The sequence below is a fragment of the Cnephaeus nilssonii genome, assembly GCF_951640355.1.
Source record: "Cnephaeus nilssonii genome assembly, chromosome: 2".
Classification (NCBI taxonomy): Eukaryota; Metazoa; Chordata; class Mammalia; order Chiroptera; family Vespertilionidae; genus Cnephaeus; species Cnephaeus nilssonii.
Genome location: NC_137073.1, coordinates 80732205 through 81020562, shown reverse-complemented (window position 1 = coordinate 81020562; position 288358 = coordinate 80732205). Strand labels below are relative to the sequence as shown.

General features: G+C 40.0%; 2 protein-coding genes and 2 pseudogenes across 19 annotated transcripts; 3 read left to right on the top strand and 1 right to left on the bottom strand.

Annotated features, from left to right (window-relative positions):
- The first annotated feature begins 56821 nt into the window (after nt 1–56821).
- LOC307114940 (keratin, type I cytoskeletal 18-like) lies at nt 56822–57912 on the top strand (annotated as a pseudogene). The gene has a single exon. The product of its transcript is annotated as a keratin, type I cytoskeletal 18-like (transcript).
- Nucleotides 57913–66611: 8699 nt separating this feature from the next.
- Nucleotides 66612–179136, top strand: ERBIN (erbb2 interacting protein). 12 transcript variants are annotated; one of them, XM_079784515.1, is made up of 28 exons: nt 66612–67453; nt 82673–82755; nt 103828–103875; nt 107770–107967; nt 111979–112096; nt 118437–118515; nt 120078–120167; nt 124429–124485; nt 127936–127999; nt 130320–130394; nt 131032–131176; nt 132163–132235; nt 132543–132672; nt 133009–133124; nt 135265–135334; nt 147876–147975; nt 151794–151915; nt 153428–153601; nt 154436–154618; nt 159342–159456; nt 161245–161428; nt 163863–165411; nt 169429–169572; nt 172378–172494; nt 175060–175269; nt 176233–176325; nt 177323–177397; nt 178099–179136. In XM_079784515.1, the coding sequence occupies exons 4-28, from the start codon at nt 107779–107781 to the stop codon at nt 178204–178206; spliced, it is 4380 nt and encodes a 1459-aa protein (XP_079640641.1). In that variant the 5' UTR covers nt 66612–67453; nt 82673–82755; nt 103828–103875; nt 107770–107778; the 3' UTR covers nt 178207–179136. The 12 variants fall into 12 exon arrangements, with proteins under 12 accessions (XP_079640641.1, XP_079640634.1, XP_079640643.1 ...); XM_079784508.1 differs by having other exon boundaries at nt 82673–82774; XM_079784512.1 differs by having other exon boundaries at nt 67317–67453; nt 82673–82774; nt 153428–153589.
- On the bottom strand, nt 84743–87349 carry LOC307092228 (dnaJ homolog subfamily A member 1-like; annotated as a pseudogene). The gene is made up of 2 exons (XR_013815238.1): nt 87242–87349; nt 84743–87168 (listed from the first exon to the last, which is right to left on the bottom strand). The product of XR_013815238.1 is annotated as a dnaJ homolog subfamily A member 1-like (transcript).
- An 18847-nt stretch (nt 179137–197983) lies between the features above and the next one.
- On the top strand, nt 197984–250781 carry SREK1 (splicing regulatory glutamic acid and lysine rich protein 1). Of its 5 annotated transcripts, none has more exons than XM_079790579.1 (12): nt 197984–198265; nt 210425–210558; nt 216386–216501; nt 221297–221461; nt 221573–221751; nt 222943–223073; nt 223942–224056; nt 233712–233831; nt 234471–234845; nt 240515–240610; nt 245408–245549; nt 246654–250781. In XM_079790579.1, exons 1-12 carry the CDS (start codon nt 198105–198107, stop codon nt 246801–246803), a joined length of 1884 nt encoding a protein of 627 aa, XP_079646705.1. In that variant the 5' UTR covers nt 197984–198104; the 3' UTR covers nt 246804–250781. The 5 variants fall into 5 exon arrangements, with proteins under 5 accessions (XP_079646705.1, XP_079646704.1, XP_079646707.1 ...); XM_079790578.1 differs by having other exon boundaries at nt 245405–245549; XM_079790581.1 differs by lacking the exon at nt 197984–198265 and adding an exon at nt 215976–216099 and having other exon boundaries at nt 245405–245549.
- The last annotated feature ends 37577 nt before the right edge of the window (nt 250782–288358 follow it).

The following is a 288358-nucleotide window of genomic DNA, read 5'->3' as shown; positions in this document are numbered from 1 at the left end:
TGCAAGAGGTGGCTGCTGCCCCAATTGCCCCTCAGGAGCAGGGGGAGATGGAAAAGCCATGAGGGGCGATTGAGGCGGGCAGCCACCGCTCGCACCCACTGACAGCGCTGAGCAATCGGGGCTGGCGCCAGGCGCTGGCAGCGGGTGCAAGTGGCAGCTTTGGTGCCGGCAGTGGGTGCGAGTGAGGCCGATGCTGGCAGCAGGTGCGAGCGCCGGGTGGGACCATAATGCGCAGGAGCAAAGAATTTTCAGTAACCACCAGAGGCTTGCCCTGATGACAGCGACCGGCTCCCCGCCTTGGTCTGGTGCTCCCACTCACCTGCTCCACCATCCCGCCGCGGCTGACGCCTGCCATGTTCTGCACTCTGCTGTCTGCTGCTGATGCCCACCATGTTCTGCACGTGCCCCCTGGTGTTCAGCACACATCATAGCAACCGGGTTTGTTCAGTTGTTCGGTTGTTCGGTTGTTCAGTTGTTCGGTTGTTCCGCTGTTTGGTCTTATTTGCATATTAGCCTTTTATTATATAGGATAATCTGGGTGAGCATGATCCAATCAGTTGAAAGTTCTAAGAACAGAATTGAGGTTTCTCCAAAGAAAAAGGAATTCCACCTGTGGACTGAAGTGTCTACTCCTTCCTAAGAATTTCCAGCCTACCTTGCAGGCTCTCTCATGGCCTGCCCTGTGGATTCCGGATCTGCCTCCCTAGCCCCCAAACCATAAGCCAATTCTTTGCAATAAGTCTCTCTTTTTCTCTGTGTATGTGTGTCACATATATGAAAAGCATGCAGAAATGCTGAAAAAATGTCATTTCTTCCAACTATCAATGTCCTAATGGTAACCCCTGGGGCTAATTAGTTCCCAGATACTCACATTGCTAAGCTGGGCTTTAGGTATCTGCAGGGGTGAGCCCTGAATGATCATGGATATGTTGCCATCTCTTCCCTCTCCCTGCCTATGATGGAGTGGGCTTATTATTGATCTCTATATCCAAATCATCCCAAATTTAAGCCCTTCCTTATCCCTCTAACCCTTCCTTGCCCCTGTTTCACCCTTGACTGAGTCCTGAGTGGTGAGTACCACCTGAATTTCCTACTTCTGTGCCGTCTGCTTTATTGGAACCCTAGTGGTCACCATGTCTGGAATTGAAATGATTGTGTCCTTTGGACACTGCATGAATAGCTCTGCCTGTCCAGCTGGTTAGGTTTCTGCAGTCAACCCTGGCAGCCAAGCCCACCTTGCCATCCAACCTTGATGGGCAGATCTCAAACCTTCCCCACCTCACCAACTCCATGCAGCCCCCGCGGAGCATCAGGCTTCCAAGACCCATGGCACAACCTATAAAAGATGGTTAGAAGACCAATTCCAGTTAACTCTGAGTGGCTCAGCCACAGAGAATAAGGGCTTTTCCAAAAAGCAAGTAAGACCCAATTTTTCAAAACTGAGACTGGAAATATTCAGTGTGTGTGTGTACATGTTGAACTTTGTGACTGATTATTTTCAGAAATTAAATTCTTTGGCAGCTAGCTGTTTTGCTGTGTTACCATAGTTCTTAACCATTCTGAATGTGCAGCTAATTGCAGTATATACTAAATTCTGTAAACTTACATATCCAGAGTGCTTAGCAAATATTGAGTTTTTAAAAACTACTCATTTTAGTGTAGTTGGTGTGGCTCAGTGGTTGAGCATTGACCTATGAACCAGGAGGTCACGTTTCAATTCCCCATAGGGGCAAATGCCTGGGTTGCAGGCTACTTCCCCTGTGTGGGGTGTGCACAAGGCAGCCAATCAATGACTCTCTCTCAATATTTATGTTTCTATCTCTTTCTCTCTGTCTTCATTCCTCTCTAAAATCAATAAAAATGTATTTTTTTAAAAAAATGAAAAGTTAAAAAAAAAACTATTCATGTTAGTCATGAATTTCAACTTCCTTCACCACAAAAACCTTACATCCAAGTTGTGAACAAGAATGACTTACTTGAGAATCTTTTTCTTTTCTCACTTCTCCCCTGATGATACTTAAAGCAGTGATTGAAAACAAACAACAAAAAAGGAGGGCTTCATTATTTCTAAATTAAAGGTGGAGATTTCTACACCCAATGACTATATTCTTGGCCAGATCACTTAATGTCCTTGAACTTTATTGAAAAATGAAGGCAATGAGGCTGATATTTTTCAAAGACCCTTTTAGCTCTAAAGTCCCATCCATGAGCCTATGTGCTCTGGCCTTGAAAAATCAAAGTCGTGTTTGATATGCCCATTCACCTAAGGAAGGAGGTACAGGCCAGGCCCTCCAAAGTCCTGGTGGCATGTGGCTCTCCTAAGCTCCACAGGCAGTGGGTATTGGTTCATCAGTAAAAATGTGGCCAGTGCAACGTGTGAGCCCCGTGCATATAACAATACAAAGAATGCCCCTCCTTTCTCTTTCTAGAACAAAGAGGGATTTCAACCAAAGAAGAAAGGGGCTCTGGGCAGTGAGAAGGAGGAGGTGGGGCAGTGTTTGTTTTATTTTTCTCTTGGTGGTGGGAGGGAAATTGTCAGAGAATGGAAGATGCCATAAGGTAGATGCGCTTATTGTCCATTTACATATCTTCTTTGGAGAACTGCATATTCAAGTTTTTTGTCCGTTAAAAAAATAATCACGCGTCCTTGTGCAGCGGCCATGCTAATCTTGTCTGTGGCATTCCAATTCTAGTATATGTGCTGCCAAAGTGAGTGCTCTGTGTCGGTTTTTCAATTGGGTTGTTTGTGGTTTTGTGGCTGAGTTGTAAATCTTTATATATTCTGGATATTAATTGCTTATTACATATACTAGTAGCCCGTTTGCACGAAGATTCGTGCAATAGACCTTCATTCACCTGGCTGCCTGCACCAGTTTTCTGCCGGCACCAGGGACCCAGGCCTTGGCTGTGGCCACCGCCTTCTACCTTCTTTCAGGGTCGGGGCTTGGCCCTGGGCGGTGGCCTTGGGCTCGGCCGCACCCAACATCCCAGCTAAGGATCGCAGGAGCCGACCCCCAGTGGTTTCCTGCGATGGGTGCTGGCTCCCCGCTGGTGCCCAAGGCCGGGAAAGCCGCTTGGGCTCTGCCGCACCCAGCATCCCTGCTAAGGATCACAGGAACCGACCCCCAGTGGTTTCCTGCGATCTGTGCAGGCTCCCCGCTGGTGCCCAAGGCCGGGAAAGCCTCCGCCCGAGGCTTTCCCGGCCTTGGGCTCGGCCACACCCAGCGTCCCTGCAACGGTTTCCTGGTGGGCGTGGTTGGTGGGCGTGGCTTGGTTGGTGGGCGTGGCTTGGTGTAGCGAAGGTGCGGTCAATTTGCATATTTGTCTATTATAAGGTAAGGTGATTTACAAATATTTTCTCCTGAAATAGTTGTTTTGAAGTTGGTATGTTTTAATTTTTTCAAGCCAGAACACACATAATTTATGACTTAAGTGATACATGCTTATGCTATATTTTCAAAAAACATTAAAAAACTAAAAATCACTTGGAACTGCACTGCCCAGGGGTAAAAACATTATTTTGCTATACATTCTTCCAGGCTTTTTCCTATGTATGTAGAAACTTTTTACATGCTATTTTATAATCTTTCCTTAGCAATAGATATATGTATTGTTGTCCCTCCATATCCAGAAGTACCACATCTGTGGATTCAACCAACTGTGGATCAAAAATATTTGGGGGGAAAAAAGTTATGTGTTGTGGACCTGTACTATGTAGTTAGGCCTATGATGGTTGCATCTGTACTGAATATGTACAGACATTTTTTCCTGTCATTATTTCCAAAATACAGTATAACAACTATTTACATGACATCCTATCTAGTAAAAGAGTAATATGCAAATTGATCATCACTCCAACACACAAGATGGCTGTCCCCATGTGGTCAAAGATGGCTGCCCCCATGTGGACTCAAGATGGCCGCCACAAGATGGCCAGCAGGGGAGGGCAGTTGGGAGGGACCAGGCCTGAAAGGGAGGGCAGTTGTGGGCAATCAGGCCTGAAGGGGAGGGCAGTTAGGGGTGACCAGGCCTACAGGGGAGGGCAGTTAGGGGTAAACAGGCTGGCAGGGGAGCAGTTAGGCATCAATCAGGTTTGCAGGGGAGTGGTTAGGGGGTGATCAGGCTGGCAGGCAGAAGCGGTTAGGGGCAATCAGGAAGGCAGGCAGGCGAGCAGTTGGGAGCCAGCAGTCCTGGATTGTGAGAGGGATGTCCAACTGCCCGTTTAGGCCCGATCCTACCGGGATCGGGCCTAAACGGGCAGTTGGACATCCCTCGAGGGGTCCCAGATTGGAGAGGGTGCAGGCTGGGCTGAGGGACACACGCCCCCATGCATGAATTTCATGCACCGGGCCTCTAGTTTACATTATATTAGGCATTATAAGTAATCTGGAGGTGACCAAGTATATGGTAGGACATGTGTAGGTTCTATGCACATACTATGCCATTTTTTATAAATGGGACTTGAGCATCCAAGGATTTTGTATTCGAAGGAGGTCCTGGAACCAATCCCCTGGATACCAAGAGACCATTATATACATGGCTGTTCTAATTCACCACAAAATACTGCACTGAATAGTTATACCATATGCCTGAGGGCAGAAGGTCTGGGGGACTCAATGAAAAAGGTAAAGGGATTAAGAAGTACAAATTAATAGATACAAAATAGTCACAGAAATGTGAAATACAGCATAAGGAGTATCTATACTAATAAAAGGGTAATATGCTAATTAGACCAGGTTGACCAGACATCTTTCGGACGTCCTACTTCCTTCCGGACAAAGCCACAGTGGTGGGGGCCGAGGCAGAGGCAGTTATGGGCGATCAGGCCAGCAGGTAGAGTAGTTAGAGGTGATCAGGCAGGCAGGCAGGTGAGCAGTTAGGAGCCAGCAGTCCTGGATTGTGAGAGGGATGTCCGAATGCCGGTTTAGGCCCAATTGGAGAAGGTGCAGGCCGGGCTGAGGGACTCCTCCTGTGCACAAATTTCATGCACTGGGCCTCTAGTAGTCAGTAATATTGTAATAACTCTGTATGATGCCAGATGAATACTTGAAATGTCAGGGGATCACATTGTAAAGTATATGATTATCTAACCACTACATTGTATTCCTGAAGCTAATATAAAATAATATTGAATGTCAACTGTAATTGAAAAATAAAAAAAATTTTAAAAACTAAACAAGGGAGATAAGTAGATTGGGAAATGGGGTGGTGAGAAGACCACTTAGAAGGTCCATAGGAATAAACTCTAGGTAACTCTAGTTCTTTTCATTTTTAGAACTCAGGTTCTGATTAACTTAAAGGGCAATAACCCAGTTTGAAAAATAAAAGTTGACTGATTAAATTGTAAAAAAAAAAATATAGATACACTATAATGTATTTAATCAGTCTACTAGCAATAAAATATTTAGCTGGTTTCCAACTCCTCCTTATTGTAAACAATGCTTCATGGAGGTCCTTTATGTCTTTGCATATTTATCCAATTCGTCAACTGGGATAAATTCCCAGAAGTTGAATTTCTGGGCCAAAGGATATTCATATTTAAATTTTTTATATCCTCTATATTGCCAATTACCTTCCAGAAAGGCTGGACCAATTTATACTCTTCCTGTGTATGAGAGTGCCCATTGTCCCGCCCCCTTGCCAAGTTGGCATGCTTTCAACAATGGTAAAAATAGGTTCTTGTCTGCTTTTCTCCCATGAATCCTGCCAAAGTGCATGCTGTGAAACTAAATGAGAGGAATATAAAGTTGACAGATGGGAGGTATTTTGGTCACTGTAATGTTTTATCTAAAGCACACAATTTTCCCCTCAGAGCAAATGTGATAGATAAGGCCATTTCATTTTTTACTATAAGTTCTAGGAAGTAATTTCCTAAGTGGATGGATTCCTTAGAGAGAGAATGTCTCTGAGGATGTAGAAATTATTCAAACCAAATGTGTGTTGTGTTGATAGTGGATATACATTTTTTCTTACATAACAGTATCCATCTTTTTTTTTTTTTAATGTAGTGTTTTACTCTATATTCTCCAAAGTGTCCTAGCACAGCCTTTTCTGAATGTACTCACTTATTTGTCTGAAGTTCTCACAAAGGAATTTTCCTCCCAACCTTGTTTTATGTTCTTTACATTTTTAAATTTAGGTATAATTTGTATTCAATGTGAATACGTTTTTCTCTTTAAAATCAGATTACAAATAAATGCAACTTTAATATATATATATATATAATTCATTTTGGAGAGGAAGGGAGAGGGAGAGAGAGACAGAAACATCAATGATGAGAGAGAATCATTGATTGGCTGCCTTCTGCACAACTCTCCCCTGGGGACCGAGCCCACAACCTGGGCATGTGTCCTGACCTGGAATTGACCCATGACCTCCTGCTTCATAGGTTGATGCTCAACCACTGAGCCATGCCTGCTGGGGTAAACATGCATCTCTTAATGTGGGAGTGACTAGGGGGTCTGGTAAGAGCATCTAGACTCAGAGGAGAGGGGAATAAAAGCAGAATTCCTGAGAAAGCAGGCAGCAGAGCACCAGACCAGCGGCCCTCTTGTGTCTTGGCGCTTGGCCCCATTGCAGTAGTTCAGCTTTCATTTCTGGAGCACATGAAGGGCAAACCTTGATCATGAGCCTGGCTGAAGTTTTCCAGTGACCTTCTAGAACAAGCATGCCCGCTACCCACGAGTTTGACATGCTTGTTCTAGATCCTCTTTGGCTCTGGTCAGGATCCTATAAGACTAAATGTACCTGAGTGAAAAAAGAATAATAAATAAACAAACAAATAAATAAAAACAAATCCAGACTGAGGTAAGGAGAGATTTTATTATATTGCAATGAGGAGTAGGGACTACCAATAAGGAGAATACTCTAATCATAGACCGTAAGATCTGCAAGCATCTCAAAGGTCAGGCAGATGAAGAGGAGGAAAGAAGGATGGGAAGAACCAGGTGTGGTGGATTGGGATGAGTAGGTCGGATTAGGAAGCTAAGCAGGGAATGTTTCCCCTGAGGTCAGCTAAGAGGTGGTGGTTGTGGGCTCGGTCCCCAGGGGAGAGTTGTGCAGAAGGCAGCCAATCAATGATTCTCTCTCATCATTGATGTTTCTGTCTCTCTCTCCCTCTCCCTTCCTCTCCAAAATGAATTATATATATATATTAAAGTTGCATTTATTTGTAATCTGATTTTAAAGAGAAAAACGTATTCACATTGAATACAAATTATACCTAAATTTAAAAATGTAAAGAACATTCCTTGTTCTAAAACAGGCATACCTCGTTTCGTTGCACCTCTATTGCATTCCACAGCTGTTGCTTTTTTTTTTTTTACAAATTGAAGGCAACACCCTCCACCAGCAAAAAGGTTATGACTCACTCTATTGACCTTATTACCAAAGTCTGGGTGTGAACCTGCAGTATCTCCAAGTACCCCTATACTCAAAGGTAGGCCAAGTTCCAGGACCAAGTGTTGGGGGGGGGGCGAAGAAAAGTCTGACTGAAGTTTAACAAGTTAAGTTAGTGGGCCTTTTGTTCAGCTTGGTCAGTGGAACAAATGATTCAGCTAATTATTTAGGAGACAAAGAAGGGAAATTTAGAGAGTTTGTGTCTGGTTGTCATAAGTAGACAAGGAATCAGCGTGTCACATGGGTAAGAGTCTTTGCAGTGAGACATTTCCTGGAACACAAAGGGTGAGGGGAGGTGTGAATGGCGGCAGGGGTATTCCAGTAGCACAGGGCTCAGGTAAATTTCAACATTGTCACCAATACCCTTTGTCACTCCATGTGGTGACATAATGCCCCTTGTGGAGAATCCATTCACTTGGTTTGGGTGAGGTTGATCTTACCTCCCTCCTTATGTGGATAGGCATGTGGTAGGCCTTGCCCATGACTTCCCAATTCAAATATCTTCTTCTCTGTTTACTAGTAATGGTCCAGCAAAGGGTGCATGATCCAAGCAGGACCAATTTGTCTGCTGAGATTTGATTACAAGGATGCTGGAAAAGAGAACCCTGGCATTGTTTAAGCCCCTGCACCCAATCACGCCCAGCTTAGTTTTACCTTTAGACTTCCCAGTTATGTGAGTCAATAAGGCCCCTTTTGCTTAACAAGTTGTTTTTTCCCCAAGGCCTTGGTTGCCTTGGAATGGTTGAAGGGCCTGAACAACCTCTGATATGAAAGATCCCAAGGGTCCTGTTTTAATTCCAGGAGTGGGAATATTGACTACAGATTTCAGGCTATATATCAAGCTTGAGTAATTCCATCTGCCCATTCTGAAAATTTTTACTGCAAGAATATTCTATATTCTCAACTTCCTTCACTAGACTTCTAAGCATCATTAAATCTCCTTGATTATCTTTTGCTATTCAAAGGCAAGTCCTGAATTTGGGGGGGGAAATTTTGTTTCCCAATTCCAATTTTATTTATTTTTATTGTTTTTATTTTGAGAGTACACTTACTAAAGCTGAGGACAGTGAAATAAGGAAGGGGCATGGACAGAAGAAGCAACAGGAGAGAGACCAGGTGAGACTGCTCTGACTCGCTGAGAAATAAAAGTCACAGTGAAAGAAGTGAGCCACGGCGGGGCTGCTGTCAGCTCACTGGAGAGTCAGAGAAAAGGGGCCTTGTGCACAGGTTCAGGGGGTTAGCCAGGGATGAGCTGCTCCCCTGGTTGCAAGGTTCATGGGGTCCCTTAGAGTTTAGGAGATGCCTGTGGGAGCAGGGTCAGGGGCAGGAATACTCCCAGAAGAAAGAACAGACCCTGGGTCCTTCCTCCTGAGGTTTTAAGGGCTGGGAGTTCAGGGGAAGTCCTAGGGAAGGATCTCAATAGAATAGTCATTAGCTTTTCCAGGTGTGTTCTCTCAGGCTTGTGGTCTCTACTTGTTGGTCAGCAGCAGGACAGGGAGTCATTAGTAATTACAGCTGGTCCTGGCATCAACTGCCTGGCTTTGCTGCTTTTCTGGGCCTGGAGCTGAAATACAACTGAGACCGAGAGGAAAGGCCGATCTCTAGTGAGGAAAGGCCAGGGGGTCTAAACCGCATGACCAGCAATATGCCTGGGGAAGAAAGACCACCCTGGGGGCAAGGTCCAGCACCAGCTTTGCCCATAGCTAGACTCCCAGGGCTCTCCCCCCTGGTGACCTTTTGTATCCGGTTGAAAACTGCTCGGCCAGTTTGTTCAGCTATCTGTCTCAGTTTCCTCATTCCACTTGCCAAGGAATTTCCCTAGCTTCTTACTATCCTGCCTCAGCTAAACAGCACCAGAATGTTACCCAAGATTGGATCTGGGTTCAGCAACCTCAACTTTAGTTCTGGCTAAGAATGAATTCAGAGCTGAGACTCAAATATAAGCAAAAGATTATTTAGCCATGGAGGGTGAGACTAAGTTGGTTGAGTGTAGTCCCATGCACCAGGGCATATGCCTGGTAGGAGGTGTGCAGAAGGCTGCCAATTTCTCTCATCAATGTTTCTCTCTCCCTCCTCTCGCTTCTTCTCTCTCTCTAAAAAAAAAAAAAAAAAAAAAAAAAAAAAAAAAAAAATCAATAAAAACGTATTTAAAAATATATATATCAAGAAACAAAGTTTAAAAAAAGTTTATTTAGAAAGTCACAAAGGTAGAAGTGAGTCGTGGAAGAAGTTAAGCCAGCTGGGCTGTGTGGGATCAGGGAGCAAGTTACAGATGCAAAAGAGGGCCCCTTGAAACTTGGGAGAAACAGAGCAAGGATATACGTGCCTGGGGGAAGGAGAGGGGGCAAGGCTCGGAGTGCTTCAGAGAAAGTGTGTGCTGGGAAAGAAAGGGGTGGGGAATGGCAATGCTTCACTCACGAGCCTCCCCAATTCCAGTTTTAAAAAGAAATCCCAGTTGGTTTGTTTTTTTAAATGTGCTGCAATGCCATCACTATTCAGGGAGAGCGCACACCAAGGCCTCGCAGAAATACAGTGTGACATTAATATGAAGCATGCAGCTTTTGTTTATAATAGACATTTTTACTTAATAAGCAGATTGTTCTGGTAAATTTAAAAAGTCTTAAAATGGAACAAGAAAAGGATTTTAAATATGAAGAAATAAATAGGAAGTGGCAGCTAATCTTCATAAGTAAACTTGAAAAAAAATGTTAATTCAACAAATATTTCTGGCACGTCTGTGAAGTGCCAGGCACTGGATACAGCAGTGAACAGCACAGACAAAATCTCTGCCCTCTTAAAGCTTCTAGAAGGAAAATGTGCCAGTAAAAGAAAAATGACAAGTGTCCAATAATAAACTTGTCTGGGTCCATAGGCCAGGAGAGCCTCTAACCTGCTCTTGTTTAGCTATTCTCCACCTATTAGAAATTCTCTATACTGAAATGCTACAGTGCCCTGACCAGGAATCAAACTTCCTGGTTCATAGGTCAATGCGCAACCACTGAGCCGTACCGGTTGGGCGGGCGGTTCTTGTCTTCTCCAAAGAAAGATTTCAATCAAGATACAAAGTGCAGTCCTGGCTGGTGTGTTCAGTGGTCAGCACGCCCACAGAAGGGTCAAGGTTCTATTCCCAGTCAAAACACATACCTCTGTTGCAGTTTGCTCCCTAACCCTGGTCGGGAGACAGCCAATTGTTGTGTCTCTCTCACATTGATATTTCTCTCCCTCTCCCTCTCCCTCTCCCTCTCCCTCTCCCTCTCCCTCTCCCTCCCTGTCTCTGAAAAGCAATGGAAAAAAATATCTTTGGGTGAGGATTAACAAAAAGAAAAATTTTTTTAAAAACAAAGCAGAGCTAGCAAGAATTCATTGCCCACAGCAAAAACACACTTAGGCCGAAACTGGTTTGGCTCAGTGGATAGAGCGTCGGCCTGCAGACTCAAGGGTCCCAGGTTCGATTCCGGTCAAGGGCATGTACCTTGGTTAGGGGCACATACCCAGTGGGGGGTGTGCAAGAGGCAGCTGATCGATGTTTCTCTCTCATCGATGTTTTTAACTCTCTATCCCTCTCTCTTCCTCTCTGTAAAAATCAATAAAATATATTTTTAAAAAACCACACACACACTTAGGACAATGAAACTAGGAAGATCATAGAAGAAGCAACAGGAGGGCCTAGGCTTGGCTGCTGTGGCTCACTGAGAAGTCAGAGGAAAGGGGGCCTTGGAGACGGGTTCAGGGGGTTAGCCCAGGGATTAGCTGCCACTGCCCATTGCTCCCCTGGTTGCAATATCATGGGGTCCCTTAGAGCAGGGGTCCTCAAACTTTTAAAACAGGGGGCCAGTTCACTGTCCCTCAGACCATTGGAGGGCCGGACTATAGTTTAAATAAAAACTATGAACAAATTCCTATGCACACTGCACATATCTTATTTTGAAGTAAAAAAACAAAACGGCGAAAACACCCGCATGTGGCCCTCGGGCCGTAGTTTGAGGACGCCTGGTTTAGAGGGAAGAAGGGGGAAGGGAATGGCGTGGTGAGTTCCCCAGGGGGAGAGCGGGTGTTGAGGGCGTTTATCTCTCTGTGGCAGGTGGGAATCTTAGGGGCGGTCTCAGGGGAGGGTCTAAACAGAATATTCATCAGCTTTCCAGGTGTGCTCTTTCAGGATCATGGTCTCCACTGATTGGTCAGCTCCAGGTTAGGGAGTCATTAGTCAATGCAGCTGGTCCTTCGGCAACCATAGCTCACGTGTCTGGTTTTGCTGCTTTTCTGGGCCTGGAGCTGAAATACAACTAAGACCTAGATGCTCTCCCTAGGTAAGAAAAGATCAAGGGGCTAAGCCGCATGACCAGCGATAGGAAATGTCAGGGGGTCCAAACCACAGGAAGGAAGGGTTACCCTGGGGTCGAGGTTCTTGTTTTGCCCCTTGCTAGTCATCCAGAGCTTTCTGCCCTGGTGAGTTTCTGTACTTGGTCCATCGTCCTTGCTCTGCTCATGTCTGTTTAACTGCCTATAACATTTACAGTTTTTGGCTATTGTAAGAAAAGCTACTATGAAAATTCTTATACATGTTTTTTGCTGGACGTATGCATTTCTTTCTCTTTGATCTATGCCAAGGAGTGGGCTTGCTGGGTTATAGAGCAGACATAGCTTTAGTTTTAATCAAATTATTGATATGTTTACAAGTCTCAGAATTCCAAGGGCACAAGAAAGTATAGAGTGAAAGTCTGTCTCCCACCCCCAGTTCCACAGTTCTATTTCCCAAAGGCAACAGATGTTACCTGTCCCTTGTGTATTCCTCCAGAAACACTGCATATAAAAAAGCATTTATATGAATAGTGTCCTGTTTTACACCAAAGCTACAACACAATGCAAACTCTCTTGTCAACAGCTGTGAATTAATCAGCCCCGGATGGAAGGGTCAAGGTATTTCAGATAGAGGCAATAATTTCTGCCAAGTGGATTGTAAAAATGCAGTTAGGTTATTCAGATAGTTGGATGTGATGGAGTGAAGCCTGTGAGCATACAGGAGCTGGTGAGAGATGATGCAAAAATGATACCCAGAGGCCAGATCCTGAAAGTCTTTGAATGCCATACTCAGAAGTTTGGATGTTATCCTGAAGGAAACAGGGAACCATTGAATGGCTTGGGGCTTGCGGGGAGGTGAGATGGGGAGTGACAGGATTGGGTTTGTAGTTTTAAAGATCACCGTGGAGGATTAAGGGGAGGAGGAGAGACAGGTGGCTGAAAAACTGTTAGTCCGAACAGCAATTGATGATGTAGCAATATGAAACTGGTGAAGGAAATACATTAGGACTTGACTATGAAATGTGAAGAGTGAGGAAGAGTTGAGAGATATGGTGTAGAGGATATATAACTATTTTTTAAAGGGGAAGTTAAAGAATTCAGTTCAGACATTCTGTGTCTGAGGCCTGGTGTAACACCTAAATGTAATTTTAATCAATGCCAATACCAAGTTTCCTGAGGTAATGACAGTCCATATGGATGTAGGTAATTAAAGTTGATCTGGATGACTCCTAGACCTCCAGAAGGTTCCTAAGCCTTCCTAATTCCTAAGGCACCCTTGAGAAAATTAGGCCCCCAGATAGGCAGAATATTGTCTAGTTTGAGTCTCACATCTTTTTCTCTCAGCGGAGTACAGGAGGAGATTGATGGCCAAAATGGAAACAGCAAGGTAGAGTGGTGAGAGAGTAAAAAAGGGGTTGGATAATTTGAAGCAGATATAGTTGATCTTTGGATGATTAGAGTTTTTAGAGAACTTTGAGCTTATTTGTTTTCTATATACCAGTATAACATTACCCCAAAAGTGGGAAAATGAAGGAATGAGGGGAAATTATTTATAATCAAGTCACTTCAATAATGCAGCCACTATAAGCATTATGAAAGACTATACTCCCTCCCTTTTCTTTCCTAGCCTACTTTTCACATGGCTATATTTCAATGTAATCATCAGTAGAACAAAATATATAGTGGTATCCTAGTGGCATAAGATAATTTTTTATTTTAAAAAATAAATTTATTTATTGGGAGAGAGGAGAGAGAGAGAAACAGTGATTTGTAGTTCCACTTATTTACGTATTCATTGGTTGTTTCTTGTATGTGCCCTAACCAGGTATCAAACCTTCAACCTTGGCATATGGGGACAACACTAACCAACAGAGCTACCCAATCAGGGCCCTGAGATAATTTTTTAAATGGTCTTACATTGACTATAAAGTGAAGTCATTGTCCTCGTTGTGTGTGTCATGTTCCATTGAGTCAGCTCCAACTCTTGGCGCCCCTAGGAATGAGGGACATCCACAACATCCTGTCCACAGCAGCCCTACTCAGCCCCTATAGACTCATGTCTGTAACTTCTTTTATGGAGTCACTCCATCTCATAGTGGGTTTTCCTCTTCCTGTTGCCTTCTGTTGTACAGCATGTTGCCTTTTCCAAAGAACCCTGCTTTCTCATGATGTGCTTAAAATAGGACAATTCTAGTTTTGTCATTTTTGCCTCCCGTGATGTTAATTTGCACTTAGACTCACTTCTTTGTCTTTCTAGCAGTATCTGTAGAGCTCTCCTCAAGCACCATATTTCTAATGAATCAGGTTGTTTTTTTCCCCTATCAGCCTTTTTCACATGCATCCATAGTGATTGGGAGTACAAGGGTATAGATAATTTTAGCCTTGGTCTCTAAAGACACCTCTTTACTCTCAGTGTTCTTTCCTAAGTCTCCCATTGCTTAGAAGTCTTAGCCTTCTCTTGATTTATTGGCTAAAGTCCCCATTTGAATCAGTGACTGAACCAAAGTAAGCAAAATCTTTAACAATTTCAGTGTCTCCATTGTCTTGTATAGTCGTGATTTTTGTCGTCTTCTTTAATTTTTTTTTTTTTTTTTTTTTTTTTTTTGTATTCTTGATGTTCAAATGCTGTTCTGCTTTGGCACTTCCTTCTTTCACTTTCATCAGAAGTCGTTTCAAACCATTGCTGCTTTGTGCCAGTAAGAAGGTATCATCTGCATATCTTAAATTATTGGTATTTCTTTTACCAATTTTCATTCTTCCTCCCTTTAGGTCTAGCCCACCTTTTCATATATGTCCTTTGTACATGTTAAACAAATGATGGGATAAAATGTGCTCTTGTCTGACACCTTTGCCTTTAGGAAGCCATTGTCTCTCCTTATTCTGTCTGACAGTGGGTTCCTATCCACAATACAGGTTGTACCTCAGGACAATTAAGTGCTGAGGCATGCCCATTTCTTTCTGAGCAACCCATAGCTTTTCATATCTACAGTCAAAGGCTTTACTGCAGTCTATAAAACATAGACAAGCCTTCTGAAATCCTTTGGAGCACTCTGGGATCCAGCAGATGTTCGCAATTAGATCTTGAGCGTCTCTTCCTTTTGTGAATCCAGCTTGAACATCTGGCATTTCTTGTTCCGTGTAAGGCATAAGCCTTTGTTGCATCATCTTGAGCATCACTTTACTTGCGTGGGAAATTAGAGCAATTGTCCTACAGTTACTACACTTCTTGGTATCTCCTTTCTTTTTAAAAAAAATTTTTTTTATTGATTTTAGAGAGGAAGGGAGAGGGAGAGAGATAGAAACATCAATGATGAGAGAGAATCAATGATCAGCTGCCTCCTGCACGCCCCCCACTGGGGATTGAGCCCGCAACCCAGGCATGTGCCCTTGGCTGGAATCAAACCTGGGACCCTTCAATCCACAGGCCGACGCTCTGTCCATGTTCTGTCCATTGAGCCAAACCAGCTAGGGTGATATCTCCTTTCTTAAAGATTGGGATCTATATTGAATGTTTCCATTCTGCAGGGCATTGTTGTTTTCCATATTTGTTGACATGTGCTTGTTAGTATTTTGACAGATTTAGTCTCTGTGGCTTGAAATAATTCTATTGGTATCCCATCTACCCCTGGTGATTTATTTCTCCCTCCAGTACTTTCAGGGAAGCTTTCACTTTGCTTTCTAGAATTACAAGTTCTTCCTTATTACTATCAAAGGTATCTGCCATTCTTTTTTCTCTCCTATATATATTTTTTCAGTACACTGTTTCCACCTTCCTTTTATTTTCTCCTGGTCAAATATTGTACTTTGTTGGTCAATCAGCATTCCTAATCCAGGTTTGGGCTTCCCTTTTATTTCTTGAATCTTCTGGTAGAGATCTCTGATTTTCATTTTTTGTTGTTCTCTTTTATCTCTTACGTTGACTATTGTAATAGTTCTCTTTATCTCTATGTGATAGTTGTTGAAGATTGTGTTTAGGATTCTAACCTTGCTTTTGTCACCTTTAACTTTTGCTTCTCACCTGCCTTTAACAGTTCTTACGTGTTTCTTTTGTCATCATCTCGATTTTTCTTTTGTTTTTACTTCTGGTATTGCCTTTTTGCATTCTTCCTTAATAATATTGCTCGTTTCAGTCTACAGTTCTTCTGTCTTTTGGTCAATTAAGTTTCACAGTGCAAATCTGTTTCTTATGTGAACTTTAAATTCATCAGGAATGTTATTTACATTATATTTTGGCACTTTGATTCTTTTAGTGCTTTTCTTCAGCTTTACTCTAATGTTTGATAGTTTATGGTCAGTACCACAATCTGCTTCTACTCTCGTTTTGGAAGAAAGAATACAGCTTCTCTATCTTCTGCTTTCAATTATATAGTTGATTGGGTTTCTATATTGGCCATCTGGTGATGTCCACGTATACAGTCCTCTCCTTGCTCTGATATAAATTGTTATTTTCTTCAAGGAAATCAAAGGAAATGTGGGCATATGTTCCAGGTACTTAATATATAAACAGGAAGTAGCATAGACCTTGAGACAGTCTGGCTTATTAGCACTGAAATGAAAACCTCAATTATTTTTTAAATTAGTCACAAATTTTTTCTTATTTATATAGATTATGAGGCATGTACATATGAAAAGTGCATTGGGCTTAGAATGTAGCCCTCGCTTTGGCATTAACCATGTGGTCTTGGATTTATTTTAACCTCTGTATTAAATTAACTCGTGGCTGTCATTGAACACTTTAATGTGACCTCGCTTGTCTGTGCCTGGTCTATGCCCTCCCCTGGAACTGGGGGTGAGATCAGCCCACTCCAAACAGAAAGATCATGATTCGGGAAGAGTCCCAAAGAAAATTCCATGGTAATAGGTTGTTACCAGAAGGAGAAATGGATTCTGGGCAGGGAAAAACATTAGATGTCCGTCACATCCAACTGTGATCTTAGTTTCTTTATCTATAAAATGACAGGGTTGGTATAAAATTTTCTGTTCCTTAGTCTTTTTAGGGCAGTCCCCACATGATTGAAAATAAAATATTGCCTGAGTTAAAGTAGGAGAAAAACTGTGTTCTTCTCTTGGAGTTCTAATTTGTGATATCCATTCCTTGTGACTTTAGGGCAGTCTCATGAGTTCAGACCAAGAGTTTTAAAGCAGGTTCCTGAGTGACTTTCCTGTTTTTGTGAGCTGTCTGTGTATACTTCCTGTGGAGAGACTGTCATATAAATAGCAACATACGCCCTGAAACAACATACTTCTTTGACCCCATCACTGTTTTTATCTTTGGAAAGGCTATGATGTGTTGTTAGGTGTTAAGAATAGTTACTCCTCAGTGTGCAGTTGCCAAACTGAATTTATTTTTACACACACTCGATAGGGTCTGACTAATACAATGACTTCCCAAAATTCAAGTTTTTCACAGCATGTCTTCTTATTCTACAACTCTGGGGGTGGGCTAGATTCAAAGGAATGTACACACATGCTTTAGCATAACTTTGCATCAATAGCTGTTTTCTCTCCAATCTCTACTTCAATGATTATTTTTAATGGACCTGGCTTTCACAAGATAATTGTGACATTACCTTTCAATCATATAATTACACAGAGATAATGTCTAATAAAACATTTCCTGCTCTAAAATTCTAACAGCAAATTTGTCTATGTTATCATCATTAGCAAACTGGAATAACAACAACAACAACAATAATAATAATATTGGCTCCCTATCTCAGAAAGTTGTTGGACTCATGGCAATGAGATAATGCATGTAAATTACTTGGCACAGTGTCTGGCACAGACCAAGTGGTTATAAATTTAGCTATCATGATTATTTGTAAAAAGAATAAAATACTGCCCTATCCAGTTTGGCTCAGTGGATAGAGTGTTGCCCTATGGAATGAAGGGTCCTGAGTTCAATTCTGGTCAAGGGCACATGCCTGGGCTGCAGACTTGATCCCCAGTAGGGGTTGTGCAGGAGGCAGCCAATCAATGATTCTCTCTTATCATTGATGTTTCTATCTCTCCCTCTCCCTTCTTCTCTGAAATCAATATATATCTATAATAAAAAAAAAAGCGTAATATGATAATTAAACTGGAATGACCTTCTGGATGAAGCTGAGGCAGGGGGGCCAAGGCAGAGGTGGTTAGGGGCCATCAGGCAGGCAGGTGAGCGGTTTTGGGTGATCAGGCAGGCAGGCAAGCGGTTAGGGGCAATCAGGCAGGCAGAGTGGTTAGGGGCGATCAGGCAGGCAGGTGAGCGGTTAGGAGCAATCAGGCAGAAGGTGAGCAGTTAGGGGTGATCAGGCAGGCAGGAGAGTGGTTAGGGGCGATCAGGCGGGCAGGCAGAGGGGTTAGGGGCAATCAGGCAGGCGAGCGGTTAGGAGCAATCAGGCAGGCAGGCAGAGTGGTTGGGGCGATCAGGCAGGCAGAGTGGTTAGGGGTGATCAGGCAGGCAGGCAGAGTGGTTAGGGGCGATTAGGCAGGCAGGCAGAGGGATTAGGGGCGATCAGGCAGGCAGGCAGGTGAGCAGTTAGGAGCCAGCAGTCCCGGACTGCGAGAGGGATGTCCGACTGCTGGTTTAGGCCTGATACCAATCCCTGCAGGATTAGGCCTAAACCAGCAGTCGGACATCCCCCGAGGGGTCCCGGATTGTGAGAGGGTGCAGGGTGGGCTGTGGGACTCCCTCCCTCATGCATGAATTTCGTGCACTGGGCCTCTAGTATATATATATATATATATATATATATATATATATATATATATATATATACATACATACACACACACACACACACACATATACACACTAGGTGTACTGGTTAATAATGAGGATTTTTTTCAATAGATGGAGTTACACACATGTTGATATATATGTGATTTGATATGTACGCTATTTTGTTGTATTGACAGCAAGCTTTAAAACTTCATATGTCAAATTTGCCAAAGGTTTTAACATCATAGATATTTTTACGCTTAAAAAGTCGAATTTCATGCCAAAAAAAGAGCATTTGCAGGAAGTTTTAATTAATTACTTTATTTTGAAGAAAAAGTTATCATATACTTTGGGAAGCTTATGGTGAACATGCTCCATCTCAAGATACTTGTGAGCCCTGGTTTAAATGCTTTAAAAGTGATGATTTCAATGTGAAAGACAAAGAACGTCCAGGTCAACCAAAAAAGTTTGAAGACCAACAATTACAAGCATTATTGGATGAAGATGCATGTCAAACTCAAAAACAACTTGCAGAAAGATTAAACGTTGCTCAGCAAACAATTTCCGATTGTTTACAAGCAATGGGAAAGATATTAGATGAAGGAAAATGGATGCCACATCAACTGAACGAAAGACAAATGGAAAACCGAAAAGTCATCAGTAAAATGTTGCTTCAATGGCATGAAAGTCTTTTTTGCATCGAATTGTGACTGGCGATGAAAAGTGGATTTATTTGGAGAATCCCAAATGCACAAAATCATGGGTTGATCTAGGTCAACCATCAACATCAACTGCAAGGCCAAATCGCTTCGGAAAGAAGATAATGCTCTGCATTTGGTGGGATCAGGGAGGTGTGGTGTATTATGAGCTTCTAAAACCAGGTGAAACCGTTAATACTGATCACTACTGACAACAAATAATCAATTTGAACCACGCTTTGATCATGAAACGACCAGAATGTGCCAGAAGACACAGCAAAGTAATTTTGCTTCCTGATAATGCACCATCACACACTTCAAAACCAGTCAAAGACACATTAAAAGATCTTGCCTGGGAAGTATTAACCCACCCACTGTATTCACCAGACCTTGCTCCTTCAGGTTACCACTTCTTCCAATCGATGGCACACGCACTTTCTGAGCAGCACTTAAAAACATACAAAGAAGTGGAAAATTGGGTCTCTGAATGGTTTGCCTCAAAACAAGAAAAGTTCTATTGGAATGGAATCCACAAATTACCTGGAAGATGGGGGAAATGTGTAGCTAGCGATGGACATTACTTTGAATAAAGCACTTTTGATGTTTCTCTTGAAATTATCGTGTTTTCTTTGATTACAAAATCCACCATTATTAACCGGTACATCTAGTGTATGTATGTGTATATATATATCTTACCTAATAATAGACAAACATGTAAATTGACCATACCTCCACTGCGCACATAGCCAATCAGAGTGAGTATGCAAATTAGAAGGCCAAAGATGGCGGCCACCCAGCTGCTCCAGGCGCGGAGTGGCCAGGCAGGGCAGGATGCCTGCTATGAGAGGGAGGGTGGGGGAAGGGGGGTGGGGCAAAGGGATCTACCGGAGCTGAGTGCCTCAGCGAAGACAAGACTGCAGACTCCGGAGTCTGCAGCGAAGACAAAGAAGGCAGACTCCAGCTGGAGCGAAGGCCTGGGTCCCGGGTGCCGGAGGAAAACCAGTGCTGGAAGCCAAGGGAAGGAAGGCCTATTGCACAAATCTCTTCATGCAATGGGCTTCTAGTATATGAATAAAATACCTACCATAAATGATCATTCTGAGGATCAACAGAGATGAGCATACAAAGTATTTAACATAGTGCTTGGCACATCGGAAACATTTAGAAATAGTTTTCTGCTGCTGCTACTAGTAGAAGAACCTTGTGTTTTTTTCAAGGAATAGTAGTATTTTCAAGGTAGCAATATTTACTTTACTCATGAATGAAAAAATTCTTATAGTTAAAATACCAGTTTTACTGCTATTTATTAGGTTAGCCCTATTTTGAGTCAGCTGAATAGTGTTATGGTTAATTATATATAACACGTTATATGAAAAGCACATCCCAGCTCTGCCATTTACCAGCTATTCTATCTTGGGCAAGTTTCTAAATTTTCTAAACCTTCATTTTATCTTTAAAAGGGCTATAATAATACTTAACTTACTTCATATGACTATAATAAAAGATCACATGAGATTGGGTTAATTAAAGAACTTTGCAAAAGATCAGAAGAAGGAGAAGAATATAAGATTAATTTATTGATATATTGTGAATCCACTAAATGCCAAGTCTAAGCTTTCTTTATAGTATTTTACTTAATCCTCATAATAACCTCCTGAAGTGGGTACTTGTTTAAAAAAAATAAATTTTATTGATTTTTTACAGAGAGGAAGGGAGAGGAATAGAGAGTTAGAAACATCGATGAGAAAGAAACATCGATCAGCTGCCTCCTGCACACCTCCTACTGGGGATGTGCCTGCAACCAAGGTACATGTCCTTGACCGGAATCCAATCTGGGGCCCTTCAGTCCGCAGGCCGATGCTCTGTCCACTGAGCCAAACTGGTTAGGGCAGTAGGTACTATTTTTATGTCTGTTTTAACAAGTGGGGATGATAATTTACAAATTGAAGATACAAAGGAAGAGACCAATGAACATCTGTTCAGACTCCAGATTACTTTTAATCTGTCTATAAATGCAAGGTGTTAATATTATTTTGTATGGTCAGATACTAAAGAACTTTTTATGACCTGGTGGTAGAGAAAGCACATCCAGGTGACTGTCTCAAAGAGTCATTTACTGACATCTTTCACACATTTTGATGTGTTTAAAGGAACAGTGCTAAATAAAAATAATTATCTCCTACAAATGTGTATAAGAAAGTGACAATTTCCTGGGAAGATGTAGACTGGTTCATTTTCCAAGTAGGAGCCAGGTCAACAAGTGCCTCTTTTTATTACAGAAGCTGTCCATTTGACAGGCATAGGACTTCACAAGGAAAACAGAGAAATCCTTTCTTCCAAAGAGATTCTGACTCATATTTGGGACAAATAAAACGGGATCTGGAACAGCTAGCTGCTGCTCACTCCTAAAAGAGCATTTGAACTTGATGAGAAGAGAGCAGCATAGTCACGCATGCAACCATAAGTGCTGATAAGTTGATTTAGTTATTGGATTAAAATCTTTTAAGTTTTCACTACATCCATGGTCCTAGCCAAAAACAATTATTTTTCTTCAGACTATAATTCTTATAAATATTTTATAAATAAACCTTTTAAAAGTGCAATTAGCTCAGCTTTCATATAGTGAGACTTTGAAAGTAGATGCTGAGAAACTTGTGGTGTAGGTGTGAGTTGGGCTTTGCTGCTCATTAGGCTGAATTTTGAACAATAAAATGGCCTCAGTTGTAATAATTGCACTATTATATTAGCTGTCAACCTGTAATTACCCACCAGAAAACCAAGACTGTTGATTCTTAGTGAGGTAGAGCCGGTAGTATGCTGGAACCAGCTACAGAGCTGGATTTTGAGTGCTGATTATTAAACCTTGAAAGGCTAGAAGCTGCTATGATGGGAGTATTTACACCACAGAAATTGACAAATGCTGAAAATGAGCCCCCCTTACACCTGGCTCCTGCCCCACAGAGCTGGTTTAGCACCACACTGCTGGGTAGAGCCATCCATCCTGTTTGCAGTGAGATGTCAGGAAATCATTCCCAGGCCTGATGCTGTTGCCAGTGATCAGCAATCTGCTTCCCATAAAACCTAGAAAGTTGCCAACCCAGATAAATGTGAAACTCAGAATACCAATAGCTAGAGCTCAGTTTCCGTCTCTGCAGGGCAGAGGTGTCAGCTGCTGCTTAGCAATGGCAGGTGGACATGCAGCACCAAAATATCTTGAGTTCGGTGGAAAGTAGGTGACTCATTCTTCCGGTCAGCAAAGTGGCGGCGGGGGGGGGGGGGGGGGGGAGACATTCATCCCTCCCAACATGATGGGGTTTTCCTTTTAATATCATGAATCACAATGACTATGTATGAAGATTATGCAGCAACAACATGGGAGAAATTAGATCTCACACTGTTGAAATACCTGAAGAACAATTCTCCATGGGACTAGGTCATTCATTATTCTGCTAACGTTGCCTTGTGTAAATCCTGCCTTCCCTGCGTGTCAGCCAGGCCAGAGCTGTTCTAACTTGTCCGTTTCATCTTCCAGGGAATGTTTGAAGAACCAGGTTTGTTTACTTTGTTTGTTTTCTGCAGATTTACCAGGCCTCTACTTAATTCACCTGAGGCCTAACATAATGTCTGACTAAAGCCCTTGAATACTTATGTTTCTTAATCTTGTGACTCAAGGTATAGAAATGAAGGTAAGCCCTAGAATACAATCCAGTGTCTTTGCCAAGAGAAAAATTATAAATTTCTTCAGACTATTACTAAGCAGTGCCTGGTTTGAATCCAGTGAGATCTCCCCCAAATGTGGAACCCATATCGTACTTTCAAGAGAGCCTCAGAAATAGAAAGCTGTATCACGCATCTTTATGATGAGTGGGCAGGCAGTTCAGAAGCTTTTCAAATGAATATTTAAAGCAGAAATCCTTGATCATGGCTCACATTAGAATCACCTCAGGGGCTTTAAAATATCTCAACGCTCAGGCTCAGATCAATTAAATGAGAATTTGGGGCATGAGACCCAGACATGGATAGTTTTTAAACTTCTCTGATGATTTCAGTGTGAACCAAGGTTTGAGAACCATTGACTTAAAGCACTGGATCTTCTGCCAAATGAGATTTATTCTGTTTAGTCACCTTCCTAGTATGTTAGAAATCTTCTTCTTTTTTTTGGGGGGGGGAGGTATCTGGTTATACCCAGTTGTTGGCTTTACAACTTTAAATAGACAATGAATCATGCATTAAGAACAATGTTCTGGAATGGGCCAGCTACCTAACATACCACAGCTATGATCTTGTCACATCCTTGCTCAAAAGCTTCTTTGTTGATAAGATCTGGTACTGCTGAAGGTGCAGAGCAAAAAACATTCAAACACCTTCTTTGACAGCATAAATGTACATAAATTTTCCAGAGGACAGTTTGAAAATATATATCAAATATTAATGTGCCTTTATCCAGCAATTCCACACTTAGGAATTTAGCCTAAAGAAATAATTGGGCGAGTGTCAGGAGATAATCCTACAAAGATATTTATTGCAACATTGGTTATGTTAACATATTTTCCAGATTCTTTCATTTTAGTACATACAAGCTTTGAAATGCTTGAGTGCTTGAGGCTGTTCAAAAAGTCTTTGTAGCGTGCATGAACATGCAGAGGTGTTCATGATACATCACTGAATGAAAACAAACAAACAAACAAGCAGTGGCCCCAAAACATGTATAGTATAATTCCACTTACATTAAAAAAAAATCTGTATTTTCATGAATTTTTAAAACTTGGAAAGTGGTAACCAAACAATTAACACTGATTATTTCTAGGGAGTAATATTATGGTATGGTGGGAAAGAGGAGAACATTTGCCATCTTTCTATACTTCTGTGTTGTTTGAATTTTTTAAAATGACATATGTTACTATTATAATTTAAAGATGTGTTAAATCATTTTTGACTTACCACTTTCTGTGGAATAAAGTCTAACCGTCTTAGTTTTTATACTTAAAGCACTCAAAAATTTGTCTCCAAACCACTTTTGCCAGTCTTTTAGAAATGTTGGTGGATAGAATTGAGGTTTACCTTCACTCTCTCCTACTTATACTAACTTGTGCCCAACTGTTCTCACCAAATTTGCTTTGGTGTTTTCGACCTTGGGGCGTGCCCTTGCCTTCGCTTGGCATGCTCTCTTTCCTCCTCCCCATTAGCTAAAATCCAACCAAACCATGAAGCTCAGGTCAAGTGCTACCAAGTACAGCTTTCCCTCCCTTGAGTTCCTATATTATATGATATCTGATACCCAAGAAGTGATCATTGTCGAATGAAGGAATGAATCATCACAATCAAGTTCACATCCCTGTTACGTTTCGTTTTCTCATTTGTAAAATGGAAATGTGCTACCTATCGTTTTGGGTTACTGTGAGGATTATGATGATTATGAAAAGCACTCGGCACAATACCAAAACATAGTAATTCATAATTCAAAAAAGCTGGTGTCATGATTGCTTTTTCATCTATTGACATCTTAGACAGTCAACTTCTAGACAGCAGAAACTGCATGCCGGATGTCTCAGTCTCTTTCTCCAAACTCTGTGCAATAGGGCTTTCTATCTGATAAACAATGTGTGTTGTTAGTTATGAATGAAATATACATACTACTAACTTTCAAAAAATAATACATCACTTAGTTTGGAAAATATTATAACTTTGTGTTACCAAGAATAAAATATTAACATGGAATTATAATAGCAAAGCATTGTTGGCATAAAACACTAGTAAACAAAACAATATGCTTTTCTTTTTTTAGTGAAATCACAGAGGGTAGGGTAACTCATTCCTAGAATTTTATTTTCACAAACACAGTCAATACTTACAAGATGCCAGACAATAATAGTGAATTAGTTACAAAAAAACACCAGATGAATTTGGTTTGTTTAGTATCTCTTTGGCAGATAACCATGATGCCTCAGAGGAAGACTCCATGTGTTCTCGAGTTTTGACGTAATGGGTCTTTACTGCTGTCATAGAAATAGAATGCTCTACTGCAGAGCCATAGCAAGAAACACCAAGTTTCGCCCTAGCTGGTACGGCTCAGTGTTTAGAGCATAGGCCTGCAGACTGAATGGTTCCAGGTTTGATGCCGGTCAAGGGCACATGCCCAGGTTGCAGGCTCGATCCCTAGTGGGGGATGAGTAGGAGGCAGCCGATCAATGATTCTCTCTCATCATTGACGTTTTTATCTCTGTCTCCTTCTCCCTTCCTCTCTGAAATCAATGAAAATATATTATAGAAAAATTAAAAAACTAGAATGACCAAGTTTTATGTTTAGTTTCTCACAAAGTTCTAGCTTAAAATGACTACTAGATCACAGCTTTAAAATCTCAGTAAAGTTACTGGCAGCTCGATTGGAACAGTGTCTGTTCTCACTTAATCCCACCGGACAGACAGGATCTTTGTGGTACGGCACAGTGCCATTGAGACAACTGGTGTCACCTGATAGAGTGCATTACCCCAGGACAAATAAAGTCAGATTTGTATTTTATCTTTGGAGGCCTAACGAGTATTTTGCTGAGCACGACTTCTTGTTTGTGTGTCTGCTTACTACTTTATAGTTTAACAGACTTTGTCCCTCAGCAGTTTGTGTCCAACTCTGTGTCCAATAGCTCATAGTTAATAAAAAAAGTCAAAGTGTGAAATATTACAAAAAGATACATTGATACCTTAAATATTTTCTTAATCTTACAGCTTATATGTATAACTAGTTTAGCAATCTTTTTTAAAATATATTTTTATTGATTTCAGAGAGGAAGGGAGAGGGAGAGAGAGATAGAAACATTAATGATGAGAGAGAATCATCGATCAGCTGCCTCCTCACTGGGGATTGAGCCTGCAAACCAGGCATGTGCCCCCAACTGGAATCAGCCGGGGACCCTTCAGTCCACAGGCTGATACTCTATCCACTGAGCCAAACCAGCCAGGGCTAGTTTAGCAATCTTTTGATGGAACATCAAAGACTTTACATTTGGTCTGCTGATTATTAACAATCACTTTTATTTTAATTTTTTGTTTAATTTTTTTCACTTTTATTTTTTAATTGAATTTATTGGGGTGACATTGATTAATAAAATTATATAGGTTTCAAGTGTACAATTCTATAAAACATCAACTGTATATTGTACTGTGTGTTCATCACCCAAGTCAAGTCTCCTTCCATCACCATTTATTACCTCCTTACCCACTTCTACCTCCCTCCCACTCCTGTTCCCTCTGGTAATCACCATGCTATTGTCTGTGTCTATTAGTTTTGTGTGTGTGCGGTTGTTGTTGTTGTTTTGCTTGATTCCTTCACCTTTTTCACCCAGCCACACAACCGTCCTCCCCTCTGATAGCTGTCAGTCTGCTCTCTATGAATCTGTTTCTATTTTGTTTGTTAGGTGTTTTTTTGTTCATTGGTTTCCACATATGAGTGAAATCATATGGTGCTTGTCTTTCTCTGACTGGCTTATTTCATTTAGCATAATAATGTCAGGTCCATCCATGCTATTGCAAAGGGTAAGATCTTCTTTTTTTTTACAGCCAAATAGTATTCCATTGTATAAATGTACCACAGCTTTTTTTATCCACTCATCTACTGATAGATCCTTGGCTATCTATATAATAAAACCCTAAGCAACCTTTACGCTGGAACAACCAGAACAACCAGTCACTATGATACGCACTGACCACCAGGGGGAAGACGCTCAATGCAGGAGCTGCCCCTGGTGGTCAGTATGCTCCCATAGGGGGAGCGCTGCTCATCCAGCAGCCGGGCTCATGGCTGGTGAGCACAGCGATGGTGGCCGGACCCTCTCCCGCTTCCGCGGCAGCACTAAGGAGTAGCGAGCCAACGGTGAGGAGTAGCGAGCAGGCGGGCGGAAAGGAGCAAGGGGTCCCAGACTGCAAGAAGGATGTCAGCCTGCTGGGAGTGGGCCAAAGCTGGCAGGCAGACATCCCCCGAGGGATCCCAGACTGCAAGAGGGCGCAGGCCAGGCTGAGCGACACCTTCCCACCCGAGTGCATGAATTTTGTGCACCAGGCCTCTAGTTGTAAATAATGTTGCAGCAAACATAGTGGTGCATATATTCTTTCGAATTAGTGTTTCAGGTTCCTTAGCATATACTCCTAGAAGTGGCACTGGGTCATAAGGCAGATCCATTTCTAATTTTCTGAGGAAGCTCCATCCTGCTTCCCACAGTGTCTGCATCATCCACAACCAGTTTTAGTGAGGCACTCAAACCAACCAAACAAAAAACCAACCAGCACATATGAACTGAGCTCATTTGTGTAAAATGGATAAAGATATTAGATAAAAAGATGGAATTAGGGAACTTCATGATAATAGGCAAGTGAAAAAGCAGGTTACAGAATAGTGTTTATTATAGTGCTATTCCAGTAAAGCAAACTGACAAACCCCTGAATGTAGGTATATACGGTGAATGAACAAGGAGAAACGCATGGAAGGCTGTTAATACTGGTAAATTCAGGAAGATGAAGACATAGAATATGGAATGTGGCAGGGGACAAGGGAATGATTAGCTTTGTTTTAGACATCTTTATATTGTAATGAATTATTGCATAAATACATGATCAGTATAAGATAACATGAAATAGATATGTTTATTGAAAATGAAAAAGAATCTACAGAAAAATTATTAGAACTAATTTAAGACTTTAGTAAGACTGCTAGATAAAAATCAAAATTCATTGTATTTCTAAGCACCGGCAACAAGCTGTTGGAAAATACCATTTGCAATAGCAACAAAATATAAAGTAACTGAGAATAAATAGAACATGTGCACGACCTGTATGGAGATGATTATATACATTATTGAATGACATTAAAGAATACTTTTGTACCCAGAGAGATAAACCATCTTTTTAGATTGAAAGACTCACTATTTTAAGAATATTTTCACAAAATTGCTTTATAGCTACAATGCAGGAAAAGTGATTATGACCATGTAGAACAGAATAGAGAGATCAGAAACAAAACTACAAACTATACATTATGCAAACTTGCGTTATGACTAAGTGTCATAAGCAGCTAAAAAGAATGATCTTTCCAAAGTTATGCACTCTCCCTGGGGGCATCCTGCACCCAGTGGCTGGTCACAAGGGGTCATAAAGGCCTAGCAGCCCAGCCCCAAAGAGGTCAACCCTGAAGGATCTCGGCTTCAGAGCTCCCTATGGGGTGAGCGGAGGCTTTCCTTGAGATCACATCACTGTTCAGGTGCCCCCTCTGTCCATGCCTGCTTCATTTTCCTTCCCCTCCACAGGTGTTATCCCAAGAGTGCTTCCTCATCAACTTCCTGCACATATCTCTGTCTCAAAGTCTTATTTCCCTTGTGGGAATGTAAACTGATATGAGCATTATAAAACAAGCTGGATTAGCCCTGGCCGGGTTGTTCAATGGTTAGGGTGTCAGCCCAAGGGTAGAGGTGCGTGTGGGAGGCAGCCAATCAATGTGTCTCAGTCTCACATCAATGTTTCTCTCTCCCCCCACCCCCACCGTCCTTCCACTCTATCTAAAAGCAATAGAAAAACATCCTCAGATGAGGATTAAAAAGAAAAGCAGGTTGGGTTACTTGGCAAAGTTGAAGATGCACATACAACTCCATTCCTAGGTATACACTCTAGAAAAACTCTCACATGAAAATAAACAACAGAGTTCTTAATGGGGAAGAGATGAGGATGTCATCAGAAAAGTGCCATATGGGGGTTCTAAGGTACTGGAAGAGATTAAATTGTCTCAAACAAGAACAAACAACAAAAGACTTTCTGTAAAATGAAGAGCTCACTTGCCTGGGAGGGTAAGTGCCGAGGGACTTGAGGACGGAAGGTTGATGGGATGCAGATCAGTGGCATGTCTGCAGAAGGCAATCTGGCAGTGGATGCTGAAACAAACCTCTTGGACTGGAAAAGGTGGGAGGGGTTGGCCAGGTAAAGGGAACCACACCACAAAGGCTTCCTAATCTGGCCAAACAGTAGGCATCAGGCAAGAAGTTAGAAGTTTTGCTGTATAGAATGAGGCCAGCTAGTGGAGTACCTTGAGAGCCAATTAAAATGATCCATATTTGGTACGTTGGAAAGAGAAGTCATGAACAACTGTGTGCAGAGGCGGAGCATCCTGGAAGAGGTGCTTCAGGAAGGGGAATCCAGCTGCCGTGTCTGTCCCTGGTCGCGGCGTTTGCACCTTTATAAACACGTACCCTTCTCTTGACTGGAAAAAATGCTTCTAGAAAATGGTGTTGGTGACTAAGATCAGTGGCTTGTGGGCAATAGATTACTTACTGGATTTCTGTTCGACTGCAGAGCTCGGTGCTGCTCTCTGACTAGCAGTGCACTCCGCGTGCCACACAGCTGTTGTTCTGACCGTGTTGTTGTCTTTGCAGGCTCAAATGGTTAACGTTGTCCTTAAGTGACCGCATGGAGAGCCGCCCTGTCCTGATTACAATAGCATCTATGTCTGACCTTGGACAAGCCACGCTACAGTCATAAGTCTGCCATTCTGGTATGTGCACTATCCCAGCAACACGTTTTTCTCAAAGCTGAGAGCCACGCAAGTAACAGACAAGGTCTCATTTCCTGAAAAGGTCTAAAATTGCTTTTGTTTTGAGTGCCTGGTATCTCTTTGGAAGACACTTGATTAGAATACAATGCTAATGGGCCTAAGGTTTCAAGTGAATCCCCTGGTGAGAGCTAGTTTCCTCCGTTTCTTTGGCCTCAGATGGTATTTCTAATGAGTGCTCTGGCTCCTTTCACAAAAACGGGGCCACACAACAATCCTTACCTGTAGTTTAATACCACTGCAGATTCTGGAGCTAATCTTGTTCTTCCACCAGGGGAATCACAGATCCTGGGCTATTAACTCCATGGTATTCAGCAAAATGATTGCTGTTTCTGGTCCTCTTCTCTTCTTGCACCTTCCAGGCATGAAAGGCCTCTGGTCTTGCTTTCTGTGGACACGTCTTTTTAGTCCCTGTAAGTACCTAGTTTTATCTCTGTAGATGCCCCTTCCCGTTAAGGGCTCCAGACTGGCCCACCCCACTCCCAAATTTCAGGAAATGAAGGTTTACTATACTCAGACTTTTGTTTGGGCCTGTGGCGTGTGCTGCTGCATCCCTGGCACCCTTTAACACCAGGGGAAATGCAAGCTTGCCCCTCCCTGCACTCTGCTTCCTGAGGAAGAAGAGCTCAGCTGTAAATTGGCCAAAGCACTTGGGCTCTGTAACTTGTGGGTGTGAGTGAGTGTGTGTGTATGTGTGTGTGTGGGGGGGGGGGGGAGGGGGATGTGGTAGAAGGAAGGAGAGCCATGGGATTAAAAATAATTGTGTTTTTGTACTTCTTTTTGAGGTGTAGCATACATACAGCATACATATTTTTGATGTATAGTTTAATAAATTCTTATATATTGGATGTACCCAGGTCATCCCTACCCAGAACAAGATATGGAACATTTCCAACAGCCCAGGAAAATGTCTTCAGTCTTTTCCCAGGCACTGTCAAACACCCCCACCGGCCTGGACCCAGAGACAACTGCTAGTCTGACTTTACGGCCATTCTTAGTTGTGCTGTTCTTTAACTTTATAAAGTTGAATCATACAGTCTGGCCTCTTTTGCTCATTGTTATGTCTGTGAGATTAATTCATGTTGTTAGTCTATGTTCTTTTCCTTGGGTATCTCTCCCCTTGACTCATTTCACCATTGCAGTGGTGAAACCAAGATTTCAGTCCTGGGCCTAGCGGAGAGGTAGACCTTAGGTCAGAGGAGAAGCAGTCTCGTACAATCTGCCCTATAAGTAAGACTCATAAGCTTTAGGACCAAAGCTTACTAGTGGCTGTCCTGGAGTGTTTCAGTGGGCACCTGGATGATGGCCACATTATCTTCTGGCACTTTTCCTTATTACATTCCTTTGAACATGGCACTTGCCTAGACAGGGTTCTCCCCTGGTCATGTGATCTTCTGTGAATGCCTAACTATAGATTCTGCTAATTCCTAACCTGTTCACTGCTCTCACTCCTCACCAAGGAGTAAAAGAATAGAGCCAGTCCAGCAGTGTGGCTCAGTGGTTGACCCAGAAGGTCATGGTTCAATTCTCAGTCAAGGCACATGCCCGGGTTGGGGGCTCGATTCCCCGGTGGGGTAATGCAGGAGGCAGCTGATCAATGATCCTCTCTCATCATTGATATTTCTATCTCTCTTTTCCTCTCCCTTCCTCTCTAAATTATATATATATATATATATATATATATATATATATATATATATATATGGCATGTGCACTCTCCCAGCAACACGTTTTTCTCAAAGCTGAAAGCCACGCAAATAATAGACAAGGTCTCATTTCCTGAAAGGGTCTAAAATTGCTTTTGTTTTGAGTGCCTGTTATCTCTTTGGAAGACACTTGATTCTGCTAATTCCTAACCTGCTATAATTCCTTGATTCTGCTATAATTCATATATATATATATTAGAGGCCCGGTGCACAAAATTTGTGCACTTGGTGGGGGGTGGGGGGGTCCCCTCAGCCCAGCCTGTGCCCTCTCGCAGTCTGGGACCCCTCGGGGGATGTCCGCAATCCCCAGGGGGATCGGGCCTAAGCTGACAGTCGGACATCCCTCTCGCAGTCCGGGACCCCTCGCTCCTTACCGCCCGCCTGCTCGCTGCTCCTTACCACTTGACTCGCTGTTCCTTAGTGCTGATGTAGAGGCGGGAGAGGCTCCCACCACCACCACTGCACTTGCCAACCGTGAGCCCGGCTTCTGGCTGAGAGCACACTGACCACCAGGGGGCAGCTCCTGCATTGAGTGTCTGCCCCCTGGTGGTCAGTGCACATCATAGCGACCCGTCATTCCACCGGTCGTTCCGCCATTTGGTCAATTTGCATATTAGGGTTTTATTATATAGGAGATATATATATATATATTTTAAGAATAGAGCCAGTTTAGGACAAATCTACTGTTATTCTTCTAAGAGCAAATCCTACTGATGGGGATGCTGTGCATCCTTATTGTGGACAAAAGGCAGCATATTAATTAAGTGTAAGATTTATTATCTCCTGATGTCAGCTCTTGTGCGTCTTCCAGGAGATCCATTAGTTTTCTGACAATGTGTTCTTTCTCCAGGTGTAAGTTATTAATTGATATCCTGGTACAAAGTTTTTTATCCCTCCTATCCTATGCATTTAAACACTGGTTTAAACCATTTTGATAGTTTCTCGTTTTATAAAATGGGATTATGAGTCACTCTTTCTCCTATTTACCTCCTGAATCCACATCTCCTCAAGGTGAGGAGAAGAAAGAAAGAATGTGAGTTTTCTGGGGTCTCCTGTTCATCCCCCAGTTCATCTTTGATGCAATTTTCCTAGAGCTTCTACACAAACCCTTCATTGTCACCTAATCACCTAATTCCTTTTCCCAGGAAATAACCTTCCCTTTCTACAACAATCTGCTACTGCAAAATGTGATTTGTGATTCCTTAGCTACTTACCTATAGGGAAAATGTGTGTGTGTGTGTGTGTGTGTGTGTGTGTGTGTGTGTGTGTTGTGTGATTAAACTCTACTTATCATTGGCTCTTATTATTTTACTAGAGGCCCGATGCACAAAAATCGTGCAAGAGTAGGCCTTCCTTCCCCCAGCTGCTGGCACCGGCTTCCCTCTGGCACCTGGGACCCGGACTTCCCTTGCAACCCTGGCTTCGTCCAAAAGGTCGTCCGGAAGGACGTCTGGTCTAATTAGCATATTACACTTTTATTATTATAGATAACAAACAATCTTTCACATTTTACTCTTATTCTACTATTGATGATATACAGGTATTGATAGCTTATCTATCGCCAACTTTTTAATTTGCTTGTCTGTCTTCTTCATTAGGTTAGCCTTCCTAACATAGGACTGTCTTTCTTCCCACTGACCCCTGGGTCTAGCTCTGTGCCTGATGTATAGCAGCTTCTCAGTAAAGGACAACTGCCATGTCAGCAGTGGGGCACTGACTTCCAGGATACTGGCCGAATTTACAAGACTCATTCACCCATAACCCCTGCTTAGAAAATCTATTGCTGCTCTGCTACTGGTAGCCATTTACCACTTGACTCATCCTCAGTACAAAGGGGGAATTCTGATGTGATCAGCATGACTTTCCTTGACACAGAGTCAAATATAGAAGACTGTTAAACAAATATCTCTTTTGTTTGTTTCATAAAGGGCTTAGAACTTCAAGAAGGATGAAATAAAAGCCTCGTTCATCACTATTTGACCACATAATTTGAGCATTGATTATGCTCTAGGCACTGGGAACACGAAGGTTGGTATGGAAAGGATCCCTGGTTTCAAAGAGTGAGACTAACAGTCCAGGGAGGCAGACTGACACGTCAACATGTTGTACTATAATGAAAGGAATAAACTCAGTGCTATGGTGACACAGGGAGGAGATCATGAGCCAACTCAGCCTGGGAAATCTATAGACCCCACATGGATATGACCAAGGAATTGGAAGACTGAGGAAAATTCACAAAAATAGGATTCTCTATAACCAATAATCACAGTTTGTGTACTCTGGGAAGTAAGCTCTGAAACAGAACTTAGTATTTGGGACATTTACTGGGGAAGGAGAGAAAGCAAGATTAGGCAGAGGGAGAAGTCAAGGTGTGATGCAAGCCTGGTGGCCTCAACCAATTCCTGGGGGAGCTCTGGAGCTGAAATTGTCTAAGAGTTGTCCTACATTTGGGCAAAATTGGCCAGGCCTTTCTATCCTCAGCTCTATCATTGGATATAGGCAGGAGGTGACCTTGGGAAGGTGGATCTCTGCAGCTGAGGCAATTCCTACAAGACCTAAGGCTGTTGAATGCTGTCTGTCAGTTGCACTCCCAGACTATCCCTTGTGCTACTCAGATTCACTGCTTCCTTTGTGTCCAGTGGGCCTCTCTTCCTTAGAAGGGGAGGTTAATAGAATAAGTTACACCTCCTGCTACTAAGACCCTCTCCTCCACTAACCACTCTAGAATCCCCTCGCTCTCAGCTAGTGTATCTGCTGGGTTTGGTGGCTTAGCTGGTGGCATGACCCAGATTCTCATTCTTGAGTGGAATGAGCCCTCATCTCCATGCCTTTCTCAGGCTATGGATACTACTCTCATCTATTTCCATCACAATTTGGCAAGAGTGTAACAAGAGGTTCCTAAGTAGATCACCTGAGTTCCACAACATGTTCCTCCATGCCCATGCCCCCATTGTGTAATAGTAGCCCTACCTCTTCTTGATGATTAGGGTCAAGTATCCCTGCCTAGATAATGACTCCTCTTTTTGTTTGTTGTTTCTTCAACACAAGGAGTTTAAATGCCCAGGGACAGCCTTCTTATGGTTCAATGGTGTATTTATTTTGTTCTTTGGGGGAGTGTTCCCGCTCTGGGGATCAGAATCTCTAACCCCACAGAAACTAATGTGATAGGAATTGGGCAGTACAAATTCCCTAGGTGTTTGGTTGGGAGTGATGGTAAGTAGGATCATTCCTGCTTTGACCCCTTTGGTTCCAAGTCCCATGAATTTTTCCTACCAGGGACATTGCAGCCTGGAGGATGGTGCCCCATTCTTGCAAAGTATTGGCTCTGAGCTAGCACTTAAGCATGTCTTCAGCAAGCAATTCCTAATCTCTAACTGACCGGCAGCTTGGTATGGAATGTGATAAAAAGCCAGGGGAATTCCATGGCCATGGGCCCACTCTCACATTTCCCCTGGTCTGATGGCTCTTATGTGGGATCTCATATTGCAGTTCAGACACTCCAAAAGCTCTAGGATAGTGGTCGTGGCAGAGGCTCTGTAGGCAGAAAAAGGTAACATATAACCAAATGTTTGTCTAACACTGTCAGAAAAAAAATGAGTGGAAGGGGCCCACTGTATTCAACTTCTCACCAAGTGGTTGCTTGGTCTCTTTGGGGGATGGTGTTTCAGTCATGACTCAACATTGGTTTCTGTTGCTGACATATTGCCAGTCAGGCAGTAACACTAGTTAGATCAGATTTAGTTAGTGATAGCCCATGCAATTGGGCTCATGTACACCTTCCATCTTTCTTCATGGTTCTGTTCATATGCCCATCATGCCAGTATTGAGTGGCCAATGACATTGGCTAACTGACATCAACCAGCCCAGTTGTTTTGTCTATTTGGTAGTTTAGTGCCTCCTTCATGGTAGATTATCCCTGGTGGGCATTAATGTGTGATAAAAAGGTCTTCACACTTCATGTCCACTCTCTTATGTCCATCCACACATGTATATGCTACTTAATGAGAAATACTGTCAAGACACCCTAAATCAATTATTTCCACTTTAGCCTCTGGGAACTCATTCAAATTTTCCCAGTATAACCTTTGGATAACTTTCCCCAGGACTACCATTGAATTGATAGTAAAACTGAGTGTCAAGATTCTTTTTAACTATTTTTAGAAAGAGACACCATTTAAGCTTGTTCTCTATAAAAGATGAGTCATTTATTCTACCTTGTCTTCAAACATTCCCTAATGTTTATCTTTAAGGAATGTCAGACTGTATTATAAGATTTGATTTTTAGAATGTGTAGTTGTCAGTTTTACACCTTAAGGGATTAATGAAAAATAAAGCATTCTTACTCTGAAGGATGATTTTTTAACATGAATTTTTGGAGCATTCAAAAAACATTGTGAATTAACCTTTTAAAATTTTTGTAAGTATCTCTAATATTATGTAAATAGCTTCAATTTTAAAAGATGTTGAAATGTTGGTATACATTTCATTGCTGAAAGCTAGTCTCCTAACCTCATTTTGTGCATGAGCAAAGGGTGAGATTATTTCTGACACATACAATAAAAAATATATTGTTGCTGAATAAAGGCTTGTCATTAGAAAGAACTTATCCAACCAGTTAGGCCTGTGATAGTTACGTAAACAGGGCCATGTTAATGCTAGTATCCAACAAACCCTGTGGGCTCATAGGTAAGTCCAAGTACAATCCACCTTGGCTTATGGATTCATAAGCGTATTTCTCTCTAGTGATCTTTTTAAAAAATTATATATATATATATGTATATATATATTCATATATATGTGTGTGTGTATATATATATATATATATATATGTATATATATATATATATATGTATATATATATATATATATATATATATACATATATATATATATATATATATATATATATATATATTTAATCCTCAACCAAGGATATGTTTTTATTGATTTAAGAGAGAGAGGAAGGGGTGGGGGGAGAGAGGGAAACATCAATGTGAGAGAAAAACATCTATCGGCTGCCTCCTAGGAATGTGCCCTGACAGGAAATCAAACACTCAATCATCTGGTGTACAGGATGATGCTCCAACCAACTGAGCCTCTGGTCAGGGCCTCCCTAGTGATCTTGCTCTAATGTACAACCTTAGAACAATGTGAGCATTGCAAGAAGTCTTGGTCATCAGCATCTCTCCATTTTAGCTACTATCACCAATTAATTATACAATTATTAAGGCAAAAGACTGATAAAACTCAATGTGTGTGTCTTGAACAGGGGTATAAAAAACTCTCTGTAGTTGGTTCGTTTCCTTCAAGGCTGGGATGGTGTGAAGTATTTTCTGGTTCCCTTGTAATAAATGTTTATTATATTTCTGTTTTCCAGAATGCTTGGCTTCAAGCCATGAATCACAATTCTCTCCCTCTTGTTTCTACCTGGCCTTTTTTCTTTTCTTTGGTTTCTACATCCCATTTATACTTATGAGGGAGAAGAGGAAAGCAAAAAAAAAAAAAAAGCAAAAAACAAACAAACAAAAAAACCCCCCCCCACACACACAAGAGAAAGGTTTGGTTGAGGCAGGGAAGTGGCTTGTATAGGAGAGAAGTTTTTGTGCTGCTGTTCCATTGCTTTCCCTAAAAACCAATATGTGGTGAGTACTCCACCTGTATTATATTCGTCTACTATTTACTCTTGTTAGAAGTAAAAATTCAGTGCCTGAATTTGAGTGTCAAGAATTATGAATGCACCCTATCCAGTTTGGTTCACTGGATAGAGCATTGGCCTGTGGACTGAAGGGTCCCGAGTTTGATTCCAGTCAAGTGCATGTACCTCCATTGCAGGCTCAATCTCCGGCCCTGGTAGGGCATGTGTGGAAGCAACCAATCTATGTGTCTCTCTCTCACATTGATGTTTCTCTCTGTCTCTCCCCCTCCACTCTCTCTAAAACTCAATGGGAAAATATCCTCAGATGAGGGTTAAAAAATAAAAAGAAAAAAGAACCATGAATGCAATCAATTGAAATTCACCTCATTGGACACTGGTGAATGTAACTAGGATACCAAACCCTGTCAAATAAAGGGAAAAAATTAAGCATCAATTCTCTGTTAAGCTTAGTTAAGGAGAAGAAGTTCTTCACAGAAGAATTTCAGCTAATAAATGTGGAACTAATGATAGGATTAAAAATAATGATTTGAAGCCCCTGCAATAACTGATTCAGGCAAAATTCATCAATGGTTGATACCATTAGTTGAAAGGCTAACAGGGAACTTATAATGGAGGGATCAGGCTGTCACCATATGAGCCCTTGATAATCTTAGCATCACAATTGTAGAGCAACCAAATATTGTGGGCCATATGAAGTAGTTGGAAGCTCACAGTACTTCCTATGAAGTGTTCTTATGGCCACAATTTTTAAAAGTTGAACTTGAATATAACCAAGCCTCTAGAGTTAGCTTCCACTCATATTAAATATAGGTGATCGAGAAATAAGTTAAGTCCTACAACAAAGAAGCAAACATCATATCAGAATGTGGGACATTCTTCAGGGCAGTTACCTGATTTCGGCAAATAGTCAACAGCAATGGGCAGAGAAAAAGGGAGAGAGCTGCTCTAGAGTATAATAGCCAACACAACAACTAAATGCCACATGTTTTGGATCCTGATTTGAGTAAATCAATTATGAAAAGATTGTTGTTGTTTTTTTAACAATCTGTGATATTTTATTAAGGAATGGATTTTAGCCTTGGCCAGATAGCTCAGTTGGTTAGAGCAGTGGTCGGCAAACCGCGGCTCTTTGGCCCCTTGAGTGTGGCTCTTCCACAAAATACCACAGCCTAGGCGAGTCTATTTTGAAGAAGTGGCATTAGAAGAAGTTTAAGTTTAAAAAATTTGGCTCTCAAAAGAAATTTCAATTGTTGTACTGTTGATATTTGGCTCATTGTTGACTAATGAGTTTGCCAGCCTCTGGGTTAGAGTGTCATCCACATAAACCAAGGATGTGGGTTTGATTCCCAGTCAGGACACATATAAGAATCAACCAATGAATGCATAAATAAATGGAACAATAAATCAGTCTCTCTCTCTCTCTCTCTCTCTCTCTCTCTCTCTCTCTCTCTCTCTTAAATTAAAAATAATGGATTTTAGATAATGCAAAGGCATTGTTAAATTTTCAGTGCAATAATAGCATTATGGCTATGATTTAAAATTTCTTATTTTGGGGTACACTCAGGTTTACAGAGATGAGGTGATGTCTGAGATTTACTTTTTGAAAGTACTGCAAAAACAAAAAAAGACAAATAAAATGTTGCAAAATCTTTGTAATTATGTGATTATAATTATATGTACTTATAATCAGCATGAGGGATAGGCATGGAGGTTTATTGTACGATTCTGCTATGCTTATGTGTGTTTGGAATTTTTTACAATGAAGATTTAGGCATAGGAGGGAGAAAAAGAGAAGGCGAAGAAGAAAGAACATATACTAATATAAAAGGACATGTAAACATTCTCAAACCTAGAGACCAAAGCTTAAACAACTTCAGCTTTTTATAGGTGCTCACAGGTTTCAAATATCCTGTTATGGAGGAAAACATTCCATGGGAAAATGATACAGTGAAGTGTGTGTGTGTGTGTGTGTGTGTGTGTGTGTGTGTGTGTTTATATTTCTAATTGTTTAAATAGCGGGCAACAAATCTCATCTTTAGCAAAATGTTAATGGTTCTTGGGCAGAAAATCCACATGCAATGTATAAGATAAATATTTTAATCTTACTAAATATTTTAAATCCTCCCCCAAATGTCTTCATTTCAGAATAACAGTTAAAAATTATGGTCAAAATAAATACCAAACAGAGAGATATACCACAGAACAGATGTCTTATTAATTCACTGTAATTGTATACACAGGGACTCAAGTGTACCAAACCAAACTAGAACTGATTTGGTACCTTGCCCTACATTACAAATGCCAAGTCTCTGGGAATGAGAAGACCTGAGATTCATCCTTCCCCTGCCACTGACGTATTATATGACCTTGGGCATGTTCATTCATTTCTCTTGGCCTTGTTCCCCCGTCTACTGAATGTGCATAACATTTTCCATCTACTTACCTTGGGGAAATGGAGAGGACAAATGAGAAAACATCAGTAAAGTGATTTGAGCTGCTCAGGAAAAAAATATTTTTCTAGTACTATAGTATATTACATTTTTATTTTAACAGAGAACTACACAAAGTTTCTGATTTATAGATAACAAACCAAGCTTTATTATAATCAACAAACACTACATAGATAACATTTCCTAGCAAGGAATGCTGTCCAAATAACTTTTTAATTGCACTCAGATTCAATTTCCCTTTAAACCTCATAGTTTCACTAGAAAGACTATGTAAATTGTGATTAAACAGAGAGATTTGCAAGATTTCAGCTATATACTTAAAAGTCTAGACCGAAGGGTTTTTTTTATTGTTTTTTTTTTCAGTCAGAGAAAGATAAATATCACATGATCTCACTCATTTGTGGATTATAATGAACAACATAAACGGATGAACAAAAACAGATCTAGACCAAAAGGTTTTAAAACCCTGACCTGCTGGTTGGCTGTGACTATCCTATCTAATAAAATAGTAATATGCAAATTAATCATTGTTCTGTTACACCCACAAGCCACACCCACCAGCCAATAAGGAGCGAGTATGCAAATTAACCCAACCAAGATGGCTGCGGCCATGGAGAGAGCAGGAGGGAGGCTTGGGTTTCCCCGGCGATGGAGGAAGCCAAGCTTTCCACACACCCTGGCCAGCCCAGGCCTCCACTCCAGGCTACAAAGTTTCAATTATAAAAGATAAATAATTCCCAACAGAAATGGCTACAGCCACGGAGCGAGCAGAAGGCTTGGCTCCGCACCAGGCTACAAAGTTTCAATTGTAGAAGATAAATAAATCCCAGATACCAGGGCCTCCACTTGGGTCGCCGGGGGGCGTGGCTGGCTTGCAAACCACCACAGGCCCCTCACCCAGGCCGTCCCATGCCCCAAGGGAACCCCCACCCTGATCCGGGACACCCTTCAGGGCAAACCAGCTGGCCCCCACCTGTGCACCAGGCCTCTATCCTATCTAATAAAAGAGTAATATGCAAATTGACCGTCACTCCAACACACAAATGGCTGCCCCCATGTGGTCAAAGATCCTGCCCCCATGTGGACACAAGATGGCCAGCAGGGGAGGGCACTTGGGAGGAACCAGGCCTGCAAGGGAGGGCAGTTGGGGGTGATCAGGCCAGCAGGGGAGGGCAGTTGGGAGGGACCAGGCCGGCAGAGGAGGGAAGTTGGGGGTGACCAGGCCTGCAGGAGAGGGCAGTTAGGGGCAAACAGGCTGGCAGGGGAGCAGTTAGGCATCAATCAGGCTGGCAGGGGAGTGGTTAGGAGTGATCAGGCTGGCAGGCAAAAGTGGTTAGGGGCAATCAGGAAGGCAGGCAGGCGAGCAGTTGGGAGCCAGCAGTCCTGGATTGTGAGAGGGATGTCCAACTGCCCGTTTAGGCCCGATCCCACCAGGATCGGGCCTAAATAGGCAGTCAGACATCCCTTGAGGGGTCCCAGATTGGAGAGGGTGCAGGCTGGGCTGAGGGACACTCCTACCGCGTGCACGAATTTTATGCACCTGGCCTCTAGTAATAAATATTGATTTTAATTTGAATAATCACAAGGGAGCAGAAGAAGTTAAAATTAGTAATTAATTCTAGTTCTTAAAATTACTTTCTAATCTCCCATTGTGTAGGAACAGTAAAAATATTAAAATGTGCATGGAATATTGATTCATCACCTGAAATCACTAATGACAAGGATATTTCTAAGTCTTCCTTTAATTAAATTAAATGTATAATAAATGCATTTTAATATGTCAACAAGTCATTCTGAGTCCTGAAATGCTGAAAAAGACAAACACATAGTGTTAGTTTAAGTAGGAGAGGTTAAAAAAAAATACTTCTTTTTCTACTTTTAACTCCTTGCTCTTCAGTCTATAAATTCAAATGTTTAGGTAAAGTCAGTCACCTGCTTAGACCTCTCCAGTGGCTTCCCCGGTGCACTGATTATGAAACCCAAACTCCCCCAGCCCAGGCTCAAGGCTTTGTTCAACCAGCCTCTGCCCACTGCCTGCCTTTATCTGCAACCATTCTCTACCTCACACCCCCCTCCCCCGCCCCTTCACATGGCTCTTTCTTCTGTTCCTGGAACGTGCAAATTTATTCTTTGCACTTGCTATTTCTTCCAACAGAATTATTCATCCTTCATTTATTTACATGCCTGCCTCCTTTTCACCATTCAGGTCTCAGCTCAAAATGTCCACTTCAAAGAGGCCTTCCCTGACTCCCTATTGTAAGCAGCCACCTCCCACCCTCACCCTCTATCACATCACTCTGTCTTGACTGCATAGCATTGGCCACTTTCTGATTTTATCTTGGCTAATTTATTTGTTTGCTTATTTTCCCACTCTTCCCTTCTATACAGCAGGGGCATTGTTCCTTGTTCACCTCTGTTTCTGGCATAGTCCCATAAAAATATGCTAACTATTCATTCAAAAACTGTGTCTCAGCATTATTCTCCAGCACTCATCTTCATCTTCTTCTGCCTATCTGACGTTGAAACCATCTCATCCCTGAAACAATGCTCCAGCAAAGAGAGGGACAGGAAACTCATTTTGCCTAGTTTATAACCCATTTTGAGGCTGACATTACTTCTATCAGAATCAGGGATTAGGGGCTTTTTACAAATCACATGCCTCGGACTGTAAAAGAACTGCTGGTTCTGGACCAGCAGTTTAAGGTAGGCCAGACCCTCCATCAAAACTCAGAGTCCTGATTTTCCCCAATCTGGTTAAATCTGAGGGTTTACTTGCTAACTCAAGCAGTCAAAAGAACTGGAGCTTTTTTTGCAAATGTTCTAGTAGCCAGGGAACCTGTTACTTCTATAATGTCATTCCTTGGTTCAACAAATGTTGAGAGCTTACTAGGTTCCAGAATTTTACTAGGTTATTTACAAGACCTTTACAAGATCACTTTACAAGAGATAGAAAAGTAAATAAAACACTACATTTGTCCTTAGGGAGCTAACATCTAGTAGGGGGACACAGACAGGCAAACAAAATGTTAAAATACAGGGAGTAACTATAAAGTGTTATGGGAGTATTGAAGGGCATCTTTGTCTAGTGCAGGAGTGATGCCGAGAAGGCTTCCCAGAAAATAGAAGACTTAGACTGAGATCTGAGACTGAATGTAGTTGATAACCAGTCTCAGATGACACAGAGAAGCCAGAGTACCAAGTGGAGAGTACAGTACACACGAAGACCAGGAAATAATAGCGCACACAAAAAGAAGCTCATTGTAGCTACAGCAAGGTTTGGGGGAAGTATAAGTGTAAGGGGGTGAAGCTATGGAAACAAGAAGGGATGCCCGGCTGGCATGGCTCAGTGGTTGAGTATCAACCTATGAACCAAGAGGTCATGGGTTCAATTTCTGGCCAGAGCACATGCCCAGCTGAGGGCTCAGTTCCCCATTGGGAGAATGCAGAAGGCAGCTAATCAATGCTTTTCTCTCATCATTAATGTTTCTCTCCCTCTCCCTTCCTCTCTGAAATCAATAAAAATATATATATTTTTAAGAAAAGAAACAAGAAGGGATAAAAATCATGAAAATCTGATAAAGCCAGGTTGAGAAACTTGGACTTAATTCTGAGGGCAGTGAACAGATATCCAGTATATTATTTGTAGCAGGAAATGGCCCTGGTGGGGTAGCTCAGTTGGTTAAAGCGTTGTCCTGAAAAACCAAGGTTTTTGGGTTCAATCCTGGTCAGGGCACATACAAGAAGCAATCAATGGCCCAGCTGGCGTGGCTCAGAGTTTGAGTGTTGATCTATGAACCAGAAGGTCACGGTTCAATTCCTGGTCAGGTCACATGCCCAAGTTGCAGGTTCAATTCCCAATGTGAGGTGTACAGGAGGCAGCCGATCAATGATTCTCTCTCATCATTGATGTTTCTATCTCTCACTCCCTCTCCCTTCCTCTCTGAAATCAATAAAAATCTATATTTTTAAAAAGAGTAACCAATGAATGCATAAATAAATGGAACAACAAAAATCTCTCTCTCTGAAAAAATCAATAAAAACTGTTTGTAGCAGGAGAGTGTCATGATTAGGTTTATGTTTTAGAATGATCACAGTAGCTACTACAATGTGTAGATTGGATCTTTAAGGACAGAGATCAAAGGCAAGGAAGTGATTCAGAAGCCTTTTGCAGTAGTGGAGGTGAGAAATGTTAGTGGTGCTGTTAGTGGCTGTGGTAATGAAGAGAAATGATTTGCAATATGTTAAACAATTAGAATGAACAAGACTTGGCATTTGAATGTGGGGGATTATGGACTACAATGTGTCAAAAATGACAGTTTGCTGGCTTGGGAAACTAGTGTGATGGTGAGGTCATTCACCTAGTAGGTTAAAGATGAGAGAAGGGGATGGGAAGATGATACGTTTTGAATACATAACCCATGTGGTGCTTCTGGTACCTCTTGAGTTATGGGTCTGGTAGTGATCATCTAGGGCTCAGGAGAGGGATCTGGGCAAGAGTCTAGAACCAGGAGCCACTGGCACAGTGATGTAACTGGATTCATGGGAGTGGGTAAGATATGTTGTTCTTCACGGCACATGTTGGGGGGGAAAGCAGTTAATTTTTTAAGAAGCAATTGATTTCTTCAATGAGAATGGCTGATACAGAATAGAAATATGCTATAAAAGAGACAAAAGAACTTGGGGTGGTGAACACACAATACAATATACAGATGATGTATTATAGAATTGTATACCTGAAACCTATATGATTTTATTAACCAACTAGAGGCCCAGTGCACGAAATTTGTGCACGGGGTGGGAGGGTCCCCTCAGCCCAGTCTGCACCCTCTCACAATCTGTGACCCCTCGGGGGATGTCTGACTGCCGGTTTAGGCCCGATCCCACTTGGATCGGGCCTAAACCGGCAGTCAGACATCCCTCTCGCAATCCAGGACCGCTGGCTTCTACCCTCTGACCTGCCTGCCTGCCTGCCTGATCGCCCCTAACCACTCTGCCTGCCTGTCTGATCACCCCTAACTGCTCACCTGCCTTTCTGATCGCCCCTCACCACTCACCTGCCTGTCTGATCGCCCCTAACCACCTCTGCCTCGGCCCCCGCTGCCGTGGCTTCGTCCGGAAGGATGTCTGGAATGACATCCGGAAGGTCGTTCAGCTGTCCAGTCTTATTAGCATATTACGCTTTCATTATTATAGATGTCACCCCAATAAATTCAATTAAAAAGTAAAAAAAAAAAAAAAAGACACATTGAAGCAATATATCATTATTGTTATCAGATTTTGGAGGCTTTTAAGTTCAAGGCTAAGTAAGTGCCCAACATGGCTCAATAGTTTGAATGACCAAGTAGTGAACAGGTTGGAAAAGTTTCTTTTTAGAGGGCTCTTCACTACTAGTCAAGGGAGCGCATGCTTCTTCCCAGGTTTCTTCTTCCTAAAGAGCTTTCTGAAAAGCTCTTTGAGATGTACAAATGTCCATTGTACTGGCTATTTCTCCCAAGGTAATACTTTTGTCCTGCTCCTTCCAGGAATTCAGTGCCCCTGTGAACCAGTGTAGTGGTTTGCCAGCAAACGGCCAAAAACAGAAGTTATCTTTGCTTTACTGGAAGTGCCATTTTCCCAAGATGTTTGTTTAAATGTTTATAAGAAAAGAGATGCACAGAATCTGGAGACTATTTGTTTGGGTAAAAAACACTGTTGTCAAAGAAGTGAAGGGAAAGGGGGTGCATCATGAGAAAGAGAGAGGAGCATTTACAGAATATCTATTTTCTTCATCATTAACTCATTCAGTCAAATAGTTACAAAATCTAGTGCCAACTGCAGGCTCTCAGAACCTGATATCTGTAATGGCCCATTTGTATTAGCATGTGTCAATGTCAGAGGCCTCAATTCATTCTCTGAATGCCCTAAAACATATGATTCCAGATGAAGAGAAAAATTGGCAGCCACACAGGGAATAATGAGCTGAGGACTCTGTAAAAGATGTCTATGGAATTACATCCAAAAGGAAGAATAGCATTCCTCTGCAAAGAATAAAAACAGACCCAAAATATTAGACTCAAATGGATAAAGTATGTTGTCCAAAGTTAAGACAAGAGTGTATTGATTTATTTCATAAATTGAGAACTCAGAGATGTAAGCATATGGAAGAGAAGCAAAGGACATGTTAAATATATCATGTCTATTTTATGGATATACTAGAGGCCCAGTGCATGAAATTCGTGCACTGGTAGGGTCCCTAGCGGCTGCCGGCCACCGGCCCACCAGCCGGGTACTCCCTCCCTTCCCCCAGCTGGCCCCATCCCCTGGTAGAACTCCCAGACAACTCCTGGTAGAGGAGACAATTTGCATATTACGCTTTTATTATATAGGATTTTTAATTGAATTTATTGGGGTGACATTGGTTCACAAAACCATACAGATTTCAAGTGCACAACTCAACAAAACATCATTTGCACAGTGCATCGTGTGCCCATTGCCCAAAGCAAAGTCTCTGTCCCCATTTATCCCCCACTTTGCCCACCTCTGCCTACCCCTACCCCCTTTCCCCTCTGGCTATCACCTACTGTTGTCTGTGTCTATGTGTGATTTATATATGTTTAGGGTTGTTTTTTTCTTCTCAATCCATTCACTTTCTTTTATCCAGCTCCCCACCTCCCCTTCTCTCTGACAGCTGTCAGTCTGTTCCATGTATCCATGCCTCTGTTTCTATTTTGTTCATTAGTTTATTTTGTTCATTAGATTACACATATAAGTGAGATCATATGGTATTTGCCTTTCTCTAACTGGCTTATTTCACTTAGCATAATAATCTCCAGACCCATCTCTTTTATGGCTGAGTAGTATTCCATTGTATAAAAATACCACAGCTTTTTAATCCACTCCTTGTCTTCTGATGGGCAGTTGGGCGGTTTCCATGTCTTGGCTATTATAAATAATGCTGCAATGAACATAGGGGTACATACATATATTGTTTTTAATTAGTGTTTCAGGTTTCTTCAGATATATTCCCAGAAGTGGGATTACTGGGTCAAAAGGCAGTTCCATTTTTAATTTTTCGAGAAAACTCCATACTGCTTTCCATAGTGGCTGCACCAGTATTTATAGTATTATTTCCCACCAATAGTAAAAGAGTATTAATATTTGTTGATTATGCAAAAAATACAGCCTTCCTCCTTGTAGAACAATGGAAAATATGAAAGAAGAGAACAAAAATTAATCACAATCTCACATCTCTCCAACCTTACTATTTTGCTGTATTTTCTTGCATTCTTTTTTTCTAAATGTATGTATGCTTACGTGTGCATGTGTTTAGTTAAGACACTGATTCATATTATAATGTATCTGAAATTGTGGTGAGACTTAAATTGTTGGCTACATTTAATTTCATATTTTTTCCTAAAAATTAGGAAAAAAATCTTTGGTGTCTTAAAACTGAGGACCTACAATGTATAATTTTATAAAAATTGAAGTTTATACCACTTTATTCAGAGGTAAAGGCAGTGTGCTCATGTTTGGACAAAACAGTATAAACTGGAAAGAGGTTATTTTGGAGTATTTTTGGCAGAGGTGGGAACTATAAGAGAAAGAGTGGTGGCAGGCAAAATGTGACTCTCAGGAAAATCTAATAAAGTCCTACTCAAATAAAATGAGATGTCCAGGTATTCTTATGCCACTGAATTCTCCAACAGCAGAGCCAACCTTATTAGTGTGTGTCCTGAATATAAATACTCCCTCGACCCAGAGGAAACATACTAATGCCTTCCTTCCAGGAATTCAGTAAAGACAATATTCATAGACAAAACTATATTAACACAACTTAATAAATTAAACTGATAAGTTCCCTCTTTTCTGTGGTTCCTGTCAGATGAGATTCTGTTACCAAATAGGACAAACTTATTTTTCAACACATAGGAAGGAATAGTTCCTTTCCTCTACATACGCCTCTAATTGACCAACATGCTTATTCATTCCGGGACCTGTGCTAAGGTCTGGGGATATAACTGTGAGCACATGCGGATGGTCCCTGTCTTCATGCAGCCGAGAATCTTGTGTGGGAACCAGGGGGAGTCAAGTAAGCACAGTGAGGTGAAATAATAGACAATGGAAGGAAGTACGGGGTACTCTGAGGGTTTCTTAACCCAGATTTGCAGGGCTGGGAGGCTTTCCTGGGATGTGATAGCTAAGTGACCTCAAGAATAGTAGCACCCGGGGGCGTGACTCAGTGGTTGAGTGTCGATCTATGAACCAGGAAGTTACATGCCCCGGTTGTGGGCATGATCCCAGTGTGGGGTGTGCAGGAGGCAGCCCGTCCATGATTCTCTCTCATCATTGATGCTTCTATCTCTCCCTCTTCCTTCCTCTCTGAAATCAATAAAAAGTATATTTAAAAAAAATAAATAAAAGTAATGTCCAGTGGGAAAAGCCAGACGCAAAATAACACACATTATTCTTCTTGGGTACAGTACAAAAACAGGCAAAGTATCTGTGTTGTTGGAAGTCAGTCTAGTGGTTATCCTTGAGGGAGGTAGTGACCTGAAGGGAGCATGAGGAGGTTTAGCCTGTATTTTGTAGTACTTGTCTTCAGAGCACTAATTATGTATCCACCTGACTAAGACTTTCTGATAGAAATAAAATTTATGTGCAGAAATCATATACAAAACTTGTAAAGAGGGCTAAAATATACTTTGCCTAAATGCGTCAGAAACGCCATCAAATGTATGTTTGAGTTAGAAGTGCTTTCTTCTTTCTTAAAATCGTTAGTCATCACCTCTGTATCTTCTTGGGCCCAGTATGCTTTCTGAGATTTGGTTGCATGGCCCAAGCCTCTGGCAGCCTTTCTGCTGGACCAGCTGTCAATGAGTGAAAAATAAGCAAGCTCTCAATCGCATAACATGTATCAATTCATGCAGTTCTAGAAAAGGGATATGTCGCCCTAACTGGTTTGGCTCAGTGGATAGAGCGTTGGCCTGCGGACTGAAGGGTCCCAGGTTCGATTCCTGTCAGGGGTGTGTGCCTTGGTTGCGGGCAGATCCCCAGTGTGGGGAGTGCAGGAGGCAGCTGATCGATGTTTCTGACTCTCTATCCCTCTCCCTTCCTCTCTGTGAAACTTCAATAAAATATATTTTTAAAAAAATAGAAAAGGAGTATGTGATTTGATCTTCAGTAGCTGGGGTCTGGTGGCGGGAAAGTGATTATAACTATATCTGATTTTTATATCAACCTCAATCATTCACTGTCTACCAATTGGTTCTAATAAGATGATCACAGCCCTGTATTTAATTTCCATAAATTATTCGTTGATTACCTGAATTAAATTTTCTCTGTCTAGCTTCCCCTTGTACTCTCTTAGGCCACTTTCCCTACCATCCAGCTGGTGGGTGCCAGTAGAAATCAGAAACTAATTTTGATTTTGGTATAAATTCGTGGTTTTCAATCGGGACCGATTTTGCCTCCCTAGGGGGCATTTTTGATTGTCACACTGGCATCTAATGATAGAAGCCAGGGTTGCTGGTAACATTCTACATTGCACAGGCAAAGAATTATTAGGTCCAAAATGTCAATAGTCTTGAAGCTGAGAAATTCTGGCCTCAATGAGGATAAAATACAGAATCAATTCACAATTAACAAATATATTTCAAATGGAAGTATGAGTGATTTGGAGCTTACCTCTTTCAGATTCAATATTCCACAGCTTCCCTCCATGAACAAGGATCACGGACACTGAATATGCACTTCCTACTCCTTGTGCACGTTTCTCAGTGGTAGACACCCCCTCTTTTCAAATGGGACTGTCTAATGCTGGTGATTTGTACAATGGCTTAGGCATATACATGGGCAGTAGAAATTCAAGTGAAGAACTTTTCATAGAGTCTTAACTAAGAGTGAGGAAAATATTCTCCATGTCAGATCTTTTGGACCTCAAGAGGGTCAAGCCCCTGGATGTTTGCTTTCTGCATGTTTACCCAAATTTTATATATTCTTTTGATACCTCAAAGGCCTATTTCATTATCCTCCTTTGGCCCTGATTAACTGAGTTGCTTGCATGCTCAGACTTCAGTTCTGCATGACTGGACAAATTCTTGGCATGAACCTTACTTTCCATCTTCATGCTGAAAGAATTCTTAATATTGATCATTTTTTAATTGCTTTTCACATTTCTTTCAAGAGTGAGTTTGGAATGTTCTTTAATTTACATCTGTCTCAACATCACTGGAAACAGCATTTGTTCTTTGAAATGAATAAATTAAATTTTATTTGGGAAAATTAATTCAGCACAATGCAAAGTTGTAAGCAGGGTCCCTGCAGGGACACTTTCAATTTGTGGCTGCTCGTCCGCACTTCCAGTCATAGGTAACCTACTGACTGCATCCCAAACAGGAGACTTCAGCATCTGAAGGGTCAGTTGAAAAGGCCCAAAGAACCGTGCTCTTATTAATAGTCCAGCTAGAATGTGGCCACATGTCTGGTTCAAAATTGAAATTCATAATGGCATCTAAGAGAATGGGTTGGTTCCAGGACCTTGCGGGAGCTCTAAGCCACGCCAGAAGATTCTAGTGAGCCCCAATTCTGCCAACCCTTACCCAGCACTCCTTCCCGAGAACTTTGGGCGGTGAGAAAGAAGTAAGGAGTAGGTCTGAGGACCCATGTGCTGCCATGGGAGTATACTATCCAAGTATACTTTAAACTTCGAAATTGGAGGAAGAATGTGTGAGGTGACTATGTTTCTTAAACCCAGGCCTAACCCAAACTCTGGCCCTCTCTCCAGACCTTGGAGACTCTGAAGTCACCGTGTTTAGAAAAATTATTGTGCGATTTTTTTTCTCCAGTGTGCTGCTGACCTTGCCTTGGAAAAATGTGTGTAAAATGTATTCTAAATCGCATCTTCTTGTTGACTCTGTCCCTAGCTGAAATAGAGTAAATGTACAATGATTATCACTATTTGACATGACCATAAACATATGAGAATAATAATCATGGAAATTATTTTCATGAAAGTTCAATTAACCAATTTTTCAACAGCAGAAACACAAAAGTTTAAAACTTCTTAAAGTTTTAAACTAAACATGGCAGACTTTTTAGGTAAACTCATAGCTGGAAAGTTATGAAAAAAAATTTATAACAACAAAGATGCTGTATAACAGGTCCCTATATAGAGCTAGTGTGGTCAAATGACTATAACAATGTTAAGAGCAATGATTTGGTGTCAAACAGAACCTGCTTTTGCCACTTACTATCTGAGTGGCCTTTGACCAGTGACATAAATTTAGCCTCAGTTTCTTTATATTCAAATGAAGATAATCATGATACTTATGGACTTTGAGAAATATTAAATGACTTATTGTGTATAAAATGCTTATTCAGTCCTTCAATAAATAGTCATTTATATTTGTTATTCTTACACACCAGGTAATAGTGTGCTTAATTCACTGGCATCAAGTACATTCACAGTGTTGTGCAACCATTCCCATTATCCATTTCTAAAACTTTTTCATCATCCCAAACAAAAATTCTGTACCCATAACAATCATTCGCCATTCATGTAGTCATTTTTAAATGATAATTTCATTATATTTTTACATAATGAAAAGCATAATTCCCTTTAATATTATGAAGTATACCATCACTGTAGAAAATTAGAAAATATAGATAAAAATGAAAGTTAAATCATTTGAAATTTCACTCTTCACAAATCAGTAACATTAAAAATTTGGTATATTGTGTCATTAGTTTTCCTCTTACAAACATATATGTAAAGTGGAATCCTATTTTAAATTTTATTTTTTAACTACTTCAAAAATCTTTTCCCTAGGTAAGCACATTTCTGTACAAGTGGTACATAACCATGAAAATAAAGAGGCAGAGAACTACTTCTTCTCTTTAAAAAGGTTTGATGGGGAATCAGTGAGGAAAGGCCAAAAGGACTTGTTTTTATGGAAACCACTTCAGCTAAAGACTAATTTTCCTTAATGTACAGCTGTCAAGAGCCTAAGAATTACTATAGCAACTCAGCCTAAAGCCTAATTGTCATTCTTCAGAGTCTTTCAGAATAAACAGAAATCTCAAAACATAAGAATCAAGCCCTAGCCGGTTTTGCTCAGTAGATAGAGCGTCGGCCTGTGGACAGAAGGGTCCCAGGTTTGATTCTGGTCAAGGGCACGTACCTCTGTTGCATGCTCCTCCCAGCCCAGGCCCTGGTAGAGGCTCGTGCAGATGGCAGCCAATCGAAGCATTTCTCTCACATTGATATTTCTCTCTGTCCTTCCCTCTCTCTTCCACTCTCTCAAAAAATCAATGGAAAAACATCCTCAGGTGAGGATTAAAAAATAGATGATAGATAGATAGATAGATAGATAGATAGATAAGTAAATATAAATAAAGGGTACCCCTTAACAGAACATATTCTAAGAATAAATAGAGGTACAAAGAAATCATAATATTCTTAAAGGCAATATTACTATTATTACATGGAAGCTATTTAAAATAAACTATAGATTATTGCAAATACTAATCATATTGAGGTTAGGAACAAAGATTTTCAGTGTAAGAAAAATAAGTAGAAAGTCAAAGAACTTAAGTAAAAATATCCTACAGGACTGTATTGTTCAATGTTAAATTTGAATTAGAAATACAATTTCCATCAGCATTTTTTCCTAGCATTATCTACTGAAAAGTCCTAGAAGCAATGACAATCCAGTAGCAATGATGATTCAATGATGACTGAATGAAACCTTTGGTTGAAAGGCAGATGGGAACATTCTCATGAGGGATCATAAGGCTGTCAGCACATGACAGGTCAATCTTAGCATCTCTAAGAGTGGAAAAACCAGATATCATATGTCTCCTGATGTGGTGATGTGCCACCTCACTGGGTGGGGGGAGTTGACCCTGAATCTACTAAATTCTTTTCATCAGACTTTCATTTACAGGAACAACAGGGTATAAAGGAGCAAGTTAAATGACACCACAAGAAAGCAAACATTCCTCAAACAACTTAACATGGTTTTTGCCACTTGTTAAAGGCAGGCAGGAAAGGGAAGGGGAGAGAGAGACTGTTTCAGATGAAAAGAAGCTAAGAGGCACAGCAACCAAATGTTTTGTATAGATGTTGTTTGTATCCTTGTTCTAAGAACTGTAAAAACATTTTTTGAGACAATCAGGAAATTTGATTATGGTCTTGGATATTAAAGGATGCTGGAGAATTATTATTAATTTTGTTAAGTGCAATAATGACATTTTGGTTATGTAAGAAAATGTCCATTCTTTTTAGCTATTCATACTGAAGTATCACTATGATACTTGATATGACACAATGTCTGGGATTCACTTTAAAATATTTCAGCACAGAAAAAAGGGGGAACCGATGAAGCAAATGTGGGAAAAACTTTTGTTGAACCTGGGAAATATCTGTTCTTGTTACTATTGCTGTGTAAGAATGTGATCTCAAGATTTACTGAATTAAATGCAATTATCATGATATCTTGTATTTTCTCTGGGTCAGAAATATGGGAAGGGCTTGGCTGTGCAGTTCAGGTTCTCGAGATTTCTCATGTGATGATGGTTGTTGCTGTAACAGATGGTGGGATGCGGGTGCAGGCAGAGTGGGTGCATGTAGTCACAGGCCTCTCCCTCTGATCTCTCCATGAGGGTTAAGTTGACCTTTCTTACACACGATGGCCACAGGGCAGACAGAATGCTTGCTTGGTAGCAGTTGTCTTCAAAAGCCAGTATTCCAGCAAACAAAGTAGAAGCCTTTTATGCCCTCCCACGTAGTGCCATTTCCTCTGTAGGGTATTGGTTGAAGCAGAAGCAACATAGGTTGCACTTTTGGGGAAAGGATTGTCAAAAATGTTGTGCACATATTTTAAAACTGCCACATCATCCCACACATCTGGTGACTAGCCCCCAACTCAAAAGACCACAATAGAATTGACAGGCTATTTATCATGGTTACTCATAAGTGGGGATTTTTATGATTCCCCCGACCACGGAACAACTGATTCTTTCTGAAATTTCCATAGACCTTACAGATTTATCTAAAACTTCATTTGTTGGGATCTCTTAAATTACCTTATGAGATAGCACTTGTGAGATGCCTGGCCCAGTACTGGGTCCATAATAAATACTCCCCAAATGTTGGTTCTATCTGATCATTTTTTGTTACTGTTTGAACACACCATTAATAAATCATAGTTGGTATGACATCATGAGTTTCTGAAAGGCGTGGCACAGATACAGTTTGCAAGAGGAATGGAACCCCTGTAGAAACTAAAACTCATTCCCAAAATGTTGCAATTGGACAATGATTGGAGATAACAGGGAGTAAGCTACTATATAGGCCAGAGTCCTTATTTTGTTTTCCAATTTGTTTATATTTTCTGTCCGCTTTCTTTTTTCCCAGATTGCCTTCTTAAAAACTTTCCTGAGCAACCGAAAAATAAGAGCATCTCCCTTATGTGAAGTATGAATACATCGTGCCAAAGCTTTTTATAGAATACTATTGATGTTTAGGATCCCATCTGTTTTAAAATATTTCTGAAGATTAAGCAAAATATAGACCAGATTTGAATCTATAAGAAACCTCAGATTTTCTTTTTAAATCTTAAATGTAAAAGATAACCTTAAATTCTGATGTTATACACTAAAATTAATTTGCAATTTCAATTAATGTGTAATTTCCCAAACTGATAGAAATGTTAATCAGGTAATTACTATAGTGATTCAAGAAAAGAAAACTTAATATTTTCTTTCTTTTAAAAGAAACTTAATATTTTAACAGTCTAATATTTTCTCTTCCCTAAAAGATCCCTTAAAATTATAAGTCATGTAACAATAGGCTAATTATAAATTATGAATATTTATTTATTAAAATACTTTATTAATTTTCATTAATGTTATTTTATTAATAAAATTACTTTGTAGTGTTCAAACTCTTTACTAATATTGATTGTCTATCCTTCTGACAATTATAAAATTCAGTGCCTTCATTCTTTTCTCTTTAGTGGCCTTTATTACCCAGGGATATTTGTGGAATTGATATTTAGCTGCACATACCTTGGCCTAATAACTTTAAGAACTCCATGTTCCCAGTCAGTCGATTATGCTATATCATAGGGCATACAATTTCAGAGGTTCAAAGGCTATTGACTGAATTCAATTGTGATTTTCATATCACAGGCCAAAAAAAAAAAAATCTCAAAAATTGCAAACAGATGAGTCTAGAATGAGTCTTTACATTCTTAGCAAAATGGCTTACTTACCTTCTAAATCATGTCCTGTAAGAAAAATGCTTTTTTTGTAGATGACATTTTATTGAAATCAAGAATAAGCCTGAAAAAAAAAGGAGTACTACATATATTTTCTTTATTACATTCTTTGTGTGATATGTTCTGGCAAAATAGAAAGCATTACAGAAACTATTTAACTGAGAAAGAAATTCTACTCCTCACACAACTCTCATTGATGTCAGTGGGAGTTCTGTGAATGGAACAAATGTTGAACTTTACCCTGCAATGTTTAAACTGCAATCCTCCCTGCTCTTGGCAGAGCCTGGCTTCCCACTGAAAGGCATTGTAGTCTGTGCAGGGATTACACAGCGGGTTAATAGTCTAGTTTTTTGCTTCTTTTGGAGCAACAGATGAAACATAATACCTTCTTTTAGGGCTATTACGTACTTTTCAACACAAAAGACTTTAAATGAGGTGGTGTGAGAAAGTAAAAGGTAGAGTCTGTGGATGGAAATTTATGTTGGTAATGATTCTTGAACTACCTTCTCTATTAGTCACTCAGAAGCATCAATGAGTCCTATACATTAAAGCAAAGAGAAATATTACAAAATATTACACACCGGGTAGCATATCAGTATGGAAGCCATGCTCACTCTATTTTTGTTATACTCTATTAGACACGTATAAAGAATGATTATCAGCAAGATTCCAACACAGATGGTTTTTGGTAAAATGAGATAAAGTGATTATAAATGAGATGAAGAGAAAACACAATATCATCATTTCAAGATAAACTTCTGCAGTTCCAAATTGGAATGGCTTATTTCTTTAAAAAAAAAAAAGTTTTTATTGATTTCAGAGAGGAAGGGAGAGAGAGATAGAAACATCAGTGATGAGAGAGAATCATTGATCAGCTTCCTCCTGTATGCCCCAACCAGGGATCGAACCTGGGACCCCTCAGTCAGCAGGCCGACACACTATCCACTGAGCCAAACTGGCTAGGGCAGAATGGCTTATTTCTTTATATTCAATCCCATGAATACAGAAGCTGTGGTTCTAGTCATGAATAGCACCATTATCAAGATCCTATTGTTTCTACTTGGTGGGATATTTCCCTTTTATTTTGCCTACTTTGTAAATTCTTTATTTTCTACACTGCATACACATTGCCTTTCTAATAGAAAGAGAGAGAAAAGGAGAAGAAAGGGACCAGCTTTTGTTTTAAAGGAGCAGAGGAAGAGGAAGAAAAAGAAACAGGAAGTATTTCAAGGTGAAATCAAAACTGCTTTTGTTTTTATTCAATAGAAGATTGTGAATTACCAAAAAAAAAAAAAAAAGTCCCCAGTGATTAAATGTGAAAATGTTGGCAAATATATGATGTGGAATATCTATTGGTACAGGCCGTAAACGTAGTCACAGGGCAACATAGAAGTTAATGGCACTTACACTGTCTCAGGCTGCTGGGTTCATATTCCAGTTCTACAACTTCCTAGCAAGGTGATCTTGTGCAGGCAGGTTATCTATTAACTGGCATCATAACTTATTGTCCTGATAAGGATGTATTGAAGAAGAGGAGTGAGTCAGAGGCTTGGGAGAAGTTTACAGAGGCCAAGCTGTGCTGCTTGGATCGGCTGTAAAAGTCAGATACTCGCTTCCAAAGGTGGCTGAGAGGAACAGTGGGGAGCCTCGATGTCTGCAGTCAAGGTTGCCCTCTGTCCCACTGGTTTCCTACGCAGAGGCTCTTGGTACAGCAGGATCCAGTGTCCTGGGATATCAGACGCACTCGGAAATGAAATGGCCTTCAGCAGTTTTCTTTCTTTTTAACTAATTCACAACTATTATTTTTTATAGTATAGATTTTTTTTTTAGTTTATCTATACTCAATGTCAATGTTATTCATTTTTTATTTTTTAAAACTTTTCCCTTATATAGTATATTGAAATCAATCTCATTTGTGGCTTTTAGGAGAATTTAGCCTTAAAATCTTTTCTCTACTTGCTGTTTTTTGTTGATTTTTTTTTTTAACTCTCATTTTCTCTCTCCCTTCACCTGTTTGTTTTCTACAAACTTATTTTAGTCTTTTAAAAATATTTTGCTGGCCAGCCAAGATGGCATACAAGTGCATCCAGCAGCTGTGGAGGAAGAAGCAGTCAGATGTAATGAACTTTTTCCTCAGGTTGTACTGCCAGCTCTCTGCACTCTACAGAGCATCTGGGAGCCTGGCTGCAGGGGTGGCCCAGTGTGTGGCAGGCAAATGCTTGAATGACTGTCTGGCCTCCTACTTGGTAAGGGTGAGAAGCCTGGAGGCTGATAATCGGAGACTGGAGAGCAAAATCTGGGAGCACCTGAAGAAGAAGGGACCTCCGGTCAGAGACTCGGGACATTACTTCAAAACCACCCAGGTCCTGAGAACTCAGATCTTTACAAATTCTGTGGGCAATGCCTGCATTGTTCTGCAGATTGACATCAGCCCATCTTGCTGCTGATGACTTCAGAGTCAAGGATGAGACGTAGCTGGCCATGAGCCAGTCTGTGGAGAGTGACATCAATGGTCTCCGAAAGGTCACTGATGACATCAATCTCACTCATCTGCAGCTGGAGAGAGAGAGGTCGAGGCTCTCAAAGAAGAGCTGCTCTTCATGAAGAAGAACCTGAGGAGGAAGTAACTGCTCTACAAAACCAGATTGCCACCTCTGAGTTGACTGTGAAGTTGGATGCCCCCAATCTCAGCAAGATCATGGCAGTCATTCAGTCCCAGTATGATGAGCTGGCTCAAAATAATCAAGAGAAGTTAGACAAGAATTGGTCCCAGCAGACTGAGGAGAGCACCACAGGGTCACCTTGCAGACCACTGAGATAGAAGCTGCTGAGATGACACTCACAGAGCTGAGACATACAGTCCAGTCCTTGGAGACTGACCTGACCTGAATGAGGAATCTAAAGTTCAGCTTGGAGAATAGCCCGAGCGAGGTGGAGATGCACGATGCCATGCGGATGGAACTGCTGCAGCTGGAGTCAGAGCGGGCCCAGGTCCAGGCAAAGGGGCAGCGCCAGGCCCAGGACTATACAGCCTGCTGAACTGCAAGGTCAAGCTGGAGGCTAAGATTGCCACCTGCCAGAAGAAGGGGAGGACTTCCATCTTGATGACGCCCTGGACAACAGCCACTCCATGCAATCCATCCAGCAAAGTGGTATCTGAGGTCAAGACACCAAAGTTCTGAGGTATTAAGGCAGCAGAAGCAGGGCACCCCGTGGGGTGCAGGAGGCCAATAAAAAGTTCAGAGATCCTTGAACATAATTTTTTTTTAACTTCATGTCCTAGTTTTAAGTCTTGCATTAGTCTTTTTAAAAAAATTATTTTAAGCCTGCTTTCTTCTCTTTCTCTTCTACTTGATGCCATATTTTTTCCTCTATTGTCTTTGTAATAATTGGCAGGAAGCAAATCCAAGGAAGTGTGAAGAGTGGAGAGACTCCACCTCACAAACAGAGGCAGGAGAGGCATTCTTCTCTTTCCTCTTTTCTATGGCTACTCCTGCACTTGCCTCCTTGGATCCTTCCCAGGATTCTCCAGCCCCAACAGAACCTTAGTTCATGAGCCTGGGGGAATTGGAGAGTTAATTCCCTGCAGGGCCTTAAACTCATTACAGCACTTTTGACTTGTGAGAACATTTGCTACCATCTCACCCTGTTCAGCCCTTATTTGAGGAAACTAAAATCTTAAAATCCATGGTTTCCACAGTGTAATCATTGGAACTTGGTCAACTGTGGCAAATACATATCCAGAAGCCTGGTGGTCTGGCCTAGGGGAATATGCCCAAGAGGGGGTCCCAATGTGTGCCCAGGCCTGACTTTTTGAGGTAGTGCTGTTGAGCTTCCCTTTAGACATTCATGGACAGTGGCATCAGAAAGACTCTGTGTCTAGTTTCTGGGACCATGTTTAAGCCAGTTTAATGCCAATTTATTTGTCATCAAATTGGTTCACTTCTCTCTCTGTCCAGGTCAGAGGAGAACCCTTTGATTCTTTGGCTCCTCTCCAGAGCACTGAAAAGGTACTACCCCAACGGCAATGAAACAGCAAAAGCTAGAGTCTCAGTTATCCTGGCTTTTAAATAGGGTTGCTCTCCACCTGATTTTTTATTGCCTTTGTATTTCTTTTTTGTGAACTGCTGGTTTATGTCTTTTGTAAATACTTCTATTGGAAAACAAACTGATGGTTGCCAGAGGGGAGAAAATTAGGGGGGTTGGGTGAAAATGGTGAAGGGATTAAGATGAACAAATTGGTAGTTACAAAATAGTCATGGGGATATAAAGTACAGCATAGAGAATATAGTCCATAATATTGTAGTAACTATATATGATGCCAGGAGGTTACTTGATACTTTGTAAATTATATGATTATCTAATCACTATGCTGTACACCGGAAACTAATATAAAATAACATTGAATGTCAAAAAAATACTTCTATTGGATTATTTTCTTCTGGATTTTAAAGAGCTCTTTATATCTGTACTAGAGGCCCAGTGCATGAAAATTTGTGCACTCGGCGGGGGGTGGGGGGTGGGGGGGTGTGTCTCTCAGCCCGGCCTGCACCCTTTCACAATCTGGGGGCCCTCAGGTAGGGTCCCTAGGCCTGGACTGAGATCAGGGCTCTCCTACCCGCAGCTGCAGGCAGCTGGCCCCACCCCGCCGCTGCCACTGCTTGCCATCTGTGAAGTGCTGTCCTCCCTCCCCTGCCACCAGTGGCCTCCCTCTGTAGGCAACAGGCTGGGCGGTGATGGCTTGGCTGGCCTTGGGCCTCCCTCTTTCTTTGCTGGGGGGCGGGGCCAGCCCTGTGAGGAGCAGTCTGCCTACCTGATCGCCCCTAACAGCTGGCCTGCCTACCTGATCACCCCTAACCTCTGGTCTGCCTACCTGATCACCCCTAACCACTCTGCCTGCCTGCCTGATTGCCCCTAACTGCTTGCTTGGGGGCGGGGCCAGCCCGTGAGGGGCCTTGGTGGTCTGGTCTCTGGTTGTTTCGGTTGTGATGCCTCTGGCCTTTTATATACAGGAATTATGAATATTAGCTATTAATTCTTATATATATTTTCTCTCATACTGTCATATGTCTTTTAACTTTGTGGTGTCTTTTGCCAACAGAAGTTTTAAAAATTTTAGTAGTTCTGTCACACATTTCTTTGGTGGTTTCTGGTTGTTCATTGTCTGGAATATAGTGGCGGCAATGTGGTATGGTTGAACACATACTGAACTGGGGGGGAAATGGGTTCTAATTGTGATTCTGCCACTAACCAGTAGTGTGACTTTGGGCAAGTCTTCAAACCTGAGTTTCTTTACCTGTAAAATTAGAAACCAGATGACCTCCAAAGTCCCTTCCTAGTTATTCAATTACTGAAAATTCTCAGATTCTATGTTTTAAAAGCTTATTTCCTTTAAATAAGCCAAATGTTCTCCTTGAAATTAACACTTCTAAATTGCCTGGCAATGTTCTCATAGAGTAAAATGTAGCCAGTGTCTCAATTATAAAAAGTCCTTAAGTTTTGGCATCTGAATTAATGACCTGAATTTTTATATGAAAGGTGAATGAGTTTATATCTACTTCCTCTTATAGGCTATAGGCTTCATAGGAAATAAACTTTGCATTCAATATGTATTCTAAAGTATGTATACTATAGAGCCACTATGTCAATGGACATTTAATATGGCTTATGATATTTTATTAATGATAATGATCTTTTATTTGGTGTTTATAGTGTGCTTTCATATACATCATCTCATTTGGTGCCCTGATAATCCTATGAGGTAGATAAAATAGGCCTTACTCCATTTTATAGATCGTGAACTACTGCACAGAGAAAATAAATTATTTGTCCAAGGTCACTAATTAATAAATTGTAATGCCAGTGCCATAACTTTTCTGAAAGATGATAATATTGATGAGAAAAAAATTATTGGCTAGGTTTCATTACTTTGGAAGACAAAATAGAAATATCAGTTATCTATGAGGTAGGGTGGTCAGAAATCAGGTAAATGAAATAAAATATCAAGACTGAAAAAGAAAAATCATGTTGAAAATTGTAAAATAAATATTTGAAAACTATTTCTTCTCTATATATTTATTTCGACATAAAGAAGTACAAACGCTTTGGAAGGAAAGTGACATTTCTATAACTAGCTTGGTATGCTATATGGCAGGAGATATGAAAAAATACTATGTAAAGTTTTGTATAAGAAAACAAAAACTCTCAGAGGGAGTTTCCCGAGGTAGAAGGAAGAGAAACTTAGCGTCCATTTTAGAGAAAAACTGGAAGAACAAGAAAATTAAAAATGAAGTAAACTAGAATACTATATGATTGATCTGATGGCTGACATTAATTTAATGGCATTAAAAACAAAGGGATTAGACTAGGGAAAACAGAAGAGAGAGGAAACATAAAAAATATGTTATTACTCAGATTAGCATTTTTGAAGGAAATTTGCCATTAATTCCCAGAAAATAAATTTATTTCCAACTGAGGAAAATATGAGTATGAATGTATATCCAGAATTATTTTAGAAAATCCAACTGAGAAGTATCATTTTACAAATACTTATTAAACCAGATTTGGGTGAGACTTATCCAGTATTCTGATTATGATATGGTCATCATCAACAATGATTTACTCTTACTTTCAAATAGAAATGACATGCTTAACTAAAAAACAGTTCTTATGTAACATCTTAGAGCAGAGCATTTAGCCTCTTACTATACCTCTGATTATGCTTGATGCCTATATATTGGCTATTTTCATGGCAGATTTGATACTGAACAGTTTTTTTCTAAGACAAAATACTATAGAAGAATAAGTAAAGCTATTATGTCAGCTTAACTAAGTAGGAAAAGCGGTTTTGTTACTCAAAGAAAGATAATATTCTTAAATGAAAGCCTGCATTGAAGGGAAGTAGGCAGTAGTATTTAACCTTTTCTTTCGTTGATTTAATACTGTTATGATTTAGAAAAAGCATACATATTGAAATAGATTATGATTCATACCAGGGAAAATTTGAGATGGGAATTAGATCAGAAGAAGGTAATATATAGGCTATTTGCTGCAGTTGTCCTAGTTTTACATATGTTGTCCCTGTGTAATTATTATTAATGTCTATTAATTAACTCTCAAAAGTGTTCTAGTGTGAATGATACACTATATGATGGAAACATGGTATATACTGTCAGTGAATTTTTAAAAATATATATTTTTATTGATTTTAGAGAGGAAGGGAAAGGGAGAGATAGAACGTCAATGATGAGAGAGAATCATTGATCAGCTGCCTCCTGCACACCCCCTACTTGGGACCAAGCTGTATGTGCCCTGACTGTGAATCGAACCATGGTCTCCTGGTTCATAGGTTGATGCTCAACCACTGAGCCATGCCAGCCAGGCCTGTCAGTGCATTTTAAAGTGCACTATTAACAATAGCTAACACTTTTAAGTCTGCCAAGCACTTTATGAGCATTGTCCCATGTAGTCCTCCCAATAATCGATGAAGCTATTAATATTGTAGTCCCCATTCTAGAGAAGAAGAAACTCAAGTTTATGTTTATAGATGTCCAGGAACTTGCCCAAGTCATTCAGTAGCCAGCTTTTGAAGTCAAGCCATCTTTTTTCAGAGGTCACACAAATAATCACTATGCATTATTTATTTTCTCCACACTTACAAAACTACTAGTATAAGACATCTGAAAAAAATTTAACTATGATAGGATACAAAATGTCTGATAGAAAAAAAAAGATTATCAAGCTTATACTAGGGGAAAAACAACTTCAAAACTTTTCATAAAACTTTTCACAAATACAGGCAGACTTCCTTGTGATTTATAAAATATTATTGAAAATACGTCTGGCCCTGGCTGGTTTGGTTCAGTGGATAGAGCGTCAGCCTGCATACTGAAGGGTCCTGGGTTCGATTCTGGTCAAGGGCACATGCCTGGGTTGCAGGCTTGATCCCTAGTTGGGGGCATGCAGGAGGCAGCCAATCAATGATTCTCTCTCATCATTGATATTTCTCTCTCTCTCTCCCTCTCCCTTTCTCTCTGAAATCAATAAAAACATGTATTAAAAAAATGAAAGACAGAAACATGCTGTGGGAGGAATGATTTCATCCCCAAAGTATTACAAAAATCCTTAATTTTAATTCTTGCATGTACTGCCTTTTTTGAGCCCTAGGATCCCTTTCCCACACACTTGTCACCCTAACCTCCTGCCATTTCTATCTAGGGGCTAACATGGAAGTGAAAATAGGGAAGTCAATCCCTATGAAAAATACATGTTATAATGTGTTTTGATCTGATCTAATGCTTCTAGACCTTTTTAAAAAAGAAATCTAACCCTAATCTCGCCGGAATATTAACTTTTCCCAAACACTACTGTATAGTGTTTTAGGTAACCAGTTTGGTTTTAGGTAACCAGTTCTTTACTAGGTGTTGAGAAAGGGAGAAAAGGAGAATGATCATTCTAAATTTTTCCTCTGCTACCTTGGTCTCCACACTGCTTCTGTGCAGCTGCTTGGGTGGCATGGGGGATGACAGGAGGACCCTTAAAAACTGTGGATAGGCTCTCTGCTGAGAAACGTCCTCCCCACCCCCATGGATGCTGTGTGCATTCCCTGGAATGGCGAAGGCCTTGAGGCTTTACTTCAGTTATGTGGCTTATCTCTAGTAGACAGTAATTCCTCTCCTGAATCCAGCCATTGGGAAGGGGAATCCCAAAGAAAGAATTCCCTGTCTTTCACAGAGTATTATTTAGAGAAAGTATTGAGAATCATAATTGGGAAGATCAATAAATATTTATTAGCTTACTGTCTAAGGTGGTCCTGGAGTTCAGTTTATTTATTTATTTATTTATTTTTAATATTTTTATTGATTTCAGAGGAAGGGAGAGGGAGAGAGAAATAGAAACATCAAAGATGAGAGAGAGTCATTGATCAGCTGCCTCCTGCATGTCCCCTACTGGGGATTGAACCTGCAACCCAGGCATGTGCCCTTGACTGGAATTGAACCCGGGACCCTTCAATCCGCAGGCCAACGCTCTATCCACTGAGCCAAACCAGCCAGGGCTGGAGTTCAGTTTATTATTACAGAATCACAGTTAAACAGCCTTGTTTAGGGTGAGGTTTTAGTTCTCCTTTTAATCATAATTGAAACTGTGAAGTCCATCTTAGTTCAACTATGGGAAGATTGTCAAAGAAAACTAATCTGTAAAGCACACATTTGTTAAAAAAAAAAGAACAAATGGAAGATTTGGCTGTATCTGTATGCGCTGTTCATGTGAGTTAGAAGTAGTCAGTGATGAATAACAAAGATGAGTCATTACTTCTGATTACTGAATACCCTGATCATATAGCTGTTATGTCACCATTTTATATGAGCACAGATGCAGAGTTCCTGCTGAAGATACTCTACAAAGGGATTTGAAAAGAAATATTTGTCAAATAGTTTAATTGGCAAATGCATCCTCTCTTCCATCCTTGTAAGGCCAGTGTTTTGGAGCTTTCTTACAGTGTAAGCATCAAATGGGGGGCACTTTATTGTCTATACATCTGTACTCTCCATATATTGCCCACAAAGTTAAACCATGTTTTCCTCTCCTACCTACTCGGAATCAGCATATGTCATCATTATATTCCCTTCCATCAGAAGCTGCTTTGGGGAAACAATCTGATGAATTAGGTATATATAACGAGTAAGGCTTAAAATATTACCTTTCCCTGGATTATGGCTTTATGCTAGAGAATTAGACAGAAAGGGATTAAACTCTAATGGTAAAATATCAGGTGTAGGGACTTTTGGTTATAGGACTTTTCTAGTGTAAATGATAGGGTTGGTCCCGTATATGAGTTTAACTTTAAAAACAGGCTAGGGCCAGGACAGGTCCTATTTATTTAGGTTGGGGGTAGGGGTGGGGGAAGTTAGGTTTGAGTCTATGATGTCACATTTAAAGAGGTATGGCATCAACCTGAGGCTAAATACAACACTGGAATTCCAGACTCCTAAGGGAGCTGGTAAGGGAAGCTTTAGGACAGTGACCTTTCCGTTCAGAGCTCTACCCTTGAGTCTGGTCAACTCAAACCAGTTGTTGAAAGTGGAGCAGGAAATCTTTCGTGTGCAGATTAAAAATACAATATGCTGCCCTAACCGGTTTGGCTCAGTGGATAGAGCGTCCGCCTGTGGACTGAAAGGTCCCAGGTTCGATTCCCGTCAAGGGCATGTACCTTGGTTGCAGGCACATCCCCAGTAGGAGGTGTGCAGGAAGCAGCTGATCAATGTTTCTCTCTCATCCATGTTTCTAACTCTCTATCCCTCTCCCTTCCTCTCTGTAAAAAAATCAATAAAATGTATTTTAAAAAATACAATACGCTAACTTTAGAATTGATACAATGCCCAAGACTCATATTCACACAAAACAACTAGCGTGGTATTACTAGCATCCCTGGCTGCCGGTTCACTTCCTAGCTTCTACTTTAGTGCTGTCACCTCCAGCTCAGCAGTGAATGAGCCTGAACTCTTTGGTCCTAACAGGGAGAGAACCTTCAGCCTCTGCTCTAGGAGAAGGAACTACCTGTGTTGATCCCAGCAGTTCTGGAAGTAGTGAAAATGCTCCCACCCCTAACAATGTCTTGAATACCTTTGGGAGGTATTTCAAGTGTTTGTCAGTGTGGGTAAATAATTCCGATTGGACTTGGTGAATTCCTCCCTTTGGATGCCAGTCAGAAATCCTCTGCAGGGCGTACAGCTCTGGATTCAAACTTGGTAGTAAAGAATTATCTCTGGAACACAGGCGGAAGGACTGACTTCAGGGACACGGAGAGTAATTACCATCGCTGTACACGGTTAAGTACCGCAGAGACTGGGGGCGGGGAGGGGGGGTGCCGGAGCTAGGACGTTCCTCCTCCTCTGGGTGAAACGAGGCCGACTTCTCGGGGAACCTATTTCCAGCAGGAACTGCGAAAACGGCAATGTTACGGTGGAGGCGTTTTCTGCCATATGTGTTGACAGACAGCTGAAGCGTCTCCCTGCAATAAACGCCAACGCTGCCAAGGCTGAGCGATGGGGGCCGGCGCAATCCGGCGACCGCACCGCCGACCCCGCCGGCGGTGGAAGCCCGCGTCGCCTCCGGAGTGCGGCCAGGGTTCCTTCTAACAAAGGCACTACCTACCCCGAGGCAGTTCCGCGGGCCGTCCTCCCCCGCCCACCGACAGCTTTGTCTGCCCGCCCGGGTGAGGCTGGGACCTGGAGGACCCCAGCGGCTCGCGGCGCGGGCAGCGCGGAGCCAGGGCCGGCGTGGGAAGCGGCCGGGCGTTGCGCTGCGGGTTCGGGCGCGCCGCGCGTGCCATCAGAGGAAGCCGGGGCGAGCGGCGGGGGTACCCGCAGCCTCCGCGGCGGCCGGGACTGGGACCGGAGCCCCCGCTGCAGACCTTCCAAGAAACTCCTGCGGCCCGGCGGGGGCCTGCGGGGGCTCTCCGCCTCCCGGGCTGGCGCGGGGCGGCCGGGGGGACCTCGGCATCCCCCACCTGGGGCGGCACAGGAGCGACCCGGGCAGGGGAGGAGGGGCTCAAGCCGCGCCCCTCCAGCAGAGCTTCGGCGGCCCCCGGCCCCCGAGCCGCCGCCGCCGCCGCCGCCGTGGGCCGCCCCGCCCCCGCGCGCGGTGACTGGCTCGCGCGCCTCGGGCCGGCCGTGGGCGGTGGGGGCGCCCCCGCGGGAGGCCGCCCCGCCCCCAGCCGCCGCGCGCAGCCTCCTCCCCGCCCCCTGCTCCCGGCCGAGGCCGCCGCCGCGGAGCCTGGGAGGCAGCACCTCCCTCCGCCCCAGCCCCCTCCTCCCGGCTCCCCTCCCCGCCCCTCGCTCTCTCTCGCTCGAGTGAAGGTGGCGCGGCGGCGCGGGACGCAGCTTCGGCCCCCGGCGCGGCCCCGCGAGCTCGTGAGGAGACGCAGCCGCCGCCCCCTCCCCTGCGCTTCCCGGGGGAGCCGCGCAGCCGGGGAAGAAGGACCAGGAGGGAGCGGAGGCGCGGCGGCGGGAAACCGGGAGCGGGAGCCGAGGGCTCGAGGGCCAGAGGGGAAGGCGGGGCGGGCCGGACGGAAGGACGGACGGCCCGACAGACGGCCCGCTCGGCCCCTCGGCCCCGGGCGGCGGCGCGGCGAAGGGCGCGGCAGGCGCAGTCGAGACAATAACCCCGCCGCCCGGCTCCGGGGACGGCGCGGAGAAGGAGGCGGCGGCCTAGCGCGGCCGAGGTCCCAGCGCCCCGCCGCGTTCGTGTCCCCGCCGCCGGGCCCCGCCGCCGCCGGGAGAGCGGGGCGCGCCGGGGGCCCGGGCCGAGGCCGCCGCCGCCCCCTCCGCCCCCTCCCCGGCGCGAAGCTGGTTTTCCGGGTTCCCCTGGACCGAGCTGGATCCTGCCGCTCGCCAAGGCCGGAAGTGAGTTTCGCACGGTAATTCCGGGCGGTGTCACGAGTGAAAAGTTTTGTGTGTTTTTTTTCCGGCGGAGAGCCTGGTCGGGGCTGGGAAACTCCTGCAAAACTCGAGACCCGAGCGCCGGCCCTCTTCCCAGCCCCCCTCCCCCGCCGCAGCCCGCTCTTCCGACCGCGGGAGGCCGCTCCGCATCCGCTCGCCCCGGGAGAGGTTCGGCCGGGGCCCCGGTGACGACTGGAGGGGAGGAAACCATGTCTGGCGAAGCCCTGAGAGAGCTGCCCTGAGACGCCGTCCGACCGAAAGGTAACTGGCACGAAAAGTGTCTGCCCGTCACCGAGCTCCTGGGCAGGAAGGAGACGAAGGGTTCTTACTTTCCCCCAAGTTGTCCTCCATTCTCCTTTGCTGTGGTCGAACTGGGTAGTGTTTTAGGTGCCAAAGAGGAGAATCGATCCCCCCCACCGCACCCCACCGCACCCCACCCCCGTCCACCACCATCTGGACTCTCGTTATTTCAGCAGAGGTCGTCAGAATGCGGTGGGACGAAAACTTTCCAGCAACGGGGAGAAAGCCTGCCTTTGTTCGGCCCTAGGTCCAGCAGTTCTACTTTTCCGGAGTATATGCAGTGTGTATGTGTATTTTTATTTATTAAGTTGCTGAGCCCGGCACCTTTTGCCTTGGGAGAAAGTTAGTTCGGTGGCTGCAGCGAGTGATTTGCTGCTGCTGAGATGGCTGCCTCATTTGTTTATGCTGTGACCGATTACCTGGCGTTTGCGTTTAATCCTACAGAGAGATTTTTTTTTTTTAGTTCCAGTCCTTATAAATATGTTCCGTTGGATTTTATAGACAAACAAACAAAAAAGCCATTCTTAGTTGTTTGCCTTGATAGGTAATAGATGCCTTCCGTATCTGGTTCCTTTCAGGCATTTAGAACCTTGTAATAATCGGTTCATTAATTGAAAGCAGTGTCTGCTAGATTTTCCTATGTAACTGACTTAGGGGGGGGAGGGGGGAAGGAAGGAGTCGTGTTCGGGATCCAGAGGGTTACAATAAAGAACGAACTCTTGTAAGTGGTTGGATTTGTTAGGACTTCTCTGCAGTTGAGAACAGAACGTATAGGAAGGGGGAAGTAAAAACGCTTGAATTGATTTTCATGGGAATCCTACTGACTGGTAAACAGCTGTGCTTTTTTAATAGTGCAGTATTTACATCTTTGTGTCGGTCCTAATGTTGTGGCCCGCTCAACCTAAGTAACTGGTAGAGGTACCCTCCTCTGGGGCAGGAATTAGTGAAGCGTGGGAGACATTCCACCAGTCAGCGTTACAGACACTTCTGAGCCAATGGGCAGTCTTGATAGATCAAACTAGGTTTGGTCGCAGCAGACACACAGTGTTTCTTCAGTGGTGTCTTTTCAAGTTTGTCTCCCTGCCCCCCCCCCCCCCCCATACTTTTGAGGTAAAGGGAGGTGAAAGATAATACGGTGCTTTTGATTAGTTATTAAATAAATGTGATATCCTGTTGGTAGGTATATCTTAAGTGTAAATTGTTTGGTTTGTCCATGCTTCCCCAAGAAAAATTGTTGGCCTAAGTTCAAAGAAAAGGAAAGGTAGGTCTTAAAGAGCAGGATCAAATTATTTCGCAACTTGTTCTTTGTTATTTAGTAAGTACGTTTCAGAATGGAATTCTTTTAACTGTTTGTTAGTATATATTTTTATTTTTTCCCCCTCAGAGCTTAGTTTCTGGGAAAAAAGTTGTTTTTTTTTTAAGTTGGTAAGATTTGGGAACCACCCAGAAATTCCTGTTAAGCCAAAGTAGCCTTATCAAGGAATTTAAGTGCATAACTGATCTACTTTATGATTTTGGAACATATCCTTAGGCAGCGAAAGGTTATTCTTGGGCACCTGAAAGAGTGGAACAAAATAGATGGCATTGAACCTCAGTTTCCTTATATGGCTTATTCTTGGCCTCAGAGCAACAAAGCCTTAATGGAGCAAGTCATTTATAGAGAATTATCACTTTATGAAGATGTTTCTCTGCATTAGTGAATTTTACATATGAAAAGTATTGCAGCACTCAAACATAACTACTTAAATCCCTGTTTTTAGATCTTGTTCTTGAATTTTTTTCTTGAGGGAGCAATATGTTTGCAGAGACACATTTTTTGGAAGCGAGATATTCATCATCGTAGTTGCCATCAATGCCTCCCTGCCTCTCCCCCTGAAAGGAAAAATTTACTTTGTGGATTACTTACACTTTTGTTAGTTTAACACTGATTTAACATAATGAATATTAGGCCTTATATTATTGTCACAGTGTAAATATTTTCAAAGCCTTGTTTAAATGTGACAATGGTTTGCAAAAAAATTTTAAAAAGGTGATAATCAGTTAAAATATTTCGAAATGACTTTAAATTTTGGATATTCTTAGTATTTGTGTGGGTTTTCTTAGGTTAAATAGTTAGATCTAGAGTATTTCCAGTATTTGCTTATATTGCATAAAATTACATTTAATAGGACTTTATTTGAAGGTGCTAGTTTTCAGTAGTGATAAACTTAATCCTTCAAGTAATTAATTCAAATATGAAGTCAGTCAACTGTTTGAGAAGCTGTTGCAAACTTTTCATGTATTTTTCTAGCTTACAGAGGTTAAAAAATGGAAAACAACATTTTATTGTATGTAATAACTACACATTTTACATTTATCATCAGTAAGTCTCTAAAATTCAGCTACTTTAGAGATATTGGTGCTGAGCTCTTGGTAGTAAACAATATCATACTTTAATAAACACACTTTAACTTTTCATAAAATTAGATGAATATTTAGGCACTTATCTTAAGTAATTGCTTATAGATAACCTCATTTAGAGTTTAAGCTATTTTTGGTTTAGAAATAGATAATGGCAGTGTTTACAAAGTATTTGGGATAATGCAGAATTTTACTGGTTTTGGATGGCAAAGCACTTTTTTATGTAATTGTTACTTATCTAGAATTTTTTAACACTTTTTTTGCTTTTGACTCTTTCCCATCCATTTCTGTTACATGCTTTGTTTTTTTCTGGGAACACTGGATAAAAGCCCTAAAGATTTCCTTTTCTGACAACATATTGTTCACAATAGGTTATTGCGTTTTTGAGTGCATACTATTTGCTCTTGAATAGAAAATGTGTACATGAATTGTTTCTCTGTTATATTTGCTTTTGAATTTTCTAAGGAAATAAGCCCAGCACTTCTGCTTTTCACTTATCTTTGATTTATTCCACATTATTTGCTTTTTGTTTTTTTCTTGATGCCTGTCATCACCAATTATTGAACCATACTTACATTCATGTTTCGGTTTACCTTTTAGCTGTCTCCTCTATCTTATGTTTCCTTCTTGTAAAAAAAAATCTTTTCCACTTTCTTTACTAATTCCTTTAGCTTCCTATTTTTAGTTAGCTTCATTTACTTCTCCTATTTTAGCTTTATTTACTTCCCCTATTTTCTCTATGTTCAGCTGATGTTTCTTAATTATATTTTGTCCTTCTCCTCTTCTAAACTTTATTAGTCCATGTTTATCACCTAAAAAACACACACAAACGTTTAGAACATGAGTAGATAAAGTTTATTTTGTCAGCCCTGGGTAATTCTGAATATCCCTTTTGCATTCCAACTCAGTTTATATACCAGTATTTTAATCCGGTATTTATTAATATGTTTTGTTTTTATTTGTACTTCGTTGCCTCAATTCTTTTTTTTCTTTAATATCCCCTAAATTACCTTTGCTAAGATCAGGTTGTTATGTACTATTGTATTAAGACTCTACAACCACCTATCCTTATTTTATGTATTTGGCCTCTTAAAACACATAAACTTTTTATCTCTGTACCTACCTTCTACATTTTGTTCTTTTTCTTCCTGTCTTACCTCTCAAAGTTAGATGTCTTCTCTGTCAGTGTTCCTAAAATTTGAAATTGCCTTTCTTTGTCTGTTTTTGTGAAATAAGCACAGTGAATTTTGTTCCAGGTGCCATTGGATGAAGAAGGCCTTGCCAGGCTTTATAAATAAATGATAGCATGTAAGACAATAAAAAAGAAAATCAAAAAGTTAATAAAAGAAGAACCTACTTACATGGAGGTTATTTCTATGACTTTAGATATAGAATGTAGTAGAAAAACTAGAAAATAAAAAGACATCTAAGAAATCAAAACAGGCATAATGAAGTCTCAGGACTTCATTCATAAGGCCATCCTTACGCAGAGCCTATTTAATTTTGTACACAGTAAGTTGTTTCCTGCCTTTTTGGTGTACCAGATGGGGTGAGGAGGCAGTTTGACAGCCTCATAAAGTAAAAAACTGAGAAGCATCAAAAAGGAAAAAAGGCTGAAAACTTCGAAAACAAGGTAGTCTTGGACAACTTACTTTGGGACAGAGTGCCTCATGTATTTCATTTGTCCTTGGAAGGAGACACTGTATTTTATAGCATAGTATAATTAGAAGTAAGTAGCCCTAAGGTCTTGGGATCTCCTTATATTCTTGCAAATTACTGAGAACCACAAAGCTTTGGTTTATGTGGGTTATATTATATTTCCCATATTAGAAATTTTAAAATTTGAATTTAAAATAACAATAAACTATGCGTAACACTCTTAAAAAATAACTATTTTTCAAAACAAATCTTAAGCAAAAAGTGTGACATAGTTATGTATTTCTGCAAGTCCCTTATGTATGGTTGATTAGAAAACAGCTCGATTTGTCATATCCACTTGTACATTCAATCTTGCAGTATGTTTTGGTTGAAATATATGAAGAAAATCCAACATTATACATATAGATTTTGAAAAGGGGAGGAGTATTTTCATATACTTTTTAGGTGATTGAGGGTATTCTTTGATACCATACCAAAATTTGACAAATAGTATTTTAAAGGGTAGCTGCAATGTCAAATCTGAAACTATATCAATGAATTCTTCATTTCTTGTTACCTGAAAATTTATTGTTTTTCTTGCATTTTGAATCTTTCACCTGCTCATGGTTTAACATCCTGTATTGGTTGTTTGAGAAGTACTGGTTCATTGAATTAAACATTTCCCCCCAAATGTTGACACATTTCATTATGCATTAACAAACAAACAAAATGTTAATATCACCATTAATCTCATCAGAAAGTCTTTAATTTTGTGAAGCTCTCAAGCTCAAATTTTTTACTATTCTAAATTTTCACTTGGAAGGTGAAGTATTAATCATTGGTAACAAACATGTTAGTGTTGCAAGCTAACTTTGTTTATTTTTGAGAAGATGTCTGTCAAAGAACAGTAGGGTAATTTTCTATGTGTTCTTTGGTCAAATGGTGTTCCATGAAAAAAAGGTTAATTTCACTCATAATTCAAAGTAATTATACAAGAACTTTAAAGAAAGACATGTATTGAAGTGTTGAGATTTAATAAAATTAATTTTCACTGCTTCATTAGAGATCATTCTTTTTTTAATGTTCTTTTTAATTTTTTTTTTTTTTAAATTTTAGAGTGAGAGGAAGGGAGAGGGATAGAGAGATAACGAGCCCGAAATCCAGGCATGTGCCCTGGCTGGGAATAGAACTGGTGACATCTTGATTCATGGGTCGCACTCAACCACTGAGCCACAGTGGCCAGACTGTTAGAGATATTCTTAAATGAAAGTGGCATTTAAAAAGATGTCTGGGGGTATGTAGTGTGGTATTAGTATGGCTTGGTACCACAGCTTATTGTGTGCGCTAAGGTGCTAGCATTTTTTTACCCACAATTTCTTTTGCACCATTGCTGTCAATATAAAAATGGGAAGGGGCAAATGATCTAGTATTATTATGAAAATAGTTTGACCTTGATGACTACTTGAAAGTGTCTCAAACTTCTAGGGCCCTTAGACAGCACTTGGAGAAATAGGTGGATATTGAGATTTATGGAGCTTTCATTACTCCCCTTCCCCCCCATTCTGGTATCAGGGAGTATCTTGAGGCTTGATATTTTAGCTCACTAATTTGGTCTTCAGTTCTTTCTAATTATTTTCTTATTTTTCTGGGGGTGGGCAGATAGAGTTGCTAAGAGCTCTTTGCTTTTTTATAGGAGTTGATATTATTTTTACATTTTCCTCTATTAAGAGTATGGGAAATTTGAAAATTTGATCTTATTGTACTTAGTATACCCATCAGGCTTTTGGTTTTAACTCAGATGTTAGATTTTTGTTGTGGTGGTGGTTCAAGTTTCATGTTATGGTCCAGACTATACCATATTGGTTATTTAAGTGTATTTCCCCCACCTAAGTGAATCCCTATTCTTCTGGCTTTGGTTTACTTAGCTAATGGTATTTGGGTTCCTTGTCCTCTAACACGTTTCCTGTCCCTCAGGACATAATATTCTCCTATTTTCACAATTATACTCCCCAAGTTTACCTACAGTATAGAGAGCTGTGCTGGAGGCCTTAAACATGGCAGCTATTTTGTGGTTTTTACTGCCTGGCTGACTGCCCAGGACACACTGCTCCCAATCCTTCTTGTTAAGAAAATTTATCCTTCTTTTGGAGATCCCACTTTATGCTTGTTTTGTGTATCTGGTTCCTCAGATGTGTTGTGCTTTATTATCATCCCCCTCCCCCAGCCCCCAATTCATTTTGTATTATCTAACCCAGTGGTCGGCAAACTGCGGCTCGTGAGCCACATGCGGCTCTTTGGCCCCTTGAGTGTGGCTCTTCCACAAAATACCATGGCCTGGGCGAGTCTGTTTTGAAAAAGTGGCGTTAGAAGAAGTTTAAGTTTAAAAAGTTTGGCTCTCAAAAGAAATTTCAATCGTTGTACTGTTAATATTTGGCTCTGTTGACTAATGAGTTTGCCGACCACTGATCTAACCAATTGTTTTCTGTTCTCATCTGTAGATATACCACTCCCAGGTTTTTAGTACTGCTATAAATTTTTTTGTAATTCTTTTTTTCATATTTTAAAGTTTGGAACAATAACATATACAGAAAGGTTGGAAGCATAGTACAAAGAACATTTTTGTTCCTGAACCACTTGACAGTAAGTTGTCCACAAGAAACATCGTTAACCCCCAATACTTAATGTTTATTTCTTACAGTAAATAAGGGTGTTTTCATACAGAATTGCTTCGTAACAATCAAAATTAGGAAGTTAACAAAGAATGCATAAATTGCACCAGTTGTCCCAGTCTTTCAGAGCAAAAGGATCCCGTTTAGAACCATGCATTACATTTAGTTGTCATGTTTCTTTAATCTTTAATCTGGAACAATTTCTGCATTTACTTCCAGGGTATTGACACTTTTGAAGATTACAGATCAAGTTATTTTGTAGACTATCCCTAAACTTGCATTTCTCTGATATTCTTATGAGTATATCTTTGATTAGATTTCATGACTAGATTTGTATTAGATCTTTGGCAGTTATCCTGGAAGTGGTACTGCATTCTTCTCTGCATCTTACTAGCTTGTAGGTAGTTCCAGTTGTCCCATTGCTGGTAGTCATTGATTATGTGCGTAAGGGTTATAACTGCTAGACATCTATGTGAAGGTAATCTTAACTCATTTGTAATTAAATATTTTTAGGGTAGGTTTTTTTTGAAACTGCAAATATTTTCTTCCTCACCAGATTTTTAATTTATTCACTTGCTTACAATTACACATTTATTTACCTACTACTAGAGGCCTGGTGCATGAAATTCGTGTACGGGTAGGGTCCCTAGGCAGGGCCGGGAATCAGGGCCGATTGGGGCCTTTTGGCTGCTGGTCAGGGCCTTCCTTCATTCCGTGTCACCCCCTGGTGGTCAGCGCATGTCATAGCAAGTGATCAAACTCCCGGTTTCCTGGTCGAACTCCTGAGGGGACACTTTGCATATTAGCCTTTTTTATATATATCTATAAGATTATAGTCACTGGGTTGTACTCCATTATCTTTTTTTTAATCCTCACCCAAGAATATGTTTTCATTGATTGATTTTTTTTTTTTTTTTAGAGAGAGAAAGAGGCAGAGAGAGGGGGAGAGTGAGGGGGAGAGGCAGAGAGGAGGTGGGAGAGAGAGAGAAGGAGCCGGGGGGAGAGAGGCAGAGAGAAACATAGATGTAAGAGAGAAACATCAATTGATTGCTTCTCGTATATGCCCCGAAACCTAGGTATGTGCCCTGACTGGTAATCTAACCTATAACCCTTTGTTTTACGGGACAACACTCCAAGCAACTGAGCCACCCCGGCCAGGGCTCCATTATCATTTATTTTGATTAAATTGTTCAAGAATCAGTACTTTTATTGTCCACATTGGTAAGTTTCTTGTGAAGATAATGTTGGAGCTCCATTTTAGTGTGAGTACAGTGATTTTGATGCAGCTGTATTTTTCCATATTGAAGTTATGTTGTTTGCATAATCCCAAAGTTTGGAGCATGTGTCTATCCTCCTGATAATGATGTCCTTGGAATGTCAAACCTTAAGAGTAATTCTCCTAGTAGAACCTTTGTGTATCTGGTGGTGGGATGTGGAGGAAGTTGTTTTGTTTGTATTAGCCAGCAATAAACCCGTAATCTAAAAATGAATCTCCTTGACAAGGCTAACACCTCGCCTAGAAAAAGGTTTGACGTCCCCATCCCTGAAGATTTTGGAACTGGTTTAAGAGGCATACTGGGATATCTTTTTGTGACTAGAATAGATTTACTCTCAGTTTTCTAGGAAAAGATAAGGATCCTGGCTGCAGCAAATGGATTCTTTGGGTGCCCTATTAATCTCTGGAGACTTAAAAAGCTTTAGTTAATTGTTCTGGGGCTAACTGCAGAATAGCAGAGACTGTGTATAGCAGATACAGTTAGATTTGTTAGATACCTGATATCAACATAGTGTCTTATTTGCTCTTTCTTTTGAAAACAGTTCCCAAACCAGAAACTCTGGGAGTCATCTTCATTATCTGCCTAACCTTAGTTATTAAAATTAATACTATTTCTAGCAAGTCTATCTTTTAAGTATTTATGGAGTGAGATACTTTAAGGTAGGCTAGGAAGGCTGGATATGGAACAAGCAGTGAGAAGCTTTTGATAGGTAAAGGGCTAAAACAATTACCTTAATTTTTTTTCTGGTTATAAAAATTCAAATACAGAACTTATAGAAGATGAAAAGTCTCCATAATCCCATTTCCCAGAGATACTCTTGTTAGTGTGTTTTGTATTTTTGTACATTTATATGCATTACAGCATAACTGTGTGCATGTATATACATGTACATTTATAAGTATCTTTAAAAATGGGAGATTTATATATAAGGGAATTTAATATATATGTGTGTATGTGTTAGGATTGTTTCTAGGGTGTTATACATGACAATGCTGTACAGAATGTGGGTTTATTCTTTTTTAAATATATTTTTTATTGATTTCAGAGAGGAAGGGAGAGGGAGAGATAGAAACATCTGGGATCAGAGAGAATCATCGATTGGCTGCCTCCTGCATGCCCCCTACTGGGGATCAAGCCCACAAACTGGGCATATACCCTGCTCAGGAATCGAACCCTGACCTCCTGTTTCATAGGTCGATCCTCAACCACTGAGCCATGCATACTCACAACTATAAACCTACTTTTGCCCTACCCATAGACATGAGAATGGCTTCTTGACTCTTGTGGTTCCTTAACTGTTTTTTTGTTTATCTCTGAAAAAAAACAACACAATACTAATTGTAAACATTTTCCTTGAACTGCTTAGTATTTAGTGTGATGCACAATAATAATTATGTATATCATTAACAGTTATTTTGGTCTTTTATTTGATTATAATAGTAAACTCTAGTTATATAGTTTATATTCCTAATAAATATTTCCCAAGAGCTCTTTGCCACTACTTACACCCTAGGGTTTATTTTTGTTAATTTTCATGTTTCCCTGACCTTGGTATTATCCTTAATTGTAATATATTTAATAGATGATTTAGTATAAATGAAAGATATATTCTTCAGAATGCTAATATTTTCTTCATATTCAGTAGATTTTATCACTGAAATGACTTAGAAATAGTCTGTTCACATAACCTTCTTCCTTTTCTTTTTAGTTATCAGAAGAGGAAACTATTGGCCCAGAGGAGGAAGTGAAATCTTAGAGGTCATCTAGTTTGTTAGTGACATAAATGAGATTAGAAAAATAAATTCAGGTTTCCTGATTATTGGTTTTCCCCTTATACCAGCATTTTCCTAAGTATGTTATAAAGTGTACAGTTTCTTTGGAATAGCACTGTTTTTTATGTGCCGAATGTTCATTTTTATTTTACTTTATTTTGTACCTCCTTTCAATTCGCTTCTCCTCCTGTCCCCCAGCTTTATTGAGATATAATTGACATATAACGTTGTGTAAGCTTAATGTTTACAACATATTGATTTGGTGTACTTACTTTGCAATATGACTACCACCATTGAGTTAGGTATCACCTCTTATTCCACTATGTCACATAATTGCCTTTTCTTTTTTTGTGGTGAGAATATTTAAGATCAATCTGTTAGCCACTGTCAAGTATTGTTAACTGGATTTGATCCCCAGAACTATAGTTTGTTTGTTTTTTCCTTTACAACTATACTTCTAACTGGAAGCTAGAATAACACTATTTTTCAAATGTTTTCAATAGATGTTATAAAAAAAAGTTTTGAGTACATAAATAAGGAAATCTTGTGTTAATATACTTTTTTCCCCTCTTTGGAAGATGTCAGTTCTTCATAGATGATTGTTTTAAATTTTAGAAATAACTAGAATAACATCTCAATTTACAAAAGAAATGTTAGCATCAATATTTGAGCCAAAATGTTCTATGGAGCCCTGGCAGGGTAGCATTGTCCCTGATATACCAGGTTGTGGGTTCAATCTCAGTCGGGCCACATACAAGAATTAACCAGTGAATACACAAATAAGTGGAACAACAGATCGATGTTTCTCTCTCCCCCTTCCTCTCTCTCTCAAATCAATAAATTTAAAAAAAAGTCGCATGATAAGATTTATCCTAAAGCAGTATGTAATTTATAATTTTAGATTTAAAAATATATACTTTATTTTTAGTAGTTTCAACTTTATAGGAAAATTGAGAAAGTATAGAGTTCCCATAAACTTCACTGCCCCCATTTTTCCTGTTAACTTACATATTTGTTATAATTGTGGAACAGTTATTGGTACATTATTAACTCACATTACATTACAATATTAACTCACATTATATTACATTTCTTTTAGGGTTTACTCTTTCTGATGTACATTCTATAGGTTTTGAACATGTATAATGACATGTATCCACCATTGTTGGCTAGAATAGTAACAGTGTATTCAGTGGTGGTAATTTATGGATAAGTGAAATTAAAGGAGGAGAGGGAGGAATTGGAAATACTTTGTTATAAGGTACTTGCAGTATTTGAGAAAATCAAATTGCTTTTTTACTGGCACATATTCAGGAATAATGTAAAATTGATGTTCAAGTTACCTATATTGAATGTTTGGAAACTAATTTTTAAAGAGATGATAAACTTTTGGTAATTTGCATTAACAGTTTCTGGAAAATTTAAATGTCCTGTTTTATATCTGAGAAACAGGCAGAAGTGGAAGCATTCTCTTCACTAATTTTTTAGTTATTGTCCTAGTCATCCATCAAGTCCAATTCAAGTACCATTGCTTCCACTGAAGCTTTTCCAGATATTTAAGAAGTTTTCCCTTCTTTGGAGTTATAACTTAAAATCTTTTTTTTTTCATTTTTTTCTTATTGAATTTATTGACATTGGTTAATTAAATCATATAGGTTTCAGGTGTACAATTTATAATACATCATCTATTTAGTATTGTGTGTTCACCATCCCAAGTCAGGTCTCCTTCCATCACCATCTTTACCTCCCTATACGCCCCCATCCTGTTTTCCCTCTGGTAATCACCATACTGTTGTCTGTGTCTATGAGGTGGGTTTTTTGGTGTGTGTGTGTGTGTGTGTGTGTGTGTGTGTGTGTGTGTGTGTGCGCGTGCACGCGTGCATGAGTTTGTGTTTGCTTGAACACATAACATAAAATTTACTTAGTTAACTTTTTATGTGTTCACTTCGGTGGTATTAAGTACACGTTGTGCCAGTCAACACCATTCATCTTTAGAACTATGCCATCTTGTAGAATTGCAATTTTTTACACGTTAAACAATAGCTTCCCATTACTTTCTTCCTCCCAGCTGCTAGCAGCCACTATTCTTTCTCTCCATATGATTGTGATTACTTGAAGTGCCTCATATAAATGGAATCATAAAATATTTGTCTTTTTAGATCTGGCTTATTTTACTTAATTTCCTCAAAGTTCATCCGTGTCAAAATTTCCTTTTTGAGACTGAGTATTCCATTGAATATACCTTTTTTTTTTTTTTTTTTTGCTTAATTCATCTGACGAGGACAGCTGGTTTGTTTCCATGTTTTAGTTCTTGCTTAGCATCACTTTGAATATTTCTTGCCACTCCCTTCTGGCCTGCAAAGTTTCTGTTGAGAAATCAGTTGTCAGTCTTACAGGAGCTCCCTTATAGGTAACTAACTGCTTTTTTCTGCGGCTCATAACATTCTCTTTTTGTCTTTAACCTTTGGCATTTTGATTATGATGTGCCTTGATGTGGGCCTTGTTTGAGACGCTGTGCTTCCTGGACTTGTATGTCTATTTCCTTCACCAGGTTAGGGAAATTTTCTGTCATATTTTTCACATAGGCTTTCAAGTTCTTTCTCTCTCTCCTCCTTCTGGCATCCCTATGATAATGAATGTTGGTACTCTTGAAGTTGTCCCAGAGGCTCCTTATACTATCCTCATTTTTTTTTTTTTTTTGGATTCTTTTTCTAACGTTTTTTTTTAAAATTAATTTTTAGAGCGAGAGAGGAAGGGAGAGGAAGAGAGAGAAACATCAATGTGAGACATTAATCGGCCGCCTCCTGCATGCCTTCCACCAATCCCCCTAGGATTGAGCTCATAACCAGGGCATGTGCCCCTGACTGGGAATCAAACCAGTGATCTTTTGGTACATGGGACAAGGCTCAACCAACTGAGCCACACCAGCCAGGTCTGGGTTCCTTTTTCTTTTTGCTGTTCTGACTGGATGTTTCTGCTCCTTATCTCTATCAAATCTCTGATATGATCCTCTGCTTCATCTACTCTACTGTTAATTCCCTGTAATGTATTCTTCATTTCTGACTGGTTCCTTTTTACGTTTTTAGTTTTGTTTTTAAGTTTCCTATTTCTTTGTTGAAGGTTTCACTGAGTTCAACTACTGTTCCCCAGTTTATTAAGCATCCTTATAACCAGTGCTTTGAACTCTGTGTCTAGTAGATTGCTTGTCTCCATTTTGCTTAGTTCTTTTTCTGGAGTTTTGTTCTTTAATTTGAGACATGTTTCTTTGTCTCTTCATTTTGGCAGCCTCCCTGTATTTGATTTTAAGGAATTAGGTAGAGCTATGAAGTTTACTGAGCTTGGTAGACTAGCCTAATGTAGTATGTGTTTCCAGTGGCACAGCATCACCATTCACCTGAGTTGGGCATTCCAGGTGTGCTTCCCCCCCATCCCCCCATGTGCACTGTGTGCACCCTCCTGTTGTAGGTGACTCTGAAGCAAGGCCGGCTGCCACTAGTGCTGGGCCTGAGGCTACTTATGATTGGTATGGGCATACCAAGGCAATATGCTGCTTGTTTGAGAGATTTTAGAAAAGTCTGAAGCATTCAAAGACAGGCCCCTACACATGGAAAAGCCACTGGAAACAGCTTGGGTGGGCCCTCAAGTTGGGTTCGGCAACAATGATAGCCAGGTGGGTGGAAACTCAGATATGGCACCTGTCTGCCAGCTCTGTGGGGAAGGGCTCAGGAAAAAAAAAAAAGCCCTCTGCCAGTACTTCTGTCTGGGAGAAAGCTGCCTGTCCAGCTCTCATCCTGATGCCAGACAGTTCAGTTCTTCCCTGTATGTCTCTGGTTCCCTTCAGGGAGCTGCAGCCTCCATGCCTGGGCCCTTTAAGAGGAACATCTGGGACTCCAGCAGCCCTCTGTCTCACTCACCCATAATCCCCACTGGTTTTTACAGCTAGAATTTATAGGGTCTCCTCTTCCTGGCACTGGAACTGTGGACTGGGAGGTCTGGTATGGGGCTGGGACCCCTCACTCCTCTGGGGGGTTCTCTGCAGCCCTTCTAATATTTATGTGGGTGTGGGACCAGCCCCTCCTACCAGCCTTGATGTGGCTGCTCCTTTATATCCTTAGTTGTAGGACTTCTGTTCAGCTAGCTTCCTGAACAGAAATGGTGGTTCTATATGATGGTGGTTCTATAGTTGTAATTCTGATGTGGTGTGGGAGGATTCCAGTATTGCGTTTACCTACACCATCATCTTGACTGGAAGCCCCCTTTCATTCTTTTAACAAGTTTTTTACAGAGCAAGATTTTTCATTTTATAAGGTCCAATTAATTGTTTTTTTATTGTGCTGTTTTTAAATATAAGATGCTTTCCTTATCTCTGTATCCTGAAAAGTTTCTCCTATAAATTTTTCTGAAAGTCTTAACATTTTACATTTATTTATTTTTCTTGTAGTCAGTCTATTAAGGAGACACCCATAAATTTCAAGAATTGCTTAATTTCTGATACCCAGTTTTAAGTTTGGAAACATGACTTTTGGTTGCTGTTAATCCTCATCTGAGGATTATTTTTCCATTGCTTTTCAGAGAGAGAGGGAGAGAGAAAAAGAGAGAAACATCTATGTGGGCAGACACACCGACTGGTTGTTTCCAGCATGCATCCAGACAGGGGGCAGGGAGTAAACCTGCAACCCAGTTATGTGCCCTTGACTGGGAATCAAACCCGAGACCCTTCATGCATAGGGCCAGTGCTCTAACCACTGAGAAACACTGGCCAGGGCAGTACATGACTTTTAAACTACAATTAAGGCTATCCTATCTAATAAAAGGGTAATATGCAAATTAACCATCACTCCGCGACAAAATGGCTGCACCCATGGCCACAAGATGGCAGCGCCCAGTCCTCTTAGCCCCGAGCCCCAGCGGAGTCCCTAAGTCTGCCCAGCAGTGGCAGTCCAGGGTGTCTAGCTGGGAGGTGCCCACCCCACACACAGCAATTCCTGCCCAGTGGCAGCAGTCCGGGGTGTCTGGCTGGTCGCCTCCGAGCTGCGTGTGATCGGGGGCGAAGCGGGCGCAGGGCTTTTGGCCGGTGTGTCAGGCCGGCAGCGACCCGCCCCTGAGCCACGCGCGATCCGGGGCGAAGCAGGCTGTGGGGCTTGGGGCTGGGGTATCAGGCCAGCAGCGCAGTGCACCCCCAATGCGCGATCTTCAGGCCAGGGAAGGCACCCACCGGGCTATCCGCAGCCAGGCTGAGATGGGGTGTCATCTGGGTGGGCTGAGGCGGCAGCCTTGGGCTGGGGTCTCAGCCTGGCCAGGGCCAGAACCCCTCCAGCAGTGGCAGCCTGGGGTCTCAACCATTGAGTCACACCAGCCAGGCAGATATGGAGGAATCTTAAATGTTTCTTTTTTTATAATATATATTTTATTGATTTTTTACAGAGAGGAAGGGAAAGGGATAGAGAGCTAGAAACATCTATGAGAAAGAAACATCGATCAACTGCCTCCTGCAAACTCCCGACTGGGTATGTGCCCCCAACCAAGGTACATGCCCTTGACCAGAATCGAACCTAGGACCCTTGAATCTTCAGGCCAGTGCTCCATCCACTGAGCCAAACCAGTTAGGACTGTCCAATATGCTAAAGAAAAAACCCTATCTAATAAAGAGGGAATATGCAAGGGAGGGCATTTGTGGGTGACTGGGGTGTCAGGGGAGGGCAGTTAGGCATCGATCTGGCTGGCAGGGGAGTGGTTAGGGGGTGATCAAGCTGGCAGGCAGAGTGGTTAGGAGCAATCAGGAAGGCAAGCAGGCGAGTAGTTGGGAACCAGCAGTCCTAGATTGTGAAAGGGATGTCTGACTGACTGTTTAGGCCCGATCCCATGGATTGGGCCTAAACAGGCAGTCAGACATCCCCCAAGGGGTCCCAGATTGGAGAGGGTGCAGGTTGGGCTGAAAAACACCCCTCCCCCCCCCCCGCCCCGTGCACGAATTTCATGCACCGGGCCTCTAGTTTATAATAATTTGTTATACTACCAGCATTCAATCACAGTTACTTTGAAGCACAAGTTAAATGGTTTAAAGCAGTGGTTGTCAACCTTTTGGACCTCACGGACCACAAGTGGTCTGCGGACCACCAGTTGGCAACTGCTGATTTAAAGTAAGCCTGTAACATACCTAAAAAAACAACTTCATGTCTCAGACATGCAAATTGTCCATGTAAAAGTATCATCACTCTTAACTTCTAAGTTAGCCTGCGCCAAAGTCACTACTCTGAGGCTTATCATGTTGCAAAGAGAAGGTAAAAATTTAACCAAGGACTGATACAGTTACTATATTTTTAAAAAGATGGCATGGAGAAGGGATTCATAGGTGCAATTCTATAAGTGCAAGCCCTCAAGAAGCAGCTTATTATGATAAACCCCTTCTTTTGAAAGGTATCATTTCTATCACTGATACCCCAGGGTAAATTATATGCCATGCCATCTTCAAATAACAGTTGAGGCAATAGAATAAATGCAGAGGTATCACAATGAAGCCCACTTAATGCAACTCTACAGACTAACACTTCTCTACAAATTAAGTTCTTTGTCTTCTGACTGCCAATTAAATTAAGGGTCATAGATCAAAGTCAATTCATATACCTAGCATTTCAGTAAGCTATTCCATGTACATAGCTGAAATTAATTACAAAGTATGGCCTATCAAATGCTAGTGAAAATTATTAAAGGTAGTTTTTATAGGTATTAAACTTACCTTGCACACTGAAGTTATAAATACAGGGCAAAGTCAGAGCTTTTATATTTGAGTTTATTCATCATTTAACTGTTAAAGCACTACTATAAGTTGAATATTAAAACAAAAGCAATAACAAGTGGTAAGTATATTATGACTAGAGGCCCAGTGCACGAAATTCGTGCATGGGGGGGTGTGTCCCTCAGCCCAGCCTGCAACCTCTCCAATATGGGACCCTTTGAGGGATGTCCGACTGCCCGTAGAATCGGGCCTAAACGGGCAGCCGGACAGCCCTCTCACAGTACAGGACTGCTTGCTCCCAACTGCTTACCTGCCTGCCTTCCTGATTGCCCCTAACTGCTTCTGCCTGCCAGCCTGATCACCCCTAACCACTCCCCTTACAGCCTGATTGATGCCTAATTGCTCCCCTGAAGGCCTGGTTGCCCCCAACTTCCCTCCTCTGCCGGCCTGGTCACCCCTAACTGCCTTCCCCTACAGGCTTGATCGCCCCCAACTGCCCTTCCTTGCAGGCTTGGTCCCTCTCAACTGCCTTCCCCTGCTGGCTTGATCGCTCACAACTGCCCTCCCTTGCAGGCCTGGTCCCTCCCAACTGCCCTCCCCTGCTGGCCATCTTGTGGCGGCCATCTTGTGTCCACATGGGGGCAGCCATCTTGTGCGTTGGAGTGGCGGTCAATTTGCATATTACTCTTTTATTAGATAGGATAGAGGCCTGGTACACGGGTGGGGGCCAACTGGTTTGCCCTGAAGGGTGTCCTGGATCAGGGTGGGGGTGCCCTTGGGGTGTGGGGCAGCCTGGGCAAGGGGCCTGTGGTGGTTTGCAGGCCGGCCACGCCCCCAGGTGACCCAAGCGTAGGCCCTGGGATCTGGGATTTATTTATCTTTTCTAATTGAAACTTTGTAGCCTTGAGCGGAGGCCAGGGCCAGCCAGGAAGTTAGGCTTCCTCCATCACCAGAGAAACCTAAGCCTCCTGCTTGCTCCGTGGCCGTAGCCATTTTTGTTGGGATTTATTTATCTTCTATAATTGAAACTTTGTAGCCTTGAGCAGAGGCCTGGACCAGCCAGGGTGTGCAGGAAGCTTGGCTTCCTCCATTGCCAGGGAAACCCAAGCCTCCTGCTCGCTCTGTGGCTGCAGCCATGTTGGTTGGGTTAATTTGCATACTCACTCCTGATTGGCTGGTGGGTGTGGTTTGTGGGTGTAGCAGAGGTATGGTCAATTTGCATATTACTCTTTCATTAGCTAGGATTATAGTTCTGAACTCATTCACTACTGCATATAAAATGCCAACAGTGAGTTTTATTCACTGGCCCCTTTAAGAAGTCTGACACTGAACGTCACTCCTATGATAAATTGGCATGCCTTCATTTAGCATGCAATTGATAACTGTTTGACAATCAGACCTGGATGAGAGGTGATGACTGTGGTTTGGTTGTCAAGAGTAGTTACGGCTTTTTAAAAAAAAATATGGAACGCTTTACGATTTTGTGTGTCATCCTTGCACAGGGGCCATGCTAATCTTCTCTGTATCCTTCCAATTTTAGTATATGTGCTCCCGAAGCGAGCACAACTATTGGCTTTTGAAAGGCACACAGTACTTCCACCAGCTGTATGTCCATGCACACAGAAAGATCGTCTCCTTGTCTAGTGAAAACAGCATGGTCCTTCTGATCTAAAACAGTGATAATATTTCTTGGTTCCAGTCCTGGTTTTTGGTGTCCTTCGTCATGGAATGTTATCTTCTGGTCATCTTTCATACCTTTGTCAAATGTGAACTTCTAGAATCTTCTCTCCAACTGTCTTCCTTCCAGTGCAGCTTTTGCATCTCTCTTCAGTGAATCTGGCCTGGCATTCCATGGCACACAGACTGAATTTGCTAAAGGTCCCATCTGATGAATTCTCATTTGCATCCCAGTACCTCTGAGATTGGGCCAGTACTCTACTGCTCCTTTCTTCTCACCTGGGTCTTCACATTTGTTACAAATCATACTTGTTTGCTGAGCTAGTTTTCTTGTTGCACCATTATATAAATCTAAGGTTACTGAGAGCTGATGCTTCTTTTATCTGCATCCTTCCTCCTCCTCTAAAGAATATATCAAAGATGTCCATGGGAGAACCCGAACTGCCCCCTCTCCACCTTCTTTAATTGCCTGTTCTCCTCCTTTGTCATATAATTCCCTTTTCTTTGCATCAGAGAACACTTCAGAAGCTTGAGAAATCTGTTTAAACTTCTCTCCTTCATTTGGATTCTTATCAGGTGGTACTTCAAGGCCAGCTTCCTGTAAGCCTTTTCAGTTCTTCTTGGGTGGCATTGGGTTTGACTCCCAGAAAATCATAGTAAGTGGTTTCTTTTACCATTTTTGACAGCCAGTGAGCAGTCCACGGCCGGTGTGGGGGAGTGGGAAAGAGCTCATTGCTGTGTGCAGCTTGGGCAGCCGTGCTCCCATTGAGCATTCTGGAAAGTCCCACCAACATTTTACATTCAAATCTGTGATCCATTTTGAGTTAAATTTCAAATAAGGGGTAAGATTTAGGTTAAGGTTCTTTTTTTTTTTTGGCCTCTGGATGTCCAGTTGTTTCAGCACTGTTTCTTAGAAAGGCTGCATTTTTCCTCTGTGGAACTGCCTGCATCTTTGTTGAAAATCATTTGGAAATATTTGTGTGGATAGGCATTTTTTAAAATAAGGAAATGTACAAAATAGAAAGTAAAAATCACATGCAATTCCACCCCTCTGAGATAATCTTCTATCTATAATAATAAAAGCGTAATATGCTAATTAGACCGGATGTCCTTCCAGATGACCTTCTGGACGAAGCTGGGGCTTGAGGGAAGCCTGGGTCCCGGGTGCCTGCCGGCAGCTGGAGGGAAGCCTGGCTCCCGGGTGCCAGAAGGAAGCCAATGCCGGCAGCCAGGGGAAGGAAGGCCTACTCTTGCGTGAATTTTGTGCATCAGGCCTCTAGTCTATTAATATTTTGTTGTGTTTCTTTCTAGTCTTTCCTTAAGCCTGTGTATGTGCGTAAGATGATATATTTTTTGTTTTAAAAAACAAACTGTTCCTAGCTTTTTGTTCTTTTATTATGAGCAATTTTGTTTTATGTAGCTCTGCTGTAATTTATTATTGACTAGAAGCCTGGTGCACAAAATTCGTGCACGGAGGGGGGTTGTCCCTCAGCCCAGCCTGTACCCTCTCCAATCTGGGACTCCTGGAGGGATGTCCGACTGCCCGTTTAGGCCTGATCCTGGTGGGATCGGGCCTAAACGGGCAGTCGGACATCCCTCTCACAATCCAGGACTGCTGGCTCCCAACTGCTTGCCTGCCTGCCTTCCTGATTGCCCCTAACCGCTTCTGCCTGCCAGCCTGATCACCCCCTAACCACTCCGCTGCCAGCCTGGTTGATGCTTAACTGCTCCCCTGCCAGCCTGTTTGCCCCCAACTTCCCTCCTATGCCGGCCTGGTCACCCCTAACTGCCCTCTCCTGCAGGGTTGATCACCTCCAACTGCCCTCCCTTGCAAGCCTGGTCCCTCTCAACTGCCCTCCCTTGCAGGCCTGGTCCCTCACAATTGCCCTCCCTTGCAGGCCGGGTGCCTCCCAACTGCCCTCCCCTGTTGGCCATCTTGTGGCGGCCATCTTGTGTCCACATGGGGGCAGGATCTTTGACCACATGGGGGCAGACATATTGTGTGTTGGAGTGATGGTCAGTCTGCATATTACTCTTTTATTAGATAGGATCGAGGCCTGGTGCACGGGTGGGGGCCAGCTGGTTTGCCCTGAAGGGTGTCCTGGATCAGGTGGGGGTTCCCTTGGGGCGTGGGGCGGCCTGAGCGAGGGGCCTGTGGTGGTTTGCAGGCTGGCCACGCCCCCTGGCAACCCAAGTGGAGGCCCTGGTATCTGGAATTTATTTTCCTTCTACAATTGAAACTTGGTAGCCTGGAGCGGAGCCAAGCCTGCTGTTCCCTCCGGGGCGGCAGCCATTTCTGTGGCAGTTAATTCACCTTCTACAATTGAAACTTTGTAGCCTTAAGCGGGTGGGCCCGGCCAGGGTGTGTGGAAAGCTTTGCTTCCCCTGTTGCCGGCGGCAACCCTGGCCTGCTCTCTCAAGCTCCATTCTGCTGCCATTTGTTTGAATTTGTTTACCTTCTATAATTGAAACTTTGTAGCTTGAATGGAGGCTTAGGCCTGCAACGGCTATGGAAAGCTTGGCTTTCTCTGTTACCTGGGAAACCTTGCTCTCTCTCTGGCTGTAGCCATCTTGGCTAGAGTTAATTTGCATACTCGCCCTGATTGGCTGGTGGGCGTGACTTGGCTGGTGGGTGTGGCTTATGTAGCGGAGTGATGGTTAATTTGCATATTACCATTTTATTAGAGGATGAGATTTTATAGTATTTCCATTTGTTTTTTATAGCATAATATTCAGCACATAATGAATAGATTGTCAGTTTTAACTTGTTAAATTAATTTAGACATATTCATCTTTTACCTTAAAAAGGACAAAACTCTACTTTACTTTTTGTCCACTCTTTAACCTATTTCTGCCAAGCATTGCAGTATGTACTAGTACAGTGGTCGGCAAACTCATTAGTCAACGGAGCCCAAATATCAACAGTACAACGTTTGAAATTTCTTTTGTGAGCCAAATTTTTTAAACTTAAACTTCTTCTAACGCCACTTCTTCAAAATAGACTCACCCAGGCCGTGATATTTTGTGGAAGAACCACACTCAAGGGGCCAAAGAGCCGCATGTGGCTCGCAAACCGCAGTTTGCTGACCACTGTACTAGTACATAGTACAGTATGGGCACTTCAGAGTAGAGTACTTCTTTGAATTGTATAAGGTGAAGAGATTTCAGTGTATCAATTTACAGAGCACAGTTGCTTTCTATGCTTTGCATATCTATCTACCTTGCCTATTTCCTAAGTAGGAGCAAGGATTTGAGGCAGGTTTCTGGAGATTCTATTCTCCTAGCTTTAGAAGTTCTATATAGCAACAGCATTTACACATCTACCTTCTGCTAAGGACAGTTCTAGGCTCTGGAGAGAGGACAAGGAACAAATACTACATGAAGTCCTGCTTAATTATGTTGTAGGCTATAAGTAGCATCACCTTTATTCTGGTAAAGGAAGAAACTGAGACATTCTTTTCTTTTGTAAGGATCCATTGTGCCATACGGCCTATTTATTTATTTATTTATTTATTTATTTATTTATTTCCCAGGAGAGCTAAATTTTATTGGATGCTTAACTTTTAGTACAAGTGCTCTGGTACTACTGACAGGCCTGCAGAGGCCTATCACTGAGTCCCATCTCTCCACACCTCTGGAGAAAGAATCTGCTTTAGGCACGTCCTCTTCCCCTTTTGGGATTCTTTTTTTAAAAAAAAACTTTATTGTTCAGGTTATTACAGTTGTTCCTCTTTTTTCCCCCCCATAGCTCCCCTCCACCTGGTTCCCACCCCACTCCACGCCCTTACCGCCCCCCCCCCCACTGTCCTCATCCATAGGTGTATGATTTTTGTCCATTCTCTTATTGCACCCCCACACCCCTTTCCCGCCCTGAGGATTGTCAGTCTACTCCCTTTCTATGCCCTGATTCTACTATATTCACCAGTTTATTCTGTTCATCAGATTTTTTATTCACTTGATTTTTAGATTCACTTGTTGATAGATATGTATTTGTTGTTCATAATTTTTATCTTTACCTTTTTCTTCTTCTTCCTGTTAAAGAATACCTTTCAGCATTTCATATAATACTGGTTTGGCGGTGATGAACTCCTTTAGCTTTTTCTTATCTGTGAAGCTCTTTATCTGCCCTTCAGTTCTGAATGATAGCTTTGCTGGGTAGAGTAATCTTGGTTGTAGGTTCTTGCTATTCATGACTTTGAATATTTCTTGCCACTCCCTTCTGGCCTGCATAGTTTCTGTTGAGAAATCAGCTGACAGTCGTATGGGTGCTCCCTTGTAGGTAACTAACTGTTTTTCTCTTGCTGCTTTTAATATTCTCTCTTTGTCTTTTGTCTTTGTTCTCCGCTGCTGTAGCTCCTAAGACCATCGGAAAACACAGATATTTACATTACGATTCATAACAGTAGCAAAATTACAGTTATGAAGTAGCAACGAAAATAATTTTATGGTTGGGGGTCACCACAATATGAGGAACTGTATTAAAGGGCCGCGGCATTAGAAAGGTTGAGAACCACTGTCCCAGAGGCTCCTTACACTATCTTCATATTTTTGGATTCTTTTTGCTTTTCCATTTGAGTGTTTTTTGCTTCTTTGTATTTCAAATCTTTGACTTGATCCTTGCGATCCTCTAGTCTGCTGTAGGATCTCTGTATATTATTCTTTATGTCAGTCAGTGTATGCTTAATTTCTAGTTGTTCCTTTTTCATATCCTCGAGGGTCTCACTAAGTTTATCGGCCTTTTCTAGAAAATTCTTGAAAAACCTTATAACCATGGTTTTGAACTCTATATCCAGTAGTTTGCTTTCCTCCATTTCTGACCTGTTTCTTTGTCTTTGCATTTCGGCTGCTTCCCTGAGTTGATAGAGTGGCTTTGTGTGCTAAGTGTCCTATAGGACCCAGTGGCTCAGCCTCCCCAGTTACCTGAGGTGGACACTCTTGGTGCACCCCTTTGTGGGCTCTGTGCACAGTTTTGTTGTAGTTAAGCCTTGATTGTTGTTGGTATCACTGGGGGGAATTGACCTCCAGGCCAATTGGCTGTGAGGATCAGCTGTGTCTACGCTGGGAGAACTTCTGTGCTGAAGACACCCTTATGAGGCAAGACTTGCTTCAGTGGGGCTTTGGTGCTCACTGAGTCTGCCCCCTGAGTGTGTCCCTTATGGATCTGAGGAGTTGTCATCTGGATGGTCCTACTCTGACCCCTGGGTACACTGGCTCTTGGATCTCCAAGGAGGTGCTAATTTAGCCTCTGCCTGAGGCCACCCAGCTGGAGCTACAGAGATCTGCAGATTTCTCTTCTTTGTTTGGGTTTTGATGGTGCCCAGATGAGACCCAGCTGTGAAGCAATGCAAGCTGCTGTGGGGCCTTGGGCCTTCTTTAGGATGTTCTGGGTCTCTCTGACTCAGCTGCAGTTTGATAGGTATGTTTAGATTTCAAAGGACCAGACCATTCATATGCAAAAGCCTCTGCGCACAGCTTGGATGGGGCAGAGTCTCAGGATGGAGCAAACAGCAATGGCTTCCCGTTAGCCCTGCCCTAAGAGGCCCCTGGGTCTCAGTGTCCCTTGGTAATCGCTGCAAGCACCTCTGAGAGAAAGCTGCCCTCAAGTTCTGCCCACTGCCAGACAGTCTAGTTTCTCCCCGTATGAGTCTGGGTCCCCAGAGTCTCACCCAGAACGAGTTCAGAGCAGTCAGGAGCTTGTGTCTCCCTCTGCCTTGTAAAAGCCAGCCGCATACTCAATTGCCAGCCCTCCGCGCACGCCTCTGTACCTCTGCCTTCCGCACCTCATCTGAGTCTCAGTGTGCTTTTCTCTTTCCTTCTAGTTGTAGAATTTCCACTCAGCCAGTCTTCTTTTTTATTTGTATTTCTATTGTTTAAATTATTATATATAGTAGTACATATATTTCCTTTATTTCCCCCCCCCCCATTGATCTTCCCCCATCCTCCCCTACTCCCTGTCGCATGCCCTCATTCCCCCCCCCCCACCCCCCCAGTGTCTTGTGTCCATTGGTTGTGCTGTGGTCCTGGATGATGTCCGTTTTGTCTTTTAGTTGTAGTTTTGAAGTTGTTGTGAGGCCTCTTTATTTATGTAGTTAGCTTGCTGTGTAACTCCCTAAGTGTGTTTGCATGTTTGGTTGGCTTGGGGATCTTTTGAAATGATACTTCAAGCCCTAACCAGCGTGGCTCAGTGGATAGAGCGTCGGCCTGTGGAATCAAGGGTCCCGGGTTCGATTCCGGTCAAGGGCATGTACCTTGGTTGCGGGCACATCCCCAGTGGGGGGCGTGCAGGAGGCAGCTGATCGATGTTTCTCTCTCATCGATGTTTCTGACTATCCTTCTCCCTTCCTCTCTGTAAAAAAATCAATAAAATATATTTTTAAAAAAAAAGAAATGATACTTCAGGGGCAAACTTTAAAAAAAACACTAACTGTTCTTTCATTTGTTCACTATATGATGGAATTATTTAAATAAGATCTCTGTATGTTCAATTTGACTATTTTGACTATTATTTTAATATTTCTTTTTAAAAATAAGATTTGAGGTGATTTTTAATCGGATGTGAATACTATAGTTAATAGGATTGGAAAATCAGATCCATAAAAGGAGTGAGGAACTACGTAACTTTTAAGTAATTTAGCTTCATTGCTGTGATAGAACATCTGATTTAACTAAGCTTTCTGTGAGCCAGTATTCTCATTACCCAAAATAAAGATACATCACAAGTTCTTTAGAGGAGATGAAAGATTTTTTTAGTGTTTAAATTATAAATGATTTTCAAAATGTCAATTCCCTTATGAAAGAGCTACTGAGTAATGAATGGATAGTGTTGACAATAATTTAACAGCACATTCTATGGCTCCCAGGCTCTTTTTTCATAACGATTTTTTAAATAAAAAAAGGAAACAATATACAAAAACTCAGCAAAGTTGGATTATATATGACAGTAGGCAACTATGCTTCCAAATAATAGATTTTTTTAAATACTCTAACTTGATCTAAGGGTATAGTATTTTCAATATCCCTTAACCATTGTTGTTCTAGTTTGCACTTTTTCTAGCTGGATAGAAGACAATTTCAAGGTTTTGTTTTCTAATGAAAAACTAGCATATTAAAAATCTATTTTGCTTATTGATGCTCTGGAAATCAGTTGAGGAAATCATATGTTTGTTTATTATTGTGTTAAGAAAGTTGAAGTATTTACACCTGACTAAAACGCTGTTTCTTCTCTACAAGGGTACTTGTTATTGTAAAGCCTGTCATTTTCCTCAGGAGGCAAGTGTAGATCTGCTCCTAGCACCTAAATGCAAAAGCTAGACTGAGACCACTAAAAGCACCAAAGAATGATACAGATGATTTTAGCTTAAGAGATTTTCAAGATTTCCATTCTTGAAATAAACATTTACATGTCTGTTATGAATAAAATCCTCATAGTCCCAGGAAATGTCAAATTTTAGGCAGCATGGTGTCCAGTTTGCTTGACTGAGTTAGCTTAAAAAAAAAAAATCAAAATTCATCAGATAATTGATAGAGGTGACTAAGGGTGATGTAGTATTCAACTCTAAATGTTGGAATTGCATGTTGGAATAAGCGACACTGACACAGATCAGAGATGGTAATGTACAGCCATTCCTTTTTTTCTTAATAAGTTAAACATCAGGTCTAGTTATCCTTTTCTTTAATAGACTTGATTTTTTTCAGAGCAGTTTTATGTTCACAGCAAAATTGAGTGTAAGGTACAGACATTTCCCATATATCCCTTGCCCCCAACATGCATAGCTTCTCCCTTTATTCATTTAACTCTAACAAGTGTACCACAATGACAAATAATTATCACCCCAAAGTTAGTGATTTATTTTAGGGTTCACTCTTGATGTTATTCATTCTATGAGTTTGGACAAATGTATAATGACATGTATTCATTATTATGGCATCATAGATAATAGTTTCACTAACCTAAAAATCCTCTGTGCTCTGCCTGTTCATCCTCTCCCCACCCCAACTGGAAACCTCTGATGTGTCCATAGTTTTGCCTTTTCCAGCACGTCATATAATTGTAATTATATGTATGTAGCCTTTTCAGAATGGCTTTTTTTTTTTTTTTACTTTGCAGTATGCATTTAAGATTCCTCCATGTCTTCCTGGCTTGTTAGCTCATTTCTTCTTAGCACTTAATAATCCATTATATGGATTTACAGTTTATCCATTTGCCTCCTGAAGGACATCTTGGTTGCTTACAAATTTGGGCAATTCTGAATAAAACTGCAATAAACATTCATGTATAGGTCTTTGTGGAGATATACATTTTTAATTGCTTGATATAAATACCAAGTAGCATGACTGCTGGATCATATGGTAACAGTACGTTTAATTTTCTAAGAAAGCACCAAACTGTCTTCTAAAGTGGCTGTACCATTTTGCATTCCCACCAGCATTAAATGAGTTTCTTGTCCTCACCAGCATTTGATGGTATCAGTGTTACAGATATTGGCCATTCTAATAAGTTTACAGTGCTATCTCATTGTTTTATTTCTGATGACATATGATGTGGAACATCTTTTCATATGTTTACTTGCCATCTCTATATCTTCTTTGGTGATGTGTTAAGATCTTTGACCAATTTTTTAATTGGATTATTTTCTTATTGTTGAGATTTCCTAGTTCTTTTTGTATTTTGGATAACAATTATTTATCAGATGTGTCTTTTGCGAATACTTCTGCCAGTCTGTGGCTTGTCTTATTCTCTTGACATTGTCTTTTTCAGAGCAGAAGTTTGTCATTTTAGTGAAGTCTAGCCCTTTCTTTCATGGATTGTGCCTTTGATGTTTGTATCTTTAAAATCATCACCATACCCAGAGTCATGTAGGTTTTCTTCCACATTATCTTCTAGGACTTTTATAGTTTTGTGTTTTACATTTAGGCCTGTGATCCATTTTGAGTTTATTTTTTGTGACAGGTGTAAGGCTTGTGTTGAGTCATTTTTTGCATGTGGAGGTCCAGTTCTGACACCATTTGTTGAAAAGACTGTCTTTACTCCATTGTATTGCTTTTGGAGCCGAAATATTTTAAAATTACACAGAAGTATTTTATGAATTTGTGGTCACCTTTTCTCAGAGAAAGGTGTCTGCTGTCGCTTTTACCAATCATCCATTTTGGTATGTGAATATCTGTATCGAAATTTTAGAAGGGTTATCATCCATAGGCCATGTGGTTTTATTGCAAAGACTCCCAAATGTGTGTGTGTGTGTGTGTGTGTGTGTGTGTGTGTTTTCTCAGTAGGAATATTGAAAGAGTAATTACTCAGAGGGAACGTGGGGGAGGGTGGGTGGGTAGGAGAAGATCAGCCAAAAAACTTGTATGCATATATGCATAACTTTTGGACACAGACAATAGGGTGGTAAAGGCCTGGGGTGGGGGGCAGGGGCAGGATAGAAGAGGTCAGTGGGGGGAAAGGGGCCATATATAATACTTTCAACAATAAAGATTAAAAATAAAAATAAAAAGTAATTAATATCATGTTGGTCCTTGCCATTTTTGGTCCTTGACATTGAGAATCACGATGTTATGGAACACTGTTATTCTTGGAGTCTTAAAGACTTACTTGTGTGTGTGGGTTTTTTTTAAGATTTTAAAATTGGTTTTTAGAGAGAGAGTAAGGAAGAGGATGAGAGAGGGAGAAACATTGACATGAAAGCAACACATAGATTGGCTGCCTCCTGCACTCTCCCCGCTGGGAATCGTGCCCAAAACTCGAGCATGTGCCCTGACCTGGAGTCTTAACTGGCAACCCCTTGGTGCCTGGGACGACACCCAACCAACTGAGGCACAATAGCCAGGGTGAAGACTTACCTCTTATTTGTCCTTATTTGACATTTGTTCATATTTAAATGTACAGAAAATACATAACTTTAGAGGGATGCCAGAGTTCATTGTGTTTGAATGAACTTGGCACAGAGCACCCAGCAATTCTTAGCTGCTCTAACAACATTTCTCACTTCCTTTTCTACAGGGAATTTTAAAGAAATTTGTTATTTAACAAAAGTACTTTCAAAAGTAACGTTTGAAAAAAATCAAGGCTAATTGCACGCATTATATGAATTAGTTAAGCCCAAGAGGATTTTAATATAGTATAGGTGGGGAGTTTCTACAATAGGACTTGCTGTAGTTAAGATATGAGACCTTGGAGTCAATAAGGATGAACTCAGGAGCTCAACTGGGCCACCTTCCTAATACAGGTTTCCCCACTATCTGAAAGCAGAGCTTTCCTATGAAACCTTTTGCAAGCCTAAATGGCATAAAGCAAAGAAGCAATTGCCATTGATTTATATGGGGAAGTTTTTTATCATTCCCTGACCCCCCCCCCCCCCCAAATAACCTACCAAATCATACCAAATAATACAAAAAAACCTTTGTTTTATTTACCATGATTGAACTGTTTAGTTACATCCAGTTTTACGCTATACCTAATACCCTTTCAAGCTCTCTTAGGCTTTTCTGATACCTTAGGACACATCTGACTAACAGATGCACATACTAAATCAAGATACAGTACATATGCTTACAGTCACAATTCAGAGCTACACCAGCTTGATTCTGAGATGCTGAGTGTATTTCCCCAGGAAGGAGCTTGGTGGCGTCACTCCCACTGCTTGGTATGTGCTGCCTCTATAATGGCTCACTGCAAAACAAATGCTGAACACTATTTTTTGCTTTTCACCTTTTCTCATAAAAGCAATAATCCTTTTCGGATTTCTTTTTAAGAAAAACAGTACTAATGTTGATCTTTCCTAAAAGTATAAAAGCAAAATGGTGTACTGCGAACTTTCTGATGGCGGGGGGAGGGGGGGGAGGTGCAGATCGGTATAAGCTAATTAATCAATACACTTCTCTCATCTGTGGAATGAGAGAAAACTAGAACCTGCTTTACAGGGTTGTTCTAAATCATGAGATTGTTCATGTATTTAGAACTAGCACAGAGTAGCAAACAATAAGTATCCAGTTTTGTTTTTACTTTGTATTATCAACTAGTGAGACAATCACTAAACCTCAATTTAAATTTTGACTTTAAGACAGCAACGTATTATAACTACAAATGTCAGGTTAAAAGTTTCCAATTTCATTTTGGTTAAATGGAATAGTTTATAAAAGTCTGTAGTACAGCAGCGTTTTCAACCTTTTTCATCTCATGGCACACATAAACTTTTAAAATTCTGCAGTGCATCAAAAATATCTATTTTTTGCTGATCTGACAAAAAAGTTATAATTTTGATTCATTCACACTGGACTGTTACTTTTGTGTTGGCTGTTAAATTTTTATTTGATAATCTAAGGGAAAAGAGGTCAGTGCCCCTGATTAAATAGTCAGGCATTGCATGTTTTAAAAATTCTTGAGGCACACTGGTTAAAAATTGCTGCAATATAGCAAGATAATATTTTGAACTGTACATTCTCTACTATAGTGAGTTCTTACTAAGACTTGGTATTTCTTTAAAGCCCAAACATTATTATCCTACATAACAACAATGATGGTAGTAGTTTTCTTTCTAGTGCTTAAGACATCTTACCAGAATGTTTATTTCTTGCTTTCTAGCAGATTCTTAAACATGTGCCATTTTAACTATTGTCTGACTTTTTAAAATTAATTTCTGTTTTGTATCCCCTATCCTATCTAATAAAGAGGGAATATGCTAATTGACTGCCCCGCCGTCAAAGATGGTGGCACCCATAGCCAATAAGAAGGGAATATGCTAATTGACTGCCATGCCCTCAAAGATAGTAGCGCCCACAGCCACAAGATGGCGACGCCCAGTCCCCTCAGCCCTGCCAGGGCGGCAGGCACGCTGCAAGGCCAGGCCCACCCCGCCCCGTGTGCCTGCCTCCGGAGTACCTCAGCCCTTCCAGCCGCCCAGGGCCAGCATGAGGCGCAGGCAAGCCTTGGATGGCAGCTGCCCAGCCGCCCAGGGCCGCCCGACGCTCAGGTAACCAGGGCCGGCTGAGGCTTGTGCTGCCAGCAGTGGCGGCAGCAGAGGTGTGATGGGGCGTCACCTTCCCCTGATCGCCGGGTCACCTCCCACCCCTGAGGTGACCTCAGCCGGTCCCTCAGCCCGGCCGGCCCCTCTCACAGACTCCCGGACTGTGAGAGGGGCCGGCCGGGCTGAGGGACCCTCCCTCCAGTGCATGAATTTTCATGTACCGGGCCTCTAGTTATCTATAATAATAAAAGCGTAATATGCTAATTAGACCGGGCATCCTTCCAGACGACCTTCCTGAGCTGCGAGGGAAGTCTGGGCCCCAGGTGCCTGCCAGCAGCCGGAGGGAAGCCGGTGCCAGCAGCCAGGGAAGGCCTACTCTTGCACAAATTTCGTGCATCGGGCTTCTAGTATTTTATAAGCTCTTTGAAGTCAGAGAGCCACATATTCTACTTTATATTCTCACAGCACCCTTAGTAGTGAGGAAGTGAATAAATAGGTGACTAAATGATGTAGTTAAGAGCTATAAGAAAAAGTAATGCTTGATTAGAAGAAAATTTAAATTTTTGTTTTTCTTCTAGTCTTTACATATATGATGCTATTTTACTTAAAAAGTAAATGGGTCTTGAGCTTTAAAGGATGCTTAAGATGGCTTAATAGAATCATAGGTATTATTCCTAAAATATTAATCTGAATCCTACTAAAAATGAATCTTTTAATAGATAAGGCTTTTATCATGTGATATTTTTAAGCTTTACTTTTAAGTGTTAATCTTTCTGTAACAAAGTGATAACAGTGATCTGGTTTTCTTTGGAAGGTTTGTAATGTTTATAATCATACCAAGACTAAGGTAACCCCAAAACAAACATATTAGCATTATAGAAAAATGAGGATTTCAAACTATTCTTTTTTGTGGTGGTCTTTTTGTTCTGTTTTGTTTTTCTGATTCCTACTTTTTTCTGTTCTTTGATCATGGTTTCTTCTCTATTGCTTCTCTAATTTAGGAAAAATATACTTATAAAAAATTCATCTTAAGAAATAAGAGCTTTGCCTTCACCAGGTGAATTTGCATTTTAATAGAGGTGTTTGGAGAGGGTCCAAAATAAATAAATAATGGTGGAATTTGAAGCAGTGTGGCACAGTGTCCAGGATCCTCAAATCAGGTCATGCTTTTCAATAGGTTTGGCTCAGTTTCTAGGGTGGTATACACACTGCATAAAAAACATACTAGTGGCATTAACTGGTGTCCTGGTATGTTTCCTTTTTTTAAAAGCTATTTTTCAATTGAGCTATAATTCACATGCAATAGAATTCACCTTTTTAAAGTGTACAGTTTGGTATTTTTAGTACATTTACAAGGCTCTGCAACCATTTTCACTGTCTGTAACTCCTAAAACATCATCCCCCCAAAACCCATACCTATTATTAGCCACTCCTGTATCCCCTGCTCCTAGACTCTGGAAACCACTAATCTACTTTCTATTTCCATTAATAATTTGCCTACTCGGAACATTTCATGAAAATGGAATCATGCAATATTTGGTGTTTTATTTCTGGTTTCTTTTCTTTTTTTATTGATTTTTAGGCAGAGGGATAGAGAGATAGAAACATCGATGAGAGAGAAATACCATCTATTGGTTGCCTCCTACATAACCCCATACTGGGGATTGAGCCTGAAACGTGGGCATGTATCCTCATCAGGAATCAAACTCTGATCTCTCGGTTCCTAGGTTGACACTCAACCACTGAGCCACCACAGGCCAGGCTGTTTCTGGCTTTTTACCACAGCATAATGTTTCCAAAGTTCATCCATGTCATAGCATGTATCTCTTATTTCTTTTTACAGCTGAATAATCATCCATTGTGTGCATATACATTTTATTTATCTAATCATTAGTGGATGAATATTAGATTGTTTCTACTTTTTGGCCTCCCTGGTTAATTCTGTTGTGAACAGTAGTTGCTGCAAGTTTTTCTGAAAGCATGTATTTTCGATCGTTGGTTATATACCGAGGAGTGGAATTGATGGTCATGTGGTTATTATGTTTAACTTTTTGGAGGAACTGCCAAACTTTTCCAAAAGTGACTGTATCAATTTACATTTCCCTCTGTAATGTATGAGGGTTCCAGTTTCTCCACACCCTCCCTGACACTTGTTATTGCATGTCTTTTTCATTATAGCCAGTGCTAGTTGCTGTAAAGTTTTATCTCATTCTGGTTTTGATTCATATTTCCCTAATAACTATTGATGTTGAGCCTCTTTTCATGTGCTTATTAGCTATTCCTATATCTTTGAAGAAATGCCTGTTCATATCTTTGCCCATTAGTTTTATTTGTTTTTTTATTGTTGAGTTTTAAGAGTTCTTTATATATTTTGGATACAAGTCTCTTATCAGATATATAATTTAAAAATATTTTCTCTCATTTTGTGGATTGTTTTTTTCCCTTGCTTGCTAGATAGGGTTTATATTCTTTTTAATTTTAATGGGAATGTCTCTGGTATTTCTTCTGTTTTCTTGAACATGATGCTAATGGTTGATTTTTTTTTTTTTTAACTGAGGAAATGTCCCTGTTTCTAGTTTACTAAGATTTTTTCAAGAATGTTAGATCTATTTTGGCAGTTTCAAGAAGATTCTCCCCCCCCCCCACCCCTTCATCTGTTTGTGTGATGTACTGTTAATAGATTTTTCTCATGTTTATTCATCTTGGCATTCCTAGAATTTATTCTCCTTAGTCATGTGTGGTATTACTACTACATTTGAGTTTCTCCTCAAATCTATACAAATGGTATATGTGTATTTATGTTAATTTATGGATATTTGTTTGTTGCTGGTATTTGAATTATGTTGACTTTGTATCATGAATTGGGAACATAATGAGTCCTGAATCTTGTGATTAAATTCCATTCTTGAAAGTTTGCAAGTGACAGTACCGAGTGATTGGGACTGGCGCTAGGCAGCGGGTGCAAGCAGTGGCTCCAGTGCCAGCTGTGGGTGTGAGTGGGGCTGGTGCTGGCAGTGGGTGTGAGCAGCAGCTGCTGGCCCTGATCGCCCCTCAGGAGCAGGAGGGGCAGAGAAGCCCTGAGGGGCGATCAGGGCCGGCACCTACTGCCAGCACCGAGTGATTGGGGCCGGCGCTGGGCGTCGGCAGCAGGTGCCAGTGGTGGCTCCAGCGCCAGCAGCAGGTGTGAGCAGGGCCGGTGCCGGCAGCAGGTGCGAGCGCCGGGCGGGACTGTGGTACACAGGAGCAAAGAATTTTCAGTAACCACCAGAGGCTCACTCCGATGACAGTGGCCAGTGCCCCACCTTGGTCTGGTGCCCCCGTTCACCTGCTCCACCATCCCCCTGTGGCTGACGCCTGCCATGTTCCGCGCATGCCCCCTGGTGGTCAGCGCACATCTTAGCGACTGGTTGGTTGGTTGTTCTGCCTTTCGGTCTATTTGCATATTAGCCTTTTATTATATTGGATAGTGGAATGAAAAATTGTTTTCTGTAAAAATAGGCCCTCTTGTTCTACAAATTATGTCATTCCTCTGAAACTGACATGGAGAAGATTTCGGAAGATTTTTCTTCTACCTTGAGAAATTTTCCTTCATGATAAAGAATCTTGAGTTTTGAGGGTGGGGGAAAGTAGAAGTGAGGGAAGAATCTTGAGTTTTATATCTAACTAGAGGCCTGGTGCACAACATTCGTGCACTGGGGGTGGGGGTTCCTCAGCTTGGCTTCTGGCTGAGCGGTGCTCCCCTGGTGGTCAGTGCACATCATAGCGACCGGTCATTCTGCCGCTCGGTCGATTTGCATATTACGGTTTTATTATATATTTCCTAAATCAGAATCTCTTAGAAGGTGTGGTAATATAAAATACTCTACATGAATTTTATTCAGTTAGTTCCACCATTGCACCCCAGGTTTCTGTTTTCCTCCTCATGGGAAGCTTTTTTATTGGTGAGAGATTTTGCTAGGACTGTGTGAATTGTTGCCTAAATTGCTTTTAAAAAAATTTCAATGGGCTTTTCTTCTCTTTCTTTAACTAGATTATTTCCACCTGCCTACAGATCCATTGTTGTGACTCATTCTACCCTCACTACTGCTCTATTTTTCTAATGTCCTCCATAGCCATACAGCCTGAGTTGTCTATATTTGTTATGTCAGGTTATGCTGTTCTTATTTCTTGAATCCCCTCCAAACAGTTTGGTCTCCACCACTCCACAATAAGTGATCTTGTCAAGATAATAACCTTTGCATTCCTATACAGTGGTAATTCTCATTAACATAATAGTAGCTGATAACTTCTTGAAACTATCTTTTTTCTTTCTACATTTATGCCCTTGATGCTTTCACCTAATTTTATTGCTTTAAATATCATCTCTAAGCAGATGACTTCCAAATTTATATCCTCAGCTTGGATCTCTTTCCTCCATCTCTGAACACCCATATCCAACTGTCCACTCAGGATCCCACTAAGACATCTGTCAGGTGTTTTACACTAATGTTTCAAAGCACAAGCCCCTCTCATCTGTCTTCTCTCCAACATGCTCCTTCCATGGTCTTAGTCCATCTCAGTTTTATTGGCAGTTCCATTCTACCAGGCTATCACATATGTGGGAATATGTAGAATGACAAATTTAGTGGCCATCCTTTGCTTGCTACATACAAAGGTATCGTTTGTGGCATGTACTATATGTAGAATTTGTGGAGAAGATTAAACAACTCAGTAGTCCTAAAAACTACTTAGCATAGAGACAAATACTCTGTTACATTAGAGCAGGCTACTTAGCATAGAGACAAATACTCTGTTACATTAGAGCAGGCGTCCTCAAACTACGGCCCGCGGGCCACATGCGGGTGTTTTTGCCATTTTGTTTTTTTACTTCAAAATAAGATATGTGCAGTGTGCATAGGAATTTGTTCATAGTTTTTTTTAAACTATAGTCCGGCCCTCCAACGGTCTGAGGGACAGTGAACTGGCCCCCTGTTTAAAAAGTTTGAGGACCCCTGCATTAGAGTGATTCTATAAAACTTTGAAACACATTTATTAATATCACTGAATTTTTAAGAAAGATTATGATGTATATGCTTTTTAATGCGATTGTTTTGGGTTTCAGGTTATCTCACTTTGGAATATGTTGATTACAGGTATAGAAAACTTAGCAATGGTTTAAGCAAATAGAAATTTTGTTTTTTTACAAACTAAGAAAACCAGAATTAGATCGTAGTTAGCATAGCTTCAGCTATTTTTAACAGCAGTACTATTAGAGACTCCACAGCTGGTTTTGTGCTTCTACACTTTCAGCCTTATTGATTTGGTGTTAATCCTCTTGCTTGCTGACTTTTATGGTTCTAGGATGATTGTTGCATGGTAGACATTACATTCACATTTAGTCGTGGATATGGAAAGCACATTAAAAAAAAATTTTTTAGAACCAACCCTCCTCATTCCACCTCCAAAGCAGACTTCTGAGTATATGTCATTGGTTTTGTTATCCATTCATTGCCTTTCCAGCCTTGGAAAGCTTAAAAGTGGGTATTTAGTGGGTTCCATTACCAGCCTGAGAGAAGGAAATTTCTGGAAAGGAGAAATAGAATCTGATAAGCAATTAATACCTTCTGCCACATAAAAACTACTAAATTTCTATATAATTGGTGATTAGCATTTATTGCTTGTAAAAACTTGATCACTTCTCAGTAAGTTCATATAAATGGAATTTTAATGGTAGATTGAGAGATATTTGTTATCTGATATAGAGCAGGGCTCTAGATAGCTTACAAATGAATTAAGAATAATCCAATGACTGATTGAAAAGTTAGCCATTTAGCCCTAACTGGTTTGGCTGAGTGGATAGAGCATTGGCCTGCAGACTGAAGGGTCCGGGTTCGATTCCGGTCAAGGGCATGTACCGTGGTTGTGGGCACATCCCCAGTAGGAGGTGTGCAGGAGGCAGCTGATCGATGTTTCTCTCTAATTGATGTTTCTCACTCTCTATCCCTCTCCCTTCCTCTATAAAAAATCAATAAAATATATTTTTTTAAAAAGTTAGCCATTTATTTGGAAGTTAGCAAGTTTGCATGTGTCAGTTTACACTGGTGAATTTTTGAGAATTTTAATTTACATTTTGAGGTAAATAAGAAATTAGAAAAGATGTTTCTTAGAGTCATAAAGATCTAATTTTTGTGTTAATTTTGTTTGTTTGTTTGTTTTCATAGAATGTTGGCTCAATTAAGAAACAGCAGGGAGATAAATTCAGCCAAGTGGTAAGTGGCTTTAATTTTTGTTGTTGTTATAAAGTGTTTTGGGGGAAGAAAAAGAAAGTATTTTGGCTTATTATTATGCCTTTTTTTCTTGGATCGTTCCTCTTTCTCCATTTGATTAGAAAATTTTTTCATTACCATGTTAAGTCTGATATATGAAGTGACTCTTGCTTATCACAACACTAAAATTCTAATTAGTAGTCTCCATGTTGATCACTTCCTGTTCAGACCAGGCAAGGCTTTCTCCCTTTGGTTTGCTTTCTTACAATATTGTGTAAGGGAGGATCTCTTTGGGTATTGTCACTCACTTATTTCCTCCTCTCCCCTCAATAATTAAGGTTCCCTCATTTTCAATCAGCAGTATTTAGTCTGCTGAATTGGGTTCATTTTTGTATTGGCTCAAGGCCCACTGTATTTAATCTGAGGTCTAAACTGTTCTCTTCATAGCCTCTGTTCACAGAAAGTTTTCATTGAGATATAAACTCTTTTTGTAGCTTCCTAGAGGTATGCATCTAATTCCTTTTCTGAGTTAATTGTCTCTTCTGACTTCTGCGGTTTCTGAACATCTGTCTGCGACATGATCATGATTTGCAATATAGAAAAATCTTGGAAGTTGTTTTTACCTTCGTTAACTATTACTTTGAGGGTGCACAAATAGTGGTGGACCGAGAGTTGACTTGGGGTGGTGAACACACAATACAGTGTACAGATGGTGTGTTGTAGACCTATACACCTGAAACCTGTTTAATTTTGTTAACCAGTGTCACTCCAATAAATGCAATAAAAAAACCCAATTACTCTGCCCTGTAAATTGCCTTATACCTCAAGTGACGTACACAGATAATATCTAAAACAACTTTTTAAAATCTCATATATATATATATATATATATATATATATATATATATATATATATATATAATAAATAAAAGCCTAAGTGTTACAACTGCTCGACCGGTGACACGCAGTGACCACCAGGGGGCAGACAATGCAGGAGCTGCCCCCTGGTGGTCAGTGGGCTCCCACAGCCAACCTCCTGTGGCTGGGCAACCTCCTGCAATCCCTCCCCACTCTGGCTGCGGTCCCTCCCCCAGCCGGCTAGCCCCGATTGGCCCTGATCACCAGCCAGGCCAAGGGACCCCACCCATGCATGAATTTGTGCACTGGGCCTCTAGTTTAATAATAACATTCCATGTCCTTTATTCTCATAAATTATACTCACAAATCCATTATGATTTCTGGAAAATGGACTTTCAGGCCATATTTTTCAAGTTCTTGGCTACTATCGTATTATGTAAATATAGGGTCCTGGTGCTTGAAAATTCATGCACTGGAGGGGGTGGTCCTTCAGCCCGGTCTGCCCCCTCTCACAGTCCAGGAGCCCTCAGGGGCAGGAGGCAACCCAGTAATCAGGGGAAGGCGACACCCCATCACACCTCTACTGCTGGCACTGCCGGCAGCGCAAGTCTCAGCCGGCCCTGGGTGGCTGGGCAGCTGCCATCCGAGGCTTGCCTGCACCTCGGGCTGGCCCTGGGCTGCTGGCGAGCTGAAGGGACTGGGGGACTCCAGAGGCAGGCGTGTGGGGCGGGCCCAGTCTTGCCACACGCCTGCCACCCTGGAGGGGCTGGGACTGGGCGCCACCCTCTTTGAGGGCGTCACAGTCAATTAGCATATTCCCTCCTTATTGGCTGTGGGCACCGCCATCTTTGAGGGCGGGGCAGTCAATTAGTATATTGCCTCCTTATTGGCTGTGGGCACTGCCATCTTTGCAACAGCATGAGGGTCAATTAGCATATTCTCTCTTTATTAGATAGGATAAGCAAAGTAGTTATAATATGATGAACCAGAATAATAGAGATATCTCACCATAGTTCCATAGAACTTCAGTTATAGAAATGTTCTGTATCTTCTCTTACTTAGTATAATAGCCATAGCCACATGTGGCTACTGAGCATTTAAAATGTGCTTAGTGCAAACAAGAAACTAGATTTTAAATTGTATTTGGTTTAACTTGAATTTAAGATTAAAATGCATCATGGTCTAGTGGTTACCATATTGGGCAGAGATGAGATGCTTTTCCATTGTTTTTATTCCCTGATTCATTATCAGTTAGTCTTAGAATCTCTTGAACAAAACATTTTGCCTTTACTTTTTGGAATCTTTTTTATCTTATAAACACATAAGTGCAAACTAAATTCACCTTTTGCAATTAAAATTTTACTAGATCAATAAAATTGCTTAGCCCTAACTGGTTTGGCTCAGTGGATAGAGTGTCAGCCTGTGGACTGAAGGGTCCCAGGTTCGATTCCAGTCAAGAGCGTGTACCCTGGTTGCGGGCACATCCCCAGTAGGGGGTGTGCAGGAGGCAGCTGATCAATGTTTCTAACTCTCTATCCCTCTCCATTCCTCTCTGTAAAAAAATCAGTAAAATATATTAAAAATTAATAAAATTGCTTATTCTTATCAGTAACCCTCTTCATATAAACACTAGAGGCCTGGTACATGAAAATTCATGCACTGGAGGGAAGGTCCCTCAGCCCGGCCTGCCCCCTCTCACAGTCCAGGAGTCCTCAGGGGCGGGATGTGACCCGGTGATCAGGGGAAGGTGACGCCCCATCACACTTCTGCTGCTGCCACTGCCGGCAGCACAAGCCTCAGCCGGCCCTGGTTACCTGAGCCTCGGGCCAGCCCTGGGCAGCTAGGGGGTTGAGGGACTGGGCGCCACCATCTTTGAGGGTGTGACAGTCAATTAGCATATTCCCTCCTTATTGGCTGTGGGTGCCGCCATCTTTGCAATGGCGTGAGGGTCAATTAGCATATTCCCTCTTTATTAGATAGGATAGATTGTTAATAGCATTCAGTAAACTTTACTGAATATTTATTTGTTGACAAGATTTTTATTACTCTTTTTATTTAGTATAATTGGCATATTAGTTTCAGGTGTAGAATGTAATGATTTGATATTTTGCATATATTGCAAAATGATCACCACAATAAAGTTAACATCCATCACCACACATAGTTACAAATACTTTTTCCTGCGGTGAGAACTTTTAAGATCTATTCTCTTAGCAACTTTAAAATACGCAGTACAGTATTATTAATTATAGTCATGATCTCCATGAGACAAAGATTTTATAGAAACATTTGATGTTTGATATCATAGTGTAAGGAAAGAAAAAATTTTCCTTAACCATCTCTGGGTCCCTGGCTGCATCTGAAAATTAAACTAACAAAGACAGATGAACAGGAGAAAAGCATACACATGTATTTAATACTAGAGGCCCAATGCATGAAATTGTTACAAGGGTCGTGGCCCTCGCAGCCCTGGCTTCGTCCTGAAGGTAGTCCGGATGGTCCTTCTGCTGTTCGGCCATCCAGTCTAATTAGCTTATATTTCTCTTTTATTATTGTAGATAAGTTATAAATGACATGTGAGCCTTCATATAGAAACAAAGACTCAAAGAAACTGTTAAAACTGAGTTTTATTATGTATATTTTTATGAGAGAGAAATGGGGAGTGAGAGAGAGAGACAGACAGACAGACATGGGTTTGTTGTTCCACTTATTCATGCATTCATTTGTTGCCTCTTGTATGTGCCCTGACTGGACATCAAACCCGAAAATATTGGGATGACGCTCTAACCCAACTGAGCTACGTGGCCAGGGCCAGAAGTGCTTGAATTTAATTTGAAATGTAATATATATAAATAGTATAGTACAGCAATGTTAAATGCATTTCATTGAACGTAGGTGTGGAGGTATTTATCTGTGATACATAAATTGTGATAAATGCATAATTTGTTTTGAAAAATGGTTTTAATATGTATGTTTTTTCCTTTTATTTTGTTAATATGTATGTTTTTAACTAAATTTATTCTTATTTGAATATTGCAGTGTCTAAAAATGACTACAAAACGAAGTTTGTTTGTGCGGTTGGTACCCTGTCGATGCCTACGAGGGGAAGAGGAGACTGTCACTACTCTTGATTATTCTCATTGCAGTTTGGAACAGGTTCCCAAAGAGATTTTTACTTTTGAAAAAACTTTGGAGGAGCTCTATTTAGATGCTAATCAGATTGAAGAGCTTCCAAAGGTATGTTAATACTGTCTTTAAAGGATTGCCTTGTTATTTTTATACCTAGAAATATGATATTCCCAATGTTGCCATAATGCTGCAGATGTATAAGGTATCCCCTAAAAATATATGCACACAATAATTATAAAGGCAGTGTTTATTAAAGTACATTTCATTTTCAAAATTGAGCTCAGCTATTGAAATGTGTATACTTTTTCTGGGACACTCTGTATTTGTGTGCACTGTTTCCATTTTTTTGGTTTAATTTTATCTTAGGGCAGTGATGGGCAACCTTTTGAGCTTGGTGTGTCAAACTTCGCCAAAAAACTGAGCATAACTCGGGTAGTGTGTCACTTTGAGGAAAAAACTAACTCCAAGGCTCTAGTCGCAAATGTTTCATCCTCAGGAGCAGCAAATGTTTCATCCTCGGCATGCGGCCGCGTGTCATCAGAAATGGCTACACGTGTCAGTGCTGACACGCGTGTCATAGGTTCGCCATCACTGTCTTAGGGTATGCCGCACTTTATATATATTCCTCAGTCAAGGACATACTTAGAGGAAGGGAGAGGTAGGTAGGTGGGTGGGTGGATGGATGGATGGATGGATGGATGGATGGCCGGCCGGATGGACGGCCGGACGGACAGATAGATGTATGTGAGAGAGAAACATTGATCACTTGCCCTCCATATGCTCCCCAACTAGGGATCAAACCTGCAACCTAGATATGGGCCCTGACCAGGAATAGAACCAGCAACCTTTTGATGCACCGGATGACACTCAACCAACTGAGCCACTCCAGCCAGGCCCAACCATTTTTAAAATGGAATTTTTAACCTCTGTCTCTTCATGTTAACTGCTTGAGTAGTTGTGTAAATAACAACATTTTGTATTTAATTCCAGTTTTGTTATAGCCACTAAGGTAGATAATAAGACTACACAATTTCTGCAGCCAATAGATTTAACTAGACAAAGAATTGAAGTTAATTTTCTTTTTCTGGTTTTATAAAACATCGATCATTATTATCATTGGGGATAAATTGGCATTTTTTGTTTGTTACATTTTAATTTAGTTGTTAAACAGCTTCTTAGAGATAGCATTCTGTTTACCTCATTTCAGTTTGTTTGGAAAGGTTTTGGAGGACTTAATATTTCTGAAATGTAGAAACAACTAGAAGGAGAAGTTGGATTGTTGCCATGAAACATCTCATCTTACCTACTTGATTAAAACATTTTGTGACTACTTTTTTCCCTTAAATCTTAATCCCTCTTTATTCTCTACACATTTCTTCTTCTTTTTTAAATGGAAAAGCTGCAATAGCTTTAATTTAATTGTTAGAACCATTTGCCACCCAAACAACAGTACTTTTCTAACTGTGGGTAGACACATGAATGGCTTAAAAGTCAATTTAATGCGAGTGCATTTCCAAATAATAAGCTATGATTATTACTGCAAATTTAGAAAATAAAATCATAGCACACCCAGTTAAAAACAATTTGCAGATAAATAATAAATAATTTTTCAGTATAAGTGTGTCTTATGCAATATATAGGACATAGTTTTACTAAAAAGTTATTGTTTACCTGAGACCTAATTTAATCAGGCATTCTATATTTTATCAACAATACTAACTTTAATGGAATAGAAAATAGAGTATGTTGTATGTATCCATTGTTACATGAAAAATTTTAGATTTGTATGTCTGTGTGTATACCTACTGGATGGCAGTTTTGAAAAAGGCTTGTATTTCAGTGGCCATTAGTAAAACAGAACATTTTTTTTTAATTTTTTTTTTTTATTGAGGTATTATATGTGTACATATCTTACCATTACCCCCCCACCCTACACCCACACTTGCCCTCACCCCCCAGAGTTTTGCATCCATTGTTTATGCTTATATGCATGCATACAAGTCCTTCGTTTGATTTCTTATCTCCCCCCCCCTCTCCCTAACTTTCCCCCTGTAATTTGAAAGTCTGTTTGTTGCTTTACTGTCTCTGTATCTATCTTTTTGTTCATCCGTTTATAATGTTCTTTATTATCCATAAATGAGTGAGATCATGTGGTATTTTTCTTTCATTGACTGGCTTATTTCACTTAGTATAATATTCTCCAATTCCATCCAGGTTGCTGCAAATGATGAGAATTCCTTCTTTTTTATGGCAGCATAGTATTCCATTGTGTAGATGTACCACAGTTTTCTGATCCAGTCATCTGCTGACAGGCACCTAGGCTGTTTCCAAATCTTAGCTATTGTAAATTGTGCTGCTATGAACATAGGGGTGCATATATCCTTTCTGATTGGTGTTTCTAGTTTCTTCGGATATATTCCCAGGAGTGGGATTACTGGGTCAAATGGGAGTTCCATTTTCAGTTTTTTGAGGAAACTCCATACTGTTCTCCACAGTGGCTGCACCAGTCTGCATTCCCACCAGCAGTGCACGAGGGTTCCTTTTTCTCCGCATCCTCGCCAACACTTGTCGTTTGTTGATTTGTTGATGATAGCCATTCTGACAGGTGTGAGATGGTACCTCATTGTTTAAAACAGAACATTTTAAAATTCAGTGCCATTCTAGGTTGTCTTATAAAGAAATCATATATAGCTATGGATAAAATATTAAAGGTTGTGAGTTGCCCAGCTGGTGTGGCTCAGTGGTTGAGCGTCAACCCATGAATCAGGTGGTTTGGTTCCGATCAGGGCACATGGCAGGGTTGCCGTCTCGATCCCCAGTGTGCATGAGTTAGCTGATCGATTATTCTTTCTCATCATTGATGTTTCTCTCCCTCTCCCTTCCTCTCTGAAATCAATAAAACATTTTTTTAAAAAAAAGTTTGTGGGTTGCATGTTTATGAATTATTTCCCTATGTCGTGATCAAGTGCTGTGTAATATACTTTTTCCATGTTGTTCTTCAGCAAATAATTTATCTTAGGTAGTTCTCCTAGAGAATGTGGAAGACTAAGATTAGTTTCTTTCTCTAATCACCACCAGTGGGGGTATCAATCTAGGGATTGTTGAAAAGAGAGAGGCTTGTTATGATAGTGCAAATAACTGAATCACTTATACCTACCATTTTTCATTTTTGGAAGAATGCCCTTCTTAGATAGGGCTTATTCATAATGCCATTCTGACAACAGTTTTTTTGTTTTGTTTTGTTTTCCTAAAAGACTTTATTTTGTTATAACAGTTTTTGAGTCACAACAATATTAACAGGAAGGTATACAGATTTCCCATATACCCACTCTGTCCTCACACATGCCTCCACTATTATCAACATCTCCCACCAAAATGGTACATTTGTTTAATTGAGGAGTCTACGTTGAAAAATCATAATCACCTAAAGTCCATAGTTTACATTAGGTTTCACTCTTAATGTTATACATGTTGTGTGTTTGGACATATGTATAATGAATGGCATGTATCCATTATTATGGTGTCATACAGAGTATTTACACTGCCCTAAAAATCTGTGCGCAATACAGGTTTTTGTTGTGTTGTGTGTTTTTTTGTATGGAACTTAGAAGTGGCTCACTTACCTATTGCTTTCGGTAAATATATTTTTAGGTCACATTTAATTGTGATCTTAGCATAACAATATATTTGCTCCCATATTTATTTTGTCCTCCCATACCGGAATTCTATATTTTGAATAAATTTTAAGTCGATTGTACTTATTTAAATTTAATGTATGTAAACTTTTATTTTGGAATAAGGGTGCTTGAAATACAAGCTCCAAAATTTACAATATTTTATAGCCACTTATTTTTTTACTACCTCAATAGAGAATACAACCATATTCTCACTTAGTGCATTTTGCTCAAGGTAGAAGTGTGAGTGAGGATGTAAATCATTTTGAGTAGGTTGATTGTGTTCAGATTCATAAGAGCATAAAACAAGATACTTTTCTTGGTATTTGTATAGGTATAACTGATTCACTTTTAATAATACTGTTTATTTGTATAAAGGTTAATAAATGAAAAATTAAGGAAACTTAAGAAATGATCAAAGTCCTTTCTTCCCTTGTTTTAATAGCAACTTTTTAACTGTCAATCTCTACACAAACTGAGTTTGCCAGACAACGATTTAACAACATTACCAGCATCTATTGCAAATCTCATTAATCTCAGGGAACTGGATGTCAGCAAGAATGGTAAGATTCCCCACCCCCCCCCTAAGTTTTTGTACTTGGGAACATGTTATATTATTAAGATTTATATTGTGTTTTAACAAATAAAAATACAAAATTGAAAAGTCATTATAATGTATTATTGTTTTAGTTTTTATATATATAAAATTTATATTATATAAGGGACCTATGAGAGCTTAAAGCAAGGTCAAGAATAAGTATAAAAAAAATGAGCCTGGCCAGCGTGGCTCAGTGGTTGAACATCGACCTATGAATCAGGAGGCACATGCCCGGGTTGTGGGCTTGATCCCCAGTGGCAGGTGTGCAGGAGGCAGCTGATCAGTGATTCTTTTCATCATTGATGTTTCTATCTCTCTCTCATTCTCCCTTCCACTCTGAAATAAATAAAATACATTTTTTTAAAAAGTATAAGAAAATTAAAATGTCCTTTTAATTTAAATGCTGGGATACATGTATGTACATATCCATATATCCTTAAATTTATATATTTATTTATATCCATTGCCCTGTTGTTTGTAATGATGAGAAACTAGTAACAACTGTGTCTATTGTTGATTACACAGTTTCATATATCCATAAGAATGGATATAATGTAGCTCCATCATTACTGACATGAAAGATTTAGTGTAAAGGAAAAAAATTGTGCAACATTATATATGAATTGAACCTGAACAAATTATTTAATTTATTGAGAGACCACTCTGTACCAAATACTTTATTAGAAGCTGGAAATACAATTAATGATGAGATGTAAAAAAGACATGGTAGTTCTCCTGGGATGTACAGTCTTCGTTAGTTTAGTATACATTGAAGAGAATGGAAGATGTATTCCAAAATGTTAAGTGCTTACCTTGGAGTGAGAGAAAAGTAGACACTTGAAAATTTTAGAATGAGCATGTGTTTATTTTATAATTTATGAAAAAAGGAAACGTAACAAGGGTAAATTCTAAATGCTCTACCCAAAGATAGAAGACTTCAGTGAACACTTAATACTCAGTCATCCTATATAATAAAAGGCTAATATGCAAATTGACCGAACGGCCAGTCGCTATGATGAGCACTGACCACCAGGGGGCAGATGCTCAATGCAGGAGCTGCCCCTGGTAGTCAGTGCGCTCCCACAGGGGGAGCACTGCTCAGCCAGAAGCCGGGCTCACGGCTGGCTAGCACAGTGGCAGTTGCAGGAGCCTCTCCCGCCTCTGCAGTAGTGCTAAGGACCCCTCGGGGGATGTCCCTCTTCTGCCTCTGCAGTAGTGCTAAGGACCCCTTGGGGGATGTCCCTCTCCTGCCTCTGCAGTAGTGCTAAGGACCCCTCGGGGGATGTCCGACTGCCAGACATCTCCTGAGGGATCCTGGACTGCGAGAGGGCACAGGCCAGGCTGAGGGACTCCCCCCCACCCCCCAGTGCACGAATGTCATGCACCAGGCCTCTAGTAATTAATTCTTTATAACAACGGGAGAAAATCTTGACAGATAAGCCTCAAAAAGTTAGTGCAGTAGTGCCAGAGGATACCTAGCAATCATATTCTATAGCTCTTTGTCTTGATGATATGAGTACCCAACAGTTATTCTATATTTCAGTTTTCCTAAATTTCAGGTCTTATTATGAAAACCACTTTAGGAGAGATTAAAAGTCTCCCTGTTTTCAAAATTAACAGTTAATTTTGGCAAATGAATTAATCATCATGTCTACCCATCTCCATTAAAAGCAAAAGTTACTTTAAAATAAATATATAAATTTATTGCATGTCTTCATTTACTAAATCCTAATTATCTTAATTGTTTAATATAAAACAATGAAGTTGTGTATTTCATAGGAAAATGATTAACACTTCCTCTATAAGGATTTAGAATGTATTTATATTCATTGTAGGTTTAGGTTCAGGTTACAGTGATTAGTGCCCTATTTGTGTTTCAGTTGTCAATAACCAATACATTTTCGTTTTAAGGCTAATTCAATTGACCCTTGAACAATGTGGGGGTTGTGGGGCTTAGGGGCCACGACCAACCTTACAGTAAAAAAATGTATGTATAAGTGAAGTGGCCCTCTGCATATGGAGATTCCGAGCCATAGATTGAAAATAACATACTTTTTAAAAATCTTTTTTATGATTTATTTATTTTTCATGTCTAATTTTTATTTTGGAATGTGACGTTATTTTCAATTAAAGCAGAGTTGACATATATTAGTTTCAGGTGTATAATAGTGAGATTTCACATTTATGCACCTTACAAAGTGATCACCACAAAAAGTTCACTATCCGTCTGTTACTGTACAAAATTATTATGATATTATTGACTATTCCCTATGTTGTACTTTACATCCCCATGACTTATTTATGTTATAACTCTTAAATTTGTTCCTCTTAATCCCCTTCACCTTTTCGCCCATATTGCCATCACCCAACCCTATAGCAACTGTCAGTTTTTCTGTATCTATGAGTCTGTTTGTTTTGCTTGTTCATTTATTTAGTCTTTTAGATTCCACAGTGAATAATACAGAATTTGTCTTTCTCTGATTTATTTCACTTAGCTTTATACCCTCTAGGTCTATCCATGTTGTCACAAATGGCAAGGTTTCATTCTTTTTCACGGTTGAGTAATGTTCCTTTGTGCGTGCGTGCATGTACAGATGTGCACACACACACATCCACTTCTTTATCCATTCATCTATTGATGAACACCTAGGTTGCTTCCATATCTTGGCTATTGTAAGTAATGCTGCAGTGAACACAGAGGTGCACATATCTTTTCAAAGTAGTGTTTTATTTTCTTCAGATAAGCACCTAGAAGTGGAAGTGCTGGATCTTCCTTTGTCTATTGTTACAGCCTTTATTTTCAAGTCTGTTTGTCTGATTTAATATTGCTATACAGCTTCTTTATTTGTTGTTTCTTTTGTTGTTGTTTCTATTTTCATGACATATCTTTTTCCATCCCTGTACTTTCAGTCTTTATGTGTCTTTCAATCTGGAGTATCATGTAGGTAGCATGTGTAAGAGCCTTGATTTTTTTTTCATCCATTCAGTCACCCCACATTTTTTTCAATGGAACACTTGGTCAATTTACACTTAAAGTAATTATTTTAACCTTTTTAAAACGAGTCATTTAACTTTTCAGTCAGTTAATTTTTTTCTATTATAGTGTTTTAAATTTAAAATTTTAATATAATTATTTTATTTAATTAATTTATGATATCCTTCTTTTTCTCTAAAGATTTGTTTAGTAATAAAAAAGAATGAAATCTTGCCATTTGCAACAGTATGGATGGACCTAAAAGATATTATGCTAAGTGAAATAAGTCAGACACAGAAAAATACCATATAACCTCACTTATATGTGGAATCTAAAAAAACAACAAAAAACAAACAAATGCATAAATAAAACAGAAACGGACCCATAGATATAAAGAAAAGCTGGTGGTTGCCAAGTGGGAGGGGCTGGTGGGATGGGAATAAAAAAAAAAAAAGTGCTCAGAGGAGCCTGACTAAAATTTGGTCAAGGTGAGAGTTTTTATCGCCTGTTTTCTGGGTTCATTTGCCATTTCTGGGTTTTTATGGCCTGTTTTCTGGCACTATCGATGATTCAGGAGAGATAAGAAGGAAAAATATAAAGTTAGTTATTTGTATTGAAATTGCCATTTTTCCCTGTAAAACAGAATTAGGAGGCAGGTTCCTAGGACAGTCCTAAAAGCTAAAGGGAGCTTTGTAGTATACAGTGGAAGGAAGCTATTATGGATTCACTTTTCTTTTTATCCAGACAACATTTACTGAATAATTCTGTGTCTCTACTCCATTTATTTAAATGAATGATTATCAATTAGCATTCATGTACATAAATTAATAGAAAGTCCCTACCTGGCTTGAAAGAAAACGAGTCTAATTGTGGAGCCCTGTAATCATCACTAGCTCTATAGCATGGTAAATAGATGAGTAAAACGGGGAATTAGAATCATACTTAACACTTGAAGTGGTGAACACATAATACAATATGCAGATGATGTATTATAGAATTGTACCCCTGAAACTTATATCATTTTATTAACCAATGTCACCCTAATGAATTCAATTATTTAAAAAATTAAAAATGAATAAAATAATTAAAGAGAAGAGATTTAAACAACAAAAAAAAAGAATATACAACAGGAAGTAGCACAAAACATTCTAGAACTAACAATGTCAAGAAAGGTCTAGAAGCACAGGAGGAATTATTGAATTAGAATGTCATTCTGATACTATGTTTTCCCGGCTTCTAGAATACTGGCACATAGTAGATGGTCAAGAAATAATTGCTAATAAAAAAATGGTAAACACAGGGAGGGCTCTATGCAGAATTAGTGAGGGATAGAATAGTATAGCCCAATATAAATAATAAACCACCACATAACAAATGCTGCTGTATTCCAAGTATTATCATAGTAAAAAAAAAAAGAGAGAGAAAAGTTAGTAAATGAAAGATTATTCATCAGATTTTGAAATTATTTAAATTTTTAGGATTTAGATGACCACTGATTTAGAGATGGATGAGAGTTTCACATGTTCTGAGTGAGAAAATTGAATTACCCCTAAATTTTTCTGTATTGTAACATTTAATCATGTTAAATCTTGAATAAGATGTTGTAATCTTATATATAAGCTCTTGTGTTTTCTCATTTTAGGTGTTCATATCAGTTCAATCTAATAATATTCTAGTATATCTCAATATGCTGGATACTGTTTTCATATTCATTAGCTGTATGCCCTGCTTGGAAGAAGGCAGGAAACATTGTGGCATACTCGATCTGTGTTTCCACAAGCTGTATTTATTTAAAAGCAATTGTTTTAAGATCTTTGCTTTTATGTTTTCTTAGTTTCTAACCTTTTGCGTAGTCCAGTATTTTTCAATTGGCCAGGTAGTGTGTTTCAGTGATTAAAACACTTTTCTAGGAATAAGACTTGGACTCTAATCATTGCTTCTCAGTTTATTGTTTCCATTATATTGGGGAAGTAATCTAATTCTCAGTTAGTCTATATATTATACTAGAGACCTGGTACACGAAATTCGTGCACGGAGGGGGGGTGTCCCTCAGCCCACCCTGCACCCTCTTCAATTTGGGACTGCTAGCTCCTAACCACTCACCTGCTTGCCTGCCTGATTGCCCCTAACCATTCTGCCTGCCTGCCTGATCGCCCCCTAACCACTCCCCTGCCAGCCTGGTCGCCCCCCAACTGCCCTCCCCTGCAGGCCTGGTCGCCCCCAACAGTCCTCCCCTGCCAGCCTGGTCGCCCCCAACTGCCCTCCCATGCCAGCCTGGTCCAACAGTCCTCCCCCTGCCGGCCTGATCGCCCACAACTGCCCTCCCTTGCCGGCCATCTTGTGATGATGTGGAGGTGGCTATCTTGTTACAACATGGGGGCGGCCATCTTGTGATGACGTGAGGGCATCTTGCAAGGGCGCGAGGGCCATCTGGTCTTTTATTAGTATAGATTATCAATATTGCCATTTCCCTGCCTGCCTCATGAGACTGCTCACCACATTTTGGACCAGTCTTTATACAGGAAGTATATAAATTTAAGGTATTATTATTTGTCATTATTTCTTAAGGAATTCATTTTTATTATCTTTTGCATTCTATGATAAAACTGGAGTGTTAATTTCTGAGTCTTACTAGTAATTTGCTTTTCCCTTTTGTCTCTATGAAGTTTTGGTTTGTTGTTATCTTTTTAAAGCAATAAAAAGTTGGCCAAGCTGCTATCCCAAGCTTTTGCAAATAGCAACTGGTGTTAAAGCAATTATCTGTTGTATTCAAATGGCCTATCTTCTTGAGAAGACTAATGAGAGTGATGATTAAAACATATCAATCAAAGTGGTAGATGGAGAAAGCTTGTGGGGAGGGGAGATAAAAGAACTAAACACTATATAGTAATTAATTCTTCCTGTATGGGCACACTGAATAAAAAGCCAAGAATTATAAGGCAGAGAACCTAGAAAGAATAGCTTAGATAAGCGATTTTAAAATGGTGGTGTGCCACAAGAATTTTTAAAACGAGCAATACCTGACTAGTCAAGGGCACTGATCTCTTTTCCCTTGGATGTCAAATAAAAAAATGACAACAGCCAACACAACAATAGCCATCTGGTGTGAGTGAATCAAAATTATATCTATTTTTTGACACAACAGCAAAAAACATTTTTGTGTGTGCTACAGAATTTAAGTAATTAGTTAATGTGTGCTATGAGTTGATAAAGGTTGAAAATCATGCTTAAATCTTTCTGATATGGGAATTTACCTGGAACTTAAAAATTGTTTAGACTGGTTTCATGTAATAGATTCTTTTAATTTGATAATTATTTGTTCATTTTTTAGGAATACAAGAGTTCCCAGAAAATATAAAAAATTGTAAAGTTTTAACAATTGTGGAGGCCAGTGTAAACCCTATTTCCAAGTAAGTTCTTCTCTGTTGAATTATAAGTTACTTTTGTAAGTTACTATCAAAACATGAATAGTAGTTTAATATACAACTATGAAATAGTAATAGAATGTTACTTTCTATATTGAAATGAACTTTTAGTATTAGTCTTAAATCTATATAAAATTTGTTTTAGATTAAAATGGAATATTTTAAATAATCTTTCTAGCCCCATATTTTGCAAAGGTAAATTTGACATCCAGACAGATAATGCAAGTGTTTTGCTCCAGATTTTACAGATAGTCAATGTCTAAAATGTGACTAGAATTCAGGTCTCCTCTCTCATTGTTCCTGGCACAAGATAAGAATGTCTTCACCTGCAAATCAAATGTGTGGCACACTCAGACTTTTGAAAGTAGTAAGCTGAAAGGTCAAGGAGGGAAAAACAACAAAAAGTGGAAAAACTATATACCAGAGGTCATATATATTCTTTTATGATGGTAATGGCTAAACACAGAACACTTTCCTGGTGCCAACGCTGTTAAATTTTGTAAAAATGGAGTGGTGAAGCAAAAGACGAGCAGAGTGAAATGAAACATAGGCTAGGATTGCTAAATTGAAAGTGGAAACCAGCTTTCACATAGTATAGTAATGTACTTAATGAGTTTTTCTAAAAATACCATTTCTTTACTTGTTGTGGAAGATGGAGGAATGTGACCTAGGAGAGAAGGAAGATGAGTCAAAGACTGATGAATCTACTGCAAGAAAGTTTTGTACTTGATAAAACCCAGGACAATCATATAAAGATTGTTTTATCCTCATATGAAAATATTGCTCTTGCATCAAGTTCTAGATCTGTGATTTCTTTTGTAAGTCAGAGGGAATACAAATTAAAGCTAATACTTAAGAGGTTCTCATAGGGCTTTAAAATGTCATTGAACTTTTTATATTATTTTTTGTGCTTATTATAAAATTATAGAATATTTGATTATTTGGGGGCTGAAACTGAAAATGATCTAAACCGGTAGTTCTCAAATGGCGATGATTTTGCCCTAAAGGTTTATTTGGTAAATTCTGGAGACATTTTGGGTTTTCATAGCCTGTGGTGCCAACTCTCCTGGCTTCTAGTGGGTAGAGCTAAATATCCAACAGTACAGAATATCCAACTGTGCAGATGACAGCTTCCTCACAACAAAGAATTATCGAGCTCTAACCGTCAATACTGTCAAGGTTTAGAATTCCTTATCTAGTCCTTTGGATTGATGTTAGCCAAGGAGAATTTTAAGAGTGCTTACAGATGTCATAATTATGTCTTAAATTCTGTGTATTGTGGCTCATTCATAGCTGACAATTTTGTGCAGATTTTATCTTAAAGACAAATACTGCCTCACTACCTTTTAACAAAGAGATACAGATACAAACTTTGAAACAGGTAAGTTATTACAAAAGGCAAATTTCAATTTGAGGATCACTTGTAAAAGTAAAGGGGGACTATTATCTGTTAAGAATATGTGTTGATTAGACAGATTCTTAGATTTTAGTAAGAAACTGAAATTGTATATGTGAATTTAACTTAAATTCTGGTATATTTTTTATAGGCTTCCCGATGGATTTTCTCAGCTGTTAAACCTAACTCAGTTATATCTGAATGATGCTTTTCTTGAGTTCTTGCCAGCTAATTTTGGCAGGTAAATTATAGTTTTTTCTAAAACCTTTTCTTGTGAGCTCCTGTAAAGTTTTTAAAACTACAAGTTGCTTTAGTAATACTGTTAATTATAGTTTCATAGGCTCTGTTGTAATTATTTTTAAGCATTGTGGTTTTTAGTTTCTTCAGAACTTATTTTGACTTTGAATTTATTTTTTCCAAGTTAGCAATAAGCAGTGAAATATTTAAAATGAAAAGTAATGTGAAACTTGAATTGTTTTTTAAAATATGCAAAAATATCCTGGCCAGTGTGGGTCAGTAGTTGAGCATTGACCTATGAACCTACAGTTTGATTTCTGGTCAGAGCATATGCCTGGGTTGCAGGCTCAATCCCCAGTGTGGGGCGTGTAGGAGGCAACCAATCAGTGATTCTCATCATTGATTTTTCTCTCTCTCCCTTCCCTTAGTCTCTGAAATCCATAAAAATATATTTTAAAAATATAAAGTATGCAAAAATAGAGTTTAAATGGGGGTAATTTCTGCATATTTGAAATAAGGAATGCTTCATTCTTAGCATTTATCATATTTTAAAATCATCTGATTGTTGGTTTATGTCTTCTCCACTAGAATCAAAATTCTGAAGAAAAAACTGTGTTTCTAGGTTTTCCACCACATTGTTTCCTCCTCCCCCCAATATCTAAATGTTTTATAGTCCCTCAGTAATTTTTTTTAAAAGAAAAGATGAATCACTACTATATATCAAATTATAATTTTTAAATTACTTGCTAGAGAAACTGCTAGCCAACTACATGTTAATTTTAGAGTCATCTTTTTTGTCTAAAATTAAAGAAAAATATCATATGATCTCACTTATTTGTGGAAACTTTTAAAAAATCCCAAACCTCCAAGCTTATAGATAACAGATTGGTGGTTCCTGTAGGTATGTGTGGGTGAAGGTGATAAAAAGGTATAGACTTTCCGTTAATTTTCAGTACAGTATTGTGCACATTGTAACTAACATAGATAACTCATGGTGTATAATATACAGTGTGGTGAATATATTTAGTAATTACTGTATTGTATATTTGAAAATTACGAATAGAGTAGATCTTTTCTTTTTCTTCTTTTTTTTTTTTTGGTTAATCCTCACCTGAGGATATTTTTCCCTTTGATTTTTTTTTAAGAGAGAATGGAAGGGAGGGAGGGAAGAGGAGAGAGAGAAACATCGATGTGAGAGAGACACATTGATCAATGAATTGGGTGCCTCCTGCATGCACCCTAACCAGACCAGGGAGTGAACCACAATCCAGGTATGTGCCTTTAACCATGAATCCAACTGGCAACCCTTTGGTCTTCAGGCTGATGCTCTAACCATTGAACACGCCAGCAGGGCATGAGAGTAGATCTTAAAAGTTCTCATCACAAGAAAAGAATTTGTGTCTATGTATGGTGATGAATATTAACTAAACTTATTGTGGTGACCATTTTGCAATATATACAAAGATGAAATCATTACATTGTATACCTGAAACTAGGATAATGTCAATTATCCTCTACATTAATAAAAGAGAAACATGCAAATTGACTGTACCTCCACTACAACCACCAGCCACGCCCACCAGCCAATCAGGAGTGAGTATGCAAATTAACAAATATGGCGGCAGCCGTGGAGCTGGAGGAAGCCAAGTTTCCCACCCACCCTGGCTGGCCCTGGCCTCCACTCAAAGCTACAAAGTTTCAATTATGGAAGATAAATAAATCCCAACAAAAATGGCAGCGGCCACAGAGCTAGAGCAAGCAGGAGGCTTGGGTTGTCCCGGCAATGGAAGAAGCCAAGCTTCCTGCCCGCCCTGGCCGGCCCTGGCCTCCACTCAAGGCTACAAAGTTTCAATTATAAAAGATAAATAAACCCCTATACCTCCTTCCAGCCGGCCCTGGCCTCCGCTCAAGGAGGCGCTGGAAAAAAACAAAAAACAGGAGGAGCTGGGGGCTTGGGTCGCCAGGGGGTGTGGCCAGGCTGAAAACAGCCCTCAGTCCCTCACCCAGGCTGACCTCCCCTGGCTGGCCAGGCACCCAAGCGGGACCCCTACCCTGAAGGGGGTGTGGCCAGCTTGAAAGCAGCCTTCAGCCCATCACCCAGGCTGGCCACGCCCCCCCCCAGCAGGGACCCTCACCCCATGGGGGCGTGGCTGGCCTGTAAACCACCATAGGCCCCTTGCCCAGGACGCCCCACACCCCAAGGGAACCCCCACCCTGATCTGGGACACCCTTCAGGGAAAACCAGCCAGCCCCCACCCGTGCACCAGGCCACTTTCTATACCAGTGGTCGGCAAACTGCGGCTCACGAGCCATATGCGGCTCTTTGGCCCCTTGAATGTGGCTCTTCCACAAAATACCACATGCAGGCGTGCACATACAGTGCGATTGAAACTTCGTGGCCCATGCGCAGAAGTCGGTTTTTGGCTCTCAAAAGAAATTTCAATCGTTGTACTGTTGATATTTGGCTCTGTTGACTAATGACTTTGCTGACCACTGTTCTATACTAATAAAAGGGTAATAGCTAATTAGACTGGGAGACCTTCCGGACATTTTTCTGGACAAAGCCATGGTGGTGGGGCCAAGGTACTGGCAGTTAGAGACCAAGAGGGGAGGGCAGTTGTGGGTGATCAGGCTGGTGGGGGGCAGGGCCATTGGGGGTAAGCAGACCAGCAGAGGGGCCAGTTGGGGGCGAGCAGGATGTTAGTGGGGGTCAGTTGGAGGTGATCAGGACAGCGGGGGGGGGGGCAGATTGGAGTGAGCAGGCCAGCAGGGGGGCAGTTGATGGCAAGCAGGCCAGTGGGGAGGGAAGATGGCGGTGAGCAGGCCAGCAGGGGGGGGCAGTTGGGGGCGAGCACACTGGCACAGGGGGCAGTTGGGTGTGATCAGGCTGGTGTGGGGGGCATTTGGGAGTGATCAGGCTGGCGGGGGGGCATTTGGGGGCAAGCAGGCTGGCAGTGGAGGGCAGTTGGGGGCGAGCAGGCTAGCAGGCAGAGTGGTTAGGGGCAATCAGGCAGGCAGGCAGGCAGGCAGGTGAGTGGTTAGGAGCCAGTAGTCCCAGATTGCCAGAGGAATGTTCGACTGCCGGTTTAGGCCTGATCCCTTTAAACTGGCAGTAGGACATCCTTCAAGGGGTCCCAGATTGGAGAGGGTGCAGGCTGGGCTGAGGGACACCCCCCCCCCCAACCCCACCCCGTGCACGAATTTTGTGCACCAGGCCACTAGTATATAATAAAAGGCTAATATGCAAATCGACCGAACGGCGGAATGACCGGTCACTATGACACACACTGACCACCAGGGGGCAGACGCTCAATGCAGGAGCTGCCCCCTGGTAGTCAGTGCATCTCACCGGGGGAGTGCCGCTCAGCCAGAAGCCGGGCTTACGGCTGATGAGCAGTGGCGGTGACAGGAGCCTGGACTGCAAAAGGGTGCAGGCCAGGCTGAAAGACTCCTTCTCTCTCTCTCTCTCTCTCTCTCTCTCTCTCTCTCTCTCTCTCTCACACACACACACAAACACACACAGACACATGCGCGCGCGCCAGTGCACAAATGTCATGCACCGGGCTTCTGGTATTTCAATAAAGAAAAAAATAATTCTGGGTAGTGTTGCAGCCCAATGACTACATTGTCATGCTCCATATATTTATATACATAAACATATTTGTATATGTGTCTACACATACACAGATAAAGGTTATATGCTTGTTGGATTCCTATTCTGTATCTGATATTTGGACTACTTTTATTTTTATTGAAATATATTTGACACATAACATTGTGAAAGTTTAAGGTATACAACATGTTGATTTGATATATTTATATACTGTGTAATATCATTGCTTTGTAGTAACTCTGTACCACCTAATCTGATCATTTTCCCTCTAAATTTATTGGAAAATGCGTCTTAGTAGTGCTGGAGGATATCTCCACATGTCTCCTTGTGTTCCCTTATGGTTTTCTCTCTGAGCCGAGCTCTGGAGTTGAATTATTATTCAGAGATACTTAATAATTTTGGTAGGTATTTTCACAGGCATGAAGTGCTCTAGTTTTGATATTTAGGGACAGTCACTTTGTGCTGTGAATATGTCTGGAAGTATTTACTCCCCTCCCCCCTTCCTGTATTCTTGTGTAATTTTTAATACAGTATTCTGCATATTGTAATTACATAATAAATACTGATTGCTTTAAAACTTCAGAGTATGATATTAACTTGTTAATTCTTTGTCTTTGTCATAGATGCTTGATTTGTTTTCTTTGTTTTGCAGATTAACTAAACTCCAAATACTAGAACTTAGAGAAAACCAGTTGAAAATGTTGCCAAAGTAAGTATAGGTTCTGTGCTTTCTAAAATTTAATTTAGAATTTTTAATTAGGTCCTTAGAGAAATATTAACTTTTTAATATCTGAGATACAAGTGCAAATTATTTTAAAAGACTGGCATTTGTGGTCACATTTATATTAGTTGTGGTCAGTGTAAAAATCTGTGCATCTATATATTTTTTTTGTTTTTTGTTTTTTGTGTTTTTTTTTAAAGTGTTATTAAAAACACTCAATTTTATTTAATACAGCATTTCCATAGTGTGGTTAATTTTTTTTTAATATTTTATTGATTTTTTACAGAGAGGAAGAGAGGGATAGAGAGTTAGAAACATCAATGAGAGAGAAACATCGATCAGCTGCCTCTTGCACACCCCCTACTGGGGATGTGCCCGCAACCAAGGTACATGCCCTTGACCGGAATCGAACCTGGGACCCTTGAGTCCGCAGGGCGACGCTCTATCCACTGAGCCAAACCGGTTTCAGCTGTGCATCTATATTTGGCATTTAATGGTGATTTCATAGTCTCTGGAACACAGTCTTGTGTGACAGAAGTCAAAGTAATAAGTATGTAAAACCGGCTTGAGTCCCAAATAAAAGTCCCAATTCATATACCAGAATTCTTACATGATACTCACTAGAGAAATTCAAAGGATCTTCATGTGAAGTCTGATAACTATAGTTCTAAGAGCCTGTCTGGTTTTTCAGTCTATTATAAATGAGAAATGGGGTGGAGGGCCCCCTACTGGTAAGCGAACATCAAGAAGAGATGGCAGTCCAAGAGCAAATAAGATAAACAGATCTACAAATTCAAAATACACTGTGTAGTCTGTTCATTTATTGTAGAAATGTCTTAAAACACCCTGAATTCATTGCTACATTTTTTTTTTTACAGTTTAGGGTTTGGCAAACTATATTCTGTGGTTAAATCTGGCTCACTGCTTATTTTTGTAAATAAAGTTTATTGGAACCACTTTCATTTACATATTGCTTATGGCTGCTTTTGCTCTGCAGTGGTAGAGAGAAGTAGTTGTGACGGAAATTACATGCAAAGATTAAAATATTTACTATCTGCCCCTTTGTAGAAAATTTTGTTGACTCCTGTTACAATTTGTTTGTCAAAAGTTAATTGTCATCTCTTCAGAGAAGTATCTCCAGTTTCCCAGGAATTAGTTGTTTTATTTACTCAACTTCTGGGCACCATGTTTACTTAATAGTTATGACATTTACCACACTAGCCCCATTTTTTTTTATACATTTCACTCCCTTCTTACCTGACCAGCATATGTAAATATGTATCTTGTACTCATGTACTTACATCTTCTTCCATCCCTTACCCCCATGACTATAATCTTTGAGGGCAAAGAGCATATCTAGGTTTTTTGGGGTTTTTTAAATATATATTTTTATTGATTTCAGAGAGGAAGAGAGGGACAGAGAGATAGAAACATCAATGATGAAAGAGAATCATTGATTGGCTGCCTTCTGCACAACCCCCACTGGGGATTGAGCCCACAACCTGGGCATGTGCTCTTGACTGGGAATTGAACCGTGACCTCCTGGTTCATAGGTCGATGCTCAACCACTAAGCCACGCCAGCCGGACGAGCATATCTAGTTTTGATTCACCAAAGACATTATGTATTAGTTCAGTAATTGTTTAGTGCAAGAATGATTGGCATTATATAAATTAAGTGGGAATTAAAGTTGTGAGTATAAATTAAAGTGGGAATTAGACTAAGGCTTAAATATGTTACATATTTGGTATTGTCATTGTCTTCTTAATTCAAAACTTGACTTTTTAATAAGAGGTTTGAATAATCAAAATGTAATTTATTTACTGAAATAGCCTACAGTTAATATGATCTATCTGATCATAAGGAATTCACTGATTTTAACTCAGTGAATTTTAACTCCTTAGCTTCAAATTTGCAAATATAATTATTTTCTGTTTTGTTTTTTTTTATGACTTATGATTAGAACCTTTGAAGCTTTACAAACTCACATCAAAGGTCATAGCAGTGGGAAAGCTGTTTTAGATTCATAGTTAAGGGAAACTTAATACCATCTTAATAGTGGAGGGCATGTACCAGGAACACAAAGGATGTGATTTTTCCTTTAAGACAGGAGAAGATAAAAATGAGTTAAATACAAAAGAATTTTAGAGGTAAATAGGAGGAAATTTGAGGGATATTGTTTCTACTTTCTTCTTGAAGTGGGAAGCTGGATCTTAAATGAAAAGACTTGAAAATGTAATAAAAATGAAATTGTGTGTCTTAGGTAGATTTTTGAGGTGTAGGAGTAGGACCAGAATTGCCAGTAGTAGCTAGCTACACGTTCAGATGGGGATGCTTTTAGGACTTGACATTACATTTCCTCTTTTTATTGCATATATGTGGCATTCACATTTTCTTAAATCAGTTTTAAAACAACTTTCTAAGGATGTCATTTGTAAGTTTTCCAATGCATTGCTTCTCTTTTTGTTCCTTCTTTTGTAACCTTCCCTTGTTGATATGATTAATTGGTACATGTGAATTTTCTGTTATCTTGTCACAGCCCCTCTTTACTTTTCTGAAATGTCCACCTGATAACAGCATTATGGACCAAGGAGTTAAATACCATAGCTTCTAATCTTTCTTGAGAAAGATCCTTGAAACACCTTTTGCTTTGTTATGAAGCAAACTAGAACTGGCTTATAGGTTTCCTGGGACAAAGACAGATAAGAGTAAGGGAAGTGAATTATAGTACCTCATAGTACCTGAAAACAAACAGACTTCAGTAAATCTAAGTTAAATAAAGCAGCTTTGAGAAAAATTGGTTTTGTGAGATGAATTAAATTAGAATTGATACAATGGCATATTTAAAATGGAAGCATTGGGGAAAAGTAATGTTAGGTCCATAACACAGTGACATTACAATTATGATATGTGTTTTATATTTTTTCACTAAAAAGCCAGATAAACATTTGTTAGTTTATTTTACTCACTGTTTCTAATACGTTAAATTTCCAGACATGATAGAATTGCACGTGCACATTATCTTTTATACTGTATTTTTACTGTAACTTTTCTATGTTTAGAAATACCATAGTGCTCCAGCTACCTACAGTATTCAGTACAGTAACATGCTGTATAGGCTGTAGCCTAGGAGCACTAGGCTGTACTATATAGCCTGTAGGTGTAGTAGGCGTAACTATCTAGATTTGTGTAGGAATACTCTGTGATGTACAAACAATGACCAAATCACCTAACTTTTCTCAGAACATATTTCCGTCATTAAGTGAGACATAACTGTATGATGACTTCTTTTTCTTAAAAAACTATTTTTATTTTGTCAACATATGAAAACCTATACATCAGTAGAGATTACATAAGGATGTTTTACACTGTTCTTTTGAAAGCTTCCATGTAATTGGTATTTTGTATACTTAATTCTTTATTAATCTATTGTGCACAGAACCATGAATAGACTGACCCAGCTGGAAAGATTGGATTTGGGAAGTAATGAATTCACAGAAGTGGTAAGTTCTCACCAGTAACACTGTCCATAGTCTTACATTTCATCAAGAACAAAATGTGAAAATTAATGTATTCTCTGCATTTTTTAAAGTATGAAATTGGGTAAAGATAAACACAATTTTGAGAGACAAGATATGAAAGTTCTTAACAGAGAAAATTAACCAGATAGAAACATTTGACAGGAGTGAGGATTAAAAGTTAAAATTAATGAGAAACCCATATACAAAGGTAACCAAAAGTTTTTAGGCATAGGGAGTAGAAAGTTTGAGAGATTGTAAGGGAAAAACAAAGTTTCATCAGACTAGAATGCATGATAGAAAAGTGCTACTTCTGGTCAAAACTCTCAGGGGTATTGCTTAGGAATTTATTCAGTGCTAAAACTGAATAAATTTTACTTACTAGGTAAAGGGGAAATATTGAGTGAAACAACGATTATTGTTGAGTTGGTAGTGAGATCTCTGGGTTATGTTTCTTGCTTTGTATGCTAAGTATACTATGATACTGAATGAAAAAGGAAAGGGGTATATAAGCAGTTCTTTAGCTTCAGTCATTTCTCCAAGAGAACTCAGAAATTTGCCAGATATATTTTTGAAGAAGTTATTAAAAATGTTTACATTATGTCTGCAAGTTTATTTTTTTTTTAATTGTGGTAGATTTCAAATGATAGTGTTGAGAACAAGAATTCTGCAGCACTGCCAGCTGCATGATTGCCCTGTGGATATTGTTTTGTACATTTGCTCACTAAATACACTCAGCTTCTCAGTGAGGCTTTGGATACCTCGTTTTATTTTAAAGATTCTTTCATATTCTTATATTTTAATTGAAGGTGATTTATGATTGGTTTTACTGTGTGTTTTGGAAGACTTTACTGCTTGTGAAAAAATATATATTCTATGCTTCCCAAATTAACTATTGTACTCTCTCGATATATGTTTTATATGTATTAATCTATTTCCATATTAACTTTGAAAATTCTTAATTGTTCATTTTATGAATCGGCAGCACTCAGAAATCATTAATTTTTGTACCATTTTGGTCTTCCAACAATATATATACAATATATTTTATAAAAAACATCCTGTTAGAATTATAACAGGTAAAGCTCAAAAGGAATTTTTAAAATATCCATGTTGTACCTAGAATTCTTACCAATATTTATATGTTAAAAGTAAATCTGAATGATATGCTTTTTACCTATTACGGATGTTATTATGGTGATTAGATATGTTGGTACACGATGCCATCACAGTGTCATTGATTGGACATAGGTTTGTGGGGTGACAAATACCTTTGAAGGATGAATTCAGAAGAGCCTCCAAGGGTGAATGCCCATGGTCAAATTTTGCCTGAATACCAAGGACCACTGCAACTCTGATTGATCTTTTGGGTCCTCAACATTATATTATAAACAATCTTCCACCATGTAATTGCTGAGAGTTTAAAATAACTGGGCCACTCAGTTGGTTGGAGTGTCGTCCATACACCAAAAGGTTGTGGGTTTGATTCCCAGTCAGGGCAACATACCTAGGTGGTGTGTTCCATCCCCAGTTGCAGCACATATGGGAGACAACCGATTGATGTGTGTGTGTTTCTCTCTCTCTCTCTCTCTCTCTCTCTCTCTCTCTCTCTCTCTCTCTCAGAATAAATAAAAACATATCCTCGGATGAGGATTAAAAAATAATCTATAATAATAAAAGTGTGATATGCTAATTAGATCGGACGTCCTTCTGGACCAAGCCAGGGCTGCGAGGGAAGCCTGGGTCCCGGGTGCCAGAGGGAAGCCGGTGCCAGCAGCCGGGGGAAGGAAGGCCTACTCTTGCACGAATTTCGTGCATCGGGCCTCTAGTAATAAAATAAAATAACAGAATGCACTTATGTGATTATGCCGTGGTTTACTTACCTTTCCCTTATTGGACATTTAAGGTGTATATTGCCCTGTTTCTTTTTTTCTTTCCTCTTTTTCTTAATAGCCTTCATGTTTTACAGGTAATGATTGAGAGTAGTTTTTTTTTTGTACTCTTGAAAGCAGTGGCACTTACTTTTATTTCTTTATTAATTGTATAAATACGTACATCTACTAATGTAATCAAAAGCTTACATGAATGTTATTCAGTCTGCTGTTAGGGATCGTCTATCTTTGTGTTCTCCTGTAGTTGTGATAATAGAGAAAGGCTTGACTCTCGGCTCTGCTTTATTTCCTCCTCATTTTTTTATTTTAAACTAAAATTTGTCATTAGACATTTCCAGGGGATTTTTTTTTTCCGAATAAAAACATTCAAGTAAATAATTGGATTCCCCCCTCTTCCTTCTAAATCCAAACAGCCTGAAGTACTTGAGCAACTAAGTGGATTGAAAGAATTTTGGATGGATGGGAATAGACTGACATTTATTCCAGGGGTATGTATATCAAATTTTAAATGGCTTTCCTTACTGCTCTCTATCCTTTGCAGTTTTATTAATTGTATACTTTGAAATCATTTTTACTTGGTGAAAATATGGATGGTTATTTAATTCTCAATAGTATTAAATAGTTATAAACAATTTTTTATTGTTAACACATAATTAACTAAAATCAGAAAATTTTCACTATAAACTTTTGTGAAATAGTCTTTTTTTAATACCATGCAGTGTGTCCTTCCCAGAGGTTGCAATTGACTTTGTAATCTAATTCAGTTTGCCCATGGAATTATTCAAGTAGAGTATTTTCCATGTAGTTTCTGTCTTAACAACTGACATTTTGTTCATTCCCACACCTAAAGCGTAAGAATCCCTGTATGTGTTATCTCCCTTGCCAATGATGGACAGCTGAGTTCCCAAGAAAAGTATATGTCCATTGTCACTCTGCTGGGCTAAAATTAGTAGGAACTCTTAGCTTTATTACTGAATACATAACTAATGGTATTTTTAAATTGTGTTTCCTATCTCATATAAAACATTTAATTATAAGGTATAACTTGGTATTAGGTCCATTACCTAAACGTTTTACAGATCATTTACTATTGATAGTCATTCGATCTTCCTTTTTTACTTATAGTTTATTGGTAGTTTGAAACAGCTCACATATTTGGATGTTTCTAAAAATAATATTGAAATGGTTGAAGAAGGAATTTCAGCATGTGAAAACCTTCAAGATCTCCTATTATCAAGCAATGCACTTCAACAACTGCCTGAAACTATTGGTTTGTATTGCTTTCTAGTTCATGTAATTAATTTTTAATAATGTAAAATCTGAGGAATTAAGTTTTTGCCATTGTTGAGATAGTTTTACTGTACTGCTGAAGTCACAAATCTTACTTGAATTTTTCCTAATTTACTAATAATTTTTCCTAATTTACTCCTTTGTTGACATTACTGTATTTTTCTTTAAGGAAATGTCATTTTTATTACTATAATAAATTTTTTTTTAAAAAAAGAGGTTAATTGATACAAACTTGGTTTAATTTTTTATCATAGCCCTTAATCTGATAACTTTTTTCAGTCTTACTTCATTTTAGACTCACAAACACGAAAGACCAGTTTAGCAAATTTTATGAGAGTCTATTTATTCATCTAGTTGCTTGTCTGATGATGCATCAAGGGAATTAAATAATTTTGATTAAAGAATCAAAAAGTTAAATCTTGGCTTCTTTGTGATGTTTAAATATAAAACCAAAAAATATTTTTACATGTTTTTCAATTGAACTACGTAGTTTTTTTAGCTCAGGTTACATTTTTAAAATTCCATAATTTATTCAGTATGTTTATTTTAAATTAAGCTCCATTTTCTTGCTTTAGTATTTGTTATTCATAGAATACATATAATAGTTTGTTACACACCTATGAAAGCTAACTTCATACTACCATTTCTTTAATTCATTAGTACCACAAGTTTGTATTACATGTTTTTACTGTGCATGGCATTATCTTGAGGAGGAGGACTATAACAGTGAACAAAGCAAACAAAAAGTCCCTACTCTAATGATGCTTACATTTCAGAGGGAGTTAAATAGGTAAATATACACTAAAAATTGAAAATATATGCTAAGGGAATAGAGTGAAGGGGTTTGTATAGTATCCCCAGGTTGATTAAGAAAATTTTATGATTAATGTCAAATGTCATTTGTGCTCACATTGACTTGCTTATAGTTCAAGCTGGAAAATTGTGTATTATTTCTTCCCTCAATAGGTTCATTGAAGAATGTAACAACTCTTAAAATAGATGAAAATCAATTAATGTTTCTACCAGACTCTATTGGAGGGTAAGATTTTTGTGAATTAATAAAACTAGAAGATTTTACTTTCAATTTAGCATGCCATATATATTTTCAGATAATTGCATAAATACCATCTAAAGGAGATTTCATAAACATTTGAAAAAGCAACTGATTGCAGGTTGGGTGTATTTATAATAAAGATAAATCGATTTTTTTATTGGTGAAGTTTATCTTAGTGAAGACAGAGTTTTGCTAGTTTCATTAAAGTCAAGTTCAAAAGTTCCTAGGTTCTTAAGTTTTGGATTATATATAAGAAATATTTTTAATGCATGTGTTTTTTTCTTAATTAAAGGTTAGTATCAATAGAAGAACTGGATTGTAGTTTCAATGAAGTTGAAGCTTTACCTTCATCTATTGGGCAGCTTACTAATATAAGAACCTTTGCTGCAGATCATAACTACTTACAACAGTTACCCCCGGAGGTACTGTATTTTAACTTTCTTTTGAATTTTCATTTTTTTCTAATTATTTATTATAGGTATCTAGTATGGTTTTATTTTCTTTCAGAAATAATTATGTAAGTTATTTTTTTAGCTACATTGGTTTACAAGAAATACCAGAGATACTTTTCTTCATACATGAAAATTAATAATTGAAAATATAATTAATAAAGGGAAAATATAAAATTAATAAAGGGAACATATAATTTACTTTTATAAATGAGAAGAGTATTTTTCATAACTTTTGAAAATATTTTACTTATGTCTGTTTAACAGAAAGCCATGTTTCTGATCTCCAGTTTTATGTTTCTCTTTCAGATTGGCAGCTGGAAAAATATAACTGTGCTGTTTCTCCACTCCAATAAACTTGAGACACTTCCAGAGGAAATGGGTGATATGCAAAAATTAAAAGTCATTAATTTAAGTGACAATAGGTTTGTAATATGTATTCATTGGTTTGTTTATAGAAGACATTGATTGGATAAAATTAAAGTTTCACTATATATGATAGAAAATCTAATACATGTTCTTTTTATATATACTTATTTTTAAATAGAATTTTTATCTGAAATGATGTAATTTTACCTGATTTTAATTATACTGTTGTTATTTGTCACAGTTCTTTTTTTCTAATGTTTTTATTGATTTTGAAAGAGAGAGGCAGGGAGAGGGATAGAGTGATAGAAACATCCATGAGAGAGAAACATCATTGATCTGCGGCCTCCTGCACACCCCCTAGGAGGGACAGAGCCTGCAACCCCTGACTGGCAATAGAACCGGTGATGTCTTGGTTCCTGGGTTGGTACTCAACTACTGATCCACACCAGCTGAGCTTCATGGTTCATTTTGTGTTGACTTTAGTTATGCAACCTTTATTCTCTCCTTTATAGCAAACTTTTTATTCCTAAAGTCAGATCTTCACCTTAATACTGCTATTGAGCAAAGCAGCTTTTAATGTAATCTGCTTTTTGTATTTTTCTGAGCAAAGGTGTGATTAGACACCCATCATATAGCTTGGACAATGTAGCCAAGGTGTAGAGCAAATAGATCACTAGGGCTGCTAAATTGTAACAAAGTTTAAGGTAAGAACAATAATTTTTCCAGATGTAAAGGTAAAATACAGTAGTCCCTCCTTATCCGTGATTTCACTTTTTGCGGTTTCAGTTACCTGCGGTCAATTGTGGTTCGAAATATTTAATGAAAACATTCCAGAAATAAGCACTTTATACGTTTTAAATTGTGTTCTGTTCTGAGTATCATCATGAAATCTCAAGCTGTCTCACTCAGAGCATGAATCATCTGTTTGTCCAGCATATCTACAGTATATATGCTACTTGCCCTGTTCATCACTTAGTAACCCTCTTGTTATCAGATCAGCTCTCACCGTATCACAATGCTTGTGTTCATGTAACCCTTATTTTATTTAATAATGGCCCCAAAGCACAAGAATAGTGAGGCTGGCAATTTGGATATGCCAAAAAGAAGCCATAAAGTGCTTTCTTTAAGGGGAAAGCTATGTATGTATTGGGGGGAGCGGAGTGGAAGTAAATACAGGGTTTGGTACTATCCTTGGTTTCAGGCATTCACTGGGTGCGGGGGTGGGGGTGGAACTTATCCTCTGTGGAAATGGGAACTTCTGTAATGATAAAAGAGTGTTTCTAGAGCATTTTTACATTTTGCTTTCATAGTTTCTTATAAAGTACTCAAAACAATTCTATGAAATAGTATAACAGGTATTCCCATTTTGTAGAGGAGAAAATTAAGATTCAGATTTAATGAGCTTTAATGAAAACCCAGTTTTCTGACTAGATAGGATATTCTGACTTCCTTTTTTTTTTTTTTAAGAACCACTGCCTTAAAAAAAAAATTAAATCCTTGTTTTAGCCCATACATTGTACCCTAAAACTAAAAAAAATAAATCAAATCCTTGTTTTAGCCCATACATTGAACCCTAGGTTCCAACAAATTGCCTTGGAAGATGGGTACAAAAGAGTAGATAAGTGTAAGACAGAAGGTTTAAGTAGACATTCTATTTTAAATAGGATTCTATTCTAATTTAGCATTCTAATGAGTTTTATATTACTTTGTTTTTACTTGTTATAATGTTAAAATAGTCCTCTTGAGTATGAAAGTGCTGGCTCACAATGAAATATAGATCAGTGCAGTTTCTATAACAAGCTGTCACTATGAGTGCTTCCTATAACAGTTTGTTCTCTATAAATACAAATAAAACATCCAAAGCAGTTTTATGAGATATTGCTTAATGTGTTCTTGGTAAGGATAGTTAATATTATTTCTTATTAGATAATTTTTTGAGGTTATTGGATTATCCATTTCCCCTCGACCAAATTGATTCAATTGAAGAATTGTATCTTAAAAACTGATTCTTATAAAACTGAATAATATTTTGTTTTATGTCCCATTCAAAGACCTCTATTTTTTTTCCTGAATTAACTCTTTTTCTCCTATTTTCGTATGCAGTACCATAACATTTTTTAGAAAACCATTCAATTTACTCTCATTTTAACATTTCTCATGTTAAAGTTTAATTTTTGTTTGTATCTTTTCCAATAGGTTAAAGAATTTGCCCTTTAGCTTTACGAAGCTACAGCAGTTGACTGCAATGTGGCTCTCAGATAATCAGGTGAGCATTCTGATTTTGTAAATTACTGAAGTTTCAATTGTTCTAAACAGTTATTTACTCTAATTTACATAGTATTATTTAAGAGCACTTATACTGGTGAACACACGTAAAAACGTATTTTTTTAAAAAAAAAATCTTAGAAAATATTTACATGCAGATAATTTTAGTGAAATACGTGTAGATTTTTAAATAGTAAATTCTGTGGGACCTGTCTGATTTCTGCTAAATCTATTTAAAAAAACGTATTTTTAGGTTAGGAGGTCAGACACAATACTCCCTAACTTTTTAGTTTTTATAATAATTCTCTATGGCATATATCTGTAGAAATTCGATAATTTAAATTATACTTCTAATTAAGCACTTTCTCATACCTTAAGGAAGTGTTTCTAAGTAAGGGATTAAGAGTTATACCTTGGGCTTTTCTTTGTTTGGTAAACATTTATTGAAAGCTTACAGCAGACCACGAACTACTCTGGAAGCAGGAGATACATTGGTGAAGCAAATAGACTCTTCTTAGATCCTCATTGAGTTCACATTCTCATGGGAGACGAACAAACAAATATCTATGTAATGTTTCAGAGCTAAAGAAAAATCTTGATGGGCATTAGAAGAGTATCAGGGTTGAATATACTGTTTGCTGGATTTTTCTCATAAAATAAAGCTTAATATTTGACTTTCAGCAATGCCTTATAATAATTTATCTAAAGCTGTATTTTCCTGAGGTTTAGATACACTGGTCTCATGAGATATTTATAAGTTCAGTAGTGACATTTGCTTCAGGGACTGTATTTTGTCTCTCTTTTGAAGTATATTAACAACCCAATAACATAATTTTTCATGAGTCTTTCTGATGGCTTGAACAGAACAATTGATTATTCCTCATTCATTTTGCCATTCTCACTTAAGAACCATTTATTGAACAACTGCTTCATGTCAGGCAAACTAAGGTCACTTTAATACAATGTGGTAAAAGTAGAACTAAGACTTCAGCATCAAAGAAAGGAAGCATAACTTGGGGATGTAAAGGCGGAGAGGAGGAGATACCTGCAGTGCCTAATTACTTTCAAAAGAGTTACAGGGATTTAAACAAAGGAAGGGGGCCCTAGCTGGTTTGGCTCAGTGGATAGAGCGCCAGCCTGCAGACTCAAGGGTCCCAGGTTCGATTCCGGTCAAGGGCATGTACCTTTGTTGCAGGCACATCCCCAGGAGGGGGTGTGCAGGAGGCAGCTGATGAATGTTTCTCTCTAATCGATGTTTCAAACTTTCTATGCCTCTCCCTTCCTCTCTGTAAGAAAATCAATAAAAATATATTTAAAAAAAATAAAAATAAAAATAAACAAAGGAAGGGGAAGAGTGTTCTGGTTAGAGAGAATATCATGAGCCTAAGTATTTACTGCTGAATCAGTCTAGTATATTTGGTAACTCTACAAGTAGTTGGTTCATCGTGACTAGAGAATTACCTATTAGATGGAAGAATAGGTAATGAGGCCAAAGAAGTATACAGTGACCAGGTCATAGAGCATGTTGTATGCTATGCAAAGGAGCTTGTATTATATTTCAAGAATAGTAAATAGACTTTTTTTTTCCTTGCACATCAATTCTGATAAATTAATAAGTGGATCTGAAAGATTGTTTTAAGGATTCTGAAACTATATTCAGGCTCAGTTAAAAATTTCTGTGATTAGGGTGACTGTAAGTTATTGTCCATATTAGGCTAGGATACTTCATAGTGAAAGAGGGGCATATAGTCATTGATTAGTTATTCATATATGTCTTCAATTTAAGAGGAAGAAGTGATACATGTCGGTCCTATAGGAGATAAGGAATCATTGTCACATATGAGCAGGCAAATGCTCTGATCAGATTAATATTGTAGAACAGAAGTGGGGAACATCTGGCCCGCAGGCCATGTAAGGCCTGAGAAATAATTTGGTATGGCCCTGCCAAGGCATTAGGGGTGAGTTAATTAAATGTTTGAACAAATATAGCAGGCTAATTTTAAAGTTGATAATTTTGTATGGCCCACAAATGATGTTATAAATATCCAAATGGCCCTCAGCAGAAAAAAGGTTTCCCACCCTTGTTTTTTTGGGGCTGTGTTATGAAAGATGGATTTAGCAAGGGATGAGGCCAGGTGTGAAGGCACGGGAGACTCGTTTGAGGGCATTGGCATACTTAAGGCAACAGAAAATGCTGCCTTGAAATAAAGTAATGATAACAGTGCTAGGGAAGAGCCAGTATATTTAAGGCATAACTTAAAAAGTCATGTCAGTACAGCATTTGAAGAAGGCATGTATGTGAGAAGAAAGGAAGTAAAAGCAAAAATGATCCTTAAAAGTTTTGCTTGAGTGACTAGGTGGAGATTAATACCATAACCAAAATAAGGAACCACAGAGGAGAAAATATGTTTCTGTGAAGATGTTAAGTTCCAGTTAGGTATACTGCATTTGAAGGACCCTTAACATTGAGGTAGGCATGTATAGAACCGTTTTAGTGGCCATGAGACCCCTTGGAACTTAATTTTAGGCTATGGTTTCTATGTACTTGATTTCTCTTTTCTTTTAATTTCTAACTTCCAGGGATTTCTCAAAATTACTCCTAAAGGCGTAATTTCCTTTTTCCCAGTACCATAATATATTCCTTTTAACTTGTGTAAAATTTTTTTATTAAAAAGATTTGTGGCACAAGAAGAAATATAAGATTTATCCCATCATCTTAATCACTTTTTCTAGGGGCCAGTTTCATGACTTTTATTGTTTTCTCAAAATTGATTATTTAAAATGTTTTTAAATGCTAGGGATGGATGAATCCTGAGGACTACTACCATGTAAGTGGCAGGTGAGTTAATAGTCTTAGAAAGAGTGACCATAGAGGTAGAAGGAAAACTATGTGGTGGTGGTTTCAAGTTAAGGATGAAGCAACTGGCTTAAAAGGAGTTGAATCAGCCGAAACCGGTTTGGCTCAGTGGATAGAGCGTCGGCCTGCGGACTCAAGGGTCCCGGGTTCGATTCCGGTCAAGGGCAGGTACCTTGGTTGCGGGCACATCCCCAGTGGGGGGTGTGCAGGAGGCAGCTGATCGATGTTTCTCTCTCATCGATGTTTCTAACTCTCTATCCCTCTCTCTTCCTCTCTGTAAAAAAATCAATAAAATATATTTTTTTAAAAAAGGAGTTGAATCAACTACAAAAAAAGGAATAAAATCAAACACTTGGAGGCTATTGCTATTCAACAATGACTGGGTAACCAAAGAGATCAAAGAAGAAATAAAAAGCATTCTGGAAACAAATGACAGTGGAAACACAATAATTCAAAATCTATGGGACACACAGTGAAAGCAGTCCTGAGAGCTCTACAGGTCAACCTAAAAAAAACAAGAAAATATGGTAATAAGTTATCTAACCCTACAACTTAAAGAATTAGAAAGAGAGCAACAAGAAAAGCCCAGAGTGAGCAGAAGGAAGGAGATAATAAAGATCAGAGTGGAGATAAACGACATAAAAGACCAAAAAAATAATACCAAAGATCAATAAAACTAACAGCTGGTTCTTTGAAAGGATAAACAAGATTGATGAACCTCTAGCCAGGCTCACCAAAAAACAGAGGACCCAAATAAACAAAATCAGAAATGAAAGAGGTAAAGTAACAACTGACCCCACAGACATACAAAGGATTATTAAAAAAAAACAAAACTAAAGACCCAGTGCATGATTCGTGCACTGGTTGGGTCCCTCGGCCTGGCCTGTGGGAATCAGGCAGAAACCAGCTCTTCGACATCCCCCGAGGGGTCCCAGATTGTGAGAGGGTGCAGGCCAGGCCAAGGGACCCCACCGATACACGATCGGGGCCAGGGAGGAACTGCGGGAGGGCTCCAGAGCATGTCTGGACCATCTCGCCCAGTTCCGATAGGGGCCAACCAGCCAGGGAGGAACCACAGGAGGTTGGCCGGCCAGGGAGGGACCACAGGAGGGCTCCAAGGCATGCCCGGCCTGTTTCGCCCAGTCCCAATCGGCCAGACCCCACCAGCAAGCTAACCTTCCAATCAGAGCATCTGCCGTCATAGCGACTGGCCGAATGGTCGTACACTTAACATATTAGGCTTTTATTATATAGGATACTACAAACAACTCTACTCCAACAAACTGGACAACCTAGATGAAATGGACATATTCCTAGAAAAATACCAGCTTCCAAAACTCAATCAGGAAGAATAAAAAAACCTGAGTAGATAAGTAACTACTGATAAAATTGTAACAGTACTCAAAAAACTTCTGGCAAACAAAAAGCCCTGGACTGGATGGCTTCACAGGGGAGTTTTACCAAACATTTGAAGAAGAACTAAAACCTATCCTCAGATTATTCTAAAAATTCAAGAGGAAGCCACACTTCCAAGCTCTTTCTATGAAGCCAGCATTACTTTAATCCCAAAACCAGATAAAGATACTACAATGAAAGAGAATTATAGGCCAATATCCCTGATGAATTTAGATGTTAAAATCCTCACTGAAATTCTAGCAAGTTAGATCCAGCATTACATTAGAAAGATCATACACCATGACCAAGTGGGATTTATTCTGGGGATGCAAGGATGGTACAGTATCCCAATCAATAAACATGATACATCACAAACAAATTGAGAGGCAAAAATCACAATCATATCATTTGATGCAGAAAAAACATTTGACAAAATCCAATACCCTTTCCTGATTAAAAACTCTCAGCAAAGTAGGAATAGAAACCTACAGCCAACATCATACTCAATGGGCAAAAACTAAAACCATTTCCCTTAAGAACAGGGACAAGACCAGGATGCCCACTTTCACCACTCCTGTTCAACATAGTACTAGAAGTGCTAGCCATAGTGATCAGATAAGAAAGAATAAAAGGAATCCAAATTGGAAAAGAAACAAAACTATCATTATTCAGAGATGACATGGTATTGTACATAGAAAACCCCAAAGGATTCATAAAAAAACTATTAGACTTAATAAATGAATTCAGCAATGTAGCATAATACAAAATTAACATCCAGAAATCCATGGCTTTTTTTATACACCAATAATGAACTCACAAAAAGAGAAACTAAAAAAAACAATTCCATTTATCATTGCAACAAAAAAGATACCCAGGAATAAACTTAAGTAAGGAGGTAAAAGACATGTATGTGAAAAACTATGGGATGTTGAAAAAAAGAGATAGAGGGAGGCATAAACAAATGGAAGAATATACCGTGTTCAGGGATTGGTAGAATCAACATTATTAAAATGTCCGTACTACCCAAAGTAATCTATAGTCAATGCAATCCCCATTAAAATATCAACGGCATATTTCACAGATCTAGAACAAACTCCAAAAATTCATCTGGAATAAACAAAGACGCCGAATACCTTCAGCAATCCTGAGAAAGAAGAACAAAGTTGGAGGGATCACAAAACCAGATATCAAGCTACTAATATATTACAAAGCCACTGTTCTCAAAACTGCCTGGTACTGGCACAAGAACAGACATAGGCCAATGGGACAGAATGAAGAAACCAGAAACCAACCCAAGCCTTTATGCTCAGTTAATTGATAAAGGAGGCAAGAGCATACAATGGAGTCAAGACAGTCTCTTCAATAAATAGTGTTGGGAAAAATTGGACAGATACATACAAAAATAAATGAAACTAGACCACCATTTTACACCATACACAAAAATAAACTCAAAATGGATAAGTGACTTAAACGTAAGATTGGAAACCATAAAAATCTTAGAATAATTCATAGGCAGCAAAATATCAGACATACCTCCTAGCAATATGTTTACTGATACATTTCCTAGGACAATGGAAACTAAGAGAATAAACAAATGGGACTACATCAAAATAAAAAGCTTCTGCACAGCAAAAGAAACATCAAGAAAGTCCACTGCATGGGAGAACATATTTGCCAATGTTACATCCAATAAGGGCTTAATCTCCAAAATTAATAGGGAACTCATACATCTTAACAAAAGGAAGATAAAGATAAACAACCCAATAAAAAAATGGGCAAAGTACTTAAATAGACACTTTTCGAAAGTGGGCATACAGAAGGCCAAGAGACATATGAAAACATGCTTAGAGTCACTAATCATCTTAGAAATACAAATCAAAACGACAGAAACCATCTCACAACTATCAGAATGGCCATTATCAACAAATAGACAAATGACAAGTGCTGGTGAGGAGGTGGAGGAAAAAGAACCCCCGTGCATTGCTGGTGGGAATGCAGACTGATACAGCCACTGTGGAAAACAGTATGAGTTTCCTCAAAAAATTAAAAATGAAACTCCCATTTGACTCAGTAATCCCACTTCTAGGAATATAACCCAAGAAATCAGAAACACCAATCTGAAAGGACATATGCACCCCTTTGTTCATAGCAACACAATTTACAATAGCTGAGATTTGGAAACAGCCTAAGTGCCCATCAAGCAGATGAGTGGATTAAAAAACTGGTACATCTATACAATGGAATACTATGCTGCTGTAAAATAGAAAGATCACTTATTATTTGCAACACATTGGTTGGACATGGAGAGCATTATGCTAAGTGAAATAAGCCAGTCAGAGAAAGATAAATATATGATCTCATTCATTTATGGAATATAATGAACAACATGAACTGATGAACAAAAATAGATCCAGAGACAAAGAAGCATAGAACAGACTGTCAAACTTTAGAGGGAGGCAGGGGAGGGGGGTGGAAGGTAAGAGATCAACCAAAGGACTTGTATGCATGCATATAAGCATAACCAGTGAACACAGACACTAGGGGGGTTAGGGAATGTGCTGGGGGATGGGGTGGCTGGGGAGAGGTCAATGGGGGAAAAAGGAGACTTATGTAATACTTTAAACAATAAAGAATTTAAATTTTAAAAAAGGGAGTTAAATATAACAGAATAAATTCTGTTGAGAGGTTTGTTCAAATGAAATCTGACTTAGGGTGGTGAGCACACAATACACTAGAGATTTTGTGTCATAGAATTGTGCACCTGAAACCTACATAATTTTGTTAACTGGTGTCACCCCAAAAAAAGTCAATAAAAAGGAAAAAAAACAACAACAACAAATGAAGTCTGAAAAATATACATTATATTTTGGCAAGTTATAACTAATTAGCTAAAACTAATGTAAGTTTAGAGATATGTCAAAACCCAAATTGAATAAGAAATAAATGAAGGAATTGAGCCATGTGATTATTGATTAGACTTTTAAGAGGGTTGAATGAGAAAGAGAAGAAGTGAAACAAAGTAATTGGTAGCTTAGGAGTAGGGTAAGAAGGGATCCTTGAATATTAGAGAGCATGTTTTTAGGTTGTTGGAAATACACTGTGTAGAGAATGAGATTAAGGACATGAGAGGGGTTTGATAGCTGAGGTGGAATCTGGTAGAACCAAAAGCTCTGGCCGGGATTCTTACCTTGAAGGGAGCTTGAGTTGAAGTTTGTAAATGATAAAACTCTTGGAATGTAGCCATTTCTGAACTCTTAGCAGTTCTTGAATCCTATTTTTTAAAAATATTTATTGATTGATTTCAGAGAGGATGGGAGAGGAAGAGAGAGAAACATTAATAAGAGAATATCAGTAATTGGCTGCCTCCTGCATGCCCCACACTGGGCATCCAGCCTGCAACCTGGGCATGTGCCCTGACCAGGAATCGAACTGTGACCTCCTGGTTCATAGGTCAACATTCAATGCCAGCTTGGCTTGAATCCTATTTTTATCTTTAAAAAATATTTTAGGAGACATATGAAAACCTGCTCAAAGTCACTCATCATTCGAGAGATGCAAATCAAAACAACAATGCGGTACCATCTCACACCTGTCAGAATGGCTGTCATCAACAAATGACAAGTGTTGGCAAGGATGCAGAGAAAAAGGAACCCTCATGCACTGCTGGTGGGGATGCAGACTGGTGCCACCACTCTGGAGAACAGTATGGAGTTTCCTTAAAAAACTAAAAATGGAACTCCCATTTGACCCAGTGATCCCACTTCTAGGAGTACATCCCAAGAAACTAGAAACATGGATCAGAAAGGATATATGCACCCCTATGTTCATAGCAGCACAATTCACCATAGCTAAGATTTGAAAACAGCCTAAGTGCCCATAAGCAGATGAGTGGATTAAAAAACTGTGGTGAGGAGAGAAACCAAGATGGCGGCATAGGTAAACACCTAAACTGCTGCCTTGCACAAGTTTCAAAACAACAACTAAAACACAGAACGGACATCATCCAGAACCACAGGAAAGCTGGCTGAGTGGAAATTCTACAACTAGAAGGAAAGAGAAAAGCTCATGGACAATCAGAGGAGCTACAAAGGCCTGAGGTATGGAGACATGCACGCAGAGAGGAAGAGCGGCCAAGTGCCTGGCTGGCGGGAGGGGAAAGGAAGCCCCTGACTGCACTGAACCCCAGTTCTGACTGCACTGAACCCCAATTCCGGCCGAAACCCCGTGGACCCAGGCTCATATGGGGGGAGTCTGGACTGTTAGGTATAGAGAAAGGCATACGGAGACTCGGGGGAGCCGTGGCAAGCAGGGGTCTGGAGGCGCTCATGCGCGCGAGTGCATGCAGAGACGACTGACTGTGGAGGTTGCCGCAGGCTTTCCCTAGGGGAAGGGAGTTGAAAGCTCCTGAATGCACTGAAACCCAGTTCTGGGCGAGCCCCTGGGGGACGCACGCTCTTACAGGGGGAATCTGGACTGTCAGGCGGAAACTCAGGGGAGCCGCAGAAGGTAGAGGTCTGGAGGCAAGGGCAGGGCTGACGGAAAGCCAAGACTCTGCTCAGCCCTGAGACTCCGCCCCATCCAAGCTGAGCACAGAGGCTTTTGCAATTTTGCAAGTCTGGTTCTATAAGGCTGTCTCCAATACAGAAGGTCTCCTGGCGTAGACACACCTGATACTCACAGCCAATTGGCCTGGGGGTCAATTCCTCCCAGTGATACCAACAACAATCAAGGCTTAACTACAACAAGGCTGTACACACAGCCCACAAAGGGGTGCACCAAGAGTTTCCACCTCAGGTAACTGGGGAGGCTGACCCACTGGGCCATATAGGAAACCTAGCACACAAAGCTACCCTACCAACTCAGGGAAGCAGTGAAAATGGGGAGGCAAAGAAACAGATCACAAATGAAAGAAATGGAGGAGAACAAACGACTGGAGATAGAATTCAAAACCACGGTTATAAGGTTTTTCAAGAATTTCCTAGAAAAGGCCGATAAATTTAGTGAGACCCTCGAGGGTATGAAAAAGGACCCACTAGAAATTAAACACACTGACTGAAATAAAAAAATATTATACAGAGACCCAACAGCAGACTAGAGGATTACAAGAATCAAGTCAAAGATTTGAAATACAAAGAAGCAAAAAACACTCAATCGGAAAAGCAAAAAGAAGAATCCAAAAAGTTGAAGATAGTGTAAGAAGCCTCTGGGACAATTTCAAGCATACCAACATCAGAATTATGGGGGTGCCAGAAGAAGAGAGAGAGCAAGGTACTGAAAACCTATTTGAAGAAATAATGACTGAAAACTTCTCCCACCTGGTGAAAGAAATAGACTTACAAGTATAGGAAGTGCAGAGAACCCCAAACAAAAGGAATCCAAAGAGGACCATTCCAAGTCACATCATAATTAAAATGCCAAGAGCAAAAGACAAAGAGAATATTAAAAGCAGCAAGAGAAAAACAGTTAATAACCTAAAAGGGAGCACCCATACGACTGTCAGCTGATTTCTCAACAGAAACTATGCAGGCCAGAAGGGAGTGGCAAGAAATATTCAAAGTCATGAATAGCAAGAACCTACAACCAAGATTACTCTACCCAGTAAAGTTATCATTCAGAATGGAAGGTCAGCTAAAGAGCTTCACAGATAAGAAAAAGCTAAAGGAGTTCACCACCACCAAACCAGTATTATATGAAATGCTGAAAGGTATTCTTTAAGAAGAGGAAGAAGAAGAAAAAGGTAAAGATAAAAATTATGAACAACAAATACATATCTATCAACAAGTGAACCTAAAAGTCAAGTGAATTAAAAATCTGAGGAACAGAATAAACTGGTGAATATAATAGAATCGGGCATAGAAAGGGAGTGGACTGATAATTCTCAGGGGGAAAGGGGTATGGCGGATGCAGGAAGAAACCGGACTAAAATTGTACACCTATGGATGAGGACAGTGGGGGGGGGAGGTAAGGGCAGAGGGTGGGGTGGGAACCTGGTGGAGGGGAGCTATGGGGGGAAAAGGAGAAACAATTGTAATAATCTGAACAATGAAAAAATAAATTGTAATAATCTGAACAATGAAAAAATAAAAACTGGTACATCTACACAATGGAATACTATGCTGCAGTAAAAAAGGAGTTCTTACCATTTGCAACAACATGGATGGAGCTGGAAAGCATGCTAAGTGAAATAAGCCAGGCAGAGAAAGATAAATATCACATGATCTCACTCATTTATGGAAAATAATGAACAACATAAACTGATGAACAAAAACAGATCCAGAGACAGAGAAACATTGATCAGAACGTCACACCTCAGGGAAGGTAGGGAAGGGTGGGGGTAAGGGGGAGAGATCAACCAAAGGACTTGTAGGCATGCATATAAGCCTAACCAATGTACACAGGCAACAAGGGGGTAAGGGCATGAATGGGGGGGGGGGGATAATGGAATAAGGACACATGTAATACCTTAAGAAAAATTTTAAAAGTCAAAAAAGTAAATAATATTTTAGAAGATACTACCTTTTTCAGACTGCAATTTAAAAAATTAAGGAAGGATTTTCAGGCAACTTTGAGAACTGTGTTGAAATTAGTTACCACAAACTTGTAGTTAACAATAATTTGCTCATTTGTGCGATACAGAAAAAGCACATAATTGTAATGATTCTGCATTGCAGCTTTGCCAAGCCAGGTGCAAGAGAAGGACATTGTAGGAAAGTGGTTGTAATGAGATATGATGAGGTACAAAAGGAGAAGCAAAGATAGGAAAGAATGCTGGTGACAGAGTTGAACGTTCAAGGGAATGACAGTCTTGGTGAGGTGCATTGGCAAGTAATGTGAGAGCTGCCTAGGGTCTATGTTGCCATACCCTGTGGTTGTCCTTTTCACTGGCCACTCCTCAGCTTCCCTTTTAGAAAGTCTCCTTGTACTTATCCCTTATAGTAGTATGTGGTGTCCCTCATGGTGCTATAGAACAGCAGTCACCAACTGGTGGTCCTCGGACCATTTAGTGGTCTGTGAGGTCCGAAAGTTTGGCGACCGCTGCCCTAGACTATCCTTTAATTTATTTCCCTATACTTTCCTCTTGGAAATATTTATTTACTGGACTAAAAGTATGGCTATGCCCTCTATATTTTATGTCTGTTGATTTACCCATGACTGTGGAAAAAATTGGCATGAAAGAGGATAGAATCATTCTACTTGAGGCCACTTGGATATGAGGAAAGGGTATAAAATGATAGAGGCAGGATTTATGTTCCTCAAAAGAACAGGTGTTTATACTTGTGGAGAGATGGGTAATGATCTCACCGCATTTGTAGGCACTAACTCACCTCCTGAGCGAGGGTTTATGAGATGGAGAATAAGCAACCTGTATCTGACGAGGCTTCAGGGAAGCCCTGTCTTTGGAGAAGGAGTAGATCTACCATTTCCATTGTCTGAAGAGGTCAAAGGGAAGTTTTCAGTGAAGAAGATATTTGAGATGCAGGGGAGTTTGTTTACTGTAGAACAAGGAGGGTCCACAGCGGAAATGTTTGAATGGGAGTAATATTATAGCTAGCTGCAGGGTTTTCACAAGAGTAAGTCCAAAATATTAATTGATAGAGTGGCAGGAGCAGGGAGGACTGGGTAGTTCCCTGCCTGTCTGGGGTCGACCAAGGCTTGGATTGGTAGGATGTTAAGTCAGTAGGGTGGCACAAGCATTAATATTAAGTAAATTGAAAACACCAGTTAGGGAAATAATTTTAAGAAAAAAATGAGGTCCAAAATAATGGGCTTCCAGTTCCTCTACTGAGTAACTTGTGATGTCATGAATAGAAACATTAGACACAGAGAAGAAGAAAGAAGCAAGTTACAATTTATTGTTTTAAGTACTCTCTTTCAGCTGAAATAAACTTGCATAACTAAACTAAATCTTCTAAATCATTTCTACAAAAGTATCTTCTTAAATGAGAGTAGTAGAGGGGGAAATACATTGAATGGAAAGGCTTATTTTATAGCTTATTAAATCATAAGTAATTATTGGATTGTGGATATGAGATCTTTTAAAACTTTATTGATAATCAGATAATTTCAATACAGTATGAGTTTGCTTTATACTATAAACTAAATTTTATTTAGATTTCTATGAAGTTTAAAAGCAATGCTTAAAGTTTTATTATGTATATATAAATTTGTTTTTGTAATCTACACATTGATGCTTTATAGAAAAAAATGGTGAGTACTTATTCAGAAGAATTGCTAGATATGTATTTGCTTTAGGATGATTGAAAATTAAACATTTATTTTCTTTCTGTAGTCCAAACCCCTGATACCTCTTCAAAATGAGACTGATTCAGAGACCCAGAAAATGGTGCTTACTAACTACATGTTCCCTCAGCAGCCAAGGACTGAGGATGGTAAGAATTTAAGAATGTCTTTTCTTTAAAATATATATCTCTCTCCTATATAATAAAGGGGCAATATGCAAAGTGACCCTAATGGCGGAGCGCCCAGGAACCACCGATCACTATGACGTGCACTGACCACCGGGGGCAGATGCTCAGCGCAGGAGCTGCCCCCTGGTGGTCAGTGAGCTCCCACAGGGTGAGCTCTGCTCAGCGTTGAGCAAGTTGATGGCTGTGAGTGCAGTCGTGGTGGCAGGAGCCTCTCCAGCCTCCTCAGCAGGGCTAATGATGTCCAAGTGGGCCTAAGCTGCAGGTGGTCATCCCCTGACAGCTCCCAGGCTACCAGTGGAATGTCTTACTGCCAGCTTAGGCCCGATTCCCCTGGGAGCGGGCCTAAGCTCGCAGGTGGACATCCCCCAAAGGGTCCCAGCTGGGCTGAGGGATCCCTCCAAGTGCACAAATTTTCGTGAACCAGGCCTATAATATGTACACACACACACACACACACACACGTGTGTGTGTGTGTGTGTGTGTGTGTGTGTATAAATATAAAACATATATATATTAGAGGCCCGGTGCATGAATTTGTGCATTGGTGGGGTCCGGCCAGCCTGGCCAGGAGGAGGGGACATGGGCGGTTGGCCGGCCTGGCCTGCCTGCTGGTCGAGGGGACAAATTGCATATTAATCTTTTATTATATAGGATAGACACTGAGTGGCCAGGTTATTATGCGTTCAGAGATCATAATAATCTGGCCACTCAGTGTATATATATGGTGGTGAAGACCTAGCGGGAGGGTACATAGGGGATGGGCAGAGGGGAAGTAAAAGGGGGGTGGAAATGGGAGACATCTGTAATATTGTCAACAATAAAAAATATATTAAAATAAGGATAAAACAATAATAATACTGGTAGCCAAAACTGGTTTGGCTCAGTGGATAGAGCGTCGGCCTGCGGACTGAAAGGTCCCAGGTTCGATTCCGGTCAAGGGCATGTACCTTGGTTGCGGGCACATCCCCAGTAGGGAGTGTGCAGGAGGCAGCTGATCGATGTTTCTCTTTCATCGATGTTTCTAGCTCTCTATCCCTCTCCCTTCCTCTCTGTAAAAAAATCAATAAAATATATTTAAAAAATATATAATAATAATAATAATACTGGTAAATCACAGCAAGTTGTGAAGTGAATTGTAAGTCTCCAAGACTTACTGGTATGAAGGGAATTTGGAGAATCCTATCCTCTCTAATAAAATGGTAATATGCAAATTAACCATCACTCCGCTACATAAGCCACGCCCACCAGCCAAGCCACGCCCACCAGCCAATCAGGGCGAGTATGCAAATTAACCTCAATCCAAGATGGCTACAGCCACAGAGAGCAAGGTTTCCCAGGTAACAGAGCAAGCCAAGCTTTCCATAGCCGTTGCAGGCCTAAGCCTCCACTCAAGCTACAAAGTTTCAATTATAGAAGGTAAACAAATTCAAACAAATGGCGGCAGAATGGAGCTTGAGAGAGCAGGCCAGGGTTGCCGGCGGCAACAGGGGAAGCAAAGCTTTCCGCACACCCTGGCCAGGCTCACCCGCTTAAGGCTACAAAGTTTCAATTGTAGAAGGTGAATTAACTGCCCCAGAAATGGCTGCAGCCCCAGAAATGGCTGCCGCCCCAGTCTACAAAGTTTCAATTGTAGAAGGAAAATAAATTCCAGATACCAGGGCCTCCCCTTGGGTTGCCAGGAGGCGTGGCCGGCCTGCAAACCACCACAGGCCCCTCGCTCAGGCTGCCCCACACCCTAAGGGAACCCCCACCCTTATCTGTGACACCCTTCAGGGCAAACCAGCTGGCCCCCACCCCTGTACCAGGCCTCTATCCTATCTAATAAAAGAGTAATATACAGATTGATCATCACTGCAACACACAATATAGCTGCCCCCATGTGGTCAAAGATCCTGCCCCCATGTGGACACAAGATGGCCACTACAAATGGCCAGCAGGAGAGGGCAGTTGGGAGGCACCCGGCCTGCAAGTGAGGGCAGTTGAGAGGGACCAGGCTTGCAAGGGAGGGCAGTTGGAGGTGATCAACCCTGCAGGAGAGGGAAGTTAGGGGTGACCAGGCTGGCAGAGGAGGGAAGTTGGGGGCAAACAGGCTGGCAGGGGAGCAGTTAAGCATCAACCAGGCTGGGAGCGGAGTGGTTAGGGGGTGATCAGGCTGGCAGGCAGAAGCGGTTAGGGGCAATCAGGAAGGCAGGCAGGCAAGCAGTTGGGAGCCAGCAGTCCTGGATTTTGAGAGGGATGTCCGACTGCCCGTTTAGGCCCGATCCCACCAGGATCGGGCCTAAACGGGCAGTCGGACATCCTTCCAGGAGTCCCAGATTGGAGAGGGTACAGGCTGGGCTGAGGGACAACCCCCCGCCGTGCACGAATTTCGTGCACCGGGCTTCTAGTATAATAAAAGGCTAATGTGCAAATCAACCAAATAGTGGAATGACCAGTCACTGTGATGCACACTGACCACCAGAGGCAGATGATCAATGCAGGAGCTGCCCTCTGGTGATCAGTGCACTCCCACAGGGGGCGTGCCGCTCAGCCAGAAACCGGGCTCACAGCTGGCAAGTGCAGCAGTGGTGGCAGGAGGCAATCGAGCATCCCCCAAAGGCTCCAGTCTGCGAGAGGGCACAGGCCAGGCTGAGGGACCCCCCTCACCCCCCCCCCCCGAATTTCTTGTACCAGGCCTCTAGTTGGTTAATAAAGTTCTCTGAAAATGGGATAATAAAGCAATGTGTCTCAGGGTTATAGATAGTGGAATTTAGAGGTATGTGCATATAATGTACTTCCTTAAATGATTCCTTGAAATTAAACAGCAAACATCTTTTATGGATCTCTCTTTTCTAAATCACATTTAGGTAAATGTTGGGAACTCATGTTAAGTGTTATGTGATAAGGATTATTAAACCAGGAAATACTTTGTTCACTTCTGTTGTTGGTTGTAGAATTAACACTACCCTTGGATCTATACACTAGGTAAAGATAATTTGTAAAATTCTGAGTATAAATGTTACTTCTTCTAAGTTCTTAATTACATTTTGCCAAGAAAGGGGAATATACCAGTTACTATTCCACAAATGTTTTTCAACAATTTGGCATTAAAGCCTTCGAAATTAAGGAGCAAATTGTTTCTGTATATGTTGTACTGTGTGTGTGTGTGTGTGTGTGTGTGTGTGTGTGTGTGATGTTTATTATATGTGGCACTTAAAAATATAATTTTTATGTATTTTTCTGAAACCAGTGAGCAACTTTAGACCCCAAATTAATGATAAATTATCTAAGACATAGAGACACTAAAGAAAAAAATCAGTTTTATTTTTAAAATAGACCATAGGCAATTTAAATAAATTCTTAAGCTTCAGTTTTCTTATCTTAAAATAATGAAAATAGCACCTGCTTTGCAGGGGTTTTTGAAAAAATGAAAAACACTGGTTATAAAGTGCTTAGCACTGTGACAAAATCAATTTGCCTGTTAATATTTTTACATTGTTTTGGGGGGTTTAGTACACAGCTTTTAAATACTTAAATAGATTAAAACTAAAATAATTTTACTTTTGTTCCATAATTAGTGATAAGTAATTAGAAAACTCATTACTTCACTATGCTAATTATTTGTTACTCTTTGCAAGAAGAAATAAAAGATATGCTTTGGTAAGTTATTTTGTGGGTATATTTGATGAGATTTATTTTAATGAAACAAATGTTTAGCTTTAGAATTGAATTAGCAAGTAATAGTTGTTCATTATTACTCTAAAATATAGTGGATTTTGTTTGTTTGTTTGTTTTTCTAGTTATGTTCATATCAGATAATGAAAGTTTTAATCCTTCATTGTGGGAGGAACAGAGGAAACAGCGGGCTCAAGTGGCGTTTGAATGTGATGAAGACAAAGATGAAAGGGAGGCACCTCCTAGGGTGAGTGTTCTTTCCTCCTTCAAATTTGAAACAGGTCTGCTGATACTTATTGGGTACTATATACCCACTAGAGGCCCGATGCATGAAATTCGTGCAAGAGTAGGCCTTCCTTTCCCCGGCTGCTGGCACCAGCTTCCCTCTGGCACCTGGGATCCAGGCTTTCCTCGCAGCCCTGGCTTCGTCCAGAAGATTGTCTAGTCTAAATAGCATATTACGCTTTTATTATAGACTAGTGGCCTGGTGCACGAAATTTGTGCACGGGGGGGGGGACTGGGTGTCCCTCAGCCCGGCCTTCACCCTCTGCAATCGAACCCCTTGGGGGATGTCTAACTGCCAGTTTAGGCCTGATACCACCCGGCAGTCGGACATCCCTCTCGCAATCCAGGACTGCTGGCTCCTAACTGCTCACCAGCCTGCCTGCCTGATCGCCCGTAACCACTCTGCCTGCCGGCCTGCTTGTCCCCAACTGCCCCCCCTTGCCAACCTGATCACCCCCAACTGCCCCCCCGCCGGCCTGCTTGCCCCAACTGCTCCCCCCCCCCCACCGCCAGCCTGCTCGCCCCCAACTGGCCCCTCCTGCCAGCCTGCTCGCCCCCAACTGACCCCCCGTTGGCCTGATCACCCCCAACTGCCCTCCCCTCCTGGCCTGATCACCCCTAACCGCCTCTGCCTCGGCCCCGCCACCATGGCTTTGTCCGGAAGGACGTCTGGAAGGTCTCCCGGTCTAATTAGCATATTACCCTTTTATTAGTATAGATTCTGTGCCATTTGGGGAGATACAAAGAAATTGTTTCATTCCTTGCTCTCAAGGCACTTGAAGTTTTACTGATTATGTAATGTGAAATAATTTGAGAACAATATAAAATTATGTGATTAAAAGCCAGATTTTATAGTGTATCTAACTATAAGGGAAAAAAAGGTTATTGCTTCTCCCTTACCTTTCATTAATGATTTATTTACATATATATTAGGGATAAAGAACGCTATTATAAACCTTTTGTTTCTTTTTGGGATTGAGAGTGTGTGTCCGTGGCAGAAATAACAAATACCAGTTTCCAAGTTACTTAAGGATGTAATTCTTTTCCCCTTATATAAGCTAGCTGAACTTCAGAAAATGACAGGTTGACCTTTGAAGTGTTTGGTTCACTGCACATAAGACAATATATAAATGTAGGAATTTTATATGTATCTGGATTAATATCTAGCTGGAAAACGTATCTGTTTCAAAGACAAGTGACAATGTTGGCAATATCCACACCATATATACCTCAAGTGAAATATGTTTCTGCCTGTTAAGTTTTTAAAACAGTGAAATCCATATCTAATCTTTGACTAGTGATAAAACCATACTTTTATTGAGTCTAAAATGCTTTAAAGGTCTATCATCTGTTTTCACAGTTGCCTCTATGAGTCAGATATCCAGTGTAATTAAGATGGATCATAGATTGAATTTTGACGTGTCATTAGAAATATCTATTCATATTTTAATTTTTCCTTACTTTATTTCTCTAGGAGGGAAATTTAAAGAGATATCCAACACCATACCCAGATGAGCTTAAGAATATGGTCAAAACTGTTCAAACCATTGTACATAGATTAAAAGATGAAGAGACTAATGAAGACTCTGGAAAAGATTTGAAACCACATGAACATCAGCAAGTTGTAAATAATGATGTGGGTGTGAAGGTTAGAAAACTCAATTCAAAAGAATTAAAACCTGTCAAGTTATTTAAAAATATTAAATGATAATTGATATAATTATCCTTTTTTAATACACTAAAATGTACTCTCAAATTTAGGGTGATATTTTCAGCTACTTGAACTAAAAGGTGTAACAATCAGTGAACCTTCCTACTTGGTATTACTATACTTCAGTGTTATTACACATGCCTATTCAGATAGGCATGGGAGTGTCAGCATAAGCTTACAAAAAAAATTATTGCCTGAGCAAAGAATAAGATAATGAATGTCAGAAAATTCATTGTAATGAAAACACCCCCCCCACCACCACCTGTGATACTGATTCATTCTAATACGAATTGTGAATTTATTACTATGACATACCATTGGCATTTCCTTGGGATATTTCAGAAACATACTCAAGTTCCTAAATTACATTCCTTTAAGGGACTTTTTTCTCACAGTGTATCACAGAAACAATTTTTATCCTGTCACTAGAGTTATTACACATTTCACAATGAGTAGGAAACAATCTAGCCATTCTGAATTTGACCATAGTGAGCTAAGTGACTCACTCATGACCATCAGCTTTGCAAGTTCTAAGATGGATATATCCTCAGCTAAAGTGTGAAGTTTAATGTGGCTCATGGACTTTTGGGTACCTCCTGTCCCCCAAATCAGCATTTTATCTGAGTGCTGCAGATTTCCATGTTTAAAGTTCCCTTGATTTATCCAGGATAAGAAAACATTAAATTACTTTTAAATTTTCATCTGAACTTTAACACAAGAATAGATATAAAGCATAAGGAAAATGAATTCTTTATCTTCTCTTTTACTTAGACTTCAGAAAGTACTGCTCCGGTAAGAAGCAAAGCCGATGAAAGAGAAAAGTATATGATAGGAAACTCTATACAGAAGACTAATGAACTTGAAACTGAGACCAGTCCTGTGAATCCACCAGTGACTACAAATATGAAAGCCTCTGAGAACTTGAAGCATGCTAATCATGATGATGTTTTTGAGGTATGGCTTTATGATTATTCTGGAATGATCATAGCAACTGATAAGAATCCAGTATTTTATTGTTACTAACTGAAGATAGGAGAGACTTCATATTGATAGCAGAAAATATGCTAATGCATTTACCATTGAGAAATTTCATAATGTTTGCTATAATATAATATCACTCATTTACCAGTTTAAACTTACATTTTTTGACCCAGTGTACTCAGATATTTACAATGTAAATTAGATTGTGGCAATTCTATTTGAGTTCTATAAAACATATTAATTGCTTTATTTCTATAACTTGAAAATGAAAAGGTTGCCATAGGTATACTCCATTTATTTGGTTTATTTAAGCATTTATCATTGGTTATGAAGTATTTTTTTCCTTGAATATCTGAGACATTTTTTCTTGGAGTTTCTTCTAGTGGATTAATCAATGAAAGCTGTAGCCTTTTTTTTTTAAGCAGCTTTATTGAGACGTATAACTCACATATACAACTCACCCATTTAAAGAAAGGTACAATTCAGTGGTCTTTAGTATTCTAAAAGTTGTGCAACCTTCACCATAATCATGTTGAGAACATTTTCATTATCCCAAAAACAAAGTTCATATTTCTCAGCTACCATCACACATCCTCTCCCATCTCCCTAACCCCTAAGCAGTTAGTAATCTACTTTATCTGCCTTTATAGATTTGGCTATTCTTGGCATTTCATATAAATATAACTATACAACATGTAGTCTTTTGTGATTGGTCTTTCACTTAGCATAATGTCTTCTCTTTCACTTAGCATAATGTCTTCAAGATTATCCATATTATAGCATGTCTCAATACTTCATTCATTTTTTTATGTCTGAGCAGTATTCCATTGTAATGGTGAATAATGGACATTTGGGTTATTTCCACATGTTGGGTGTAATGAATAAGGCTGCTGTACATATTTGTGTGCAAGTTTTTGTGTGGATATGTATTTTTTCTTTTGGTATATACTTAAGAGAAGAATTGTTGGATCATATGATAGCTTATGTTTAACTGAGAAACTTCCATTTTTCCAAAAGGGGTTGGTTGCACCATTTTACATTCCCCTCATAACGATGCTGGAGGTCATGGAAAATGGTAACCTGTAACTTTTAAAAATGAGATTCTAAAGGGTTTTTTATTTATAGGTACATTGCCCACTATGTGTCCACTAGCTCCAAGTGGCTATTTAAATTTAATTTAAATTAAGTAAATACAATTAAGAATTGAACTTCTCAGTTACACTTGCCACGTTTCAAATGCTCAGTTTGACACATCTGGATAGTTAGTGGCTATCATGTTGAACCACATAAATTATTTCTATCATTACAGAAAGTTCTATTGGAAATCACTGGTGCATAGAAATACTGACATTGTGGGTTTATTAAGAGCCTCTGTATTCCTGAAAATTTAAATGTGTTTAAAGCACGTCATTTAATGGTTATCCTGTGAGCTAGTATTTACTACAAGAAAAAATTCATGCTTTTTAATGTACTAAATGGGTCACATTATTCAATAAATTATTATATATGTTGAACCTAATATAACAGTCTATGAAAAGTTTTTGGGTTTGTCCCAGTGAACTTATTACTCATTTAGTATAATTTCTATGGGTAAGGAGCTATACTGGCAGAATTGCAAAATGGATACATAAGGATATAATTAAGGTTAGACTGTGTGAAGTGTATAAGAAAAGAACTAATATAAGTCAACTATACGGGCTACAGAAATTTGGAAAAGAGATATTTTCTGGATACAAAATTTCAAGGATGCTCTAAGATGAAGAAGGCATTTAACCTGCATTTTGAAATATTAAATTAGTAGAAATAAAATTGAATGAAGTGTGTAAGAATAATGAGAGCAAATGAATGGTGTTTGGAAAATGTAGAAAAGAGCATGTTTCATCTGACTAAATATGTCAGGGTTGATAAATATCCTATCTAATAATAGAGTAACATGTAAATTACCATCACTCCGCTACGCCCACGATTGGGCGGTGGGAGGCTGGGGGGCGGGACTCGGGGTGGCCTATCCGGCCATTGAGAGGCACGGATCCGCTGCCACTGAGGGGGGCTACTCTGCTGTTGAGAGGTGCAGGGGGCGGGACTCCCGCCCCCTGCGCCTCTCAACGGCCAGATCCGCGGCCGCTGAGGGGGCCTGCCGCGGACACCCAGCTGCGCCTCTCAACGGCAGGGTAGCCAGGTGTCCGTGGCAGCCCCCCCCTCAGTGGCCGTTGAGGGGGGCTTCCGCCCTCTGCGCCTCTCAACAGCAGGGTAGCCCCCCTCAGCGGCCGCGGACCATCAAAAGTGGGGGAGCTGGGTGCCTGTCCGCTGGTGCACCAGGCCTTTCAGAAGCCTCTGGCTCGGTGGAGGCTTCTGAAAGGTGCCGGAGCAGACAGGCACCCAGCTCCACCGCGAAAAGCGAAAGTGTGTAGGGGACCCTACACGTGCATGATTCAATCATGCACTGGGCCTCTAGTATGAAATAAAATTAGTAGAGTAGATTGGTTCCTGATTATGAAGCTCTTGGAAGCCATGCTCAGAAGTTTGAACTATCATCTTTGGGGGATCACTGAAGGCTTTTTAGTTGAGCATTACTTGTGAAGGGCTATGTATTAGAGAAATCTGGTAGCAGATACTGAATTCTCCAAGTTTAAGGGCTTTTGAGTAATGACAGTAGAAAATGCAGACTAGACGTTAGTTGCAAGACTATTACAGATGTAATGTGTGATAGCCCTGCCTTTAAGGAATGGAGAAGAGGAAACAATCATATCAACATGCCCGAATTCGATGATGGCGTTAAGAGAACAAATAGACAAGGAAGGACAAGTTTGTTTTTAGATAGGAGGAATTTTAAGAAATAACAAGACCATCAGATAGACATATTCAGTAGGTAGGTGGGATCATTAGCTCAAGTGAGAAACAAAAGCTAGATTATAAATTGAATATATGTCTACATTAAACATAATCATTGAAGAAAATGATTCTATCCAGGGGAAATGAAGAAGAAAGGAAAAAATATGAGCTAGCTGCAGGAAGATTAAGTGATGTGAGCAAAGGAGAAAGGTGGGAGGAGATGAGGAGATTGCAGTTCCCAGGAGCGCAGGAGTAATACAATTTCATGAAGGGGAAGTCTGGCCAGCAGTTTAAATGCTGCAGATATAAAATATTAGAACAGACCATTTGCCCCTTCTTATCCCATTCATTCTGTCACTAAGTCCTGTTAATTACAAAATTTCTTTTTCTCTTTGCCAGCCATCACTGCCATTGCCTAAGGACAGATGCAGTCTCTTTTCTTCAGGGCTATTGTGAAAGCTAGATGCCTTTATGCCAGTCTCTTCCCATACCTTCTTAATACTATCGTTACTAGCTTAAAAGATAGTCTGATCTTGTGAGTTCCTGGCTTGGCAACCTCCAGTCACAGCCAACACATACTTAATTGATTCCATACTCAGAGCATAATCTTTCACCATGCAATCCAGTCTCCCTTTTCTGTCTCTTCCACACTTATCCTGAGTTCCAGCTGCATGGCGCAGACTTGTCATCCTTTCTTATTTCCATCCTTCCTCTACTCAGAATATCATTCCTCTCTTAACTCACCCATCACGACTAAACCGAATTATATTATTTTCCTATTCTACTAATTAGCAGTCCAACGCTTTCCATCGTCATACAGTCTTAAACAGGGTTAAAAAACTATGGCCCAAATTCGGCCTCTGCCTGTTTTTGTATGGCTTGCAAGCTAAGAACAGCTTTTACATTATTAAATGGTGGAATAAAAATCAAAAGAATATTTCATGATATGAAAAATTGGATGAAATTCAGTTTTACTGGTGCATAGCCATGGTCATTTGTTTATATTGTTGTCTATGGCCACTTTTGTCCACTCGGCAGAGTTGAGAAGTTGAAACAGAGACTATGGTTCTCAAAGTGCAAAAGATTGACTAGCCTTTTCACTGAAGGTTTGCCAACTCCAGTCCATATCTTTATTATGGCACTTATGAATACCTAAAAGTCTTAGCACTTTTAAGAGCACACCTATTTAAAACCTTATATTTATTTTTATCATATTAGTGGAATAATTTAATCTGATTTTATATGTAATGTATACAATATTAAAATTTTTCCATTAATAGTTCTTTTTGTTTCCTACCCAAAATAGCTCTCAATTGTAGAAAACTTGGAGTAATTGCCAAATATTAGAGAAAAATTCATGGAGAAGAATACAAAATTCTGTCTTCAAATTGGGCAAAAATCGTTATTAATTTATATTAGTAAAAGAACATCTCAGTTCTTCTAATTCCTTGGAACCCAGTGATCCTTGGAGCAATAAATTTGAGGATTATAGGAAGAAGAGGTTTTTGTTGAAGCAAACTGTTTTTCTATGTCAGGGATTGTGTTTTATTTCTCTGGCACCTGACATAGTACTAGGCACATAGTAATCATTAATACATTTGAATTAAGGAAATTAATACATCTGCCCCAGGAAATTATCCCATAGGTGCTTTGGAATATTGTTAATAACTACCACAGTTTTATTGCTTTATCTTAAAAATTTTTAAATCACATACTACTTTTAGTCACTGTTACTATAAAAAGGTTTCATATATGTTCTAAATATTCCTTTCTCTTTATAAAGTTCTTATGACTTAATATTTATTCATTTAAAAAAACAAAATCTATTTTCATAAATGTTTTCACTCTTTTCTCTTTAAATTAGGAATCTGAAGAACTTTCTTCTGATGAAGAGATGAAAATGGCAGAGATGCGACCACCATTAATTGAAACCTCTATTATCCAGCCAAAAGTGGTAGCACTTAGTAATAGCAAAAAAGGTTAGCTGTGATGAAAATCACTAAGATTAGAAATGAGCGGAATAAAATGTATAATTGTTTTGGATTAAATGTCATTGTTATTTAAAACACTTTTTAGCAACAATTTTTAAAACATATCTTTTTGAAAGGTCTTTTTCTTCTCTCTCTTGTTTTTAAAGGAAAATCTTGATAGACCTTTTTTCTTCCCTCATGCATATCTACTTACAAGGACATGGACTTTATAGTGAGACAAGCCTAGATTATGATTTCCATTTATACCACTTATTTACTGTATGATCCTTGAGCAACCTAACATTTTATCTATGTGTACATATCTAATTTGACATAAAATTAGGCTAATGAAGGAGTTGGTGAATATTAAATGCACTAGGTTATTCAGTGTACTGAGATCTAGCCCAATACTGGATGTATAGTAGATGTTTGTTGTTATTTTATCTATCCCAGAATTTATTTTAAACCATTCTTTTTCCCAGCCATTCTTTCATTTAACATAAAAGGGGACTTAAAGGATATCTGTCTCTTCCTTTTACCCTTCCCTCACTCCTCCCCACTAGTGTCTGAACATCTCTATATTACCTCCACCAAGTATTGATCCAGCTATTGCCTTTATGGCATTAATGAAGTTTGCTTAGCAAGGTGCTCCTCAAATAGCTTGATTTCATCATAATAATGGTGGTAATATATGTTGAATACTTACTAATTGCTACTTGCTATATGCTAAATATTTTACATGTTATCTAATGATCACAATTGTCCCATGATTTGGAATTGGAAGAAGAGGGGTAGATCTAGGAAAGAATTTGTTACATATAGTTTAACATTATTTTAAAATTTCATAATCCAAGACCCTAATACCTTAAAGTTGAATTAGAGAGCCCTGTGCTACTGTTTTTAACTGTAAACACAATCTAGACTACTTGAACTGAAATATTTGGAACAGCAAAAATACCCTTAATTCGGATTCATGTAATCTCCTATGACTGTATCTATATATACTGTTTCTATGATTTGGCTAGAGTTGAGTTAGTTAAAAACATTTTTTAGGGTTCTAAGATATTACGTTATCTTTTTTATCACTACTTTTAAAAATACTATTTATACTACCTACCTATACTGGAATATGAATATTGTCTATTTCTGTCTATATTATTGTTACACATAAAACCATCTCACATATGAAGAGTTCAGTATTCATGTACAAGTTTTTGAAATGATTTATAAATATGAAGAGAGAGCTGACCTTGTGAAAATTTCTTGATTTGTTTGGTGGTTGTTTTTTGATTGACTGCATTGCTCATTTTTATTGTCAGAATAGATAAAAACAGTTCCTTACATGTATGATATAATTTCTCCCCAAGATAAGTTTACTTAAGGCCATAAACTGTACTTTGTATTTTTTATTATTATGACTTTCTAAAATTGTAAATGAGTGGGAAAGCATATTTATTAAAACTAACCGATAGCCTTAGAACACATCGCATAATATAATCCTGTCAGGAATTCAAACTAATAAAATTCTGGGTAACCCTAACATTGGTTATATTTTTTAAAAGTAAAGGTATCTATCACTATTTTAAAATTCTTTCATGTTTGTGTATATTAAGACTGAATTTTTTATAGGTGCCTCTGGTTTTCTACTTATTTATATAATTCTTTACCTTATATGTTGAACCAGGGCAATATAAATGCTATTTGTCATCACTGGGAAGTATTTCACACAGGATTTTTGGTGACTTTATCAGTGGCTTGAGTTTTTTGTTTGTTTGTTTGTTTGTTTGTTTGTTTCAGATGATACAAAGGATATAGATTCTTTATCAGATGAAGTTACACACAATAGCAATCAGAATAATAGCAACTGTTCTTCTCCATCCCGGATGTCTGATTCAGTTTCTCTTAATACTGATAGTAGTCAAGATACCTCACTCTGCTCTCCAGTGAAACAAACTCATATTGGTATTAATTCCAAAAGAAGGTTTGTAAATATCTTAACAATAATTTATTTGTACAAAAAATAGAGCTAGAAATGCAAATAAATATATATGACCAAAACAAAGGACTTCACAAATATTATAGAAGTGGTTCAGGTAGTATATGGTTTCTCCTCCACTTTATTACTAATTATTTAGCTTTTATAGATTTCCATTTTAGTTCTTTAAGGGGGGGAGAAAATATTTAAAATACGTTCTAATTTTCTTCATTAAAAGGTTGAACAGTTCTAGATATTACAACATAAATAACCTATTTGGGGTAATTCAATTAGGAACTGATATTTTTAGGATTAGAAATGCAAGATCATTTTGGGGTAATGCCATTAAAGGATTTATTTAAATATTTTTGATTAGTGATGTATCTTTGGCTTAGACTTAAATTTATAGGTCAACTTCTCTGAAAAAGGCTTAATTCTTCCTACATGTTGGAATTTAGCTGAAATTTAAAACAAATATTATTTGGGCTCTCAAGAAGTTTGGTTATCAAAGTACCATTTTACTTTGATGCTAATCTATCAGGAAGAGTGCTTGATAGAAAGATTTGGCTTAATACTGAACCCAAAGCTTATTGTATGGATATTGCTAAATATTTTTTAGAGTTCAATTGTTCTTATGCTCTAGGCAACATAGTTAAGTCAAATTTTTGTAAGTATTGATTTATATTGTTGGAAAAGAAAAGTGCCTTTTGTATCTGAAAATGAGTTTAGCTGTTACGTAGTTGTAATTATGATTAATCATTTATATCTGTCCTCTGAATTTGAGGTTAAGACCCAGTATGGTAAATTATTGATTTTTATAACCTTTCAGGTGTTAAGATAATGATTAATTTGTTGAATAATAAAATTTTACTATTGTTGGGAAGTAGTTTAGTATTTTCTAAATCATGTTTTTTATGTAATGAAATAAAGGCTAAGAAAGGGATATAGCTGCACCTCTGTGTTGTATTTCTAATCATGAATATTATTTGTCACCTAAAGGAAGATTAATATTAAGGAATATTTGTTGAAATATTAACTTGACTATTTTTTGAAATACAACTCGAAGACACTATTATGTTTTCATATTATCAAAGTATTTTCTGTAATTTTGGAATGTCACCTTTAAATATTTCCCAAATCCAATGTAGATTAAATTTACTTTCAGGTTTTTTTATGTTTTGTTTGTTGGTTGGTTTTTTGTGTGTTTGTTGTTGTTAACCCTCATCGAGGATATTTTTTTCCATTGAATTTCAGAGAAGGAGGGAGGGAAGGAAGGAGAGAGAGAGAGAGAGAGAGAGAGAGAGACATTAATTGGTTGCCTCCCACATGAGACCCCACTGGACCAGGGATCACACCTGCAACCAAGGTAACATGCCCTTGACTAGGAATTGAACCCGAGACACTTTGGTGCACAGGCCAACACTCTAACCATTTAGCAACACCAGCCAGGGTTAATTTCAGTTTTGATCTTCATATTTTGTAGAGCTATTGTTTAGTTCTTTATGTCATTTTCTTATCTATATATTTGAATCTAATAACTTATTATGATAACTATGGCTAATAATAATAAGGTTTCAGAATCTTACCTAATAATAGACAAACATGTAAATTGACCGTACCTCTGCTATACCACCAATCAGGAGTGATATGCAAATTAACCCAACAAAGATGGCAGTTAATTTGCATACTCAGGCACCTAGTGACGGGAGTGGGCAGGACACAGGCGTTCTGCCCCACCCCCGGTTTCTCAGGGCCTCTGGGCAGTGTGGGAAGGCAGGGCTAGAGCGGAAAGAGGCTGCTCCTGGGCCTGAGCGGAAAGGGGCTGGGCCGGAGTGGAAAGGCGGTGCTGGCAGCCAGGGAAAGGAAATCCCATTCTAGCACAAATATTTGTGCATCGGGCTTCTAGTTATTCATAAAAATGTTCTGTGCATTTTACTCAACTGTTCAAATTATTGGCTCTTTATCCATGTATCTTCCTATCTTTCAAGCATTTCATATTTTAAAATGTATTTTTATTGATTTCATAGAGGAGGGGAGAGGGAAAGAGATAGAAACATCAATGATGAGAGAGAACCACTGATCGGCTGCCTCCTGCATGCCTCCTATTGGGAATCGAGCCGCAATCCAAGCATGTGCCCTGACTGGGAAAGAACCGTGACCTCCTGGTTTATAGGTGGACACTCAACCAGTGAGCCACACCAGCTGGCCAGGCATTTCATATTTTAGCACATTTGTGAAAAGCTATACCAGAAGAGGACACATAATTGTTTTCTTTATTTAGCTCAAACTATATTGTGACTAAGTGATTTTTGATATTGATGAAAATTAATCTTGATTATAAATTTTCAGATAGTTTTACTTTTCTCCATTTAATATAAATGTCCCATTACTAAGAAAACTGGGCTTTATGATGTTTTTGATAACATTATTTTTGTTTTAGGCAAGAAGATGAAAATTTTAACAGCCTTTTACAAAATGGAGATATTTTAAACCATTCAACAGAGGAGAAATTCAAGGTTCATGATAAAAAAGATTTCAACTTACCTGAATATGATTTGAATATTGAGGAACGATTAGTTCTTATTGAGAAAGGTATTGACTCAATAGCCACATCTGATGAATCTCACAAATTAGACCATATCAATATGAATCTTCATAAACTTATAACGAATGATACATTTCAACCAGAGAGAATAGAAAAATCAAAGGCACAGGATATCGTGCTTGGAACGGCCTTTTTAAGCGTTAATGGTAACGGACAAGCTGAGCGCTTAGAAAATGGAAACAAGTGTCCTAATCTGGAATGTGTAAATAAGGTGAATGGACATTCTGAGGAAACTCCACAGTCTCCTCGGAAGACTGAGCCCCAGGACACTGATCCTTCTATTGATATGGGTATTTCCAAGAGCACCGAAGATCTCTCCCCTCAGAGAAGTGGGCCAGTTGGGTCTGTTGTGAAATCTCATAGCATAACTAATATGGAGACTGGAGAGCTAAAAATCTATGACATTCTTAGTGATAATGGACTTCAGCAGCCAAGTGCAATAGCTAAAGTCACATCTACTATTGATGGAAAAAATATAGTCAGGAGCAAGTCTGCTACACTTTTGTATGATCAACCATTGCAAGTTTTTACTGGTTCTTCTTCATCTTCTGATTTAATATCAGGTACAAAGGCAATTTTTAAGTTTGATTCAAATCATAATCCTGAAGAGCCAAATATAAGAGGCCCCATAGCAAGTGGCCTACAATCTACGCCTCAGATATATGGTCCTCCACAATATAACATCCAGTACAGTAGCAGTGCTGCAGTCAAGGACACTTTGTGGCACTCCAAACAAAATCCCCAAATGGATCATGCCACTTTTCCTTCTCAGCGCCTTCCTCGATCAGAGAGCACAGAAAACCACAGTTACGCAAATAAACATTCTGCCAATATGAATTTCTCTAACCATAACAATGTTCGAGCTAATACTGGATACCATTTGCATCCAAGACTTGGCCCAGGAAGACATGGGGAAATGTGGGCCATCTCACCAAATGACCGACTCATTCCTGGAGCAACTCGAAATACAATTCAGCGACAAAGTAGTGTGTCCTCTACAGCCTCTGTAAATGTTAGTGAGCCAGGTCCCACAAGGCGGGCCCAAATCCCTGAAGGAGATTATTTATCATACAGGGAGTTACATTCAGTGGGAAGAACTGCTCCAATGATGTCAGGATCACAGAGACCTCTATCTGCACGAACATATAGCATTGATGGTCCAAATACATCTAGGCCTCAAAGTGCTCGACCCTCAGTTAGTGAAATACCAGAGAGAACTATGTCAGTTAGTGATTTCAATTATTCACGGACTAGTCCTTCAAAAAGACCAAATGCAAGGGTTGGTTCTGAGCATTCTTTATTAGATCCTCCAGGAAAAAGTAAAGTTCCTCATGATTGGCGAGAACAAGTACTACGACACATTGAAGCCAAAAAGTTAGAAAAGGTAATTAAACATGAATTTTTTCATTCTCACGAATTTACTGATTTTCCTTTAAAAATTTGGCATTTGTTTTTTTTTAATCAAGGTGAAACAAGATACTCTGGATTATTGAATATATAGGATGTCCTTAAAATGTATGCATACACTTTGAATAATTATAATGGCAGTGTATATTAAAATACATTTCATTTTCAAAATTGAGCTATCAGCTGTTGAAATGTGTATACATTTTTGGAGGACACCCTATATACTTATATTCTAGGAGTTTTTCCTTGGTGCTGACAATAGAGTTCCAAGTTCCAACTTGTCAGACTCGGAACAATTGAGATGGTAGTATAAGTTTCTCTCCCATCTCATACTCCCCAGTATTTTTTGATAGGCTTACATTTATTTTCTATATTTTTGTACATGTCTTTTAGATTGTGCCACACATACTATGAATAATACATGTATATACATGTGTACCTCTGTTTAGCATTTTCTGACCTCTTGTCATCTATTATTAATTGTTGATTATGTAAATATGTATGCAAAAAATAAGCAGTTTATTGTACAGTTAACAGAAAAACATGTACTATAAATGTAAATATTTCATCTAAGATTTTTTCCCCAGTTATATGACTAACACTGTCACTGACACAGATGGCTTCTGGCATGGCATTTACTCTTTTCGAATTGCATTTGTGACCTGTTTAAACTCACTTGTCTGGCTCTACTATAGTGTGTAGATGTTTGTTTTTTGAAAGGAGTTATAATTTTTAAAATATCCTGTAAAACTGATATATTAGTGTCACAGTTCTGTGCTCAAATGTATAAGGCATATTCTTTCTTTAGGATTTAGCTTGATACCTCTCAGTGGATTTTACCCAAGAATTATCTTACCTCTGTTTATTAAATATAAGATATTGTTTTTTTTAAATATACAACCTCAATTAGTCATTATTTTTAAAAATTTCTTAAGTCAAATTTTTTAGAAATAAATACCTAAAATATAATTAGTACCTTATATCAATCCACATTGCATCTCTGCCTGTAATTGTTAGCTCTGTGCAATGCTGTCCTCTCAACTTTAAATAACTAAGCCATCTGTAAGGTTAGGTAACTTCATTCTCATCTATTTATTGTGTTTCAGCTATAACTTTGTACATACAGTTGAGGTTCTTTGAACTTGTATGTTTTTGCTGACAAATTTAAGCAGAGGAGTAATATAGCTGTTTTATAAATAAACTTCTGGTGTGGAACTGGGTTTGAGGAGGAGAGGCTACAGAGTTAAGTTGACTGGGTGATGAAGCCATCTAGTAGTAGTCCAGAAAATACATGAGAATGTATCAGTGGAATTGAGGCAAAGAAATGAATTTAAGAGGCAATTCTGAAATAGACTTGATAAGAATTTACTTTTGATTGTAATATTCCTGTAATCAGTCATTGAATCAAGAAATTAAACTTGAGATTGGTGCCTGGAATAACTGATTTTGAGGAATGCCAGTAACTACTACTGAACATAGAGGAGCAATAGCAGATTTGGAAGATGAGATGAGTTTGATAACTATACTATACTATACTAAATACTAATACTATATTATACTATACTAATACTATATTATACTATACTATACTAATATTATACTATACTAATACTATATTATACTATACTATACTAATACAATATTATACTATACTAATACTATACTATACTAATACTATACTATACTATACTATACTATACTATACTATACTATACTATACTAAATATTAGTTGACATCTCTGATGGCTATTCTCCCATTACTTTCATGTCTGACACAGAGTGCCTGCCTGGACTTTAGTAAATGGAAGCAAGTAGCAGCCACTACATTGTTCACTGTGCCTCTCTGCTTTTTATATTTAGAAATTTGCCATACGGTTGCTTGGAGAGTACATGAAAGTAGTGTCTCAATTTTGCTGCCCACTGGTAATTTAGAAATGAGAATTTAAGTGAAACTAGGAAATGCACAGGGAAATGTGATGTACACTCCAAACTTGAAAGTAATGATTGACAATGGTGGAGGTTGATGAAAGATCTCTATTTGCTCCTCAATGATTCCCCTTTCCTCCCCCAAACATAATTCTGATGTCATGGTGGACATTTGAAAAACTTCTTTAGGGAATTTCACAATGCCTTTCCTACCTTTAGAGGTAAGTCCCCAAATCAAAAGTTGTTACTTTGCCTAGCTGGTAGTTTACTAATAATACAGAAATAGATAAGTTATTGACCCTTACTTGGTTTTGAAACATTGTGGTAGTCACACCTCTCCCACTCCAACAAACTACCTAGAATCCACACATATAAAATAGATTTCAAAAATCTCAAGATTTATTTATAAGTAAAATTTAACAACACTGACAATGAATAAAATTTTTTATTTCAACGTTGAATTATTATTAAATGTCAGCATTTGCTAATATTACTTATTAAATTAAAAAACTTAGATATGTAAGCACTCAACCAAATATGATTAAAAATTAACACAACATGATAACTTTTATGTTCATCTACTCTTATGCAACTGTTTGCATGTAATGAACAACAGTGCTCAGGACATTTGCCCAGCACTGGTCTGCTCAGTGTTTCCATGTGTTGTGATGGAGTGCAGTTTTATATAAGTGTCTGAGCACAAGCCTGAATTAAAAACCAGACCTGTTCTGAGCATAAGCTCTCTTATTCAGTGAAGTATTTACAAAACGTCATATATGTTCAAAGATGGCATAATAAATAGGCTTTTTTTGAAATCTGCATATCCTTAAGCAGGGTCAGTCAGTCCACTCAAGTTAACAACATGTTAAAACCATTTGTGTATGTAACTGTGTGTATAATTTCTTTCTTTTTACATTCTGATCAGCTGTTTATGGAACCTCTGAATTGCCTCTGCTAAATCCTTATTTATCGTGAAATTGTTTGGAAAAGTACAGGCCTAGCCTATTAAGTTTAGCTTTTTCTTTAGTCATTATTTTAAAATCCAAAAAATAACTAAAAGTGTACCTTGTAATTTTGTAGATCCGTTTCATTCTGGAATGTCATGTTAATGTTTCTTAATAGTAGATATCAATTTCATAATCTGGAGAAGGTGTATATTCCCTACGAGTAACATAGAAATGCTTCTTATAATGTCATTTCATATTTCTTCATTACAAGCCATGCTCAAAATATGGTTTCTCTCAGTTTTACCATCAGACTCTCAATATTCAGGGACATGACTGAAAGCATAAACATGAAAAAACAGCAGTTAATGACTCTGGAAGTAAAGAAGCAGGAATAATGAGAATCAGGCAGTGCATTTATTGAGGTACATTTTTCAGGCAGCCCTAGGATTAGTGAGTAGACATTTACATGAACTCAATATTTGGAAGGATTCTATCAATGGTTCTTTGTATTTAAGCAGCAGAAGGCACTACTAACTCCTAAAATATAATGTTTTTTAATATCTATTTATTTGGATGGGAGAAAGTTTTTATATGTGCACTTTCTAGTTTTTGTTTTTATTTTGGTAATTATAGAGCAGTGGGAGCCTTTTAAATGTTATATCCTAAAATTCTGTATTTATAATAAACTTTTGCAATGGCCAAGAGCCTAATATGTTTTGCCAAATATAATTTGTGCTATATTAAATATTTAAACTCTGCATTTATTTAATAAGATAACTTCTATAAAATGAAGCAGACTCTAGAAATTTATTTTGACTTAGAAATAACTGGTTGTTGGTAAAATTTATCTTTAGAGAGGAATTAGTTTGTGTCCCATGTATAGCTATACAGATATGTCTGAACTTAAATGGTGGGATTACATGTAATTTGTGTGTATATTTGTATGTTGTCATGTATCTATATGGTAAATAGTGCCAGTTTCTTTCAATGGCACTGAAATTCCATGTTGCATGATATTTCTGTGTGGTATTGGGCTTACTTGTAAATGCATCTATACATAACATGTCTTGTGAATTTTGCATGCTACACTAATCTGTTAAATCTATCCCCTCTTTATTCAGAGCATGCTGTCAAGGTCCTTTAGTTCCAATTTTACTGCTGTAAGCAGCTTTCACTGTGGCAGCTCTAGGGATCTGCATGGCAGCCAAGGCAGTCTTGCCTTGAGTGTTGCAGACGGAAGAGGTTCTGGTGGGCACATTTTTCGAGTGAGTACCTGTAGTAGACCAGTACTTTTAGTGCACAGAAGAGAAATAAATCCCACATTTTAATGTTTTGACATTTCTGGAAAATAAAATTTGCTGTGGGGTTATCTCTCTTGTTACCTCCCAGTTCCACCATGGCTTAGTGCTAAAACTTGCTGCAAAGCTGATTTAGTCTTTATCTCTTATGTTTCTATGGTCATAACTAAAGATGTAGTTAACTCTTTTTTATGTAAAAATGGGTGAGCAATAGAAATAACAGAGGGGTTAAAAATTATTATTTTATTGCTTTTTCTCTTAAAACTAGCTTACTCTCCCTAAACTCAAAATTTTAAGACTGTGCCATATGTAATCCATAGAGGAGTTGTGGGGAACAGTAATTTTCATGTTAGTGATTGAGTATTGGCCCAAAAAAGCACTAAGAACCAAGTGGAACTAAGTTTGATCATAAGTAGCTAAATATGATTAAAATTGAGGCTGAGAAATTGTAATTAAGTACAATGAAAAGACAAAACGCAAATTCTTTATTACCCACATTTCAGCCATAGTCATTCATGGTGAAAATGAAAGGTTTATTCTTTTAATAGTGAAAATTAAGGATAGGGTGTAAGAACAGCAGAGGAGAAGGAACAGAACAACTCTGGCCTGGCTCTGTTTTAAGGTTTTCTCTTCCTAATAACTTGAGGTAGTAGCATAGCCTTCAAATAAATTCCTCTGCCCCTCCTTCTATCCTGAAAAGACCTTTCTCCTGTAAGACCTTATTTTATCCCCTCCTCAGTTTTATTTCCATGTTGACTCTGCTTACTTTGGGGTGCTTTGCTTTTTCCTGAGCATCCACTCTTCCCACCCTCACCCCCTCTTAATATATTCCTGGTTTGTTCTAGGATAGGAGCTTGGCTCTAACTGTGTCTCACCCATCTTGCTTTGCCTTCTGTCACCTGACACCACTTGGTTTCCATGTTATGTTATAGTGGCAGTAATCGTTTTGTAATTTATCAGATTGAAACAGGGAGAGAGAAGGGTGATGGCTATTAAGCCCTGCATTTCTGGCAGTATTCCAGCTGAAGTCACAAAGTAAAGACAGGGGCCTTTATTAACTCAGGGGTAATCTTATAGTCATCTGGAACAGTTGTTATTTACAAATTCTTATAGTAATATTTTTTGCTTGTTATTCTTAAATTCAGAGCCTTTGAGTCTGTTGTTGCATTTTACTTTTTCAATTATACTTGTTCTTTTAAAGATTAAATTCTGTACTTTCCGGCGTATAAGACGACTGGGCATATAAGATTTTCCTGTGTTAAAAAGTCGTTTTATATGCCGGAAAATACGGTATATTGGACTATATTGATGGGATTAGATATATTGGACTACCGTATTTTCTGGCATATAAAATGATTTTTTAACCCAGGAAAATCTTATACGCCCAATCGTCTTATACGCCGGAAAATACGGTAAACATAGTTGATTTTTATGCATTCTGAAAGCACATCTGAAGAATGAAGAAGGAAAATAAAGTTTTCATTGAATAAATACACAAAATTAGACCAAACTACATCTAAAAATGCTAAGCCATGGTTTGAACTAGCAACTAACAGTACATGATAGATCTGTTGCAGATACAGTTTCTAAGATTACATTATAAGCCCTTGGGTTTATATGTATCCTATGGCATATCATAATGAAGTAGATTCAGATTATTTTTCAACATGATGATGTAATTTGCATATTTATATTGCTAGCCATGTACTGTTTTGAAAGTAACAATTTCTCTAGTGTTCTAAAATATAGCTAAGTGTATTTAGAATGAAATTAAAATGAAAATTTTAGGTATCTTGCATCCCGGCATATTTACAAGAAATGTTCAAGATAATGAAATTGAGTCTACTTTTAATCTAAAGCTGTCAGTGAGATAAGCTATAATATAAGGGTATCACTTGACATATAAAAATAGGAATTCTGGTTAGTTCATTTTAAATACATTTCCCCAAACCAGTGCTTTTGAAAATATGGACCTGACTAATATTAGTATGATAAAATTAGGGTAAAATAAGTTTTATTTAATAGTATGTTTATTGGTACTGCTTATCATTTAAAAGAAAATCCTCAGTGATACTATGCTGTTGAAAGAACATCAGGTAATTTTTTTACCAAAAAACTTTTTGTTGTTCTCAACAGGAGTATATTTTAGTTGCTCTTAAAATTTGGGACTCTTAATTGGATTAAGAGTGTTGCTCAAAGTGTTCAAAGCTAGCTATTATTGTAAATAAAACTAAAAGCATTATAAAGAAATAACATTGTGTATCAGTATATATGTTTTATATATTATAAGAACAAACAGCCCTAGCTGGTTTGGCTCAGTTGATAGAGCGTTGGCCTGCTGACTGAAGGGTCCCGGGTTTGATTCCAGTCAAGGACATGTACCTGGGTTGTAGGCTCAATCCCCAGCCCTGGTCAGAAAAAAAAAAGAACATTTTGACATTTACTTTGGAAGATGACTAAAAGTGCTAGTTTGTTTGTTTGTTTCCAGTTTTATTGAGGTATAATTGGCATAACATTGTATTAGTCCAAGGTGTATAGCTTGATAATTTTATATATGTACATATATATTGCAAAATGATTACCATGATCAGTTTAGTTAACATCAGTCATAAAGGTACTCAGATTGATGGCAGTTGTGATGTTAATGTTTTATTTGGTTCTTCATCTTTCTATAGCCTATTTTTTTCCTAATCTCTCAAGTGTCATCATCATTTTGGTTGTACATCTTAAAGATCATTACTTGTTTACTCTTTATTTTCCCCTAACTTGAAGCATCCCCAGACATCCTGTCCAGGAGATCCTTGTCAAGATGATATATTCATTTCAGGACAGCACAGCTACTCGTCAGCTACACTTAGTCACAAAGATGTTCCTCCAGACAGCTTGAAAGTAGGTGCTCAGGAAATAAAGTGGTATCTGTGAGCTTACTATGTTTGTGGCTTTTGAACTAGAAATATCATAGATGCTTTAACACTGAAAATACTTTTTTGAGAACTTACTTTCCTCCCTTGCTTAGTTATTAGTAGGGATTCATTTTTTAAATAATTGAGAAATAGAAAATTGTATTCTGCTATTTTTCAATTTATTCCATGATTTTTTTCCTACACTGGTGAATTATTTTGTTGTATTTTTTTGCATTTCTATAATATTACCTACTTATTTTGTCATTTGAATCAGAGGGATTTTGGCATTCATGAGAAACCTATTTAAAGAGTTAAACTTGAACCTACCGTAAATTCTTCATTTGAGATTGTTTTACTATTACTAGGAGCATATTAAAATACTTTAAATGTAACTAAAAGTAATTAGAAAGGCTTTTGTATGTGATAGAATAGATGATGGTTTATTCTTACTAATTTTATAGCTAAAGTGTCACTCATTTAGAGTGACATTTAGAGTTTACTTTTCTGTTACCAATGCCAGATAGATAATTCTTTTCTTTTTTTAATATATATATTTATTGATTTCAGAGAGGAAGGAAGAGGGAGAGAGAGATAGAAACATCTATGATGAGAGAGAATCATGAATCGGCTGCCTCCTGCAAGTCCCCCACTGGGAATCGAGCCCACAACCCGGGCATATGCCCTTGACTGGAATTGAACCTGGGAACTTTCAGTTCGCAGGCCGACGCTCTATCCACTGAGCCAAACCGGCTAGGGCGATAATTATTTTCTTTAGTATGCTCTTCTGTTCTTTTTCTTAACTAGTTCCAGATCCTAGTATAACCAGATATAATTATGAAGCATAGTTATGTATAATATAAATTTTTATATTGTTCTTGAGAGTAGAAACACAGCCACATAACATTTAACTTCATATGTATCTATTTATCACTTTTTGGTTTTTCTTTTAGTTGAGCTCTGTTACCCGGTTTTGTTTTGTGTGTTTTTTGTTTTTTTTTTTTCATTTTAAAATCCATTGTATGGTTTATGTTGTTGAGTTTGTTTTATGCTTTTTATTGCTCTGAGCCACCTGTATATTATACATAGCTTAATATATTACATGAGTACGTTTAACATTGATGTAGAAAGTCAGGCACTAACAAGTATCTAGGTGTCAAGGAGCCTTAAGAATGGGTCAGAAGTAATTATTGTCTGGAGAATTCTCCACAGGAAAAAAGTATTGAATCTGCACATAGGAAAAAAATGATATAAACATGGAGAAAAGCAAGTGCTGTCTACCGAGTTGTGTGTAAGTAATAAAGTAACAGCACAACTACTTAAGTACTCCTAAGCAGATTAATCACTTCAAATATACAGTGATCAAGTGGTAAATACCCAATAAAAGATTTTTCAGGGAATACTGACATCTTTGTACTAATATCATCTGTCATAAAACACTCACATACGCTTCCAGTCTACAGAATTAACTAGCTTCTCAAATATAACACAGTGAAAAACAGGACTCTTAAAAAGTGAAAATCATCTTTACCAAAGCAAGGTTTTCAGAGAAAAGCATTTCCAATTTTTCTACTTTTGGATAATTTTGGGGAAGTGGGGTTCAAATATTTCCCTCACAATTTTTCCATGGTTTCCTTGTGGATGAGGTCACCTTTTATTAATAATCAACAGTGATGTTTTAAATGACTGAATAGCTTAAACATATTTATTTCCTCTTCCAATCAGAATCTTTCACATGCAAATATTTACAATACAAATGTAACCTTATTTGCCAGACAGGTCCCTCACTAACAGAATAAGCTATTAGCCAAATGCTACAAAGGTGATTTTAAATTCAGATTTAGTCTCTAAAAATGAAAGATGTTAAAATGAAGATAATTCTTTTAAAACACCAAAATAGTCTCAAGTATTTTGTTTAGCATGTCAAAAGTAAAATAGTATGTCAAAGCTTCATTTTTGTAGTTACTGTTATATGGAATTAATATTTAGAGAGTTTTAAAATTGCTAACTGATACACAATACTGCATAACTGAATTGGCTTGTTAATTCTGGAAAGAAAGTAATAAAGATAGAAAAGATACAGGATTAGGAAGATATTTTAGCAAAAAATTAGTTTTAAAGAAAAACCATTGGCAAATGCATGTTTTATGTGCATGTGAGAAATTAAAGATAGTATAGGAAAGGATACCCTTTTAATGGGCTTACTTAAATTTAAAAATTTTGGCATACTGTTTACCATTTTAACATTTGGTTATGTGAGAATAATAGGTGCATTTATATCATATAGAAAAGCAAATAATTTAAAATGTAGATATGATTTACTTTCATTTAAAATCTTTGAAAAGTCATTCTATCATCAAGCACTCAGGCAAGTTTAGAATTAAAACATAAACTTTTTTTTAGTGTAAAATTAGAAAAAATAGTATAAGTGGCATGACACTGTGATTTAGAATGTTAACCTCTAGTGCTTTTGATATGCTCCAAGAAGAAATTCCAACTATTTGTATTAAGACATCATTATTGGTCATTTTAAGACACTTCATGTTTTTCTTAGATGCCTTTGAGTAATGGACAGATGGGCCAGCCTCTCAGGCCTCAGGCAAATTATAGTCAAATACATCACCCCCTTCCTCAGGCATCTGTGGCAAGGCATCCCTCTAGAGAACAACTAATTGATTACTTGATGCTGAAAGTGGCCCACCAGCCGCCATACACACAGCCCCATTGTTCTCCTAGACAAGGCCATGAGCTGGCAAGGCAAGAGGTAAGAATGATCAAGAATATTTGAAATATGAGACTAAGCTTTTAATTTATTTTATAGGTTATTTAATTATTAGCAATAAATCCATATAGAATTTTAACATAGTTTTTTTTTAACCATTTTGTGTTTAAAGGTCTTATTTCCTGTTAAGTTTATAAAGTGTTAAACTTTGTGGTTTATTTTGACTTTATGACCCCAACCCCCATTCTCATTAATTGACATAGGATGTAGTGTTTTAGGCATGATTTGCTTCCTTTCCTAAGGTGGTTATATTCCTCAAACTGGTTAATGAAAGCAGACCTTCTTTAAGAATATAAATAGGCCATTAAACTTTTTTTAATATATATTTTTTTATTGTTGACAGTATTACAGATGTCTCCATTAAACTTGAATTGGCATGTTGTGGTTTGCTATTGTTATTTGACACTCAGCTTGTGAAACTTGACTTTAGTCTCCAAACTACTTTGAGAATTAAATCTTACAGACTACTTTTTTCAAAAAAGTTGCTAATCATATAGTCATATATTTTGATAGCTTATTGAAAAAATGATATTATTAGAAACTTAGAGAACAAATGCTTTATTCATTTTGGATCTATGTAATGCCCAATAGACAGAGATGCTATGTAATGTAGATGTTTCATAAATAGAAACTAATAATGTACATGTTTTATGCTATATGTCTTTAAGACCCATGTCTAAAAAAATACAATAGGGTTAACATTAATTGGTTGCCTATTCTCATAAAACACCAATAGATTAAGTTATGAGCCTTGCTTTATAATCCTAGCTGTGCTGTTAACTCACTAACTCATTAACATAATATTCCATGTCATAGTTTCACTTCATCTGCCCAAATATTTGTTTTAGATGAATACCTACATAGTTATGTTTGTTACAACTTAATATACCAATACTTAACTATGGGTGTTACTGTGTTGCAACTTACCTTATTTTCATATCTCAGATTCGAGTGAGAGTTGAAAAGGATCCAGAACTTGGATTTAGCATATCAGGAGGTGTTGGTGGAAGAGGAAACCCATTCAGACCTGATGATGATGTGAGTTTTATTTATATATCCTCTGAAAAACCCATAAAGTTTTATTCACTATTAATACCTCTTATCCTATATAATAAAAGCCTATATGCAAATTGACTGAATGGTGGAATGACTGGTCGCTATGACGCGCACTGACCACCAGGGTTAGACGCTCAATGCAGGAGCTGCCCACAGGCCCCAGGCCAACCAAAGTGGGTGCCAGCAGGGGCCCCCAACCACCCCACCGGTCACCCTACAGATAGGCCCTGATCACCAGCCAGGCCTACGGACCCTATCCGTGCACGAATTTTGTGCATTGAGCCTCTAGTACATATATAAAAATCTAACATGTATTTCTGTAAATCTAGACAGACATCACCTTTTTATTTCCTTTGGTATTGTTCAGCTTTTTGTTTTGAAATGTGATCAGTTTAATTGTTTGAGGAATACAAATTTAACCAAATATTTCAAATGTTCCTCATACTGTGAAGTGTTTTTTAACTTTGTAATTATTTTTCTGTACGTCTATAGAAGTAACTTCATCACTTAAACAGAAATAACTATGCTGAATTATCAGAGGCAAAAATAAAAATAATAGAGTTGGGTTGCCCTGCCAGTGTGCTCCGTGGTTAGAGCGCCAGCCTGCTCACCAGAGGGTGACAGGTTTGATCCCCACCCCTGCTCGGGGCATGGGTGGGAGGCAACCAATCGATGTGTCTCTTTCACATGGATGTTTCTCTCTCTATCTCTATGTTTTTTTCCCCTCTACCCCTCTCTTCCCCTCCCCTCCTTTCCAATCTTTCTAAAAAATTCAATGGAAAAAATATACTCACTCCTTGGATGAGGATATAAAATAATAATAATAATAGAGTTGGTTGTCACAATGTTTTCAGAGAAGACAAGGAGAAATCCTCACAATTCAAATGTTTGCATACTGAGGAAGATTGCTTCTTGGTACTCTGTTATTTATGCATACTGCTTTCCATTAAATAATTTTTTGTTGTTGTTGTTGTTAAAGGGTATATTTGTAACAAGGGTACAGCCTGAAGGACCAGCATCAAAATTATTGCAACCAGGTGATAAAATTATTCAGGTAACTAAAATACATCTTTTTATTATTTTCTTTACTTTTTACTTTGTAACTAATCTGTCTTCTCATCAAGAAATTATTAAATGCCTGATTTGAAAATAAGCATTTTGTGAAGTTTATCTTTAAATATTTATGGATAAAAAGAGTGATATTTCCTATAGGCTACTCTAATGCTTTCATAGTTTAAATAATTTCCACCTTGTACTGTGGAAAATCATACTGATATTTTTAATACATGTTTGATATATTTTAGCATTTTATTTTAGTTCAGAAATGGTAACGTCTCTAAAATAAGGTGATGAAAGAATCTTTGTTTAATTAGGAGAATTACAGTAGTTAATTCATGGGAGCACTTAAAACTGTGTGTCTGGCCTCAATAAACAGTAAGACCTCAATAAACATTTAGCCTAAATTATAGGAAGTATAGTGTTCTTGATCTGTTACCCCTGCAACTTGGTGACTTCAGTCGCACGGTAGTGCATACACACAACACTGACAGCACTGTGTCTTTGACAAGTATTCCTGGCACTGGCTGTTATGTAGGAATCATCTGAAAATATAGGTTCCTTGAGTCCATCTTCAGAGATTCTATTTTAGTGCTCAGGAGTCTCAATGTTGTTTTCAATTGCAAAAATCATTCTTATTTTCTGCAAGTAAATTACTATAAAAAATTTTTTTTTAATATTTTTCTTTTTTTCTTCTAGGCTAATGGCTACAGTTTCATTAATATTGAACATGGACAAGCAGTGTCCTTGCTAAAAACTTTCCAGAACACAGTAGAACTCATCATTGTACGAGAGGTTTCCTCATAAGAACTGTGGACAAAAAAAGGGGGAAGACAGCAAGATTTATTGGAAGATATTTGCAGGGGAAATTAATATTTTGACTATTTTTATATATAAAGAAGAACTCAAAAAAGTATTTCAAATTTGTACATTAATGAAATAATGGAACTTGTGGCTAGAGGGAAAGAACCACTGTACAGTATATAGGGAAAACTGTTGAATTTAAACCATATAAAACTTCTTGTTAGGTTTTTTAAAAACATAGCAATCAAGGCTACAAAAACAAACGTATGTTGTTTTTGTATAGATTGTAGGTTTATTTTTGGATTTCATACACAGACTGAACTCTGTGCAAGGCTCTTGTTAGCCTTGATTGTAGCCCAGAGACAGATGGCAGAGCTAGCTGTCTCATAGCTCTTAAGCCCTTATTTTTATTCAACTGATTATTAATGTTTTTCTGCTGAAACTTTTTTTTTTTAATGTGGGCAAGAGATTTGAAGTGTTGGCTTTTGCTATGTGCATATTGAATCGCAGAGTGAGCAGGTGAAGGTGGTGCTGGTGGATTCACTTTCCAAGGCCTGATTAAGTTAATTCCTGTAAAAACCTGAAAGCAAAGAATGAAAAAACAGCTATCTGTCCATGTGTTTTTATGAACAGAATAATGCAATAAAAATGTAATGTCTTTTTAAAGAAATAAAAAAGACGATGATTGCATTTTATGAGCTCCACAGGATCTGTCCTTGTCATAAACTAGATAAATTTCCTACTGGTGATTCGATTTTCCATTTTTTAATCACAGGAAATTTTTAACTACTGTAGATGTATGTCCATGCTTTTTCTGTGATACGGAAATACCTTGATTTTTTTTTTTATTTTATTTTTTTTTTTGGCAAATGATATTTGCGATTTGTTTTATAAGTAGTACTCCATTTTAATCTTAATTTATAATTTTTATTTTAAGAAGCAAAGGAAACTAAAATGGCCAGTTTTAAGATTGTGTTGCTGTGACACAAAATGTAAGAAGATTTAGGAAAGCTTCTTGCTTTTGTTTGGCCTCACATTGCCTTGGTAAAGGAAAAGGAAAGTACGCATGGAGCTAGGAAACCAAAGCAAGTTTGTGAAACTGGCACAGTGATAGAGCATTGCTGTGGAGGGTTGTAGAGCAAAGGGATGGGTCCTTTGGGCCTACCAGTGTGTAAAGGTGTTCAAATAAAGGGCTGTTCCTACAGGTAACATTAAATGTGAACTTGACACTTCAGAGTCTTTAAAGGGTTTCTAAGTGTATCAGTGTAATAGTGTTTTACCACCAACTGCCTTTGTTGTCATTGGTGTAAGAAATATTGGGTAGAGGTTTATTAATTTTGTTTATCCAAACAAAATTTTGTTTTTGTTTTGTATGTAATCAAATAAAAATTGAGTAATATGCAATGGTAAGAATGAATGCATGGATACTTGGACCATAAAAATGTGCCATAGAAGACCAATAACTGTTTTTATTCAAAGCTGATCTAGAGCCTTTCATTAGAGCAATATTCAACTATTGCAATTCATTTTTAATTACTAAGAAATATAATTTTGGAATTTTTAATCTGTTATTCTTTGTTCTTCAACCTTGTTTTAATTAAGACTTTCATAGGACTAGCAAAAACAGCAATCAACATTATTTTGCAAAAGTGAGTTAGACTACAATTCCTTTCTTGCTAGTCAGAGTAAATAGGTAGTACTTTCAGAAAGATGTGAACTCAAATATTGCACTTCTTTCAAGATGTTACCAATTGGTTATTGTACTGTGTATAGTTTTAATAATATTGATTGAAACCCTTTAACAACTCTTTGTAAATTTTAACTCATTTTTGTTGATTTTCAGTACTATTTACATAGGAATTGATTTTTATGGATATAGTAGAAGAAATGTGCTGTATTTTGATAAAATTCATTTATTGTATGTGTTGTAATCTCTAAAAAAAAGAATGACAAACAGCTTCTTTAAGATAAGCCTTGGTGTTCCCTTTATTCATAGTTGATTTTAAAATATTTTGGCATTGTAATTTTACAATGTCATTTCAATACATGTAATTTTACATTGTATTTCACATCATTTTTATTGATTTCAATCAATTTTTCAGTCAATATTCTGCTTTTATTGGAATACATAAAATAGATATAATTATTACATTTTTCAACTACTTTACCTCGAATTAGATACACAAACTATAATTTTAGAAAAGGAAGTAAGCCACAAAGAACAATTGATTTGTCAGTGATCTAAACTTGATTGTCTGCTTTTATATTGAAGTACTACAAGTGCAACAGGTATTATTATATGCACTAGTATTTTTTCTACTCTAGTTAATTTAAAACATCTTTTAATGTTATTGTAACACAAAGTTGAATAAGGAAATTTTGTTACCAAGAGGAGTAACATGATACATAATATAATGTTAAAAACTAATAGCAAAAAGTTTTGCACTTAAATTAATAGCTAAAGTTTTCTTCTAAAATATTGGAAAATTGAAATGAAATAACAAGGACTCTTCATTAGAACTTTTGGTAATGATAAAGTTCAAAATTTGAATAAAAGAGTAATAATTCAAATCTTTTGAGAATATAGAAAGGACATTTTTAGTTTATATGAAGTTGAGTGATTTGCAGTCAAGGCCTACACCCATAACAGACTTTATTTTAATAAGTATCATGTAGCAAACCATCAAAACTTTATTATTTTTAGTAACAGTGTTTAAAATTGACTACCCTAAAATTTTAAACCATTAAAAATTATGTGTTAAGGGTAATTTACTCAGTACAAAATTGTATCCATAAAACTAAATTTTTTTTTCTTATTCATTAAAGAATCATTAGTTTACTAAAATCCATGAAATTCTAAAATTTCCTACATATTTATTTTATAATTTTTTTTCTGACCTCTTTGGACTTAAATGTATATATACTTCTAAAAAAATTTAAACACAAACATTGCTATAAATAGAACTAAACTTTTAAGCATTAATTTGCTGTTTAAAAAAAAATCCCATTAGCAGCTATGTAATATTTTTATCAATCAACATTTATAAAAAATTCCACATTTTTGTATATATCTAGATTGTTTTAAGTAACCACAGTGACTAGGTAATAAACTAATGCTATTTAAAGTTGTGTGATTTTATGAAATTCAGGGTGAAAAGAATTGTTACAAAGAGAAAGATATACAATTATTTTTTTTGACCACTGAGAAAATTTATTTCTGGGTATGGAGGAAGTATTGTATTTTACTTTAAAGGAAATCAGTGGAGTATGAAATATTTTTCATTTAGTTTAAAATTGGTGATCAATCCAATCTATTTAGGGTATCTTTTCCCATTCTTTTGAAATTCTTATAGCTTATCATTTTGGTTTAAGGTATATAGATTTCTTATGAAAGAGACATTGAAATCAAAATTAACCTTTTGCACTCGGATGTCGAGTGTGACTCGACACGGTTAGCATTAGAATAAAGGAATCGAGAAAAAAGCAAGCGAGTGCAAAGGGTTAAAATAATTTCATGTTTCATCAAGAGCATAAATACACATAGTTGATGATGTACAAAGGGAAAAAGATCACTTGTAAAAGGTAATATAGATGATATAGGTAGCCAGTTCAAACCGTTGGATATTTCCCTTGTCTACACTAATAAAAAAGAAATAAGCAAATTGACTGTACCTCCGCAATGCCCGTCAGCCAATCAGGAGTGGTTATGCAAATTAACCCCTTTGTTGGGTTAATTTGCATATGCTGGAGTGGCGGGACAGGACGCCTGCTATGAGGGGGAAGGCGGGGGGCGGAGGGAGCTACAGGAGCAGTGCTCCGGCCAGGAGTGAAGACTTGCAGGCTCCCGGGCGGCCGGGAGCGAAGCCAGGGGAAGGAAGGCCTATTCTTGCACAAATCTTCGTGCAACGGGCCTCTAGTTTCTAATAAGAGGTTCAGGAAAGGTTGGCAGGTTTCTTTACCTCTGTAAAACTTGAAGCCCTGTGGATAGTAAGCATGGTTACTCAGTTTTGGAAAACTCTTAAGAGAATGCTATCTTCTTTTTAGTACTATGCATTCTCTTTGTGAAGTTACAAAATAAAGTTTATGGTCTCCAAAAATGTACAGTCCCAATAACATCCAAGCATCTGAGAAACTCTAAACTGAGAGCTTAGGGGAAACACCTCAGTAGAGTCTCCTTGGGTTTTTTGTTTTTGTTTTTGTTTTTTGTTTTAATACTTATTGTTGAAAGTATTACATATTTCCCCTTCTCCCTCCCCCCCCCCCACAATTGACTTCTAGCCCACCTTCACCTTCACCCTCACCCTCACCCCAGGCTTTCACCACCCTATTGTCTGTGTCCATATACATACAAGTTCATTGGTTGATCTCTTCCCACCCACCTCCCCTGCCTTCTCTCTGAGTGTTGGTGAGGATGTGGAGAAAAGGGAATCCTTGGGGTTTATGTTAGAGAACTATAAAGCTGTTCCTGAACCTTTCCATAGAATTGTTAGGAAAGAGGCTGGCAGAAATGATCCTGCTACTATAATTACCTTTTCAAATAAACACCTAGGGAAAGTTTTGATCTCCCATTGGATTTCATGTGGCCCATATAAGCTGCTCATTTGGCCCTCAATTTAATTTCAGGATCAAGTATGAGAAGCTCATGAATGACTGCGGAAGGAAGAAATCCAAGCTATAAAATTATGCTCCCCTCCCCAGCCCCACTCCCCTGAATTCAATAAAGCCAATTTCATTTTGCATGAAAATTAAGTCTAGAAATATTTTTTGTGACCTGACCTTCCTTTAATCAAAACAATTTTGTTCCTCCAAAGCAAGGCTTTAGAAGCATATTAATTTTTTTGAGAGGGAAAGGGAGAGAAACATCGATACGAGAAACATGGATCAGTTGCCTCCTGCACATGCCCCAACTGGGGATCGAACCTGCAACCTAGGTATGTACCCTCACCAGGGAATTAACCCACAACCTTTCGATGCACAGGAGGACAATGCTCCAACCTGATGAGCCACCTAGCCAGGGCTAGATGGATCTTTTTTTAAATGAGCTTTTCCCAATTAATTTCCTTGTTCAAAAACAAACTAAAGAAAAATATGCCAGCCCTAGCTGGTTTGGCTCAGTGGATAAGAGTATCGACCCACAGACTGAACATTCTGGTCAAGGGAACGTACCTCAGTTGCAGGCTTGATCCCTGGCCTTCTGTGGGAAGACAGCCAATCGATGCATCTCTCTCACATAGATGTCTCTGTCTCTCCCCCTCCCTCCCATTTTCTCAAAAAATCAATGGGAAAATATCCTTAGGTGGGGATTAACAACAAAAATAGAAACTAAACAATGTTATGTATTTTTACCACATTTTTTTAAAACCGGTCTAAAGGCAGAACCTTATATGTATTACTATTGAATTTCACTTTGTAAGCTGGGGTTTACCATTTGTTCCTATTAGGATATTTCTGAATTGTTCTGCTAACTAATGAAGTTGCTATTGCTTCTAATTCCTGCACTCCACAAATATGAGGTTATAGGAAAAATGCATCAGGTTTTGTTCTTCATAATCCCTTTTGCATTCCAGTGTGGCATTCATAGGTTCTCCATTTTAACAAGAGCCTCACCCTAGACATGCTCTCATTGTCTCTGTCCTGGAGATCTGGTTTGAATGGCAGGCACCAGTGAGATTTCCTCACATTTCAGAGGACACCCCAGGTTGACATCACCCACATATCCACCTCTACAAAGAAGGTCAACTCTCTCCAGCTGCTGCTCCTGCTGCTGCTTTTTTATTCACTCTGAGCAGGTCACAGGCTACCCAACTGTCCCCTCCCCAGCTGTCTTGAATTGCAGATCTATTTAGCTAATACTCCTTGTGAAGTAAGGAAGTTCTCATTTCTTAATTTGTGAAGCAGGTATAGTATTAGTACCTAGTAAATAATCATTGGGTGACAGTTACCAACAAGTTATCAAAAAAGAAGAATTCCCTTTTCATAATGTGTTTTTATAGCTGGTATCAGAGGAAAAGATGATAAAATGGAGGATCCACGGGATCAAAGGGATATGTTTAGAGAGGAGACCGACTCCAGACAGACGCCAGGCCTTCTCTAAGCGAGAGACTTGAAGCAAGAGAGCTGCTCTTCTATTGACATTGAAGAAGCTCCTTATTGTGAACTACCAATGGAGATGGGCAGCTTCTAGTAGCTGAGGGCCTTAGCTCTACAACTGCAAGGAACTGGATTCTGCTTACAACCTGAATGAGTTTGGAAGAGGACCTCAAGCTCCAGGTGAGCACACAGCCCAGCTTCATTGACAGCAGCCTGAAGGACCCTGAGCAGAGTTCCCAGCTAAGCATGGATGGACTCCTGACCATGAGAAACTATGAGGTAATGCCCTAGCTGGTTTGGCTCAGTGGATAGAGCGTTGGCCTGGGGACGGAAGGGTCTTGGGTTCGATTCCAGTCAAGGGCACATGCCCGGGTTGCAGGCTTGATACCCAGTAGGGAGTGTGCAGGAGACAGCCGATCAATGATTCTCTCTCATTATTGATGTTTCTCTCCCTCTCCCTTCCTCTCTGAAATCAAAAAAATATATATTTTTAAAAATGTGAGGTAATATGGGTTGTTTGAAACTGCTTAGTTTCTAGTCAGCAATAGAAAACTAAAACAACTAGCCATAGTTCAGTTTCTACTTCCACTCCCCATGGCCCCTCTAACTCAGAGCTAGAGTGGACCCTGTCTGAGAGCCCAAAACCCCAGCCTGGTTTTGTGTCTAGAATCCCATTTTGAAAGTCCCTTCCCCAGGCCTCATTCCACTCACTTTGTTCAGACCCTCTGGGTTAATACTGGCCCTAATGGGACTTGTTAGATTTGGTGATAGGAAGAGCACTCCATTCCCTTCTGTCAGACCTGAGAGCATCTAGAATACCTGGGAAAGGGGTGTAACAACAAGACTATTGGTGGCATGCAAAGGATTGTATTCTGAGGACAATAGTGAGTGATGCAAGTGATTTGACTTGAACTTTATAAAGATCACTCATGTAAAATGGATGTGGTAGCAGTAGCTGGGGTAAAACACACACACACACACACACACACACACACACACACACACACACACACACACACAGGGTTACTGACATGTTTGGAAGGTACTGTAAAATCCAGAATAGAGATAATATTGGCAGAAGCCATGATACTGGAAATGCCAGATTAATAAGATCCATTAGGGTGAGGAGGCAGTTAGGGTGGAGGGATTAAGAGTGACTTCCAAGTTGTGGCTGGATTTGAAGGATAGGTGGTGATGCTGCTAGTTGACTTGAGGAATAGTAAATGTCTTACACTTGCTTAATTTGGAGCATTTAAAAATCCCACCCGGTGCTCAGGAGAAACTGGTGAGAGAAAGGTCCGAGGGCCTTCCGTCTATTATTATGATGATAACTGGATGCCAAGGAGCTAGTCTTCATGCCTTTTCTGAACTCTAAACTTTCCTATTCTTTGATATTTAAAATGTACACCACATAATTTAGTAACAACTATTGATTCTCATATTGTTGTGTGTATTACTTAGTCTTATTTCCAAAACCATTGGGAACTCCATGATGGAAGAACCTTTTATATCCATTCCAGTGTTCTGGATATGCAATGGGTACTCAACACAGTGGAAAGGACCACTTGTTCCCCAGGAATTTTATATTTCATCCACATAAGGAGAGAAAACAGGCCAAGAGGTCAGACATGTATGGGAAGTTGTGCAGGGTCTGTTAGGCCATTGTAAAGGTGATTTTGGTTTTTACTCTGCGGGAGAGAGTATAAAATGAAAGTGTGAGAAGCCCCTTGCTGACTTGCAGCATAACCAGCTTCGAAAACAAAAGATTTGTCATATACATATTAAAAGTACTCAACATTTGAGTTCAATAAATATTTGTGGATGATGAATAACTTCTGCATGTGCTGTTCAGATGGTGACATAGTATCATATAAATAGTAACATTTCACATTAGCAATATTCCCTGGCATGAACATGCATTCATTGAAAAACCAACAGCCAACTGTCAAAAGTGAATCCTAAATTGGCTGCTTAGCCCCATATGAGGCTATAATGAACCTACTCTTGACGTTTAGAAAAAATAGTTATCTTCTGACTGGCAAATCCTGGTGGCACTTCTTTACTTGATTGAGGTGTTACCAGCACCGTATGCTAGAGCATTAGCCAACTCCTGCTGCTGTCAGACTTGCCTACTCTTTGCCAAAAATCCCATCTGTTCTCCATCCTCAGTTTCTTCCCAACTCAAAAGCATGTTTGTTATCTTTAGGAACAAAAACAAAAACAAAAACTACTATAATCGCATTCGTAGTTTAAAAATGAATTGGACTTAACTGGTTAAGTTTTTCAAGTATTATTTATTGATACATTGGGCAACTGTATAGATGTAAGGGTACAGAAAATCAGCTTTTTTACCTCATTGTTTTTGAAAGCCTTCTTGTTACTATGTTAAGAAAGTGGTATATAGCTATATATAATCTTCCCTTTTTAATATATCTTTATTGATTTCAGAGAGGAAGAGAGAGGGGGAAAGAGAGAGACATCAATGATGAGATTCATTTATCAGCTGCCTCTTGCATGTCCCCTACTGGGGATCGAGCCCACAACCCAGGCATGTGCCCTTGACCAGAATCGAACCCGGGACCCTTCAGTCCACAGGCAGATGCTCTATTCACTAAGCCAAACCTGCTAGGGATATAATCTTCCCTTTTTAAATATAATTATTTGTGATACAGCTTTAGAGATACTACTAATAAACTAAGAATTTCATTATCGAGCATTCATTATATTATAAAACATTGACAAAAGCCAGCCTGCACTGAAACATTGAAAACGAGGGAAGGATTCCAATGGATTAGTACATTAGGAAAAATCAAATGTACATTTATTGGTACTTAAATAATTCCTGGGCATCTTTTATTTTGATCAGTAACAAATTCATGACACTAAAAATCCAGGAAATAATCTGGATATTATTTAATTACAGATAATTTCTAAAAGCTTGTATTATCTCGTTTGATCTAAACTCCTAACTATAAAAGAGGAAACAAATTAAAATATTGGCTTTAGAATTGGCTATCATCAGACAAAATTGGTATTCCTGCCCGGCCAGTGTGGCTCAGTGGTTGCACCAGGAGGTCCTCGGTTACAATTGCAGTCAGGGCACATGCCACTTTTGACAGTATGGCTGGACTTTGAGGGCATTGTGCTAAGTGATATAAATCAGACAGAGAAAGACAAATACTGTATGATATCACTTATATCTGGAATCCAAAAAAAGCCAAACAAAGAAACAAAGTAGAATGTTGGTGAAACATTTATAAGCCAGTTATAAGCCAAATAAGTTGTGGGTTCTAATGTACATCATGGTCATTAGAGTCAATAATACTGTATTATATACTTGAAAATTGCCAAGATTTTTTTAATGCTAAGTTCATTCTTGATAATACAAAACATAATCCTTGAAAATCAAAATACTTATAAAAAAGAATATAATAACTTAAGTATTAAATATCTGTATAAAATAATTGCTGCAAAGTTTGATGAAAACACACTGTGGTTATTTTTAAAATACCAAAAAATTCACATGTAAAGACAATAAATTTTAAATGATTTCACCACAGAAAGAAATTATAATGATGTGATATGATGGAGGTGTTAGCTAACACTTTAGTGTTAATCATTTTGCAATATATTTATGTTCAAATCAACACCTTGTATTTTCTTATTTACACAATCTTTTCTGTCGAACATAAACAACTATCTCAATAAAGATGGGAAAAATGAAATCAGGCATCCTATTTAATAAAAGGCTAATATGCAAATCAACTGAATGGCAGAACGACCGGTCACTATAACGCATACTGCCCACCAGGAGGCAGATGCTCAATGCAGGAACTGCCCGCTGGTGGTCAGTGCGCTCCCACAGGGGGAGTGACGCTCAGCCAGAAACCGGGTTCACGGCTGGCAAGTGCAGCAGCGGAGGTGGAAGCGGGCCTAAGCCGTCAGTTGGACATCCCCCGAGGGCTCCCAGACTGTGAGAGGGCACAGAACTGGCTGAGGAACCTCCCGCCTCCCCCCGCCCCCCACATGAATTTTGTGTATCAGGCCTCTAGTTGTATATAATTGAAAACCAAATACAATATTTAAGATAGTTCTTTTGGAAAGGACTGGAATATTTCCATAAATATGCCTTTGAATTTACTAGGCAAGAAAGGCAGTTATTTTTCATACTAAATGGTTTTCTTGATTTCTCCAATATTCTTTATATTTTCGTTTATCTGTAAGTTAATCAATATAGCCATTTTAGAATTCAGTTGATCATCTTGAATGTTTACACAAACACCCTCTGTGACACATAAGGTGACCTTTGGTTTATTATGATCCAACTATAAGCCTGAGGGCTCTACCACATGTCATCAGAAAGTTGTTTTTTGCAGGTCCGACCCTCTCTGGTTTGGTCCTGGGCAATCTGCAGTGACGCATATCTGCTGACTGCTAGTATGGCAAGGCATCGTCAGCGTCTTCCATCTCTGGACTGTTTCTCTTCTGACTTCATGAACTGAAATATCATTGCTGTTATGAACACATTAACAACTGTTGGACATAGAAACCGGGACTCAAAAGAACTGTTGGCCCAGAAAGAAACTCACTATAGACTGATTCATTTGCCTCTCAGCATAACTATTATTGCTTGTCTCATTTTCGGTTCCTATAAGTGTATTCCTAGTATCACTTGAGCTCACTCATCTAGGGGAAAAGATGAACAACATAGACTGAAGAACAAGAACAGCATTGATCAGACTGTCAGACCTCAGAGGGAAGGTAGGGGAGGGTGGGGACAAGGGAGATAGATCAACCAAAGGACTTGTGTGCTTGCATATGAGCCTAACCAGTGATCACGGACAACAGGGGGAGGGGGATTTGCGTGTGGGGGGGTTTGGGAAGGGAACGGGGGGAGGGGGTTGATGACAAATATGTGATACCTTAATCAATAAAGTAATTAAAAAAAAAAAGAAAGTTGTTTTTTGTTAGATTTACATTAGATCCTCTCTGACCTGATTGTAGTAAATATGTTCCTGAGGCAGTTTCTAAACAAAAAGAAAAAGGAATTTAGTTTGTTTTATTGTGCTTCCTTAGATTCTAGAACACAGTTAAATACTAGACATTTTAAGAAGTTTCAGGAGGGACACCTGTGTGTTAAACCAGAATGTGGCCCTTTTCCATCTCTGACACAGTGGTCAGCATGTGTGCTGGAGAGCCGTAATCTTCACAGGTATCCAGAGTAAATGGAGTCTATTTTCAAGTCAATTTAATAATCTAATAATGAGATGACAGTGACTCCTACTTCCTGGTGTGTCTTTTGGTAAAACATTTTCTGAGCGTTCCTTACTTTTGTTCACTTTGGTAGGTGATTTTTCAAATATAATAAATTTATCCTTAGCAAAATATTTTTAAGTAAATTTACTAAACTAATAAAATCAGAAAGTGTCACCTTATTCTTTTTAAAATTTATTTTGCCAACACCAAACATGGTATCTATCTTCTATGAAAGGATGAATTAGTAACTGTTAAATGGAGTTGTGTCTTCAGGAAAGAACTTTCACCCTAGCTGGTTTGGCTCAGTGATTAGAGTGTCAGCTGGTGGACTGAAGGGTTTCAGGTTCAATCCTGGTCAAGGGCACAAACTTGGTTTGCTGGTTCCATCCCCGGCTGGGCCCATCAGGAGGCAATCAATTGATGTGTGTCTCTCACATTAATGTTTCTCTTTCTCTTTGTCTCTCTTTCCCTTCCACTCTCCCTAAAAATCAACGGGGAAGGATCTCTCTCCTAATTTACTTACTGGAGTTGATCTTTCTTATTTTGGGTTTCTGGTTTGCTCTGTGGGCCTGGGCCTACTTGTAAGAAGCCCTCTCTGTGCTGAAGCTTTTCTGTCCCTGATTGTCTCATCTAAGAGGACTAGTACTGTAGAAATATATGCAAATTGGGACTATGAGAAAGATTACAGAGGTTGGAGACAGAACATGGCATGGAGGTTGGAATTCTAAAATATCTCAGACGCAGGCTTATGGTCAAGATGGCAGAGTAGGTAAACATGGTACTCACATTCTCCCAGGACCACATCAAAATTACAACTAAGCTGCAGAACAACCATCATTCAGAATTGCCTGAAGTCTAGCTGAACAGAAGTCCTATAACTAAGGACATACAGAAGAAGCCATGTCAAGCCTGAAAGCCCTATCAAATAAGCATTCAATTATGAGGATTTGTGTCCTACCCAAAATGGTTAATTTAAGGATTCATGAAGTATGCATCCTTCCATGAGTTCATGTGCAGAAAATGATATCAAGAGGCTCTATCTTTATGGAAATCAAATGGGACTGGAGATATAATTTTGCTAACAACCAAATGCTTGTTTATTGGTTGCTTCCTGGACCAAAATAAGAGTTATAAAAACCAGTTTTGTGTCAATTGGGAAAATTTGAAGATGGATTATGACAGTATTTTTGTAATATTTTGGGTAAAATAATAACATTGTGCTTTTTTATTTGGAGAGGAATGCCAAAATAGCAAGGATGAAGTGTCAGAGTATCAAATGGTTCAGTAAAAAAAGAAGTCTGAAGATAAAGCATATGTAATAAAACTATGACAATGGGGAATCTAGGTCAAGAATAAATAGGTGTTGCTTCTTCCCCTCTCCCCCAAGGAAACAAAAATGAAATTATCTCAGAGGTCCAGGGTGGAGCAGTCTGACATTTGCCAGAGTGGCAGGACTAGGACAGGCCCAGGCTTGGGAAATTCTGCTGGGAGATTCATAATGGATGTAACACTATGGCCTTTGCTTCTCTAAACTGGTTCATGTAGCTTTTTTTTTTTTTTTTTTTTTGTCTAAATAGTCACATTATATCTATCAATGGACACATTTTATCCCTGATTTTGTCATCTTTGCAGAATTTGACACTTTTCATCATTCTCTTCTGACCACTCTTCACTTCTTCCTTAAAACTTTTCCTCCCAGAATAATCAACAGAAAACTCACAGGAAAGAACCCTGATACCCAAGGACCAAAGGTGGAGACCGAATAGAGACTGGTAGGAGGGGTGGAGGCATAAAAGAGCTGGCTGGGATCCCACAGACAGCAACTGAAGTCCCAGAGAGATATCTCAGCTGTGTGTGTGTGGGGGGGGGGGGGGGGAGGGTGTGTGTGTGTGTGTGCCACTGAGAACTTTGGGATCTAATCCCAAAGCTTGGCTCCCCAGCAGAGAGCACCAAGCTGAGGAGGGTACCCGCATAACATCTAGCTGTAAAAAGCACTGGGGTGCTGTCTGCCAGGGAGTGGCAGCTGAAAGTTCAAAGACCCTCTTAAAGGGCCAATGCACAAAATTTCCCCATGGAGCCACCCACCTTGTGCTCTGGCAGAGGGAGGGTGAAGTGGACTGGAGCTGTGAGAGCAGAATGCAGGCCTGGGGACTCAGGGGACAGAGCTCAGAAGGCAGATACCCCAAGTTTCCTGGGCTGAGTCATTCCCTAACACAGTGGAGGACATCTTTCCCACATAGATACCTGCCTTGCCTGGGGAGAAGACAGTCGACACACCCTATTGGAAAACACCTTGACCTGAGGCCACTTAAGAGATTAAAAGTAATAATTAACCCCCAGGAAGAAGCAACTGCCCCACCCTATTGAAAAAAATCTCGCCACACCTGAGGACGATTGCCTGCAGGCCAATTCAAGTTGGAATCCTATCAGTCTGTACGCAGAGGCAGTCTCTGGAGGCTTTGAGTCTTTGCCTGATCCAATTAGTCAGAAACAACCTTTAACACTGTTTTGCACTAGAGATTGAGAGGTGTAGAGGATCTACCTAATACATAGTCACAAACCCAAACAGACAACCAAAATGAGGAAATAAAGAAACAACCTCCAAATGAAAGAACTAGTGAATTCTCCAGAAGAAGAGATAAATGAAGCAGAGATAAGAAGTTTATCTGAAACAGAGTTCAGAGTAATGATGTTAAAAATGCTCAACAGGCCCTAACCAGTTTGGCTCAGTGGATAGAGCATCAGCCTTCGGACTGAAGGGTCCCAGGTTCAATTCCGATCAAGGGCATGTACCTTGGTTGTGGGCACATCCCCAGTAGGAGGTGTGCAGGAGGCAGCTGATCAATGTTTCTCACCCATCGATGCTTCTAACTCTCTATCCCTCTCCTTTCCTCTCTGTAAAAAATCAATTTAAAAAAATGCTCAACAGTATGAGAAAAAGACATAGTAACTATGAAAAAAGAACATTCTGAGATAAAGAATGACATAACACAAAGAACACATTGGAAGGAATACGCAGCTGATTAGGGGAAGCTGAGGATCGAATCAGTAAATTAGAAGACAGAGTTGAAAATATCACTCAGAGAACCAAAAAGAAAAAAAAATTAAAAAACAAAGCTTAAGGGAGCTGTGGGGAAATGTGAAACATAAAAATATTAGACTAGTAGGTGTGCCAGAATAGGCAAAAAGGGAGAAAAGAATAGAGAAGGTGTTTGAAGAAATAATGGCAGAAAACTTCCCTAACCTGGTAAAGGAAAAAGTCACACAAGTTCAGAAGGCATAGAGAACCCCAAACAAGAAGAACCCAACAGACCCACACCCAGACACATCATAATTAAAATGCCAAAAATTAAAGATGGAGAGAATCTTAAAGGCAGCAAGAGAAAATTGTTACCTACAAAGGAGTTTCCATAAGGTTGACACCTGATTTCTCATCAGAAACTCTACAGGCCAGGAGGGAATGGCATGAAGTACTGAAGGCAAAGGAAAGCAAGGATCTGAAACCAAGATTACTATATCCAGCAAGGCTATTATTCCAAATAGACGGTCAAATAAAGAGCTTCCCAGACCAAAAAAAAAAAAAAAAAAAAAAAAAGGCTGAAGGCATTCATCACCACCAAGCCAGCATTATAAAAAATGCTAAAGGGATTTCTGTAAGGGATTGCTGAGAAGAAGAAACAGAGAGAAACCTAGCCATATGGAATTAAAATGGTTATAAATAAGTAACTCTTAATAATAACCCTAAATGTAAATGGATTAAATGCTCCAATAAAAAGGTGTAGGGTAGCTGAATGGATACAAAAACATGATTCCACTATATGCTGTCTACAAGAGACCCACCTCAAAATAAAAGACACACACAGGGAGAAAGTGAAGGGATGAAAAAAAATTTTCCATGCAAATGGAAAAGAAAAAAAAACGGAGTAGCAATACTCATATCTGACAAAATACACTTTAAAAACATCATGCTAAGCGAAATAAGCCAGTTGGAGAAAGATATATATCATATGCTCTCACTCATTTGTGGAATATAATGAACAACATACACTGATGAACAAAAATAGAGCCAGGGGGGGAAATATTCTAGAATATAATGGAAGTAATCCTGTTATTTTCAGATTTTTAATATTTCCTACAACTTTTGTAATATCATACTACTAGAGGCCTGGTGCATGAAATTCATGCACTGAGATGGGGGTCCCTCAGCCCAGCCTTCCCCCTCTCACAGTCCAGGAGCCCACAGGGGATGTCCTACTGACGACTTAGGCCCTCTCCCCATGGGAAATGGGCCTAAGTTGAAGTCTGGCCTCCCTCTGCAGGAGGTGACCAGGCTGATCAGGGGAGGTGCCACCCCCATCACCCCGCTGCTGCTGCCACTGCCGGCCACCGCAGCCACCAAGGTGTTTTCATCAACATGGACTCCAGTCCCTTCACCGCGAAAAAATGACAACTTTCTTTAGGCATTTTCAAGATGTGTCTTTCATAGGATATGACATTTCTTTCTTTTTAAAAAAAAAATATGTATTTTTTGATTTCAGAGAGGAAGGGATAGGGTGAGAGAGATAGAAACATCAATGATGAGAATCATTGATTGGCTGCCTCCTCCACGCCCCCCTACACTGGGATGGAGCCCACAACCCAGGCATATGCCCTTGGCCGGAATCGTACCTAGGACCCTTCAGTCCACAGGCCGACGCTCTATCCACTGAGCCAAACCAGCTAGGGCAGGATATGACATTTCTTAGCCCCTCCAGCAGCAGACCTTCGTTTTTTCCTCTAGGAGTGAGGTGGAAAAACCCTAGATCACCTTCTTGGATTCTTATTACCCAAGTTACCAAGAACACTGCGAGTGGCGGTGTACAGGGAGCTTAGCCAATGAGCTGTCAGAAAAGGTGTTTCCTCTGCAGCTCATGCGCAGAGACACTGGTGTTGTGTCTGCCCTCAGCCCCAGCCTCCCTGCAGCCGCTGGGGCTGGGGGCGGCATGCAGTCCCCTCCCGCCCATCTGTGCGCACAGCTCCTCCTGAGCCGGTTGTGATGCAGCCTCCTCCTGAGCCAGTCGTGACGCCTTAAGACATCCTGGCTAATTTGCATATTACCTCTTTATAGATATAGATGTTAGTACAGTTTTGGTAATATTATTATACTTAAAATTCTTTTATTCTTGAAATATTAATGTTTATTGCATGTAATATTATATGTAAGATCATTTTTCTTAAATAATTGGTGATTACTGCATGTAACATTATTATATTTAACATGATTTTTCTTGAAATATTAAGTTTTATTGCATGTAACATTATTATACTTAAGATGATTTTTCTTGAAATATTAAGTTTTATTGCATGTAACATTATTACATTTAAAATTGTTTTTCTTGAAATAAAAAAACCTGAAAAAATAAAATAAATAAAAATGCAAAAAAAAAAAAACCAAAACACAAAAACTTTTCCTCCCCTTACTTTTGTGACTATCCTCCCTCCTTGTTTGGCTTTACTTGTCTTTGACTATTTTGACTATTTGTTTCTTTAATATTACCCACTGCACTTCTGCTTATGTGTGCCTGGAATAGCTGTATCTACCCTCAAGCTTAAATCACTGTATCTTAGTTCTAGACAGTTTCCTGACATTTCTTTTCCAGAATGTGTCCATAATGGATCTCAGTAGTTTCTGCTCCTTCCTCACAAAGCTGCTCTTCATATTTTGGGGCCTAAATTATAGCACTATTATACAGTCCTCCAGGGCCAGAAACATAAATTCCTTCTTCTGCTTTATCATCAATAGTAGATTACTAAATTTACTAAGTACTGCTTTTAGAACCAGTGGTTCTCAAAGTGGGGTTTTCAGATCACCACTGGCAGCAGCAGTATGTGGGAACTTGTTAGAAATTAAAATTCTCAGGCCCCCCTCCAGACCTAATGCAAAACTCTGGGGATGGAGACAGCAATCTGTGTTAATATGCCATCTAGGTGATTTTGATTCACCTTAAAGTCTGAGGGCCAGTATTCTAAAGTAGAAGTTTTTAATCCTAGGGATCCACTTAGAAGGACCAAAAAGCACTTGTAATTGTGTCTACAACTGAATGTATATCTATATATACTTCTCTGAGTGGATAGCTTTTACTCCCTTTATTTTCAAATGATCAAGGAATCCATATTTAGGACTGCCCCTTGCTTTCCATTACCACCACCACCTAACCTGTGATCCAGTCCCTTTGCTTCTGATTTGCACCCTTTCCAATGTATCTCCATGCTGCAGAGACAATAATTCTAACACATGATTCTGATCATGGTTACTCTGCTGCTCCAGGGACTTCAATGGCTCCCAACAGCTTATGATTAAGTGATCTAAAAGTATGACAAACACCACCTTTTATCAAGGCTTATTATTCTGTATACCTTTCTAGTCCGTCTCAGCCTTTGGTCTAGCAATAGTAAATCTGAATATTCTGGAACTCATTTAGGCTCTCAGACCTCTCTGTCTTTGTATATTCTGCATGCTTATTCTGGAAGGCCCCTCACTACTACTCCCTTCCTCCTTGCCTGGCTAATTCCTATTTATTCAAGATTCAGTGCAACATCTCTCCTGGGAAGTTTTCCATTAAGACTAAGTTTAAGTGGCCCTCTTAGGTACTCCCATGACCTGTGCTTATCCCTCTGGTAGTAGTTCTCAAACATCTTTATACTCTTGAAAAGTATTGAAGACCCTAAGAGATTTATGGGTTGCAGAGATCTTCCCAATGTTTGTTACATATCTATAACAATAAAAGCATAATATGCTAATTAGATGAGACAGCCCAACAACCTTCCGGAAGTCATCCCGGACGAAGCTGTGGTGGCAGGGGCCGAGGCAGAGGCAGGCAAGCGGTTAGGGGTGATGAGGCAGGCAGGCCGAGTGGTTAGGGGCAATCAGGCAGGCAGGCAGACGAGTGGTTAGGAGCTAGCAGTCCCGGATTGTGAGAGGGTGCAGGCTGGGCTGAGGGACCCCCCCCCCATCCTGTGCACGAATTTCATGCATCAGGCCTCTAGTTTCCTTATAATGTCAAAAGTACACTTGTTAACATTAGTGATATTTACAGCAGAAAAGTCTTTAAGTACTGGAAAACTCTCAAGCTCAAGGTGGTGGATGTAAGTTTAACAAAATCTGGATTTTTGCTTGAAAACTCAAACTTACAAATGCTTATTCTGGAGACAACCGTTTTCCTTGGGCATGCAGCAGAAGTACTTACCATTTCTTTACACATATTAAAATGACATGTCTGCTAGGGTGACACTTAATAAAATTAGTAATTTTTACTCCTTTGTCATTCTTAAGTTAGTTAGCTTATTATTTTTTAAAAAATATATTTCTAATGATTTCAGAGAAGAAGGGAGAGGAAGAGAGAGATAGAAACATCAATGATGAGGGAATCATTGATTGGCTGCCTCCTGCAGGTTGGAAGGAGCCTGCAACCCAGGCATGTGCCCTGGACCGGAATCGAACCTTGGACCCTTCTGTCTGCAGGCCAAAGCTCTATCCACTGAGCCAAACCTGCTAGGGCGTTAGTTAGCTTATTTTAAAAATCTTACATTTTGTATGCTATGAGAGCAGGTGAAGAATACAAAATTCTGCTATTAGTCCAGTTTGGTGCCACAGCCTTTATTCCTGCGGGAGTGCCAGCAGTTAAATCTATTGCTTTTACGCCGTCAGTGCAAATGTTAACGAAGTGAAAAAGGTAAACAAAGCCTTAATATTAGTATAAAATGGTTTGACCTTGTGGACCCACTGAAAGTTGCCCCTAGGACCCTCAGAGTTCTGGGGATGGCGTTTTCACATGCTGCTGTTGCACATACTGCCGTCACTTCCTCTCTTTAGGTGGCAAGTTTTCCCTGGGCCGTCTGTACCTGTTTTCTGGGTGCCCCCAAGTGTCTGGTGTGTAAAACAGTAAGTATTTATACCTGCGGAATGAGCGCATAAATGACATTATAAACAACGACCGCACAGCCTTGATCTTACTACCTCTGTCCTTAATTTACACGTTTTGTAAAACTTTCCAAGTTTTTTTCCCCACAATTATGAGGCCGGCCAATTTTTTTAAATAGCTGGGGTGAGGGAGCTGCCTGTATATTAAAATGACGCGTTTAAGTATTTATCTGTAATGTTAGTGTCATTCCTCTCCCGCAACAGCAGGCCGGGCTTTCCGTTCCCTAGTCCTATCTAGAGGCCGGAAAGAGCTGAGTTTCCTATGTTTATAGGAGCACAAAAATTACCCAGTTACATCCGGGTAAAAAAAGGCGATACACCTCTTAGGGGAGAAGAGAAGCAAGAGCCACGGCCTCGTAGACTGTAAGCCCCAGGCCGTAGCCTCGCGAGATCTGCCGCGTTGCCGGAGCGACGCTTCCGGCGGCGCGCGCAGCCCCGGGAGCAGGCGAGTTGGGAAGTGAGCGGCTAGACCTGCCCGCCGCCGGGAACTCGCCAGCGGGAGCGCGCTCGCGGCCGCGCGTGCTCCGCTTTCCCGGCTCCGTCGCTGACGCGTCGCAGACGTTGGGGAACTGAAGGGAGCAGCCGTGGGAGCGGGATGAACAGCGGCGGCGGCTTCGGTTTGGGCTTAGGCTTCGGCCTCACCCCTACGACGGTGATTCAGGTGACGAACCTGTCATCGGCGGTGACCAGCGAGCAGATGCGGACGCTTTTTTCCTTCCTAGGAGAAATCGAGGAGCTGCGGCTCTACCCCCCGGAGTAAGTGCTCGAGCTCGGCGGGGGGAGGGGCGCGGGCGCCATGGGGACCTGGGGACTGGCGCGGGGGAGCGCGGACGGGGGCGCGCGGTGCCCGTCACGTGACCGCCCGGCCTTACCTGGGTGCCCACGTTTGATCAGGGCGGCGGGGGCACCGCGGTCCCACCTTTTTTGGGAGCCGGGCTTTGGGGGCTTAGTCTCTGCACCGAGCTCTTTCAAAGGCTGCCTTTTTTCGTGCCTCCAGGACTAGTGCTCGCCGCCGAATCCTGCAATTCGGGGTCTCCCCCTCCCCTTTTTTCCAGAACTTAAGATGGCCGCAGGTGGGCCCCGAACTGCGCTCCGGGCGGACGCCTGGTGCGCGATGCGAAAATCGCGGGGACGGCGCCTGAGAACTGTCCCGTTCTTCGGGCCTAATGCCAGGCCGTTATTGCTGACGGGGAAGCCTGGAATCGCATGGAATTGGGCTGTGTTTGTTCTCAGGGCGGCGTTCACAAATTTAGCATCTTCTTGGTCAGCTTAACCGAGCCCATCCATGCGGTTAGACATCAGGTCTAGTCACCCTTTTGGCAGCAGATTAATTTTTCCTCCTGGAAGGTCACACTGTCCTAACCCTTCCAGAGAAAGTATTAGTTGGTGCAGGATTATCTCTGCTGCATATTCTTAAAAGTCCAGATATGCCAGGTCGCGGACACTTCCTAAGAAGTGTGTTTTGAAGTAAGATTTCCCTTTTACAATACTCTCTACTTAGAATTTGTAAGGGGTTTATGGGTGGTTCAAATTCTTACACGCTTAAAGTGTTTTTTTTTTAATGATAGAGTTTAGAATCTTAAAATCCTCAATATTTTGTTTATTCTGTCGAAATCCTGTGAAAGAAGGGAGAGGAGTTGTCCAGTATTTTTCTTTTTTTTTTTTAATTTGTATTTGACTTTTTGCTTTATTTTAGTGAGGCATTTAAATCTTTAGGTTTTCTGTCTATTTGTATATCGCATTGCTACTTCCTAGGTATTGATAAAAGTTGGCTCAAAAAGCCCTCTACTTTTTGTTTTGAAGTAATTTACGCATACAAGAAAGTTGAAAGAACACTCAGGTTTCCTTCACCTGCGTTCATCGCTTGCCACAGTTGATTTCTTTCTGTCTGTCTCCCCCTTCTCATCCCCACCTCTCCTCTCCCACCTTCCCATCCTTTTGGAAGTATGTGCAGTAGTTGTAGACACCATAGCCATTCATCCCTCAACATTTAAGTATGTAACTTAAGAAAAGCACAGTCTCCTACAATACCACACTATTTACATGTCCAAGGAATTTAACATTGATAAGTAATATGTTTATAGTTAAATTCTCCCAAATATTCTAATAATGTTTTTTTCTTTTTTCTTTTTTTGATCTAGATTGTAATCAGACTCCACCCATTGCATTTGGTTATCTCCTTTAATCTAGAACAGCCCCCTGTCACCTTTTTAAAAGTCATGACATTGATACTATGTCTTGTAGTTTGTTTTGTAGAATGACTCATAATCTGGGTTTATATAGATTGCTTCTACATGAATACATTCAGGTAATATTTTACCAAGCATACTTCATAAGTGTACGTACACATACATCTTTGTGGACTAGCTGTGGCATATATAGCTTTGAACATCTTATTTAAATTTCGAAAATGCTTTCTGCTATCCATTTAAGCACTGGAAACTTCTTAATAATTGAGCAGTGCTTGGAGGAGTGCTGTATCCTGCAAGAATTGGAATCATGCCGTAAAGATATTTTGTATTTAAATCTTTGTAAACTAGCCTTGCTTGTAAGGTTGTGGTAATAAGGTATCTTGTAGGTAGAACTACATCACAGAATAGTCTTCATTGGCAACATAGTACCACTTACATAGTTGAAATGTGGGCTTGCGTGGCAACATGCTGCCAGTAATTATCTGACACTTGGTAATGAACTGTTTTTTGAAATCTAGTGTTAATTACTTGCCCTTTAAAAGTCAAAGAGAATAAAGAGCTCTTGATTTAAACACTAGAGGCCCAGTGCACGAAATTGGTGCATGGGTAGGGTCCCTAGCTGCTGCCGGCCACCGGCTGGGGCCTCCCTTCCCCAACTACCGGCCACCTGCAGGGGCCTTCCTTCATTCCGCGCCGCCCACTGGTGGTCAGGGCACGTCATAGCAAGCGATGGAATTCCCAGTCGGTTGAACTCCCGAGGGGACACTTTTGCATATTAGGCCGATAGATAGATAGATAGATAGATAGATAGATAGATAGATAGATAGATGGTACATTAATATGAAGTGTGTCACAAACTGTAATATGTTTAATGAAACTGTAACAAATATAACACATATGAGGCAGGCAAAATCCTTAACCAGTTTTCCATAAGTGCAATCCCTTACTCCGGTTTTTAAAAAATACTGACATACTTTACAAACAGCATGTGTTCTGCTCTGTAATGAAGTCATTATAATATGGTTGATACATTACAGATGTGTTTGCAGGTTTGGGCTGAAATGGATAAAAATGCAATAATAGTAGTTGTATGGAAGATATACATTTGAGTGTTAATGACAGTATGAAATTTTTGCAGCAAGCTTTTTATTGAGGTATAATGTGCAACAGAAGAGTGCATGGATAAGTCTATTTATCCCAAGTGAACATTTCTGTGTAACCAGCACCCAGATCAGAATTGTCTACACCCTAGAATTGTGCTTCCCTTCAAAGGGTGATCCTGTCCCTGATTTCTAATACCATTTCTAACATCAACACTGTTGATTTTTTGCTTGCTGGTTTTCTTCTCCTCTCTGGTCTTCAAAAGTACTAATAAGGCAAAATCTGTCAACTAGTTAAGTTTATTTAGTTAAAAAAATATAACCAATATAGTCACTTTATGAACATTAAAGAGAAATACCACCCTATCAAAATCTATCTCCATTTCCATGTGTTTTCTTCAAGTCCTTTTTATATGTGTTTATTTTAATATGGTGTGATCAAAGGATTTATACAAATAAGCATTTTTCAGTGCTTTACTTATAATATTTTACAGACGAATCCATCCTTAGTGTTTGTGTCATTGAAATTATATCATTGGAGATGTATTGGCTGCCTGTTTTGCTTTGTGTGTGTGTGTGTGTGTGTGTGTGTAAGTCAGTGGATTTTAGGGAGAAGCAAGCATGTGAAATGTGTACTTTTGATTGTCAACAATAATTGGAGGGCCTTCTGGCATTTATTGGGTAAGTGTCAGTCATTCATATTAGGAAGTCTTACACAAGGAAGAATTGTGCCATACAGAGAATCACTGGAGCCCTACTGAGAAACCCTGTTATAATTCATGTGTCAGTATTTTCATACATAAAACTATGTACTTTGTCCATGTTTGGTGATAGATCCTCAAAGGGTGTGTATTAATATAATAAAATATTGGGTATATTATTACCAACTTGCCTTTTAAAAAATTGTACAGTGTCATCATGTTTAATGAAAGACAAAATAACCAGTTAGGGCCCAGGAAATTTAAAATATGCTCAAAAAGTTGGTTTGTGATTTCTGCATAAATCCTCAGAAATTCTGACTTAAAAACAACAGTTGTAAGAAGTCTTATATTTTAAAAAACAAAATTCAACAAATGAGGTCAAAGTATAATCCACTATTTGGATACTGCTCCTTTCTTTAGAGGCATACATTTAGACCAAATGAAAAATGTAACCCCCTTTCAAAAAGTAAAAATCTATATATATAAAAGCCTAAACAACCATTATGACTGAATGACTGAAATGACCAGAACGATCAGTCGACCTGTCACTATCATGTGCACTGACCACCAGGGGACAGACACTCAATACAGGAGCTGCCCCCTGGTGGTCAGTACACTCCCACAGCCAACTTCCCATGGCCCCTCCCCTCGGCCAGCCATCCTCCTGTGCCCCCCCCCTCCACCAGTGGCCAACCTCCCGCAGCTCCTCCCCACCGGCCGGCTGCCCCCCCAGTGGCCCTGATTGGGGGGCCGGTTGGCCAACCTCCCGCATTTCCTCCCCCCATCCAGCCAGCCCCCCGATAGGCCTTGATCACTGGCCAGGCCAAGGAACTCCACCCGTGCACGAATTCGTGCACCGGGCCTCTAGTTTCATTATAAAATGATAATCCTATTAAATTAAAGACATTTATTTAATAGCTTATACATACTAGCTTTGCTTTTTTATTTAATTTTATTTTTTCCGTAACCATTTATTCCCTCTTCCACCTAGAGAGAAAACTTTAAATATAAGATTTGAAAACATCCTGATACACATTTGTTTACTGAAATACTAATTATCTGTACTTATGCTTGCTACTGTATCATAATTTAGCCTATCATTAAAAATAAAAGTGTTACTACCTCTTCTGAAAAGCTCAAATGTTTACATTTGTATAAGTAACTATAAATTGATCTTTACTCTCTGTTTTAAGGAAGGTAATTGGAAATAAAAGTGAAGAAAATGCTTAAAGCAATGGTGTAGTCATATCTACTACCCATGCTCCTATGATAATGCTGTTCAGAATAGACCAGAATTTTTTCATTTGTTCCTGGACTTAATCTTGGTGGCATGTTTTTTTGTTTTTGTTTTTTTTTTTTAAATATATTTTATTGATTTTTTACAGAGAGGAAGAGAGAGGGATAGAGAGTTAGAAACATCGATGAGAGAGAAACATCGACCAGCTGCCTCCTGCACACCCCCTACTGGGGATGTGCCCGCAACCAAGGTACATGCCCTTGACCGGAATCGAACCCGGGACCCTTGAGTCCGCAGGCCGACGCTCTATCCACTGAGCCAAACCGGTTTCGGCTTGGTGGCATGTTTTAACATGTAGTTGCTTTACTGACCAGACTCACATTTTCTAGTGATATGGGTTTTTGAAGTGAGATGGGTTTCAAACATTTGGAAATATATTTTAGTTTTCAACAGTGATTGTTTAGGTTTTCATTCTTTCCCAAAAAGATCTGTCAATTTGGAAAATGTAGTTTCAATGGTGGTTTGTCAGATTCTAAATTTCAGTCCTAAAAGAGACTGGTACTTGTTGCAGTTGCTAGGACTTTAGTAGCTGATTGTAATCAGATTTTTTTTTTGGTTGCAAAAGACAGAAACAGTGCTATGCAACCTACCTTAAGAAGAGACATTGAAAAAAATGGAGATTTCATTTTGCACTCGGATGTCGAGTGTGACTCGACACGGTTAGCATCGGTAGCAGCTCGAGAAAAAAGCAAGCGAGTGCAAAGGGTTAATTGAATAAAGACTTAGAGTACAGCCAGGCCTCATGAGACCTGGGACTGGGAATCAAAAAGGTTTCAGCATCTAAGGTATAAAGCCTCTTCTTAGAGCTTTGTGAGCTCAGTTTGTTTCTGTGTATTTGCTCAATTTCTTTACAGACCTATTCTCTACTCATCTGGCATCTGATTCAAGCCCTGACTCAAAGTGACTTTACAGGCAAAAGAAAGAGAATCTGATTGTTGCCAGTTAATTTGGTCAAGCCACCCAAATTACAGGTTGCTAGCTAGCCAGTGAAATGTGGCTAATCAGTTGTGGCTTAAAGTTTACATCTGTTGAGGGTTTCACATGCTGAAAGTACGTAGAATGTTTTGGTAGCACATATAGGATGGGTACCTAATCACTTTGATATCTTAAAATGGCTTTCCAGGAAACTTGAGCCTTGAAGAAAAGTGGAATTGCCATTCAAAAAGGGAGTTGCAGAAGACATCATAAACAAATGGAACATTATGTACAAAGTTGGCCCAGATGTTCTGGAAGTGTTCTGGGAACCACAAGTATTTTTATGCCTGGATTTTTGGGCGGATTTAGATGATAAGCAAGAACAGAGGGTGTCTTTGAAGAAATTTAAGCAATGGAGTGACATGATGACATTTAGTGTTTAGGATGATCACTGGCAGCTTTTGTGGAAGACCATTAATTAGGAGTTAAGATGTAGGCAGTATGATTGGTTAGGAGTCATTGTAGTAATACAGATTAGAAATGAAGCCTGAATTAATGCAACACAGGATTTAATGAACAATTGTATGAAGAAAGAGGGAAAGGTCAAGGAGGGAAACAACCCCCAAATCTCAGGAGTTTGATTAAAAAAAGATTATTTCTGCCCTGGACAGTTTGGCTCAGTAGATAGAACATCGACCTGTGGACTGAAGGGTCCCAGGTTCGATTCCGGCCAAGGGCACATGCATGGGTTGCGGGCTCGATCCCCGGTGGGGGGTGTGCAGGAGATAGCTGATCGGTGATTCTCTCTCATCATTGATGTTTCTATCTCTATCCCTCTCCCTTCCTCTCTGAAATCAATAAAAAAATGTTAAAAAAAAAGATTATTTCTTATACTAAACTGGTATGGTGGGGAACTCATTGTGGTCACTCCGTCTGGGATGAAGCTGATGTATCAGCCACTCATTTCTTGAATGTTGCTGGTCACTGGCAGAGGAAAAGAGCTGAGCAATGGCCCTTAAAACTACTGAATAGTGACATGGCAGTTCTGCTGGAACTTAATTGGCCAAAGCAATTTGCATGGCTACATTTAACTTCAAAGAACAAAGCAATGGAATGTTACCATGTAGCCAGAAGCAGATTTGGAAATATTTGGTGAATAGTACTAATTGTGTTCACATTAGTGACTCCCAGATTTCTGACTTGGGTAATGTGGTATCTTTAACTGAGATATAAAGTACAGGACAATGGATAGGACTGGTGGGGAAGAAGGATGAGTTTTAAGACTGAATAATGGTAGGCCCAGTGACTATCAAGGTGTAGTATTTCAGAAGACTCTTGGATCTGGGAGTCTAGGGCTAGGAGAGACCTAAGTTGGAGACTTGGTAATGTAAAGGAATTAATTGTGGATTTGTGTATTTAACCTCAGTGACACATACATGAAGTGGTTGGCTTAGCTGTTGAGTTGGGGGCCAGGGGAGGGCGAGTTGGAGTGGGCTGGCCAGAAACCTGAATTGGATAGCATTAGACAGGAGTGAATTGAGTTGAGTTAGGTTGGGTGAGAAAGAGGTAGCTCTATTTTTATATCTGCAACTTTAATTAGCCTAGTTATGTTAATAATATTAATAGTTTCAGGTTCCAATTCAAATATATTTTATCGCATTTTATATTATTTTAAAAAATATTTTTAATTGATTTGAGAAGAAGAAAGGGAAAGAGATGGAAACATCAGTAATGAGAGAGAATCATTGATTGGCTGCTTCCTGCATGCGCCACACTGGGGATCGAGCCCGCAACCCTGACATGTGCCCTGACGGGGAAATCGAACTGTGACCTCCTGGTTCATAGGTCCACGCTCAACCTCTGAGCCACACCAGCTGGGCTATCACAGTTTTTGATCAACAGCATAAATATGTATATTTAACCAGTATCAAGATGGATTTGTTACATATATGAAAGATTTTTTTAATTTAAAAAATGACGAATATTTACTACTTAAACAGTATATTAAGATTGTTTTAAAATTCTTGATTAATTGAATGGTAAAGGTTGATTGAAATTTGGAAATTAGATGATTAGACTTTTAAGTTCTATCTTTGCCATTTATTTAAATTTAGGATTATGGTACATGTCCTTGACCTGTTTTATAACTAAACTAGAGGCCCAATGCACGAAAATTCGTGCAAGAGTAGGCCTTCCTTCCCCTGGCTGTTGGCACCGGCTTCCCTCGGGCACCCGGGACCCGGGCTTCCCTCCTCTGGCTGCTGGCAGGCACCTGGGACCCAGGTTGGCTTCCCTCCGGCCCCAGCTTCATCAGGAAGGACATTCGGAATGATGTCTGGAAGACGTCTGGTCTAATTAGTATATTACCCTTTTATTATTATAGATTGCTGTTATTGCACAAGGCATATCTGATATTTTCAAATAATCTCTTCTTTTTTAGTATGAAAATCCTTAAAGTTTTAAAGTATTGTACATTTATGTTATATACTAGGTATACCAGGTGTACCGGTTAATAATGCGGGTTTTGTAATCAAAGAAAACACGATAATTTCAAGGGAAACATCAAAAGTGCTTTATTCAAAGTAATGTGCATTGCTAGCTACACATTTCCCCCATCTTTCAGGTAATTTGTGGATACTGTCCCAATAGAACTTTTCTTGTTTTGAGGCAAACCATTCAGAGACCCAATTTTCCACTTCTTCGTATGTTTTGAAGTGCTGCTCAGAAAGTGCGTGTGCCATCAATCAGAACAAGTGGTAATCTGAAGGAGCAAGGTCTGGTGAATATGGCAGATGGGTTAATACTTCCCAGGCAAGATCTTTTAACATGTCTTTAACTGGTTTTGAAGTGTGTGATGGTGTGTCATCATGAAGCAAAATTACTTTGCCGTGTCTTCTGGCACATTCTGGTCGTTTCACGATCAAAGCGTGGTTCAAATTGATTATTTGTTGTCAGTAGCAATCAGTATTAACGGTTTCACCTGGTTTTAGAAGCTCATAATACATCACACCTTCCTGATCCCACCAAATGCAGAGCATTGTCTTCTTTCTGAAGCGATTTGGCCTTGCAGTCGATGGTGATGGTTGACCTGGATCAACCCATGATTTTGTGTGTTTGGGATTCTCAAATCCACTTTTCATCGCCAGTCACAATTTGATGCAAAAAAGACTTTCTTTCGTGCCACTGAAGCAACATTTTACTGATGACTTTTTGGTTTTCCATTTGTCTTTCGTTCAGTTGATGTGGCACCCATTTTCCTTCTTTTAAAATTTTTCCCATTGCTTGTAAACGATCGGAAATTATTTGCTGAGCAACGTTTAATCATTCAGCAAATTGTTTTTGAGTTTGACACGCACCTTCATCCAATAATGCTTGTAATTGTTGGTCTTCAAACTTTTTTGGTTGACCTGGACGTTCTTTGTCTTTCACATTGAAATCATCACTTTTAAAGCGTTTAAACCAGTGTTCACAAGTATCTTGAGACTAGAGGCCCGGTGCATGAAATTCGTGCACGGGGGAGGGGGTTGTGTCCCTCAGCCCATCCTGCACCCTCTCCAATCTGGGACCCCTTGAGGGATGTCTGACTGCCCGTTTAGGCCCGATCTCACCGGGATGGGGCCTAAACGGGCAGTTGGACATCCCTCTCACAATGCAGGACTGCTGGCTCCCAACCGCTTGCCTGCCTCTGCCTGATTGCCCCTAACTGCTTCTGCATGCCAGCCTGATCACCCCCTAACCACTCCCCTGCCAGCCTGATCGATGCCTAACTGCTCCCCGGCCGGCCCAATTTCCCCTAACTGCCCTCTCTTGCCAGCCTGGTCACCCCTAACTGCCCTCCCCTGCCAGTCTGGCTGTCCCTAACTGTCCTGCCCTGCAGGCCTGGTCCCCCCAACTACCCTCCCCTGCTGTCCTGGTCTCCCCCAATTGCCCTCCTCTCTTGGCCTGATCGCCCACAACTGCCCTCCCCTTCAGGCCTGTTTCTCCCCAACTGCCCTCCCCTGCTGACCTGGTCTCCTTCAACTGCCCTCTGCCGGCCTGGTCACCCCTAACTGCCCACCCTGCTTGCCTGATCGCCCAGAATTGCCCTCCCCTGCAGGCCTGGTCCCCCCCAACTGCCCTCCCCTGCAGGCCCGGGTTCCCCCCAACTGCCCTCCCTTTCTGGCCTGGTCTCCCCCAACTGCCCTCCTCTGCCGCCCTGGTCACCCCAACTGCCTTCCTCTGCTGGCCTGGTTACCCTAACTGGCCACAACTACCCTCCCCTGCAGGCCATCTTGTGGTGGCCATCTTGTGTCCACATGGGGGCAGCCATCTTTGACCACATGGGGCGGCCATCTTGTGTTGGAGTTATGGTCAGTTTGAATATTACTTTTTTATTAGATAGGATGGAGCATGTTCACCATAAGCTTTCTGAAGTATATGATAACTTTCAGCAGCACTTTTCTTCAAAATAAAGTAATGAATTAAAACTTCCCACAAATGCTCTTTTTTTTGGCACGAAATTCGACATTTTTAAGTGTAAAAATATCTATAATGTTAACACCTTCAGCAAATTTGACATATGAAGTTTTGAAGCTTGCTGTTAATGCAACAAAATAGCATACATATCAAATTGCATATACAGGCAGTCCTGGGGTTATGTTGAACTCAATGTACATTGTTTCGTGGTTACGTCGCCATCTCCTATCTATAGAGGAATATGCAAATTGTTTGGGACGCCATCACAGTAATAGTAACGACCGAACAGCAGGCTGCGTGGGGCGACGAGGCCGGCAGGAGTGTTAGTGAGGGACGACCAAATGACTGAACAGCAGGCTACGTGGGGTGACCAGGTCGGCGTTAGTGATGGACGACCAAACGACTGAACAACAGGCTGCATGGGGTGACCAGGTCGGCAGGGGGGGCAGTTGGGGCGACCGGGCCAGTGGGGCGGGGGGGGGGCAGTTAGGGTCAACCAGGCCGGTGAGGGGGGCAATTGGGAGTGACCAGGCCAGCAGGGGGGGCAGTTAGGGGCAATCAGGCAGGCAGGCAGGTGAGCAGTTAGGAGCAAGCGGTCCCAGATTGGAGAGGGTGCAGGCTGTGCTGAGAGGATCCCCCCGCTCCCCCCCATGCACGAATTTCGTGCACAGGGCCTCTAGTTTATAAGGAAAAAATGTTCTGTCATTTCAATGTATGTACATACGTGCTTTATGTTTTTTATTTATTTACTACAAGTGAAGGTCAGGAATTGTTACCTTTTAAAATTTTTTTATTGTTTCACTTCATTACTGTTGTTCATGTGCTCCATGTGGGTGATGTAGGTGCTTATGTAGGTGGGTTCTGACTTATGGCGAAAATTGTATTACTTCGCGCTGCCATAGGAACAGATCTCTGACGTAACCCGAGGACCTACTGTATATCAACATATGTGTAACTCCATCTATTGAAAAAAATCCGCATTATTAACCGGTACATCTGGTATATATTTTGTTTGGGTAATTTTTTCTTGTTAAGACAATAATTAAACACTTTAATTAAAAATAATTATGGACAGGTTGACAAAATGATCATCCACAAGTATAGTGTATTTTGCAATCTAAAAAGATAGATTGAGCCCTAACTGGTTTGTCTCAGTGGATAGAGCATCGACCTGGGGACTGAAGGGCCCCCGGTTCGATTCTGGTCAAGGGCATGTACCTTGGTTGCGGGCACATCCCCAGTAAGGGAGTGTGCAAGAGGCAGCTGATCGATGTTTCTCTCTCATTGATGTTTCTAACTCTCTATCCCTCTCCCTTCCTCTCTGTAAAAAATCAATAAAATATATTTAAAAAAAAAGATAGGTTCACCGAAACCGGTTTGGCTCAGCGGATAGAGCGTCGGTCTGCGGACTGAGGGGTCCCAGGTTCGATTCCGATCAAGGGCATGTACATTGGTTGCGGGCACATCCCTGGTGGGGGGTGTGCAGGAGGCAGCTGGTCGATGGTTCTCTCTCATTGATGTTTCTAACTCTCTATCCCTCTACCTTCCTCTCTGTAAAAAATCAATAAAATATATTTTAAAAAAAAGATAGGTTCATATTATGGAAAAATTGCTTTAATCTGTGCCATTTCCTTTTTATTATAGGCTTGCCTAGATTAAGCTAAATCTTTTTTTTTTTTTAGATTGAGCTAAATCTTAGTAGGACTTGTAAGAATGTTTGCTCTTTTGCATATAATATGTAACATTTTGTTTATGAAATATTTTGTCTGGAAAATCACAGTGCCTAGCCTGAAGTAGTCTACTATATACAAAAGACCTTAATTCCATGTTATCTCATTGTTTCTAAGATTGTTAATGAAGTTTTTAGAAATTTAAATGTGCCAGGGAAGGCTTAGAAGTGGTTACAAAATTTTTAAGTCTTGTGGATTGACACTTTTATAAAGGTATTTTGCTCATTTATGTGGTTCAACATCTTTGGGTTAAGCAGTTTTCACATTTTGCTCAGATTAATAATTTAAATGTAAAGTTTTTAAATTTAAAGTTTTTAAAAGTAAGGCTAAAGGCCTGCTTAGTTATCACTAGTCTTTGCAGACAGATCATCATTAAAAAAGTAAGTTTTGCTATTTCATGTCTTAATGATCTTTAGCAATAAAACTTTGTAAGTCTTGATTCTGTAAAGATCTCAGAAAATTTTTTAGTGAAAACGACAGAACCAGCCAAATGTTTGTCTAATTGTGTTTTTTTTTATCTTGCAGCAATGCACCTCTTGCTTTTTCTTCCAAAGTATGTTATGTTAAGTTTCGTGACCGATCAAGTGTTGGCGTGGCCCAGCATCTAACTAACACGGTTTTTATTGACAGAGCTCTGATAGTTGTTCCTTGTGCAGAAGGTTGGTACTCTACATGTTTTTTTCTATTTTAATCTCTGTTCTGTCTGTTAATTACCTTTGACTTTCTTAGAAATTGGCAAGTAGTACTCTGGCATGTGTGTATGTGTGTGAGAATGAAATTTGGAGAAGGAAAGCATTTTTACTAATAAAATATATTAAAATGGTTCATTTGTTACTTAATGTAAGTTTGGAAAATAGTTAAACATTAAAAAATTATATAAATTATTTGGCTTCTCCGGTTTACATTGGCTTTCTGTAGTTAATTTGCAAGCTGTAAAGAAAGCTTCCAGAAATAAAAAAAATATAAAAGGTTGTTTGGGGAAATTATTTTAAATGTATAAATGAATAAGCACTTGCCTCTGTGTATACAATATTAGTGATATTACATAAATAAAAAAATGTGCACATTTTGCCAAATTGGGGTTAAGTGATATTTATGGTTATAAGAAAATATTCGTAATTGAAGCTTTAAAGTATTCTCTTAAGGTTGCTATGCAACTGGAATTTGCTTTTTTTTTTCTGGCTTTTTTTTTCTGGGGGAAGGAGTAATTGAAGAAAAATCATGAAAAGTAAATTTCCTTCATCAAAGAAATAGTTGTTGAAGATGTGAACAAGGCTGAGGCCTTATAGTTACTCGTTAAATTTTATGACTTAACCTGCTTTAAAAGCTAATTATTACTAATATTTATTTTTTAGTAACTTCTATTTACAGAGCCACTCATATAATAAGCTGTGCCAAATTTGACAGTTCTGGTGTGTAATTAACTTTTATCTAGAGCACTGACTATGGCACGTGTACATGGATTTTAGAATTGGGTTATTTAAATGTCTTTAAAATGTATTTTTACTGGTGGATGGTGGTAACTTTGCAACATAATAATTTTACCTGAAACAATTTAATGTACTTTCATATGTAATATTTTAAAACCTCTTTTAAAAACTAGACCAACATTAAAATAATGTATACTAAACAATTTGCCATACTTTTAAGGTTTTATGCTTATTTCAGAATGCTATTCTGAGATGTCAAAAACATTAATCAGATACTGCAAGTATCATTCTTTTATTTTTGAAGTCCCAGAATAGAACATTCTGGATTTTTTTTCAGATAAATTTGAAAGTATTTTTCCTATACCTTGGGGTTAGAGTGGAGTGGGGAAGAATAAAAATGGATTAAAGTTTATTATTTGCTAATTCTGGCCTTATCTACTGTAAGGAGATAGTGAGCCTAGAATTGGAGAACCAGGTGAGGAAAGAGCTGGTAATGGTTTAGTTCTGCAAACCAAGTTCATACCAATTTCACAGAAGTAAATTTCCTGGGGGAAAAATCAGGTAGAAGGTTTATTAAATGGGAATATTAATTATATCATAAAAATGAGTCACTAGCAGCACCAGGTATTATATTTTGTTGGCTCATTACTGAATTAGAAGGAAGAATTTTATCAGTTGTTGCTTTGTTGGCACCTTACTGTAGTCCCATAGAACCTTTTATTATAGTATTTGAGAAACCCTGGCTCTAATTTGTCATAAATGTTCAAAGTTATGGGCAGGTAGAGGTTTCTTATTTTGTTTGTTTTACTTGATAGAGATGAATAAATGCATTTTTAATATCATTTTGAGACAAAGTTTCACCTTTTTGAACATGAAAATTTAAATATTTTCATTGCAATTTAGTTAGGTGTTTTAGAACAGCAGTTGCCAACCGGTGGTCTGTGGACCACTGGTGGTCTGCGGGGTCCGAAAGGTTGGCGACCGCTGGTTTAGAATACTTACCTATAACATAATTGGTGTTAGAAAAACATTCAGACACACATTTTTCCTTAAATAAAATACATCTGAGATAAATTTATAGAACCTAAAGAATGTCATAGTGAGCTTTTAAAGATCTGATTATGCACTGCAAGCAAAGTAATAAAGTATTATATATTGTACCAAAAAAAGATAGCAAAGTGAGTTTGAAATAAACCAAAGAAAGAGTTCTAGTGGAGTAAGTTCTATAAAAGAGATGTACCGTGGTACTGTAAACAGTGTTCTATTTATTTCATATTGCATTCTTTCCTAGATGTTATAGAAACAGCATTATGAAAGAAATGAGAAAACCATAGAAAAAAATTTTAGTTTTTTCAATTTGCTTGGTTTAAAAAAATAAAATAGACATTGTGAGGAGATTGTAAGCTGTATATGTAATGTTCGATGTGTAATAGCTTCATACATATTAAGCATTAGCTATTGTCAATGAAACATGCCATTTCAAAATAAATATACTTTCATTATGCTTGACCTCTTTTTGTTGTTGTGTGCATCTCAGATTTATTTTTATAAATGTTAACACTTAGAAAAAAAAAGATAAGGTCAGACATAACAAGATTGTCAGCCTAATCATCAGTCATAACTTTATGTCCACATTTTCTGGTAGATGGATTTTGACTATTAATTTGGTTTTGTATGTTTTCTCTATGTGATATTTGTGCATTATTAGATGACTAGACTGGCCAAGGCAGACCTGTTACACTTGCCTGACACTTGCCTGAGTTAGGCATTGTTTGCCATGCCACTAAACCTGCCGTCAAGTGAAACCTTCATTGGGGAAATGAGATCGGAGTCTGAACCGCAGAAGATGGACGCCCTGTCTCTGTTTTTTATTGTTTTACTTTAATTTCATTTCTTTTTCTTTATTTTGTCCCTTTTTTGTTTTTGTTTTGTTAAATCTCTTTCACTTTAACTTGTGAGCTGGTTTTCCAGTTCTTTGTAAATGGTATTCCATTAAGGATTCATAACATTGCATTGCAAAATATATGGGGAGATGATCAGCAGAGCTCAACCTTAAAATAAAATAAATGTTCACAGCAAATTAGGATACAGTGAGTATTAGGAGGCTCAGTGGGAATGTTCATTGGTGTTTATAGACTGATCAGGTACATTTGTTCTTGAAACACTGATAAAATTATTAGAAACATTTTCTGACCTCAATGCAACATCTTTGTAGTTTTTCTCCCAAATGTATATTTCTTATAAAAATCAACTGATTGCATCCTTCCCGCTAGAATTTTAGCCATCCAGAATCATGGAAAATAAATTAATTTCTTATAACAATCTGGGGTAGAGGACACAAAGAGACTTTCACTTTAATGATAGTTATTCATTATAGAAAATAACATTTCCTTATAAAGACCTAGTTGCCTGTGAGGGGAATGGATATTAGAGAAGCTATTAAATACTTACATGTGTGTGTTTCTCTGTTTGCTTGAATTTTTTGTTGAGAAATATTCAGAGTTTACTAGCTTCTAAATGGATTCTGAGATTTAGGACTACTAATTTAATACAGTGAGAAACATTGTTCTCTCAGTTGTCATTGAGTATAATTGGGAAAAATGCTAAATGCTTATTTGTTTTATACTTTTATATGCTAATAGTATTTAGAGGGTAAGTTTGATAGAATTCTATCTTGGAAATTAACTAATGGAACTTTCTTTAAGTATCTTTAATAATAATTAGGATAAGAAAAAATTAGTGTGCTTACAGTTAGACTTTATAGTAGTTTTTTACTACTATGAAAGGCAGTAGGAGTCAATCTACTGATGCTTTTTTTTTTTTTTTTGAAGCCCACAGTGAAAGGCTTTATCATATTAAGTATTCAACATTTGGCCTGTGTTGAATACTCTTATTGTTTGTGTAATCTTTTTACATCTTTTGTAAGGATAATTTGACTTATTTAATTGACAGTATATTAAATTGGGATTTTAGATTGGAACATTAGGGTAGCAGAGCACAGAGTTTATATCCTAGGACTTCAGTTGATTTATCAGCATGTGTTTAGGTTTTACAAACATTTAAAAAATAATTTCTATTTATAACAAAACATGCCTAATAGCAATATAAATAGTATAGTATATTTGTGAGTATACAGAAATATATGTTAATACTAGTAACTATTAAATATAAAATATTGTTTGATATTTTCAGTAAGGCCTACCTTTCATTTATCTCTGTGCATGTTAAAAAAATTTATGCTTATACAGAATTTACACAAATAATAAAATAGCTTTGTTTTTGAAGTTAGTAGATTAAAGTAATATAGACTTAGATGTTTCAAAGATTAGAAAAAAGTAGGCATTTATTAAAGCTAATGTAATTTTTTTGTTCCTGTAAATAATTATAACCATTTTTAAAAGCAAGTTTTAAAATCCATCTTGAATTCCATTTAGAGATATGTTTAGATAATATTGTTTAGAGGTTTATCTCTGCATATCTGGTTGCTTTAAATAAGAGTTTTTACCACTAAAACCTAGCATGGTGCTTTTGAAAAATTTACTCTATGTGCTATTTTCAGTTTAACATGATTTATAAACTGTCTTAAATTACTTTGGAATTCATAATGGAAATGTGTAGCTAACTAATTATGAGTAGTTCTTCCAAAATAGCTACATGTAGTCAACTTTTTTGTTGTTGTTAATCCTCACCTGAGGATATTTTTTTCATTGATTTTTAGAGAGAGTGGAAGGAAGGGGGAGATACAGAGAGAGAGAGAAATATCTATTGGTTGCCTCCCGCACCCACCGGGGATCAAGCCCGCAACCCACCATGTGCCCTTGACCAGAATTGAACCTGGGACCCTTCAGTCCTCAGGCCGATGCTCTATCCACTGAGCAAAACTGGCTAGGGCTCTGTAGTCAACTTTTTTAGGAGTAAATTTTTTTTGAGGGGGGGGGGGGGGCGGACTGTAAGAGAGAGAGAGAGAGGACCAGGAAAAATGCATGGAAGTTGAAGTCCTTATTAAAATTAATTGATTAGAATTCAGTAATTAAAGAACACAAATTGATGGACTTATGTCAGAGTAAATTTTTAGTTTTTAGTCAGGAGTTTTTTTCTTAGCATCTACGAATATTTCAGTGTTATTATTAGAAGATGTTTATAAGCAACACATTTAGGGATCAGCTATTCCTCTTCAGATAAGTATACATAAATTGGTTCTAAAAGTCAATGATTTAAAAAGTTTGCTGAGATTAGGGAACTTATTTTGTTAGTTATTCTAAAAAGTTTTAGCAATTTCCCAAGGCATATTCTTTAGACCTGGGTTCTCTTGAGCATTCCTGACATTGTTGGGAGGTGACTTATTAACTGAATGGGTGTAAGCTTCTTTTTAAATTGAAGCTGATTTCATGCAGTAGGTGTTTGTTTTTTTCTATCTACTTGAAATTAAATGGAATTTATTGGAAGGGTTATCAAAATTGTTTGCATCACAAGTAGGTAGTTTAAATAACAGGATAGGGGCACTCAGTAAAGGAACAAATTTCAATTCGCACATATTTGTTTTTTCTTTTTCTTTTTTTTGACTAATTTGGTTATTTGCCATTTCTGGGGATTAAACTTTAAAAAATGTTCTTCTTTTCTGTATCTGATGTTCTGTGTGCTATTAGTGATGCAGCCAACACGAACGGTTGTCATGTGTAACACAACTTACGATCACCGCGAAAACACCGTCCTGGGAAAGCGTCCATGCTTGATATCGTTTGGTTCATGAACATTAAGTTTCCAGTACAGGTGACCCATAGCTCAAAGTGTTAAATAATTGTCTACATTATTCGATTTTTAAAATAATATTCCATTAATGAGATTGTTAGTCTTTGAAATTTTGCTCACTTTTATTTTTCCTAGTAGAGCAGGATAAAAGGAAAGACTTAAGTTGTAATTTATTTCTTTATACGGATCTGATAGATAGATTCATTTATTATTATTATTTTTTAAGTACAAGGGTAATTGTAAAATCATAGTGTAAAGTTTGTGTGGTGTTTGTGCTTTCTGTAATGTTTGAAACTTGCCTCTGCAGGTAAAATCCCAGAGGAATCAAAAGCCCTCTCTTTATTGGTTCCTGCTCCAACCATGACAAGTCTGATGCCTGGTGCAGGCTTGCTTCCCATACCGACCCCAAATCCCTTGACTACAGTAAGTTTTATATACCTTCTTCTAAAAGGGATGAATGTTCAACTGTTTAATCAGTTGAATGAAGGGCTTAGAAAATTTATCTTGAATCTTTTTTATTTAAATGGAGAGATCCGAAATATTTACTTAATTTCCCCCTCTCAATTGTCACTTACTAGTACTTAAACTATCTTTTGGAATTCTGAAGTAATTGAAGAGTCATTTAAATTTAGAACTAAAATTGATTATTCATTAGCAAATCAGTTATTGAAATTCAGCATTTTAGACAGCATGGTGAATTGGTAACTATATTTCCCAATTCATGAATACCACATTTATTTAAAAAATCTGAACTGATTTGCAACCTGATAATGGGAAAAATATCTCAGAGAAGGATTTATCTAACTGAGAAAATGTAACAAGGTAAAAACATGACAAAATATTTTTTAATGAATTCTGTAGAATTAATAGTAGTTTAATGTCTCCTTTGTGATTTCCAAGTGGGGTTAAAAAAAGATATTGCTGTTACTGTACTTTGGTTTTTATGTAAAAGATTCGGGTCATAATTACTTAAAAAGAGTGGTCCCAGGTTCAATTCCAGTCAGGGGCTTGTGCCTAGGTTGCGGGTCCGGTCTCCAGTGGGGGGCATACAGAGGGCAGCCAATCAATGGTTCCCTCTCATAATTGATGTTTCTCTCTCTCCTTCCTTCCTTCCTCTCTGAAAGCAAAAAAACAAACAAAACCATTTTAAAAAAAAGGGTCATTTTTCTTCGAAAACAAACCCAAGACAAAATATCACCTTAAATTGAAAGTTTTATCTAGCTTTGTGGTACTGGATTTTTAGGGAGTGAACTCATGTTTTATGATTATAATTAATGTGTCCAAGTTATAAAAGTGGGTTCTGAAACTTTGAAGTGCAAAATTTTAGGTCTTTTAATTTTACATGACATTGTTCTGATGGAGATCTGCATTGTGATTTATAGGGGGAAATGCTTTTTAAATTCAACAGTTGATCATTTGTATTGAGCTTTCTAGAAATTTTATTTTGGGTATATTTTGGTATATTTTAATTCCTTGACTCCCCCTGCCACCCTCAAGTATTTTCTTGCTATTTTGAAAACCCTTAGGGTTTATTTATCAACAATATAAAGTTTTTATTGTTTAATTTGTTGCCCTTAGGGAGAATAGTTTCTTCTTAATTCATCTGTAGAGAATCTGTTGTTACAGAACTTAGTTTATGAAGAATAATTTTAGTTAGAAAGTAGAAGAAAGGTGGCCCATTGTGTTTTAGCTCCTGGTTACCTCTCTGACCTTTTTTCCTTGCTCACTCTACTTCACCTTTGCCATTTCTTGGACATGTCAAGTACCTTTCTGCTTTAGGGTTTTTGTACTTATTTATCCTCTGCCTAGAACTTTATTTTTCAGACATTAGAAAGGTTTACTTTTAAACTTTTTCATAACAGTGAAACTGTTCATCAGGTTTCTATTTAAGAGGGAGGCCAAAGTTTCTGTATAAAAAGGCAAAATGTGTTACATCTGGAGACCAGATCATCTTTAACTCATCAAAGACCAAAGGGCAACTAAATATTTAGGTTCCTCAGTCCAGGGCTAGAAAGTAGATTAATCTAAAGAAGGGCAATTTTAGTATTACAGAGCAGCCACATCCAATAGAACTTTCTCCCATGATGGAAATGCCTGTCTGTATTTGTACTATTGAGTGTGGTAGCCACCAGCAGCTGAGCTATTAGGCCCTTGAAATGTGGCTAGTGTGACTGAGGCACTGAATTTTAATTAAAAAATCAAAATCAAACTTCATATTCAACAATATAGAAAATATTTAATTAAGATATTTTCTACAATTTTATGATAACTTGAAATGGTGATGGTGAGCAACAAATCTAAGATCTAGTAGTAGCAAGATACCACAGATTATAATAAATACTATGAAGGAAAAAAACCAGTGATGTGGTAGAGAGTAAATGAAGCTTCATATAATAAGGTCAGGGAAACCATCTTAGAGCGAATAATTAAACTGATACTCGAAGAAGTCATCTGGCAGAAGCAGGCAGAAGAGCTTTCAGGGCAGGAGGAGCACTATGTGAAAAGCCCAAGGTAGGCCCGGGCAGGGTGGCTCAGTTGAGTGGTGCATCATCCTGTACACCAAAAGGTTGTGGGTGGGGTGGGGACCAATCGATGTGTCTCTTTCACACCGATGTTTCTCTCACTCTGTCTCTCCCCTTCCCTTCCATTGTCTCTGAAAACCAATGGGAAAATATCCTCAGATGAGGATTAACAAAAAAAACAAAAAAACAAAAGGTACACCTGAACAGCATTAAATCTAAAAGAGCACTCCTCTGTTTAACTTCATCTGGGAATGTACATATCAAAAAACTCAAATTTATCATGATTCTGTGTGTGACAATGAATTACTGCAAAAGTGCCACAAGTATTGATTTTGAGCCTTCAAATAAATTTTAGCTAGAGTGAGTGTGTGTGTGTGCGTGTGTGTGTGTGTGTGTGTGTGTGTGTGTGTGTGGTTGGTTGGTGCAGGGTATTGCTTTCAATTTATAAACAATGAGAACTGATTGGATCTTGAGCATTCACCAACACTGATAGTGTGTACTAGTTAACAATATCATAGTACTTAATTTTTCCTGGGTTATTAATCCTCATATCAACCCTAAGAGACAGTTATTATTACTATTATCACAGATAAGACTGAGAGAAATTAATTTTCCCAAAGCTACTCAGCTAACACATGGTCAAAGCAGGGTACCATCATTCACAGACTAAAATGAAAACAGAGGCAAAATTTACCTAAGGAAAAAAACCCCTAAAATATTAAACCCTTATTTATAATACTAGTGGCCCAGTGCACGAAATTCGTGCGGGGGGGGGGGGTGTCCCTCAGCCTGGCCTGCACTCTCTCCAATCTGGGACCCCTTGGGGGATGCCCAACTGCCAGTTTAGGCCCGATCCCCGCTGGCCTGACTGCCCCCAACTGCCCTCCCATCCTGGCCTGATAGCCCCTAACCACCTCTGCCTCAGCCCCGCCACCATGGCTTTGTCCAGAAGGATGTCCAGAAGGTCTCCTGGTCTAATTAGCATATTACCTTTTTATTAGTATAGATTATTAGTATAGAATGCAGGAAAAGGACAAAACCTTTGAGTGATCTTTCATAATACTAGTAAACTCAGTTTTTAGTTTAGGCATTAAAGAACATATTTTTAATGTGTACTTAAACTAGAAAAGATGGAAATCTCAGAATTTGAAAATGGAAAAGTTTTGCAGAATTAACAAAAAACCCTTTCAAGGACAAAAACACTACCACTTCCATTTCCACTTATACAATTTAAGAAAATTTTGAGCACTGACTACATACGGATATATTATTGCAAAATTACTAAGATTTAACAACTATTAAGTAATAACACTTAAAATACAAGTTGATGAAAAAAGTATCACTTATGCTTGTCAAAACAGCCAGTTTGTGATCTTTTAAAAACATGTCAAATCGTGTCTTACCCCTATCTAAAACTCACCCATGGTTTCTCATTACCTTTGAATAAAATTTTCTGGTAAATTCCTTTCCATGACCTGAAAGCCCTATCTATCCCTCCCTTCACTCACTATGCTTCAACCACACTGATTACAATTCTGTACCTTGAACACACAAGTTTTTCAAATTTTTGGGTTTTTAAAAAATCCTCACCGGAGGATATGTTTGCTCATTGATGTTTAGAGAATGGGAGAGAAACATCCATATAAGAAACATCAATTGGCTCCTCCTATACTTGGCCCAAATGGGGATTGAACCCACAACTTATGTGCCCTGACCTGAAATCAAACACCCACAACCTTTTGGTGTACAGGATGATACACCACTCAACTGAGCCACCCAGCCCGGGCCTACCTTGGGCTTTTCACATAGTGCTCCTCCTGCCCTGAAAGCTCTATCCACTGAGCCAAACTGGTTAGGGCCAGGTGTACCTCATTTTATTGCACTGTGCTTTATGTCCTTAAATGTGTTGTTTTTTTGTTTTTATAAATTGAAAGCAATACCCTGCACCAACCAAAAAGATTACAACTTGCTCTGTTGTGGTGGTCTGTAATTGAAATAGCAATATCTCCAAGGTATGCCTATAAATAAGAGTCCTTTTTGTGGTCTGTTTAGTGCCATGTTTTTCACATTTTGTCCTTTTTGTTAATGATTTCATCATTTAAATTAGCTCCCAAATGTAGTGCGAAAGTGCTATCTAGTGTTTCTAAGGGCTGGAAGGCTGTGTGATGTGGCTTACAGAGAAAATATGTGTTAGGGTTCATTCAGGAATGAGTTGATAGTGCTTCTGACTGTGAGTTCAGTGTTAATGAATCAACAATAAATGTTAAATAAGGTGTCTTTAAACAGAAACAACGTAAAACAAGGTTATGTATTGGTTGATGAAAATATTATGACCAGAGGCTTGTTAGGAACCTAGCCTTCTAATTTTCCCTAGGAGCAGGGATTCAGTATTCAACAGTTCAGTGTTTGTGGCAACTTGATAGGACATAACTACTGCAAATAATGAGAATTGAGTGTTTTAGTTTTAAGATTAAGAGTAGATAAAAATATTCAGATAGTCAAGAAATATGTTGCATTTCAAATTACATTAAAAACTACTGTAACCTCCCTCTTAATAATTCAGACATATCCCTGGCTTAAAGTTAGGAGCCCCTAGTTTCTTCCCATTCTTGTTGAGTTGATCAATTCTTTTCAAAATTAGAGAATGGTAATTTTTGATACTAACCAAACATGCTTTTTTTTTTTCTTCTTAATAGCTGGGTGTTTCCCTTAGCAGTTTGGGAGCTATACCAGCAGCAGCACTAGACCCCAATATTGCAACACTTGGAGAGATACCACAGCCACCACTTATGGGAAATGTGGATCCTTCCAAAATTGATGAAATCAGGAGAACAGTCTATGTTGGCAATTTGAATTCCCAGGTAACGAAGACACTGATTCCCCCTTCTTAAAAATCATATAGATTGATAAAGTAATATTTATGATTTTTTAAAAAGAATATACTTTATTAAAATTTTGCTTTGTTTCTTCAGACAACGACAGCTGACCAGCTACTTGAATTTTTTAAACAAGTTGGAGAAGTGAAGTTTGTACGGATGGCAGGTGATGAGACTCAGCCAACTCGGTTTGCTTTTGTGGAATTTGCAGACCAAAATTCTGTACCAAGGGCCCTTGCTTTTAATGGAGTTATGTTTGGAGACAGGCCATTGAAGTAAGAAACCCGAAACAAAGAAATTTTAATGATTTTGAAAAACTTGAATGTATTTTTGATGTAATTAAGGCTTTTTTTCCCCGTTTTAATAGTAATTGGCAATTGGTGGAAAAGAAGACTTTGTGTTAAGTATACTAAATGAATACCTGAGATACTTACCATTTTAGCCTTTATGGTTGTATTTGAAGACATCTTATTTTCTATTTTATAAGGTCTAGTTTAATGTTAATGTTGGTTATATACCCTATATAATGATCATAGGTATTTTTCCATAAGCTTTAACAAGTCAGGTGGGCTTTGCATTATGACGGGACTAATGGACAATTTAACATATGGGTTGAACTTATTTATTTATTTATTTATTTATTTATTTAATACAGTAACAAGAATTTTGGTAAATCCAAAATCCCAGGAAGAAAATAATATTAAGTACTCAGAAATTATCTGAATCATACATTTTGAGTTTTAAGGTTGGCTTCTATCTTTGTTTGCAAAATGAGAAATTGATGTAGCCTATCAGATACTCTATTTTATGCAGATTATTGAGGTAATTACCTTATACAGTTTGATAAGGATTCTGCTTTAAAGGATAAATAACTTCCTAGTGAATGCTTGTCTTCTATTGTGGAAGGGGTGAGACTGAAGAAATTCTTCTATGTGCATCAGAGAAACCACTGTTGCCTGGTAGATCTAAAGAGTTTTATCAAATGCCTCCCACATTCAAAGCTGTGTTTGACTCAGTTGTGGTCCAGGGGTGATTAAAATAGTGTACAGAATATACAGCTTCCCTTGCTCTTCCCAGGGTGCAGAAGTTATCAACAAATTCTTATAACCTAAGAATAGAAGTGATTGATTTTAATATTGGTGTCAACATTTTAATTTATTATAATTCTAAGCTGTGCTGGGGAAGCAGTTGTCCTGGTCTTTAAAGTTGTTAAAGAAGTCAGCTAACATTCAGGGTTTTTTTTCTCCTCTTGCTTTTGGCTTTGTTAGCAAGAGATGATGGCAGGTAGAAATGAGATTCATTATGGTTCTGAGGTTGGTTGTGGTTATTCTGTATTTAGCTATATTACTCTTTAATGTGCTTTTGAGGCGTCGATTCATAAATATATGTATCATGTAAACACTTAATTGTTTCATGTTTTGTAAAAGATGGTGTGTATTTGTGATATGCTAATGTTTTTAATTTAGAATAAATCACTCCAACAATGCAATAGTAAAACCCCCTGAGATGACACCTCAGGCTGCAGCTAAGGAGTTAGAAGAAGTAATGAAGCGAGTACGAGAGGCTCAGTCATTTATCTCAGCTGCTATTGAACCAGGTAAGGTCATAGTGTTGTTACATAGGTCATAGTTTAAGATCACAGAATTTTAGAACTGCAAGGAATTTTAGAAATTAATCTTGTTCAGTTCCTTCATTTTACAAACAAGAAGACTGAAACTCAAGAAAGAGTAAGTGACTTACTAATGTCAAAGGTCAAAGAAGTACTTAGCACATTCTTTTCCCATGATACTGAATTGAGGCACATTAGCTTGAGTTAATCAGTTTTATACCTTAAGAGCAAAATTAGTGCTCAAAACTGTCTTGCTTAAAGCAACGTATAAATGTTATTGTGAGACCAAAAACAAAAATATATTTAAAATGTGATGATTAAGCAGACTCACTTTTCATCAAAGTTTTAATTGTAAATATAAACGAGATTCTGTGAGTTAGGGAAAATACACTGTTTTAGCAAGGTAAAAGAACACTTACCTCTTCAAACTTTTGTGTTGCTAACTAAAATTTAAAAATCCAATTTAAAACTGTCTAGGTGGTTTACATTTGAGCAAGTTTTCTAAAGTTGCACTCAGAATTTAAGACTCAATTCTAGCAAAATAAATGGAGAAGGATTTAAAATCACTGTTATAGGAATTACAGACATGTTATAATCGTACATTATGGCAGCAACAAAATATTACGAACAGCTGTTTATAATCATCTGGTTTATATGTACTGCTGCAGGGTGGCTGCACTCAACGAGTTTATGCAATGACTTTCTTGGATGTTTCTGAAGGATAATTGCACAGGAGGAGGATGTACAGAGAGTAGGCCCCTTGCACTATATGTGGTACATTCCACTTGTGCCTGATTATTAACTGGGATCTTTAATTGTTCTGAGCTTACACTGCAAAGTGGTTTTTTCCTCCCAGAGTCTGGAAAGAGCAATGAAAGAAAAGGCGGTCGATCTCGTTCCCACACTCGTTCCAAATCCAGGTCTAGCTCAAAATCCCATTCTAGAAGGAAAAGATCACAATCAAAACACAGGTGAGAATTTCTGCTATCACTTTAAATTTTTTGGTTTTGTATTAAAAATAGTTAAGATTTCTGAGTTTTTGTCCTAATGTCAGAATTTGGAAATTTCATAGAGTTCACCAGAAAGTATGGTTACCATGAAATATTGCTTTAATTATAATTAACTGTAGTTAAAAATGCAATTTTTAATATGTCATTGTTATTTCAATGAATTTTTAGTTTTAGAAGTTGGTTTTCTATCTTAAGATGCAATGTTTCTGATTTTTCTAAGAGTAAATTAGTGTTTATACAGACTGGCAGAAACTTTGCATATTGAGAAAAGGGAACCATGTGTATGGGGATGCTGATGGCTGATTGCTGAAGTTGCTGCCCCCTTCCCTTTCCCAGTCCACTCAAGTGTTGGAAGTACCATCCCAGATCTTGCTTTCAAGTCCTTACCTCTCTTTAGTACTTCGGGACCTGAAACAGGAGTAAATTGCAGCTTTAGTTCCAACTATTGTATTGTGCTTAAGCTCTGTTTCTGTTTTGTTTTATTTTTGAGCATAGCTCTGTTGTTTTTCTTTTTCTTTTTATTTTTTATTTTTTTACATTTTATTGATTTTTTTACAGAGAGGAAGAGAGAGGGATAGAGAGTTAGAAACATCGATGAGAGAGAAACATCGATCAGCTGCCTCTTGCACACCCCCTACTGGGGATGTGCCCGCAACCAAGGTACATGCCCTTGACCGGAATCGAACCTGGGAACCTTGAGTCCGCAGGCCGACGCTCTATCCACTGAGCCAAACCGGTTTCGGCTGTTGTTTTTCTTTTTAAATCTGTTGTGTTTGACTCAAAGGGGATCTCAGTTGTCTTCTTTAAGATGTGGAGGGACTGTTACTGAAATGTGGAAATGTATATAGTGGATTCTAACTGCATGCTGTATGCACACATATACCTAGGCCTAAAGAGAAGAGATAGAGAAAAGTGTGTGCATGTTTATGTGTTTGTGGTGTGAGGGTATTAAAAAAGGAGGGGAGAATTTGAGGGGAGGGAACCAGTATGCTGCAGTATGTTGAACCTCACCGGCAAGCTCAGTTTAGTCTGTTTTTCGGTGTTGTTCAAAGAGATTGAAACAATGAGATAGGAAAATATTATTTCTATGACTCTAATAGGGTATACTTCTTGCTATTTACTGGTTTATACTTCTCTATTATTCTTAGTTTGCAAAATCTCTTTTGGGATGTGGTTTTACTGTATTCTCCCACCCATGGCCTTACAATAAGGCAAGTTCAGATCCAAGTGAAGGAAGTTGTTTCATGTAAAAGGAATGACCAGTGCAGCAGAAGCCAGAACTGGAGAAGGAAAGGGGTATAGAAGCAGTGGTGCTAGATTGTCGACATTAGTATAGGTTGACAGGATGTGGTGAACATAAAGGAGGTCAAGGAAATACAGAATTGAATTGAAGAGTTCATTTTGTGTTGATTACAAGAGCCAGGCTCCAAATCTAATACCTTAGTGGTTTTCTAGGCTAGAATAAAACCAAACTTAATGATTGACATCATTGTTTCCTTGATAATCTCTGGGAAGCTTTATCTGTTGGGGCAAATATTTTAAGTGTCCACTTTAAGGTTTTTGCTCTCATCATTTTAAGTATATTTGGATATTTTCCCTTTGTGCAAGGGTTAATGGGGAGGAGGATTGTTCCTAAACTGAAATTAGTTAATTATGTTTCTCATTCATGGAACTGCTTTCATGTAGGCCTAACTACATAGCATTATAAATGACTTATTCTTGGCATGCATACAATTGACCCTTGAACAACATGGGTTTGAACTGCATGGGTTCACCTATATGTGGATTCTTTTCAGTAAATATATAGCTTTCCATATCTGTGGGTTTAGGGTTTATGTATTCAATCAACCACATATCGAAGACAGTACATATTTTCGATCTGCAGTTAGGAATCCCCAAAAGTGAGAGGCCTACCATATGCATGGTTCCATGCCATCCTATATAATAAAACCCTAATATGCAAATTGACCAGCGGAACAACCGCTGGAATGACTGGTCACTGTGATGCACACTGACCACCAGGGGGCAGACACTCAATGCAGGAGCTGCCCTCTGGTGGTCAGTGCACTCCCACAGGAGGAGCGCCACTCAGCCAGAAGCCGGGCTCACGGCTGCTGAGTGCAGAGGCGATGGCAGGAACCTCTCTTGCCTCCGTGGCAGTGCTAAGGAGCAGCGAGCAGGCGAACAGGCGAGCAGTAAGGACGAGGGGTCCCGGACTGCGAGAGGGTACAGGCCGGGCTGACCCCCCCCACCCCCCCGCACAAATGTTGTGCACTGGGCCTCTAGTTTTGTATAAGGGACTTGAACATTTGCCGAATTTGGTATCTGTGGTGGAAGGGGTTAGTTCTGGAATCAATCTTTTGTGGATTCTGAGGGATGACTGAAGTTTTGGGAGAGTCAGAAGATTTTTGACTGTCCGGTGGGTCAGCACTTCAACCGCCGCATTGTTCAAGGGTCAACTGTATATATACACACATACACATATCTACATACACACACACACACACACACACACACACACGAATACACACACACTTATACACGTTTTTGGTAAGCATATACTATTTTTATACATGGTTTATAGAAACATATATGGCTTTTACTAAGTTCTTAAATACATAAGAGGATGATTTGTGTTTAAAGGGAAAAAAACAAACTACCCTTACTCAGAAAACTTAAGGATCTTGACATGGAAGTAACTTCCCACACCCTAGTAGGGGAGAGGGATGGCAGACATTTCTTGGCTTTCCCTCCCATGCTGGATACCCTTAGCGCTAGCTCTGACCTGCTAGATTTAGCAGGAGTGTGGGGTGTAGGAGCCCTTTCTCTCTCTCTTTTTTAAAAGAAATATTTTTATTGATTTCAGAGAGGAAGGGAGAGGAAGAGAGAGATAGAAACATCAATGATGAGAGGGAATCATTGATTGGCTGCCTCCTGCAGGTTGGACCAAGCCTGCAACCCAGGCATGTGCCCTTGACCGGAATTGAACCTGGCACACTTCGGTCCGCAGGCTGACGCTCTATCCACCGAGCCAAACCGGCTAGGGCAGGAGCCCTTTCTCTTGAAGGCCCCCTTTCTACGTTCTCACTGTCCTCAGGTGCTTCTAAAGCCCCCACCCTTCTTAGTCCTTCCCCTTAGGAGGAGGAAGGGTTTTTTATCACTGTGATCTTGGTTAGGACTGGGATGATTTGTTCCCACTTTTTGTTTCCAAATTTTGATGTGTTCTCATCAGGACAGTGTTAGGAAAGATGGGTAGCATTCTAATTAATATATTTTAAAGTTAAGTAACTTTTACAGATCAGCATAGGCCTATAAGACATTTAATAACATTTTATGGCAAACAACTGACTTAAAAATGATTTTTGCAACATGATGGTAAGTTGCCCTTTATTCACTTTAATTTATAAATGCAATTTTGCACATGACTGTAAAATGAGAACTGCTAACAGTAATTTAAATCTTATCTTTGGTTGGATTAGATTTACTTTTTTTTTAAGTTTTTCCTCTTGTTCACTGTTTTTATTTTTTTATTTTATTTTTTTAAATAAATCTTTATTGCTCAGATTATTACAATTGTTCCTCTTTTTACCCCCCATAGCTCCCCTCCACACAGTTCCCACCCCACCCTCTGCCCTTACCCCCCCCCTCCCACTGTCCTCATCCATAGGTGTATGCTTTTTGTCCAGTCTCTTCCCAAACCTCCCACACCCCTTCCCCCCCCACCCCCCGAGAATTGTCAGTCCACTCCTTTTCTATGCCCCTGATTCTATTATATTCACCAGTTTATTCTGTTCATCAGATTTTTTATTCACTTGATTTTTAGATTCACTTGTTGATAGATATGTATTTGTTGTTCATAATTTTTATCTTTACCTTTTTCTTCTTCTTCCTCTTCTTAAAGAATACCTTTCAGCATTTCATATAATACTGGTTTGGCGGTGATGAACTCCTTTAGCTTTTTCTTAATCTGTGAAGCTTTTTGTCTGACCTTCAATTCTGAATGATAGCTTTACTGGGTAGAGTAATCTTGGTTTTAGGTTCTTGCTATTCATCACTTTGAATATTTCTTGCCACTCCCTTCTGGCCTGCATAGTTTCTGTTGAGAAATCAGCTGACAGTCATATGGGTGCTCCCTTGTAGGTAACTAACTGTTTTTCTCTTGATGCTTTTAAGATTCTCTCTTTGTCTTTTGCTCTTGGCATTTTAATTATGATGTGTCTTGGTGTGGTCCTCTTTGGATTCCTTTTGTTTGGGGTTCTCTGCACTTCCTGGACTTGTAAGTCTATTTCTTTCACCAGGTGGGGGAAGTTTTCTGTCATAATTTCTTCAAATAGGTTTTCAGTATCTTGCTCTCTCTCTTCTGGCACCCCCATAATTCAGATGTTGGTACGCTTGAAGTTGTCCCAGAGGCTCCTTACACTGCCTTCATATTTTTGGATTCTTTTTTCTTTTTGCTTTTCCAGTTGGGTGTTTTTTTGCTTCTTTGTATTTCACATCTTTGACTTGATTCTTGGGATCCTCTGGTCTGCTGTTGGGTCTCTGTATAATATTTTTTATTTCAGTCAGTGTATGCTTAATTTCTAGTTGGTCTTTTTTTAATATCCTTTAGGGTCTCGCTAAATTTATCGGCCTTTTCTAGAAAATTCTTGAAAAACCTTATAACCGTGTTTTTGAACTCTATATCCAGTTGTTTGCTTTCCTCCATTTCTTTCATTTGTGACCCGTTTCTTTGTCTCCGAAATTTGGCTGCTTCCCTGAGTTGATAGAGGGCTAGGTGTGCTAGGTGTCCTATAGGACCCAGTGGCTCAGCCTCTCCAGTTACCTGAGGCGGACACTCTTGGTGCACCCCTTTGTGGGCTGTGTGCACAGTCTTGTTGTAGTTAAGCCTTGATTGTTGTTGGTATCACTGGGAGGAATTGACCTCCAGGCTAATTGACTGTGAGGATCAACTGTGTCTACTCTGGGAGAACTTCTGTGCTGGAGACACCCTTATGAGACAAGACTTGCAAAAGCCTCTGTGCTCAGCTTGGATGGGATGGAGTCTCAGGGCAGAGCAGACAGCAATGGCTTCCCATCAGCCCTGCCCTAAGAGGCCCCTGGGTCTCAGTGTCACGTGGTAATCGCAAGCACTTCTGAGAGAAAGCTGCCTTCGAGTTTCACCCGCTGCCAGACAGTCCAGTTTCTCCCCGAATGAGTCTGTGTCCCCAGAGTCTTGCTTGGAACTGGAGTTCAGAGCCGTCGGGAGCTTTTGTCTCCCTCCTGGTTGAGAAAGCCAGCTGCGTACTCAGTTGCCAGCCCTCTCCGCGCGCACGCATTGGTACCTCTGCCTTTTGCAGCTCTTCTGAGTCTCAGTGTGCTTTTCTCTTTCCTTCTAGTTGTAGAATTTCCGCTCAGCCAGCCTTCCTATGGTTCTGGATGATGTCCGTTTTGTCTTTTAGTTGTAGTTTTGAAATTGTTGTGCGAGGCAGCAGTTTAGGTGTTTGCCTATGCTGCCATCTTGGTTTCTCCTTTGGATTATATTTACTCTTGATTTGAAGCTTTTAGCACTCCTAGTTAGAAACTTAGCATTCCTAGTTAAAAAACTTGTAGGTGACTAGAGGGTGATGTAGAGACACGAAAATATTTAATGTCAAAATTAAAATACAATAATTATTCTTGGGTGGTAACTTTTAAATTCTGAGAAAACCTATAGAGTAAGGTAGGAAGCCAAGTAACTTTTATCAGGGGTCTGGTTAAATATTTTAAAAGGGGTTTCTTTGCTTAATTAAGGTGGAAAGCACTGTTTGATTAAAACATTATTTATATTTTTAGTAAAGTTAAGAACAGAAATCTTAAGACTTTTTATTAAGTACATAGAAGCAAAGGCCCTTTATTACATTATCATATGTGGATGTCTGTAAATGGACTAAAAATTTTCTGTTTTGCATTTTTGCCTTAATACCTATTACTTGAACCTTGTATCTCTTAGGTTATTATTGATAAAAAATTTCAACAAACTCTGACTTATTATCTTCTGATATTAAAAACGTAGTATGAAGATCAATGTATAATTTTTAAAGACATAATAGATGAGTGGTTCAGTTGAAAATTAGCTGTTAGAAAACAAATTTTGACTGAAAAATGTGTTTAAAAATTTCATTATTAATCGAGGGTTGTCTGGTTTCATAGTATACCAAAAGCATTTAACTATATGTGTTTCTTTTATAGATATTTGTTTTAATTCATGAAAACATGACTCTCAAAATGAGTTTTAATTATATAAAGCATACTTATGGAAGCTCATTTGACCTCTTGGAATAAATAAAGATAGAATTTAAAGTTTTCATTTATATTTTTGATGGTGATGATAGTGAGAGTTAGGAATTTTAAGCATTTACTCTGTGCCAGAGACTGCTAGGCAGTTAATTTTCCATACATCATCTGATTTAATCCTCATGACAGCCCTAGTAGATGTAGGTATAATTCTTACTCCATTTACAAATGAAGAAACTCAGGTTAGAGAGGTTGACTAGTCAGAGTTCTCACAGCTAGTGTGTGGCAGAGCTGAGTGTTAGGGTCAGATTGTCTGACTCCAAATCATCAGTTTATTATTAAGGTTGTGTGCATTCAGTATTGTTATATTTTTATAGTTCCTATGATATTTCATTATGAAAAAGACTAGAGGCCTGGTGTACGGATTCGTGCACCAGTGGGGTCCCTTGGCTTGGCCTGCGGAGATTGGGCTAAAACTGGCAATCTGACATCCCCCGAGGGGTCCTGGAGTGCGAGAGGGCACTCTGCAAAATTGCTGTCTTCCCCCTGGTGGTCAGTGTGTGTCATAGCTACCGGCCAGTCAGCTTGTCGCTTAGGCCTTTATATATAGAGACTAGAGGCCCGGTGCATGAAATTCGTGCAGGGGCGGGTTTGTGTGTCCCTCAGCCCAGTCTGCACCCTCTCCAATCTGGGATCCCTCTCACAATCCAAGACTGTTGGCTCCCATCTGCTCGCCTGCCTGCCTGCCTGCCTGATTTCCCCTAACCGCTTCTGCCTGCCAGCCTGATCACCCCCTAACCACTCCCCTGCCAGCCTGATTGATGCCTAACTGCTCCCCTGCCGGCCCGATTGCCCCTAGCTGCCTTCCCTTCTGGCCTGGTCACCCCTCACTGCCCACTCCTGCCAGCCTGGTTGCCCCTAACTGTCCTCCCCTGCAGGCCTGGTCTCCCCCAACTGCCCTCCCCTGCTGGCCCAGTAACCCCCAACTGCCCTCCCCTGCAGGCCTGGTCGCCCCTAACTGTCCTCCCCTGCAGGCCTGGTTCCCCCAAACTGCCCTCCCTGCAGGCCTGGTTGCCCCCAACTGCTCTCCCCTGCAGGCTTGGTCCCCCCCCTCCAACTGCCCTCCTCTGCCGGCCCGGTCACCCCTAACTTGCCCTCCCGTGCAGGCCTGATCGCCCCCAACTGCCCTCCCTTGCAGGACTGGTCCCTCCCAACTGCCCCCTACCCCTGTTGGCCTGATTGCCCACAACTGCCCTCCCCTGCTGGCCATCTTTGACCACATGGGGTGGCCACCTTGTGTGTTGGAGTGATGGTCAATTTGCATATTACTCTTTTATTAGATAGGATATCACATAAGCATTTATTCCAGTGGGGAGAGGAGCCTAGACAATTTCACAATTAGAAAAACTATTATTTTTTTACTTCTAGAATTCCAGTAATAAGGTTTCTTTTAATAGCTATTTTTATCTATATATGTAAAAGGCTAATATGCTAAGTGTACATCCAACCGGTTCAGTTGAAAGTAAGATGCACACTGACCATCATGGGGCAGATGCTCAACACAGGAGCTGCCATGACATGCACTGACCATTTGCAAAGAAAAGGTACCGTGGACCTGGCACCAACAAAGCAACACTTGGCTTCCCCCAAGTGGGAAACAGGCCCCACCACCTTCCCAGAGCGACATCCCACCAAATCGCAGCCAGCGCTGCCGAGACCCCATGGCGCAAAATGCGGCCTACAGCCCAGCCCAGCTTAGAAACAGTCACTGTGGGTGCCGGGTAATGACGTCAGGTAACAATGCCCGGTTTCCTCTCCCTAGCGACTAGTCTCCTTGGAGTTTCTTCAGCCCAGGAACATGACTTGCTTTATAGCCAGGTGCAAATATTTTACACTTTAACCAAATGTCTGTGAAGTGTTTTCACATGCCTCATCTCATTTGATCCTCACAGAAGTCCTGGAGTAGGTAGCTAGGAGACTTGATAGAATCCTATTTTCTTTTCATTAGCCGGAAAACAGAGATTTAGAAAGTTTAGAAACTTGACCTGTCTGAAAAGAAGAAATGGTAGACTTTGAAAATGACTTCAGGTTTTCCTCAGAATATAGTCAAACACTGTTGCAGTTCAATATTTTACCCTTTGTTCTCCCTGTGTGATCAACAATAATAATCTGCTTTGTGTTGATATTTACTGCTGTGTTGGTGACAATTACAAGTTGGGGTGCTTCATTGGGCTGAAAAAAGCTTAGCTAAATCAGAAAGCAGGTCTAATTAAGCAAGTTCATTCTAGCTACACTAATAAAAGAGAAAGATGCAAATTGACCGTACCTTCACGACGCCCACCAGCCAATCAGGAGTGAGTATGCAAATTAACCCAACAAAGATGGTGTGTTGATTTGCATACGCAGGTGCTGAGCGGCATTCCGCACCGCCCCAGCAGCTCTGGGCCTCTGGGCAGCAAGGGAAGGCAGAAAGGTGGCTCCCGCTGGAGCAAAGGCAGTGCCAGCAGCCAGGGGAAGGAAGGCCCATTCTTGCACACATCTTCATGCATCGGGCCTCTAGTATATACTGTATAAAAAGCTAAGTTGACTCGCACATGCACAATACATATAAAGCTCTCGCTGGCGCCAATCACTAGTATAGGGCCTTACAAATCCAACGTTTGGTTATGTCTAGCTTTAACTCATAAGTAATGATGTTTATTTTTCTGTCACACTATACTGTCACTAGTACTATGCTGTTTATATCTTCTTAGTATGTATTATGACAAACAGCACACAGCCATTTATAGAAATTATTGAACTATGTAATCACTACTCAAGATTACAACTTGTCAAGATAAGTTGTAGTTCCAAGCAGTCATTACATTCTAGTCAAGAGTTAAAGACAATTTATGATTTGGAAACTTGGATCATAGGAGAAGTTGTCTATACTAAGCCACGTAATAATTGGCAAAAGAGTTTCACATGAGAAGAAAACATAATGCACAGAGCTAACATTATTTTGTCTCCTGTTTTCACAGAGGTATATTCTGTTTTGTGAGACATTCTGGAGGGGGAAAAAAAGGAAAATAAATTAGCAAAAGAAAGCCACACCTGAGAAATACTAACTTAAATCTGACACAGATAATAACTTACATTCTTTCTCTGTTTTTATCTTGGTGTTCTGGATAATGACCAATCTGATAAAAGTTTCCATAAATAAAGTATTTTAGATAATCTAACTGAAACACTACATAGTGGAGAATTTTAAAATATTGATACATACTTTGGGATAGTTTTTAAAATTCTCTTATTTGAAAGACATCATTAAAAATTGAAATTCTAAGAAAAAGGTTTGACGTTCTAACAATTTGTTTTTCTTTAGGAGTAGATCCCATAATAGATCACGTTCAAGACAAAAAGATAGACGTAGATCTAAGAGCCCACATAAAAAACGCTCTAAGTCCAGGGAAAGACGAAAGTCAAGGAGTCGTTCACATTCACGGTGAGTTTTGGAGGGTGTGGGGAAGGCTTCATTTGTTAAAAATCTGTTGTGAGGGAAGGTAAACTTTTTTCCTGATTATTTTAGTGATGATTAATATTGGTTGCCATTGATTTGGATCTGATTGCCATTATGACTCATGAGGTTTCTGTACTTAATTCCACCTGGTATTTGTTTTTATTTTATTAATTAATCATTTATTTTAATCCTCACCTGAGGTAATTTTTTTTCATCAATATCTAGAGAGAGTAGAAGGGAGATAGGCAAGGGAAAAGAGAGAGAGAGAGAGAGAGAGAGAGAGAGAGAGAAACATTGGTGTGAGAGAGACACACATTGGCCACCTCCCGCACACACCACAACTGGTCCAGAGATTAAACCTGCAACCCAGGTAAGTGCCCTTGACTGGGAATTGAACCTGCAACCCTTTGGTGCGTGGGCTCTAACAATTTAGTAACACTGGCCAAAGTGATATTTATTTTATTTAGTAGCTTCAGTTACAACTGAGTTATATAGAAACTTGTTATGTCTTATAGTATTATAAATTGTTTTGTGTTGATAATTATTGAAGATACAGAGGATGGTCCTTTTGGGGAGTAGAATTATTTCAGTTGTGAATTTATTTACTTATTTTTGTTTTTAAAGGGACAAGAGAAAAGACACCCGAGAAAAGATCAAGGAAAAGGAAAGAGTGAAAGAAAAAGATAAAGAAAAGGAAAGGGAAAAAGAGAGAGACAGGGAAAAGGAACGTGAAAAAGAAAAGGAACGTGGTAAAAACAAAGATAAAGAACGGGAAAAGGACCGGGATAAGGATAAAGACAAGGAAAAGGACAGAGAGAGAGAGCGGGAAAAAGAGCATGAAAAGGAGCGAGACAAAGAGAAGGAAAAGGAACAGGATAAAGAAAAGGAACGAGAAAAGGACAGATCCAAAGAGATAGATGAGAAAAGAAAGAAGGATAAAAAATCCAGAACACCACCCAGAAGTTACAATGCATCAAGAAGATCTCGTAGTTCCAGCAGGTTTGATATGCTTAAAATTTTTACCAAGGTGTTTACTGATGACAAATGAAAATAAGAATTTTAACTGAGGGGGACAAGATTTCCTTTACAAGTGGAATCAGTACAGTAATATCAAAACATTTTCCTTTTCAGAGTAAGCATTTCTCTAAGAAAGCTTGCCACAGTATTGAATCTGAGGAGGAAGGATGCATGGTATTGGGCAAAACTATTTGAAAAGTTTTACTTCTCTTTTGTGATCCATTATTTTAACATGGTGGTAGCACTAGCAGATGGTTTCTGCTGGTGGTGTTTTTGGAGGGTGGGATGGCAGGGGCAAGTTAATTAATAAAATAATATAGGTTTCAAGTGTACAATTTTATAATATACTAGAACCCCAGTGCACGAATTTGTGCACCAGTGGGGTCCCTCAGCCTGGCCTGCGGGATCAGGCTGAAACCGGCAATCCGACATCCCCCAAAGGGTCCTGGATTTGAGAGGGCGCAGGGCAGGCCAAGTGATCCCACTAGTGCACAATCGGGGCTGGGTAGGGACTCGGGAGGTTGGCCAGTTGGGGAGGGCCCCAGTGCGTGTCCGGCACCTTTTGCTCAGTCTCAATTAGCCAGACCCCAGCAGCAAGCTAACCTACTGGTCAGAACGTCTGCCCCTGGTGGTCAGTGCACGTCATAGCGAGCAGTTGAGCAGCCTTAGATCATTAGCATATCATGCTTTGATTGGTTGAACAGACGACTGGACACTTAGCATATTAGGCTTTTATATAGGATCACCTGGATATTGCATTGTGTGTTCACCACCCAAGGTCAAATCTCCTTTCACCACCATATATTTAACACCCTCTACCTTTGTACCACCCAGTCCCCTTTCCCTCTGGTAACCACCATACTGTTGTGTGTCTGAGTTTTTGTTTGTTCATTTTTTGCTTTCAGATTTATATCCCACATATGAGTGAAATCATAGGTTCTTGATTTTTTCTGTCTGACTTATTTCACTTACCATGATATTCCCAAGGTCCATCCATGTTGTCGCAAATGGCAGTATTGCATTTTATGGCAGAGTAGTATTCCATTGTATTTTTGTACCACATCTTCTTTGTCCAGTCATCTAGCAAAGGACAGTTGGACATCACATCACACCTATTAGGTTGGGTATTATCAACAAGATAAGTAATAACAAGTGTTATAGAGGTTGTGGAGAAAAGGAACCCTAATTCACTGCTGGTGGGAATGTAAACTGAAAGTTTCTCAAAAAAATGAAGCATAAACCCAGTAACTCTTCTGGATTTCTACCACCAAAATTTGAAAACATTTATTCCCAAAGATATACGTACCCCTATGTTCATTGCAGCATTATTCATAGTAGCCAAGATATGGAAATGTGGAAAGGCCTTTTAAAAATTTAAATATAGAAGAATTGACCTCTTAGAATTAAGTATTTCTTTGGAGTGGTGTAAGTTTTACGTGAAATGATTTCTGAAGTTGCAGTGTTAGTGCTTTTTCATCTAAGTTAGTTTTTACTGCACTATTTTATTGAATGCATGAACATTTACATTTTTTGTTTTGTCAGTTTTAAGGTTTTGCTTTTTTCTTAGGACTGTCCCCTTAATCTATTAATAGGTACTCTGCCACCAGGTGGAGTAGGTTGCCATAGTAACAGCAGCAAAATGAGGACCTTCATTGATTCAAGATTATGTAAACCTACATCCATTATTCCGGATGATACCTTGGCTGTAAATAAATAGAAGTTCTTAACTTGTGTTAAGCTATTTATTAAAGGTATTTTAAGCATAATTTTTCATAGAAAATAATTTCAGAAACAGGAATATGTTTCTTTTTAAATTCTTTTAAAAAATGCATATTTTTATTGATTTCAGAGAGTGAGAGAGAGATAGAAACATCAACGATGAGAGAAGCATTGATCAGCCATCTTTTTTATGCCCCCTACTAGGGATCAAGCATGCAACCCGGGCATATGTGCTGACTGGGAATCAAACGGTGACCTCCTGGTTTTATTCTTAATGCTAGTCTTTGTTTAGACAATACAAGATAATTCAAGCATTTGAGTGCTTTTACTATATGCCAGATTTTATGTCTCAGCAATTTTTCATGACTAACCTTATTTAATCTTCAAAATAAGTCTATGAGAAGATTATTATCATGGTTGTAAAACATGAGGAAATTGAAGGTTAGAGGAAATTTTCCATCTACTTTGTACTTTAGTATCAGAGGTACAGTAGCCCTTTTTCTTTTTAGAAATTAACCCTTTGCACTCGCTTGCTTTTTTCTCGATTCCTTTATTCTAATGCTAACCTTGTCGAGTCACACTCGACATCCGAGTGCAAAAGGTTAAAGTTTACTTGAGAATTCTCTAACTAGTTCTTGGCTACTTGCTTTAAGAAAACTTGATTCAGAAGTATAGAGTTGAAAGCAACACTTTATGTTAAAATGGGCTTAAAATAAGCTGGTAATATTTTAGCACTTTGAACCAAAACTGAAGAATTAATTTAACCTCATTTACTGTGGGTATCGTTGAGCCCTGCAACTGCATGTTTATGACACAGTGATTTTAATGGTTCTGTGTCACATATTCTTTTGTGTTTATGTAATTGTTTAGATACCGCTCTTCACAACACTAAATAATGTTTTTGATGCCGTTTAGTTGAATTTGCTTTTTCTGATGACTATGAATGAAATGCTTAATTTTTTCTTGGCCCATTTTAAAGTCGGTTGATATTTAAGAAAGTTCAGATGTTCACATTCAGTGCTAAATATATTCCTAAATAAACTCTGGGTCTGGAAAATAAATGCTGTTTAGAATGTTTCATACTTTCAGAGGAGCTTGGTGAAGAGATACAATTTCTCAATTTTTAGCATTTTCCTGCTTTTCAATTGCTCTGATTTGTTTAGTAAGTGGGGGAAACATTTCAACTGCTCAGAAAAATAGTCTACGTAATATTTTTATTTCCAATATTCTCCTACTTTTTAAAAGAAAATTTTGATATATAAAAACTTATTTTTAAAATCCTCACCCAAGGATAAGTTTTTATTGCTTTGAGAGAGGGAAAGAGAAATATCTATTGGTTGCCTCTCCTACACCCCCCCCCCCCCCCCAACCAGGAATTGTACCCACAACCTACATATGTGCCCCCAATGGGAATCAGACCTACAACCTTTTTGGTGCAGGGACGATGCTCCAGCCAACTGAGCCATCCGACAGGGGCAATGTTTAAAAACCTTTTAATGTTTAAAAGTTACTATCAATAGACCAAGGAAGGGAAGGAGAAAATATTTATTGAGTACCTATTATGTGCCAAGCTCTATGCTTGGTACTTTACTCGTATTCTAAATCCTCGTAGCAACACTGTAAGGCTTGAGTTATTTCCATTTTCCAGTTGTATAAACAGGTTCAGGTTAAAAGCAACATGGACCCCAGTTGTGCAGCTGGTAAGGTGTGGAACTAAAATTTAAATCTAATTCTAGCCAACTGCAGTTCTTCCTACTAGAGCTGCCTACTTCTTTTTCAACTATTTGGTATTCTAGATTGTTGTCTATTCAGCCTTAGCTCTTACCATCAATTGGTAGTTATTAGATATCCACCTGTACATAGTACTTCCTGAATAAACAGAGTCCCACTGATCAAGAGGGAGCCCGTTTTGTGTATACTTAAAGTCTGGAATACACAGATGTTCTCAAGCTATGGAAAAAGTGCTTTGGGTTCTTGTGCTGAATAGACATTGATTTAATGGAATATTGTTATCTAATTTCTTCATCAGTCAGAAGTATAATTTTGGGGTATCCTGGAAATAAAGTTGGGTAATGGAGAAGAGAGCTTCAGGTAGAGTTGGAATTGATTTATTTGTGTTCTCAAAATTTTTAAGCTCTTTTGGTCTTAATATCTATTATATATTTAGGTTTTTATTTTATAAATGAAAACATAGAATGTTTCATTAACCTAGAATCAATTTACTGAGGTGGTAAGAACAATTTGAATTCTATAAGGTTGATTCTTTCAGCTATATGGCCAATGGCCACTAATTATCAGAACTCCTTGTGAGTTTGTTGGATACATTAGTCATTTAATAACTATATCTCATATCTCATCCTTGCATTATGGACATCTTGAAATTTATTGTTTCTAAGTTGACCTTACTAATGAAGTAATTTAGAGTATTCATATTTGCTAATATATTAAGCAACATAATTTTTAATAACAAACACAATCTTAGTAATTATTTTTTACTTTGTCATATTTAAATCCATGGTTTTAAGTATTTTACTTATCTCTAAGCAACTCTGCACTCAATTTTAAATGAACAGAGCAACTGTAATGAAATGGTAGGAGATGGGAGGGCAAAGCATAAGATGAGTTAATGTAAATACTTTTTTAGAGATACTCTGAATACTTGGGTCTGGAAAGTTCACATTTTGCAAGCCAACTTATTTTTCTTGAAAAAGGCATGTTAGTGACCTTATTACAAAGTAATCCACAGTGGGGCAGCAAGGAGCTAGATGCATGACAAAGGATCTGATAAGCAAAACATGTTTTAGGTGCTAAGGAAGAACATATCTAACTTGAGAGAATCCAAAACATCCATTAATATTTTTTTTCAACTCAAGAAATTATTGTTCAAATAAACAAGATGAGTTGGAGGTCCTATACCCTTTCTAATATGAAATGTTAGGAGATCTTTTTATTAATCTGTAAGATTTATGGTTCATAATTTGACCTTCACTAAAATTGGATAGTAGAACATGCTCATAAAGGACATGTGCTTAAACTGGCTTCCCAAGAATACTGGTCACTTGAGAGTATTAAGGACTCTTATGCTTTTGTGTATTTGAATTGCCCTTTCTTTATTTACTAGAGGCCTGGTTCACGAAATTCTTGTACTGGACAGGGGGGAGGGGGTCCCTCAGCCTGGTCTGTGCCCTCTTGTGGTCCGGGAGCCCTCAGGGGATGTCCAACTGATGTCTTAGGCCTGCTCCCTTAGCTCTGCCGCGGCTGCACTTGCCAGCCGCAAGCCTGGCTTCTGGCTGAGTGGTGCTCCCCCTGTGGGAGTGCGCTGATGACCAGGGGACAGCTCCTGCATTGAGCGTCTGCCCCCTGGTGGTCAGTGCACATCATAGGGACCGGTCATTTGAAGTTTGGTCAATTTGCATATTACCCTTTTTATTATATAGGATTTAAAAAATCTTCATTGTTGAAAGTATTACATATGTCCCTTTCTCTCCCCCCCCCCCCCCATTAATCCTCTCCAGCTTGCCCCACTCCAGGCCTTCAACATCCTATTGTCTGTGTCCATGGGTTATGCATATATGCATACAAGTTTTTTGGTTGATTATCTCCCACCCACCCAACCTTCCTGGCCTTCTCTCTGAGATTCTGCACTATGTTCCATGCTTCCATGTCTCTGGATCCACTCCATCAGTTTATTTTGTTAATTAGATTCCACATATGAGGAGGTCATGTGATACTTGTCTTGCTCTCACTGGCTTATTTCACTTAGCATGATACTCTAGATCCCTCCATGCTGTTTCAAAGGGTAAGAGATTCTTCTCCTGCTGCATAGTATTCCATGGTATAAATGTACCACACCTTTTTTATCCACTTGTCTACTGATACGAATTGCACTTTATTTAAATTGCTGTTATAAATGGCATATCTTTGACTTTCAGGGAAAGGCGAAGGAGGCGGAGCAGGAGTTCTTCTAGATCCCCAAGAACATCGAAAACCATAAAAAGGAAATCTTCTAGGTCTCCATCCCCTAGGAGGTAGGTTGAAAGTATGTGCCCATATTAAGGAGGAAGCAGGGGGACAATTTTCTTTTCAGCCTATTTTTAAAACTTTATATTTTTGAATGAGTTATATGTAATACATTTGCATGGTTCAGAAATCAAAACCGTATAAAAAGTTATACAGTGATAGGTCTTAATTTTCACCCATGTGCCCATCTACTCTGTTCCCATAAGTAATGACTATTCATTTTTTTGTATATCCTTTCAGTTTCATATACACATACAAGGTGAGGATATGTAGTTATTTTCATCTTTCTAATAAAAGAGGCAGTACAGAATATACACTATTGTGCACTTGCTTTTTTCACTTCACAACCAGATCTTTCCATATTTGTCAGAGAGTGCTGCTTTATTCATTTTTACAACTGCATGGACTTCTGTTGTATGATAGTACCTTAGTTTATTTAACCAGCCTGCTGTAGAATGGGCTTTCTTAATTTTTCTGTTCTAAATTATACGATATTGTAATGAATCGCTTTGGACTTAATTCATTTTGTAATGTGTAAGTATGTAGGAAAATTTTCCAGAAATGGTAATGTTGGCTCAGAGGATTGTGTTTGTAATTTTGAGTTTTCCATATTGCCTTTCATACGGATTGACAACACCCTGTGCTTTAGCTGTGCATGAGAGTGCTTGTTTCCCTACAGCTATAACAGGTTATGTAATCAAGGTTGTGGCTTTTTGCCCACTTAATTGATGAGTAATGATACCATCATAGTAATTTTAGTTGCATTTCTCTTAAGAATAAAAGTGATCATCTCTATATTTGAAGGCCATTTCCTGTGAATTGTCTATATATTTTGCCAGGTTTCCTATGGAGTCTGTTTTTTAATATTTTCAGAAGCTTTTTCTGTATTGGTGAGACTATTCTTTAGTGATTTGACTTCAAGTATCTTCCCTAGTTTAAAAACTTACCCTTCTAAGTTATTTTTTTCTAGATTGACCACCCTTACTAATGAGGTAATTTAGAGTATATAATTTTGCTTATATGTTAAGCAGGATAGTTTTTAATAATTATTCAGTAACTGTTTTTTACTTTGTCATATTTAAATCCCAGCTTTTAAATACAAATGTTTTTTATTTTTATATAACTTAATTTTTTTCTATTTAACTTCTAGATTTTGTCATAAATTTAGAAAGGTCTTTTCCTATTCTAAGGTTATGATAGAATTCCCCAATTGTTTCTTCTTCTACTTTTATGGTTTTATTTTTACATTTATATCTTTGATCCATTAGGAGTTTATCCAAATGTACCATCCAATTTTATTTTATTTTTCCAAATGCTTCACTGTTGTCCTAATACCATTCATCAAAAACTCAATTTTTCTAATACTAGTTTGAAAGATTGCTTTTATTATGTAATAAATTTTTCTATTTGGGTTTATTTCTGGGCCTTCTAGGCCAGCGATTTTTATCTTTTTTCATCTCATGGCACACATAAACTAATTACTAAAATTCTGCACCACAGTAAAAAAATACATTTTTGCTGATGAGACAAAAAAAAGTATAGTTTTGTTTCAGTCATATAGGATGACTATTGTGTTGTGTTGGTTGCCATTTTTTAATTTGACAGTCTAAGGGAAAAAAGGTTGGTGCCCCTGACTAAATAGTCAGGTATTGCATGTGTTAAAAATTCTTGCGGCATACTGTTGAAAATCACTGTTCTGTGCTGTTGGATTGGTTTGACTGATGATTTGTGTGTCATGGTTTTAATTATTCAGATTACATAGTATTTCTTAATAGCTAATAAGGCCTATTCTTCCCCACACTCCCCATGGCTCTTTTTTTTGAGCTTTCCTGACCATGCTTGCATGTCTGTTTTTCCCTTTGAACATAAGAGTCAGTTGTCTAGATTCTAGAAATAAAATCTATTGATGATTTGTATTACAGTTATATTACATTTATTAGAGAAAATTTATAAGTAGCTTTATAATACATAAGACTTTATGAAGATGAATCTATTCAGGAACATAGTATATCTTTCTGCTTATTCAGGCCATCTTTAGTGGTTTTTTTAGTGTTTGTTTCATACAGATTTTATGTATTTTCTAAATTCTTACACATATTTTACTTTTATTGCTTTTGTTAATGAGGTCTTTTCTTTCATTGCATTATCTAATTGGAGGTTGGGTTTGATTTTTGTTTATTTTTTCATTCCTTTATTGGTAAGTCATAGTTTTTTAGTTGGTTTTCTAGGTTTAGGAAAGAGAAATTGATAAAAAGCTTTGCCAGAGTGTAAGGAGCATGTTCCCAGCAGGGGTATTTTGTTTATTTGCTTGTGGACTATTGTTTTTAGGTGAGAATAATGAAAGACATAGGATATTATAGAGGTAGCCATATTTTTATGGAAAAAAACCCCACTTTGCTTATAAAAGTCAAGACTTCTCTCAGTTTTGAATTCAGATTAGACAAAAAGATATATTCACAAAGTGTCACTGTCTTCCCTATTCCTTTAACCTTACTCCCCTCCATCCTCTGTAAGAGATTGTTTATTTTATCCTTCCTTTCTTTTTGCAAAATTGAGCAGATACATATATTTGATTTTCTCCCTTTTTTCACAAAGGACAGTATATAATATATACACTGAGAGAGAGAGAGAGAGAGAGAGAGAGAGAGAGAGAGAGAGAGAGAGAGAGAGTGTGTGTGTGTGTGTGTGTGTGTGTATGGTCAGTGACTGTACCCAACCCCACCTTCACACGTTATTTTTAAAAAAATGAGAAATAATTCACTTACAATAAAATTCATCCTTTTATATGTGCAATTAAGTGTTTTTAATATGCTTACAACGTTCTATAACCATCACTACTACTCAATTCTAGAACATTTTTTGGGTCTTTTTTTTTTTTTAATATATTTTATTGATTTTTTACAGAGAGGAAGGGAGAGGGATAGAGAGTTAGAAACATCGATGAGAGAGAAACATCCATCAGCTGCCTCCTGCACGCCTCCTACTGGGGATGTGCCCGCAACCAAGGTACATGCCCTTGACCGGAATCGAACCCGGGACCCTTCCGTCCGCAGGCCGATGCTCTATCCACTGAGCCAAACCAGCCAGGGCTTGAGTCATTTTTAAGAAAGCCTATACCCATTAGCAATTATTCCACATATATCTACACTAATAAAAGAGAAACACACAAATTGACTGTACCTCCGCTACACCCACCAGCTACGCCCACCAGCCAATCAGGAGTGAGTATGCAAATTAACCAAGATGGCAGCGGCCACAGAGCTGGAGCAAGCAGGAGGCTTGGGTTGCCCCTGGCGATGGAGGAAGCCAAGCTTCCTGCCCGCCCTGGCTGGCCCTGGCCTCCGCTCAAGGCTACAAAGTTTCAATTATAGAAGATAAAAAAAGCCCAGATACCTGCTTCCAGCAGGCCCTGGCCACTGCTCAAGGAGGCGCTGAAAAAAAAAAAAGGAGGGGCTGGGGGCTTGGGTTGCTGGGGAGCGTGGCCAGCCTGCAAACAGCCCTCAGCCCCTCACCCAGGCTGGCCACACCCCCGCAGTGGGGACCCTCACCCCATGGGGGAGTAACTGGCCTGCAAACCACCACAGGCCCCTCGCCCAGGCCGCCCCACACCCCAAGGGAACCCCCACCCTGATCCGGGACACCCTTCAGGGCAAACCAGCCGGCCCTCACCCGTGCACCAGGCCTCTATCTATACTAATAAAAGGGTAATATGCTAATTATACTGGGAAACCTTCTGGACAAAGCCATGGTGGCGGTGCCAAGGTTAGAGGCCAAGAGGGGAGGGCAGTTGTGGGTGATCAGGCCAGGATGGGACGGCAGTTGTGAGTGATCAGGCTGGTGGGGCACGGGGCCATTGGGGGTAAGCAGACCAGCAGGGGGGCCAGTTGGGGGTGAGCAGGCCATCAGTGGGGGTCAGTTGGAGGTGATCAGGACAGCAGGTGGGGGGCATTTTGGAGTGAGCAGGCCAGCAGGGGGGGCAGTTGGGGGCAAGCACACTGGCACGGGGGGCAGTTGGGGGTGATCAGGCTGGCGGGGGGGGGGGCAGTTGGGGATGAGCAGGCCGGCATGCCAAGTGGTTAGGGGCAAGCAGGCAGGCAAGCAGGCAGGTGAGCGGTTAGGAGCCAGCAGTCCCGGATTGCGAGAGGGATGTCCGACTGCCAGTTTAGGTCCAATCCCTGTAAACCGGCAGTTGGACATCCTTCGAGGGGTCCCAGATTGGAGAGGGTGCAGGCCGGGCTGAGGGACACCCTCCCCCCCCCCCCCCCCCCCGTGCATGGATTTCGTGCACTGGGCCTCTAGTGTGTGTGTGTGTGTGTGTATTTGGTTTCATTTTATCCTAATTATAGTAGCTAAATAAACTCAAGTGTTTCAGAACTAATAAATTGACAATACTAAATTGTGTTTTATGTGAACACCTGGCTGGTGTGACTCAATTGGTTGGGCATTATCCTATGCACTGAAAGGTTGTTGTTTCAATTCCTGGTCAGGGGCATGCAGGAGGCAGCTGATTCATGTTGCGCTCTTACATCGATGTTCCACTCTTCTTCCTTTCTCTCGCTCTAAAAATCAGTAAAAACTATTCTTAAAAAAATAAAAGTTAAATTTAAAAAATGTTAATTGGAGTGTGGGTAGAGTAGGTGGTCATTTATGTAGAGTAGGTCTCATTTATGTTACTTGATCAAACTAAGTTACTGATATGCTTATTTACAATGCTTTAGTGTTAAGTAAGAACATTTCGTCAACAAAATAGCTGGTCTTTTATTTCTTAGACGTTAATTGACATATTATCAATATTCTTATAGCAGAAATAAGAAAGATAAAAAGAGAGAAAAAGAAAGGGACCATATTAGTGAAAGAAGAGAGAGAGAACGTTCAACCTCTACAAGAAAGAATTCTAATGACCGAGATGGGAAAGAAAAATTGGAGAAGAACAATACTTCACTTAAAGTAAGCAATGGACATTCAGTGTTTCGACTTTTAATAATTAATAATTGAGATTGTTCTTTATTGCATAGAAGTAGTTTTAGGCTAAAAGGTCCTTGAGGGCAATAGTGTCTTGTATGTTTTTTGTATTCTTTCGTATTTGTTAAATTGACAGTCTTTTTAAAACTAAATTTTGAAGGGATAGATAGATAAGAGCTATTAAAATTTAAACAATCACATTCTCTATTTTAGAGAATCATGGAATGGAATATAGTAAGAAATTTTAGACTATTTACGGTACATGTAACAAATGTATTTGATATTTATATTCAGATTTCTACTTGATGCCATTTTCCTCAGTATATTTGTTTCAACAAATTTGACAGATGTTCTGTCATTATTGGGTTTGTAATATATACTGAAATTAGGTTTTTGAATTAGATAATTAATGGAAAACCAAACTCTACCAAGTAACTTTTTGGGATGAATATTTTAAGAACTTAATGAATTATGTTATATTGGTATAATTTGTATTTGAACATCATGAATTCTGGAGCTTGAATTGTAAATACAATTTTATTTACTCTCATACTGATAGAAGTTTATCATTGACAATAACATGCATTTCTTGAGCACTTACTATGTGCCAAGCACTATTCCCCATGTTCTCATTTAATTGTTCCTTAAGCTGAGGGCAAAACTTGGATGTTCTTGAACAGTCTTTGTTTGGAGGAATAGTGACTTGCTTTTCTACATTCCCTTACTTTTGCTTCCTTGGTTTCCAGATTACAAATCTATCCCGGTGTCTTTGGGAACTATTTTACTCTTTCTACAGGTCTGTCACACTTTTTGAAGTCAGTGAACAACACTTACTGAACACTTCCTTAGAATTTCTGTTGATCTATTTTTTTCGAATTTAATTTCTATGGATTGCCCATCTTTTATGAGAAGTGCAAAGGACATGGATACATGTTTGCATAACCTATTTATATGAAATGGTAATGGGAGAAAATAACCCAGTTTTATTAATTCACAATACATAAAATTACATATTTTAGCCATAAGCAGATGTAGTAACAGGCAACTCTTGAGAAAAATATTAAATGTATCTCTTAATATTCATTGTAGGAGAAGGAGCACAATAAAGAACCAGAATCAGGTGTGAGCAAAGAAGCAGATGACAAGGACGCACCAAGGACTGAGGAAAACCAAGTACAGCAAAATGGGAATTGTCAGCCAAATGAAGAAAACCTTTCTACCAAAACAGAAGCCGTATAAGACTGACAAGTGCACCTCTAAATGCGCGCTGGAATAAAATCCAAAGCTTTTAATTACTCTTAACAAGATGTTAAATAATGAAGAATCCATTTGAGCATAAAGAGATAAGCTAACAGCTTTTCTAGTTGTTAGGTGGCTTTGTGGCCATCTTGTTAGTGAGTAAGAAAAGAAAGCATGGACATCATGAAGATAACGATATTACCCAAACTCATCTTCTAAAATCTGTGCATTTCCATGGTGGCTGACACACTTGTCCTGTGGTTTGTTAGTGTTTGCCAAGAACCATTATAGATAAATGGGACATCAAAGATCCAAATTTGTACTCTCCACAAAGACTGGAGATAAACATTGGAGGCTCTTTTAAAAAGTGTTAGTTACTGAATTTTGTATTGTTTTACTTTTTTTAAATTTCAATATATACAGATGGATGATGTGCTTGAAATCGGTGCAAATACATACCCACCCTTGTAAGTGCAGAATATGTAAGAAGTTTTAACACTTAACTCCACAGGATTTATAGTGATTGTGTTAAATTCTCACTATTGTGTTTCTTTTTCTCACTGTTTAGGACAACAGTTTTTCTTTACAATACTTTTACAGATTCAAATTCCTTAAATAAGTGGATTAAAAAACAACTGACAATGCATGCTACTACTGTTCTCTTTCAAAAGGACGAACAACTGTGTTGAATACTAATAATAATGTATTAGTATTCAGTGTTTAGAATCATTGGGTTTTCCCACAAAGTAAGCACTTCTTTTTTAACTTTCTTGACACTTCCAAGCTTATTATGAATAATATTGTAGTGTGTATTGTCAGCGGTAGATGGCAAAGGTGTCATTATAAAAAGAAAACTTGGGTTTTCAAAATGGGCTATGGGAGCACAAGCAGAAGCTTTAGTGCCTTCTACAATGTGGTATACTGTTTTCTAGAATTTTATATGTACTAGACATTCTCAGCTCATGGAATTTAGATGGATATTCCATTCACTCCCATAGAGAAGTGTGCAAGTGATATGTCAAAAGAGCTTCTTACTTAGTTCACCTAATATGAGAGGGAAGTCCTCTTTTCAAGAATGACTTTAGAGCTTAAAACAACAGTGCAGTTTTGGGACCATCAGTTTTATACTGTGATCATTGAAAATGAAGCATGTTCTTAATTTACTTAAAGCAAATCCTTTAGTTGTCTATATGGGATGGCCTTAATTATTACCTCTCAATCATCTTCTCATAAATGATGTGCAGAAATTGAAGTTAAAGGAGAATACATGAGGTTGTTTTATGTTTAAGGATTTGTTTACTTGATTTAAAATATAGGTCATCCATCATTCTTAGGTTCACTTTTTGTAGAAAGTATGCAAGCAGTAAAATGACAGCATTGCTAATATTTCCCCACCACCCTAAAATATAACTCATAGTTTCAGAACTCTTTTCATTATTGTTATATTTCCAAAAAAGAGATACCTTTTAATTAGTATATTATTGAAAAATCAAGTATAATTATTTTAATACAATCTAATACAATCAAATTACTCAGTTGCCTTACCTCATGGGAAGAGTTACTTATAGATTTCAAAGCTGGGTAGCACATCAGTTATTTGGTTTCAACTTGAGTTTTCTTTTAATACTATTGAAACTTAAGTATTGGGTGGGGAATGGAAAGAATTGCCCTTATTGCAAATAATGAAGCCTGGTTTGATTATGAAGCTGCTTAATTCCTCTTCATGTGTCCAGAATTACTGTGGTATTTTTTCCCTTTTTGTCACTGTGTACATTAAATTTTTTGAAAATGCTTTACTATGTAAAGTATAGATGGTCATTTTAATCCTTCAACCACATACGGTTGGCTGGTAAACAGCTTATTCTGATATAAGAATGCTTGTATGGTGACTATGGAAAGATCGTGAAGGAGTACGTATGTCTTGCATCAACAGCTGTCTTATTTATGATATGTAAGTAGAATAGAGCAAATGTTTGACTCTGTTATTTTTAGTACAATTTCTTAATAAAGCTAAGTATTTTAGAGGAAAGTATTTGTTATACATTTCAAAACAGCATCTTAGTTTTATTTTGTTATTTTTTTAGTTTCCATAGAAATTGTTTTGACATGGAGGGTGCATGTTTGGTGTGGTGTCTATAAAACAATCATTTAAAATTTGAGTGTTTTCTTGTATTCTGGACTCTACTAAATGTTTGTTATGTTATAATTAGCATATTTAATTTGGGTCCTGCTACTTATTTTTCTTGCCTATATTTATTCAGCTTTAAAATAATGAAAGACTGATTTGTAAAAGTTAGGCATAAATAGGAATACAAGAGATCTAGAGAAAAGTGAAATAATTTTCTTAAATTAGAGCTTATGTAAGGAAAGCGTTCTAGGTCTATAGATACTGGGGTGTGTGTGTGTGTGTGTGTGTGTGTGTGTGTGTGTGTGTGAGAGAGAGAGAGAGAGAGAGAGAGAGAGCGGGGCGGGGGGCTGGGCGGAGGTGTGGTTCTCCTTGTTCACGCATGACAGTTGAAATGTTTCCATTTGTTTATTATTTTTTCAAGGAATTTGTTTTTTTCTTTTAAGATTATTCTTGTTCATCCCAGGTAGATGTTGTCAGAAAAACTTGAGGTAAGGCCAAGATGACAGCCATTTTATACTTGAAAGCTCCTGTAAATATCTTTTTTGGTTTGATCATATGGAGAGTATATACTCTGTTCTTTAAATTGTAATTGCTCTTCATCATTCTGGACAAATTCTGTTGGTCCTCTTGTTCTTTCTGTCCAGCACTGCACACTGAAATGGCAATAAGATGGCTCTTCATAAGGTAGCCAGTTTCATGTGAGAAAACAAGTATAAATCCTTCACTTCTGCAACCATCTCCTTAGTTATTTTCCATCTAATCTAACTTGTAATTGCAAACACGAGCCAGCTTGTGATTTTCTGTTTAGAATTACTTTATCAAGAGGTAAAATGCATGCTATGTTGATCTTTAGATGTGTCAGAGGCTTAAATTTTGGCATACTCAAAAATAACACATATAGAATTAATATTTTGTCAAGAAAATATCTTATGATATTAGTCATTTTCATGACCCCATTCATTCCTATATATGTCGCTATTTTTATTTAAAACTAAAAAAAACCCCACAAAATTTTCAACTGAAGATAATGTTCAAATTTAAGGGATACACACACACACACACACACACACACACACACACACACACACATACACATATCATGGTTATATATGTATTCAGTACATATATATAGTAATAGGCTTTTGAAAGTTTAAAAATTTATTAGAAATATGATTTGATTTAAATCTTCAGTAGTTGGTATAGCAATTAGAATGAATCCTTTTGGAGGGATCCATTGAATAACTTAACATTTCAATTAGTCATTTTTTATATTTTCACTAAAAAATAGAATCTGAATTTAACTGGGCCATGAAATAGAGCCATTTCAACAAAATATGCTTCTTATATGTTTAATTTTTGTTTAATCTTTGCTACTTAATATACTTAGTACTTTCTTATGTTTATTTACTAATGCAATATTTATTTAAATTGAATTGTTTATTTTCAGATTTCAAAAGTTAATGCCCTTAAAAGGGCTAAATTGTACTTCTGGAAGCAAGAGTCCAGTATAAATGTAATAAAATAATACTTTAAAATATAATGGACTTCCCTACTTAATCTTGGGTTTGTGGGTTAATTTGTTTCTCTTAGTACATTTTTATTGATGATTCTGCCTAAAGACTGATACATTATTTTAAAAATAAAAGCTAAAGCTATTAATGACTTTTGGTCCATATTCTGTTAAGTTGGATTTAATAAATAATAGATTTTTTTTTCATTTCACTTTTGGGTAATTTTATGGTTGCTGGCAATTAACTTATAATTAGTTTATGTCTAATATTTCTTAATATATTATTTTTAAAAGCAGGTTTGTAGCCTGTTGCCTGATTGTTAAATTTACTTGTATCTAGCTAACATTTTAATTTTGAAAATTGCCACCTTTTGGGAAGCTTCACATATTTTACAGTAAATATTTTCCCAGGACTGGAATGAATAGTTCCTTCCATTCTTGATTAACATTTATTTGCTAGATAGATATTTTCTTAACTACAGGGCATCCCCCAAAACTTAACAGCTGATAGCTCAATTAATGTTTCTTTCTTTTCAGATTTAACCCATTGGAATTAATAATTATTAAAGTGTGTACACATTTGGGAGTTGGGATACCCTGTATATTAAGTTCAAATTCATGAAAATCACACTGAAAGACTTACAGTTGAGATTTAGTTCTACCAACTTAAGGTTATGGGTAGGCAGAAAAACGTTGGGGAACAATCTACAGAATTCCCTGATTTCCACAGGAGATGCACATTTTGGTATACTGTGTAATTGTATAGGTAGTTCAGTTTAATGGTTAAATAGCACTCTCCTTAATCTTAATTGGGTTAATACATAGTGTTCTTTACATAATGCTATGAATTATCAAGGGAAGAGTTTAAAATGTAAGCAGGAAGATGCTGCATAGGTGGTGTGTGTTTATGTGAGTAGGACTACTAAATGGTACTAGAAAAGATTTATCAAATGATGCTGCTATTGTGTTGCTATATTTTTAATAAAATGGAAATCTTAAAACCTTGCCAGTCTTGAGTAGTAATTTCACTTATTTCTGAGACATTTATTTGTATATTTACATCTTAAACTTTACTGTCTTTATAGTAAATCCATCTTTGGATCTTAAGAAAGGAGGAAGGACAAGATTTGGCAGGACTCTAGAGGCTTCAGTCTGATCAGACTCTTCCAAGTGCCAGTAACAACCAACAGTGGAGGTAGTGTCTACAAGGACTGATTTCTTGCAAGATCATAAGAATTCATTTTCTTAGAGATTCAGGGAATTCACTCAGCCAGTAGCTTGGACCCAATGGGTCTGGTCTGCTTATGGCCTGGAGTCCAGGTGGCTCGGGAGCAGATTGAGGTGGGGACCATCCACCCTAGAAGTTGCCCACGTGCAAAGGAGAGGTCTTACTTTACAGTACCACGGGAGCTGGATCTTGCCTGCTTTTATCTTTGTTGTTCTTCAAGCTTCTCCTAATTGCAAGGTGTGGGAGCAAGCATATTTCAGAAACCTGAGCTGAGGTTGAACTGATATGCACCCTAATCAGAATAATATGATTATAGAACAAATCACAAAACTAACCATTTAAGCCAAATAATTTAAACTTAAACTGGCAAATTAGACTATTGTCAGGTTTGGAGTATGGTGATATAAGATCAAGTAGAATTTTGAAATCATATAGCCAGTGTGTTTGGTCTGAGAGCTCCCTAGATTCTTGTGCATGAAGGCTCTTCACTCATTTTTAAGAACAGTGATAATATACTAATAAAGTGATAGCAATAATGCAGAATATATTCTTTAACTGCGTTCTCTGAACCAAGAAAGGAGTCTGGCAACCTCCCAAAGGAACTATTAAACCCAGTGAGGTGGGAACAGGGCTATCACAACCTCTGGTGCCTTTGTGTGAGTTAGGAAAAGGTGCTGCCTCTGGGTGGTGCAACCTCATGGTTCGCAGCTTGACAAATGGAGCTCAGTTTGGAGTTCAGGCTCCTTTGTCTCCTGCTCTGGGCATCTTTGTGCAATGAACAGACTTGGCAGCTGTCCGTGGGCACCAGTGGCAGGAAGCTGCTTCAACAAGCCGCCTTCCTCCAGCCCCAGACTGCCTGGCCTGTTTGGCAGGTAGAGGAATTGAGTGATCAGTGAGACATTTATTAGCTTAAAAAAAGGATGAAAGCCCAACTCTGAAATTCTGTGCCAATAAAAATATGCAAAGGAATAAGAATAAAATGTAAACAGACAATGGTAGTTTAGAGTTTGAAAGGATTTTGGAAATGAACTAGTTTTCCCCTCCCTGCTCTTTAACAGACTTGGAACCCCAAAGCTCAAAGAGGAAGCAAGTAGTAGCCCCACATCTCACCACGTGTAAGTAGCAGGGTCTGTTCAGCGCCTGAATGCTGTGGTGCTAGGCTGTGTTCTTCCCATGCATGACCTAGGACTTGATTATCAGCAATTTCCTTAGAATATTTGACTGCTATTTTTATAAATTAAAATTTGGATGGATTTTTTCCCCTCTAAAATGCCACTTATAACCCATCTCAAAAATACATATGAAAAAATTTCTCTGATTCAATGATTACAGGACTTCCAAGTATCATTATTACTTTTTTAAATAAATCTTTATTGTTCAGATTATTACAGTTGTTCCTCTTTTTTCCCCCCATAGCTCCCCTCCACCCGGTTCCCACCCCACCCCTTGCCCTTACCCTCCCCCCCCCACTGTCCTTGTTCATAGGTGTAAGATTTTTGTCCAATCTCCTTCCACAACCCCTACACTCCCTTCCCCCCGAGAATTGTCAGTCCACTTCCTTTCCATGCCCCTGATTCTATTATGTTCACCAGTTTATTCTGTTCATCAGATTTTTTATTCACATGATTTTTAGATTCACTTGTTGATAAATATGTATTTGTTGTCACTGTTGTTCATAATTTTTATCTTTACCTTTTTCTTCCTCTTCTTGGAGAATACCCTTCAGCATTTCATATAATACTGGTTTGGTGGTGATGAACTCCTTTAGCTTTTTCTTATCTGTGAAGCTCTTTATCTGACCTTCAAATCTAAATGATAGCTTTGCTGGGTAGAGTAATCTTGGTTTTAGGTTCTTGCTATTCATCACTTTGAATATTTTTTGCCACTCCCTTCAGGCCTGCATAGTTTCTGTTGAGAAATCAGCTGACAGTCGTATGGGTACTGCCTGTAGGTAACCAACTGTTTTTCTCTTGCTGCTTTTAATATTCTCTCTTTGTCTTTTGCCCTTGGCATTTTAATTATGATGTGTTTTGGTGTGGTCCTCTTTAGATTCCTCTTGTCTGGGGTTCTCTGCTTCCTGGACTTGTAAATCTATTTCTTTCACCAGGTAGGGGAAGTTTTCTGTCATTATTTCTTCAAATAGGTTTTCAATATCTTGCTCTCTCTCTTCTTCTGGCACCTCCATAATTCAGATGTTAGTACGCTTGAAGTTGTCCCAGAGGCTCCTTACACTATCTTCATATTTTTGGATTCTTTTTTCTTTTCTGGTTGGGTGTTTTTTGCTTCTTCGTATTTCAAATCTTTGACTTGATTCTTGGGATCCTCTAGTCTGCTGTTGAATCTCTGCATATTATTCTTTATTTCAGTCAGTGTATGCTTAATTTCTGATTGGTCCTTTTTCATATCCTTGAGGGTCTAAATTTCTCGGAGGTTTCTAGAACATTCTTGAGTAACTTATAACCGTGGTTTTGAACTCTATATCCAGTATTTTGCTTTCATCCATTTCTTTCATTTGTGACTTGTTTCTTTGTCTCTGCATTTTGGCTGCTTGCCTGCGTTTGTTTCTATGTACTGGGTAGCTGCTAAGTCTCCTTGAGTTGATAGAGTGGCCTTGTGTGGTTGGTGTTCTATAGGACCCAGTGGCTCAGCCTCTCCAGTAACCTGAGGTGGACGCTCTTGGTACACCCCTTTGTGGGCTGTTTGCACAGTCTTGTTGGTTGTAGTTAAGCCTTGATTGCTGTTGGCATCACTGGGAGGAATTGACTTCCAGGCCAGTTGGCTGTGATGACCAGCTGTGTCTACACTGGAAGATCTGTTGCGCAGGAGACACCCTTATGGGTCAGGACTTGCTTCATTGGAGCTTTGGTGCTCACCGAATCTGCCCCTTGAGTGTGTCTCTCATGGATGTGAAGAGTTGTAATCCAGTATGGTCTCACTCTGACCACTGGATACACTGGCTCTTGGATCTTCAAGGAGGTGCAGGGTCAGCCAATGTCTGGGCCTCCCAGCAGGAGCTACAGAGAGAATCTGCATATTCCTCCTCTTTCTATGGGGTTTGGAAGTGCTCATCCGAGGCCCAGCTGTGAAGCAAGGCCGCTGCTGCTGCTGCCGGGTAGTGGGCCTTCTTTTGGAAGCTCTGGGCTCTCTGACCCAGTTGCAGTTCCTTTTAGGCAAAAGAACAGGGCATTCATATGCAAAAGCCGATGCGCACAGCTTGGGTGGGGTTGTAAATTGGGTGGGGTGAGTTCTCTGGGAATCACCAGGGCGGAGCAAACAGCAATGGCTGCCAGTCAGCCCTGAATGGGAGAAGTCCCCGGTTCTCTGCGTCCCGCACCCCTGTGTAGAAACAATGATCACTGCGAGCACCTCTAAGAGAAAGCCACCTTTGCATTCCTGTCCTGACGCCAGACAGTCCAGTTTCTCCCCGTATGTGCCTGGGTCCCCCAGAGTCTTGCCCGGAACTGGAGTTCAGAGCAAGCGGGAGCTTGTATCTCCTTCTCGGTTAAAAGAGCAGCACATCCAGGTGCCAGCACTTTCTGCGCCTCCGCACCTCTTACCAGTCTCAATGCGCTTTCTTCACCTCTGTAGTTGTGGAACTTCTACTCAGCCAGCTTTCCTGCGGTTCTGGGTGGTAGTTGTTCTGCCGTTTAGTTGTGGTTTTGATGTGGTTGTGAGATACAGCAAGTATAGGTGATTACCTATGCCTCCATCTTGGTTCTCCAAGCATCATTATTTATAGTATTTGGAAAAATACAATTTTCATGTCCATGAAATTGTGGCTTCCGGCAGTAATAATTCTATTACACTTGATGAGCCAACCGAGATATCTGGGTTAATGCAATTTGTATTTAGAGATGTCCTAAAAGGCTAAGGTAACTTCATTATCAGTACGTGACTTTTAAAAGTGTAATAGTTATGCCCTAACCAGTTTGGCTCAGTGGATAGAGCATCGGCCTGTGGACTCAAGGGTCCCAGGTTCGATTCCGATCAAGGGCATGTACCTTGGTTGCGGGCACATCCCCAGTAGGGGCTGTGCAGGAGGCAGCTGATTGATGTTTCTCTCTCATTGATGTTTCTAACCCTCTCCCTCTCCCCTGCTCTCTGTAAAAAATCAATAAATATATATATTTTTAAATAAAAGTGTAATAGTTATTTAACAGTAAGACATCTAACCACTCTAATATGATTTTCTGTTTTCCCAGGTCAGGTGGCAAAAGTTTAATGAGCAATTAATTATTTGATGAATCAAATATATCTTATTTTTTGCTCCAAGGGTTTGGGTAGCATTGACTCAGATGAAATACTAGAGTTTTTCTTGAGTATTTTACCTTTAATGAATAAAACCTGCCTTAGGAATTATCTCCAGGTTCTCCAAATCCTATATTATACCTAACTTCACTCCCTTGCTAATTACTATTCATAAAATCCACAAACCTTAGAGCTAAATTTTATTTTAGAAATCATTTAGTACCTCATTTTGCTCAAGTGTCAGACAATAGGGTTGCCATAACAAAGTATGCTAAACTGGGTGCTTAAACAACAGAAATTCATTCTCAAGAACATCAGTCATTGGATTAAGGACTCTTCTTAGTCCAGTATGACCTCATTTTTTTATTTTATTTTTTATAGTCAGGTCTTTATTTAAAGATCTGATCTGCCAACTTAACCTTTTCCATCAACACAGGGAGCAGAAACCTTTACAGGCTTCATAGGCTTTTGGTTAGGTGCTGCCTTTGTGGGAGCCTTAGTAGCAGCCATTGCTGTCTTTTTAGACACTTGCTTAGCCTTTTTTGCTTCCTTGGCAGCCCTGATAGGTTGTTCTTGTTGAGCCTTCCTAACTTCAAGTTTCTGATTCTTCCTGGCCATTATATCAGCAAGAGATGCATTGGTCATGACCCTCTGGAATTTGACCGCGTGGCAGGGTCTTTTCTTTTGAATTTCTTCCAACTGTCCTGTGCCGTGCCAGCACAGCCAAGGGTTCAGCAAGCCTGAGGGAGGGTTGCGAAGGATGTAGAAAAGTCAGACAAAGAGAATAAGCTGGGTCTAGGTGAATCTCCTGTGCCTGGCTAAGGCCACAGAGAAAGATCTAGAAGGCAAGCTGATGCTTTATTTTATAGTCAGAGGTAAACAAGGTAGTGGTCAACATAGTTACAATGTTCTTGTGAGTTTCACTTGTTTTGGCAGCACTTGCTGCACCTCCCACAGCCCATTAGCTACCCAGGAAGGATCTAGGGAGTGTCATAAGGTCAAGCTTAATTATGCTAAGAGAGCTGTGCCCTCTAAGCTGGGACTTGTTTGTGACTTTGCCAACAGGTCAGTCCGAGACTTAACCCTATAGCCGCTCCCTACACTGTCCCTTTTTTGTGTTTTCTTCTGTAGAGGACAGTCCAGTTTTATCTGCAGACTCCTCTTGGAAAGGAATGCCCACTTGCATTTTGCATTAAGAAATTGGCCCAGGTCGGCATGGCTCAGTGGTTGACCATTGACCTATGAACCAGGATATCACTGTTCAATTCCTGGTCAGGGCACATGCTGGGGTTGGGGGGATTGATCCTCTGTGAGGGGGCATGCAGGGGACGGCCAATCTGTGATTCTCTCATCATTGATGTTTCTGTCTCTCCCTTCCTCTCTGAAATCAAGAGGTATACTAATAAGAGAGAAATATGGTAATTGACCATCACTCCATGACACCCACAGCCAATCAGGAGGGAATATGCAAATTAGCGGGACAAAGATGGCGGTGGTCACGGAGCCAGCTGCAGGGGGCGGGAGGCTTGGGTTGCCCCTGGCGATGGAGGAAGCCAAGCTTCCCGCCTTCCTGGGTTAGCCGCCGCAGGAGGGGCCTGTGGGCGGCGGCCACAGAGCAGGCCAGAACGAGCGGGTGACCCAAGCTTCCAGCCCGCCCTGGCCGGCCACTGAAGGAGGGGCCTGTGGGCAGCCGCCACGGAGCCGGCCTGAGCGTGTGGGAGGCTTGGGTTGCCTGGGCCGGCTGCCGAGGGAGGGGCCTGCAAACGGCCCTCAGCCCCTTGCCCAGGCCGGCACCATCCCCAGTGGGGACCCCCATCCCGATGGGGGCGTGGCAGGCCTGCAAACCACCACAGGCCCCTCGCCCAGGCTGCCCCGCCCCCCAAAGGGAACCCCCACCCTGATCTGGGACACCCTTCAGGGCAAACCAGCCCAGCTGGCCCCCACCCGTGCACCAGGCCTCATCTATACCCGTGGTCGGCAAACTGCAGCTCGCAAACCACGTGCGGCTCTTTGGCTCTTCCACAAAATACCACGGCCTGGGCGAGTCTATTTTGAAGAAGTGGTGTTAGAAGAAGTTTAAGTTTAAAAAATTTGGCTCTCAAAAGAAATTTCAATCATTGAACTGTTGATATTTGGCTCTGTTGACTAATGAGTTTGCCGACCACTGATCTATACTAATAAAAAGGTAATATTTTAATTAGACTGGGAGACCTTCCGGACGTTCTGGACAAAGCCATGGTGGTGGGGCTGAGGTAGAGGCGGTTAGGGGCCAAGAGGGGAGGGCAGTTGGGGGTGAGCAGGCTGGCAGGGGGGCAGTTGGGGGTGAGCAGGCTGGCAGGGGGGGGGCAGTTGGGGGCAAGCAGGCCAGCAGGCAGAGTGGTTAGGGGCAATCAGGCAGGCAGGCAGGTGAGCAGTTAGGAGCCAGCAGTCAGACATCCCCCAAGGGGTCCCAGATTGGAGAGGGTGCAGGCCGGGCTGAGGGACACCCCCCCATGCATGAATTTCATGCACTGGTCCACTAGTGTGTGTGTGTGTGTGTGTGTGTGTGTGTGTGTGTATGAAATCAGAAAACCTTTCCATCAGTCCTGGTGCATGCAATACCTCCTGTGTCTGAGATAGATGTTGTACCCACTGAAACTGCATAGCGTGACCATCATGGCTGCGGCTGCCAGCAAGGAAGAAAGATGGTGAAGAGAACCAGCATGACCTCCCCTTAACGAAGGATACCTGCAAAAGCTCTGTTTCCAAGTAAGGTTACATGCATCGGGACCAGGGTTTAGAACTTGAACATGTCTTTTTGGGGGACACAAGTCTACCTTCTACAGCATGCAACCCTACTACGATGAGTATGACACTGCTGGCAGTCGTTAGGCACCTGCATCTCTGTGGGCTCTGGGAGTGAGGTAAAAGTGGCATACAGGGAATCTGCACTTACACAAACCATTCTTTCTTTTAAAATATATTTTTATTGATTTCAGAGAGGAAGAGAGAGGGAGAGAGAGAGAGAGAGAGAGATAGAAACATCAGTGATGAGAGAGAATCATTAATCGGCCGCTTCCCGCACCCCCCCTCCCCCAATGGGGATCGAGCCTGTAACCCAGGCATGTGCCCTTGACCAGAATCGAACCCGGGACCCTTCAGTCCACAGGCTGACGCTCTATTCACTGAGCTTAACCAGCTAGGGCCACAAACCATTCTTGTCCTTGCAAAGCTTATCTCATGCAAAAACATGATAAGTCAACCAATAGGTTTTGTTAGGAAAAATGAATATGTTTACAAAATGGTTTACATAGTGTGGTTAGAGGAGGCCTTGGAGGATATGACATTTAATCTGGGTCTTATAGGATGACAATGAGCCAGATATGGGACAGATAAGGAGAAGAATCTTCCAGGTGGAGGCCACAGCAGAAACAAAGCCTCCAAGGTGGGAAAGAGCTCAACACTTTCCTGGGACTGAAGGAACAAAGAAGGGAGATGATAGAAGATGAGATCAAAGATGTAGGCAGGAGCCATACCTGATGGGCAGCGAGTGGCTGCCAAACATTTTTACAGCAACCCTGCAGCTAAGAAACAGGTACATATGTGCACAGATATGCAACTGGATGGTAAAGAGCAGATAGAAGCAGTTAGATTTTCAGTCGTATTTTGGAGGGAGCACCTCAGGATCCTAATGTGCAGTGTGTGGGAGGGTGAAAGAATTCAGGATGATGCTCAGCATTTTGAACAATTGGGTCAAGGGCAGTGAAATGGTGAAGCCTAGGGGAAGAAAGATTTTGTTGGAAGGGGGGGAGGGGCTGTAAACAGTTCAGTGTTTGACATGTTCAATTTTAGACAAGTGTATATGCCACCTAGTGAATATGTTTCTGAAGCTCAGACAAGGTCTGTCTGATGATACAAATGTAGGTATTGGTGACTGTATAAATATGGGGTGTCCCAAAAAATGTGTACACCCACTTTGAATAATTATAAAGGCAGTGTTTATTATAATACATTTCATTAAAAAATATTTTTATTGATTTCAGAGAGGAAGCGTGAGGGAGAGAGGGATAGAAACATCAATGATGAGAGAGAATCATTGGTCGGCTGCCTCCTGCACACCCCTCACTAGGGATTGAGCCTGCAACCTGGGCATGTCCCCTGACCGAGAAGCGAACTGTGATCTCCTGGTTCATAGGTCGACACTCAACCACTGAGCCATGCTGGCTGGGCAAAATACATTTTATTTTCAAAATTGAGCTCTCAGATGTTAAAGTGTGAACATATTTTTTGGGGACAGCCAGTAGATAAATTTAAAGCCATGGAAATGGGGGAGGTTAGAAGAAAGGGAGTAGAGGGAAGAAAGTGGGGTAAGCCTCAAGAAACTGAAAACAAACCACTAAGCACATTAGTTACCATTATTGTGTGCATAGCATAGTGTAGAGCAAGGTCTGGTTAGTGAAGACTTGGAATCCCAGAGCCCAGCGTGTGAATTCTAAGCCCTGATGTGTCCTAGCCTTGGGACTACAGCAAGTCATTTCACCTCTCTCAGCTTCTGTTTCTACATCTGTAAAATGGGAACAATACCCCCTGCTTCCCAGGGCCTCAGTAAGTGTTGTTTCCTATCTCTTTCCTCCTGGGCATGTGGTTCTGGGCTGCTGCAATGGGGAAGAGAAGAGAGGACAAAAGAAAAAAAGTATTTAGTGCTTTGCTTAAAGCCATCCAAACAGAAATCGCATTGCATAGGTATTTAATTTAATACCTAACTCCTCTGTTGAGGGAATGTATGTTCCTTTATCCCTCGGTTGGTGTGAATTGGGAGAGCCCAATCTGTTGCCTTCTGAGTCAGTCTCATTTTCTGTGCGCGGTATGCTTACTGGGATTCTGTTTAATGATATTTATTTCTCACTCTAAAAAGCTTCTAAATGCCATTCAGTATCTTCATCTGGGGCCCAATTGAGGAAACAGCCATCCAAAGCAATTTTGACTATTTCTGGACTTTAGCTTTAATCACTTCAGGTACCTGATGGAGCCATGAGGTTTTTGCATATTTATTTAAAAGCCACTGAAACAATAGATCACTGTTATTGTTCCTGTTTGGCAGGTCACGGTTGCGTTCACACTGGAGAGTAAGCTCACACGGTAACTGCATCCTGGCTCACCCACTGAATCAGAAGGGGATGGAAGGAGGTGGGAATCTGCGGATTCTTAAGCAGATTAGAATTTGAGAGCATTTCAGTGTGCTGAAAAGCAAGTTGTTATCCATATTAGATCACTAAAATGATACTTTATTCAATCACCCATTATCACTAAGTGAAGCTGACAGAGCATGTTCCTCGTGAAGTATGTCTTAGGAATTGCCTCTGCTCTTTCACCTCTAAGAGTCTTTCAACCATGAGCATCTAACATTTTTTGAGCCATGAGAAATTGGGCACAAATTAAATCTCAAGGAATAGTAAAATATAGAAATAACAGGAATAAATCACATTTTCAACCTAAAAATCCAGCTTATTTTAAAAAAATATATTTATTGATTTCTGAGAGGAAGGGAGAGAGAAACATCAATGATGAGAGCGAATAATTGATTGGTTGCCCTCTACATGCCTCCCTCATTGGGGGTTGAGCCTGCAACCTAGGCATGTTCCCTGTCGAGGAATCAAATCATGACTTTCTGGTTCATAGGTCGATACTCAACCACTGAGCCATACTGGCTGGGCAAACTAGCTTCTTTTTTAAACCAGCTTAATTAGTCTTTTTCATAAAATATTGTTTGAAAAGTGAGTTATCCATTAAAGTTTTGTTCTGTAAAAGCGGAAGAAGGTGTGTGTGTGTGTGTGTGTGTGTGTGTGTGTGTGTGTGTTTCACTAGGCTTTCTAGAGCAGCGGTCGCCAACCAGTGGTCCGAGAGGTCTGAAAGGTTGGCGACCGCTGTTTAGAGGACAGGCAATCCTGCCTCCCTTTGAGAGGCACAAATGGTCCCTGCCGGCTCCCTGTCACTACCGGGGAATTGTCCTCTGCAGCCACAGTGTGGACTGCACAGCCCCGGGCGGGGGGGGGGGGGGGGGGGGTGCCATTCACAGCGCAGTCCTCATGGATGGACCTTTTCTGGCTGATGTCAGGAAGTGTTTTGAGTGTCATTTCCTCCATCACACGAATGCTGCCCACAGGCCTCGAACATGTGAGTCTCAGAAGCGATTTTCCTTCAAGGATCACCTTGGTCTCAGTGAAAGCAGGAACTCATAAACTTCCATATTGGGTTTGGCATGTTCTGGGGGTGTGTGGGGGTGGGACTTGGCTCAAATCCCTGATCTGTGTGCCCGTACCTTCCTTGTGACTTCTTGGAATTTTTGACCTTCTTCTCAAGGTCTCCCAAAATCAGCTTCTCTGTCCAAGTGAGCTGCTCAGGTGGCCCCATACTAGCCAGTTCCTTACCCTTGTACCTGTCCCCATTTTGTTTAAGGAAGTTCAGTTACTTAAGATTTTATACGTTCAGAAATGTCAAGGAGTTACAATTCTACACTGTCACTGTAACCATTTGGCACCACACTGGTTTCCTCGCTTCTCTTGGGTCCACCTGTCTCCCAAAGGGCCACGGTCCTGACCTTCAACCCTCTGCTGTGGTTTCCAGACCAAGACTTTTCCCCCACAAGTTCACTTGTATCAGGCCTGTGTTGACTAGTCTACCTTGAAATTCTGGTGAATAAAAATGTTTTAAAAATAAATGTATTTTAAATTGTGTCTTAATTCATTTTGAATAGGTATTATATTCATATGGTTTCCCTCCCCAGTGACAATGTAATTCATTTCTTGTGTATCCTTCCAGAGGTATTTTGTCTATAAGCAAACTAATTCATATTCATCTTCTCCCATTTTTATATAACCAGTAGCTTACCATACACAGGGCTCTGAACTTAGCCTTTTCCACTTAATTTTACAGTGAGGATTTTCATCTCATTTCTGTCGTGGATGAAAGGAGAAGCCCTCACCAGGGAAAGCATCCATGCTGTGGGCGGACACCAGAGGTCGCTGGTGAGCACACTGTGCCTCGGGGCAGGGAGGGGCGGTGCAGGGACTCAGACCGGAGAGGGCTGGGTTGGTTTCTCCAAAGGTTCTGAGGAGAAGGTGGCACCCGGCTGGGATCTTAGAACTGGGAGACATGCCTTTTGTGGCCTTCCTCCCACGGCCAGGTGGCAGAGGCCAGCCGGCACGGAGACCTCCGGTCTGCCCAGGGAGCAGGCCAGCTCTGACTTTCAGCAGGTTCAGACTCATGCACTCTCATGTAAGCTCTGGGTTTGGACACTTTAAATATTTTAGGGTTTCAAATCCTCCATTTCCAGGCTTGGAAACATAAAGGGGTGAAGACATGAAGTATTTCCGGGACAAGTGGCTATTGTAAACACGGGCACCAGGAGCTGCTTCTGGAATTTTCCACTTTTCTCCTGAGGGTCAGTAACCCAAAGAATCTCCAAAAAAATCAATTTCTCAGGCCCAGGATTGCTGGGCAGCTAGTTCCACCCACAACTTCTTCACAAGATGTTAAACCTCCGAGGTCAGAACCACAGAGATGGTCACTGCAGTCGAAGGAAGCAGCTTCCTTTGCTTCTTTCCTGCTGAGGAGCTCTGAGGCCCAGCCTGCCTTCTGTACGTGTGGGCATGCATGTGCCTGTGCGGGTGTGTGTGTGTGTGTGTGTGTGTGTGTGTGTGCGCGTGTGTGTATGTGTGCTTTGCAGAGGGCTTTTCTGAGGTAAAGCGAAGTTCATGAGCCGAGACGGAGCTGAGCTGTCCAAATTGGTTTCAGCTGACAGCCTTTGTTAGCGGCGGCCGCACTCCTGCTATATGTCTTGTTATTTTTTTTCATTTTCTCTCTGAATCCATTTCTTGAGCTTGGGGCCTCAAAAATAACAAGCTTTTAAATGACTGAGTATGCTCTCAGGCTCCATGGAGCCCAGCATCCCCCTTCTGTTCTGAGCAGTACTCTGGGTCCTTGTTTTCCAAGTCCGATAGAACAGTGGCAGGGAGCCTTGGGAGGAGGGGAATGAAGGCCGGGAGGGCAAGAAAGGGGAGGTGAAAGAGTGGGTCAGAGACACGGAAAATGCTCACCAAAGGCGGGCGGCAACCTTCTAGAGCATTCTTTAGCAATCTTAAGATTGCACTTCAGTTTGGATTGCCGAGCAAATGCCTTTTGGAAACGGACGCCTCTTGGGCTCTGGCTCACAGTCTCCTGAACCATGGCAGGGCACCGATAGGAAGCTGTGGGCGTGTCCTCAGATGTGGCCTCGCACGTCTGCCTCTAGACAGAACCAGAGTCGGAGTGAAGCGCAGCCCAGGTGAACGGAAATAGCACAGACACTGGGAGAATCGCAAGTCCAAGGTCACAGTGATCGTGGGGCCTTGGGGGCATGTGGGGATGGGTCACTAGGGAGGACCTGGGGCTGGGAAATCTAAGGATGGCAGTGCGAAACTGACTGACATCTGGGCTGGTCCTGCCAGGCTGCTGGCCTGCCCTTTGAGACCGGAACAAGAGGGGTGGCCTGCAGCTCACCAGGCAGATACTAGAGCCACCTGGGCAGTGCTGAGGAGGGTGCAGGTGCTGAGGGAGGCAGGAATGTTAGAATATTCTCTTTGCTCGAGAGAACCAGAGGTACTTCCTTAAGGATAAGGCTAGGAGGGCTGGGTGTTTCCGAGAGGCTCAGGGTGGCTGCTGCTGGCAGTCGGCATGCTGCTACCGAACTGGCCTCCCTGGTACCAATGGGATGGTCACATCCCATAATGGCGGACACAGTGGATGGAGCTAACCTAACTGGTGGGGGAAAGTCAACACTGGTTTATAATGATAGAGACCCTATAGCTTAGGACTTGACCTCAAGAAGGCTCTCCTCCTCCCGTAGCCTCTCCTCCTGCCCAGAGCACCAACCAGCAGTCCCGACTTGCACTCCCACTCCCACTAAGTCCTGCTCCGTGGGAACACTCCTCCCTGTGAGAAACCCTCTCCACCCTCACGCCACTGCCTGGGTTCAGGCCCCATCCGTGCTTGTTCAGGTTATGCTAGAAGCCTCCTGGTTTCCTCCCTCTCTCTAAACTTGTCACACTGGTCTTGCTCAACTCAAGGCTGCTCATGCACTTCTCTGCATATACTCTCAGTGGCTTTCCACTGCCCTCAGAGCAAAGCTACCCCCCCACCCCCCTGCCGGGGTGTGCATGCCAGCGGGTGACTGAGCTGGCCTGGCCCGCCCTCCTCCGTCTCTGCACTCCTGCTATCCAGACCAGCCAGGCTGCTGCTGGCCTGTCCATTGATCCCGATTCTCAGCCTCAATGCCTCTTCCACTTGGTCTTGTCGTTCTGGTCAACACTTGCTCCCCTTTCAAGTCTCAGCACTAGCAACATCTCCGTGACACTTTCCTGAGGCTCCCAGAGAGAACACTTCCCTCTTGTGCCCGCACTGTACCCAAGTCATCTCCCTGTCATAGTAAATCTGTTGTGTCCCGAGGTACCAGCTCCAGGTGCAAAACCTCACAGTTCCTTCCCTGGTTCATAGCCGTGCCTTTTCCCTGTGCCCTACAAGGTGGAAGGGGCCAGGGAGCACCCTGAAACCTCTTTTATAGGAACACTGATCCCGTTCACGAAGGCTCCACCCCTAGGACTTAAGCACCTCCCAAAGGCCCACCTCCGAATACCACCATCTCTGGGGGTCGGATTTTAACATGACTTTTGGGGGGTTCCATTCGGACCATAGCAAGTATTGTAATCAAGTGGTGAGATCCTGTTCCTTTCCCTGTGCACACAGCCCAGCCCCAAACACTCCAAGGTGGCAAGCACTTCTGGCTTCAGAGAGAGAGCTGTGGCCTTTAAGGAGGCCATGCTGTACTCTGAGGGGGCTGCCCACACAGCCCCAGGACAAGGCAAGCACCGCACCATTTATCATAGAAATTGATTTTTCTCCAGCATGTATTACTAAGATATATCCATCTTACTTTGAACTTGGAATGTGCCGCAGCACAAAAATCACAATAAGCATTCAGCAGCAAGGTCAGCCAAAGGTATTGATGCTCAGAGACGTAAGTTGTTTCATTCTGATCTCAGCGAGAATCACGAATGGCTCTGCAGTTTGCACAAAACTCCCTCCAGCCATCTCAGCCTTGTCTTGCGTGTCTTAAGAGCCAGAGTCAAGACCTACCAGCTCACAAACCTTTTATTGGCCATTAGTCAGATTACTACACTTGTTGGAGGCCCTTAGAAATGTGGGTTGTAGCATAGCGCTCATTCCCACTTGGAGTACTTGCACACTCACTCGTAAAGACCTGTTTTTGAGCCCGTGTTCACACACGGTCTTCCCTCTGAGCTGAGTTTCCCAAGGGACTGTGTCTTACGAGCATTCACTGCTTTCCTCACCCCTGGCGCAGTTTACAGCTCACAGCTCATGGTCAGGGCACACTCACTGGTGAGCGAATGAAGATTCGAAAAGCAGGATTTGTAATCTATGTGCTATCAAGATTTAATAACCCTATAAAAATTACAATAAGATTGGGTTTCTCAGACATCTGCATAGTGGCTTTTCCATTTCTTTCCTGTTTTCTTTTCATGTCCAGCCCTTGTATTAGACAATCTCCATTACATAAACCTGCTCAATCTGGCTTTGGACCCAGTCATAGCCCTTGATAAACATAGCTGTGGTTGGATAGAAGAAAATATGTTTCTTTTAACTGGTATATAAAATCTAGAATTTAGTATCTTTGAGACTGTCTGGGGTGCTAAGGAGGTTGATCATGCTGCCTATTTGGGACATCAGACTTCTCTGGATTATAAACGAGGGTAGTGGGACATCCTGATAACGATCCTTCCTTTGTTAGGTGGGTGTTGTGTCTGGAGGTGGATGGGATCACCAGGGGGTTATTGGAAGTTACTGTGACTTTGGCCTATAAAAAGTTGTGTGCCGCCTGGCCGGCGTGGCTCAGTGGTTGAGCGTTGACCTATAGGTCAGGGTTCAATTCTGGTCAAGGGCACATGCCCGGGTTGTGGGCTCAATCCCCAGTGGGGGGCATGCAGGAGGCAGCTGATCAATGATTCCCTCTCATCATTGATGTTTCTATCTCTCTCTCCCTCTCCCTTCTTCTCTGAAATCAATAAAAAAGATATTGGGGGAAAAAAGTCATGTGCCATCCCCTATCAATTTGGGTTAGAAATTAGCTGCGGCATTGCTTGGTTCACATGGTGTGGGGCACAATGAGGTCAAAATAACCTCCCAAGATCCTACTTACCGAATGGTTCCTGATTTTCTTTACATTATCCTCCGACTTAGCGTGGCTATCAGGAGAAGAGGTTCTTGTGGCTGAAAAGCAAACCGGTGCCCTTTCGCAGCAGGCTTTATCAGTCCAGAGAAGGCACAGCATCTGATGTTCACCTGGAAAAGTAGTTTCCTATCGTTTAATCTTTATGTTCCTTTGATTATTGAGAGCAATATTTGCAGACAACAGTGCTCCACTTTGCTATATTGAATAATTCAAGTTTATTATTAACCAGCTTGATAGAAACCAGACACTCAAACATTACACTGGTTAAAATCATATGAATTTTAAGACCCTTATAGGGCAAACTGTGGAACATTTTAAAAATTCTTGAGCAACATGTGTGTAAATGGAATGATAAATTAATAATCTGCCTGAATGCAGATTCCTGAATGAGCTCTGTGTTTTTACTTATATCCTTCCTTGTATATTGGCAGCTTGTCCCGAATATCCATCAGGCAGCCTTAAGCCTAGGGAACATGGATCTCATTTTTATCCACAACAAAATCCTAGATGTGTTGACAATGAGGGATTAGATGGAGAAAATTAGAGTTGAAAAGGAGAGGGAAGATGGAAGAGAGCTCTAAAGAAGACCTTCCAGCCGGGTACCTCTGGGTCCCTTCAAACTTGCTGTGGCTTCTCTTGACGTTTTGGCAGCACTCTCACTAAAACAGGCTTTATTATGGACTCTGCTCTTCTGTGTGCTGCTGATTTAAAGGGCCAGGAGGAGCAGGGAAGCTGAGCAGGGTGCTTAGTCAGAGGAGGGGAGCCGGGTAGCAAGGGATCTGGGTAACAAAGAGGCTGTCTAAAGCCAAAAGCTCTGGTTTCACTAGAAACGAAGGCCTGCTATTTGCAGTATATTCTCCGGAGCCCTGTGCTGTGGCTGCCACACCCCAGGGAGGAGGCCAGGGCTCTCAGAACAGCCAGTTCTGCAGGCTCTTACCTAGATCACAGCCCGCACCAGCCAGTTCCTCTTCAGGGGCTCTGAGGTGAGTTTAAATGAGGAATCTTCCTGAGAGGCATTTGCATTTTAATTGGGAACACTTTAAAAGAAATAGAATTCTTACTATTATTTTGTAAATATTGTTTCGTAAGTATAACATACGTACAGAAAAGTGTCCAAGTTTCAAGTATACGCCTTGAATTTTGACCTGACAATGTCAAACCCAGATCAAGACTAACAGCACCTTGTGCCACATCTGGATCACCCTGTTGTCAAAGGTAATGGCTTTTCTGATTTCTAGAACCACAGGTTAGTTTTCTGTGTGTTCAATGGCTTTGCAAGGTACATACTTTAAAAAAAAAAAATCTGGTTTTGTTTGCTCAACATTATGTCTGTTAGAGTTATCAGTGTTGTTGCTAGTAGCAGTGTTTATTCTTTTTCATTGCTGTGCAGTATTCCATTTAAAACCCCTCTCAATTTACCCATTCCATTATTGATGAACATCTGGGTGAGTATTCTTAGACATGTTCTTTCATCTACATATGAGCGTTTCTTTTGGGTATATACCTAGGAGGGAATTGCTGGGTCATAGAGTGTGCATATGTTGCTGGCCGCAACCCCTCGGGGCAGTTTTAACACAAACAGGGCCCCGGCCTCAGATATGCACAAATTCCAAAGTAGTTCCACCAATTTACATTCCCACCAGCAGTATGAGTACCAGATACCTCATACCTCATACCTCACCAAAATGTGGTATTGTCAAATTTTTAATATTTGTTTGTTTTAATTTAGCCATTCTGATGGGTGGGTGACGGTGTCTCCTATGGCTTTAATTTGCATTTCCAGGTGACTGAGCATCTTTTCATAGATTATTGGCCATTTGGGTATGATCTTCTGTGAAGTGCCTATTCAATTGAGAATAGATGTCTTTGGATGTCTATTTATCCACATATCACATGTGTATATTATAGATTGATACACATAATTTTTAAATTGGGATTATGTAGGGCATAATTTTGCTTTTCTTCCCAATGATGGGAGTGACTGCCTCCCATTTATCAAAACAATATATGAGCCACCTGGACATCCTTACCGTAGCCCTAAAAACGCCATACCGTGGGTACATGTCATGCATGGATTATCTGTCCACAAAGGCAATGTGCCCCTCCAGTGTTTTCAGAAACATGTGAATATTTCTCCCATTGTTGTGTTTTCCTGGGTAGTGGAGTGTCTTTAATTTTAATGAGGTGACTCTTGATGGCAGGTCTGGGCGGGGTGGGAGGGCAACAGCGCTACTATCCCCTGAGTCTCATTGGACTGTAGGAACAAAGTGTCTATGTGAGGAGGTTCCTTGGCTCATCAGATGGTGTTGAAGATCTAGATACAGCCAGTTTGCCCACCATAAGGCAATGCATCTGAGTTCGGCCTGTGGCCTGCACAGTTGACCTCGTCATGTGGGCTCTGGGATGAAAGTGAGCGTTGGGATTCAATGCTTGTTTTGTCTCTGAAATGCCCAGAGGGCCCTCCATTGGCTGGGTGGTATTCTCCTTGGGCAGTAGCTTTGCAGACCACACATTTCTGGGAGTACCTGACAGAGGTGGAGGTCCGGTGGAGTGGTGTCTCCAGCCTGGTGCTGTTGGGGGCTCCATCCGGAACGGGGTCCAGCCCTCTGCCTGTCCACCGGGTCAGCAGGGTGTAAGCTGGCAGCGCCGTTGAGAAGACAGCCTGACACGGATGCAGAAATGTGCTGAGCTGAGAGTTTCCCGCTACATGTCACTGGGAGGCTGTGGCCGAGGTCTCTCCTGTGGTGGACGGGACCTCCTTCCTGTTACCCCCTGTCCCCCAGGCCAGTGAGAAGACACTGTCCTGCCTCAGCAGCGTGGGGCCGGGACCCAGAGGGGAGCTCAAGGGGGGGGCGCTCTGTGCCCGGTGGAAACATCTCACGTGCTGGGCTCAGAGCTTCGGGCGTCTGGGGGAGGGCTCTGCAGCTGCCACGTGCGCGCATACCCCGGGCTCTTGTCAGCAGGTGCAGTAGGTGTGGGGAGGCCCACGATTCTGAATTTCTAACAATTCCCAAGTGAGGCTAATGCTGCTGGGTCTGGGACTACAGGCTGAGCAGTGAGGGGCTAGAGCAGAGGGTCTCAATGTGTGGGCCACCGAGCAGCAGCAGCACCCGGGGGGCTTTCTCAAAATGCAAACTCTTGGGCTGAACCCCAGATGTATTGCTACAGGAACTGTGGAGGTGACCCTCCCCCCGTGCCCCCGGCAATCTGTGGTCTAACAAGCCCTCCAGGTGATTCTGATGTTTGAGAACCACGGGGTTAGGGCATAGGGCCACTTTTTAATCTGATGCCACCAATTGCTAGTATATTTTCTCCGGAATAACAGAGGAGAAACTTTTAGAATATCCAAGTGTCTGTGTAACGGCCAAGTGTGAATGGAAAGTTCCTTGAGCGGATCACATCTAACCCCTCCTGACACCAGCTGCCCACACCTGCTGCTCCCATTTGGCTAACAGCTGTGACGAAAGAGGATGCAGAAAGACTTTTATTTTATTCCAAAAGAAGTTCATGTTCACTTCTTAAACCTCACACGATACTGAATGTTATACCCGAAGAAGTGAAGGTTCCTCTGCTCTGACTCCCCCCATTTCCTGCGGGAAGTAACCACTGCTCTCAATTTGACATGGAACATCAGACCTTTTTTTTTTTTTAATGGTTTTTTAAATTGATTTTTTAGAGAGAGAGGGAGAGGAAGAGGGAGATAGAAACATCAATGATGAGAATTATCTATTGACTGCCTCCTGCATGCCCCCTACTGGGGATCTAGCCCACAACCTGGGCATGTGCCCTGACCAGGAATCGAACCTGGGACCTCTTGGTTCCTGGGTGGACACTCAACCACTGGGCCACACCAGTGGGCTGCACCATATTTTTGTTTTTGCACAAGTAAAGGAATTTACATAGATACACTATAGAGTCCATTTTTAACTACAAAAATGATCATGCCTTGCATATTGTTCTCCAATTTGTCCATCGCATCTCACCATCTTCCACGGGGATGTGGGAGTTTCTGAAAACCTCAGGGCCACAGGGGAGCCAGCTCTGTGATCACCCAGGTTGGTGTGGAGGTGCCCTGCCAGGGCTCTGCCCCACGGGGAGCTCCCAGTGGGGAGCAGGGCACGCGGGCTCCCTGCCTTGGCTGGGCCACACTCCGTCTGATACACCAGCTCCCCCTGATGTTGCCACGGAGAGGGATAGCTAGCATACCGTGTCTCATCGCCTGCTTCTCCTGCCTCTGTCCTTCCTTCTACACCCCGCTTGTTGGGAAGGACAACCCTGTCTCCTTCCTGTTAATAGGGATGCGTCTGTAGGAATCCCTTTCCACGTCCCGCGTGGTCCAGGGTTCCCGTTCAGGGTTCGAGTTCTGGAGAAGGGCCGCACACAAATGAATGGAGACTTGAAGAAATTCAATTTGGCGAAATGGGGGGCCAGGCGGTAGTCCACCTCTAGTGGGAGAACTGACAACTGCTCTGGCTCTGCCATCCCTTTTATTGAGGCTTTGGGGAAAACATCTTAGTCAAGATAAACAGAAATATACATGTAGCCCTTAGGCAGGAAATAACAAAAACTTAATGGGACAAACCAAGGTGGAAGCTGCTTCAGCTAACAATATCTCAACTAAAGGGTGAGTGGTTAGAGCAATTAAGGTTGTTGACCAGCCTTCCTGGCTTCCTGTCAACATCTCTCTTTTAATGAAACTGATTTGTTTCCGGCAGCGTCTGGGGTCATCCCGAGTGCATTCTGCCCTCTGGAAGGAGCCTGGTGGTCTGAATTGGCTCCTAGTAAAGGAAGTGCATCAGGTCCAGCTGGCAGCAACCCTCTGGGCAGTTTGAACACCAACAGGTGGAGTGCATTTTGTTGGAGAGACGAGAGGAGGAGGCTCTAGGCTGAGCTTCCAGAGTGACTCCCGGAACAACTCTGCAGAACTAGCTCACCGAGGATGCTGGGGGCTGCTGGGAAGTCAGGAACCTGTCTCCAGCACAGGGCCCCCGGCCTCAGCCAGCGCAGTGTGTGCCGTGTTCTGCCAGTGGAAAAGCCACCGCACCGGGGATCTGCAAACCTCCTGTGGTGTCTGCTGGGTGGAAGCCAGGTAACGGGGAGCCCGAGATCTAAGGGGATCGCGAAAATGCCATCTTGTTTTCCAGCCTCTTCTGTGTGCAGCAGGGCTACCTGGGGTGGGGGTGGGGGTGGGGGTGGGGAGTGGGGTGGGGTTGTGGAATAGAGATGTGAGACACGATGTACACACAGAACAACCAAGGACTAGATAGAACGAAGATAAACCTATGCTGTTTAATATTCCCCCAGTACGGTGGTAATTCCACAGCCTTAGCATTTAAATTCTCCTGAGCGCTCCGGGGGTCAGAAGTTTCCCAGGCATTATGGGAAGTGATGCATCCTTTATTTGTCCTCCACAAAATGCTCAGGGCCCCATCTCCAGGCCGGATCAAGATGCTAAGGGGACCTCAGAATAAAAAAGGGGAGTTGCCCGGACCTTGGGGGCTGTATGGTCTGGTGGGGACTCATAGGAGCCACCTAATGAGAACAATCACTGTTAAGCCACGACGCTGCACAGTTTTGTGGTTGCTGTGCACACATCACCTCATTCTGGCCTCAGAATAGCCTGACAGGTGAGGCTTATTTATCCTTTTGACAGACGAGCCACCCGAATTTCAAAGGGGTCACGGCTCGCACATGGCAAGGCTGGGATTCGAACCCAGAACTGGTTCCAGTCAAAGTGAACGCTTTTTTCGCCTTATCTCTCCGATTCCCGTAACCGCCTAAGCGTTGGGACACCAGCACTCATTCAGGCTAATTGCATTTTTACAGATTTAAACCAGGGATTAGAAGTGGGGGTCTCTGGGTCAAGTCGAGTCTGCCGCCTGGTGTTTTGTAACCCAGTGTTATGGGAGCAGAGCCATGCCTGTCTGTTTACGTGTTGTCTACACAGGCGTGTGCCACCGCAGCCGCGCCTGAAAAGCAGGAAATGTTTACTCTCTGGCCTTGTACCTAGTGTGCCCTGATTTAAACCATTTCAAGCAGATTCCTTTTCATTCCTTATCTTTCAAATAAGAGCGCAACAAACCAAGTGTCTGAGGATTTAATCTCTGGTGGTGCCTCTGTGGGAGCTCTCCCAGGCACACTCCATTACGTGACGAGGGAAGTCCGCAGGGAAGAGCCCATGGTCTTAAGGAAATGTGTGCTCAAGTCCTGGTCCCGCCACTTACTAGTTCTATGGACTTTGAGAAATGGCTTAATCTGTTGGTTCTCATTAATTCATGCCTTAATTCAAAACCGTTTATGGAGTACCTACTATGTGCCAGTCGTTATTCTACATGTTGGGGACAAAGTAGTGAACTAAACACAAAAATCCCTGGTGCAGTTGGCATTCCACCAGGTGGAGGCAGACACTAAAAAAAGACTGAAAAACGTATCACACGAAGATGACAATCAGTGTCACGAAGGAAAATGAAACAAGAAAGAGGGGCAGGAAATTTCAGGGCAGGGAGAGAGGGTGTAGACAGGCTGCAATTTTAAGCTGGGTGGTCAGAGAAGCCCTCAGTGAGAAGGTTTGCTATTTGAGTAAAGACCAGAAGGAGAAGGAGTAAAATCTCTAAGAAAGAAGAGTCAGGTGAGGTGAGAGGAAGAGCAGGGCCTGAGGCAGAAGTGTGTCCAGCATGTGGAAGGAATAGCAAGGAGGCCAGAGGGGCTGGAGAAGAATGAACAAAGGGGCGCACCAGGAGAGGAGGCCTGCAGGATGCCGGGGGACCCTCCCATCTAAGGTCTTATGAGTTACTGTAAAGACGTTGGCTTTCACTTTGAATGTGATGGAAAGCCGGTGCAGAGCTTTTGAGGAGAGAAGGACATAACCTGATTTATGTTTTAAATCAGGGGATGGGGGACATCTGGCTTGTGGGCCGTATAAGACCCGTGAAATCATTTGGTCTGGCCCTGCCAAGACATTAAGGGTGTTAATGAAATGTTTGACTAAATATAGCAGGCTAATTTTTAAGTTGGTAATTTTGTATGGCCCTCAAACGATATTATAAGTAACCAAATGGCCCTTGGCAGAGAAAGGTTCCCCACCCCTGCTTTAAATGGTCCACTTGGGGTACTTAGTTGGGAAGAGACCGGAGGTGAGGAGGCTACCGCAGTGATGCAGGTCAGAGATAACAGGGTTTTAGATCAGGGCGGCGGGGGTGAGTTGGCGAGATGTGGTTTGACTCTGGAAATATTTTGAAGGTAAATCCAACAGGATTTCTTGACAGACTAGACGTGGGGCATGAGAAAAATCAAAGTTTATGCTCTACACACCGAGGAGGATGGGGTTGCCCGTAGCTGAGATAGAGAGACAGCAGGTGGGGCAGGTGTGCAGGAAAGAGTGGGGTTTGGTTTTGGATGTGCTGAGTTTGAGATGGCCATTAGTCATGTGGGGAAGTAACGAGGCGATTGGATAGATCCATGGTCGGCAAACTGTGGCTCGCGAGCCACATGCGGCTCTTTGGCCCCTTGAGTGTGGCTCTTCCACAAAATACCACGGCCTGGGCGAGTCTATTTTGAAGAAGTGGCATTAGAAGAAGTTTAAGTTTAAAAAATTTGGCTCTCAAAAGAAATTTCAATCGTTGTACTGTTGGTATTTGGCTCTGTTGACTAATGAGTTTGCTGACCACTAGGATAGATGAATGAAGTACCTGGGATCATGTTATGGAGGGGATGCTGTCCAGAGTGTGACCATAGGAGTGAGTGGCTGAGGCAGAGTGGGGGGTAAGATTGTAAGTCCCTGAAAAGACAGAATATTGGCAAGATCATCCGTGTGGATATTAAAATCACCAAGGATTTCCAGAAGAGTACTGTTGGAGGGAGTGGCAGTGAGCCAAGAGCAAAACTCTTAGAGGAATGAGGGGAGTAATGACGGGGACGGGGGCAGTAGATGACCGAACAGGTGGGGGAATGGTGCAATGACCTAAGGTACAAAGCCCAGAGGTGCAAGGTCAGGCAGAAGAAAGGTCTAGAAATGGCAGCGAGCAGCAGCGGACAGCAGCCCCACCTGCCGTCCAGGGCGTAAGGGTGTGAGGGAGAACACGGCCACCAGCCTGAAAGGGCTGCCGGAGAGGCCGTGCCCTCGGGATTCAGAGCGGGAGGTGAGGGCTCTGGTCCTGCAGGAGGCCGGGCTCGCAGGGGTTTGGCTGAGGCTGGGGGTGTGATCTGGCCGGTGCATGGAGGATTTCAGGAGTTGGGTGGGTGATGGTAGGAAATGGGGGATCAGAAAAGGGAATGGACAGATGCTTCGGAGCCTTTGTGGAGATGATGTGGGAGGGATAAAGTACCTGGTGGTCACCAGGCCAAGGGTGGTATCCAGGTGTGAGTAATGGGAGGAAGAAGGCCAGGGGGTCTGGCCAAGGCAGGCTGAGTTCTGGCTCCTACCAAGGATGGTGCTGAAGCTGAAGGGAGAAAGGTCTTCTTTGGAGTGTAGAGCTCTCTCTCAGTGCCTGGAGACAGGGGGCTCCCTATGCTCTCAGAGGCATGGAGGCTGCAGCAAGGAACAGAGGGGACTCATCTAACCTGGGAACAGGGAGCCTGCTGAGATGTCCTTCCTGGGCTTGGAGGGCGGCCTGGAAGTCAGCAGTTCGTGGCAGTTCACGGCTCCTCTTCAGTCTTAGCAACTTGAATTGCAAACAACTTGCAGTCCTTCTTGCTGTCTGTTCAACTTTTGGATGTTGAATGGCTGACCTGACAGAATCAGGTGGCACAAACGTGTTTCCTGGGAGCCACCTTTCTGGATTGTGGGGCAAAGATGGGGGAGTTCGGGGAGATGAGAAAGTGATTGTGAGTTGGACAGACCTTGCTGAAGTGTCTCATTCACTGAATTTAAGATTCTCATCCATTGCCCGGCTGGGGTATCTCAGTGGTTGAGCATCAACCTATGAACCAGCAGGTCATGGTTTGATTCCTGGTCAGGGCACATGCCCTGGTTGCGGGCTCGATCCCCAGTGTGCGGTGTGCAGGAGGCAGCTGGTCAATGATTCTCTCTCATCATTGATGTTTCTGTCTCTCTCTCCCTCTCCCTTGCTATCTCTGAAATCAAAAAACACACCCACATATTTCAATCTTAAAAACAAGATTCCCATCCATAAAATGAAGAGCAATAATAATATTGGCCTCATTCAGTTGAAGTGTAGATTAAATGAGATCACTTATAGGCAAACATTTAGCATAGTGCCTGGTATCCAGTTGGCACTTCATACACATTAGCATTGTTTTTAGGTTCATGGCATGGAGTAATTTGTCATCAAGCTGAGGCACAGATGAGAGTTGCTTCTGCTGTGTGTGAGTCACTCAGCTAGTGAGGAAGCTGGGAGAGGCACAGGTCCTGGACCGGCTGGGGGCACGGGGGTCTGCCAGGCGCCCACCAAGACTCCCAGCAATGGGCACTGACATTTCAGTGTGGCTTTGTTGTTCTTTACTGGGTCTGAAGGGGCATTGCATTTCTATTTGTATTGTATTGGGGAATGCTATCCTATAAAGACTTGCTTGAAATGGGGACCCCTGATGGTCTGGGGACTCGTGCTCAGCTAATGCCAAGGGTCTCCGTTGGCCTTTTGATGCTGTCTGCTGTGGTAGCCCCTTCATCTCCCTGACCTTCTCCACTGACCTCTACTAGCTTGCTTTTGTCTGGTTACCCACTCAGTTTCTATTAGGACAGATCTTAAATGTGAGCAGCCATGCATTCACTTCTTGGATAAGAATTTTAGTTCTTTTATTTAGAATTTATTGGCTTATGTATCTGTCTGAGCACTCATGGATAAATGCGGGCATGATGCAAAGGTGTGCCCTCTATTGCATGCTTTAAAGAGATCATAACTGTACTATTGATAAGAAAATGTGGTGTGTGCTGGAATAATTCTGGTTCGTACTGAGAAATCCTGAGGACGCTGTGTACATTATTGAGTCTGTAATGTATTATTGAAGAGGCGACTATTGTAATTCAGATCACACTAAATTGCAGCGACTGCAAGGTCGCCAAGACCCCTCCCACGATCTCCTCCGCACTGTTCAGGTAGCGGAGAGTGCTAAACTGTGGGTGGCAAAGGCTGATTTTCCTGATTTCTTGCTTTTTTGCTGTGAAACTTGCTGTAAAACATGGGCACAATTTGGGGGAAATAAACCGCTTTGGAGCTGAGGAGCAAAAGCCCTCAAGGCAGTTTTGACATGAGTCATAAATAACACACAGTTTTAACTTGGGAAATATATGACTTTAGAAATTCTTAGGGTATGTTACTGATGATATTATTTGATCAGTTTCTTCCAGTTTTTCCTATCAGATGTTGAAAAGAGTAGATAAGTGACTGCAGACAGGTGTTTTAAAATAGATTATTAAAAAAATATTGGAATTTTTATGCCTGCGCTCTAGTGACAGACCAGGTTTCTGAAGCCAGGTGACATTTCCTTATTACAGTATTATGAATCACAAACGATGAGCCTACCTTTAAAACTCTTATCAGGATTCGTGTTCAATTACTATTGCTCTTGAAAGGGGCATGGAACATACTGGTTGGTCCCCTTTAGAATATCATGGCGTTTTGTCACTTTACTCACTCTTAAAGGATTTCATGGCAAGATACATACCATATTACTGTAAGTGAATTTTAAAGATACATTGTGAAATATTGCATGGTTACTATGAAATGAAGTATATTGATTCAATCCACCCGATTCTTAGAACAGGAAAATGTAAGAAGTTATCATAAGTTATCAACTGGAATTGCAAAGAACCATCTTTTCATTGTGAAGAGCAGTCCATGAGGGTAAACATGATAGAAGCATTGAATTTTGTGTAGGGGAGAGATTGCATCGTCACAGACCATAAAATGTAGAGTCTCCATTTAACTCGACACTGAAAAATAAAGAGTGAGCCTGCTTTGTTCCCTGCCCTGTTGCCCTGTGTTGGATCCCGTTTCTCAGACATGCTGGGTCATGGCCGTTCAGACAGCTCCTGGGCCCCAGTGGGGTGACTTACTCAGCAGCTTTCTCACAAGCTGTGGAAAGAGCACAGACAGTGTTTATAAATGTGTCTCTGGCGCAGGATCCAACCGGAATTGGGATGTCCATTCACGGGTGGGCCAGGCCAGTTTTCCTATGGGCTTATCAAAGCTGGTGCCAGCGTGCAGGCTAACGCTGCAGTAATCCCAGGGGTTCAGCCGCCATTTGGCTCCACACAGAGATCCGTCTACCCCTAAGAAGACGGCATGAATTCCAAGTCTAATTCCGAGTTCCTGTCCCAAAAACACAGCTGCCATTTGTGTGAGACTTGACATTCCTTCTTCAAAACCAGGCTATTATAATCCCCATGGATTACTTAGGATGCACACTGGGAGCTTTAAGACAATTGCGTTCATTTCCTCCATTGGACTCTGCACAGGCTCCTCCCTCTGCCTCCATCACCCCTCTCACTAGACTTTCTCCTGGTTCATTTCTGCTTGTCTTTAGGACTCAGCATAGAGGTAGCGCCTCCCAGGAGCCTCACTTAGATGCTCTTCTAGACCTCATGCTTCTACTAGTGCAGCCTTTCCCACTCTCCACTGGAACGTTGGCTTGTAGAACTGCCTCTGCCAACTAGGTTATAAATGATCTTTTCAGTACTTTAAAAATTGTTCCTTTTTTTACATTTAAATCCCTAATTCATATTGATTTTGTTTTGGTGTGAGGCAGGGCTCTGACGTTATTGTCCTAACATTTACAGAAGAATCCTTCCCTGAACCTTTTCCTTACCGATGCTGAGAAGATCAATCACTGAATTTTTATTGAGGGATTACTATGTACCACCTGCAGTGGTTGATGCTGGGGAAGAGATAGGAATAAGATACTGCTTCTGACCTCAAGAACCTTGCATTCTGTTGTAAAAGACCTAAATACTACCAATCATTAGATAATATGAAATGGTCATTTTTGTCGGTCAAGAATGGTCAAATATTGACAATTTCATACGGTTTAATCCAATCCAATACAAAATAAACACAACGTGTTAACTTGTATTTCTCTGAAAATGGAGCCCAAGACAAGCACATGCACAGAGGTACTTTATTTGGAAATGGTTCCAGGGAGCAGTAGTAAGGAGGTGCTGGGGGAGTAAAGCAGGAAGGGAGAGAAAAACAATATGTGAGGATGGTTTGGAGCTGGCCACTGCTCAAGCCACTGGTGCTCTGTTTGCTGGAACTTCTGAGGAGCTTTATGACAAAAGGGGAAATTATATCCATGAGTGGCCCCAGAGGTGTTTCTTCCAGTTGTCCCAAGCATATGTCCGCTGGGTGCCTGTGGCTGTTCCAATCTTAGATTCAGAGAAGGGCTGGGCCAGCAAGTGAGAGGCAAGTCATGTAGGCTGAGGAGAGGGGCCGCCAGATCACACCTGCATGAAGCTGGTTGATGTGAGCTGGGACTAGTTGCATCAGTGGCTGGAGTAAGACGGGGGCTGAAAGGATGTGTTGGATGCAAACATCAGTAGGTTCAAGGAGGAATGGTTAATTCTGTGGAAGCTTGGCTGGGAAGGAATAGGGGTAGTGACTAGGGAAACAGAAGAAGGGAGGATTGAGTTGAGTCTTCAAGGACTCCTTGGTCCCCTCTAGGTGGAAGGTTGCTGGGAGTGGGTCTTCCAGGTAGAGAGAGCAGGAGAGAACACAGCACATTTGGGAAACTTGAAGTAGATTGGTATGTGGGAGGTGGGTTGTGGCTGGAGAGAGAGACATACAGAAGATGCATCTCTAGAACATAGTTATATACAAAACTAAGTTTATCGTTCAGCACTACCCTAGATGTCCACATGTAGGAGAAAGGGTTGGATCACAAACTATGGCCATCATCATCTTCCTATGATACTATCTCACTCACATTAGTGTCCTGCTCAGAAACCTTTAGGGACTCACCAATGTTTTATAATAAGTTTTCAATTCTTTGCCTGGAATTCAAGACTCAATGCTTGCACCCATGCCCTAAATAAATCCACTGTTTGGTCAACCTATTTTGTATGGGTTTTAGAATATTTCCTTACAATAATTAGTATCAACATTGGTAGCATGATATGCACTGTCCTAGACACTTAATAGTATATTCTTTCTAGTTCTCATAAGAACACAAGCATGGTTGGCTATATTATCATTCTTACATATAAGACAATTTAGGCTCAGTAATGTTACGTAGCTCTCCTAACTTTGCACAGCTAGTAAATAGCAGAACTAGGATTTGAACCCGTTTAGCCTACATTATTCCCCCACCACACCATACTATCCCTGTCAATATAAGCATTTCAGCTTCTGCCGGTTTTGCACATGCTGCTATTCCTCCAGTGGCATGGTGGTGAATGTTTAACAACTGGCTTTCTCTTTGTAGCTCTGACATGAATGTTGGTTAATATTTTTATTTACATTAATCAACATGTCAGAATTTCACTGTTTATTGATGACATGAGTGGACTTCTTTGCTGAATCAACAATAATTTTCAAGTGCTGGAAGAAGATGTCTTCAATTGTTTGGTGTCATTCACAATGTAATAACTACCAACATGATATAATTCAATGTTCAATCTGCATTATTAATATTTTTTCCTATTTTTTCCTTAAGTTTAAACAACCAACTAAACAACAAATCCAGCCCTGATTCCTAGCACTTGCAGATTTCTGTTGTGTTAAGTGCTCCTAGCATGAGTTAGGAAGAGATGCACAGAAGCACATGATATTATATAATATTTCCATCATACAGATGCAATAGATGTAAATGACTTCAAGAGTATAGACAACAGTGATATGCAGTAAAATAGTAAGAAGTGATCAGTCCTGAGTATTTACCTATATAATAGTATACAATATTAAATGATATATTATATGTATAAATTAATTTATAAATAAAATATAAGTCACTTAATTGTAAGCTTTTATAATTTAACTAGAGGCCTGGTGCACAAAATTCACACACTCGGGGCGGGGGTGGGGGGGTGAGGTCCCTCAGCCCAGCCTGCACCCTCTCGCAGTCTGGGAGCCCTCGCGGGATGTCCGACTGACGGCTTAGAGGAGCAGGCCTAAGCCATCAGTCAGACATCCTTAGTGCTGCCATGGAGGCGGGAGAGGCTCCCGCCACCGCTGCTGTGCTCGCCAGCTGTGAGCCCGGCTTCTGGCTGAGCAGCGCTCCCCCTGTGGGAGCACACTGACCACCAGGGGGCAGCTCCTGCATTGAGCATCTGCCCCCTGGTGGTCAGTGCGCATCATAGTGACCAGTTGTTCTGCCGTCGGGCTGAAACTGGCTCTCCGACATCCCCCAAGGGGTCCCGGATTGTGAGAGGGCACAGGTCAAGCCGAGGGACCCCACCAGTGCACAATCGCGGCCGGGGTGGGATGTAGGAGGTTGGCCAGCTGAGGAGGGACCATGGGAGGGCTCCAGGGCATGTCCAGCTCATCTCGTTCAGTCTTGATTGGCCGGACCCCAGCAGCAATCTAATCTACTGGTCAGAGCATCTGCCCCCTGGTGGTCAGTGCATGTCATAGCGAGTGGTTGAGCAACCTTAGCATAACATTAGCATATTACGCTTTGATTGGTTGAATGGCCAACCGGACACTTAGCATATTCGGCTTTTATTATATAGGATTTTTAGTAATGGTTGCATTTATTTTTTGCTTTTTAAAAATATTTTTGTTAATCTTCACCCAAAGATATTTTTCCATTAATTTTTAGGGAGAGTAGAAGAGAGAGGGAAAGACAGAGAGAAACACATCAATTGGTTGCCTCCTGCACAAACCCCGACCAGGTCCACAGGCTGATGCTATATCCACTGAGCCAAACTGACTAGGGCAGTGGTCGGTAAACCATGGCTCGCGAGCCACATGCGGCTCTTTGGCCCCTTGAGTGTGGCTCTTCCACAAAATACCATGTGCGGGCACGCACGTACAATGCGATTGAAACTTCGTGGCCCATGCGCAGAAGTCAGTTTTCGGCCTGGGCGAGTCTATTTTGAAGAAGTGGCGTTAGAACACTCAAGGGGCCAAAGAGCCGCATGTGGCTTGCGAGCCGCTGTTTGCCGACCACTGGGCTAGGGCATTTAACAACTGGCTGGCAATATTTCTGAAAAATGTAACTGCCAGCTCCCACGAAACAGTGCGAGCTGGCTCCCACACACACCTCCGCTTTTCCCCTCTCCTCTGACCCAAATTCAACCCAACCTTCGAGGTCCAGCCAAAATTCAACTTGCTACACAACCTTCCATGTACACCACCAGGCCTTCTTTTCCACAAATCCTTCAATCTTTTAAACTGATACCAGTCCTTAACACCTGTTATAATATTGTTCAGTTCCGTCTTTTGTTTTTAGTTAATCTCTTTCACCAACAATATGGTCAATTCTGTGAGGGTAGGGAGCTTGCTTAGCAGCCTTTGCATTTTCTGACAATACTTAGCATCATCCTTACACCTGAGGTACTTGACCTTCTGCTGTTGATTTAGCTGCTTTTTGGATAAATCACCCATATGCAGTTGTACAAGCTCCATTTGTTCCCATCTCATAAAGATGAGCACAAAGATACAAATCAGGTTCCAGGCTAATGGGAGTTCATTGTGTTTGCATAGCTCATACTCCACTGGCTTTGGGGGTTGCAAACCCACTCAGCGTGACCTTGGCATGCACTGCTCACATCTCCAGACTCAATTTCTTTGAAAAGATCATCCTGTGGCCCTCAGAGACCTGCCAGCCCACATCCTCGCATCATTACTGCATGGCATTACTTGCCTCCCCTGAGTCACCCCTTCGTTTTCGTATGCGAGAGTTGTGTCTACCTGTTGAATTTTGCATGAAAACCCAATGGACAGAAGCTCTGTGCTGAATTCTATATTTTGTTCCTTGCTGAGCTTCCATGAATATAAAACACCAGCACAAAGGGGAGAGTCAGCAGGTAGAGATCAACACTATCCATATTTAATGGAAAGGGAGTCTGAGTTCATAGATGGGAAAACCATGTTAGAAGGTCAAGTTCAATAACTTGCCCATCTTGCTGAGTGAGCATCTAGCAAAAAAGAAATATGGCAAATCTTCATGGGTTGTGTTTTAAAGTAGCACCATCATTTTAATTCCTAAGGGGGGAAAAGCAAACCAGTAAGGGATTTAATAGCAATGGATAATAAGAAAATTTCCCTTACCTACAAAAGCAGGGACAGGGACCCACATCCTTCACAAGAATCTGAGCTCTCCTTCGAATTAATGTTTTGGGTTTCTTTGGATATATTGCCAAAAGAGGAATTGCTGGGTCATAAGGCAGTTCCATTTTTAAATTTTTTTGAGGTAAATCCATACTGCTTTCCACAGTGGCTGCATCAGTCTGCATTCCCACCAACAGTGCATGAGGGTTCGCTTTTCTCCACATCCTCGCCAACACTTGTTGTTTGTTGATTTATTGATGGTAGCCTTTCGGACAGGTGTGAGGTGATATCTCATTGTGATTTTAATTTGCATTTCTCTGATGGTTAGTGATGTTGAGCATCTTTTCATATGTCTATTGGCCGTCTGTATGTTCTCTTTGGAGAAGAGTCCATTCTTGCAGCATTACTTACAATAGCCAAGATTTGGAAGCAGCCCAAGTGCCCATCAGTAGATGAATGGATAAAAAAGCTGTGATACCTTTGCTACTCAGCCGTAAAAAAGAAGAAAATCTTACTTTTTGGGACAGCGAGGATGAACCTGTAGAGTATTATGCTAAGTGAAATAAGCCAGAGGGAGACAAGTACCAGATGATTTCACTTATATGTGGGATCTAATGAACAAGATAAACAAAATAGAAACAGACTCATAGATACCGAGAACAGACTGATAGCTGTCAGGGGAGTTAGGTAAAAAAGGTGAAGGGATTAAGCAAAAACAAAACAAAACTCATAGACACAGATAACAGTATGGTGATTACCAGATGGAAAGGGGGTTGGGGGAGGTAGGAGAGGATAAGGGGAATCAATGGTGATGGAAGGAGATTTGACTTAGGGGGTTGGATACACAATACAATATACAGATGATGTATTATAGAATTGTACACCTGAAACCTATATGATTTTATTAACCAATGTTTTAATAAGTTTAATTTAAAATATCTGAGCTCCCTGTGACTGGGCTGATGCAGATCCCCACCATTCTTTCTTGGTAAGAGGAAGACACTGAAATACCCACGGTGTCTACCCTCTGCCAGAAAGTCAAGGTTACAAGGGAGAGAGGCCCGAAGCCAGAGGCCCAGTGGTCTCCTTACCCATCCCTGGGTGTGTGGCCCCCTCTGTGAAACCCACAGTTGCGCTTAGCAAGGCTCTCCCAGTGATAGCATGGCCCAGCACAGTTTCTTCCCTGGTGCCAGTGGTTTCTGACATCTTTCTGAGGAAACGCCTCCAGCGGCAACATGATCAGTACCAATAGCCTCAGTACAGCACCTGCGGCTCTCCGTAGCTATTGTTTGCAGAATCCTTGCTGGGGTTCCTGGGATCTCTCCTGTGTCTCTAGGCTTCTCCAATAGGGGCCAGATCTCCGGAGCTGGGCAGCCATCGCCACTCTCTCAGTATCAGGTACACAAACAAGAACACTGGTACAACAACTCTATCAACAAATAAAACATGGAGTCCCACCATCACCCCCTGTTTCTAGTCACACACACGTCCTTTGCATTGGACTTAGAAGCACCAGTGAGTATCTTGCCAGAAAGATCTAGCAAGTTCCCAACTTGCACTCCGTGTGGCTATGGGTTGCATTCTTGTTCTCACGGCTGCTTGCTCTTTAAAATAGTGGTTCGTGTACTCATTCATTCATTCAACCACCGCCCACTATTTACTGAGCACCTACTATATGCCAGGCATCATGGCATGGAGGATAGGTTCTTGCAGTCCAACAACGACGATAACAACAACAACAACAACAACAACAACAGAAAATACTTACGGAATGCTTAGTGTGTGCCACGCCTCAGCACCATGAGGTAAATACTACTATTCTTCCCCACTTTACAGGTGAGAAAGCCAAGGCAGGGAGAGGTTTAGTTGCCCACGTTCACACAGCCAGACCAGCGAACAGACAGTTGCGGCTTCCTTAGTGGCAGGTGATGCAGAGAAGCCCCATGTGCAGGGCGTACACTCAGGGGTCAGGTGTGGTTAAATTTCCAGAGGTCTTGCAATTTTAAAACAAAAAAATTGCTGAAACCGGTTTACGGCTCAGTGGATAGAGCGTCGGCCTGCGGACTCAAGGGTCCCAGGTTCGATTCCGGTCAAGGGCATGTACCTTGGTTGCGGGCACATCCCCAGTAGGGGGTGTGCAAGAGGCAGCTGATCGATGTTTCTAACTCTCCATCCCTCTTTCTTCCTCTCTGTAAAAAATCAATAAAATATATTAAAAAAAATAAAAACAAAAAAAGTATTGCTTTCAAGCAAAACTAACAAGAAGGCGGTAACAATAAAATGAAGCAATGTTCATTTGAAATAGAGGAAATGTTCAGTGTTAGGGTTAGCGTGCCCTTTACATGAGACTTCAGTGCTCCGGGCAGCACCCACCCCTGTTTCTGGAGAAGTGGTCTTTGCAGTGATGGACGGGGCAGGGTGGGAAGGCTGGTGATGCTGAAGAACTCCCAGGGAACCTTCTCCAGGTAGCAGTGGGCAGACGCATGGAGCCTGTTCCCTCACAGGTGGGAGCAGGCCCCGCACACACAGCAGGGCGAGACCCGAGGCAGCTGAGCCGCTCTGACCGGTGCTAACGCGGACTCGGACCTCCCACCGTTGCGCTGACTCTGGCAGTCGAATGTGAAGCGGTGCCAGGTCTTTTTACACTGATTTTTAGAACTGAGCGGGGGCATTCGAATCTGAGTCATGTGACCAGCAGTTTGAGACACTTGCAAATACACACATTGGCTATAGCCATATGGTCCCAAATCCCTCATCAGCTCTATCAATTCAGAGAAAAAAAAAATGAACACAATGTAATACCCTCCCACCCCACCCCCAGGTTTCATGAGATCAAAAGAAGTCCTTTCCCCATTTTGTTTGTTCATTTATTTTGTTTTTTAGGTTCCACATATAAATGAAATCCTATCTTACTTGTCTTTCCCTGTCTGACTGGTTGCCAGATGGGAGGGGGGTTAGGGGACTGGGTGAAAAAGGTGAAGGGATGAAGAAGTACAAATTGGTAGTTACAGAATAGCCACTGTGATGTAAAGTACGGCATAGGGAATATAGTCAATAATATTGCAATAACTCTGTACGGTACCAGACTTATTGGGGGATCACTTCTTAAGTTATATGAACGTCTAACCACGATGCCATACACCTGACACTAATATACTAGTAATGTCCCGACAGAAAAAAGAAAGAAGTCCTTAGACAGCTGTACTCAGCCGTTGGTCTTGTCATGGAGAGTAAGCTTGTGGTTGGGGTTCTGTCTTTTTGTTGATGTTCTGCTGTGGTGATCAGCTGAGAACACTGGCTCTCAGGAGAGCCGAATCCTCTGGTGGTATTTTCCACACCAATTCGGGGCCTGACAGAAGTTCTGCTGTTAGCAAGAGCAGAAGATGGCGCCAAGAGGAAGCCGCTGGCCGAGCCGTTGGCAATGGTTCTACACTTCCCTCTAGAAGAAAAGGCTTAGGCTCCAGTGTGGTTTTGCAGACCTGACTTCTTCCCAACCTTGAAGACACAGTCACAGTCAACTCTTTAAGTAACGAAGGGCATTTCATGAACATAGTTGATACTAAGAAATTGGGGGGTTGTGCTTTGCCAATGATTTTTTGCCTTTATTTATTTATTTAATCAATCCTCACCTGAGGATATGTTTTTTGATTTAGAGAAAGAGAGAGAGAAAAACACCAATCAGCTGCCTCCCACTGGGGATTAAACCCACAACCTAGGCATGTGCCCTGACAGGGAATCAAACCTGCAACCAACTGAGTCACACCGGCCAGGGCTGTGGTTGTTACTTTTAAGGCCACCGTCAGGCTGAGGAACAGGTGATGGGACTCAGGTAAATTAACACGCCACAGAGCTCGCTGTTCTTGCGAAGATTCGCCGCTTTCCCCTGATTGAGCTCCCTATGTTTGTTCATGTCTAGCTTTTGTTTTCCCCGGAGTTCCAAAAAAGTCCCTTCTGACCGTTTTGCCAGTGTTTCAGTTGCTTTTATGGAGGAGCGGACTCTTGCAGGTTCGTGCTCTGCTGTTGTCACTGACACAGTCTACTCTTCTTACATGATTGCTGGGCCTCTAACCTTGTATTCTCAGAAGTTCTTTATATATGAATGATATTAACACGCTGTATTCTTAGTTACAAACAGTTTTGCCCAGTTCATCATTTGGTATTTTACTTCGTTCATGGTGTTTTGACCTATTCAAAAATTTTTGATTATTACGTTGTCAGATTTATTAATCTTTTCTCTTACGCTGGATTTTCAGCCATAGTAACAAAAATTTCTCCTCTCTCTAATTTTGGAACAATTTACCTATGTTTTCTTATAGTATTTGTATAGCTTTATGTCTTAGACTTCTAGTCCATTTGAAATGAATTCAAGTTTATCTTTTCCCTATAGCTAGCCAGCTATACTCTCAGCACTCATTATTTTTTCTCACTGGGTTAGGACGCCTCCTCTGGTGCGTCCTAAATGTCCACATGCAGTTAGGTCTGTGTCTGAATTTTCTCTTCTGGTCCACTGGTTTCTCTAGTCATGTGCCAATACCATACTGTTCCTAGCTACACAGGCTTTGTTTTAGATCAGCTAGTCTCACGGACTCCCCACATTGGTCTTTTTTAGGCCCCCCCCACCCCGTCATTCTTGCTTGTTTGTTCTTCTAAATAAATTTTATAGTAAACTTGCTTTGTGCCAGAAAAAAGTTCAGATGGCATTTTATATTGAGGTTGTGTTAAATTTATATATTACCTTCATGAGAACTGATATGCCAAAACATAGTATGTCTTTGTATTTCTTGAAGTCTACATTTGGGACGTAAAGAAATGCTTTCCAGTTTTTCTCATGTAGGTTTTGGACAGCTTATTAAGTTTGTACCTAGGTATTTTGTTTTATATTTTGACATCATAAATGGGCATTCCCTCTCATTCTAACTGGGCTTTGTTTGTATATATAACGCCTAATAATTTTTGTACATACATTTTGTAATCTGTTATTTTACTATTATTTATAGCAGTCCCCCCCATGG

Coding starts and splice junctions, on each gene's coding strand:
- ERBIN (XM_079784508.1), top strand. CDS start 82,709: ATGAGAAAGAAACATCGATCAACTGCCTCCTGCAAACTCCCGACTGGG. Junction 112,097..118,436: donor ACTGGATGTCAGCAAGAATG/GTAAGATTCCCC, acceptor TTCATTTTTTAG/GAATACAAGAGTTCCCAGAA. Junction 175,270..176,232: donor ATGAGCTGGCAAGGCAAGAG/GTAAGAATGATC, acceptor TTCATATCTCAG/ATTCGAGTGAGAGTTGAAAA.
- SREK1 (XM_079790578.1), top strand. CDS start 198,105: ATGAACAGCGGCGGCGGCTTCGGTTTGGGCTTAGGCTTCGGCCTCACC. Junction 224,057..233,711: donor AGATCACAATCAAAACACAG/GTGAGAATTTCT, acceptor GTTTTTCTTTAG/GAGTAGATCCCATAATAGAT. Junction 240,611..245,404: donor AGGTCTCCATCCCCTAGGAG/GTAGGTTGAAAG, acceptor ATATTCTTATAG/CAGAAATAAGAAAGATAAAA.